At 45.2% G+C, this 229,223-nt stretch overlaps 2 protein-coding genes across 2 annotated transcripts; one reads left to right on the top strand and one right to left on the bottom strand.

Annotated features, from left to right (window-relative positions):
* The first annotated feature begins 551 nt into the window (after positions 1-551).
* Positions 552-77,659, top strand: SYTL3 (synaptotagmin like 3). The gene is made up of 15 exons (XM_060114822.1): positions 552-971; positions 2,935-3,153; positions 14,842-14,906; positions 40,069-40,120; positions 41,152-41,221; positions 42,719-42,797; positions 44,162-44,286; positions 48,247-48,381; positions 61,958-62,136; positions 68,897-68,999; positions 72,064-72,234; positions 74,240-74,345; positions 75,250-75,355; positions 76,309-76,514; positions 77,257-77,659. Exons 1-15 carry the CDS (start codon positions 862-864, stop codon positions 77,364-77,366), a joined length of 1,836 nt encoding a protein of 611 aa, XP_059970805.1. The 5' UTR covers positions 552-861; the 3' UTR covers positions 77,367-77,659.
* Positions 77,660-78,334: 675 nt separating this feature from the next.
* EZR (ezrin) lies at positions 78,335-128,288 on the bottom strand. The gene is given in 17 exon segments (XM_060114419.1): positions 78,335-79,283; positions 79,375-79,626; positions 80,908-81,000; positions 81,288-81,448; positions 82,068-82,198; positions 82,572-82,735; positions 87,954-88,050; positions 94,753-94,899; positions 95,875-95,958; positions 96,914-97,188; positions 98,030-98,125; positions 102,546-102,629; positions 126,580-126,666; positions 127,613-127,677; positions 127,680-127,761; positions 127,763-127,891; positions 127,893-128,288. Coding segments are annotated over 17 exon segments (2,508 nt in total). The 3' UTR covers positions 78,335-79,118.
* Between the last annotated feature and the right edge of the window lie 100,935 nt (positions 128,289-229,223).

Here is a 229,223-nt window from a genome sequence, read left to right as displayed (position 1 = left end):
TTTTTTGAGTTTTGAAGTTAACTGTAAAAATTACAGTTAGCAGTTGAGAACGTGGTTGTTCTAATGTATTTTCAATTAGGATGATGTACGTTAAATATAGACCTATATGCCTCTAATCACTCAAGATACAGAAGTCATATTAGAAAAATTCAAGTGTGTAAGTTTGAGGCTTTTAGAAACATGAGAAGGCCAATTTAATAAAATGTAAAATCTTACGTTATCCTCATGGCAGAAAAGGCAAAGATCTGTCTGTGTAGAGCATTTTGTCTTTTCTGGACTAATGCTGCAGTATAGGTACATCAGCCAGGAAAAATGATGCCATTTTTATTGTCTTTTCTACAGGTATTGAACTGGCTGGGCTTTTAACCATCATTACTGCTACCTGTAAACATATGAAGGGGAAGTTTAACTTCTATAGTCGTTGATACGCTTCTTACTGCTCTTCGTAAATTCCCTCAGATTGGGGATTACTTCTGCTTTGCAGAAATTATCTGCAGGGAGCCCTGCATAATTTATAACAATCTCTGGCAAAACCTCAGAAAAAAGATATGCTTTTGACTTAGCCGGATGTCAGAGGCTGTGGCAGGACCCAGGGAAAAGGCTCCCCAGGTGGCATGAGGCCCTGGGAGCGACCATCCCAACCGAGGGACGGCCTCTTGGAACTTCCTTCTCCTGAGGAGTGTGACACAGTTAAAAAGGAAGGAAAAAGAGGGCCACGAGCAACACAGCTGCCAATGAAATAGGAGAGGGGTAGCTTTCAAAAGCACGCGGGGCTCTCACTGGACGCTCTGAGCTCATCCACGGGACAGGAGCGCAAGGCCATGGAGTAGAACCTCAGCGTGGGCCTAAGAAGAGACAGAAATGGCCCAAGAAGTCAGCCTGAAGTCCCTCCGGGAATCAGAGCGCGAGGCGATCCTCCAGGTCCTGTACCGGGACCGGGAGGTGCAAAACATCGAGGAGGAAAGGAGACGGTATGCTGTCATTTAGTGGGTGGATTCTTTCTTTTTTTTTTTTTTTTGGCTTTTTCTGCTTGGAGGCTGCTTCTACCTGGCGTATTGCTGCTTGCTTCCTGCTCAGCTTCTTGCTGACAAGAGTGGAAATGAAGGGCTATAGGGGGAAGACTGCCTTTTGTTTTTCCTTTAAACTAATGATAAGTTTGCTGTCTGTCAGCTTGTCCATTTGCCTACTTGGCAGGAATAATTCAAGGGAAGCTTTCAGGCTTCTCACACGCCCTTCAAGGGAAAGACCTCCGGCTAAGGGTTTTCCTAAATTATTTTTGGTGGTAACTGAAGGCACAAAGAAAGCAGCTTAGAAATAGCAGATCTACTGGAATCCATTCCTGTACTTTTCTTTGCTCTCTTTTGCTTCCCAGCCGGCTTTGAGGGAAGGGGGAACCTGCCCAGCCCGCTCTCCGACTGAGCTGTCAACAGACAGCCTCTTTCCTCTCTCTGAGCTCCGCGGGCTGTTGGACATTAAGTTTAACACTTAACAAAGCAGGGCCGGGCGGTGTCCGTGGTTAGCTGTCAAGATCCATCTTTAATATGGTGATGTTTTGTTTATCGATCGATGTTTATGGAGAGTGTGAGGTCTAGAGATTAAGTAAATGGAATGGGCTTTTTGGTTTTGCTTTGTTTTTAATGGCAGAACTCCTTCAGAGTCTGCCGAGAAAAATAAACATATAAAATAAAACTTTGGACCACCAAATGTCTGAGGAAGGAGCGAAAATGTCTGGTTAACTAGAAGGTACAATGTTCTTTTTCTACCCTCCCGTTATCCCAAAGCTCTCTAAGTGTACTTATACTTTCTTCCACTAAAAAAATACACTGAACAAAATGGATTTTTCTTTGATGATTCAAGATCTTTCGGTGATTTAGAAGCATCGTTTTGAATATCAACAAAGTAACATGGCTACCGTGGTAAAAGGTTTTGTTACAAAGGGTACTGATTCTAGAGCAAATCCTGAAAGTTGGATATAAGCTTGTTTCTTGGGGTTAGCTTCTCTCTTCTAAAAGTAAGTAACAGTAGGGCTTCCCTGGTGGCGCAGTTAAGAATCCGCCTGCCAACGCAGGGGACACGGGTTCAATCCCTGGTCCGGGAAGATCCCACATGCCGCGGAGCGGCTGGGCCCGTGAGCCATGGCCACTGAGCCTGCGCGTCCGGAGCCTGTGCTTCAAAACGGGAGAGGCCACAACAGTGAGAGGCCCGCGTACCACACACACACACACACACACACACACACACACACACACAAATAATAATAATAATAATAAAAGTAAGTAACAGAGACATTTCATAAAAGAGTATTCTGGCTAATGATACCTTCTGGGGTCCAATGTATAATGTCCCTTTGCACTAGGGCTCACTTCATTGTACAGCAGAAACTAACACAATATTGTAAAGGAATTTTACTCCAATAAAAAAAAATGTTTTTAAAATTTATTCCATTAAAAAAAAAGCATAGCATCAGTTAAATAACTTTATTGGGGGAACTTAAGACAATAGCAGGCATGTACACTGTATATTTATAGATCATTCCCTGCCTTGCATTTTAGAATTGATGCCATTTTCTGCATTTTTCCTCTTCTTTCACTGTTCTTGCTTGCTATTATAATGCCCTTTGGGCACAGAGGGATGAACCTAGAGCAAAATCAGCAGCTAACTCCTCCGTGCCAGCAATAGTGTTTATGCTTTGCCGTTTAATCCTCACAGCAACCCTGGGAGGTAAGGCTTGCACAGCCGAGAAAACCTCTGAGCCTCTGAGACGTCGCAAGAGATCCTGGTTCACACAGCCGTGTTGGAACCCGGGGGTGCTGGATGCCAATGCCCCTTCTTTCTCGCCATGGCTGGTGCTGTTGGGGTCCTTGCCACGTAGGAATTTGGCTGGCATCTGTCCTTCCACTCACTCGCTTCTTATCATTTAACTCTGGGCCACAGGAAACTGAAGACACACCTGCAGCATCTCAGGTGGAAAGGCTCGAAGAGCGGGAGCCAGGAATACCAAGAGAAGTCCTGTGCCCGCTGCCAGCAGGCCCTGGGGCTCCTGCTGAACCGGGGGGCCGTGTGCCAGGGCTGCAGCCACCGCGTGTGTGCCAAGTGCCGCGTGTTCCTGAGGACAACCCGCGCCTGGAAGTGCACCGTGTGCTTTGAGTACAGGTGAGGATGGGGGGTGGGTGAGGATGGGCCAGGGAGCCTCAGAGATGGTCCAGGATAAACTGGTGATAAAGACAGCTGTCACTCCTCAAACTTAATCGGGAAATGTTTGCAGAGTGCTTAATATGGAGCTGCCTTTCTAGAAGTGGAAGTTATTGTAATCCAAAAATGTGTTTTGTTATATGAAAAAAGTGTTTTGTTTTTTTTTTAATTTACAGAAGTTTGTTTGTAATGGCTGAGGGTCAGTTAAGGTAGGAGTTAAGATTCCTGTCAATTTCTTAACTGTTTCATTTTGTTAGTTTTCTTAGAGCTTAATTTATCTCTGAGGAAAAGTGGAGTGAATTGTAACATAGAGAATATTAGAGTGTCCTGTGCAGCTTTATTAAGGCCTTTTTGAAGGAGGCAAGCTGACCTGTATTGGATGCTCTACTAAAGAAATGGGTATGCTTTCTATTAGTGATAGCGTGAATCTACATTTATTCTAATCTTTTGATGTTGTGAGGTTTTAAAATATTTTAAACATGGAATCAGCATTTTTGAATTACCAGTTTTGAAAATGATAAAGAACATCTGTGGCTTGATCTCACACCGTTCGAAGCACGGATGGGCTGGTCGTCAATTCCTTGGAAACACGGGGAGTGTTTCTGCCTCTTGTGGGGTAGTGTGCACAAGGACATCACAGAACTTATGAGAGGTAGATATGTTCGTCTGGTGGGAATCTAGGAGAGGAAGCAGGACTGAGATTTGAAAACAACTTGTCAATGTTGCTGTAGATGCGTGAGTGCCCCGGGGGACTAAGACTGTGAGAGGTGCTTACACAGTGTGGGCACAGCAACTGGGTTTTCTCTCCCGCTAAATCGGAGGATTGTGTCTGTGGGCATCCTGATACTAATCTCCTTAAATTTCCCATCCCTTTGCAAGGCTTAATGTATTTCAGTCAGTCATTCGAAGGCCGGTTGTTCAACCAGATTTCCTTGTTCCTAAGCTCCCCCTCTCTGAAGCAGCACGCCAGGTCACTCCCACGTGGTCAGAGTTATCTCCACACATCTCGCATTTCCTCAGTTTGTGAAGCCAATGCCCTGCAGGCTTTTCTCAGCTTGAGAGGGAAAGACCAAGATTTACTGTGAGCCGCCTGGCCGCCCTTGTGCTCAAGCAGGTCTGGGCTCTTGAGAGAGGAGGAAATGTCCTAAGATCTCCAGTCAACCATATATATTTGGTTGATAAACACTAATGATAAACACTGCGTCGTAAGGTATTAAATTCTTCAGCACTTTTTCTTCATCTAGTGGTTAACTATAAGCCACAGGGTTATAGGAGAGGGGCTGAGGCAACCTCCCAGGAAGCTGGCCCTGCTGAAGTCTCTGCCCTGGAGGGCACCATACCCGGGTCATTGTAACTTCACCGCTCTAAGCTCATGAAGCGTGATTTCTGAAACCCCAGCTTCCTTATGTTGAAATAAGGATGTTTTTCAAAATATCTAAGATGACTGCCTTGCTCTGAGTGAACTGACCTAGGAAATCGTTTGGGGAGAGAGCTAAGTAATTTATAACCCAACTCCCCCCACTCCCCGCCTACTTTCTTCGAAGCTCTCTGTTCTCTCTCTCTAGTTTTGTCCACGCTGGGCTGCCTTCCAATCCTAGGGCCAAACCAAAGAAAAGGCTTGGTAAAACTTGAGGCTAGGCGATAGTCACAACCGAACTGGGACCTGGACAGGTTTTGGACCCTATCACTTTCCTCTCCCTGCTTCTTCCTCAGCCTAAGACTCATTCCTCAAGAAGTGGATTTGCTGTGGGAACAGGAGAGAAAATAGGTTTTAAAATCAAGAAAGAAGAAGCTCTAGGGTAGCAATTTTAAAAAAGCAAAAGCAACATACAGATTGCTGCAGTCAGTGCCAAGGTCCTGTGACCAGCACTGGCCTTGGGCTTGTGTTGAGGGTCCAGGAGACACCTGAGGTTTCTGCCTTCTGGGCAGGTTTTCTCCTGAGGACCGCAGGAGCTCAGAGGACGGAGAGGCGAGGGAGGGCTGAACTGGCTCAAGGTGACTTCCCAGAGCACCCAGGTGGGAGCATTTCTGGAAGCGGGTCGGGATTAGAGAGGGAGACAGACATTGTCAGGGAGAGGGAACATCGTGGGCATGAGTGTGGACCACTCACCACGTGGGAGGCTGTGTTAAGCATTTCTTGACACCAAATGTTTTATTTAAATCTTCAAACAATCTTACGTGACAGCTACCACCATTATCTCAATTTTATAGGGGAAGGAACGGAGGCTTAGAGACACAAGGGAGCCCGAGGCCATGCGGTCAGTAAGCCTAGAACCAGGTCTCCAGAGTCCCGTCTCTTCTTTTTGTTTTAAATTTAAATCACTGTGAGTGATCCAAAATTCTTTTTAATGGTAAAAATGAACACATACAAGTACGTAGAATATTACAGAGCCCGTAACAATGTGATGTGGTGCTCTGTTAACACAGAGATGCATACCAGCTGTTGTGAGTTTCAAGGGCAGCTTATCAAACCTTGTGGTACACTTTTCTTTCATTTTCAAAAAGATACATAAGCAAAATTATCTGGAAGAATATATATCAAAGAAATGATTCTCTTTCTCTCTCTTTTTAAATTTCTAAGGTCCTTGTTGTTTTATCTCTTTTATATTTAGTAGTGTATATCTGTTCATCCCAAACTCCTAATTTATCCCATCCCTTCTTGATCTCCTCCCTCTCCTGCCTTCTGGGAGACTTGCCCGGAGGGACGGGGTCTTAAAAGCCACTCGGAAGACTTTGGATTGGAGGCTGTAGGAAATGGGGTATGAGCATACGCACTTTGCCAGAAGAAAGCCAGGTGAAAGTCTGCCTGCATCCTGCAGGACAGACTCAGGAGGGGAAGATGAAGGTGAATGAAGCAGGTGAAAGTCTTTTCAGTGAACAAGGTGTGAAGGGATGAGGCTGGCGCCAATAGAGAAGGGGAATGTGAGGGACCGTTCAACAAAGGGGTGATGGAACTTGGTCATAGGGGATGAAAGAGGGAAAAGTGAAAAAAGTTCTGAGGACTAGCAAAACTGATAGCTCTTCATGCTTAACTGGAAGAACAAAAGGAAATAGAGAGTAAAAGAGAAGCAACAGAAAGAACTAGGTAAACAAAGGCAAGTGGGAAAGGACTTAGAAGGGAAGGTTGGTTGAAAGTTGCGTCCAGTGATGGGGGCCATGTGTTATCCTTAGCAGGAGCCATCAGAAGAGGGGTGACTTGGGAGAAGGAAAGAAGTCAGATTCCTAGAATTTGGAAAATGTAATCTTTCAAATTTCAGACTGATACGCCCAGTATTTTCATAATCCCATGTTTCAGTAACATACCGAATCACCCCTTTATATCCACAAGGCAAATAACTAATGTATGAGAATGGAATAATTCCAAATCATTATTGTAAATCCTTCTGCTCTTCAAGTGAGTAAAAGGTATAACTCTATAAAAGATTGAAAAGAAATTGAATGCCAGGTATGGTTTAACAGATTTGGCCAAGGAAGGATTTTAGCTTGGTGCCAAGGTTAAAGTGACATTTTTCTACTGCTTCTCTTTGTTTCAGAACTTGATTTCTTCTTTTTTCTAATCTGATTTTTAGCATTGTCGATAGGAACTATGTTAATTCGTTTCACATGAAAAAGTACATAGACAAGTTAAATATACTGAGTAAAATATGTCACATAGCTGTACATTTATAAATTTTCAAGAGGTTAGCCATAAATTTTCAAAAGGTTAGCCACTAAGATTAATTTCACAGAGAAAAAGCCTTTTGTTCTTTGAAATACAGTTTTTTTCTTCTTAGTTCTGACTTGGAGATAGCATCTGTTTTAGTTCTCACAAGAACGCTTGGCTGTTTCACATGGTATAGGTACACTGCTTCTGTGGGAACAGGATAGGTGATAATTACTAAAGGATCATGATATTCTTTTTATCCATTGGCCAAATGAGAGCAAGGATTACTTAACAGCCTTTGAAGCCTTATGTTACCAAACGTATAGTTAAAAAGTGGAAATTTATGGGGTACGTTTTGAAAAAGTTTATTTTTGAAAAGCTTATTTTGTGCTTACTGAAGGGAATGTTTTCACAGTAGTTTGAGTATCATTTTTATTGTTGCTGTTGAAGTTGAACATTCTTCTGTGGTCAGCACTTGATTAGTCATGGCAGGTGTTGCTTTTAAAGCCTTTTTGAGATGAGTAAGCTTTCCATACCCTTGAGTTCATACTCGAAGTTGTCAGCTCACTCAGTTCAGCTGAAACTTTTCGCCCTGCAGGAAGGTCAGTGCCAGGAGGCCATTTTCCCAGTCAGGCACTCAGCGTGGTGGTGAAGTGCTGCCTTGGTTAAAACTCTGGGCTGAAATGTAGGCGAGAGTTAAGGATCCTGGAGACGTCAGGACACCAGACAGGCTGTACGTCCTTTCCAGTCATGTGTTCACAGGAATTTCTACCATAACAGGCCCATGTCCATAGATCAGACCAAGAGTGCACTCTAGTGCCAAATAGGAGTCATGGGTGGATTTACTGATTTTAGATGATTCCACTGCTGCACTGTTTCATGAATGCAGGTATCTTTGAGACCATGATTTCCCAGTTTGCAGGTCCTTTAGTTTGATTCATTTTCAGTGAACTGAAGTGTCTCTTCAACGATTTTTCTTCCTAGAAGAGCATGTGGGTGGCATGTGTCCTAAGCCATTGCCTATCTGAGGATGCCTTCGGTAGCCTTTTCTCATGAGTAAGGACTTCACTGGCTTTTAAATCTCAAGTCCCAACTTTTCATCTCAAAGTTCAGTTAATGTGTTATCGTTGTCTTTTGGAATTTAATGTGGCAGAGACATTGGAGACTAGCTTTATTTTTATTTCTTTACTGATCATCTGGATTTTATGTACTAGAAGCATATTGGTTTTTTGCCGTATCCTTGTAATTAAAAACAGTTTCCAGTACATGCCTGGGTCTGAGTCTCTCCACATTGATTTTTATGGAATAAGGAAAGTTCCTTTGAGCTGCCTGTCTCTTTCATTTGCTTGTTTTGTTTTTTTAAAAATTACCTTTTACTGTGGCAAAATACACATAACCTAAAATTCAGCATCTTAGCCATTGCAAGTGTGCAGTTTAGTAGCATTAAATATATTTGAAACCATGGGTAATCGTTAGTCAAATCCATTTCACCGGCCTTCACTCATCAAGGTCATCTACAAGACTTGCAGACCCTCCGTTATTGTCCTAAACAGTGAGATGTTTGCCAGAGTTGTTTTCCAGGAACTTGGAGTCAGCTGCGTCTAGTTAGAGCCGAACTGGTTAAGACTGGCCCAACCCTCCAACTGGGCATGCGCAAGCGTCCGGGTGGTGACCTTTTGACGTCAGAGGGCAGAAAACTCCATCCTCAGGTGGTGCTGAGCTCCTCCATCTTCCCACGTGCATAGAGCTGTAGCCTAGTTACTACGCAGAAGGGCGATGACCCACCTTTTTCCAATCACCTTTCCCCACGCTCCCCACGCTCCCCACGCTCAGACCGCCCAGCGTCTTTATCCTTCATCCCATAAATGCCTCGAGCCCCTTGCCCTGCAGGAGGTGGATCTGCGGTCTGTTCCCTGTCTCTGCGCTGTTTGCTGCTAACCTCAGCGTCCCAGCGTTTCGGCTTGCTGAGCGACGGGCAAACCAACTCGGCTAGGTAACTCGTTCGCGTTACTATGCGACCATCAGCACCATCCGTTTCCAGGCTTTTTCATCTTGCAAAACTGAAACTGTAACCGTTAAACATTTCTCCCTATTTCCCCCTCCCCGCCAAGCCCCTGCAGCCCCCACCCTACTTTCCGTCTCTGTGAATTTGGCTATTCTAGGTCCCTCACACAGGTGGAATCATACAGTGTTTGTCTTTTTGTGACTGGCTTATTTCACTAAGTATGCTGTTTTCCAGGTTCATTCGTGCTGTAGCATATTGCAGAATTCCTTCCTTTTTAAGGCTGCATCACATTCCTTAGCATGTATGTATCTTTTTTTTTTTTTTTTTTTGGCGGTATACGGGCCTCTCACTGTTGTGGCCTCTCCCGTTGCGGAGCACAGTCTCCGGATGCACAGGCTCAGCGGCCATGGCTCACGGGCCCAGCCGCTCCGCGGCATGTGGGATCCTCCCGGACCGGGGCACGAACCCGTGTTCTCTGCATCGGCAGGCAGACCTCCAAGCACTGCATCACCAGGGAAGCCCTGTTTGTTTGTTTTTTAATGGTAGTCGCTAATGGGTGTGAGGTGGGAGTTTGCTTATTTTTTGACTCTGTAACATTTTCTTCAGTCTGGTCTAATTATTCTGATTATTCTTCTATGCTACTTGCCCTGGCTTCTTCGGGAATAACTTAGGTTGGCCTTGTTCTCTCTCCTGCATTTGTATTATTTTCTACTTCAGTATTGAATGTCTTTTTCTCTCATGTTCTGCGACAGCACAACTGACTCAACTTTCCAGACGCCATTCTGCTCCTTCCTGTTGGTAAAACAGCTGTTCTGCGTTTGCATTGTTCGTTTTGTAAACCTTCCTTTATTCTAGTCTGTTGCCTCTTCACTTCAGCCTGGCTTTTCCTTATGTCTTTGTTTCCTTTTCATGGAGGCGGTTTTTAAATGCTTTTGGAGACAACTGCTTTCTGAAACTTTGCCTGGTTCCCGCAGTGATGCACCTTGAGTAGCTGTTCCTGGTCTGCAGGACTCTGTTTCTCCTGCCCGTGGCCTTTTGTCAAAGGCTCTGCGTTGTCTTCAGACATCCACGTTCAGGGTTTGCCAACAGAGTGCACGCTCCTTGTCTCTGTGGTCTCGTGACCTGTCGGTGGTGGTGGAGTCCCTTCTTAGATCTGTGGGGAAGACAGGGTGATGCACAACGTCTAACTCGATTTCTGTTTGAGGCTTTAACAGGTGCAGCTCTGTCCAGCTGCAGTAAATTGTTATTTCTTTCATTGACTAATTATCTGATGTAACAAACCAGGAATCACAAACTCATGGCCAGCAGGCTGCAGACAGCCCCCAGGCCTTGTTTTGTTGGCCTGCTCCATGTCTAATATTTATCATTGTAATGCCTTAAAACGGGGCATGGGTTCTGCAGCTCATGACAGTGCCCACCCCTCTCGTTTCATCCCTTAGCCACTCTCTTCATTTAGAGTGTTTGCTTGGTGCCTGAGTTTGTGATCCCTGCCCCTACACATTTAGAGGGCGTGATGCACATCATGCCTCGGTACCACCAGGGCTCCACCTATGTCGGTCCCACCTTATCCCTTCAGTTCTTAGGGTGCTCCCTGCAGGGGTGGGGATATTCATTCATCAACCCACATGTAGTCACCAGCCCCACCGTGTCCCTCGGCTGTGCTCGTGGCTGTGGATACAGCACTGAATATGACACGGCGGGGGACCTGCCTTCTCGCTGCAGTTAAGTAGAGTTATTCATGTTTTGCAGGAAGTGATGGTAGCTGCTTGGTTAAAATCGTTTCTTTATCTTCATCTTGATTCTGACTCCTGGTTACCTAGGATTTAATCATAATGATCAGTCTTTTTTCCCATAAGAACATTGAAATCAGATCAACTGAGCTAGTTGATGGAAAAAACCTCATTATTTTGCTTTGTAACTGAAAACCGCCTTAGGTATAAGATTATTTGAAGTAAAAAGAATTTTTTTTTCAATTGTATGGGTGCATAGGACCACTTTAGTTGGGAATTACCAAGTAGTTGGACAAGCCAGTACAAAGAAAGTAGGTTGATCTTAGTTTTACAATATTTGGCTGCTGCTTTTGGTGTTTTTACAGCTTGTTTGTCCGATAAGCCACCAAGGCTTTTATGGAGGCTTCCTTGCCATCAGGGCACTGGTTAGAGCACAAATCTGCCTGGGAGATGTGTGTCTTTAAGGCATTCAAAGAATCCTGGCATGCAGATAAATTTTCTACCTCTTGTTCACTGAATGGTAGAAATACATTAAGCAATTCTAGGGACATGGTGCTGACTCTTCTTGGAGCATAAAGCATGTGCTTTGGATGCGACAGCTTACCCACCTGCAGATGCTAGTAATTTGAATGCAAAGTAAAAGTGCATTCCAGCAGGCCTCTTTGGCTCACTGCTTGCAATAGAAATGAGGTCCGACTATTGAATATCTTTCTATTAGGGTCCTCCATTCATCGTATTATTGAACTTCTGCATGCTAGAATTTGCAAAGTGCCCTTCAACAGTTATTTCTCTTTTGCTAATGAAATGACAGCATTAGCAGAGTTCAAGGCTATGAACTTGGATGCTGGAACCTCCAGCAGTTTATCAAGAGCTGTCGATGTACCGCGTGCTTGGTGTTTCTAGTTACAGCGATCCTCATGCAGAGTTCATGGAAAGCCAGACATGGAACTCTAGATCTCTTGCTCTCTTCACCATCCTGGGATTTTGCTTTCTGAGATGGATTTATCAATTGATTGAAAAAGTTTTAAAGGAACAAGTCATGATTCTGTGGGAGAAATTTTAAAGCCATTAATCTGTTGCTGGGTTCAGAAAATGTTCCAAGAAGCTTTCACAGCCAAATTCTGATTGAGTCCTCGGTGAGGGGGGGGAGAAATAATCAATGTTTCCTTTGGTTACCGTGAGTCATGCTACCCTGTGTTGGCCCTAATGAGGGCAGAGACACTGCAAGATCTGCTCACCTCTGTCTTAGACAGTAACAGCCATAAATGGTCCTTCTTGTAACACTTGGGATTTGTGTGGACTGGGAGCCCTTATGAAGACCATTAGGGAATAAATGCTTATGAAACAGCTGATTCTGCAGAAGTTGTTTGTGGAGATCCAGCTCCAATCTAGTTCTCAAAGGAAATAGCCTCGAATGCAAGAAATACTTGTATGGTTTAGGCCTGTGATATTTTTATCCTTCCATTCTTCAGTCACAGATAAGCCTGAGAGGCCTGTGGGTTTGTGTTCAAATCTGTCCCTGCCAAGGAAGGTCCTGCTTGAATTTCACAAGTAATCCGTTGGGATTCAGTTAGATGATTAGATGGTAACCTTAGATGACTAGCCCTAGGAGATACTAATATTCTACTTTATCTGCTTCTCATATAGGTTCTGAAACCAGGGCTAGAAGAGGACTTTGTAATAAAATGTTGTAAAATGTAATAAAAATAAAAGGTTTATTCGGGCGTTTTCACCTTCCTCTCCTCCGTCCCCTTAGCTGTTCTTCCTTTTTCGTGATTGTGCGTCTACGGGTGTGATTACTCCTCAGTGGTGGCCTGTGTCTGGCTAGCTCAGCTGACTGTAATTTCATGGTTTGATTTGCCGCTGAATTCTTAGTTCTGATCTCTCTCAGGTCCAGGCTGAGGCCATGCCCCGCCCCCAGCACCTGTCTCATATATAAATGCTTTTGGTCCCAGGTAATGGGCTGGGGAGCATGAGAGAGTAGATGCGCTGGAAGGGTCACCACCCCCAGGAAGTGACGTTTGTTTATCAGATGGAGGCCTCCTTGTTTCCACATATGTTTTCCTCTCCTACTCTCCCCTTAGACTTTGTCCCGCTGTATAAGGATGGAGAAAGCGTCCTCAGAAATAGAGCAGTTGGGGGCTTCCCTGGTGGCGCAGTTGGTTGAGTCCGCCTGCCGATGCAGGGGACACGGGTTCGTGCCCCGGTCCGGGAAGGTCCCACATGCCGCAGAGCGGCTGGGCCCGTGAGCCATGGCCGCTGAGCCTGCGCGTCCGGAGCCTGTGCTCCGCAACGGGAGAGGCCACAACAGTGAGAGGCCCGCGCACCGCAAAAAAAAAAAAGAGCAGTTGTGGGTGTGGCACAACTGCTCTATTTCTTTTTTTCCAAAGGAGTGTGAATGCACCCCCCACCCCCCGTGAATCTCTGCGAACTTTCCCTGGGTTTTGAGCCTCTGCTTGTCTTCAAGTACCAGAGGGGAAAACTTCCGTTGAGGTGCTGAGCTCTCCTTCACGTGTTTTGTGTCGATTTAGTAGATTAGATATCTGAGTTTCTGATTTGACGGATGAAAAGTTTCCCCTGTCTTTCTAGTGATACATCACAGTTGCATGTTTTATATACCTTTGACTCTGAATGATTGTAACTGATTATCAAAATTCTGTTGCCAAAATTCATAAATGCTCTGCGTATGTTTTCCTTGTTCTGGTCCCTAAGCATTGGGAATAATCATTTGCTTACTAATCAGAGAATATAATAGCTGTTAACAAGATGAAAGGGAGAGGGAGTTGGCTGATGTCTTCTGACAACTAAAGCTCCAGAGAGAAAGATAGGATACTTAAAAAAAAAAAAAAAAAAAAAAAAGATTGCAATAGATTTGTGAATTTACTGCATTTGTAAGCATTAACTTAAAATCCATTTGAGATCATGTATAGCCTGAAAGAACCTAATGGAGAATGTATTTCAGTAAGTACTTATAGAAGAGAATTTGACTGAAGTTTTCATTTTTCTTAAATTTGCATGACCTTGGAATTGACAAGTTTTATGGCACATTATTTTAATGGTGTGAATAATTTATAGTATCTGTGTGTTTAACTTTTTATGTCCTGAAACGCTATTGGTAATTCTACCTTTCTGAGGCTCTTTGAGGTTGAGGGTGGTTTCTTTAGAAATTTGGAAACTTGGAAACTCTCAAGAGTAAAACAGGCTTTGGGATTTCAGTTTCAACTGGTGACCGTACGAAGTGCTCCCGTGCTGCTGTGTCTGTGAGTAGGATGGGAGGGGATGTAGAGATGCCCAGGGAGCCGCTGTCAGACCGGCTTCCCAACGAGAGGTCATGTCCCCTGTCTCTCAAGTGGTCCCCAAATCTCCAGTGAGGCCCTTTGATCCCATATCCCAGATTGCAGGTGCTCCCAGGAGACTTCTCAGGTGAATCTGCTCTGTTGGTTCTCGGCAAATGTTGTAGTTATAGCTCAGACTCACCTCAGCCTAACCTGACTGCGGATGGTCTCTTTCTTAGCTAAATAGACAGCGCTGAATGTCTTTGTTGATTCGCCTTCATGCCATTTCTCCCCACCATAAACATGATAAATTGATCATTTTGATGGCAACTTTGTTTCTCCTTGTATGTTTATTGTGTTACGTTACATTGACATGCAGGGTAAAACGTACCCCAGTAGAAACTCCAGCTTTGCTGCTTTTAAAAAAATTTTATCTTTCTTTTTATTTTACTTATTTTTATTTTTTATTGAAGTATAGTTGATTTACAATGTTGTATTCATTTCAGGTGTACAGCAAAGTGATTTGGTTTATATATATATGTATATATATGTATAATATATTCTTTTTTTTTTTGCGGTACGCGGGCCTCTCACTGTTGTGGCCTCTCCCATTGCGGAGCACAGGCTCCGGACGCGCAGGCTCAGCGGCCATGGCTCACGGGCCCAGCCGCTCCGCGGCATGTGGGATCTTCCCGGACCAGGGCACGAACCCGCGTCCCCTGCATCGGCAGGCGGACTCTCAACCACTGCGCCACCAGGGAAGCCCTATAATGTATTCTTATATATATTCTTTTTCAGATTTGCAGCTTTGCTGCTTTCTAGTCAGATCACTTAATCTCTATGGGAAATCCGTATAATTAGGGACTTGGGCCAGAAATTTGAACTCTGAGGTCCTTTGCCAGACTGATGTTTTGATGATATCTCCCTGCCTTGTATGAGCCAAATACGGCACCACCCACATCTCCCTCTGAGACTTCCTTTCTGCTTGCTTTTCAGAAACGTGAAAATAAAAACTGGAGAATGGTTCTTTGAGGAACGAGCCAAGAAATTTCCAACAGAAGGTAAATGCTGTCAAAACGTTTACTAAAGTAAAATGACATATTCCCAGTTTAAAAACATTTGGTATTAAGATGTTGGATATGAAGAACTTAACAAGGCGTGGTATATGGGCTCCTGTCTGGTCGGCCCTCCTGTTCCTTCTGTCTGAACTTTCCTGTCTCTGCCCCTCAGCTCATGCGGTTTACTGCCTTCGCTTGTGGGGTTCCCTCTGTCCCGGCACTTACCCCAACCCTAACCCTGCTGAAATCCACCTGGTTTCCATGAAGTTTCCCTGACTTCTGCTTCTGGGGGTAATGTCTCCCTCTTCCGAAACACCGGTTTGTAAATACGTCTCTTCCATCCTTGTTGAAGTGCCTCATATTATATCATGATTTGTGCCCTTCTTTCTCTCCACAAGCAGAAACGGTGCTTTTAAAATCTTATTAGCCCCTTACAGCCCCAAACCTTGATCAAAATGATTGAATGAATAACTGAAGACCACGGTGAGTGAATTGCGTTAGAATTTAGCAGATATTGGTGACTATGGAGTGAGCACATGTGATTCTGTGAGTGGAGGTGTGTATTTGGTTTGTGTACCCCGGATGTCTTATGAAGTACTTGCAAAGTTGACATAATGGTGCAATTAGTAACTGGGACTCAAGGCCATGGAGAAAGCGGGTCGTGCTTTGGTTACAGAAGTGTCACGTCACAGCATGTGAGCTGTGCAGGTAGGAGGATAACTTATCAGGCGAAGGCGCCACATGTCATCAGAATAGAGCAGAGGCAGCATGCTCTGTACACCCCATCTGTCCACAGTGGTAACACGGGTGGCACCCGTCTCTGATGTGTCACTGTGGGGACTGCACACAGGGGAGCCTGGACTGACCTAGCGGGGATGTGGGTGGCTGGAAACACTTTTTTTTTTTCTGGTGGGGGGGGAATAGTAACAGTTTGAGGTGGAGAAATAAGCTATTTAGCCTCAACCAAAGTGTGTGTTGGCACGTAAAGGAAGCCATTCGTCTGAGTGTTGACAATCAGCTTTCATAAAAGCACTGTGCACCGAAATTTAGTCGGCGGTAAATTCTCCCCTGGATTACATTCCCGACTCTTCTTACTCAAGAAAAAGTGATGATTCTGCTGAGTTTATTAGAAATCTGGAGGAATATATAATACTGATGGGAGCGCTCAAGCCAAAAAAAAAATGCAGTGTCTATGATTTTTATCTAGACCTGTGTTTCTCAATCCTTTTTTCTCTAGTGTCCTCTCTCTCATTCCCAAACAGCCATGTTAACACTTTTTTCTCCTAAATATTACCAGTCCATGAAAGTTTCATATCCCAGCTATACTGCATAGCTATAGCTCTATAGTTATGTGTGGAGGCCTTTTGGAGCAGGGCACAAACCATTGAGATATCTAAGATATTTTTCATCTTCTGAACAGTGTTTGCTCCCTTGGGGCCATCAGCCTATATCCATTGCATCATCTAAGCGAGCAACGGCCGTCTGGAGTCTTCCTATACATTTTTTTTTTTTTTTTTTTTTTTTTTTTGCGGTAAGTGGGCCTCTCACTGTTGCGGCCTCTTCCGTTGCAGAGCACAGGCTCCGGATGTGCAGGCTCAGCAGCCATGGCTCACGGCCCCAGCCGCTCCGTGGCATGTGGGATCCTCCTGGACTGGGGCACGAACCCGCGTCCCCTGCATCGGCAGGCGGACTCTCAACCACTGCGCCACCAGGGAAGCCCCCTTCCTATACATTTTATTGTTTTGTTTCTTAAATACTTCTTGGTTGGGAGGCTAGGGTTTTCTTCAGGCGGTAGATAGATTCTCATTTTTTTTTTTCCACATCTAGTCCTAGTTCATAAAAAGTCTGTAGGGAGTGAAGTTCCTGTTATTAAACCAACTCACTGAAGACATCCCAGAATTTTTTTTTAATACATTGTAAGTTTCGGTCTCATTACTTCAGATAGGGAAATTGATTTGCAGGCCAGCATACGTGTGTGCACGTGCATGCACGTGCATGTGTCCAGCACTCTTCCTCTTCTGAGTGAGAGGAAGAAGGAGGTTATCCTGGTGATGATAGGAACGGGAGGAGGAAAGAGATGAGCCTGACTTCCCGGGTGTCTCGTTCTTGTCCACTGACTTTCCACCAGAGTGAAAACATCAGCGAGGAAAATAATTAGAGGAATGGAAGTCAGCCTAAGCATAAGTCATCCTTTTCCATTTTTGTTGTCTGTTCCCAAGGTATAAAACAAACCAAAGGAAAACGAATCCTTCTCTTCAATGCTTCCTCAAATGCTGCGGTGCCTCATTTTCCTATTGTCCGATTTTAGTAGAGTTGGGCTCGGAAGGCGTGGCGAGGTGAAGAAAAGGGCCGTGTTGGGGGTCACAAGGCGGACTGTGCGGCAGACCACAGGTTGGGGGAGGTGGGGAGGAGGTGAGTCAGCAAAGGTGGTCCAGGCTAGGATGCTGCAGCTTTATCTGGACAGGCGGGAGCTCTACCACACTTATCTCTGTCCCCAAAAGAGATTGAACTGAGTTTGGGGTGCTCTATCAGTTGAGGGCCAGGTAGGAAAACAGAAACCACACAGATTTGAAGAAACAGAATTTAGTTTAGGGAATAGGTTCAACAGGTATTGTTGGAGGACTGGAACGACAAGAGGAGCCCAGCGAGGGAGCCCAGCGATAGTGACTGCAGGCAGCACACACCGCCAGGGCCGCTGCTGAGCGGGTGCTGGTGAAGAGGGAGGGTCAGGCCCCTCCCCACCGACTCCCGGCTCCCTTTCCCACTCCCTGCTGGGCCCTGCTAGGCAGCCAGCTGCCACCTCGTGCTCGGATGTGTTTGAGAAAAAGTGTGATTCTGCGTATTACCTAGTGTGTTGGTCGTAATGGTGTGAACACGGCTCTTTCCAGCCTTCTGCATCCTAAGTGGAAGCTAGGAAAATGAGATGGTGGCTTAAACCATGAAAAGGGACGAGACAGCTCAAATTTGTGCCTCTTTCTAGGCATGAGTTACCTATTGCTGCGTTAAAAATTCCTCCCAAACTTCGTGGGTTAAAACAATTAACATCATTTTATATGGTTTCTATCCTCAGCTGAAGGCTTGCCTGGGGTTGGGGGATCTGCCTTCTGGGGGCTCATGCACGTACCTGGCTAGTTAGTGCCGCTGTTAGCAGGGGGCTTCGGTTCCTCCACGCCTAGACCTCTCCACGGGGCAGTTTGAGGGCCCTCACGACATGGCGACTGGCTTCCCCCAGGGCAAGTGACCCAAGACAGACCAAGGCAGAGCTCTGCGATCCATCTTCATATTAAAAAAATTTTTTATTGTGGTGAAATTTATACATGATATGAAATTTACTCTTTTAACCGTTTTTCACTATACAGTTCCATGGCGTTAAGTACATGCACTTGTTCTGCAACCATCACTACTGTCCATCTTCAGAATTTATCATCCCATGGTCTCCGCTTGCAAAGCCCCTTGTAACCACGATCCTACTTTCTATTTTCTGTCTCCATCTATATCTTTATGGCCTAGCGTCAGAAGTCACACCCTGTCACTTCTGCTGTATCCTATAGGTCAGCTCTATTCAGGGCGGTAGGGACTACACAGGGTGTGGATATCAGGAGGGGGGAGGACTCACGGGGGACCTTGAGGAGGCTGGCTACTACATCCTGTATTCCCTGTCCCAAGCCTGGGACCTCAGAATCCTTCTTCACTCCTCTCTTCCTCCCCACCCCATGTCCGGTCAGTCAGCAAATACTGCCATTTCTCCTGCCCCCATCTCTTGAATCTTCCTCTGGCCCTGCATTCCCGCTTCCAGTGTTGCAGCCCCTAGCTCATCTCCGTGGCTCCACTTGCTTCTCCACAGTCCATCCTCTGTGAGGGGGGAGATATCTTTTCTCTTTTAAAATAAGTTATTTTCTGATTATAGAAGTAATGCCTATTCATTGCAGAATATTTGGGAAATGCAGGACAACAGACAGAAGACAATAAAAATCCCACCGCTGGTTAAAACTACTGTTAGTTAGGGACCTCCCTGGAGGTCCGGTAGTTAAGACTCCACGCTTCCACTTCAGGGGACGTGGGTTTGATCCCTGGTGGGGGAGCTAAGATCCCACACGTCATGCGCACAGACAAACCCAAAAAACAAAAAACCCACTGCTAATTGCACACATGTGCACCACACACACACACATGCACACACTCTCCTGGCCTTATTTCTAGGTGATCCTGTGCATGTGGGTGCACATACAGACTTAGCAGTTTTTTTAAAAAAATTAATTTACTTTTGGCTGTGTTGGTTCTTCATTGCTGCACACGGGCTTTCTGTAGTTGTGGTGAGTGGGGGCTACTCTTTGTTGCGGTGTGTGGCTTCTCTTGTTGCAGAGCACGGGCTCTAGGTGCACGGGCTTCAGTAGTTGTCGCACGAGGGCTCAGTAGTTGTGAGTTGTGGGCTCTAGAGTGCAGGCTCAGTAGTTGTGGTGCACGGGCTTAGTTGCTCTGCGGCACGTGGGATCTTCCCAGACCAGGGATCGAACACGTGTTCCCTGCGTTGGCAGGCAGATTCTTAACCACTGTGCCACCAAGGAAGTCCCCAGACTTAGCAATTTTTAAAGTGTGTTTGTGGTCAGAGTATATATAGGTTTTTGTCTTGCTTTTAAAATTCAGCTTAGCATAAACATGTCCTCATGCTATTAAGACCTTCCAACATTCACGACTACATAACATATCAGATGGATGTATTACCATCTATTGTTCCCTCTTGTCTGTGAGTGTATCACTGTATTCAGATTATCATATTATAGATAATTCTGCAATGAACAGCCTGTACAGGTATCTTGGCATCTCTGTTCATTTCCTTTGGACAGATTCTTAGAAGGAGAGTGACTGGTCAGACGTGTGAACACTTGAGAGGCTTGACGTGTTTTGCCAGACTCCCGTCGGGGAAATGTGTGCTCATTCACCCGACTGTGGCAGGTTCGGGTCCGAGAGCGGCCCCCTCACCACACTCTGGCCCCCATTACATCCTGTCTTCTTGAACATGATTTCAAGTTATATTTGTGATTTTGTTCTGAATGTAAACCTAATATACATTCATTTAAAAGAAAAATGAAGAAAAGCATAACCATGTTAAAAATATGGTGACTTCACCCTGAGAACTGTTTATAGTTGATGCATGTCATTTCTGTTATTTGGTGAATATATGTATCCATATATGTATATGGATAACTCTCTACACACACATTTAAAAAAGCATTTAGACTAAGTCATGAGGAATTGATGTTCTTAGGTTTAAAAAAAAATTGAATAGAGGCAATTTCATGAGTTGAGCTAATGTGTTTACAAAATTGGGATCAAATGGTATATAGACTTTTATACTGATATTTCTTCACCTAATAATTTACAAAGAACATTTTTTTCATATCCTTAAATGTCATTTACTATGATTTCTGGTGACTGCATCTCATTCCATCATTGGAATGTGATAGCATTTATTTAACCAAATTGCTATCATTGTAAAGTTAGGGAATTTCAAGTTTTGTTGTTACATTTTGGGGAGCTTATAATATTATTAAAATAATAAACAAAAGTGCAGTGAACACGCTGGTAGATAAATCCTTGTCATGTCTCTGACTATTTCCAGAAGCAGAAGGACAAGATGAAAGATTTGGAGCATTGCCTCCAGGGAGGGTGCACCCTTCTTCTCACCAGTAGAAACTATCCTTAAAAATAAACAGCAGCAACTTTGTCATCTGGTAAAACCACATTTGTCATCCAAAATAGTTGCTTGCTGTTTACTTTAAATTCTTGTAATGACTAATGGGGTTGAATATTTTCCACCTTTTTGACCTTCTGTAGATGTTCTTCATATTAAGGGTGTTTGCCCTCTTTGGTCTTGTAAGTTGAATATGTATCTTTATGTTTTCTGACATAGAGATTTTTTTTTCCTTGTTGATAGTCACATCTACGTTTTCCTGTATAATTTCTTTTTTTATTAATTTATTTTTGCTGTGCTGCGTCTTCATTTCTGTGCGAGAGCTTTCTCTAGTTGTGGCAAGTAGGGGCCACTCTTCATCGTGGTGTGCGGGCCTCTCACTATGGCGGCCTCTCTTGTTGCGGAGCACAGGCTCCAGACACGCAGGCTCAGTAGTTCTGCCTCACAGGCCCAGCTGCTCCGTGCCATGTGGGATCCTCCCAGACCAGGGCTCGAACCCGTGTGCCCTGCCTTAGCAGGCAGATTCTCAACCACTGTGCCACTAGGGAAGCCCTAATTTCTTTCTTTTATGCTTAAAGGCTCCTTCCTTATCCTGCCATTGGTTGGATATCCATATTTACTTCTAATTTCTATGTTTTATTTACGTTCAGCTCTTCACAATGCATCAGGAGGCCGGATCTAATTTTACTTTATTCTCCCAAGCATCAGTTTTCTCAGTACAATTTGTTCCATAATCAGTCCCTTCCCCGTTGGTTTGTAACCCAGGGCCATTGATTTGCACAGCTTCAGGGCACTGCTCATCTTGTACTCCAGCCCTGAGCCCTGGCGCGGTGGCGGGGTTGACCACATGGAAGACACACCCAGATTTTGAATTCTTTGAGGGTATGAGCTGTGAGCAAATGAGTAAGTGAATGAATGAAGCAAGGATAGAGCTGTTTGGAGATAAAAGGTGTTGCTATACATAGTAGTACCCATTGCCAGTGGTGGCACCGACTAGGCACCTAAGAACGAAAACGAGTTCTTTACCTTTTTGGCATCCAGCAACCTGCAGCTAAATTTAATGTCCAGTTGAAGTAATTCCAGGAATCAGTATGCCCTCTGTCACCCAATTTCCTTCTTTTATGCTTCTACTTATTTCTTTTAATGGTCCTATTGGATATGTGCCATTTAAGATAAATGCTCCCCAGATTTCCCTCGAAAATAGATAAGGTGTAAGTAATAATCCAATGAAGAAGAATAGGTATTAATTGTGGTAGTTTGTTTTGCTAATTTTCCAACCATTAAAAAGATTTAAAGGGCTTCCCAGGTGGCGCAGTGGTTGAGAGTCCGCCTGCCGATGCAGGGGACGCGGGTTCGTGCCCTGGTCTGGGAAGATCCCACATGCTGCGGAGTGGCTGGGCCCGTGAACCATGGCCACTGAGCCTGTGCGTCTGGAGCCTGTGCTCCGCAACGGGAGAGGCCACAACAGTGAGAGGCCCGCGTACTGCAAAAAAAAAAAAAAAAAAAAAAGATTCAAAACCAAAAAATTAGCCCAGTTCTCCATTTTTGCAGGGAGATGATATGAAAAGTTTTAAAATATTTTGCTTTCCTTAAAAATTTTTTTTTCTGATTATAGACTGGCTTTTTTTTTCCTCTAAGATCTTGTAATTTAATATTTAGTTCTGTTTTCTTAATTCTTTATATACCATAGTTGCATTTCATCTGTCGTATATCAGAGTGATCAAAATACACAGATTTTCAAGGGCATCCAGGGCGTCTTTAGGCAGCTCCCTGCCCTTCTGGTACTGTTACCTCCCCCTCCACTCTCAGGCATTTGGAATCTCCCTGCAGAGGGTTTTACTGCTGCTTCTGAGGCCCCTGCTCCAGGATCAGCTGAGGGCTCTTTCATATTAAATTCAAAGTTCCTGATTCAGTGGGACCAGGTGAGACCCAAGAGTATATACAGACATTCCCTCATATCCACGTGGTTTGGGTCCAGTACCCCTTGGGTACCAAAATCTGAGGATGCTCAAGTCCCTTATACGCAATGGTGTAGTATTTTTATATAACCTGTCCACATCCTCCCATATACTTTAAATCATCTTTAGATTCCTTATAATACCTAATACAATGTAACTATTATGTAAATAGTTGTAAATACAATATAAATACTATGTAAGTAGTTTCCAGTGTGCCACAAATTCAAGTTTTGCTTTTTGGAACTTCTGGAATTTTTTGAAAGTTTTCCACCGAGGTTGGTTGAATACAGATGTAGACCCCGTGGACACAGGGTCCGACTATATTTAACAAGTCCCCAGGTAATTCTTATGCACTTTAAGTTTGAGAGGCACTGGTAAAGTAGTAAATTTAATGAACAATTGTGATGGAACTTTTCTAGATCACTAATAACTAGAAAACAAACTAAAACCCATCTTTACTTACTCTTTTGGCATCTGCTAAGTATATAAAGATAGTGCCCTCTTCTGGCTCCTTGCTGTACAGGTACATGTTTTTACTTTATTCTTTAAAAAAAATATTTTTACAACCCTGATATTTTATGACTTGATAGTTGAGTTTAAAAGCAGAAAGGTCATGGCACTAATACTTTTAATACTAGTACTTTTCAAGTTTCAAAATGATCAAATGTGATGTATAAACAATATATTGTGGTTTTTGCTCTATTGTCGATAATTGGGGAAATCATGTAGGAAGGCTTCACTTTAGACAGAGCCTCTGTTAATGGTCTTGGGGACCTACTATATAACTAACCAGGATGATACTATGCCTAATAATTATGAAGGGAAATAACTTTTCTCTCCCCTTCTCAGTGGTGAATGTGATTCAGTTCTTGGTGTGACTTTTCAGTTTTATTCTTGGATGTAGTCCATCTGATTGCAGGGCCATCATGACAGCATCTGGCTGGCTGTGTGTGCCTGAAACACTCAGGTTTGTGAATTAAAAGAAGTGGGTACCAGTATGTATGTAGTGACTCTGTCACAAGGCCCTGCCTTTATCGCCTCTCTACATATTGGCTCAGAAAAGCCCCTGCTCCGCAATTTAGAGGAGTCTACAAAAATGATTCAGGCAAGGGCTTTCCTGGTGGTGCAGTGGTTGAGAGTCCGTCTGCCGATGCAGGGGACACGGGTTCGTGCCCCGGTCTGGGAAGATCCCACATGCCGCGGAGCGGCTGGGCCCGCGAGCCATGGCTGCTGAGCCTGTGCGTCCAGAGCCTGTGCTCCACAACGGGAGAGGCCACAGCGGTGAGAGGCCCGCGTACCGCAAAAAAAAAAAAAAAAAAAAAAAGATTCAGGCAAGCTTTCTGTAAGTTACAAATGCAGTGCCTAGTGCTTACTTGCATGAGAGGGTGTCTTTATGAAATCCTGTTTATTTCCAGGTATAAAATTTTGCATATGCTTTTGTCTTATTTTAAAGAAAATGTGGCATCTTACTCGGTTGAATGTTTTCTTCTCACTACTCTCTTTAGGAGGAAAAGACAAAATAGGTACCCAGAAAAGAGTGTGGTGAAATGATTTTCGGAAGAAGTGATTTTCCCAGATGATTGGATTGCTTGTCACATCCCTGACAGATGTTTAGACTGGACCATTTAAACTGGTTAGAACAGAAACTATCAAGTCAGGTTATGGTTAATGCAGTGAAGTAAGACCTTGACCTTCGAACTTTGTTTTCAACCAGTGTTTCTAGGTGATAATCTTCTGGAGGCAGGCTCTTGAGTTTGGTTGTCTTTGGTTGCATGATGCCTTTGAGTTTGTCCATAGCAGCAACTCAAAAATGGAGTTGTTGGGCTTCCCTGGTGGCGCAGTGGTTGAGAGTCCACCTGCCGATGCAGGGGACACGGGTTCGTGCCCCGGTCCGGGAGGATCCCACATGCCGCAGAGAGGCTGGGCCCGTGAGCCATGGCCGCTGAGCCTGCGCGTCCGGAGCCTGTGCTCCACAACGGGAGAGGCCACAGCAGTGAGAGGCCTGCGTACCACCAAAAAAAAAAAAAAAAAATTGATCTGTTTAGACTGTCCAAGTTTCTTTGAAACTATCAGTTCACCCCAGATATATATTTTTTGTATCTCAAATATTCGCCAGGAGACTAGGGCTTCCCTGCTGCCTTCTGAGCCCCAGTGCTCCTACCAGGACCGTTTCTCTGCCTCTCCCGCTATCCTCCATGATCTCTCCACTACCCCTTGATAATGAGACCGTCTAGGCAGCCCACGTCTTTGGTACTGAATTGTCAAGACCAACTTGCTCTCTGTCATCACTTTTCCTATTTAAATGAACAGAATGGGAAACCAAGGTGAAATAGTTGAATACGATTTCTGAATTCAGAATTCATATGTTTACATGTTTAGACTAAAATACTGACTAGGGTAGTTTCCAGGGAGTATCTTGACAATTGGATAGTAAACTATTTATATGAATACATTTTTTAAAAGACGAGACGCACATACACTTAAACAAGAAATCATTTTATTTTATTTAGGTATTTAGTCTTTATTCTGAAGCTGATAGACAACAGTTTTTTTAATTTATTTTTTTATACAGCAGATTCTTAATTAGCCATCAATTTTATACACATCAGTGTATACATGTCAATCCCAATCGCCCAATTCATCACACCACCATCCCCACCCCACCACGGCTTTCCCCCCTTGGTGTTCATATGTTTGTTCTCTACATCTGTGTCTCAACTCCTGCCCTGTAAACCGGTTCATCTGTACCATTTTTCTAGGTTTCACATATATGCGTTAATATACGATATTTGTTTTTCTCTTTCTGACTTACTTCACTCTGTATGACAGTCTCTAGATCCATCCACGTCTCAACAAATGACCCAATTTCATTCCTCTTAATGGCTGAGTAATATTCCATTGTATATATGTACCACATCTTCTTTATCCATTTGTCTGTCGATGGGCATTTAGGTTGCTTCCATGACCTGGCTATTGTAAATAGTGCTGCAATGAACATTGGGGTGTGTGTGTCTTTTTGAATTATGGTTTTCTCTGGGTATATGCCCAGTAGTGGGATTGCTGGGTCATATGGTAATTCTATTTTTAGTTTTTTAAGGAACCTCCATACTGTTCTCCATAGTGGCTGTATCAATTTACATTCCCTCCAACAGTGCAAGGGGTTTCCCTTTTCTCCACACCCTCTCTAGCATTTGTTGTTTGTAGATTTTCTGATGAAGCCCATTCTAACTGGTGTGAGGTGATACCTCATTGTAGTTTTGATTTGCATTTCTGTAATAATTAGTGATGTTGAGCAGCTTATCATGTGCTTTTTGGCCATCTGTATGTCTTCTTTGGAGAAATGTCTGTTTAGATATTCTGCCCAGTTTTGGATTGGGTTATTTGTTTTCATAATATTGAGCTGCGTGAGCTGTTTATATATTTTGGAGATTAATCCTTTGTCCATTGATTCGTTTGCAAATATTGTCTCCCATTCTGAGGGTTGTCTTTTCGTCTTGTTTATGGTTTCCTTTGCTGTGCAAAAGCTTTTAAGTTTCTAGGTCCCATTTGTTTATTTTCGTTTTTATTTCCATTCCTCTAGGAGGTGGATCAAAAAAGATCTTGCTGTGATTTATGTCAAAGAGTGTTCTTGCTATGTTTTCCTCTAAGAGTTTTATAGTGTCCGGTCTTACATTTAGGTCTCTAATCCATTTTGAGTTTATTTTTGTGTATGGTGTTAGGGAGTGTTCTAATTTCATTCCTTTACATGAAGCTGTCCAGTTTTCCCAGCACCACTTATTGAAGAGACTGTCTTTTCTCCATTGTATATCCTTGCCTCCTTTGTCATAGATTAGTTGACCATAGGTGCGTGGGTTTATCTCTGGGCTTTCTATCTTCTTCCATTGATCTACGTTTCTGTTTTTGTGCCAGTACCATATTGTCTTGATTACTGTAGCTTTGTAGTGTAGTGTGAAGTCAAGGAGTCTGATTCCTCCAGCTCCGTTTTTTTCCCTCAAGACTGCTTTGGCTATTCGGGGTCTTTTGTGTCTCCATACAAATTTTAAGATTTTTTGTTCCAGTTCTGTAAAAAAATGCCATTGGTAATTTGATAGAGATTGCATTGAATCTGTAGATTGCTTTGGGTAGTATAGTCATTTTCACAGTATTGATTCTTCGAATCCAAGAACATGGTTTATCTCTCCATCTTTTGGTATCATCTTTAATTTCTTTCATCAGTGTCTTGTAGTTTTCTGCATACAGGTCTTTTGTCTCCCTAGGAAGGTTTATTCCTAGGTATTTTATTCTTTTTGTTGCAATAGTAAATGGGAGTGTTTCCTTGATTTCTCTTTCAGATATTTCATCATTAGTGTATAGGAATGTAAGAGATTTCTGTGCATTAATTTTGTATCCTGCAACTTTACCAAATTCATTGATTAACTCTAGTAGTTTTCTGGTGGCATTTTTAGGATTCTCTATGTATAGTATCATGTTATCTGCAAAGAGTGACAGTTTTACTTCTTCTTTTCCAATTTGTGTTCCTTTTATTTCTTCTCTGATTGCTGTGGCTAGAACTTCCAAAACTATGTTGAATAATAGTGGTGAGAGTGGACATCCTTGTCTTTTTCCTGATCTTAGGGGAAATGCTTTCAGTTTTTCACCATTGAGAATGATGTTTGCTGTGGGTTTGTCATATATGGCCTTTATTATGTTGAGGTAGGTTCCCTCTGTGCCCACTTTCTGGAGAGTTTTTATCATAAATGGGTGTTGAATTTTGTCAAAAGCTTTTTCTGCATCTGTTGAGATGATCATATGGTTTTTATTCAATTTTTTAATATGGTATATCACATTGATTGATTTGTGTATATTGAAGAATCCTTGTATCCCCGGGATAAACCCCACTTGATCATGGTGTGTGATCCTTTTAATGTGTTGTTGGATTCTGTTTGCTAGTATTTTGTTGAAGGGTTTTGCATCTATATTCATCAGTGATATTAATCTGTAATTTTCTTTTTTTGTAGTATCTTTGTCTGGTTTTGGTATCAGGGTGATGGTGGCCTCATAGAATGAGTTTGGGAGTGTTCCTTCCTCTGATATTGTTTGGAAGAGTTTGAGTAGGATGGGTGTTAGCTCTTCTCTAAATGTTTGGTAGAATTGACCTGTGAAACCATCTGGTCCTGGACTTTTGTTTGTTGGAAGATTTTTAATCACAGTTTCAATTTCATTACTTGTGATTGGTCTGTTCATATTTTCTATTTCTTCCTGATTCAGTCTTGGAAGGTTATACCTTTCTAAGAATTTGTCCATTTCTTCCAGGTTGTCCATTTTATTGGCGTAGAGTTGCTTGTAGTAGTGTCTTAGGATGTTTTGTATTTCTGCGGCATCTGTTGTAACTTCTCCTTTTTCGTTTCTAATTTTATTGATTTGAGTCCTCTCCCTCTTTTTCTTGATGATTCTGGCTAATGGTTTTTCAAATTGTTTATCCTCTCAAAGAACCAGCTTTTAGTTTTATTGATCTTTGCTATTGTTTTCTTTGTTTCTATTTCATTTATTTATGCTCTGATCTTTATGATTTCTTTCCTTCTGCTAACTTTGGGTTTTGTTTGTTCTTCTTTCTTTAGTTCCTTTAGGTGTAGTGTTAGATTGTTTATCTGAGATTTTTCTTGTTTCTTGAGGTAGGCTTGTATAGCTATAAACTTCCCTCTTAAAACTGCTTTTGCTGCATCCCATAGGTTTTGGATCATCGTGTTTTCATTTTCATTTGTCTCTAGGTATTTTTTGATTTCTTCTTTGATTTTTTCAGTGATCTCTTGGTTATTTAGTAATGTATTGTTTAGCCTCCATGTGTTTGTGTTTTTTACATTTTTTCCCCTGTAATTCATTTCTAATCTCATAGCGTTGCGGTTAGAAAAGATGCTTGATATGATTTCAATTTTCTTAAATTTACTGAGGCTTGATTTGTGACCCAAGATGTGATCTATCCTGGAGAATGTTCCATGCACACTTGAGAAGAAAGTGTAATCTGCTGTTTTTGGATGGAAGGTCCTATAAATATCAATTAAATCTATCTGGTCTATTGTGTCATTTAAAGCTTCTCTTTCCTTATTTACTTTCATTTTGGATGATCTGTCCATTGGTGTTAGTGAGGTGTTAAAGTCCCCCACTATTATTGTGTTATTGTCGATTTCCTCTTTTATAGCTGTTAGCAGTCACCTTATGTATTGAGGTGCATGCACCTATGTTGGGTGCATATATATTTATAATTGTTACATCTTCTTCTTGGATTGATCCCTTGATCATTATGTAGTGTCCTTCCTTGTCTCTTGTAACATTCTTTGTTTTAAAGTCTATTTTATGTGATATGAGTATTGCTACTCCAGCTTTCTTTTGATTTCCATTTGCATGGAATATCTTTTTCCATCCCCTTACTTTGTCTGTATGTGTCCCTAGGTCTGAGTTGGGTCTCTTGTAGACAGCATATATATGGGTCTTGTTTTTGTATCCATTCAGCAAGCCTGTGTCTTTTGGTTGGAACATTTAATCCATTCATGTTTAAGGTAATTATTGATATGTATGTTCCTGTGACCATTTTCTTAATTGTTTTGGGTTTGTTTTTGTAGGTCCTTTTCTTCTCTTGTGTTTCCCACTTAGAGAAGTTCCTTTAGCATTTGTTGTAGAACTGATTTGGTGGTGCTGACTTCTCTTAGCTTTTGCTTGTCTGTAAAGCTTTTGATTTCTCCATCGAATCTGAATGAGATCCTTGCCAGGTAGGGTAATCTTGCTTGTAGGTTCTTCCCTTTCATCACTTTAAGTATATCATGCCACTCCCTTCTGGATTGTAGAGTTTCTGCTGAGAAATCAGCTGTTAACCTTATGGGAGTTCCCTTGTATGTTATTTGTTGGTTTTCCCTTGCTGCTTTCAAGAATTTTTCTTTGTCTTTAATTTCACCAATTTGATTACTATGTGTCTTGGCATGTTTCTCCTTGGGTTTATCCTGTATGGGACTCTCTGTGCTTCCTGGACTTGAGTGGCTATTTCCTTTCCCATGTTAGGGAAGTTTTCGACTATAATCTCTTCAAATATTTTCTTTGGTCCTTTCTCTGTCTGTTGTCCTTCTGGGTCCCCTATAATGTGAATGTTGTTGCATTTAATGTTGTCCCAGAGGTCTCTTAGGCTGTCTTCATTTCTTTTCATTCTTTTTTCTTTATTCTGTTCTGCAGCAGCGAATTCCACCACTTGGTCTTCCAGGTCATTTATCTGTTCTTCTGCCTCAGTAATTCTGCTATTGATTCCTTCTAGTGTAGTTTTCATTTCAGTTATCATGTTGCTCATTTCTGTTTGTTTGTTCTTTAATTCTTCTAGATCTTTGTTAAACATTTCTTGCATCGTCTCGATCTTTGCCTCCATTCTTTTTCCGAGGTCCTGGATCATCTTCACTATCATTATTCTGAATTCTTTTTCTGGAAGGTTGTCATCTCCACTTCATTTAGTTGTTTTTCTGGGGTTTTATCTTGTTCCTGCCTCTGGTACATAGCCCTCTGCCTTTTCATCTTGTCTATCTTTCTGTGAATGTGGTTTTTGTTCCACAGGCTGCAGGATTGTAGTTCTTCTTGCTTCTGCTGTCTGCCCTCTGGTGGATGAGGCTATTCAAGAAATCATTTTAAATTGAAGAACTCCAGATTCATTTTTTTATTGTTTTTAAATATACATAATATAAAATTTATGATTTTAACTATTTCTAAGTGTACAGTTCAGTAGCATTAGTAACTTTTCATTGTTCTTTAACCACTACCACCATCTATCTCTAGAACGTTTTCCTCTTGCAAAACTGCAGCTCTGTACCCATTAAACGCCTCCATCCCTTCCGCTCCCCTCTTGCAGCCCCTGACAACCACCCTTCTACTTTCTGTCTCTATGATTTTGATTACTCTAAGTAGCTCATAAAAGTGGAATCATAATATATTTGTCCTTATTTCATTTAGCATGTCTTCAAATTTTATCCATGTTGTAGCATAGATCAGCATTTTATTCCTTTGCAAGACTGAATGATATTTCATTGGATGTATATCCCACATTTTGTTTATCCATTCATGTATCAGTGGACACTTGGGTTGCTTCTACCTTTTGGCTATTATGAATAATGCTTCTATGAACATTGAAATATCTGTTCAAGTCCCTGCTTTCACGTCTCTTGTGTTTTTACCCAGAATTGGAATTGCTGGATCAAATGGTAATTCCATGTTTAATTTTTGGAGGAACTGCCATTTTGTTTTTCCCTAGTGGCCGCCCCATTTTATGTTCCTACTAGGAATTCACAAGGGTTCCAATTTCTCCATATCTATGCTAACACTTGTTTTCTCTTTTTTATTGTTGTTGTTGTTGTGTAAGAGCCATTGTAATGGGTATGAGGTGATATCTAATTGTGGTGGTTGTTTTAGTCATTCAGTCTGCCTTTATTGGGTATCTACAAGCCTGACATTTATTCATTTCTGTGTATGGATTCTTTTTTTTTTCTTGACGATTTCACTATATATATATGTGTGTGTGTGTGTGTGTGTGTGTATATCTCAAATGTTTACCACCATAAAGTTTGTTAACACATCCTTCACTTAAGTACCATTTTGTTGTTGTCATGGTGAGAATATTAATGCTCTACTCAAAGCACCTTTCAAGTGTACACGTAGTATTGTTAACTATAGTCACCATGGTCACTATATGTTAGATCCCCAGAACTTACTCATCTTATAAGTGAACGTTGGTAGCCTTTGCCCAACATCTCCCCATTTCCCCCAGCCCTCAGCTCTTGGCAACCACCATTCTCCTCCATTTCTACAAGTTCAGTGGTTTTAGATTCCACATATAATTGACATCATGTGATATTTGTCTGTCTTTGACTTATTTCACTTAGCTTAGTGCTATCAGGGTCTTTCCATGTTGTTGCATATATCAGGATTTCCTCTCATATGGCTGAATAATATTTCATCCTGTGTGTGTGTGTGTGTGTGTATGCCACATTTTCTTTATTCATTTATCTATTGATGTTTACTTAGACTGTTTCCGTGTCTTGGCTATTGTGAATAATGCCGCAATGAACATGGGACTGCAGATGTCTCCTTAAAATAGTAATTTCATCTCCTTTGGATATGTACCCATAAGTGGGATTGCTGGATCATGTAGTAGTTCTATTTTTAAAGAAATAAACTGAGGAAACTCCATACTGTTTTTCCATAGTGGCTATATCATTGTGGTTTTGATTTACATTTCCCTAATGATTAGTGATGTTTAATATCTTTTCATCTGCTCATTGGGCCATTTCTATGTCTTCTTTGGAGAAATGTATATTCAAGTCTTTGCCCATATTTGAATTGGGTTGTTTTGTTTGTTTCTTGAAAAAGAAGAAGAAAGCTGGAAGACTCATACTTCCTGATTTCAGAACTTACTGCAAAGCCACAGTAACCCAAAGAGTGAGGCCCTGGTATAAGGGCCGACATGTAGACCAGTGGAATAGAATAGAGATCCCAGAACAAAACTCTTGTGCATACGATTAAGTGACTTTTTTTAATCGAAGTGTAGTTGATGTACAATATTATATAAGTTACAGGTGTACAGCATAGTGATTCACAATTTTCAAAGGTTATACTCCATTTATAGTTATTATAAAATGTTGGCTATATTCCCTGTGTTGTATAGTCAAGTGATTTTTGACAAGGGTGCCAATATCATTCAATGGGGAAAGGACAGCCTTTTCAGTAAAGGGTGCTGGGAAAACTGGATGTGTATGTGTAAAAGAATGAAGTTAGGGGCCTCCCTGGTGGCGCAGTGGTTAAGAGTCCGCCTGCCGATGCAGGGGATACGGGTTCGTGCCCCGGTCTGGGAGGATCCCATATGCCGCGGAGCGGCTGGGCCCGTGAGCCATGGCCGCTGGGCCTGCGCATCCGGAGCCTGTGCTCCGCAACGGGAGAGGCCACAACAGTGAGAGGCCCGCATACAGCAAAAAGAAAAAAAAAAAAAAAAAAAAAAAAAGAATGAAGTTAGACTCTTACCTAACACCGTAAACAAAAGTTAACTCAAAGGATCAAAGACCTAAAAATAAGACCTAAAACTATAAAACTCTTAAAACAAGGGGAAAGAAGACATTGGCTTTGACAATGATTTTTTTTCTTAATTGAAGTATAGTTGATTTACAATGTTGTGTTAGTTTCAGATGTACAGCACAGTGATTCAATTTCATATATATATTCAGTTTCATATATATTCATATATATAATTCTTTTCAAATTCTTTTCCATTATAGCTTATCATAAGATATTGAGTATACTTCCCTGTGCTATACAGTAGGTCCTTGTTGTTTATCTATTTTATATATAGTACTGTGTATCTGTTAATCCCAAACGTCTAGTTTATCCCTCCCTACCCCCCTTTCCCCTTTGGTAACCATAAGTTTGTTTTCTAGGTCTGTGAATCTGTTTCTGTTTTGAAAATAAGGTCATTTGTAATTGAGAAAAAAGATTCCACGTATAAGTGATACATATTTTATTCATTTTCTCTGTCTGACTTACTTCGCTTAGTATGATCATCTCGAGGTCCATCCACATTGCTGCAACTGGCATTATTTCATTCTTTTTTAATGGCTGAGTAATACTCCACTGTATATATGTACCGCATCTTCTTTATCTGTTCATCTGTCAATGGATACTTAGGTTGTTTCCATGTTTGGCTGTTGTGAATAGTGCTGCTATGAACATTGGGATGCATGTATCTTTTTGAATTAGCATCTTCTCTGGATATATGCCCAGTAGTGGGATTGCTGGGTCATATGGTAATTCTACTTTTAGTTTCTTAAGGAACCTCCATACTGTTCTCCATAGTGGCTGTATCAATTTACATTCCCACCAACAGTGCAAGAGGGCTCCCTTTTCTCCACACCCTCTCCAGCATTTATTATCTGTAGACTTTTTGATGATGGCCATTCTGACCCGTGTGATGTGATACCTCATTGTAGTTTTGATTTATATTTCTCTAATAATTAGTGATGTTGAGCATTTTTTCATGTGCCTATTGGCCATTTGTGTATCTTCTTTGGAAAAACGTCTGTTTAGGTCTTCTGCCCATTTTTTCATTGGATTGTTTTTTTTGATATTGTTGTATGAACTGTTGATATATTTTGGAAACTAAGCCCTTATCAGTCTCATCGTTTGTGAATATTTTCTCCCAGCCTGTAGGTTGTCTTTTGTTTATGGCTTCCCTTGCTTTGCAAAAACCAAGTTTGACAAGGTCCCATTTGCTTATTTTTGCTTTTATTTCTATTGCCTTAGGAGACTGACCTAAGAAAACATGGCTACGACTTATGTCAGAGAATATTTGCCTATGTTCTCTTCTAGGAATTCTGTTGTGTCATGTCTTATATGTAAGTCTTTTTAAGGCATTTTGAGTTTATTTTTGTGTATGGTGTGAGGGAGTGTTCTAACTTAGTTGATTCACATGTGGCTGTCCAACCTTCCCAACACCACTTGCTGAAGAGACTGTCTTTTCTCCATTGTATATTCTTGCCACCTTTTTCAAAGATTAATTGACCATAGTTGTGTGGGTTATTTCCAGGCTCTCTATTCTGTTTCATTGATCCATATGTCTGTTTTTGTGCTAATATCATGCTGTTTTGATTACTGTAGCTTTGTAGTATTGTCTGAAGTCTGAGAGGACAGTGATTTCTCAGATATGATATGAAAGGCACAGGCAACAGAAAAAAGAAATAGATAAACTAGACTTCATCAAAATGAAAAACTTTTGTGCATCAAAGGATATTATCAACAGAGAAAAAGTCAGCCCATGAAATGGGAGAAAATATTTGGAAATCGCATATCTGATAAGGGATTAATATTTAGAATCTTTAGGATAGAGAACTCTTAAAACCCACATTCAATTTTTAGAGAAAATTAAAGGCTGTGGAAAAGCAGTTTATACCCAGTTATCCCCAGGTTCGCACCATGCCTGGCCAGTTACCTTCAACCTTAAGTGTCTCTTTGTGGAAGAGTTACTGCCCAGATCTTGAAGATTATTATTAACACAGAAGCCATCCAGAATTTCTGCTGATAGAATACAGGGAGCTTAACTAAAGGGAAAAATTATTTTTCTTTCTTGCAGCTAGGCAGAAGAGTAATGTCTAGTGGCAGAAGGACACTGGATGAGATACACTTTCTGCCAACAGGATTACAAATCTATTATTAATTTCAGTTCTTGTGGAAGGCATTGGTGGCTGACGCGCAGTTGGGCACTGTATCTCCTTTCATCCTGGAATGATGTCTTGGCTCCAGTGCTATCTAAGCTGAAACTTCTATAAGGGCTAAAATATACCTAAAAGGCTCTGGAATCCTGCTCTGAAACCATTTATGACAGGATATCAAGATTCTTCACATTCTGAGGGATTTTTTACATAAATTTTTTTTAGAAATTTTTCCACCTTGCATAAGTGAGCCAAAGGTTGGTTTAAAACTTTATTGTCCTAGAGACCTTTTCTTTCCTATGAAAGAAAAAAGTCCTGAAACAGATTATAATTGTCCAATACCTCCCCACCCCCTGCCAACACACACACCGAACCTCTGGTTTTAGTCACCTTTTTCTAGCATTTGGAGGGTACTTAAGCTCCAGTGTGGGCCAACCCTCAGGACTGTCACATACAGTTGTACAGGTTGGGCACTGTACAAGAGAGCCACATCTGAGGGGCTACTGTTCACATCATAGACGTCCCAGGTTTGTGTGTTTATTGTGATGATTTTTCTGGAAGATGCAGCAAAATGTGTTGTTCTAACAAAATCCATATATTACAACCAACTCTTAGGGGGTGGACAAAGCATCTTGATGAAGGAGTGTATTTGTATAGTTCCCAGGGAGGCTCTGTGTGGGTAGACCTACCTGCGCTTTGCTTTGGGTCACACCTGGAACTGCACGGTATGGTTTCCTACAAAGGATGCTTCTCTCCCGCTCCATGGGCCCCAGCAGAGAGGCGGCTCTGGGCCCGGCCACCCTTCCGCTTGTTGGCCCCGTCTGTCCGCTCCACAACTGTCCGACATGGCTCTCTGGGTGTCCGTGACTTTCCGTAGTGAAGGGCTTCTGTGGGGCCTTACAGTGTAGGAGGGGAAGGTAACGACCATGTCTTGGAAGAAGACTAAGCTGCACAGATCCCACGCTTCAGGGTGTGAGGCCTCTCAGCCGCCTATGACCACGCGATGTGGCTGGTCGACAGAGTTGCACTGGGGCGTTCCAGGGAGTCTGCCCTGTGCCCTCTTTCCTGGGAACCATGTCACCCCAGGGAGAAGTGTCGGGGTGACAGGGCATGGCATCTGTGGCAGGACCTGAGGCCCAGGGTGCTGGCTGGTAGGCAGCTGGTGTTCTCGGCCGGTGTCACAGTGGAGCCTTGCTCAAGATGGGTATCCATTCTAGAGGACTTTTTATGAGCACCTGAAGTATGTTGCCTTATCCCTATTGTTTTTAGATGGAGAAGTAGATACAGAAGTAGATACAGTATATACAGTAGTACTTAGATGTATAATGATGTGCTTGTGCCATTTGCAGGTTGGTTTTTGCTCTAGAAGCCTCTGCTCTGCCCTGTGGTTCATGGGGATGCTTACAGCATCCTAAGCTCCTGCTTATGAGCAGAGGTTGTGTCCCGTTATCCTTATCTCTGTAAAGAGCCCGTGTGTATTACATGCAATTAATGTGAACAAATGGATGAAATTAGGCCAAGTGGTGAAAAAATGATGACCTTCTTTCATCCATATTTGGTACGGCTTATTAAATGATGTCACGCTTATTGTTAAAATAGTGTTGGTTTCTATTGTTGTCATTTATTGTAACCACCTCTGCATGGCAAGCCCTCTGCTGGGTGCTGGGGACACTGAGATGCATAAGACAAGGCCCGTGTCCTCAAAGTTTTCACCGTCTAGTGGGGGAGACAGACATATATGCCAGTGATTGTGGTGCAGTCAGAGGAATTTCAAAGCCAGTGTGCATGGCACCCACGAGGAGACCAGCCTGGTGAGGACAGGCCTAGAATCTGGAGAATAAACCACTAGAAGGACAGAGCAAGTGGTGTGGAAGAGGTGCAGTCTCGTGGGTGTGGGGCATCAGGGAAGTGCAGCTTCAGCTGGACCTGCAAATGGGACGGGGGTGGCAGCAGGTGGCACTGGACAGGTCAGTAGGGACCGAATCACACGGGACCTCTGTAGTAGTTTTCCCCGGCTGCTGTAACAAAGTGCAGACTGGCTGGCTTTGAACAGCAGAGACGTATTGTCTCACAGTTCTGGAGGCTGGAAGTCCAAAGTCAAGTTGTCAGAGGGACCATGCTTCCTCTGAGGGCTCTCAGGTCGGGGAGAATCTCTCGCTGCCTCTTCCAGCTCCTGTCGGTTCCCCGTGACCCTTGGTGTTCCTTGGCTTGTGGACACACCACTCCAGTCTCTGCCTCTGTTGTGACACCACCGTGGCCTCCTTACCTTTCCTCTGTGCCTGTCAGCCTCTGTGTCCAAATATTCCCTTTTCACAAGGACCCCGGTCCTATTGGCTCAGGACCCGCCCTAATGTCCTCAGCTGAACTTGATCTGCAAAGACTGTCTCCAAATAAGGTCACATTTGCAGTTGCCTGTGGGTAGGGCTTCAACATATCTTTTCACAGGGGACACAGCTCACCCCGAAGCAGCTTTCTTATGCTGGTCGAAGTTTCTTTTGTAGCCACTTGGGCTGTGAGTTGCTAGCAGAGGTCAGGACGTCGTGTGTGCTCCGGAGGGTGGGGGGCAGCAGGGGGAGCTGAGCCCGGGACCCGTCGCACAATACCCGCGAGCCTCGGTGTTCACTTACAGACTTGGGGTGACACCTGCCATGAACCATGGAGCAAATGCACGCAGAGTGCCCCGCACGGCCCCTGGCGGACAGGCAGCTTCTAATAAATGCCACTGCGCCTCCCTGAATGTGCCCCGAAGCCTAGGATCCTGGGGGCCCTGGCCCACAGCTGCTCCCTGTGAAGCCTAACGAGGCGGCCCGAGCAGGGCTCCAGCCTGCCTGTCAGGACACCTTGGGGGAAGGGGGGGCGTCTTTCCACGAGCATTTCCTCGTAGTAGTTACATGCATTTAAAAACACATGTTAACAAGTAAATATTTAGTGCTTTTTAAGGAAGCCTCTGGTAAGAAATGGCTGAGGAACAGAAGGGAAAAAAAAAGCAAAATGGCAATAAACAGGGACAGAGCCCCAGGGTGGCGCTCCTCAACCTTCAGCGAGCAGAGGCCCACCCTGCAGGGCTAGGGTTGGCCTGGGACTCTGCATTGCCCACAGGCTCCCCACCGATGCCCTGCCGAGGGCCACCATCCACACTTGGAGCAGCAAGGATGTGGGGCAAACTAGGTCCCACGGCCCAGACCTATCCTCCTGCCCGTTTTCATACCTCCCATGAGCTAAGAACGGGTTTTACATTTTTTAATGGTCAAAAGAATAATATTTGTGACACACAAAACACAGGAAATTCAAATTTCGATGTCCACTCTCAGAGCACAGACACGCCCCCACTCTTTAACATTGTCTGTGGCTGCTGTCCCAAGTGCAACGTTGAGTGCATGGGCCAGAGAAGGCATGGAGCCTAGAATGTTTGCCATCTGGCGGTGCGGCCCGGTGCAGCCAGCAGGGGGCAGCAGAGACCTGCGCGTGGGCCGGGCCTCCCGGGGCTCAGGAGGGGTATTTAGAAATGCGACAGGGCCTAAGCTGGGGTTTAGGAGGCGGGAGGTAGAAAGGCAATTAGCCAGGGGAGATGGGGCGGGGTAAGTGGAGAACGCCCAGCGTAAGTAGGGCAATAGGAGCTCTTCAAGGGCCCAGGGCTGGAGGCCCAGGGATGCCGGTGGGGCTGGGACCTCAGGCGAAGGTAGTAGGGAGCCACTGGAGGACTGTAAGCGGAGGAGAGAGAGCATCAGCTTGGAGGGAGGGGCTATAGCTGGTGGCTGTGCCTCTGGGAAGCGACCGCAACAGTCCAGGGTCGAGAGGACGAGGGGCTGAGGTGTCAGGGCAGTGGGGAGGGGCCGGCAGCACCTGAGCTGTGACACAGCCCACCGCTCGCCAGCGCCCTGTCCCCTGGATTCTGCATTTTCGCCCAGGGCGGGCTGGACGAACGGCGTCTCTCTCTCTCTCCTTTCTCTCTGCCTTGTTTTTCTCTGCTTTCGCAACTCCAGTGCACTTAGGGTGGCTCTCTTTTTGCTTCTGGCCTGGCTCTCTTCTTTCCTGTGGGTCCCGCAGATATGGGATCTCACCCATTACCAGCTGGTTCTACTAGTTGAGCACTCAGCCTTTGGGTGAGGCCTTTTTTGTTCTTAAAGAATTATTTTGTGGTGGGGCAGGGACATGGCTCAGAGACTCCTGTTAGAATTTGGTGACCACCATTGTGAACCCCAGAAAAATGCACACGGGCAGGTGGACTTAAAATCTGAGATAGGATTTCAGGGCTGATATGCTCCCTGAGCCCCCTAATTTAGGACCCCTGACAGGGTGGCGGTCAGCTCAAGGTCAGCTGAGGGGTTAGCTGTCCCCGGCTTAAAGATTTTGGACTTGATATCAGAGCCATATGCCCTCCTCCCAAAGGCCTCCCTGTAATTCCTGATTGTCTTACTATCCCCGACCTTTCTCACGTCTCCGGAGAAGACGTGAATACCTGTCTTTCTTTGGGATGGATTAAAGCCTTCCGAACACACAAGACCGGAGCTCCACTGACCTCCTAGGATGGCAAGTCTGGCCGTTCTCAGCTGTGCTGGGCGTTGTGGAGCCTCTAGGGAACTTCCCAGAGCAGCAGAATCCACTTCTGGCCTCCAGCTGGGGTCGGAGTGGCAGTGGGCTGACCTCTCCCTTTGCACTGGGCCAGGAAACATTGTGTTCACAGAACTGCGGACTTGGAGAATTCTATTTTGGGGGTCTTAATACATCATAAAATCCCCTTTCCTTGAAACAAAAAGAGTACTATATCAGATGGAGTCTTATTTAGGAACTTATTAGCCTCTATAACTAGAAATAAGTAGATTACATTTTTTAAAAGATTAATTCAATCTCCATAACAATGTTTAAAGGAATGTAGTCATTCCATTATGAAATGTTTCCAAAGGACGAATGGAAGCTTAGAAGCATGAACTGGTTTTCAAATTATCCAGAATTTAAAAATCTAATCCAGCATCAACTTTCAATAAAAACAGTCATTTCCAGCAAGTGTGGTCTCTTACTGTGTGTGTGTGTGTGTGTGTGTGTGTGTGTGTGTGTATAACAGCAGCTTTAGTGGAACATAATTTATATAACACAAAATTCACCTATTTAAATGTACAATTTCATGATTTTTGGTAAATGTATGGAGTTGTGCATCACTACAGTCTGATTTTAGAGCATCTGTCACCCCAAAATGGTGTCTTTCTTTTTAATCACAAGATGTGGTATTAGAAAAATAATTTTAATCTATTACGTCCTGTATCTGCATCATCTAAGTTATGTTCTTAGTAATAAATGACCTTTATTGTTATCTCTTCCAGGCAAGCAGGAGACCGCTGGAGCAAAGCTCTTGCAATCTTATCAGAAGCTGAGGTGAGTGTTGTCAAAGAACGGGCCGTCCTGGGCCCTCAGGGGCTGGAGCACGAAGGACGCGCTGAAAGAACTTACAGATCTCTTGACTTTCAGATGTCACTGCTTTGGAATGTAACTTTTTTAAAAAAGATGATAAAGTGCCTGAGAAAGATTCAGAGATGTTTCCAGATTCTTATGAAAAGCTAGAAGGAGCTAGCGTAGGATTTTCTCACAAAACATTTTGTTTCTTGAATTCTGAAATCTTGTAAGGAAACTAAATATTGTTTTTGATGGCACGTCCAGTGAGATTCTAAACCAAGCATTTGCGTTTATGAATCATTCATGTCGCCCACATCTTGCCCAGTGCTTGATACCTTGGAGACGTTTGTGGAATAAACATTGGTGGATTTGAACATTGGCCTGAGACGTAGTAACTTTACTGAACACCCAGCCGTCCTGAAGCTAGCAGTAATTCACACACCTGACTATGCTGAATTTATTAAAGTATCACTGAAAGCTCTCCACCAGCAGCTTTTTTCTTGCTCATGGTGAGATTTTCCAGTCTCAGGACTTTTTCATTTTTTTACACCATCCCCCCACCCCGCCACTTCTTTTAGCCCAAACTTCTAATTGCTCTTATGGTCAATTTTTACATCCATGACATTTGGGGCATTCTGCTGCATGGTGTCCACTGAGAGGACACTCAAGTGCACACGGCACACACGTGTGGAGCCCGGATGCCAGAGCAGCCGGGCCACAGAGCCGGTCCCGAGCTCCCCAGCTATTTTGCAACACACAGATGGAGTGCAGTGCCCAGACCTTAGACCACATGACGCCCACTTCCCACATCCAGCCCCCAGGGAATCAGGGCCTGTGCAGAGCACATCCAGGCAGGCTGCTGAGCCCTCTTGTGAAAAGTGAGGCAGTGTTTAAAAAAAAAAAAAAAAAAGGCAGAGAACTTGAATTATAGGATAAATACAAATGTCGTGTATTTCTAAGACTAATATTTTAAGACATAACTCTTTTCTTACCCTTGTATTTTTCCTCGGCAGCAAAATTTCCGTGGTTCCTCCTTCTCCACCCACTCTCAGTGAAAGCCAGTGCGGCAGCGGCCCTGGCAGGGTAACGTGCCTGTTCTGTGTGCCTCCGGGGAAGGGGAAATGAGAGGGAAGTAGAGGAAGAGAGGGGACCTGCGAGCTTGAGCCTCACGGCAAAGGGATCCAGCCATGGCTGGAGTGGGTCATAAGGCGAGAGAATGAGGGCCCCGATCGGAGGCTGGGGAGTGCTGGGCCCTGCCTGGTGTCTGCGCTTCCGTCACGCTCTGGGGCCATGGGACCATCCCCCCGTCCCCCGCACTGTCAGTGGACGCATCTTCTGCCTGTACCCCATGTCCTCGCCTGCACCCCGCATCCCCATCTCTTTACTCTTGTCATTTTGTTGGTTCTCTCCCCTAACTGTGCCCTTGAGCGTGGGCTTCTGGATGGGCTGCCATGTGTCAGGGGTCCCTGGGGGTGGAAAGGGAAATACAGGTTGATGCACAGGTGTGTGATTCGCAGGCCTGGGAGTATCTGTGGAAATGTGCGTGTGTGTCTTTGAGGGTTTGTAGCCGCTGACATAAAGAAGACGAGGACTGTTTCCGTGCAAGGAAGTTAGCTGTGTGATCATGGGGGACTTACCTGGGCTTCCACCTGGGAGGTGGAAATAATTCTTCTCGTCTGGTTCACCTCCCATGGCTGGTGTGAGAAATTAACAAAATAACGTCTCTGCTGGTACTTGGAAACTGTAAAGTGCGATGGAAACACATGGTCTTGATTATTTTCATTGTTATTACTCTGTATTAAGGGGAGTGGCTATATCTGTACAAAGGAGGATATACCTGTCTGCTGGTGAGAGAGAGAAAATATGTATTCTTTTTTCAACTTCAAACTGAGACCCCGGAGTGACCTTCAAAATTCTGCTCTACTTTCTCCTAGAGAGAGATTTTAAGGCTCTGAAGTTACTCAAGCACAGATGTACTCAAGACATATTCCTGGGATGGGTGGGTGGGTGGGTGGGTGGATGGATGGATGGATGGGTGGATGAGATTCGCAGAGGGGAGGGATCCCATTTCTGTTGTTTCTCTTCCTTTTGCTTCTCTCTTCTGTTTTGGGAGGTGGAGCTAACCCTTGGCTCCAGTCTGCTTACCTTGTCCCTGGTACCACCTTCAGCCCTTGTGTCACGTGCATTCTGCCTGTATTGGCATCCCTTCTGTGCAGAGCTGGGGTGGGGTCCTAAGAGAAGCAGGCTAGAGAAGCAGGCTAAAGAAGCAGGAATTGGTACAGTCTTTGAGCCCATGAAGTGTCAGCTGTTATTTCTATGAGGTAGTTGCTATCTTGTCAACAACCCCATGGTGATGCCCCTGCCTTTAATGCAGGTGTCAAAACTCAGAGGAGAGAAGCTGAGTAAAGAGAGGACAGTGCCCTCTGCCCCAGACACACACGCACGTCCGCACACAACCCGAGAACACACACCCACCCTTGCCCACGCGTGCCAGGGTTTGGGGGTTGGCGGCCTGGAGGCTGCCAGGGCAAGCACAGGTCATCAGACATAACTCTCATTCTCTCCTTTTGTCTCTTTTAGTTCCAGGAACTTGGTCAGTTTAAAGGATTTAACAAGTCTGTGGAAAATTTGTTTCTGTCTGTTACCACCCACATGAAAAGTAAGTGGATGCTTTTCCAGGGGTTCTTCTACCACCGTCCAGGCCAGCCATTCCCCCTGGCCAAGGCCTGGCCGGTGACCTTGCCTGGGGAAGGGCCACTCTCTGTCTCCTGGGGAAAGCCACAGCCCTGGGCCCTTCACCCCTCCACCTGTATTTGCATCAGCGACAGCTCTGAGGGGCTGGTGTGTGTTGGGACCTTTCTAGCTGCCTGGTGTAGAAGGGTGCCCCAAAGATTCCAGACAGTAGACTTGAGGACGGTGTGGTTGGCACTGCCTTCAGAGAGGAGAGGCTCTGGCACATCTTGGGGGAAAGGATGACTACCCGGGCGCTTTGGCGGGGCATGTGCAGGACCTCCTCTGGAGAAAAGGGATGATCCACAGTCTTACCCCTGCTCAGTGCATGCAGGAGATACCTAAGAAATAGCAAAGCATTGGGGATTCATGGTGGATCAGAAGACAGAGGGGTGCTCTGGAGTTGCGCCGTCCTATATGGTAACCTCTAACCACACGTGGCTCTTGAAATGTGGCCGGAGTGAAATACACATTGAATTACGGAGACTTAGTAGCGAAACGAGTGAAATTTTTCATTAATAATTTTAATATCGATTATATATTTTCACAATATGTTGGATATTTTGCATTAAATGAAATATAGTCTTAAAACTAATTTTACCTGTTTCTTTTTAGTTTTTAAAGTGAGGTTACTAGAATATTCAAAATGACATATGTGAGCTGTATTATCTCCCTGTTGGATGGCGCTACTCTAAAGGTAGTTTCAAGATAGAGACAAGGATCTCATGGGAGAAGGAAGCCCTTTTTAAAGGCCGCACTCACCTTTGAGAGGCTCTCACTGTGTGGGGGTCCTTCCTCTTCCCTTTACTCATCTTTATTCTAGACGATTATACTGCAAAAAAAATTTTTTTAAGTCATCTTTTTAGGGTTTGCTTCCCGAAATGGTTATAAGGATACCCCAAGTCTTGCTTTCACCTCAAGATGTGGTATCTAGTTATACAGTCTTTGTAAGGAACCCCTAAAAAAATCAGCTTGTTTGTTCGGCTGCCTTCTTTGCATTTGGACAACCGGACACTCGGGACGTATGCCCTGAACGCAGAGTAACCTGGGTCGGGAGGTCGCCCGTGAACCCCGCCCTGACGGTGGCTCCGCCTGCAGAGACGTGGGGACACACAGTTACCCACATTCAGGATCCAGCCCCTCGGTCCTGTGCAGGTGCCCCGGGTCCAGCGTGGTGTCGGGGACCCTCCTCCCCACCCCAGAGCTCGGGGTGCAGGAACCCCGGAGGAGGGTTCCCACAGGCCCCGGCAAAGCTGCACGCTCCCACCTGTCACCCTTGTCTTGATTTTCTAGAACTCTCCAAGTCGCAGAATGACATGACCGCTGACAAGCAACGCCCAGCTGTGGGTCCCAGGCAGTGTGAGGGCCGGTCGGAGAGGAGGAGCCAGTCCGACACCGCGGTCAACGTCACCACCAGGGTACCCCAGGCCTCCGGCCGCCCCACGATCACCCTCCTGCCCGTTTTCTCCGTAGATTTCTTCGCCCTTTTACTTCATAGTTAACCATCAGGCAGTCTGAAAAGCGTACTTACAAACCCGTCCATTGGCTGGGGTGTGGGTACAGGCCACATGAGGGTGAACATTCAATTTTACTGAATTTGGAAAGTGGTTCAGAACAAGGAAAGGCTTCCACCTCATTCCAAGCCCCTGGGGCTTCCACGTGACCCCCGAAGCTGCCTGCTGGCTTCAAGGCCACACCAAAGGCAAAGGCAGGCCTGCAATGTGCCCAGTTATTCCTGGTCTGTGGATACACTCGTCCTGTCCTATGTCCTGCTTCCAGTAACCTCTGGTTAAAATCTGTCCCGGCCTCTGATGGAAGCTATTGAAACCATAAACGCTGCATGTTCAGGTGTGATCGTGAGGGGGACTCTCCAGGTACTAACCTGGAAGAGGTCTCACCTAGTAAAGGCCTTTAGGGGAAGGATTACTCTTTACACCAGGATTGACCGAGCCAGAAGCAGGTGCACTGGAGAGTGAGGGGAAGTGGACTTTAGGGTCAGAAAACCTGGGTTCTAGTCCAGCTGAGGTGACCTGGCTGTGGCAGGTGCCACCACCTGGCTGTTTTCAGGGTTGATGTGATAGCTTCGGTTAGCTGGACAGGACACATGCCCTTTTCTGCAGCCGTGGGCTCTATTCAGGATGTTCCCAGACAGACGGTTCTGTAGGCGGTGGGGTGAGCACAGCCTTACTCTCCTGCTGGGACCTCCACGTGCTCTCAAGATGCTAAATCCAGCCTCCATCCACATCACATCACTTGAACTCCCTGAGCCTCCGAGTGCCCCCTGTCCCCCCCACCACCCCGGGGAATGAAGGTGATAATACCTGTTCTGCCCAGAGCAGCACAGTGATCTTGTAAAGATGCCCTGAGGTAACAGTTAAACTGCTACCTAAGTTATCTAAGTATAAACCTGAATTGCCAGCACTTGTTACTATGTGCCAGGCTCTTGCTAAAAGCTTTACCTGGACTCTTTTTACCCTCACACCACCCCTCGAGGTGGGTAGTGCATGTGACCCTTAGTTGACACTTAGGGAAACTGAGGCTTAGGGAGATTGTCACACGGACCTGCTGACATAACCAGAAATGGTGGGTAGTCTTAGTTTGGAGGCCGAACTCTGGAGCAGCGATTCTCCACTTCAGTGCGTGTGTGAGTCACTTGGGGATCTTGTTGAAATACAGATTCCGAGTCGGTAGATCTGCGATGGGCATGAGATGCAGCGTCTCGGGTGTGTTTCTAAGGCATTTGCCGGCGAGCAGGCACTGCTGCCGTGGTCCTCGAACCTCACCGTAAGAGCAGGGCTTGGAGGGTGCATGACGTGTCTACGGAAGGTCTTTGAGACCCTCAAGTGCAAACAAGGGGGAGTTCCTGTCGTCTCCACCACCCTACCTGCTGTCCCTGAATCAATGGATGGAAGAGAGGGTCAGTGTGCGCTTAGGTGGCACTGTGTTCTGGGCATGATGGAGTGATTGTTACCTACTTTATTACATTTCATACTTAACAAAATTCCTGAGAAAGATATTGTTACTCCCATGATAAAGATCTAGAACCTGAGTTTTAGTGAGAGGTTGCCCACCTTGTCTCATAGCAATAGCTTGTAAAAGGTGGAGCTAGGAACAGAACCCAGGTGTGTACGATTCTAAACTCTTAACCTCTTCATTATATGCCCCCCATAGGAGGACAAAGTAACTTTTTTAATCCTTAAAGAACCCTGTGAGGTCTGTGTTGTTACTGTCCCATTAAAGATGAGGATTCTGGGGCTGAGAGATGACTCAGAGGGAACGTGGTCAGTGTGGCAGGGCCAGGTGGAGCCTGCTCCAGGGACCATTCCTGTAATGCCTGCCAGGAGATGCCAGCGACGTTTGCAGACTGGCACGGTTCCCACTTCTGGCGTCATGTGCCACATGCTGGGGCATCCCAAGTATCTGTAGGCATAGCTCCTGCTGTTCTGGAGCTGATGTAACGTGGCACCACCCTCCCGGGCTGCAGTGCAGTGGAATGGGCCTGCCGGGTGAGTGCAGGGTTCTCTGAAGGGCTGGTGGTGCTCAAGGGTAGAGGTGAGGGCGAACTGGGGGGGCCGTGGCTAGAGAGCCTCCATGGTGTAGACCCTCTGTCCAGCGTGCGTCCACTTCACCACCACGCTCTTGGCAGGACGTGCTCATGACTTTGTAGGCGTTCTCTCTCCGCACTTGAGGATATGGCTGTTTTAAAGAGAAATTTAGCCAAATGTTTATACAGTACTCAGTAATCATGGCATGATCTATAAATGCTAAATAATTCTAGGGTTGGAGTATAAAGAGTACATCTTTATTTTTTTTAATACTTTTAAAATTTATTTATCTATGTTTGGCCATGTTGGGTCTTCGTTGCTGCGCACGGGCTTTCTCTAGTTGCGGCGAGTGGGGGCCACTGTTCGTGGCGGAGCGCGGGCTTCTTGTTGCAGTGGCTTCTCTTGTTGCAGAGCACGGGCTCTAGGCGCGCAGACTTCAGTAGGTGTAGCACACGGGCTTTAGAACTATACGGAAAACCGTTTCTAACGCCTTCATTTCTGAAATCCTCCCTTTGGATCTCCGGCTCTTCCAGCCCTATGTCTCCTCCCCTGTGCCCACGCTTTAGTGTCCCCGAGCCACCTGTCCTCTGGACGACATCACGCATCACTGTGTGTGTGGGATCTCGTGTCCAAGTCTCTGCCAAGCCTCTTGCATCTCTGCAGTTGCTTTGGCCTCTAGCAGGTCTAGGAACGTGCTCCATACCTGACCATCACGACAACCCCTCCACTCGGGATGCCTTACCTTCGGGTCGTTCCCCAGCCAGCCCTTGACACACACTCAGGTCACACTCCCACTGAAGACCATCCCAGGTGCCTCTTCTGCATAAGGCCTCCCACGCTTTCCCGTTGACTTTGCTCCTACTTCCATTTTAATGGTGTGTATTTCTGATGAGCTAGTGAGCCTGTGGAGGGCAGACAAGCATCTCCTCCTCCTTCCCCCACCCCCCGCCTCCTTCCCACTCCCAGGACGTAGAGCAGCGGCACATTGAATAGAGTGTTGCCTAACAAATGTCTGATGGAATTGAGTTGAGTTCTGGGAATTGAGAGCGTGAACAATAATCTAGAGGTAATCACGTCTTTCATTTGTTCTGTAATAGTCTTAGCTTTTTATTCCTGAAAATTATGACCATAGTGCAGCTATTTGTATTTCCAAGTTCTACTTCCAACCCAGTGTCAGAACCTAAAGTCTCGATTTGGAGACTTTGTCTTTTCAACCAGGAAGAGGTTTACCTCTCTGCTCTGTACTGGCGCTGTCCGACAGAACTTTCCTGCCACTGCTGCATGTGGTGACTGAGCACTTGAAATATGTCTAGTGTAACCAAGGAGTTGAATTTATTTGATTTGATTTTAACTGATTGGAATTTAAATAGCCCCATGTGGCTAGTGGCTACCATATTAGAAAGCACAAGATGTACATGTGATAGAAGTACCAACTATTAAAAAAATATTTTTATAAAATTTAGAGACATATTTTGATTTTTCTCCTTTTTTATCAGCACATTAGAGGCTGTCAGGCTGAATACTGTATTTCATGTGATTAAATGCCTGCATCATTAATAAGGTCAAATGTGGACATCAGTTTCTTTAAGACCTGTACTAATCCATAAGTAAGCCACCCATCACTGTTCATGAATGTCCCAAAGCTTGGTGATGTCTGCCTTGGGGCCATGTGTGTGTATGCATTTATCCAAACGGAAGTGTGGCCTCTTACTCAGCACCCGGAAGTTTGCATATTGGTGACATGCAGGCTATGCTCACTGAAGTCATCACATTTGAACAAACTCAAACTGGGGTGCAGACTGTACTATACTAATTCTGTGTTTTCTTTTTCAGAAGGTCAGCGCACCAGATATTCTGAAACCTCTTAATCAAGAGAGTCCCAAATGCCCTACTAGCCCTGTTTTGAAGCAAGAGGATATCTCATCCAGTCCAGCACCCAACACTTTATTCTCAGGAGGCTTGAGACACGTGAGTCTTGTCTGATATCCTTGACACGCAACGTGTGGTTGTTGCCATGACGTCAAATTGGATTGTTAGGCAACCCGAGTGCCGTGTTGTCTTGTGGGATAAACTGGAGCATAATATGGAGCGCAGAGGTGATATTTTACTTAGATTGAGAGCTGGGAAAAGCATGGCTGTACTCTGACGGTGGTTTTCTTTTTTACATCTTATTGTGAACATTTTCATTCATACAGAGAGTAATTAATAATAAGCGGTGGTGTCTTTGGATGAGCAGTGTTTAGTTTTGATGAAGTCTGATTCGTCAGATTTTTCTTTCATGGTTACTTCTCTGTCTTAACTACCCATAAGTCATGAAGATATTCTCCAATGTTTTCTTCTAGAAGCTTTATAAAAGTTTAGCTTTTATGTGTGGTCCATGCTCCAGCTCATTCCTTTTTGTGAATGGTGTAAGGTACAGATTGAGGTTCATTTTCCCCCATATGAATACACAGTTATTCCAGCACCATTTATTATTTATTTTATTTATTTTGGCCACGTCTCGGGGCATGTGGGATCTTAGTTCCCCAACCAGGGATCGAACCTGCACCCCCTGCAGTGGAAGTGCAGAGTCTTAACTACTGGACCACTGGGCAAGTCCCTTCCAGCACCATTAAAAAAAAAAAAAAAGGACTCTCATTTTTCCATTGACTTTGGTGTCTTTGTTAAAAGTCAAATGACCATATAAATGTGGATCTTTTGCTAGGTTCTCTATTGTGCTCCAATGATCTCTTTGTCCTTATGCCAAGGCCACACTGACATGATTAGTCCTCCAACTTTGCTCTTCTTTTTTTTGAGATTGCTTTGTGGTGTTTTAAATGTAGTGTGTGTTCATAGGCAGGCCTTTTTATTACTTTATTCATTATTCAAAAACATTGAATGAATGTTTACTCTGTGCCTAAACATGTGATATGTGCTTGATATGTTAGATGGAGCCTTGGGTGAGGGGCCGTGAGGCTTCAATTACAGTCATGGATCTTTAACTTATTCAGTGATCTTAAATAATCATAAAGACTCCCTAAACTTCAGAGTCCTCATCAAGGAGATGGTATCAAAGTTGTTCTTTTTCTTTTGGCAATACTGCACAGCATGGGGGATCTTAGTTCCCCAACCAGGGATCAGACCTGCACCCCCCGCATTAGAAGCATGGAGCCTTAACCACTGGGCCTCCAGGGAAGTCTGAAGAGTTCTTTTTATTTCATTGGATTTGCTTTGGGAACCAAATGAATGCTCATATTCCGTGGAGTAATACAGTGGTTAAGGACTCAGCTTCTAGAAACCAACGTCTTGGTTCACCTTCCAGCTCCTTTAGTGGCAAGGAGTGTGGTCCAGAGCTAGTACTTGAACCTTTCTGTTCCTTGGGGTTGTTGCGTTTTAGTGGAACATGGTGTGCACGTCAGACAGACTTCCCCAATCTCCATGAATGTCCAGGCGAATATTCAGAAGTCACGGCAGAAGCAGGCTAGACCTTGAAGGATGGCTAACACCCTTGATCCAATCCACTAAATGCCAGCAGCTCCAGCCCATCTGTTGGCTCCAACCACTGTCTCCTGGGGGTGGTCCTGCCTCCACGAAGACCCCTGCTCTGCACACTCACGACTCAAAATGTGGGACCCAGCAGAGCCGGCACCACCTGGGCGCTTGTCAGAAACCAGAATCTCCAGCCTTACCCCAGGCCTGCTGGAGTCCGAACCTACAATTTAACAAGAGCCCTAGGAGAGCATATGCACGGTGAGGTTTCAGAAACACACAGGTTGAGCCCTGGCAATTTCAAACCCGAGTAAAGTATGGTGTTTGTTAAGGATTCTTTTCTTTCCTTTTTTTTTTTTTTTTTTTTTTTTTTGCAGTACGCGGGCCTCTCACTGTTGTGGCCTCTCCCGTTGCGGAGCGCAGGCTCAGCAGCCATGGCTCACAGGCCCAGCCGCTCCGTGGCATGTGGGATCCTCCCGGACCGGGGCACGAACCCGTGTCCCCTGCATCAGCAGGCGGACTCTCAACCACTGTGCCACCAGGGAAGCCCTGTTAAGGATTCTTGAACAGTCTGGGGCTGTGCTGTCCAAGGCAGTAGCTGTTCAGTTCACACAGCTCCTCTTGTGGGCCCTTCCCAACTCGTGCTGAGCGCAGCCTCCTGTCCTGGGTCGCACAGCGGTCCTAACAGAGCCAGACAGAGTTACCCTCCGCTTCTTGGATGCCCTGAGGTCATGAGAGTCTGGGGTGGTCCTGCCAGGGTATCTCGGAGCGCTGGTGTTGGAGGATGACTCAGCACCGTCCTTGGTGTTGTTTACAGTGGAGAATAGTTGAGAAAGGTGAAAGCACTGAGGAAATGCTTCCCCGAGGGGGAGGTAAGCAAGGGCGGCTCCAGAACATTCTCTCCTAGGGTTGAACCCCATGGTGGGTACAGACAGGCAAAGCATAGGAGTGGCCTCTGGGAGCTTTTCTGAGATCCATGGGAAGGTTTGCTTCCACCCCAGGTAACATACGGGCTCCAAAGACTCCAGCTAGCTTGAGCCTTTATAAGGCTGATCCGGGAGGATGAGGCTAAACCCTCCTTCCCAGGGAGCCCAGACTGTCCACAGTCCGCTAGACTGGCCTCTAAGCTCCTTCAAGGCCCAGAAACCAACGCAGCGGCAGGGACATGGGCTAGGATCCACCCCACAGTGCTCCATGGGGCCCTGCACGAGCTGTGCACCATCCACACCTGCCCCCTTGCTCATTCTGCTCAGCAGCACTAGTCCTAGAACAACCAGACTCACGCCTGCCCTGGGCATTCCTGGGGCTGTTCCCTCTCCCAGGCACCAAACTCCCTCCCTCCCTCCCTTCAAATCTTTGCTCCAAAGTCACCTTCTCAGGAGGTCTACCCCCTGCCCTGCTTTGCCTTGCCTTCACCTGCTCTCTGTTCACCTGCGTTCTTATCACCTTCTACAGCTATATAATTAGCTTACCTGTGGTTTATCATTTGCTGTAATACCCAGGTGCCCAGAGCGGTGCCCGACCCTTCAATGGCACTCAGTAAATATTTGTGACATGGTTGGATTCATTCCTATCAGAGCTATTATTGAAAGCCTACTGTGTGCTAACTACAGAGCTAGGAGCTTCGCCTCCCGATCATTCTCACAACGATCTTGTCCATGGAAATGGGATAATAATAAATGCTATTGTCCCATTTCACAAATGGGAAAACCGAGGCTCATGGAGGTTACGTGACTTGCTAAGGTCACGCAGTCACTGCAGAACTCTGACTGTGAGTCAAAGCCCAGGTCTTTTGTCTTATCCCAGGGGAGTTGTTGAACTCTTAAACTGCCCCCCACACCCTGGTTCAGCTCTGGTCACTTGGGGCTGATCCACACCTAGATCTTTCAGAGTCGTCAGGACGGATGCTCGGGTAAGAGGATGTGGCGAGTCTATGCATCTTACTCAGACTGTTTCTTAGGGAAGTACCTCCAAACTATAGTGCAAATTCAACCCGGCTCTCTCAACTCCCTTTCTTCTAAACTCTTCTCCGATTTGTGTCCTGAACATTTATCATCATGAGATTGAATTATTACATATTCAATCCAAACCTGTTCCCCATAGTCTGAAGCAGTGTTTGTTTAAGGAAACTAAACACCCACAAAGCAAATACGTTTCGTTTCTTGTCCAAAGATGTTGCCTTCTCTTCTGAGACATTTATATTCTCTGAGAAACAGGAAGTTGAGGCTAGAAAAAGCTTATTAAGTCTCTACTTATTACAAAAGTAGGAGTACAAATGGGCAATAAATAGGGGAAACACTCAACTTCCTGAGTAGTTAAATCAGTATGAAATTAAAGCAAGTGCTATTTGGGGACCATTTTAGCAAATTTAAGAAGTGACACAGGAACTTCCTTGGTGGTCCAGTGGTTAAGACTTCGCCTTCCAATGCAGGGGGTGCGGGTTCGATCCCTGGTCGGGGAGCTAAGATCCCAAATGCCTCATGGCCAAGAAACCAAAACATAAAACAAAAGAAATATTGTAACAAATTCAATAAAGACTTTAAAAAAATGGTCCACATCAAAAAAAAAAATCTTAAGACAAAAAAAGTGGCACAGCTTACTGTTGGCCAGCATGTGGGAGAGGCAGGTGTTCATGTGAACTGCTGGGGTGAACTGGAGGGCAACCAGTGATATACATCAGATGCTTTAAAATGCATGTCCTCTTTAATCCAAATATCTTAGTTACAGGAAATATTCTTTAAGAATCATCATGAATGTTGCCAGAACTGTGTATATGTGGATGTCAAAGACAGCATTGTTTATAATCTTTTTAAATTTTGAAACATTGAAAATAGCCAAAAATGTCTAAAATAGGGCAATGGTTAAATAGATTATGGTACATTTATTCAGAGGAATACCTTGCAACTATTAAAAATAATGTTAAAGAATATTAATGTGGAAAGTAGATATTGATAAAGATATCAAGTTATAAAATAGTATATAGTAGCCCATATTTATAAAAACAAAATGATTATACTGTAGACACTGTAAAACAACTGAAAGGATTATACCAAGAGGTTGAGAATGGTGGGCTTATGCTTTTTTTTTTTTTTTTTTGGCTGCACTGGGTCTTCGCTGCTGCATGCGGACTTTTCTCTAGTTGCGGTGAGTGGGGACCACTCTTCGTTGCGGTGCACGGGCTTCTCATTGAGGTGGCCTCTCTTGTTGTGGAACACAGGCTCTAGGCACACGGGCTTCAATAGTTGTGGCACGCGGGCTCAGTAGTTGTGGCCCACGGGCTCCAGAGCGCAGGCTCAGTAGTTGTGGCGCATGGGCTTAGTTGCTCCACCGCATGTGGGATCTTCCCGGACCAGGGCTCAAAACTGTGTCTCCTGCATTGGCAGGCGGACTCTCAACCACTGCGCCACCAGGGAAGCCCAAGGGCTTATGCTTTTTTATTAAATAGTTTTTGGTCTTATCTGTGTTTTCTGTATCTTCTCCATAAACATGTAAGGTTTGTGAGAAGAAAAACCCCAATTCGTGTTAAAAAAAAAAAAAAAAAAAAAAGACGTACCAAAAGAAACCCCCCAAAAAAACCCCTCCAGTCATTAGGAGCTAGAACTTGGTAGAGTGGTAAATTTTTAGCGATTCCCTGGGGGGAAAAATCATTAGAGTTCCTGTCTGAGTTTCCATTTTGCCTTCACTTCTGGTTTTTAAAAAATCTAAAAAGGAATGCATTTATATCCATGTTTTCATGCAGTTGACATTTTCCCTGGCAGTGAAGACACAGTGACTGGCAAAGTGACCACATGCCGGGCATACACGTCGGAGTTCCTTGCACATGGATGGACAGGAGCTTGGATGATGGAAGGGTTTTTAATCTTTGAAGTAACAATCCAACTCCCTAGTTGTTTCTCTTAAACATCGATTTGAGATGTGGCATTTGGGTCACTACTAAGTGGGGAGTGGCTCAAAGCGTTCACCGCCCCCGCTCACAGCACTCATTGGGGTTTTGGAAGCTTCCACTTTCCTTTAGTATTTCTGAACATCTCTGGTTGCAGTGACTTTTTAAAAAAGAGTATTGTATTTAGCTATATACTCATATTAATCTATTTTTTATTAAGAACAAAAACCAGAGTAAATAATAGACAATTATATTGAAGTGATCTCTTAGAGGTCTGTCTCTCGAAAAAATCATCTGAATGCTGTAATATTTAAGGTTCTACCATGTTTGTTTGAAAACAATATTGCAATTATCAAAGAACTTTGAGGTTTCAAAAACATTTATGTATTGTGCGTAAACGTTGATAAACAGCGGCCATCTGACCTCCCTGCAGTAATGCTCTCCGCGTGCTCTTGTGGATCAAGATTTATTTATCTGTTTTTAGTATAGTTGTGGTTTCAGTTGACTTTCCTTGATTTCTGCTTTTGTAAAATCAAAGGGCATCAGGCGTTGCTTGCGGGTATAATAGATAACTTGTGACCTTCAGAGAAAGTCACTGAATGCTCCCTACCTGACTAAAGTAGTTCTCCTTCGCTTTTGCTCAGATTTACTTTTCTTTCACAACCAGACAGAGCCCATGGCTCTAATAAAAGTCAGGCCGAGTTCTTAGTTGTTCTTCTGGGCTGGGACCTCTTGATTAACCCCGTTTGCTGCTCAAAGGTTCAACTTGCTTGAAGATTCTGCTCTGTCTACAGGGAAAATAGAAGCAGAAAACCCTCCCAGGGCAATGGTGGTGAAGTCATAAGTTATCTCTGAGGGATGCGGTAGACCAAAGGACGTGCTCTGCAGTCCTCTCATTATCTGAGGCTGCAGTTTCCCTGGCCAAGCAGATACGCAGTTGAATTACTCGGAGACACTACCATTAGTCAGTGGCCCAAGGGATTAAAAACAAAGGCCCACTTCCAGCTCCACTTCTGATTTGCCTGTAGTTTTTGGGTGGGTCTCAATCTGTCTTTTTTTTTTAAAAAAAATCTTTATTGGAGTATAATTGCTTTACAGTGGTGCGTTAGTTTCTGCTCTATAACAAAGTGAATCAGCTACATGTATACATATATCCCCATATCTCCTCCCTCTTGCGTCTCCCCCCACCCTCCCTATCCACCCCTCTAGGTGGTCACAAAGCACCGAGCTGATCTCCCTGTGCTATGAGGCTGCTTCCCACGAGCTATCTATTTTACATTTGGTAGTGTATATATGTCCATGCCACTCTCTCACTTCATCCCAGCTTACCCTTCCCCCTCCCCATGTCCTCAAGTCCATTCTCTACATCTGCTTCATTATCCTATCCTGCCCCTAGGTTCTTCATAGCCTCTTTTTTTTTTTTTTTTTTTTAGATTCCATATATATGTGTTAACATACAGTATTTGTTTTTCTCTTTTGGACTTACTTCACTCTGTATGACAGACTCTCGGTCCATCCACCTCACTACAAATAACTCAATTTCATTTCTTTGTATGGCTGAGTAATATTCCATTGTATATATGTTCCACATCTTCTTTATCCATTCATCTGTCGATGGACACTTAGGTTGCTTCCATGTGCTGGCTATTGTAAATAGTGCTGCAATGAACATTGTGGTACATGACTCTTTGAATTATGGTTTTCTCAGGGTATATGCCCAGTAGTGGGATTGCTGGGTCATATGGTAGTTCTATTTTTAGTATTTTTAGGAACCTCCATCCTGTTCTCCATAGTGGTTGTATCAATTATCAATTTACATTCCCACCAACAGTGCAAGAGGGTTCCCTTTTCTCCACACCCTCTCCAGCATTTATTGTTTGTAGATTTTTAAATGATGGCCATTCTGACTGGTGTGAGGTGGTACCTCATTGTAGTGTGTTTTTTTTTTTTTTTTTTTTTTTGGCGGTACGTGGGCCTTTCACCGCTGCGGCCTCTCCTGTTGCGGAGCACAGGCTCTGGACGCACAGGCTCAGCGGCCATGGCTCATGGGCCCAGCTGCTCTGCAGCATGTGGGATCCTCCCAGACCGGGGCACAAACCCGTGTCCCCTGCATCGGCAGGCGGACTCCCAACCACTGTGCCACCAGGGAAGCCCGTCATTGTAGTTTTGATTTGAATTTCTCTAATGATTACTGATGTTGAGCATTCTTTCATGTGTTCGTTGGCAGTCTGTATATCTTCTTTGGAGAAATGTCTATTTAGGTCTTCTGCCTATTTTTGGATTGGGTTGTTTGTTTTTTTGATATTGAGCTGAATGAGCTGCTTGTATATTTTGGAGATTAATCCTTTGTCAGTTGCTTCATTTGCAAATATTTTTTCCCATTCTGAGGGTTGTCTTTTCGTCTTGTTTATGGTTTCCATGCTGTGTTAAAGCTTGTAAGTTTCATTAGGTCCCATTTGTTTATTTTTGTTTTTATTTCCATTTCTCTAGGAGGTGGGTCCAAAAGGATCTTGCTGTGATTTATGTCATAGAGTGTTCTGTCTATGTTTTCCTCTAAGAGTTTTATAGTGTCTGGCCTTACATTTAGCTCTTTAATCTATTTTGAGTTTATTTTTTTGTGTGTGGTGTTGGGGACTGTTCTAATTTCATTCTTTTACATGTAGCTGTCCAGTTTTCCCAGCACCACTTATTGAAGAGGCTGTCTTTTCTCCATTGTATACTCTTGCCTCCTTTATCAAAAATAAGGTGACCATACGTGTGTGGGTTTATCTCTGGGCTTTCTATCCTGTTCCATTCATCTATATTTCTGTTTTTGTGCCAATACCATACTGTCTTGATTACTGTAGCTTTGCAGTATAGTCTGAAGTCTGGGAGCCTGATTCCTCCAACTCCGTTTTTCTTTCTCAAAATTGCTTTGGCTATTCGGGGTCTTTTGTGTTTCCATACAAATTGTGAAATTTTTTGTTTTAGTTCTGTGAAAAATGCCATTGGTAGTTTGATAGGGATTGCATTGAATCTGTAGATTGCTTTGGGTAGTAGAGTCATTTTCACAAAGTTGATTCTTCCAATCCAAGAACATTGTATATCTCTCCATCTGTTTGTATCATCTTTAATTTCTTTCATCAGTGTCTTATAATTTTCTGCATACAGGTCTTTTGTCTCAGGTAGGTTTATTCCTAGATATTTTATTCTTTTTGTTACAGTAGTAAATGGCAGTGTTTCCTTAATTTCTCTTTGAGATTTTTCATCATTAGTGTATAGGAATGCAAGAGATTTCTGTGCACTAATTTTGTATCCTGCTACTTTACCAAATTCATTGATTAGCTCTAGTAGTTTTCTGGTGGCATTTTTAGGGTTCTCTATGTATAGTATCATGTCATCTGCAAACAGTGACAGCTTTACTTCTTCTTTTCCGATTTGGATTCCTTTTATTTCTTTTTTTTTCTCTGATTGCTATGGCTAAAACTTCCAAAACTGTAGTGGTGAGAGTGGACATCCTTGTCTTGTTCCTGATCTTAGTGGAAATGGTTTCAGTTTTTCACCATTGAGGACGATGTTGGCTGTGGGTTTGTCATACATGGCCTTTATTATGTTGAGGTAGGTTCCCTCTACGCCTACTTTCTGGAGGGTTTTTGTCATAAATGGGTGTTGAATTTTGTCGAAAGCCTTTTCTGCATCTATTGAAATGATCATATGGTTTTTCTCCTTCAGTTTGTTAATATGGTGTATCATGTTGATTGATTTGCATATATTGAAGAATCCCTGCGTTCCTGGGGTAAACCCCACTTGATCGTGGTGTATGATCCTTTTAATGTGCTGTTGGATTCTGTTTGCTAGTATTTTGTTGAGGATTTTTGCATCTATGTTCATCAGTGATATTGGCCTGTAGTTTTCTTTCTTTGTGACATCTTTGTGTGGTTTTGGTATCAGGGTGATGGTGGTGTCATAGAATGAGTTTGGGAGTGTTCCTCCCTCTGCTATATTTTGGAAGAGTTTGAGAAGGATAGGTGTTAGGTCTTCTCAAAATGTTGGATAGAATTCGCCTGTGAAGCCGTCTGGTCCTGGGCTTTTATTGGTGGAAGATTTTAAATCACAGTCTCAATTTCAGTGCTTGTGATTGGTCTGTTTATGTTTTCTGTTTCTTCCTGGTTCAGTCTCGGAAGGTTGTACTTTTCAAAGAATGTGTCCATTTTTTCCAGGTTGTCCCATTTTATTGGCATATAGTTGCTTCTAATAATCTCTCATGATCCTTTGTATTTCTGCAGTGTCTGTTGTTACTTCTCCTTTTTCATTTCTAATTCTGTTGATTTGTGTCTTCTCCCTTTTTTTCTTGACGATTCTGGGTATAATAGTTTATCAATTTTGTTTATCTTCTCAAAGAACCACCTTTTAGTTTTACTGATCTTTGCTATTGTTTCCTTCATCTCTTTCTCATTTATTTCTGATCTGATCTTTATGATTTCTTTCCTTCTGCTAACTTTGGGTTTTTTGTTCTTCTTTCTCTAATTGCTTTAGGTGTGTAAGGTTAGGTTGTTTATTTGAGATGTTTCTTGTTTCTTGAGGTAGCATTGTATTGCTATAAACTTCCCTCTTAGAACTGCTTTTGTGCATCCCATAGGTTTTGGGTCGTCGTGTTTTCATTGTCATTTGTTTCTAGGTATTTTTTGATTTCCTCTTTGATTTCTTCAGTGATCTCTTGGTTATTAAGTAGTGTATTGTTTAGCCTCCATGTATTTGTGTTTTTTACAATTTTTTTCCTGTAATTGATATCTAGTCTCATAGCATTGTGGTTGGAAAAGATACTTGATACAATTTCAATTTTCTTAAATTTACCAAGGCTTGATTTGTGACCCAAGATATGCTTTATCCTGGAGAATGTTCCATGAGCACTTGAGAAGAAAGTGTATTCTGTTGTTTTTGGATGGAATGTCCTATAAATATCAGTTAAGTCCATCTTGTTTAATGTGCCATTTAAAGCTTGTGTTTCCTTATTTATTTTCATTTTGGATGATCTGTCCATTGGTGAAAGTGGGGTGTTAATGTCCCCTACTATGATTGTGTTCTCAAGCTGTCTTGACCTCTGCTTATCTTATAAAATGAAGGATGAGTACTTGTAGTGCTTCCTGGTTGCTTTCTAATTCTGGATGCCAAGCTAGATGAGCCAGCTGTGCACCTTCTCTGTACCTGCACCTGAACAGCTGTGCACACAGTAGGGCAGACCTAATGCCCAGTGTGAGTGCATGGGATTGGGTCTGCCCTGTTGCGTCACCAGCTCCAAATGCATGCACAGTGCCAGCCATCCTGATGTGTTTCTCTGGGCGACTCAGGTTCCTGCTCTCACAACAATCATTTCACACCTTCTTCAGTCGTTTTAAACCTCTTTTCAAAACTTCTCCCCACGTTTCTTCCTCATTCTTAACAAATAAACCTCCCTTCCCACTTCTTAAAAAAAAAAAAAAGAGCGAGCCTGGAATTCCCTAATCCTCCTGATACTGAAATTAACCTCCTCAAGTCTGCGCCCACGCGACTCTCCTTCCCACCCAAACAGAAGATGCCGGCCTCCCCAGCAATGCTTGCACCCCACCCTCTCCTGCCCTATTGTTTCTTCCATGGAAGTAATCATAGCTTTTTTGCCTTTGCTTTTAAGCTTTCTCTCTTTGTCCTGGATTCTCAGCAATTTTATTATGATGTGCCTACATATAGGTTTTTTTGCTTTTTTTTGTTTTTGTTTTTTTTAAATCTTTAGGCCTAGCCACATAGCATGTGGGACTTAGTTCCCCAGACTAGGGATCTAACCCGGGCCCCCTGCATTGGCAGTATGGAGTCTTAACCACTGGGCCACCAGGGAAGTCCCCATGTAGTTTTATTTTAAAATATTTTCCCTCTGGAGTCTGCAGTTAAGGGATGTAACTAAAGTCATCCAGGGTCAGGACTATCACCCAAGTCTTCTTACCTCACGTCTACTGCTCCTTCAGGACAAGGGGCACAGCACATCATGCCATAATATTTACAGAGACAACTTTTTAAATGAAAATGCTTCATGCGCTTTCTTTATTCATTTCATAAATGTGTCTTGAGGATTTACCATGAGCCAGGCACTGAGCTGGTGCTGGAGATTTGATAGAGGGCAGAAACGTGCAGGGTCCCTGCTGTCCTCGAGTTCCAGCCGAATGGGAGAGATGGATGTGATCGTCCTTCAGGGAGACTTGCTTTTGCTCCAGCGCACCACCAGGGTGGAGGCCAGGAGTCTTTGCCCATCCGGTACTGAGCTCATTCAGAGCTGGGTTTCAGCCTCTGGGAGGACTGGTCTGCTTCCAGGGCACTCGGACTCCCAGGAGGAAAGCCTTTGAGGGGTCCCAGCTGAGGGTCTGGACGTTTACCAGGCCCCTCCTCTGTGGTGGGCCTGAACACCAGTTTCTTCTCTCTAGTAAGGTGAAACTTCTGAAGGTGTTTCTAAGCCGCTCAGACTCTTAGCATCGGCTTCCAACTCAGCAAAGACCTTGAGGGGAAAAGCAGCCTCGAGCATCACTCTCACCTTAGTGCGTCTCCCTTTTCTCCTCAAGTTCTGTACTGCTTCACAGCCCCCAGCACTTGGGTTGGTCACTGTATCCAGCTCCAGAGCCTCACAGCCTTTCCGCCTTGCTGCTCACCTACTGACAGATGCCTCAAAGGGAAACAGCCAGGACGTCAGGCTCACCTGGCTGCGCTCCTCTTTAGTATCGTGGACCCTGGCAGCCTGGCTGTCCCGGTAGCTCTACAGTGCCTTCAAACTGCTTGTCGTTCAATTCCGTTTTCTACTTGTTCTTGGCAGAAGAGTTGGTGTAGTACAGTTTAGTCTGACGTAGCCCGGGGTGGAGTCCCGTGATGAGCGCAGGTTAATTACCAGAACTTTTAACACCTACCTTCAGCTTTTCTTAAGCTGCTCACACCTCTTGCCAAGCTTCCCTCCCCATCACCTTCTGTCTGCACTCTTTTTGTGCGGTCTCACCACTCCACGCCTTTCCAGGTGTGTGAAATTTAAAAACTGTTTCCCATCCCAACAGTTGCATGGGTGTTGGTGGATAACATTTTTCAGGGCCAGGCACTGGGTGTGGTGAAAGTGGTTGGGTTCTTTTTTTTTATTTGGCGGTACGCGGGCCTCTCACTGTTGTGGCCTCTCCCGTTGCGGAGCACAGGCTCCGGACGCGCAGGCTCAGCGGCCATGGCTCAGGGGTCCAGCCGCTCCATGGCATGTGGGATCTTCCCGGACCGGGGCACGAACCCGTGTCCCCTGCATCGGCAGGCGGACTCTCAACCACTGCGCCACCAGGGAAGCCCATTGTGGTTGGGTTCTTGGCATGAGCTAGTTCAGGTTCGGGGCCCTCTGAGTTGTTGGTTTTGTTTTGATCTCTCTCTAGTGAGAGAGACTCGCACTTTCTTCTTAGCTTGTTTCCAGGATGTTTTGCGGTGTTGAGGAACCAGTTGGGAAAGTGGGAATCACGTGGGGTTCCCGCTGTCTATAGAGTCGTCACTGAGATTGGTTGCATGCACAGGGTGACAAATTCCTAAGCAAATTCAACAGTGATGAGGCGGGTTGTTCTGTCACTTGCGCTACTTCTCCACATCACCTCAGCTTAGGGTGCCCTAACTTACGATGGTGGTTTTGTTGGTCATTCTGGGGACCCATAAAAATTTAAACACAGTTTATTGTCGTCTTTGCATATTGTACGTACTCTCGTCCGTGTGCGCCTCACCATAATCCAGTGAGAACAGGATGGATTTTCCCACTTGAACTCTGAGTCCAGCTCCCTCTGATCCCGGTCACTCGGCCCCCCGCACTGTGCTGCTCTCCCCAGGGCTCTTCCTGCCGTGGGGTTATTATCCGCCCTTGGAGATTTAGCTTTGCAGAACTGCACGGGAGATAGTCTGCTTCTTCCCAAGTGGTTTGTGTTCAAGAATGAGACTGTGCAACCCGTACTGCTAGGCAAACACCGTATCTGGGCAACACAGGCCCTTCTGAGGACGCCTCGTCTCCTTAAGACACAGTATGTGGCAACTTATTTTGCAAAGTACAAGCTGGCTGGTGTGTTATTAACTTACCATGAGTCAGGACGCATGCTCTGTATAAATTTTGATTTATTTGCTATCTTGAAACCAGAACTGCAAAAACATTGATTAACTGTGAAGTAACATATCTGTCATTCTTGATTTCAGGGAAGTTTAATTAGCATTAACAGCACTTGTACAGAGATGGGCAATTTTGACAACGCAAATGTCACTGGAGAGATAGAATTTGCCATTCGCTACTGCTTCAGAACTCATTCTTTAGAAATATGCATCAAGGCCTGTAAGAACCTTGCCTATGGGGAGGAAAAGAAGAAAAAGTGCAATCCGTAAGTTTCTTTGTCTAAGTTTTGGCATATGATAATAGACATGTTGATTCTAAAGTTCATATGGAAAAGTGAAAGTCCAAGAATAACCAAGGTAATTGTAAAAAATATATATAAATAAATAAAAACAAAAAGACATGTTAAGAATTATCATAAAGCTTAGTAATTCAGGGTTTCCCCAGTGGCACAGTGGTTGAGAATCCCCCTGCCAATGCAGGGGACATGGGTTCGATCCCTGGCCCGGGAAGATCCCACATGCCAAGGAGCAACTAAGCTCATGTGCCACAACTACTGAGCCTGTGCTCTAGAGCCCGTGAGGCACAACTACTGAGCCCACGTGCCGCAACTACTGAAGCCTGTGTGCCTAGAGCCTGTGCTCCACAATGAGAGAAGCCTGCGCACCACAACGAAGAGTAGCCCCCGCTTGCCGCAACTAGAGAAAGCCCGCGTGCAGCAGTGAAGACCCAACACAGCCAAAAAAAAAAAAAAAAAAAGCTTAGTAATTCAAACAATGTGTTATGGGTGCAAGGATAGACAAGGAGGTCAATAGAGCAGAATCAAAAGTCCAGATACAGATCTTAGCATACATGGGAACTTAAATGATCAAGAGGCTATTAATAATCAATGCAGAAAAGATGAACTTCAATAAATGGTGCTGGGAAATTTGATTTTCCGTGTAGGAAAAATAAAATTAAAATCCTGTCTCACACAATCCATAAAGAGATTAATTTTTTTCCAGTTGGTAGATATGAAATGATGTCTCATTATTTTAACATGCATCTCACTGATTAATAACAAAGATGAGCAACTTGATATATATGAGTTAATCACTTAAGATACACTCCCCTTCTATGAACTCCCCATTTCATATCTTTTGTCCAGTTTTCTATCGAATTGTTTGTCATTTAAAAAGTTATTTACAGGAGTTTGGCTTTTTAAAAATCCATTTTCAAGACAATTCTCCATTGGTTCTACATATTGCACGTGTCTTCTCTTAGCTTTACTTGTTTTCTGACATTGTTTATGATGACTTTTCTTATAAAGAATTTAATGTCCAATGTATCCTTTTCCTTTAAAATGTCTGCTGTTTGAGTCTGTAGGAGAATGCCACCTGAAGGTTATAAATACATTCTTCTCTGTTTTCTTCTATCAGAGTTTTTTTCCCACTTAGATCCTTTCATATTAGAGCTGGAACTGATTTTCTGTGCACGGCTTAAGGTACGGACCACATTTTGGCCTTTTTTCCCTCCACCATGGAACATTTTTAGCACACTATTTTCAGGACCAGCTAGGCGAAAGGAATGGATTGTTGGTCCAGTCAAACTCTCCTCTGCTCTGAAATCTTCAGTAGCTCCTCAGTGCCAGACAAATTAGGTGCATCGCTATAGCACTTATGGTTCTCCGTAACAGATTCCTCCTATATTTCTAGTCTTCTTTTATTCCCCTATCTGTACCTTCTGCTCTGGAGAAATTGGAATAGTCACTGTTCCAAAACGATCCCCTGACTTGTACCAAATATGAGGCTTTTCTCATGTTTGTTCTGAGACTGTTTCCCCTGTGCTACTCCCATACGTGGAAATCGCAATCCTGTCCATTCTTCAGACTCATTTCCAATCCCGTCAGCTCCATTTATTCAATCCTTGACCTTCCAAGCATGTTGGGTCTCTCCCATAATTCTCTACAGGGTTTGACCTCTGATAAGTTATTCAACCTCTCCATATCTCGGTGTCCTCACTGTAACATGGAGGTTATATTATCACCTACTTCAAAGGATTGTTGTGTTTCCCTGAACTAGCCTGTATTAAGTCTTTAGAAGAGTGTTGAGAACATAATAAACGTTCAATAAATATTATTCTTAAGCAGGTGAGGTGGGAAGTGCATAGAGAAGTAGACCTAAAATCCACATAGGGATCCCTTGAGGCTTTGGCCAAATACTAAGCTGTTCAGATACAGGACAAGATTTCATGAGGTCTGTCAGAGGATAGCTACTGGAGGATGGTAAGTTGAATGAAAAATCCGGGAGTTGCACAGTGCTGGGAAAGATTGGTGTGTTTTTTGGGGGGTTTTTTTTAGTTTTATTTTATTTTTGGCTGTGTTGGGTCTTCGTTGCTGCGCACGGGCTTTCTCTATTTGGGGCGAGCGGGGGCTACTCTTTGTTGTGGTGCACAGGCTTCTCACTGCAGTGGCTTCTCGTTGTGGACTATGGGCTCTAGGCATGCAGGCTTCAGTAGTTGTAGTGTGTGGGCTCAGTAGTTGTGGTGCGTGGGCTCAGCAGTTGTGGCTCGCAGGCTCTAGAGCGCAGGCTCAGTAGTTGTGGCACACGGGCTTAGTTGCTCCGTGGCATGTGGGATCTTCCCAGACCAGAGTTCGAACCCATGTCCCCTGCATCGGCAGGTGGATTCTTAACCACTGTGCCACCAGGGAAGTCCCAAGATTGGTGTTCTGCCCAAAGTGGAGTGGGGCATTGAGTGGACCCCAGAAAAGAAAAGCTTGGTAGTAGGGCTTCTCTAACCCACCCTAACTAACCAAATCAATCCTTGATAGGATCAAACTGAGTTTCCAGTAAGTGAAATGCCTGCTAGAACAAAACTCAATACTTTGTAAAGGAAACACATGGTCAAGAGAGGATTCTGAAAACTGGCAGAGTAGGAGGCCTCAGGAACCCATCTACCCCTGTAGACAGCTGCACCGGCAGAATCTGTCTGATGGAACTGTTTTGGAATTCTGGAGTCTTTTGAAGGCTTTCAACTTCCTAGGGGAAGTCTTGGATGGTAAATTGAGATTAATGTCAGTCAATTCCGGCTCTTAGTGCAGTATTAACTAGCCATCCGCCCTATGCCCAACCCCTTGGCAGGCAGCTGTGCATATGTTCCTAGAGCAGCTTGAACACAGCTTGTAGGAGCCAGATGGGCAAAGGATCCTGTCCTCCAAATATCAGGGACCTGTTCTCTGATTGCTGGGTCTGACTGCAGAGGTACAAAAAAAAAAAAAAAAAAAAAGGCAGGCAGCCATTGTTGTTTCACCTCCCCACATTGTTGCAATCCCCTCCTCCTTGGGCTGAAGTGATTTACCAAGTATTTAAAGGGCCAGTGCCCTTATTTGTCTCCCTTCTTCATTTTTCTCTTTTTTCCCCTTCTTGGGAACTGGATACTAAAGACCAGGACATTCAAGAGTAACTGTATATACAAGGAAAATTAAAAAGTGACCACACGTGCCCAGGGAAAGGTTCAGGTTCAGAAAAGATCTGAGAAGATCTTGATTTTACACTTCAGGCTGCTCCTTGGCACAGAGACAGTCTGCATCAATAAATTTATGAAAAACCCAATTAAAAAACAAATAACAAAAAACAGCAAACCCTGGGGAAGGGGGAGAATCTGATTTCCAGAGTTAACATATTATTAGACATGTCCAGTGTAAAACAAAAAAAAAAATCACAAGGGATATAAAGAAACAGGAAAGTATGGCTCATTCAAAGGGAAAAAATAAATCAACAGAAACTGTGCCTGAAAGAGATCTGATGGTAGGTTTACTAGACAGAGACTTTAAAACAACTGTTTTAAGGATGCTCAAAGAACTAATGAAAGATGTGGAGAAAGTCAAGAAAATGATGTATGAACAAAACAGAAATATCAATAAAGAGATTAAAAACCTTAACAACAAAATATTTACTAGAGGGATTCAAAGGTAGGTATGAGCAGGTAAAAGAAAGAATAGGTGGGCTTCCCTGGTGGCGCAGTGGTTAAGAATCCGCCTGCCAACGCAGGGGACATGGGTTCGAGCGCTGGTCTGGGAAGATCCCACATGCTGCGGAGCAACTAAGCCCATGTGCCACAACTACTGAAACCCGTGCTCCGCAACAAGAGAAGCCACCACGATGAAACCCTCGCACTGCAATGAAGAGTAGCCCCCGCTCACTGCAACCAGAGGAAAGCCCATGCGCAGCAACGGAGACCAACACAGCCAAAAATAAATTTAATTAATTAATTAAAAAAAAAGAGGGCTTCCCTGGTGGCGCAGTGGTTGAGAGTCCGCCTGCCGATGCAGGGGACACGGGTTTGTGCCCCGATCCCGGAAGATCCCACATGCCGCGGAGCGGCTGGGCCCGCGAGCTGTGGCCACGGAGCCTGTGTGTCCGGAGCCTGTGCTCCGCAACGGGAGAGGCCACAGCAGTGAGAGGCCCGTGTACAGCAAAAAAAAAAAAAAAAAGAATAGGTGAACTTGAAGATAGGATGATGGAAATTACTGAGTCTAAAGAACAGAAAGAAAAAAGATTAAAGAAAAGCAAACAGAACCTAAAGGACCTTCTGGACACCATTAAGTGGACCAACATAAGCAACATATGTCCCAGAAGGAGAAGAGAGACAGCAAGGGGCAGAGAGAATACTTGAAGAAATAATGGCTGCAAACTACCCCAATTTGATGAAAGACATGAATATAAACATCAAAGAAGCTCTTTGAACTCCAAGTATGATGAACTCAGGCACCCACACTGAGACACATTATAAACCAACATTTGAAAGACAAAGACAAAGAATCTTGAAAGCAGCAGGAAAGTGAATCATCATGTACTAGGGATCCTCAATAAGATTATCAGCAGATTTCCCATCAGAAAGTTTAGAGGCCAGAAGGCAGTGAGTCAATATATTTAAGGTGCTAAAAGGAAAAACAAACAAACAAAAAAAACACAGCACAACTCTTCTTCAAAAGTGAGGGAGAAATTACAACATCCTCAGCTAAACAAAAGGTGAGAGAGTGTATGAAATGACACTAGACGGTAACTTAAGACATATGAAAAAATAGATCTCAATAAAGGCAAATACAGTGGCAATTATAAAAGCAAGTATTATTGTAACAGTGGTAAGTAATTCCACTTTTTGTTTTTTATATGACTTAGGACATTTTAAAAGATTATTGGTCTCTTATTGTCATTTTGGTTTGTAACTCCACACTTTGTTTTCGAGATAATTTAAGAGACTAATGCATTTAAAAGAATTCTTACTTTGTGTTTTTGGTCACACATATATACAGCTGTATTTTGGTGACATCAGCAGTGGAAAGAGGTGAGGATGGAGCTGAGAAGTAGGGATCTTGTATGTTACTGAGGTTAAGTTAGTATAAATTCAAGTTAGAGTGTTATAGCTTTAGGATATTAAATGTAATCCCCTTGGTAACCACGGAGAAAACAGCTATAGAACAAAAACCAAAACAAATGAGAAAGGAATTTAAACATTTCACCACAGAAAATCAACTAAACACAAAAGAATACAGTAAGGCAGAAAGTGAGGGACAGAAAAGCTATGAGGCAAAAGAAACAGCAAATGACAGAAGTAAGAACTTCTTCTCAGTAGTTAACTTAAATACAAATGAACTTGACTCTCCAGTCAAAAGACAGAAATTGGCAGAACGCATAAAAACATGAGATCCAACTATATGCCATCTATAAGAGACTCACTTGAGATCCAGAGACACAAGTGGAAGATATTCCATGCAGATGGTAACCAAGAGTGAGCAAGGTGGCTGTACCAATATCAGGCAAAATAGGCTTTAAGTCAAAACAGCTTACAAAAGATAAAGGACATTCTGTATTAATAATAGGTTCAATACAGCAAGATGTTATAACAGTTACAAATGTCTGTGTACCTAATGACCATCAAGATACAAGAAGCAAAAACGGACGGAATTGAAGGGAGAAATAGTTCTACAGTAATAGTTGGAAATGTCAATACTCCACTCTCAGTAATGGATAGGACATCCAGACAGAGGATAAGAAAGGAAATAGAGGACTTAACGACTGGATACACGGGCATGTATTTTATTGTAATGCTTTAAGCTATACAGGTCTATTTTATGTCTCCTGTTTTACACGTGTGAGGGGTCTCGTAATGATCAACAATTTAAGAGTCAACGAGCAGTGAGGTATTGGTGACAATGAGCCTTGAGTACTTTGCCAAGAAGTTGGCTGGAAGCGGGGAAGAGGCCTGAGACTGGGCTCCAGGGGGAGCCCAGGTCGAGGGAGGGTCCCTGCTCTTCATTGCTTTGAGAAAGTTGAGCCTGTTTCTAGGCTGCGGGTACAGGGCCTGGGCAAGCGCTGTCACTGCATCAGTAAAGCTGCTGGAAGAGCCAGGAGGGGCAGTCTCGGGACCTGAGTGGAGGGGCCGGCCTGGGACGGAGCTTCGTGGAGTGGGCAGGGGGCAGCGCGGGGCTGGCCTTGGTCAGGCTTCCTCTGCTGGCATGGCCTCCAGACCCAGGGAGAGGGCCCGGGAACACCGGTCCTCAGCAGGCAGGACGCCGTGTCTGAGGCCACACAAGGAAAACCAAAGTGTGAGACATACACTTTCCATTTCAACTTTGTTTTCTTGCGGGTTGGGGAGAAGAGGTACATCGGGGGAGGACAAGCTGGCACACAGCCTTGGTATCCAGGTGGGTTAGAAATCTGCCACCCACAGAGCCCTGGGCGCCTCTGGTTCCCTGGTCGTCACCTAGTGACAGGTGGAGTGTGATGAGTAGATTCCAGGAGTAGGGCATGAGGAAAGCCGGGGAGCTTCACACCCCCAGGAGCATTCCCGAGGATTACAGCCAGAGACTGTGTACCCAGCACTGTCATTGTTCACCGTCAGTGGCGGCCCCTGAGCCCTTTCTGTCAACCCCAAATGCAGCGGGAAGCAGGGTAAAGAAAACGCTGACGTGTGATTCTCCTCCTGAACCCTTTGTCCGCCCCCGACGCTGAGCTTTTCACCCTGTCCTGTCTATGTTTGGCCACTAGGTACGTAAAGACCTATCTGCTGCCTGACAGATCCTCCCAGGGAAAACGCAAGACTGGAGTCCAAAAGAACACGGTGGAGCCGACCTTTCAGGAGACCTTGAAGGTACTTGCTGGACAAATATTCATGTGCTGAGTCTCCCAATCCTGGGATGGGCCCCTGGGGCCAGAGTCCAGCGGGTGGTTCTTCTAAACTCTTGAGTCAGTTAAATGTAAGTGCAGACACTTAAACATTTCTGCAGGGCTCTGTTAGTCAGTGGCAAGTGGTAGAAAATAAATATCAGCCTTTGTACAGAAAAACTGCAGAGTCTGCTGGACTTGAGAATGGCCTTTGATTAATGATTTGCGAGAAAATGGTAAAAACGAAACTGCCTGCCTCTCAATTTCTAAAATTGGTTTGTCCTGTTGAATTTTTATGACTATCAGAGAGGTATCCTCGAGTAAGGGACCCTGTAAATGAAACTGCTGAGTTATTATGATGAAGTACTTTTATGAAGATAATATCTGGTATACCTAGATTTCTTATTTTATGGAAAAAAAAGTCTAGAGGAATTGTTTGGGTTTCATTTTCTTGGTGATAAGAAATGTGACTTGTGGTTTAGGGCAGAGATCAGGGAGGGAGTGTCTCCTGCTGGGATTCAGGATGGAAAATTGGAGGTGATGTCTGGCGAGTGCAGATGGCAGGTAGGTGTGGGAGGTGGAAGAATAGTCCAGATGCACAGAGATGTACCCACTCAAGGCTGGGTAGCCCGGGGATCCCATGTGTCAAGCCTGAGAAAGGAGAGGACTTTTGTTTGCCTTCCTTGGCAAATAGGAGCATTTGTGAACTCCCAACCAGGGGCCATCTGGGTAGCTGGCACAAGAGTCCCGTTCGAGGCATGAAAATAGCCATTGTTTTCTATGCACCTGCTGTGGCCAAGTACTTTACCCTCTGAGCCAGGTGTTAGAATCCTCATTTAGCAACAGGGAAACTGAGGCTTAGAGAGTACTTAAAAGTACAGCTGTGACCCATGATGGGCTAGCAGGCCTTCACGAAATTTATGTTCATAAGGACTCCCCAAGGGTTTTTTTTTTTACTTTTTTTTTTTTTTTTTTTTTTTTTGTGCGGTACGCGGGCCTCTCACTGTTGTGGCCTCTCCCACTGCGGAGCACAGGCTCCGGACGCGCAGGCTCATGGGCCCAGCTGCTCCGCGGCATGTGGGATCCTCCCAGACCGGGGCGCGAACCCGTGTCCCCTGCATCGGCAGGCGGACTCTCAACCACTGCGCCACCAGGGAAGCCCAAGGGTTTTTTTTGTTTGTTTTTTTTTTAAAAAGCAGATTGTGATTCAGCAAGTGTGGGCAGGACCTAAGGTGCTGCCTGTCTGGGACACTCTAGTAGTGAATTACTGCACAGTAGTCTTCACATGGTTTTGCTCATGTACCTGCTAACAGAATTTTGAAAAGCTCTGTACCCCCTCAAAGGTGTAAGCTGATATATAAAATTACTCATCACAGGTTTAAGGTATTTCGTACTAAACAGAGGCAGACAAATATTTCCTATTTTATGAAACTAGACAAAGATGAGGATTGACTATATTTTAAATACTTCATTATATACTTTGATTTTTAAAGTTTTAACTATCTTATTTAAAATGCACCCAGAATCTCAAATCACCTACATTTTTTTATCCATTGGTTTTTATCTAGTATATTGTGAATATTTTGGTTATCCTGAAAAACTTTCCAGATACAGTGAAAAGAATCAGTGTCTTCATTCTAAATGTAGAACATCTCAACACAGACCCAGGCTTAGCCTTCATAGAAATATGTATGAGATGGAAAAGATGGGAAGATGAAGAAGCTGAGCAATCATTAACAGTTTGGCAGAAACCAGTATTTCAAATTCCCCCCCGAGGTTGCACCCCTGGGGCAGGGCACAGGAGTAAGGTACCAGGTGTGAGAACTATCTTCACCAGTTTCGAGAAAAGTGCATGTGAAAGGTGAGGATCTAGAAACTGATCCTCCAAGTTTTCTCAGTAGAACACTCCTGGGGGAGACTTTCTGCACTCCAACGGGTGCTGGCACTCCCCTTGGAGACCACGCAGTGGGGGGCCTGGGAAGGATGAAACAAGACACCAGATCTGGGTGACGTTGGCTGTTGCCTTATCCTTGTTCTCTGGCATCAGTTACACTTGGTACCCCACGGAAGCTAGCAATCCAGGGTCTGCTGGCACGGCCTTGTGGACCTAACAAGCAATCGAAAATAGGTCTTATTTTATGTTATGTTATTTTAACATTTTTAAAAATTAATTTTATTTATTATTTTTGGCTGCATTGGGTCTTTGTTGCTGTGTGTGGGTTTTCTCTAGTTGCAGCGAGCAGGGGCTACTCTTCATTGCAGTGCATGGGCTTCTCATTGCAGTGGCTTCTCTTGCTGCGGAGCACAGGCTCTAGGCGCATGGGCTTCAGTAGTTGTGGCACGTGGGCTCAGTAGTTGCGGCACATGGGCTCAGTAGTTGTGGCTTGTGGGCTCTAGAGCGCAAGTTCAATAGTTGTGGCGCACAGGCTTAGTTGCTCCGTGGCATGTGGGATCTTCCTGGACTAGGGCTCAAACCCATGTCCCCTGCATTGGCAGGAGGGTTCTTAACCACTGTGCCACCAGGGAAGCCTCTAGGTCTAATTTTAAAACGCGTACTCAGTCAACCAAAGGAAGCAGTCAGGACCCAAAGAGAAGCAGGCCTGTGTTTCCAAGGGAGCCAAGGAGGGCTGCCCAGTGTGCAGAGCGGGTGGAGACCATGCAGCTGCCCCAAGGAGGGCAGACTTGCGGGGACGGTCAGCTTCCCTCCGCAAAGTAGCTCGTTCTGAGAGGGAGCAGACACAGCACGGTGCACCGTTGGCCTGGACTTGACTGATGGGGCATGTAGCCATGAAGGAAATAACTAGATTAATTTAGAGTTTAAAGATAGAGTATGGAACAAGGGGCAGAGTTGGGAATGGGCCATGGTATTGAGGAGAACAGACTAAAAATCGTCTGGGAGCTGTGGGCCTGGGAGCTGTGGCCTGGGTGCTGTCAGCCTGGGAGCTGTGGGCCTGGGAGCTGTGGGCCTGGGTGCTGTCAGCCTGGGAGCTGCGGGCCTGGGAGCTGTGGCTCAGGTGCCCAGGTTGACCGTCTCTGTTCCCCCTCCGCAGTACCAGGTGGAGCCTACCCAGCTGGCGACCCGGCAGCTGCGGGTGTCTGTGTGGCACCTGGGCACGTTCGCCCGGAGGGTGTTTCTTGGAGAAGTGATCGTCCCTCTGGCCACGTGGGACTTTGAGGACCGCACGACCCAGTCTGCCCGCTGGTATCCGCTCCAGGCCAAGGTGATGTCTGGGCAGCCCCTACCCCCATCCCGCCACGAGAACCAAACCCACTTTTCAAAGGGGATCCAAGGAGAGAAAACCCACCTAGGGAGCCTGGGACCCAGGACCCAGCGCACACCTGCCAGCCTGTGACTCTGCAGTAGGAGCTTCTGGGGCGCAGAGGCTCACGGCCGGGCCCCGGGGCGGGTGGCGGGGCCGAGGGACTCTTACCTGCTCAGGTTTGTTCAAGGTCCCCAACAGTCCCACCCCCAGTGTGGCCCAAACATCAGCGTGGATCCGGCCTGGTGGGTCCACACGCTTCCCAGAATTCAGGGTCACTTATTGCCAGCGGAGGAGGTCTTGACCTTCTTGGGCCAAAGTCCACACCTGGGGCCAGCAGGCTGCCCCACTGGTGGGACCCGCCTCAGACTGCAGGCTCTTGTGTATTGTATCTTCACGCCCAACCAAGCAGTGTTCCCCAGACAGTAACAGGTGAGAATGACTGGACCCAGTGCCCTCAGGCAGGCAGGGCCAGGGGTTCCATGTCGGATAGGCTCGGAGAGCAGAGTTGGCTGGGGGCCACGCAGGTGAGAGGGAGAGGCAGGGGAGAAAGGGGAGCGTTTCTTGGGGCGGCTGCTTTGTGCATGTCTGTGCCAAGATCCAAGATGTGAGATTGTGAAGGGGGAGAAAAGGTGGGCTCTGCCGCCTAAGAAACGGCAGCAGGATGTGCAGTCCCAAGAAAGCCTGGCAGGGAGGCCGAGTCTTTACGAGGGTCCCCGGTGCCATTTTACCTCTGTTTTCCTCTCCCAAGGCAGGGAGGCTCTGATTCACGATGCCCCTCCTGAGAAGCATCTCTGGTTTCTACAGGGTTAAGCCCGGGGCCTCCTGTCTCTCTTCTCTGTGGGGTCTGGGAGCCGCACACACACCCTCCAGTGCCCTGCGCTTCCTCTTCTCAGAACCTGAATCCGTCTTCAGAACTCCACTTGGGAATATCCGCTTGGATATTCTTTCTGCAGTCTAAGGTCTGCCCAAGACGGTCCTTAAATCCCACCTCCTCCATGAGGGCTTTCCTGATTTTCCCTGCCAGATGGGGTCTCCCGTGCGCTCGAGGGGCCCTTCCCGCCTTCTCCCCCCAGGATCCCTTACTCGGGTCGAGGCAGGCTGCCACCAAGCCTGGTCAACTTTGGATAAGCAGGCGAGGAACAGAAATCACCAGACTGAAAGGTGTCCCTCCTCATCCCAGCTAATAGGTAGTGACAGCCCACGCTGGATCGGGGCAGGGGATCCACTCACGGGCCTGCCCCCTAGGCCCTGACAGGAGGGAACCATGGGGATGCTGAGGGGGCAGCCTGCTCCTCCCTGCCGGTGGGACCGGACGAATCTAGACGCTTCCCTCGCATCCCACCCTCACCCCGCTGGGTGAAATGTTGATGGGGTCACAGTCACCCTCTCCAAGCCCCTCCTTCGCTCACTTTCTGGCAGAAATCACTCGTGACCAGAGAAGCCACCTGGGTCCTCAGTGTGGGTTCTGGGGTGGGCGGGGCTGACTCAGCAGACGGGGGAGCCCCTCGCCGGGGGCACTGAGCCCCGGACCCCGCGGTTTCCCGTGCCTGCCGCAGTCCCTGGCGCGGACGGGTAGCTCGAACCTTTACTAACCTGGGTGGACTCGATGTGGGCTTGTTTTGTTTTACTTTTTCAGCTTCGGGTTGTGTCCAGGCTTTCTTAAGGCCACATCCCATGGGGATGCGCCAGGGCCTTGGAGCCCCTCTGCTTTCTCGGCTCACCTGCCTCTGGTGGGCTGCATCTGCCGGGGTGGCACAGCTGGGGTTGGTGAGGGCAGGAGTGAAACGTCCCCAAACGGAAGGAAGCCCGGCCCTGCCACAGGTGTGCCCACAGCACCTGGGGCTCCCCCAGGCCCGCAGAGGCTTGGCCGGGGGAGGTTGGAAGGGGACGCTCATGGACGGAGCTGAGGCAGTGAGAGAAGCCCAGGAGGTTCTGGGTCTGGGGAATCCTGCTCTTCCCACAGGCAGAGAAAGAGGAAGACAGCGTTTCCACGAATAACGGAGAACTTGTGGTCCGGGTCAAACTGGTCCTCCCCGCAGGGCCCAGAAAGCTCCAGGAGGCTCAGGAAGGTGGGTGGCCTCCAGCCCCACAGGCGTTTGTCTGTCACTGTCCCCAGAGCCGGGGCAGTTTCCCAGCGTTTCCTCCCGCCGCCCCCTGATCCCACGTGCTCCAGTACCTCCTAAACAACCTGTCAAGCCCAGCCTGGGAGGCAGGTTCTCTGGAAGCCTCGGCTCAGAAGGGAAACGAGTGACCAAAGCCAGGCCCGTGGTGCCTGCTTTACGGGCTCCTAAGACACCTGCCTGGAGGCTTTCCTCCCAGGGGGCCGGCTCGCCTGGCCTGCCTGGGCCAACAGTCCCGCTGGGGCCCCCCTTCGCAGACTGACCACCTGCGTGGCGGCCGGGAGTTCGTCCCCAACTCGAGGTTCAGGCGCCTGCGAGGCTCCGAGTGACCGGCCCTGTGAGCAGCGGCTGCATGGCAGGGTCAAGGTCCTCAGGGAGCTTCAGGAGATGTCACCGACTCATAACGTGGGGCACGTGGAAAAGACGAGGGTGGAGAGTGAAGACGGGAGGAGGGGCAGTTCCACGAAGTGACTCGTGACTCCCTGTCTGCCGGAAGAGGGGGCTCTGCTGCCGGGCTCCCAGGGCCCCCGCAGGCCAGCAGCACACCCCGTGGTCCGCGGCAGCCCCCGGCAGCAGAGGTCTCTTCCCCAACCTGCTGGCCACAGCTGGCGCACGCCCCTGCCTCGTCCTCTCCTTGGTCCCTCGTTACTCTCGGCAGCTTCTGGTTCCCTGGGTTGTAAGTCCTTCCCCGCTGCCGCCATGCTGCCCGTGCAGTGGGGCACGTGCTCCTGTGCCCGCGAGCCCTCGGGACCTGAGGGCTGCAACCCACCCTCTGGTTAAGCTGCCGGTCTGGGGTGGCGCCGTCGCGGGCCGCAGAAGTAGCACTGACGGTGAACGCCAGCTTTCCTTCCAGGGACGGGAGATGAGCCGTCACATCACGGCCAGCTCTGCTTGGTAGTGCTGGGAGCCCAGAATTTACCCGTGCGCTCGGACGGCACCTTAAACTCATTTGTTAAGGGGTAAGTATTACATTTAATCAAATATGACTTATTGATCTATTACACATATGGCATAGTCCCTGTAAGGGAACGCCAAAAAGTGTCAGCCATTTTAAACTTATTTTAGCTTTCCTGTGAAAATCTGACATAATGCATGTTAAAGACGAGTTTACAAGAATTCAGGGGACTTGGGAGTGCTGAGGCTGGCTTTGGAATACCACAGTTTAAACTAAACCCAAATCTTATCAGTCCTTGTGACATCAGTAAATCAGCCCTAGGGACTGAGTGGAGAGCAAGGGGGAAGCAGTGTGGTTGGTAAATATTTCTTTAGCTTAACATCTCCTCTTGGATTAACAGTCAGGCAGATGACTGCATGCTTCATTCTTACTCACTTCGGGTGTAATGGTGTCTCCAAAAGTAAAGCAAACACCATTAATAAGTATATAGAATTGCTAAATCCCCAGTCAGTGACATAATGGAAAAATGATGGCTTACCTCATCCAGACAGAACTGAGTTCCTCTCCTAAGCCTTCCTTCCACTTATCTGTACGGCCTTGAGCAAGTGACTTAGCCCTTCTGCATTTATTTTCCTGAGCACAGGGTTAAAGGAGATGACGTGTGTGCAGAGTCCTGATCCCTGGGAAGCAGGTCTGACGAGCCTGCTGTCGCCTGGTGGTCGTCATACCAAGGAGGCGGATTAAGACAAGGGCCACGTGGCCTAGAATCCCAAAGTTCCCTTCATAGAGTACCCGGAGCAGCGTTCAGCTCTAAGAGAAATTTGGAACATCCTAGTGTGCGAGGTCACGTAGCCAAATCTCAAAATGCCCTTTCTTGTTCCTTGCTCACACTTTTTGCTCTGCAGTGGGTTTAGCACTTTTCTGAGCACTCAGGCTCACTGAGGAGCAAGTACCGACAGAGAGAGGGGCCGTGTGGTGGGCGGAGCCTACAGGGTCCGAATCTCTTTCCTTGTACAGGTGTCTCACGCTGCCAGACCAGCAGAGGTTGAGGCTGAAGTCCCCCGTCCTGAAGAAGCAAGCCTGTCCCCAGTGGAAACACTCCTTCGTTTTCAAAGGGGTCACCCCTTCTCAGCTGAGGCAAGCCACCCTAGAGTTAACCGTCTGGGACCAGGCCACCTTCGGGGTGAACGACCGCTTGCTGGGAGGCGCCAGGCTTGGTTCCAGTAAGTCTGAGATATTTGTAAGGCCCAAGCTGCATCGGTGATCCTTAGTGACTGTCCTACCTACATGGATACCATTAAAAGAAAAAGTGTTTCCATGATGGCAGGTGACTTTACTGGCTGTGAAACTGCCTAACCCATCATAAATGGAAATCACTTAGTTCTAGCTTTTACTTTATAACTGAGGCGTAATACAGCAAAGCATTTCAACGATTTAAATGAGATTTAGCTCTGCTAAAGAAACAAAACTTCAAGGTCTCAAAATGGGCTGGGTACAGTATTTGCTTTTGTTTTTGGCAAATCATATCATAAAAGGATTATTTTCTTAAAGGAGAATATCTTCTTAACCCAAACAAATGGCAATTCAGGAAGTATTTCATCAATAGAGGGACTAGAGGGTGATGCTTTTCAGTGTCGCTCAGCAGAAGTGCTGCTGGCTTTTCATGGGGGGGCAGCAGGCGCCCCCCGCAACACTGTCACGGCCAAAACACCCGCACACATTCCCAGGGCCTCCGAGACCACTGAAGAGAAACGAGACCCGCTGTTAAATCACAATTTAAGAAGGAACACCCTTTCCTCCAAGGAACTCCTCTCCTCACTGGCGGGGCACGTTTAATATGGTCTTAAGTTCTGGTGAGAAGTTACTGTATACTTTGCTGCCGGTCCTTTTTAAAAAAGCCGCGAAAGGACGGTGAGTGTCCCCTGGCCACCATCATCCCTAATCTGTCCCTTTGCTCACACGCAGAGGAGGAGCCAGCGGGCGGCGCAGACTCGTGCTCACAGTCCAGGCTCCAGTGGCAGAAAGTGCTCTCCAGCCCCAACCTGTGGACAGACATGACCCTCACCCTGCACTGACCGGAGGCTCCGGGCGCAGCGGGGTTGCAGGTGCCGGGGCCTGATGGTCGGCTGCGGGGCTGGGCGTGCGGGCACAGGGGTGGGGGGCGGCGAAGGGCCCTGGGGAGTGTGAGCTCTCCCCGTCTACAGCCGTCCTGCCGCTGAGACGTTCTTCCACATTCCTCTGTGTGTATTTAGACGGAACCATTATCGATGCTGTTAGTTAGGTCTCAGGTTGGTTATCTGTGCTTTGAGAGATGTGGAAAATTTCAATAAATGTTCAACAGTTACCCGGGTCTCCCTGTACTTATCAAATAGTGAAAATTATGGCCTTGTTATGTGCGTTTCAAAGGGAAAAGAAGAACGTGGTGGGTAGTCAGTTCCTACCATTCTGCCGTGGAAAACCGTTTCTGGAGGAGGTCAGCCGTCCCCACGGGGTGCTGAGGGATGCCCGTTTCTGGTAGGTCAGCCAAGGGCTGCCCAGCCCCGCACAGCGCGGCTGCCAGGCTGCACGGGCGCTGAGTCCGAGAAGGGCTGCTCCCGCAGCACCTGCCCAGAGACACCTGCCGCCGCATCCCGCAGGCCTTTGGGTTCATCCTCACAGGACATCTGAAAGGAAAAGGACCGAGCAGAGCGTGCAGAGGCAGGATGCGAGTGAGCAGAAGTGGCACCGAGTGAGTGCGGACACCTGCCGCCTGTTCAAGGACGTGGTCGGGAGGGGAAGGAGGTCGGAGCAGGTTCTGCTGGTGGAGGGACTGAGATGCTGACCGGGTCAGAAGAGCCTCACGGCTGGAGTCTGAATTATCAGAACAGCCTGTGAGTCCTCTTCCAAACAAGCAGCTCTGATAGAAAATTCAAATTGCGCATAGTCAATTATACACACAAGGAATGCTTAAAAGTAAAAAGCCATTTTCCCAGATGAGATTACAACAGTTAATCAGCTTCATTACTGCCCTCAGGTCACATCAGATTAAGTGCTATGGTTTACATGGTTTTTAATATGTAATTTTTATTATTCTGTAAAAGGTAACAAAATATACAGAATGAAACTTTCCCTTTTTTAGACTAATGTTACAAACCCATCTCATCACTTACATATAAATACTGTACTCTACAGCTGATCATTATTTAGGTGTATAAGTCCAACAACGTAGCCCTCTAACTGTTAAGCAAAAAAAAAAGAAAAATAATTATCCAAGAATAGTCTCCTGCATTGCTTATCCTGAGCGATCGACTGAGCACAGGATTTCAACTGAATGAAGGCCTGGAGGAAGCAAATCGTGTGTGCAAGTGTGTGTGTGAGAGTGCTTCAGACTTTTCAAACATTTCACCCTTCAAAAACCAAGATACAAAGATGCATCCTTCATAGAAATCAAGAAATCAATTTCAGCTAATTTCAAATAGAAAAAAGTATGGCACAGAATATAAGCCACGATGTGGTTTTAATTATATGGAATCTCGTATCACACATGCCAGCACGGAGTTAGTTATTCAGACATTACAGGCATCTTAACTGATTCAGTCCTGCTCCAAGCATAGAACAGGAAGTGATTCAACAATAATAATAAAAATAAAAATCAGGCCTGTTTGGCACTATGATACAGTTGGGAAAAATAAACTCCCAGCCCTAGAACATTCCCACTGAAATAACTACTCTCTTTTTAAGGGCCTGGAGGACCATGAGGGCTGTAGGTTTCGAGAACGATCAATACAAGTTACGCGTTAGAGTCGGCCAGCGGCCCTCGCTCCGCCGAGCCCGGGGGGCGGCGCCCTTCACATGGCCTCGAACTCGTCGATGCGCTGCTTGGTGTTGCCCTGGCGGATCTGACGCAGCGTCTTGTACTTGTCCCGGCCTTGCCTCATGTTCTCGTTGTGGATGATGTCGTTGTGGGTCCGCTTGTTCTCGTCTCTGGCCTGGGACAGCTCGCTGGTCAGGGTCTGCAACGCGAAGCAGCCTCGGTCAGCTGGAAGCCCCACACAGAGCCCGCCCCTCCCGGGGGAAAGGGGGCCCAGCCCGCATCCCGCTCACCCTCAGCTGCCGCTGCACGCGCTCATTCTTCTCGGCCTCGGTGATGCGCTTCTCCTCGTTGCGGTCGTCCAGGATGCCCTCGCTGGACAGCTCGGCGCTGTAGCCCGTGTACTCCGTGCCCTCCTCCTGCGGGTTCTCCTGGACGTGGTAGTTAACGGGCTCGTACACTGGGGGCGGAGGCGGCGGGGGCGTGGTCATCACCAGGTGCAGCTCCTCCTTGGTCTTTACCAGGTCATCCTGGGCTTCTTTGGCCTTTGAAGGCAGATTAATGGACAGCTGAGAACCTTTCACGGGGAACCTCATGTTTGGACCATTTTCTTAAGAGCCGCCTTTGCTCTACAAGAAGGCCCACTGTCCGTGCTAAGAGAAGAAGGATTCCGCTCCCTCCCTGCCCCCACTCCCTACTCCTGGGGGCTGGAGATGCGCGTGGCCTGAAGCAGCACAGAGCTGAGGGGCCAGGAATGTGGCTGACCAGGTGGCCCTGGTCTGTGCAGCCTCTTCCAGGTCTGGGGACCCGGATCCCCTGAGCAGGTATCAACTGTGCCCACGGCACCAAGAGAAACTGTCACGCCAGCTCTTGACAGTTTTCTAAGTACTATAACTTCTTTATGTCTGTAGTCCTTGTATATGTTCACTGCGTATCCTTTTGGAGAAGAACATTGTTAAAGCAGCAACCCCTCCAGCCACTGACGAGCACGGGGCATGCTGGTGTGCCGTTTGCTCTTCCCCTGCGCGGCCGCTGCCATCAAGCCCCTCCCGGCCTGCCAGCCCCCGGCTCGAGCCCTTCCTACCCGCCACCCAGTAGTCCTTCCAGCAACTCCTGGGGGTCCGCACACTCAACCCCGCCCACCTCGTCACCATCCTGACTGAGACGCGCGTAGCTTGCACCCGTTTTGTAACCAGGTCCTCTCATTTAATAGTTGATAAGGAGCCCTTTCTCCGAAAACCTAAGGACTGAAGTGTTCTGCGCACAGCTAGAGTTGGGGGATGGGGCGGGGGTGAAGACCCATGAAGGGGAGGTGCCGGCCGTCCCCAGAAGGGACCACCGTGGAGGGGGAAGCGTTGGAAGGAGCTGGGGAGGGGAGAGGAGCCCCATGGCCTGGCCGAGGTCTACACTCTGAACCCGACCCACAGCTCAGTCCCGGTACACAAGGGGGCTCCCGGATGGAGACGGGCGCCCCGACGCCGGAACCAACGCGCTTCTCACTATGACAGCGAAAACTGACTAAACCCCTGGGGCTCCTTACAAGTCGGGTATTGCTCGTCCCGATGTGCAAGGAAACCGAGCCTCAGAGGCGAGGCCCCCGGCCCGGCAGAGCCTGGAGATCCCCAGGGTCCGGGTCTCCCCACGCGTGCGCCACGCGCGGGGACCGGCGCTGGGAGCGGCAGGAGGGCTCCGCGCAGGGACCGAGGCTGCAGCTGGGGCACCCGCACAATCCCACACAGCGAGCTCCTGACGGGGGCGCCAGAGTGCGGTGAGCGAGCGGCTCTCGGTGCCCCTGCTGACCCACCCGCGTCCTCGCCCGCGCTCACCCGGAGCTGCCACTCCTCCACCTCGTCCTCCTTGCGCCGCCGCGCCTCCTCCAGGAGGGCGATCTTGGCCGTGTACTCAGCGAGCTCCGTGGCCTGTGAAAGGAGCCGGAGCCCAGGTGATTTCTGGGACGCTTTTGGCAGGTGCCACTCGCAAACAGGGGGTCACGTATTTTGGTACACGGCGCCGCGTGCCCGTCCAGCAGTGTCCACCCGCTGCCCGAGGGCCAACCACCGCAGGGCCCCTCCCCACGGGCCACCCTACACCCTCAGACAGGTCACCTTACAGCCCCGATACCAATTATTATAAGGCGGGTGTCAACTTTTTCAGTCCCCAGAGGCAGCCTCTCTGTAACTGAGCACCGCGGGGCCGCGCCCCCTACCAGCTGCTCCTGGCTCTTGATCTGATCCGCCGCCTGCCTCTCCAGCTCGTCCTTGGCGTGCAGCGCAGCCAGGCGTTCGGCCTCCAGGCGCTCGGACTCTTCCCGCGCCCGCTTCCTCTCCTCCTCCAGCTTCAGGGCTCGCTGGATCTGGTCCGAGAGCTCTAGACACAGCACACAACCAGAGCCGCTCAAGGCTCCTGCCGGGGACCCTGCAGTCTTGCCCCGAATTCCCACCCAGAGGGGATCGGATGGGACACGAGTGTGAACACACCAACGCTGCAAAGCGGTGCCGGGCCCTCTTCTCCCCAGGACACTGAAGGGAACGCCCTCCCCCGGCCAGGCCCTGGCCGCACCCTCGTTGCGCTGCTCTCCCAGAAACGCGGCCGCTGCACCGCTCGCCCGGGTTTCAGCTTATAGCGGGGGAGATGCGGCACAGCTCCGGTGACCGCAGGCCGAGCATTCTCTCTCACGGAACCTTAACATCCTCGTCAGGAACGGGGGATAATTCAGCCCTCCCCTCACAGGACTGGGGGCAATTCCAAGGATTATTGTGCATAAAGCATTCAGCACAGAACCCACACAAGTGTTAATACAGAATTATTTTCTAATCCAAACAACCGCTTTATCACGTCTCTTCTGCACGTCTCTACTTTGGGTATGTGCTTAACTGGGGTGTGTATCCTCGGGACAGGGTTCCCTCCCGGCTGGTGTGTGCCGACCGTCGGCCCTGCCGTCCCAGCCCACCAGGCAGAGCGGCGTCTGGCGGGAGGCCCCGCTCACCTTTCTCGGCTTTCTTGGTCTTCTCCGCGTAGTCCTGGAGCCTGAGCATCAGCTCCTCCTTCTCACGCATCATCTGCTCTTTTTCTCTCTCCACGGTTTCTCTCCTTTTCTTCTCGGTCTCCAACTGCTGCCTGTTTCCGGGAGGGGAAACGGCGGCACAGGAGGCTCAGGCTCCGCACAGCAGCCCGGTCAGCCCAGCCCAGGCACGGGACGGGCAGCTGCGTCTGGTTACCGGCCGTCCCCAGCGCCCAGTCCAGGCCCCGGGCCCGTCCGCCCAGCAGAGGACATGGGTGACAGCTCTGACCCCAGGTGCCCCGACTGCTCCACCTCAGGCTCGGGCTCTGCCCTGCCCACAGCGAGGCAGCCCCGAGGGCCGAGCCGCGGCCCTGCAGACCGCGGCCCACCAGCCCCTGTGCGGGGAGCCGCGCAGACACGGCTGCCTGTCCCCGCACCCGGGAAAGCACACCCCTGCCGGCCCTCCTGCCCCCGCCCACCCCTGCTCACCGCTCCAGCTGCTTCTGGTGCTTCTCCTCCCGGGCCTGGGCCTTCATCTGCTGCACCTCGATGGTGTCGGGCTTCCTGCGGCGCATGTACAGCTCGTGGTTCCCCATGCACAGCTGCAGAATCCGCTTGTTAATTCGCAGGCGGGGGGCATAGAACACAAAGTCCTGCAGAAGAGAACAGGGCAGACTGTGACAAGGGGAACGCCTTCCTTTGGCTTTCTTCTTCCAAACCCGACTTCACCCACTTCTGGATACCTCTTCGAAAAGGACAAACGTCAGCAGAGAGTAGGGGCCAGAAAGGGGGTTCAAGGTAAAGCCACTGACCCCGAATGACAGAGAGATGTTCCTGGTGCTGCGGGGCGCACGTTCTGCAGGACAAGCAGAGGGGGTGTGCGTGCTGAACCCCAAGGCTGGACCACAAAGCTGCTCCGGGCCCAGCTCCCCCTGGCCTTCGGGCTAACATCCTCGCCTGGCCTCTCCAGCCCCACAGCCCTGTCCGTCCCCGATTCCTGCCCGCACAGCACAGCTCCTCTTACTTCACTGAGCTTCCGTCTCCTCCGCCTCAACCTTTCGCCTCCCACGTTGTTACCAGTGCACCACTAGGGTCACCGGCGGAACTTCGATGCCAGCCCGTCAGCTCCAGGACCAGGTGCAAACGCCCCGGGCTGGCGCAAGTGAAGGCCTTCCGGCCCCGACCCACCCCTCGTTCACCTAAACTGCACTCTTTCACGCCGTGAGCACGTCTGCACTCCTACTTGGCATGTCGTGTCCAATCCCACACACCCGAGGCCACAGCACTTCCACGAGATCTCTCCTCCTCCGTGGCTGTCACTTCTGTGCCCCCTGCACCTGATGGAGAGGTCAGCCACGGCGTTGCTGGTGCCTTACACCCCACTGGCTTGTTCCGCTGTCTCCCCCACTAGACGGTCAGCTCCCTGGAGAGCTGGGCCACATTCATTCATCTCTGCGTTCCCAGGACCAGACCAATGTGCCCAGGGAACAACTATCTGCTGGTGCCTGACAGTTCACGCAGCACCGTCGGATCTGACCCCATGATACTGGGCAAGTCGCTCCATCACTCTGAGCCTCAGCATCTTCAGCTACACAATTAACGGTCTTGTTGTGAGGATTAAATCAGAAAACGTTCACAAGGACTTAGAAAGGCGTCTGGCACAATGAAAGCTGGTACACAATACGCTCACTCAGACTTTGGGCTGCCTTACAAAACCGCTACTGGAAAGCCTTCTTTTTTTTTTTTTTTTTTTTGCGGTACGTGGGCCTCACTGTTGTGGCCTCTCCCGTTGCGGAGCACAGGCTCCGGACGTGCAGGCTCAGCGGCCATGGCTCACGGGCCCAGCCACTCCGCGGCATGTGGGATCTTCCCGGACCGGGGCACGAACCCGTGTCCCCTGCATCGTCAGGCGGACTCTCAACCACTGCGCCACCAGGGAAGCCCTGGAAAGGCTTCTTAAAAACAAGAACAAAATCACAGCATCCAAGAGCTTCATGACTTGTGACTGCACGAGTCCGGGACACGGATGACACAGGGTCTTGTTTCCTAGCTCCTGATCACCCGTGTAATTAACAGAGGCCACAGAGGGGCAGTATAGTTTAGAAACCCTCGCTAAAAGCTATTGGAAAAGGCGCGTCTGCTTCCTCTTCCTGCTTTCCCTTCTCTTCTGAGGCACAGGGCCCTCAGCATCCAGATGCCGACCACTGCAACAGGGAGAGGGTGGCTGAGACCAAGAAGCAGTGCTGCACGTCCCAGAGCGACTTCCGAAACCTACAGGAACACGCCGGGCGAGCTGAGCAACAGGCCCAGGAAGGGCCCGCTTAGTGCCTCGGTCTGTACACCTGTCCAAAAATGCTAGGGAGAGAGTAATGTCAAGCCTGAGAGCCCACGGACCTCCTGGGGGTGGGGGTGGGGCTCTCCTTGGGGTTTCACACACTTGTTATGAAGTCATCGGGTTTCCCAGGGAGGTGTCTGCGGAGCTGGGAGAAACGGGTATTTTTATTACCCACCTGTCTCTTATTACACAAAGAGAAAATAATCTCTTGTTACGGCTGCACAGCCATGCTACCCAAATGGGTCTTGACTGTGGTTCCTAAGTATTTGTAAAGAAACTCTAATTAGCACGAACTCCTCTTCAGAAAAATGTCACTTAAAAAATATCAAGGGTCAGAACTGCAGGTGACACTCCCCATAGCATCCGGTTGCCCGAAGACAGGGCCTGTGAACACCAGAGACAGTGAGAGCATCCATGGCGCCGCGGGAGGTGGAGGAATCCCTCGTGCCGCCTTTGAAGGAGGCCAGTTCCTGACTTCAAGTTAAAAACAAAAACTAGAAGCTTTTATTTAGAGATTTCTAAAGCCACGTCTCCAGCCCAGGCCTCCTGATGAGACCTGGGGCAGGCCGTCTTAACTGGCAGAGAACAATGTCCTAAAAACTGAAACCAGGCGTGAGGAAAGCGAACCCAAGTCCCCAAGGACACGGAGGAGGAAGGAGGGAAGCCCTGGCGAGCTGTCGGGTGAACACGGGAGCCTCGGGGCTGCCCTCTGCGCAGGCTGGGCAGGGCAGGGCCCGCTGCTCTCATGTGCAGGTCTCCATCCTTCCGCCTCTCCCGTGGGCGGGAACAAAAGGCCCATTCTAAAGGGGAGCCAGCTGTCTCGGCCCCTTGAGCCACCCAGGCAGGCACGGAACAGCACAAGAGTCAAAATCACGGCCCCGAACCGCGGCACCCGAGTGGCCGGGGGCGGAAGCTGCCTGGCTGACTGAGGAGCAGGGCCTGCGCTCAGCCGGGGGCTTGCCCGGGGGACCGCCCTCCACTCAAGCTCAGGAATCCCTCCCCCGGTTTTGGTGACGCGACCTTTCGGGTCTCCTTTTCTGTCTTCTACGTAAAGGCGTGAACTTGGATATATGGTGTTCTACCGCCCCAGGCACTAAGCCTGCCTGCGGCTGCGCACAGCAGTCCTGGGAGGTGTGCGGGCCCCAAGGGACCCGTCCCCCCAGCCAGCCCCCCATCATAAGGCACCCAAGCAGAGGACGCCTCCTCCGTGAGGCCCCCCGACCCACCCACCTGAAGCCATCGCCCACCCCACCTCTCACCTGCGTCCCCTGACCTGTCACTCAGTACAGCTGCACTGTTAAATTCCCTGCCAGAAAGCAGGTTACTTGTTTCGTCTGTCTTCACCCATCTCTTCACAGGCGTGTATACCTCATGGGGCGGGACCTGCCCTGTTCCGCCGTGCACACCATCCTAGTATCGCGCCTGACACGCGGCATGTGACCAGCAAATGTTTCTCTCTCCCTTTTTCCCCTTTCAAGTGATGGCTTCAAATAAAACCAGATTATAGCAAAAGTACACTCGGCTAATTCAACCAGATGTATCACAACTGCCTTTGCTTGGGAGCTTGTGATTATACAATATTCTTCAGCTTTTCGGAAGCTAAACTTAAACCAAATTTGAAAAAAACATACAACTTAATTCTTAAACAGTCTACCCAGAATTCCTGCTTGTCACTTCTTAAAAAATGTTCTGAACAATCAGTAACATCTCATGAACAGACAGCAGCCTACACAGGATCGCAGGATCTTCTCGCTCTAACTGCCCCATCTCACTGCCCACGGGACACGGGTAACACTGTGACCCTCGGTTCACGGTGCTGCATATTAATGTGACCTGTTACCGTGGAGCTTGAAAGTCTGTATTAAACACTTGTTTAATTTAAAATAGCTGTGCAACTACCCATGGAGCAGGAGTCAAGAGTCTGCGAACAGCAGGAACACGGAAAGTGTCTTTCAGTGAAGACAATACTTCTACACACAGCCTCCAGACCTCTGGTTTTCCCTTACTCGGGACTAACCCCTCATGGGAGGAGCAGCTGGACAGCAATGCCACACGCTGTCCCCTGAGCGTTAACCGTCACCACGCGGTGCGCCCAAGCCCTGGAGGGCTCCCAGACGTGCCTCTCTGAGCCGAACGCTGTAACTAAGGAACCAAATTACATGAGACACCAAGTTCTTTCCGAACTATAATTCTGGTAAAATTCACAACAGGCTCCAAGAAGGATAAGAGAATTTCTTCAAGTGGCAGTTTTTTAAAGAACAGATTTCCAATTAGAAAACAAATTCCTGGGCTTCCCTGGTGGCACAGTGGTTAAGAGTTCGCCTGCCAATGCAGGGGACACGGGTTCAATCCCTGGTCCGGGAAGATCCCACATGCTGCGGAGCAACTAAGCCCGTGCGCCACAACTACTGAGCCTGCGCTCTAGAGCCCGCGAGCCATAACTACTGAGCCCACGTGCCACAACTACTGAAGCCCGCGTGCCTAGAGCCCGTGGTCCACAAGAGAAGCCACCGCAATGAGAAGCCCGCTCACCGCAACAAAGAGCAGCCCCCACTCGCCGCAACTAGAGGAAGCCTGTGTGCAGCAACGAAGACCCAACGCAGCCAAATTAAAAAAAAAAAAAAATTCCTCCATGTCTTTTCAAAAACAAAAAACAAAAAAACCCCAAACTCCTCACCCATTCCACCACTCTACAGTATGTATGTATTGTCTTAATCTTTTGAGCAAACTCAGCTGAAAGTTTACATAATTTTCACAATGTACCGGTCTTTACAGCTATTAGCTAACAATCGTATTCTTCCAATTCTAGGATGTGACGGTCCTTTTCCAGCTAAGTCCTCCCAGGATGACTGCCCAACAGGCTCTTCTTTGTGAGGGGCCATTTCCCACATCAGCACCGATGTGAGGGTGCCAGCGTGAAGCCCACCTGCAGGGCACAGGGCAGTTAGAGAAAAACAAGGCGCAGTCTGTACCAGGAGGAGGGGGGTACGTGGGGGCCAGCAAGTCTGACGTATCCTAACGTGGGTAAGTTGCAAGGACAGCTCACCAGGTCAAAGCCCGGCCCTGAGGCTTAACCATCACAGTGCGTGCTCCAGGGGGTACCAGGGCAATGCTGCCGTGAGCACCCCACCCCAGGCCCACTGCCTGGAGGCAGGCTGGTTTTCCACACGAACATGAACATTTCACAAGCCCAGAAATGCAACATTTTGCAAAATGCCTATTATGTAGCAAAGGTCGATGACTCAGAACTGCCCTTTTCTTCGTAAGGAATGAAGACCATCTGGAAACTTGGATGACAAGTCAGCTGGCTTCTGACGCACCGCCGGGTTCCACCATAGCTCCTACTGCAGTGCCCAGCGGCAGGGCCCAAGGGGCCCTTAACCCTCCATGTAACCTACTGGGACTTCTTCCCTCCCACACACAGGTAATTCTGAGTATCACCAGCTCCTTGTCACACAGAGAAATCTGACCTTTATCTTGGAAACGTATTTGGCCGCAGAATGAAAAACAGTAACCTGTAACTGTTATGAACTTACAGGAGCCTTCTTGTCGATGGGCTTAATGACAAACTTTTTGTCATTGAAAGAGATGTTCCTGATTTCACTCCACGGGAAGCCAATCTTTGGGGTCAACCTAAGGTTAAAAGGAAAAGGTGGGATAGTTAGATGTGTACTTGGATTGGCTAAGAAAGGTTTGTAAATCTATTCTTAATTTTAGTTTAATTTTAAAAAGTACAAAGCTAGCCCAAGGATCATATTATGTAGTGTACATCATAACTGAATCGTTGCGACCTGTGCTAGCTTAGCTGACAGGTGGGTGTCAGTGAGGGTCAAGCTCTAGGAAGCCTGGATATGCTCCCACTGACATTCGTCTTTCTCAGTTACTACGTCCAGTCACCCCGGCTTGTAATCCTGAGGTCAACTTTGATTCCTAACCAGGCACATCCTTTCATCCTTTGTCTGAAGTATCTCTCATGACCATCTTCTGCAATTCATTCCCACATCACCACCCTAATCCCACCTCTCACATGCCAGCAGCCTAACCAACCAAGCTCCTTGTTGCCAGAACCCTACTTCCAGTCTGCTTGTCTGATTAATGTCCCTTTTGGTCCATCCATTTCCCTCCTGAAAAATGTCAACACTGCTGCCCCAATACCCCGCCCCCAGTTTCTACAGGATGAAATCCACAGTCCTTAACTTCGCATCCAAGAGCCTTCTAACCGAGACCCAGCTGCCTGGTTCAGCCCACCCTTCAACACCGGGGTCACTGCCGCCCCTCACATGGAAGGGGCTCCCTCCTCCCTCCCCCACCACTCCCAGACCTGCACCATCAGGCCAGCTCGCTCGCCCTTTCAGCAGCCTTTCCCCTCTCAATGTGCAGTCCCTTATGCCACACAAACTATTCGTGTGTTATTAAATTACTGCACTGTTATTTAGCTCTTTGAAAACCAGGCAGGTAAGCAGGCTGATGGCAAAGATCACACCTTATGTTTCCTATACATGAGCAGCTATTCACTAGTGGCAAAGGAAAGGGCTGGGTATGGTTCAAGTCCAAGGTTTCCCTACTGTATTGTTGTCTGTCTCTCCCTTCAGAAAACTGTTAGCATTTGCTTAATATATTAGGTGCTCTAATGTTGGGTGCATGATATTCACAACTGTTGTATCTTCTTGATGAGCTGAGGGCTTGGTGTATGGATTCTGCCCCTCTAGTTCTCACCTGAGTGATGCATGTTCTCCTGGCTGGTCAGACACCTTCCCGTGTCATCCTCCAAGAGAGCACTCACGTCACACACCCTAACAAATCCTACTTAATCCCCACTAGTCCACTACTGGCTGAAACTCCAGATTTTTAATTAGCATTTCTGGGAAAGCTTATGGTATGACTTCAAGACCACATTGCTCTACCTACCTCATAATTTCCACCCTATTCTTCATCTCCTCCACCCTATTCTTTCAACACATTTACCACGGATACCATTCCAGAAGTAATGACAGATCCTCAAGCAACCTTTCAAAGATGCTGCCATGAAAAACGGTCCTTGCCCATGAGCCATGAAAACTTCCAATTTAGAAAAGAGCAGGAGTGGGGAGGACTCTACTGCCTACCAACATGTTTAAATAAAAACTGATGGGCAATGTAGGTCCTGTTATGACAACACAAGCCAGGTCAAGGCAGTGGGCGTGGCCTCTGAAGGCCGGGAGTGGGCACCTAAGCCCGACAGACTTCTGGGACCCAATAGTCAGGGCACTGGCCAGGCTGTGGTTTTAAGTGTCAAACCTTTTTGATGTACATCCTTTTTTGTTTTCTCCTATAGGATCACCAATGCCCGTTGAAATACATCTGGTTAACATGCTTCACAGCACTCAAAAAAGCATGCAGGGAGTTTGTTATTTTATCTCCCACTGTATATGGGACACACACACACACACACACGCACACGCGCACACACACACACACACACAGTCTAAAGAAGTAATTTTGTATATAGGTCTCTGAGCACTGGAAAGGAACTCAGGATGCCACCTGGTCCTGCCATGGACGTACCCTCTATCCTTACACGGAAAGGCCATAAAAGAGAGACATCGGGTAGGCACTTGTTGCTTCTGAACACTTTCCTCCAAAACACAAGGCCCACGTGCTGGGAAGAGCAGAAGGGCCAGGAACCAGCAGTGCTGCCCAGGTCTCAGCCATGCAGTCGGCACTGCGGGCCAGACTTCCAACGCAAGGATCTGTTCTCTGTCTCCTAGTTTTATACGAGTCTCTCAAAATAGTTTCTAACCCAGAAAACTTGGACCTTCAGGCTAGACAGACATCTTTCTCTCAAGGGTTGGGCATCCTGTCACCACGGCTTCCATCTTCTTCTTTCTGCTGTACCTGCAAAGTGTGTCTTTTTAAGACTCTGAAACGTCGTATAACAATTTAGAGCCTCCATAAGCATGACTGCAGTATCAAAAGATGACGACTAAACATGAAAATTATGACTCACCCCTAAGTTAAAGAACCTCCTTTTATTCTTGACCACAATTGGAAAATTAAAGTCTACAAGGATTTCTTTCTTTTTTTTTTTTTTGAGTTCACTTAGAGGACACAAACAGAGAAGGACCCACAGAGAAGATCTCTAAAGGATTTATAAGTCACAATTTTTTTTTAAAGTGTAATTCTCGAAAGATAGGGGACCAGAGCTCTTTGGAGAAACAGCTGATTCCAGGGCTGGAGCAGGGTCTGGAGCATCTGGAGGTACCAGTATGTAAGAAGTGCCTTGAAAATAATGGGGTCACGAGGGCCCAGGAGCCGACTCAAAGGGGCTCCGAAAAGCAAATCTCCAACGATTTTAGCTACAAAATAACAGTATAGATGATGGCCCATAGAAGAAAACACATATTAACATAAGTAACCAAACAATAAATGGAGAAGGGAAATTGGTTCCTTACAGAATTCCATTAATATGTGTAAATGGAATGATTTTTTTTAAAAAAAATCACCATTTCTCAAATACTACAATAACTGTTTCACGCAAATCTCATCAATGGATGTAGAACTAATAGATGAAAATTTAAGAAACAGGATATTCACAGAGTTTCAAAGACTCTCTTTGTCGTCATTGACAAAGACTTGTCAATTACGAAGGGGAGGTGAGTAACTTTGCAGAGAAGCCTGGCCAACGCCACCTTGACCCGAGATCAAAGTCAACACCAGAAGCAGGATATGCCGGCGCCACACGCTGCCTGCAAGGCTGAAACAGCACTCCTGTCGGATTCGCGCCCAAAGCGCAAACCTCAAATCTTACCGTGGGAAAAGGTATGCGACGGATCCAGGGTGAGGGGCTTTCTAAAGAGTCCATGGTCAGTGCTCTGCACAAGTGTCAAGGCTGTGCTAGACAGACAGACAGACTTTGGGACTGTCCCAGATGGAAGGAGACTGGGGAGTGTGACAACTAAATGTAGGTGGGATTCCAGGCAGATCCTGGGGCAGGAAAGGGACATTGGTGGACAACCGATAAGACGGGAACACAGACTGTTAAGGGCATCATGTATCAAGGTGACCGTCCTGACTCTGCTACCTGGACTGTGTTTATGTTACGGTGTTGACATCTGGGGAAGCTGCTGAAGGGCACGTGGGAATTCTTTGTACCTACTATTTTTGGAACCTTTTTAAAGTCTGAAATGATTTCAAAACGAAAAAACAAAATGGTTAAAACATTTACATTCAAAACGTGCGGCAGAGAGCGAGGACGATGCTCCACCTCTCGATAGGAGTCAGGATTTCACAGGCGTGTGTCTGTCTAACATCAGCAAAGGAACATTCAGAATTGTGCACTTCGTTGTAATTAAATTTTACATCAAAAGAAAATCAAAACATACTGACCTCTAACGAACAGTATGCATTTTGGGGCAAGTATACCGATGCCTGCAATTTACTCTGCAACATGGTGGTGGGGCCAGCGGGGCGGAGGGCCATGAAATGAGGACAGGGAGGGGTGTGACAAGGCCCGCGGCGACATGCTAACGGGAGGCTCGTGGCTGCGGGCACATGGGCTTCACCGTGAAATGCTTTTCATTTTGCAGTGTTTTGAAAGTTTTCACTGGAAGAGTTTAGAAAGGTCTGGGGTGGGAGGATGGGCTGCAGATCACGGCGCGCCTCACGGAGGGGGAGAACAGAGAAGACCTGCCAGGCGCCCCTCCCACCCGGAGGCAGATAACGGAGATAACCGACAGTGGCTGAAGCTCTTCCCACACTTCCACATGGAAGGAAAGGCGCTTAGGCGGGGGCCTGGGCCTCCGCTCCCACTCTCGGACCCTCCGCAGGGCAGGCCCGGGTCCGTCAGAAAACTGTCCCCACGGCCGCCCTCCCTGCCCCCCCCCCCCCCAGCCACACTGAGAAGCCACCATGGCTTCTCCTCAGGCCCTCCCCACACGTCTCCAGCCTCTCTTCTCGGCCAGTCTGAGCTGGGCTTCTAAACGTCCCCCTAGAGGTGGTCTAGCCGGAGTCCTCGCAGCGGCAAACTTCTGTAAGAAACTAAGTGATTCAAAAATTCTGTCTGTTCCGTGTTCAAGTTAGGGTACCAAAGACAGAAAGGAGAGGAAGGTCTGACAGCTGCGATTGGACGTGTTTGTTAAAACAAAGCACACACAGACCCAGAGAATCGCTTTTTGCTCTCCTTTGTGATACAGGTAAGCCACTGACGGTAAGGCATGAAGATGTAACCTCCCCCCACCCCCGCCAAAGAAATCTGCCTGTGAGCATGATTTTAGAAACTGGAAAAAAATAATGTACTTAAATGGCTGAAACATCATTTCTAGTGCCAATAAAATAGAAATGTAAATCAGAATACATGATTTACAACCCTGGGTAAGGAATGTAAGGGAAAAGACACTTGGCCTTCATTTCGTCCCCTCGTGGTCTCCAGCCCCTTCCCAGCATCCTCCCTGCTGGAGCCCTGGGCCCAAGGCAAGTTCAGAAACTCCTGCGGACAGGAGGACTATGGGAGCGAGCCCTGGGAGGGACAAAGCCGGGGGAGAAGGGTGCTTTCAAAGCACTGAAGAATCTGGGGCAGGACCAGGCTCCTCTAGCTTTTGCTCTGGCCTGAGGATGCCGGGCAGGGTTATAACACAGCCAATCTCAACTTCTCTGTCCCACGCTGACACCAGCGTGCAGGGAAGCCGCCTGATCCCTCCCTCTCGATGTTCTCTCCTCTTCGGATCTAAGGGTTTACAGAAAGGAAGACCAATGCTTCCCGTCCTACATGCTCCCACTTGACTGTTACACATACAATGAAAAAGGGACCCCAAGAGGCTTTTTTCTTTGGGGAGAAGACCCTTTGAGAGAGGTTGCCCGTTTCGCAGCTAAGCTGGGGGATGGGAGGAGAGCGGAGGCAGGACTGAAAGAGCCAAGCTGCTCAGATTTCCACTCGGAGGAAACGGGCATCTGCGTGGGCGAGGGTAGTCACAAGCTGACAGCAACAAGTCCCTGACTCTGGCTCTATCTGGCAGCTTGAAAAACCTGTTCGGACAGCCCTGGCCTTGGCTATGTTACAAGATCTGCTCATTCAGGAAGGCGGTTTCCCATGTATATTCCCACGAGGCCGCGGTGCTCCCTGCTGACCGGCTACCGCCCTCCAGCTCAGGGGCCTCCACAAGGACGAGGGCTGGTTTCCCGAGTCCCTGACTTATGCAGACTGTTTCTGCCTGTCCCCAGCACTGGATCTAGCACACCGGGGAAGGAGCAAACCAAGAGCCCCCAGTAACTCACTTCGGGGTCCTCAGGTGAGTCCCTGCGATCCTCTGCTAAGCACGCCATGTCCTAAGTGTAACTGGATTCGTCCGACTGGCACCGCGTCTCCCAGCGGAGACGCGCTCCTCCACCCACCCTGGGCGCGCGGTGGAGGGGCTGCAACGCCAGGCACCGGTCCCCACCCCAGGGGAAATGGGTCTGGACTGTGGGTCCTGGCCAGAGCGCCTGTGGCCGGGATTATGGTGGACTCTGTATAGGTTATCGTGTGTCAGAAGCGGTGCTGCTCCCCTCATGAATGTCAGGGTAGGGGTGGGAACCTGGGGCCTGGGGGAGCCGAGAGCAGGTGAGACAGGTGAGTGGCCACTCCAAGCCCAAGGAACAGGGAACCGCCGCGGAGAACGTGTCCTCACCGAAACAGAATGAGTTGTGTGTGTGTGTGTCTAGCCCCTTGGCAGGAAAAAGGCATCTGCGCAGAACTGGTAACCACAGGAATGGGCAAAGGGAGTCGGGGGAGGCCAGCCTGCCTGCACTGAACTGCAGCAGGGCCCACTCCACAAACTAACACACTGAGGCAATCGGGTACCTCCTGCAGGTTCAGAGCATTTAGCTAGACTGTCCGTACAGAAAGGCTACTGTGCGCAGAATCTCAAGGTCTCTGATAGCACCATAAGTATTCTGGGTCGGATCAGCACAAACAAGCCGCCCAGCACTGCCTGGCTGGTGGCTGTAGGCGTGCTGGTACCTACAGGCAGCGGGGGCGGCCTCAGAGGAAGGAGCGGGAGATGGCTTCCTGCAGCTCTTGTTCGGCCTTCTTTCACAAGCTCCAAAATCCGTGAGGTCACGGACCACTGTGGTCCCCCTGCCGGGCCCCACGGCACGTGCTACACATGCTAATGAACAGGCTAAGAGAGACATAACGCACACCTCTGAACCAACCTCCGCCATGGCTACTTCACAGTCACAAAGCTCTTAAGCGTCAGACGCTGGGCCAGTAAGTTGCTAGATAAATACTCTGAAGGGAACCCATATGCACATTTGCCATTTTCTCCATGGCTTCCAGGCCTGATACCCCACCAACTAAAGAAAATATAAAGTTCAACTCACTTATCATCTTTCTCATAAATATTTAGTCCAAGGGCATCAACTCCAAGCCAAAGGTCTGTTCCTTTCTTATTTTTTATCTCAAAATAGTTGATCCCATACATTTCCAGGTCCTGGGCAATCTTCAGATACTCCAACATAGCACTGTCTCTAGGTGGGGAGAACAAACATCGGCATCGTCGTTAGCGTGCACCCCGCGCTCGACAGTTACACCGCCACCAGGATCTGAAACGTAGTGCGATCACGGAGGACGGGCTGACAGCCAGGGGTCTCCGTCGCTGTCCCTCTGCTGGCCTGTGCCCCAAGTGGGCGCCCAGCCATCCCGGACACTGACCACGGGCGTACGTCACGCGTCAGGAAAGAACCGAACTGGCTCGGGCTGCCCACTCTGGACACAGAGGGCTTCCCTTGGAAATTCTCTCTCTCTCTCTCTGGCCCACACGGTGCTTCAGGGAGCCCACCGTCTGCCTCACTTGGGGCCACTGCTTGGGCTTTGAGTTATTTCCCTCCACAGAAGATGCTCGGGTCAGGCAGGAAATTCTAAGGACACAAAGTCTCTGAGGCCCAAACTGCAAACGAACTTCTGAGGATGGGACATCATGCTGAGAGCTGCTGCCAGTGCCCGAGAGGAGGATTCCAGGACAGAGCATCTGGTCGCTTCGTTCTCACCAGCCACGTGTCCCACTCAGACCCTCTCCACGCCTCGCTGGTGTTTCTTTATTAGCAAGTGTTTCTCACCTGGGAACTTTTTTTTTTGACATTTACAACCTTTTGAAGGCAACCACCTTATGGACGATGAACGAACCAGCACCTCTGTGACAGGGAAAAGAAAATGCCTGGTGGGCTGCGAGCAATGCTCCGGCCCCCTTGACTAAAATGAAGAGTTTCAGACACAAGCTTTTCTTTCCTCTGAAACAAGCGGGGGAGAAGGCTTGAGGGACTGAAGGTGTCAACTAAACCGCTCCTGGCCCTGGTGGCGGTGGGGAGGAACACCTGGCTTCGTTTAGGAAGAAACCTCACCGGCAGCTCCTTACCTTCCCTACCCTTCTAGGCACGGCTCCGAGCGAGTCACCCGAAGGACCCGAGTCCCCTGCAAAGAAGACCGGCTCCCAGCCCAGCACTCACTTGAGCATCCCGCGGTGCTCGGCGTGCCACACCTGGATCCGGTCCTCCCACTGGTCCCTGGTGAGCTTGTGCTGGTCCATGACTCTGGATTGCAAAGGAAGAGGGCACAGAGCCGTCAGCCCAAAGGGCTGGGAGAGGCGAGCGACCGGCCACTGAGCACCCTCACACAAACCTTGACTTTTCTCTCAAATAAAACCATCTACTTCCTAAGATGCGGCATTTCTATTTATGACAATTAACAGCCTGGACGATTTAGAACCTGGAATGAGACAAACCCAGTCTTGCTAGAAGCACAGGGAGATCAGCTCGGTGCTTTGTGACCGCCTGGAGGGGTGGGATAGGGAGGGTGGGAGGGAGACGCAAAAGGGAGGGGATATGGAAACATATGTATATGTATAACTGATTAAATTTGTTATAAAGCAAAAAAAAAAAAAAAAAAAATAGAAACACTTTTTTTTTTTTTTTTTTTGCGGTATGCGGGCCTCTCACTGTTGTGGCCTCCCCCGTTGCGGAGCACAGGCTCCGGACGCGCAGGCTCCGGACGCGCAGGCTCAGCGGCCATGGCTCACGGGCCCAGCCGCTCCGCGGCATATGGGATCCTCCCAGACCGGGGCACGAACCCGTATCCCCTGCATCGGCAGGCGGACTCTCAACCACTTGCGCCACCAGGGAGGCCCAGAAACACTTTTAAAAGGTGTTTTATTTTAAGTGGCCTCTCCTTCCAAAACAGGTAATTTATGTGACCGCCAGTCAATAAAAAGATTGAACAGGGGCCGGTTTACCAGACACCAGGGAGAGCGAAGAAGGTTCCGCTCTGGCCCCTGCGGCCCCTGTGAGGAGGGCCCCCTCCCCCGCTGAGCCCCTCCGTCGCAGACGCCACTCCAGGGTCCACCGAGGGGTGGCAGGGCCTGCGGAAGGCCGGCCCGTGACTGCAGACAGAGCCCCCGCCTGCAGGAACACTCGCCCTCCACAAAGCCCTTCGGCCTCCCGACCCTCCTGGCACGACGCTCGCACGCGGGCCCGGCCCTCGCCGGCTCACCTTTGGGGGATCAGCCGCTCGGAGCTGAGGTACCCGGACTTGTGCAGCTCCTTGCTGTAGTCCCCGAACTTGGCCTGCACAGCGTAGGAGCCCAGGAGCACCGCCGTCTCGGGCGGGCAGTAAATCTCATCGCTGAGAATCCCCTCCTTCACTTGCAGGAAGAAAAGCTTCTGGGTGATGTCCTGGATGAGCTCCTCGGACACGTCTTCGGGGTAGAACTTGGCCCGGAACTTGAACTGCAGAGGGTTCTCCTTTCTGACCTCCTGGGCAGACACCTGGGCGGCAGAGGCCAAACCCTCACTGCAAGTTCGAAAGACAAAGACCTGCCTTCCCAACACAGGTTTTAACCACTGACTCAAAAGCGTCCTTCAGGACAGTTTTCAGAAGATAATGTTTATTCTGAAAGTCACCTTTTTAGCATGGAAGACATAAGGCCAGTGAGAGTCCTGTTACACCTTCACACTAGCCCCAGCCCCAGCCTTGGTTTTCTGGGGGCGATGCTAACAACGCCGGGGGACTGCCTGAGTGACCCGCGAATCTGGCCTCTGTCCACATGGCCAGGCCAGCCCTGGACCATGAACTCACTCTCAGTAATTCCTCACGCTCCCCCCACCCCCTTCCATGCCTCCAATCACCCTCCTGACGGACGGGTCCAGTAATATGGGAGGAAAGCAGGAGTTGGAGAAAAGAGAGAAACTGTCTGGAGAAAACACATTTAGCTTACTGCTTTTCTTTGTAATTGTTAATAGAATTATCCAGTCTTTGGAGTTGAAACTCTTATCACAGGTTCAAACAGAGCAATAACAGATTCTTACAAAACAGTGGATGATTCATGGTTTATAAGATTAACAATCTCATTGGAAAAAAAAAAAAAAAAGCTAAGGTCAACTAAAAGCTGAGCAATTAAGCATCATACACTCCAATAAGGGAGCAGTAAGGAGAAATACCGGGATCTAATTTCCAGCAACTATCCCCATTTACTGGAAACCTGCAAGCTCTCTGTCTTTAAAAACTTTGACACAAATAGAAAGGAACACAAAACAAAAGACAGAGTTTCAATGTCAACAAAGTAGACCAAACCCAATTAATAGCCTGTAAATAGTTAACATGACTTACCTTTTTATCAAGTTTCAACCAGGTAGGAAATCCTTTGTTATCCACATACTGGAGGCCAAAGTACCACACTTCCCGAAGGCCGATGGTCTTAACCACCTGTGTGAAAGAGACGGGGCGGGGCCGAAACAGTCAGGAGGAACTCTCTGGATGGCAGTGGCCCTGGGCCGCCACCATCACATGGTGCAGCAGAGCTGCCGGGAGAGCCAGGTGCCAGCCAGCTTAGACACTGTGGGTAGGCCTCCGCTACACTGTCTGTTACTAACAGACATGAACCATTTACTTCCTTTTTTTTGGGGCCGCACTGTGCAGCTTGTGGGATCTTAGTTCCCTGACCAGGGATCGAACCCAGGCCCCTGCAGTGAGAGCACCAAGTCCTAACCACTGGACCGCCAGGGAAGTCCCTGAACCATTTACTTTTCATATAAATTTGAGCAGATTTCGGGTTAACTTTAAATCTTATAAAATGTCACCCCTACTCCTCTGTCTTCCATTATGTCATTCTGAGTAAAGACAGCTGGGCGGGCCACAGGGAATGGGCCGTAACCCAGGTACACCCACCGGTGAAAGTGTGTGTGTGTCACAGGTGTGACTGCACCTGTCGGGGGGCCCACATGACAAAGGGGCTGAACGACACCAACACGCGGCAGAACCTCCCCTGGCCGCCCGCCTCTGCTCCTCAGCAGCCGGCCAGGCCCCTGCTCAGCGGGATCCGGGAAACAGCGGCCCCGGAACGGTATAGAAGGCAGCGGGCAACAAGCTTCCAGGGAAGAGGGGGCGTGCGCAGCTTCGCACACGCCATGGGGCGACGAGCGCTCTTTGAACCTCCAGAAACGTGAAATTCTGATACAGGAAGGCAGAATTCAGCCCTAGGCCACAGTGAGTTTCACAGTTTTAAAATCGTCTCCAGTACTAGGACAAAAGTCTCCTGTGGTCCATTACACGGACAGCCCCACGATGGTTACTCTTGTGTCTTGAAGTCAAAAAGCAACTTGCCGTGGACACTTGTTGAATACTGTCAGAACTGTGCCGCACAGTTTTAAATTCCATGACATATAATGTTAAGCCTTTAAAAAAGAGGTTACTATTCTTCAAATATACGGCTTCTATCATATTTAAAGGGAAAGAGGGCTGTACACACTAGAAATGAAAATCAGGTATCTGGAGCACTTATTGACAATAAAATCTGAAACACCAAACAAAGTCTGCCTTGAACCTGTTTCTGCATCGGCCTCGGCTGCGGGGCCAGATGCCTGCGGGAGCTCCCGAGTCTCCGAGTCTCCGTTTGCTACACGCCAGGGAACGACCTGCTCATCCACTCGCTTCACTCACCCAAAAAAAGAGGCGGCGGCACTAGACCCGAGACTCCTCGTCACGAAGCGACAGGAGAGCGGTTTTGACTCTTACCAGCGCTCCCCCCGCAAGTCTGGTGAAGCCCCAGGTCTGCTTTTTGTGGTAGCCAAGTATAGAGGAAGCTGACTGAAAGCCCAGGTTTTCTAGACCCAATCCTGCTAGTTTCCTAAACCTCCATCTCAACATTTGGATACGAAACCTGCCTCGCCCTCCTCTGCGGGCTGTCCAAAGCCGCGCGAGAAAGCCCCGCGTACAGAAGCCATTCTATACCTCTCCTTCCACTCCATCCACCCAACTGCAGCCTTAGCCTGGGTCTGACCAGCGTGAAACCATTTCCTGTCCACTTGACGTCCCTGCCCCGTGCCTGTCAGACCCTCGCTGATCTTCAGACTCCTCTTCTGCATCTGCTCCGATGTGGCCACTCCCCCTTCACGGAGCCGACCAGACTCTGGAGCCATGGTCCTGACCCGGGTCCCTCACTCTCTCTGTGGAAGCCCGTCCCTGGGTTCCCTGATCTGCCACCCACCTTTACGTATGACTCTTCCGTCTACTTCCAGGACAACTGTCCTCAGCGTGTTTCAAAGCCCTACTTCTCTCCCTACGGCTCCCCCAAAACAACACAACAGAAGTAAACAACCTTCCTTTCTGCAGTCCATTCTAAAAACTGACCTGTCAGTCCTCTCTGCGAGGGAAACCCAGCATTCCTAGAAAAACACAATCACTGCTCTCTCCAATGTCCCTACCTTAGCCTAAAGCTGATACACAGCACGCAAGCCAAATCTGAACGGGTGTGGGGTCCATTCCTTTACCTATGCCTCTGTAGTGTTTGTTTGTTTGTTTGTTTGTTTCTTTATTATTTAAATTTTTGGCTGCGTTGGGTCTTCGTTGCTGCACGCGGGCTTACTGTAGGTGCGGCGAGCGGGGGCTACTCTTCGTGGTGGTGCGCGGGCTTCTCACTGTGGTGGCTTCTCTTGCTGTGGAGCACGGGCTCTAGGCGCACGGACTTCAGTACTTGTGGCACTCGGGCGCCGTAGTTGTGGCTCGCGGGCTCTAGAGCACAGGCTCAGTAGTTGTGGCACGTGGGCTCAGTAGTTGCGGCTCGCGGGCTCTAGAGCACAGGCTCAGTAGTTGTGGCACAAGGGCTTAGCTGCTCTGTGGCATGTGGGATCTTCCCTGACCAGGGCTTGAACTTGTGTCCCCTGCATTGGCAGGTGGATTCTTAACCACTGTGCCACCAGGTTCAAGCAACAGCTGGAAAATACTACTGATACTTTCTGGTGATGAAAACAGTGAGCAGAGAGTCACGTGGCAGGAACTCCTTTCTCAGCACGTCGGCAGCTGCAGTAGTGGGAAAGCACCATGGCCCCGCCAGGAACCTGCCCGGCCTCCGCGGCCACCACTGTCTCTGTGAGGGCCTCCGTCACCTCGGAGCCCTGGACTAGAATCTAGTCACAGACGAAGCAACAGCACTGGGGCAGGGGCTGGGGGACAGTTACTGCTGAGGAGACTCAAGTGACAGAGTGGGTGGGAGGGAAACAGACAGACTAACTACCTTCCAAGTCTCCTCCAACCGATGCCAGTGAAGGACCACATTTTAGTGACGGGCAGCTGGGCTCATGAATGAGCTTCCGAGACCTAGAAGCGCATCAGATGGAGCAGCAGAGAAAGGACGCAGAGCCCCGTGCAGCCCGCAGCCCTTCCTGGATGTTCGTTCAGGAGGAAACAGGCCCGGCGTGGCGGAGGGGAAGAGAGGCGCCCAGCCTGCCTGTGCCGACGAGGCCTGAGCATCCCCGCCTCACGGACCACGTCGGAGGGATAAACGAGTGGGTCTTCAAAGAGCGAGGTGCAACTGGGATCAAGGCTGTGGAGACGGCCTTTCCTGCCAGGGCTCTGTGTCCACAGTTCTAACACAGACCGGGTCATGTCCCGCTGACCCCACGAGCGGCTCCACGGGTCCGCTCCAGCCTCAAGTCCCCAGATTACACAGTATTTCACAATAGGAATACACAATACTGAAAAAAGTTCCAACACTAACTCTGGTGACTGAGGGACGCGCTAGCTGCAGGCAGAGCTGACCCGAACCCCCGGCTTCCTCCCCATCCCTGCTCTCACCACTGCCCCATATGGTGCCCAGGATTTCCTTTCATAAGAAAACCCTTAGGTTTCCACCCCAAGTCCAGCCCCACCCCAGGCAGTAAATGTCTTTATCGTTATCGGGTGAGGCACGGCCAGGGAATGGCCTCAAAATAACAACACAGGGAGAGCGGAGGCTGCATTCGAACCCTGCCCTGGAGGTGTGAGCACCCAGGCCCTGCTCACTGGCTTGGGGAAATTCACCTGCTGGGTGCTGACTTTGGGGATGAAAGGGAGATCCCATCAGGCCCAGGGTGAGTCACCTATAGTTTCTACATTTGCCAGGACTCCGCTCCACTTTCCAGTTTGGTGCTGGGATGCAGAGCACGGCTTGGCCCACCGGCGGGGCCTCTCAGGAAGGCCGCTAACGGTGCAGGGGGCTGTGAACGCACACCCTGCCCCGGAGCCCTACTGGGTCCTCAGTCCCAGAGCAGAATTCACAAAGCCCAGCAAGGTAGCTCTCGCTCTGTCTAAAGCTTGGAACCGTTTCGTGGAAGAGTTATCACGGCCCTCATGGTGGTGCACCGCGCTTATTAAAACTCTGCGTCACCTTCAGCTTTCACGAAGAGAGGGGCAGGAGCGCGGCTGGGCTGTTACCTGGCTGGAGGGAAGGTGTGTGCTGAGCTCCGAGGGGCTCAGGACGCTGCGGCTGCAGGGAGGGCTGGGGAGAGGCCGCCTGGCCCCACACTGTCCTCCACTGCACCCCGGCCGCGAACCAGATAGCAGGAAACGGCCAGGGGGACCGTGGAGACCCCAGCGGGAGGGGTGGCAGCCAGAGCTCTCGGGTGAGGCTCTGGCTCGTGAAGACTGCACGGCACCCCTTCTCCTCGGGACTGCGAACAGGGGCCACCCCAGGGAGAGTGTTTACGACAGCTGAATCCCGCTGGCAGGAGGGGAAAAAAGGGTCTACTCCACAGCGAGAAGCTAACAGCCAACCAAGGTAATAAATGTGCTCGGCAAACAAAGTGATTCCGATGCTGCCAACACTTTTGTCTACCTGGGAACCCTCTCTCTTAAGTTCACAGAAACCAACCTGATCGAAAAGCTGTTTTCCTGTTGTATTTGGCTGGATGGCAAACTCCAGCTCCGCATCCATGGTGGTAACTCGGACATTGATCTAGAAAACAGAATGGAACACATTACACTTACCCGGGTGTTTTTAATAATCTCCGAGTGTCCCACCTGAACTCAACGGTCCTGAGCAACGTGGTGAGAGTATGTCCCTCCTCCGCACCCATTCTCATACCTGTCACCACACATAGACACACACACACCAAGCCACACACCTCCAACCCCAAAACACACACCACACCCCCACCCAGCTCTGTGCCTATGCATGCAGTTTGGATTCAAATGTGTGCCCTTGTGGCTTTAATAAAGCACAATTCACGCTTAGGTCTAAGCTGTTTTTCTACAAAATACTTTGATAACTGTCAACATATTTTCCATACACCATCTCACATTGTGACCCTACGACAGCTAAGTGAAGCCGCCTCTGGGCGTCCACACCAAGTCGGTAAGTGAAACGAGAGGACAGAGGAGGGTCTGTGCACAAGAACGCCGCCAGCAGCTTTAGAAACCACCTCGACAGTGGAGAGAGAAATGGCTAAACGATCACAGACACATCGGAGAGGATAGGATACTCTGTAGTAATTAGAAAAGGTAAGTGTGAAGACAGTGGAAACATGGAAGCATTACTAGGATGGTAAGGTCACAAGGCGGTAGTGACGGGAAGGCCTAAAAAAACGTCTCTAATGGTGCCATATTGGTGGTTTAAAGAAATTTATTTCAAGGTCATTTTCCAATTTATCACCTGAAAAAAACCAGAATTGGCTAGCATATGAAAAACATGCAAATCTAGCTACTTTATATCACGGTCCCAAAGGAAAACAACACAGCAACTATAATGCTTAACATTAAGAAATGCTTGCTTCTCACCATTTTTCATGTGAAATATATAAATAGCTAGAGAGACATATATTCCAAATTCTTCCTAACACAGACAGAAATGTAATGAGGACAGTGACTGACTGTATTTATTATTTTTTAAAATATTTATTTATTTATTTAATTTTTGGCTGCGTCGGGTCTTAGCTGCGGCACACAGGATCTTCCTTGCAGCATGCAGGATCTTTTCTTGCAGTGTGCAGGCTTCTCTCTCTAGTTGCGGCTCGTGTGCTCAGTAGTTGCGGTGCATGGGCTTAGTTGCCCTGCAGCATGTGGGATCTTAGTTCCCCAACCAGGGACTGAACCCATGTCCCCTACATTGGAAGGCAGATTCTTAACCACTGGACCACCAGGGAAGTCCCCTAAATGTATTATTTAGCTTCCTGATATAAGAACTAAAAAGTGGTGAGTTCCAAATGTGTGTCATGCCTTGGCTGGATACTTAGACTCTAAGTTGAACAAAAATTAGTCTTTACAAATCATTTTTCCCCTAACACTCAAAACTGTGATGATTGAGAGATACTTTTACATACATACAGCCTGTCTTAAAGGTTCTCTGACTGATATAACATATAGAGAAGTCAGGCATAATTTTCCAGATTTTAATACACATTTCCTCTCCAATCACAAGTCTACAAATTAAAGAACTGAAGTTTACTGAGAAGACTAGGCACATTCTAGATTCTTCAAGTTTATTTAAATATAAAAACCTAAGTTTCTTCCTTTTCCTGCCAGCAATAATTTAAAGAAATCACAAAATGGCTGTTACAAAGCAAGTCTCTCTCTCTCAATTATGGTTCCAAGGGCACATAAGAGAGAAGTGAAAAGCAGCCCCAAAGTCAAATATTCTGTAACAAACGCAGCTCCAAATTAAATTACACTCATAAGCCCACAATGAATGTCACACTTGAAACTGACGTGGAGGGATGCGGGGCTGACGAATGCCGGGCCTCAGATACGCTTTTCTTTCTCTGTTACCTACTGATTCAGAAACTGAACCACCAAACAATGTGTACTGAATGCCACTACCCTGGTTAAGATGCATATAAGAGACCAGAGGTTCATGCGTAGGAGATTTCAGACTCTAACTCCTACATCTCGATCACCTCTAAATTTGAGGACCAAGAAAAAAAGGTCACCTCCGGAAACCAATGCTAATAATTAACATAAAAAAGTGATCATCACACTATTTTTAACCATTTTGCAAACTTTAACAGGAATTTAGAAAAAAACTATTTTAAGGTTCTGAGCTGGTTCATATTTGACTCAAAGTTCACACAACTCTGAAAAAGCAAAGAACCTGCAAAATGAATATTTTTACTGAGATTAGATGTAACAAGCCAGTAGTATGTAGAAAGTGAACTTTCTTAAAAATTAAGTGTATTGGAAAGGTCTGCGCAACCCGCAAAAACTGCACCTCCCAACACAGGCACTTAAAATGACCATCAGGGCTTCCCTGGTGGCGCAGTGGTTAAGAATCCGCCTGCCAACTCAGGGGACACGGGTTCGAGCCCTGGTCCGGGAAGATCCCACATGCCGCGGAGCAACTAAGCCCGTGCGCCACAACTACTGAGCCTGAGCTCTAGAGTATGAGAGCCACAACTACTGAGCCCACGTGCCGCAACTACTGAAGCCCGTGTTCCACAATAAGAGAAGCCACCACAATGAAAAAAGGCCATGCACCGCAACGAAGAGTAGCTCTCGCTCGCGGCAACTAGAGAAAAGCCCGTGTGCAACAACAAAGACCGAATGCAGCCAAAAATAAGCCAAAAAAAAAAAAAAAAGACCATCAGCAGCTCCAGTGAGACGTTCCACCAAGCTTCACTTGTTCTGGTCTTTCCAGGGACTTCCTTCCCTGAGCTGCAACACCCAGGCAATCCTGCAGTCTGGTGTATGGCCACAAACAAAGCTGTCAAGCCAGCGACCAGGCTAAGCTCTTTGGGCTGCAGTCAGAGGCACGGCTGGGACCAGTGTCGGGAGGCAGACAACCTTTCCCTCCGCTGTGCCTACCAGCCCCGTTGGAAAGAGCAACGCCCAGTTCTGATCTGGGGAGGCACCAAAATTTTCATTTTCAGACACCCCCTAAAATTACAAAATCAAGGTTAATTTTAATCAATATATGTGTATTTCATTTACAGTGCATGGTCTACAATCTTGAGACCAAGGTTGAGATGGGAGAACTCATGAAAGCTAAACACTCGAATGAACAGCATGTTAATGATCTCCAGCCAAGCTGCCCTGCAGGATTGGGCGCGTGTCCCTTGACTAGTCGTTACCCTACTCGTGTCTCTCATGGGGTCGGGGGTAAAATGCTATTCTGGGCCAGCACGAGTGTTCCTTCTGCAAGACTACCTCAAGGACTGCAGGATGTTTACCATCCCTGAGCCCACCCACTAAACACCAGGTATCCCCAGTCCTCTAAAAGTACCCAACACACCTGCACCCCAAAATACCCTCTGGAGAAAGGGGGTGCTCCTGCCCTGACTGAGGACCACAGCACGGCACCGCCTTAATCAGTAGCAGGTTAAGCAGGTCCATGTTTAGAAAGACTATTAAGATGCTTTTAAACTTTATAGATCTGTAATAACGTACTGAAATACAGCATAAACTTTCATCAAAGTTTAAGATGGAACATTTACTCAGACGACAGGACCATTTATATTCATGTTTTGGTCCACTTATCCAGGGGCTTTCAAAGAAATCAGGCTTTGGCATATTACGGAAACATACCTAAATCCCAACTCTCCTTTTTATTATCCTGTTAGGTTTCCTTGGTAATCAATTGGTTGTTTTGTTTTTTGTTTTACAATATGTGGTCTTAATTAATTAATTAATTATGGCTGTGCTGGGTCTTCATTTCTGTGCGAGGGCTTTCTCTAGTTGCGGCGAGCGGGGGCCACTCTTCATCGCGGTGCGCGGGCCTCTCACTATCGCGGCCTCTCCCGTTGCGGAGCACAGACTCAGCAGTTGTGGCTCACGGGCCTAGTGGCTCCGCGGCATGTGGGATCTTCCCAGACCAGGGCTCGAACCCGTGTCCCCTGCACTGGCAGGCAGATTCTCAACCACTGCGCCACCAGGGAAGCCCCTCAATTGTTTTCAGTGAACTCAATGTGTACTTGGGAAAAGCTAGCACTCGTGTTTGCAGTGGTGCCACAGAAAAAAAGTGGGACGATATGGTTATGCATGATAAATGTGAGAATGGTCCCACAAAAAGCTGGAGGTCCAGGGTAAAACGTATCACCACACAAACCCAAACCACATGCAAAGGCTGGAGTAAAGCACATGGTTTGCAATTTTTATTGTCTTTGTATTTCCCCCTAGATCACACACTTTTCTCAAAGGCAATATTCTCTGAAGGCAGCAAAATCACATAGTAAAGTGCGGTACAGGTGTGTACAGTATGCAGTTAGTCATTTAAAATCTACCCACCAAAAGGGCAATGCTTATGCCAGGCTGGTCAAAATACTGAAACCCTTTCTAACATTCTGCTCTGTTTGGTGGGGGCAGCGGTGATAAAAGTTTAATTCTGCCCATGTACCCCAACCCCCTACATACACACAGAGGACCATGTGGTTGGTGTAGATGATAATTTAGTCATTCATGTCTCTCCTCCAAATGCTACTCCTTTTGAAGCTATGGCACAAAGCTGTAGTTAGAGTTCCAAAATGTTAGAACCTAAAAGGAACCAGACATACTCATACTCCACTATGTATAATGGAAATTCATAAGTTTCAGTATGAGAGTTACATTAGCACTGTACGGATTTAAAATAACAAGGTTTTTTTTAAAAACAGCTATATACTAGGTCAGAATTTTAGAGTAAGATAATGTATCCTAGACACAAAACTTGGTATTGAAGGTGTCTGAACCCCTTGAGGAAAATGAAGTTTTTAATGAGTATTTGTGTGTTTTTCACACTGACCATATTTAGCAGAAAAATCTTTCTTCTTTTTTGCCTCTGATAGTAGCCTAGCTTAGTAGGAGTTTTCATTTCAATAAGAGAGGTAAGTTTCTGATCTATTACTAAAATATCAGTATATGCAAGACACAAATGCCTAAAAACAAAAATAGCAATGAATTTCATTTTATTTCTAAAACAAGAACTAATGAAACTAGCCAGTAAAACTTCTTAAATTTAAGCAGAACACCAGGCACTTTTTTCTTCATGAATATAATGACTGGTGTTTCACAGGTATTTGCACCAGACCACTTAACCATATAATGCGTATCTTGTTTAGTATCAGGATTCAACACGTATACCTACCTACCTCTGCCTTAATGAAGACGATGACCTCCTAACTGTAACACTCCCTCATCTCCTCTTTCAAAACTTCTATCTGCTCTTCTCATTATGGGTTAGCTCAGCTCAAAACTACCATCAACAAGCTGATGAACCATAATAGCTTTCACCTTCTGTTCCCAGCCCACTCCAGCTGGTGGGCACCGTGCATGCCTTCAGGGCTCACGCCCTCCACAAACACCAGTCAGTGCCTCCTGGGGCGGGGGGCGGCCCGCCGCTTACGACTTAAATAGGTGGCCCTCAAATAGATGCCACACACCCCAGTCCTTCAGGACCAACCATTAGAATCCCCAGAGCAGCTTCTGAAACACCTGAGTTTCTGGGCCTCAAACCAAGAACCTGTATTTTTTAAAAGCCACTCAAATGATTTTGAGGACCAACCAGATTCACTGATCCCTGGAACAGTGGGCGAGGGCCTGGGAGCCCTGAGGCCCCATGGCACGGTGACCTGCGGAGGCCTTCCTCCCTGGGGCCTCAGCCCCCTGATCTGCAAAGAGAGGGTCTGGGTTAGAGGACCTGAGTCCTTTCCAGCTCTGAAATGCTCGGTCTAAAGTCCAAAGGCCCAAGGTGAGATGCAATCCGAGCTAGAGCTGTGCACGTGCAGAGGGAATGGGAAGATTCATGAGAAAATAAGTAACTACGTGACACTACTACGAGCTGGCTGGGAGGCTGTTTTCATGGACAAAGGAAAAGCTCAAACCTGTTTTCACACTTCCAAGGATGGGGATGTAAGTCTCTAACCAGACACACGATAGTACAAGTTTTATTGCTCCAATGCAACTGACAGCTCTTTTTCCAATAAAAAAGGGAATTAAAGGTGTTAAACCCCAATCTGTTTTTTAAAAATATAAATTCAATAACAATTCACCCTATTAAAATCAAATAAATCCACCATCCCCGCTTTGCGGGGCAATCACAAACACAGGCCTGACGGCAGGCGGTGGGCAGGATCGCCTCCGGGCCTAGCCCCAGCCTGCCGGAGGCACTCCCTGCTCCTTTATAAGATGGAAATGACTCTATCCGTAAGGGACCTTCTAACATTCTGTAGCTTAATTATAGGAGTGACTTCTGACATCATCCCAATCAGTGGCTGTGTAGGTTCTACAAAATTATCTGAATTTAAAGAGAGAGGGACAAAGCATGGGGGGTGGGAAGGCAGTATTTTCAGGTCACACAGGTTAAGGTTCTCTATTTTTTTTCCCCTTTCTTTCTTTAACTGAAAGGCTTTGAGAGTCTTTGCTGTATTAATGCAAATTGTGAAATTCCAAGACGGTGCCTTAGTCTAGGTCTCCCAGATTCTTCTGCCTACAGGTTTTTTTCCATGGAATATCCCAAAGGACCAGTATTTTTCACAATACACTTTGGAAGAACATGATTTTTGAGTCTTCTTGGTTTAATTTTATCAAAATGGTATCTAAAATGCCTTCTAAGTGTCTGAGAGATGCAGAAAAGATACTGCGTTGACAGTAAAATACTGTATTTCACTTCTAACCCATGTACGATTGCTGAACTTTTGGCTGTCAAATTATCTCACTCATTATTTTCCTCATTTTGGTAAATAAATCTAGTTCTGCAATCTTTCCTTTGAGAAATGTCTACTTCCTCCTGAACTACTTTAAACTTTGTGTAAGAAAACCTCCCGCCACCATCACACTTTTTACAGAATAAATTCACACCATATTAAAGACCAAGACAGGAGGGAAAAGTTCAAAACCAGTTCTTCCACAAACTTTACAGACAAGTAGCCATTTTACATCTTCTTAGACTAACCAGGTTTAGGTAATTTTAGTAGCCAGAACACTGCAGGGGAAATAAAAGTTTGCAATGATTTTCCTATGTATGCAGAATCAGGAAAACCATGAAAGGGAAATTCAAATAGTAACATTTGAATGTTTGAATTGCAGGCAGTGGATTCAGTGATAACAGATTAATCCCTATATTATCACACCTGCATTTACTCAAAAATTAGTCTAAGTAGAACTATCTAAGCACCACCAAGATTACATTGAGAGCTTGACCTTTCATAATCATTTAAAATGGCAATGCTGTTTTCCAACATTCCAGCCCTCTTCTGAAGGTGCCACTTCAGCAGCTTTCAAATATTTGGGTAAGACCTTTCAAATACTTCGAAAGGCTCTGACAGGAAGTAGTGTGGTAAACTTTCTCCCACAAATGGGGGAAGAAACGCAGGGGAGTATGATGAGGAAAAATTCTCACAACTGAAATGAATTATAAAACCTTCTTCAGATGCTATTTTGGTTCACTTAACTGAATAATTATTGAGACGACATTGTATTTTTATTTTCATCATTGAGTCATTACTCTTTACAACAGCTTTGTTGAAATATAACTTACATCCCATAAAATTCACCCATTTAAAATGTGCAACTGAGTGGTCTTTAGCAACTCCACAGAGTTATGCAACCAACCCCACTATCTAATTTTAGAACATTTCATCACCCCAAAAAGAAACCCCATGCCCGCTGGCAGTCACTCCCATAACTCCTTCCCCCCAACCCTGGCAACCAAGCATCTACTTTGTGTCTCCACAGATTTCCCTATTTTGGACATTTCATATAAACAGAATCATACACTATGTGGTCTTTGGTGACTTGCTTCTGTCACTTAACATGTTTTCAAGATTTGTCCAGGTTGTAGCATGTATCAGCACTTCATTCCTTTTTTTTTAACTGCCAAGTAATATTCCACTATCCAGATATCTCACTTTTGTCTATATATACATTCATTGCTGATGGACATTTGGGTTGAGGATCTTACTGTTTTCTGTGTTGCTTTAGTGATTATAAATATGAAACAGCTAGAAAACAAGTCATTTGAACTAGACTATGGTCAATTTGGTATTCAAATTGATAAGAAAAAATTTTAAGGGCAAACGAAGATGAAAGAAAATGAATTTTTTAAAACTAAAATTCAACTTAAGTTCACTGTTTCATTTAAGTTGTGAGTAAAAATACGCTACGTTCTCAGGAAGAAGGTGCCAGCTGCCAAACAAACTGCTGTGAGCACAGCAGGAAACACGTCTCCTCCACGGGCACACTCGCTCTCCCCTGAGGCCAGCAGTCATTCCAGCCGCAGGAACTGTAGTCAGCCCCTTCCCTTAACAAACCAGGAGCCAGCTCGGGGGAGCAGCCCTCCCCCGGGGCAGAGGGGAGAGCCCAGGCTCTTGTAAATTTTGAGCAGCAAACTGAGTCTTGTTTCACATTTAACTCCAATTGGTGCCGAGCTCGTCATTGCCCAGCACCCAATTAAAGTACCAAAAAAAATTTTTTTAACGGAACACTATCTTTGTATTTTGCTTTCTTGGATGAACATTAACCAACCCCTCCAGAGCCCTGCTCACTGCAGCAATACCAGACATGCTTCGTGAAGGCTGGTGTCTGTTAGCAAGTGCACAGGAAGCATGGCCAGCCACATCTCACATGCTACTCTCCCCAGGCCCTCAGTGCGCCTCAAACTTGAACACACAAAAGAATTACCTGGGAGCTCGTTCAAACAGTTTCCTGGGCCCCAGGCCCAGAGATTCTGACTCCGGAGGTTGGGATGGGCCCATCCATCTTCAGCTCCTCCCATCTCATAAGCAAGGCCACACCCACACAGACCCTGCCCTCAGGGAAAGAGGCTAGGCTAGGATCCTGAACGAGCAAACAGCCACAACTCCTTCTGGCAAGATTAATGTATGTACTGCTACTATTTATACTCCATTATGTGAAAACACCTTTACTAGACTTCCGTTCAGTACTAGACCTAAACTCGCAGAGACAGGTTTTTCTTAATGAAACTGTATCTCTACAGAGGGATGCCAATTTTTGTACTCTCTTTGGATCCTGATCCCCTTATCTTTAAGATAAAAAATCAGTCTCATGAACATACTCCAACTCAATAAATCACAGCATTAGCTATGACACACAGTGGTCATTTACAAATAATAACTACCCTCTGTAAAACATTACCATTAACTCAGCAAACATTAATCAGCTTAGTGTAGAAATGCAGACCTGTGAATTTCGCCAATTTAGAAGGCAAAGTTGGAAAGCCCCAAAGGCAATGGATTTTTTGTTTTTTAGCTCTTCTCTGTCCATATCACTAACCCTTTACAGGCTGTCCCGGCAATGGCTAATAGAGATGTTTGTTTCTATCTATTAAATAAAATGAATGTTTGTCTTCGTTAAATGTGCAACACTGCTCCCAGTAGCACTGTTTATATAAACAACAAAATTCTATAAAAGCAGTTGCCATTAAAAATCCAATGACCATAGTTTACATCGTTATAGTTTCTAATAAGCACACAGTTCTTTAGAAGTGTCCAACTTCTAAAGTGGACACTTTAGTGTGTCCACTTTAAAGTGTCCTTTCTATTCAAGAAAGGCAGCTGAGAAAACACCCTGTTGTACACCATTCTTTTAAGCATGGAGAGGTCAAAATAAAAACCAATATGCCAAAATATTAAAACACTATACAGAGAGAAGACAAGTAAAATAGAAATGTGGTTCTTAAAACACAATCTTTCATTAAATGGAGTCAAGTCCATAGTAACCTGATACTGACTGTACTGGCAAAGACATCAACTCTGCTGTCAGTCAAGAGGGAGGCATCGGTCACTCTCTAAAATGCTGCCAACAACAGCAGTAGCCACATGTCACCATGTGCCTGGAGGCAAGCTGGACTCAAAGTTAGAAACTTCAGGGGTACATGTGTAAGCTCGAGCTCTTAACACCAGACTTCTTGAGGTTTACTGACCTTTAGAGAAGGTGTGAATAACAGTATATCTTACTAATAACGCTATGGCAAACCTGACCACCAATGGATAATAACTTTTTAAAATCAGTCCTTTCTTTCAAGCTCTTCTGTATCTTAAGTTTAAATTAAACACAAACACATCATTATCTAGTCTTCTTTTTTGAGGTTAAAGAAGAAACTGAGTGAAGGTGAAGAAACTGGCTTGTTAGGCTTAGGAAAAATTTTCAAATGCCAAAGAAAACCGGCTATCTAGCTCCACAAAATCTTGGAAAAAGTCTACGGAATTAATCAGAACACAAACTGCCAGGCGATGCAGTAAGAATTCCGTGCACCATCATTTTGTCTGTAGCACAGCCAACCAAGACAGATGGGCAGGACAGACACAAACTCATATTCTAATCACGTATTCATATAATTGTACGATACCAGGATAATAAATATACCAGCCTTTTATTGCCTAGTAATAGGAACAATAAAACCATTGAATGTTAGGGCTGACAAGAGTCCACTCGAGACAACGCCTAAGGAGCTCAAAGTGCTGGCCCGGGGCTTCCCTGGTGGCGCAGTGATTGAGAGTCTGCCTGCCAATGCAGGGGACGCGGGTTCGTGCCCCGGTCCGGGAGGATCCCACATGCCGCGGAGCGGCTGGGCCCGTGAGCCATGGCCGCTGAGCCTGCGCATCCGGAGCCTGTGCTCCGCAAGGGGAGAGGCCACAGCGGTGAGAGGCCCGCGTACCACAAAAAAAAAAAAATTAAAAAAGTGCTGGCCCGCCGTTCCTTGTTATCCGCACTTCCCAGGAGTCACGGCCCGGTGCTATTCCCGGGGCTACGGAGTCCGGAAAGTCGCCGAGAAGGAGCGGGGGTGCCCGCGTCGGCCGCTCCCAGCCTCCCTCCCGCTGTCCATCCCAGAGCTCCAGGTACTCCAGCCCCTGTGGCAGTGGTCGCTCCCCCAGCAGGAAAATTCAAGCTCTGCAACGTGTGGACTGACGCTCACAGTTGATGAAAATAACTCCAAATTCCCTGTAGGTGAGACCTATCGAGAAACCGAATTAACCTACCACAATCGAGGGCCTCAGGCGAGGTCGTGGACCTTTGGGATTCCAACAGTCCTGCCCGCCCCTCCCACGCCTTCTCCAAGCACGTGTAAAAAGGCAGCCGGGGATTAGTGTCCGCCCAGCTGCTAATCACTAATGAAAAGTAAAGTCACAACTACAGAGTTCAGTGTCAAACGAGCCAACCTGACTCCATCATAAACCACAGAGCTGTGAGCAGTTTCTGAGCTCACGTCTTCGGAGAATCACGACGCCCTAGGGTAGGCACTTAGCTCATTTTCCAGAGAATTCAATATCACTTTAAGGAGTACTGAGGATAACTTAAAGGTAACCATGAAAACCAACCCTACATCCCCCTCAGCTCCTCTTCCAAACTGCTCTCCTCCGCCACCGTTAGGCTAAGCTTACAGGGTAAAAGCTAAGTCCTTAACACGCTGTGGACGATAACAGGGCAGAGAGAAACATGAAGGCTGGGCCTTGGAATTTCCCAACAACTTTTGTTTCAGGTATCTACATTATGTTATACTTTATATCCTGTTTTTATGTTATATACATGTATATGTTCTAGGTACAATAATTAGAAAAGGGAGGAGGGGTAACTATTTCGTAGGGTGACTCTAAATGGGTATTGCTTGGTGAAGTAAAAAGTTATCCTAGTCTGACCACCTTCTTTTAAAGGCTGAGAAACTGTGGCCTAGAAAGGCTTATGCGATTTCCTTACCTACTAAAACCATTTATATTTGTATAGCTCTTAAATGTTAGTCCTAAAGTTGTATCTTTCAATGTAAGTCAGTGACTTTAAACTTTTGAATTGAAAAGTTTGTATTTCCAAATTCCAGGGTGAAAATTATGTGAAGTATATATACAGATAGATATAGATAGGAAGGAAGAGCTCAGATCCACTAATATCCATCGCACAATTTCGAGAACATGAACTCCCAAGTCTTTCTAAACAGCTCCTTTTGCCTCTGAAAGTAAGCCACTTCCTGCCCCCAGACCCACTTCCTGTCAGCCAAGCCTGCTTAACAATACAAAAAGTGAACAAACCAGTCCTGTCCCTGCTCAATATAACTAGAGAAAAATTATGACCTTAGAGCTGGAAGGGAACTTTGTGAACAGTCCCACTAAAAAGAGGGTCACAGTTCCCTCCTCTACTGTAAAACCGGGGTTTTGGAAAGAGCTTGTGCTAAGCCCTTCCCACTGTTCACCAGGCTAAGGCACTAATTTTGGAAGAAGGAAACTGAAGGCAGTAAGAAACTGCTTTCCAAGCATCTGACAAACGAAAGGACTGTCATTCTCACCCAAGTTCCAAATCCGTGCTGCAGGGTAACCCTGGTGGGGATTTCCTTACCTGCTAATGGCATGTAAAAATAATATTCCTAATACCTACTGGCTGTCGATTTTTAAGATCTTTTTTGGGGAGTGTCCGTAAGTAGGAACTGATTTCTTCTACACTGGGAATGACACACACCCTGTGTGTAAATTTAAACTAGGACACTTGGACACCACTTTCCACAGGAAGGGGTAAATACATAACCAGAGAATGTTACATTCTTCAAAAGAAACTGTTCCTTTCCAGAAACACAAATAATCATTATCCCTCTCACCTCTCCCCGCCCCAAGGGAGGCAAAATAAATTACCGTTCAAGGTCACTTTATCTAATAAGCTTGTGAGGTCTTGACTCTGTAGTATGTCATTTCAGTTTTACTAGGTGTGTCATACATATTTCAGCACCTATTTAGTTCACTGAAAAGTGAGGTTAATTATATCCACAAACTTAGGATCCCATAAAAGACACAAAGTAAGGGACGGGGCCAGGAGGGCTATCACATGCTACAATGGATTCCAGGCTCGTAAACCCTAGGAAATTAAAGGCCTAAAGACTAAACCTCATTCCACCTGGAGTGGACTGTTTTCTTTGTAAATTTAGAAGTCTGTAAAGAGTTTTCTAATCTGGTGGGAGGAAAGCCTATGAAAGAATGAAAGTGTCAAAACAACATAATTGCTTTGCTAACCTGCTGTTTTAGGGAAGGGCATATAAAATAAGCCACACTTAAACCTGCGCCATTTCTGAAATCAATCTTTGCCCCTAGTTAAGATCACATGTGCTGTAACAGTTTGCAGTATTAAAGAACATTTCTCCTATAAGGAGCTTAGATAAGATATATTTGAACTTGACCAAGAAGTCTGTACTTTTGCTATCTATCAAAAATAGAGAGTAAGACCCCAATAGTTTTCTTTTTTAAAAGTCCAAGCTAAATCAGCCAGCTAACAAAATCTGCTCGAATAAGCCCACTTCCACTGAATTTATGCTTTTAAACCACTCTCTGAAATTATATGAAGTTTAAAAAAAAAAAAAACCTCTTCAATTTGTACTCTCACAATCAAGTACGCTACATCCCGAGTGCGATTAGAATTATGCACCTGATTCCTTGATTGGGAGTAATCCTCTCGCCCACCTCGCCCCTGCAGCTCGTGGGCTGCTGCATTTACTGAGGGTCTCAGCCCCTCACACCCTGCCCCCATCCCCAGTCCCAGCACAGGCTGCATACTCATCTCTTAAAACGGCTGCATACAATTCCACTAAGTAATGCCCCACACTTGAGTGTGCTCACTTCCAATTTTCAGCTTTGAGAATGCTGCTATTGAGACAATGACCTATTTCTAGTTGGGTCACCGCCTCCCCCATCAAAAAAAAAAAAAAATCGTGGGAATACAGAGCCGTAGCGGAACTAGCCGCGAACAAACAGTTCTGTGTGTTTCCAAGTCGACTGCAATTCTGACTAGAGCTCTCCTTTAATAAAAGGTGTGTGGAGGGCGAGAGGGCCCAGGTGGGATTAAATCAGTCCCTCATCTGAACAGAACACCAAAGGTCTAAGAACTGCGGTTCTGCTCCGGGGATCCATGGAGAACTGCTCCCTGGGACCCAGCAGCAGGCAGGGCGGGCTCAGACCCCAGGGGAAGGAGCATCCCTTCCCGCTCTCTCTCTAGTGACTCAGGGATTTGTTGATTTGAAAAGTGACAGCCATCTTTCCCTTCCACCCCTGTAATGTGCTTTTAAAAAACCACCTTTTTATTTTGAAGAATTCGAAACATTCACAAAAGCAGAGAGAACAGTGCGATGAGCTGCCGTGTGCCCTGCATCCACCTACGACACGGCGACTTCCCTTCTAGCATTCTTGACTCATGTACTCTTTCTACCACTAAAACACATTTTTTCTTTTTTTGCTGGCACATTTTAAGACCACTGTGTATCATTTCACTTGTAAACACTTTGGTATGTAGCCCTAATGGACTTTAAATATGAATATATTTTAAGCTTACACACACATATATATAAGCATACACATATATAAAACCACCACGCCACTATCATAGCCAACATAATTAAAAACTATTCCTTAATATTTAAAGTTTAGTCGATATTCAGCTGTTCCCCATTGCCTCAAAACTCTCTTTTTACAGTTGATTTGTTCAAATCATATAATGCCCTTTGGAGTTTTGTCATCCCATTATATTTCCAAACTGCCCTGTTTGGCCAGTTTCTTAATAAACATCAAGTTTTCCCCACCTTATCTCCCCATCTAAGTCCCACTTAAGTGTCTCACCCAAATAGCAATGTATTATGTAAGCAGACACTTGAACGCCCAAGAAACAACATCCATAATTACGTAACCAAGGCAATGAAACATCTCAACAAGGATACTAGGCTAACATATTACATTTTCATAAATAAAGAGGTGGTTCCAATTTAAAATTTGTCCTAAGCTTTTACCAACTGATCTGTGATTCAATTTTCTCTTTAAAAATGTAAGGAATAGGACTTCCCTGGTGGCGCAGTGGTTGAGAGTCCGCCTGCCAATGCAGGGGACACGGGTTCGTGCCCCGGTCCGGGAAGATCCCACATGCCGCGGAGCGGCTGGGCCCGTGAGCCGTGGCCTCTGAGCCTGCGCGTCCGGAGTCTGTGCTCCGCAACGGGAGAGGCCACAACAGTGAGAGGCCCGCGTACCGCCAAAAAAAAAAAAAGTAAGGAATAAGACTGGATATCCTTCTAAGACATATTTTATTTTAAAAAAACCTATAGATGCAATAATGGTACAATAGGCAAAATATTATTCAAAAAGTATAAATTTCACCAAACCACATGCTTGAGAAATGATGGAAGAATCCAAGCAGGTATGGCAAACGACGACGTACTTATCACCAAACCCAGGTGAAAACAGGTCCTTGGAGAAATATCACCTTGGCGCGTGGTGCCATGTCGAGTGATTCACCAAAAAACAAGCAAAAATACGTCACCCTCGGCCCATTCCTAAGTCACTCTGCCCCATGGTTTTAACTCTTCACGCAACAAGAGTCAGTGAAAAGAACAAAACTACCTGTACCTCTTGGCAAAGCCGGGATGAGGACTGACCTCAGCGCCCACCACTCCCTGACAGCAGGTATTTGTCTTCTCCACTGCAGTGTGGGCGTCTTGAAAGCAGGTATTGCTCCCCTTTCGTGCACCAATGTATCCCCAGGACCTAAAAAACCTGGCACACAGTAGGTACTCTACTTGTTGAGTGAACAAATGAATTTTATGGAGGGATGTGGTGGTCTTCACTGTGGGAGCAGGAGAAAGGGGAGGCCCATCTATTGCATTATTCGTCTAAGTCAGGAAAAAAAAAATGCCCATCATGAGGTATGAGAGCTTTTAATCGGATGAGAATTCAGTAGTTACGAGTGGAGTGGCCACCTCTACTCTGTCCTCTGGGCCAGGCAGGCCCTCGGATCCTGCTTCCCAGATGAGGAAGCAGGGTTCAGGGAGGCTGGGATGCCCGCCTGCGGCCACCCACTCAGAGGCAGGCCTGTTCACCTGCTCGCTCATCCTCCTTCCCTCTGTTTATCTGCCAATACAGCAAGCATTTAAAGTTTGTTCTAGAAGCAGATAATGATGCTTCTTCTTCCCCCAAACCACTTGGCGTCTCACTTTGTAGCCAGGAAAGATAGGAAGCAAAGAAACAAATATCTATCACCGTTATGGGTAGAGATAAGTTGAAGTAAATAAAGCAGCAAGGGGTGCACAGTGAGGGGCTCTATTTTAGATAAAATGGTCTCAATCGTGGATCAAATTATAAAACTATCTACACTCAAACATTCAGACACAGACAATACTTAATTTTAAACGATCAGTGATAAAAACGCAACTCATTCATCTAACATTCTCTTTCCAACTCAAATATCAGGTACAAATTGCTTTCTTTTAGCATACGCCAGAAATCTGTCATTCTACAATGGCTTAGCAAATGTGACACAAGACACTACCGCCTTCTCTACAGAAACAAGACCCGCGGAACAGCAGCCTCGTTTAAAACATGACCTCAGCCCCAGCCATGCCTACTCCTTGGTGACAGAACTCACAGCACAAGTCCAGGCTCAGGCCTGTGACGCACTGCACACTGACTAACAAAACACGTTCTTTGTACTTTGGCAAACAATTTTTTTAAATTGGAACCAATGGGGTGGATCCGCTTCCAAATATTATTAGCTTAGTCATTAAATATATACAAGGTTGTAACAAAGGCTTAACAACAATTATTTTTATCCTAAAGCAGGGGTTGGCAAATCTTTCCGGTAATGACCCAGACAGTAAGTATTTTAGGCTCTGGGGACCGTATCTGGCACCTGCTGCATGTTCTTGTTCGTGTTCTTGTTGCTTTGAAAAATCCCTTTAAATTGTAAAAAACCAACCCTAGCTAGGCAGCCCACGCAGAAACAGTCCACAGCCAGATGTGGCCTTTACCTACCCCATCCTGAAGTAAAAACAATTATTTACAATATCTGATATGACAATTTTTTTGGTATTGACAGTTTCAAACTGATCATCTCTCAGGCAAAAACAGAAAAGAAAATTAGGTTGTGGAAAGTGACTTCAAATTTAACAGAATGGAAAGCAAAGTCTCACACTGTTTATTACAGTTTCATCCTTTCTTTTATCAATAAAAGTCGGATCAAGGTCAGAAAATTTTCATTTTGCTTTTAAGGTTTGTTTTCTCAGGTATATTAGGTTAAAAAGATAATTATTATGTTAATGCACTTTTCCATTTCCTTTGAAACAGCATTACTGTTTATCTATAGGTGTTTAAAAGGGCTTGGAGAATGCAATGTGAATCATAATCCAAGGAAAACAGAACTGACCACTGCTGCTGCCTGAATTCACCAGTGCCCAAAGGCAGAAGGGTAACTCCTATGCACTCCTCAACACCCACCTGAAGAATCTCACCCAGCTGGGAGGCATTCCCTGGCTCTCTAGGGTACACAATATTCTGTATCTCTATTACCACACTTACTATACTGCACTGCAATTCTTTGTTTACATATCTGACTCCCCTATTAGACTGAGAATCCCTTCAAGGCAAAAACCTATTTATTTTTATAGACCTGGCACCTAGCACATATAATAGGGCTTCAATAAATGAGGAAGGAACCCATGTGACCTACAAGGGAATACTGACAGCTAGAAGACACAGAAGACATAGAGGATGAGAAGGAGATAAAGTGTTCCTTTTTACTAAATAACTCAAATGTTTCACGTTGCTGTTTCCCTTGGAAGATCTACTGACAAACTTTACCTGGTTTATAGCAACTCGGGAACTAAAGCCCTTAGCTTTAGCTACAGGTTGCACTGAAACGTTTGTAAATGTTTCGGGGGAAAAGAGCACACAGGAAGTAAAGCTTACAGCATCTGAAGATAAATTGTTTGGATTTCATAGGTATGAGCTCCGTCTCAGTTTATCTCACATTCTTTTCACCTAAAAACTTTTGTTTTTACTTCCATTTTACAAATGACGAAATTGAGGTTCACAGAAACTAAATGGCTTGCCGAAGTACAGGTAAATAATAAATTAATTATGAAACTCTTCTTTTTACAGCTCTTTACATTTTTACCTGGAAAAATTATGTATATTAATTATATATTAAGTATTTCACTTTATAGTCAGAAGTCTCTAACTCACATCACAGCACAATGTTTATTTTTCTTTCTTTCTTAAAAAACACTATTTACAGAAGTCTGGAATAAGATCTTTATTCTTTACATCAAAAGCCACAGATACTAAGCATGTTAGAAGGAAAATAATGCAACCTTCTGGTCTCTTCAGTAAGTATTCCATATTTAATTAATAGTGGCAGACACACAGTTAGTGTTTAAATTATATAAATATATATATTTTAACATATTTATTGGAGTATAATTGCTTTACAGTGTTGTGTAGTGTTTAAATTAAAAACTGATTGGAGTAGTTGAAGAATCCCAAGTGTAGTTACTACTGAAATTAAATAAATTAGAGGATAATTCAAAATGCATTCACTGATTTTGAAAAAAGACTGAATTCTACTACTTCAGATTAGAGTTGAAATGTCTAAATACTGTAAGAAGGAGGCATACTGAATCATCCAAAGAATCTCCAAATTGTCAGATTCACAAAAGTTTAAGTTAAAAAAAAATTAAAGAATTACGATAATTCACTAAGAATAGTGATGTTGCTTTCCTTTCCCAAACTGCAAGTACGAATAAAATTACTCAAAATGTCGTTAGAAATCACAGTATTATTTAGGATGGTAACTAAAAGGAGAGGCCGGCGTGGAAGGATAAGAGAAGAAAGAAAAGACAACAAAGGAATGGGGTCTCTTTGTTCCCTGCCATTTAATAGGAAATGTTGGCCTCTTTTTCCCCTTTAAAAACAAAGAGAGCCAAAAATTGAAAGCTCGCTGGTCACTGCCAAATTAAGCTCTGCAACTGGACACCCTGCAGACAGAAGTTCAAATCAGAGAGATCCTCTCGTGCATCGTAACTGGTCCTGTCTTTCTGGAGCCTGAGCCCCATCTCCTTTTTCCCACCTCGGCCGCGTTCCAAATACCAATGAGGGCACCCGTGGCGCTAGGAGCTGGGACCGCGCACCCGCCTTCTGGAGAGCGGGAGATCGTGAGTGCCTTTGCCTGAAAGGAGGCTCCGGAACTGGGCTGGGCTTCGCTGCCCATGCACGACCACCAGCATCAACCCCACCGAGAGAGAGGAATATATAAAAACTGTCCTTTTCCTATGAAATCATCAGTGCCCGAACTCTGGGGTGCATCAGAACCGTCTGGGGACCTAAAGCAGAGACATCCAGTCCTCCCAGCCCTAGAGATGGGGATTCAGCGGTCCTGTGAGGGACCAGGAAGCTTCACGTCTCCAGATAATCGCGTAACCCGCATGTGGGAACCCTGTACTAAATTAATGCTAACTTTGAACTACGTGTGTCTATAGTGTGTACATACACCCAGGAGGAACATAAGAAAGCTGCTGGATCACTTTTAGCCTATGTGGATTTAAAAATACTATCGTTTAATAAGTCTGGTATTTGTATATATTCTGGCAGGGGGCAGCGGTTACAATGAAAGCAGGTGAGGACTTCTTTCATCAATCACAGTCACAAATTGATTAACAGCATGTACAAACCAAACCCTCAACCTCCCCTCCCACACCCGCTCCTTTTCCAGGTTCCTTATCTCAGTGAATGGCACCACCATCCAAACACTTATGCAAGCCAGACACCAGAAGGCAGCCTCCACACCGAGCTCTGCCCTGCACGTCCGATCTATCACCGAGTCCTACCAAGTTCACCTCCCAGACACATGTGCTTCTCTCCACCCGCAGCCCCGCCCTGGTCCAGGCTGCCACCACCTCCCACAGCCCAGCACCTCCTGCTGATTCGGGATTCCGGTACGGCAGCTGCAGTGACCTTCCAAAAGGCTGATCTGATCAGGTCACCTCCTTCCAGTCAAAACCCTTCAGCGCTTCCCCGAGTTAAGCCCCCATGTAGCCGTTTCCCGTCTCGCCGCAGGTGTGTCCCCTGTCTCCCTCCTTCACCTGGAGGACGCCCGACCCTTCACTCTTCACGTAGCTCAGCACAGTCAGGACGTGCGTCCGGGTGCGTCCCTGACCCCCGACGAGCACCCCCCCTACGCACACGCCATCGCACGCATTCAAGTTATTCTACGACTACAGTCTGTTCCTCTCACCAGACTGTAACTCCATGACAACAGGGACTGTTTCTGTGTCTGCTCACCTCGGCAGCCTCAACATCCAGCACAGTAATGCGTGAACGTACAGACACACTCGCTGTGCCTTCCAGTGTGACGACAAATGACTAAGCCCAGCCAGCGCTCCTTACCGCCACATGGGAAAACCTTAGCTGCCTAACTCACCATCTGCGTGCGGTGAAGGAGGGGCACGGGGAAAACGGATCCCGTGTGTGCTCCTCAATGGGGCGGGGGGATGTATTAGGATATTCAGTGAATTCTGACCGTGTTAAAATATTTAGTGGAAGAGGCTACGTATTCTCCAGAGACAAGGTCATCTCAGAAATTATCTTAAGATTTTGGCATAGGGCAGAATTTTGAACACACTTTCAGAGTTTTCCTACTTGAAGGGAGAAAACTTAACTTTTACATTAGAAATTTCCATATCGACACTTTAGGAATGAATAGCTAAGGCATCCACGGGTGCCACTTAAAGGCAGTTCAGGCTAAACTTCTCAGAAAACAGCTTTAAGAGAGCGTGGCCTTGAGCACAACACCCTTTTCATCCCCAAGCTTGACTGCAGTGGTTTTCCTTCCTGACGCCCCACGTCTCCTCTCTGTCACAATGAAGAAAGCGAGTATGGGGGAAAGGAAGAAGGAAGGGGAAAGGAGCCCGCTGGTCACCCTCAGCCGAACCGTGGGCAGGAGGGCCGCTTCCTGAGCCAGAGCCCTGGGCACAAAGCCCGTGCCCCTCCCCAGATGACAGGGACACACCAGGCCAAACCGGCCAGCTGGGCAGAGGGTGTGGTGCCTTCTGGACCTCAAACCATCCTCCTTGAAAGTCTACCCATCACACAAGAGTAGAGCCCAGAGCAGCTGGGAAAAGCAATGGATCACAGCCCTGGAGTGCCGGGAGGGGGGGGGGGGGGCGCCCGCCCCGGGGGATCGAGCAAGACTTCCCAGTCTGCCTGCCCATCTCTGCAGCAGTGGCTTTCCTCTCAGCTGTGTCACACTTTACCTAAGCCTCTTTCCTTCCTGGATGGCTCCCAGCGGGTTTTCCAGCTCCCATTCCAGTGTTTGCCTGTGTCTGGGCTTGGGTCCCAGACTGCAAGCTCCCCAAAGACAAGATCTGTTGCAACCGTCTGTGCGATACCCTGTGCCTGGCGCCGGGGCGACAGATGCTCACTGAACGTGTGGACGTGCAATGTCTTTAACAAGTGGTGATCGCAGAAGCAGTATTAAGAGAAAACGCAGCAAGTAAATATTATTTCATTTATATAAATTGTTTTACAAATAGAGTCATCCACTGACTCTGTTCAGACATACCAATCAACAATACTTTGCCTGACGAATTCAAGAGGTCTGGAGGAGACTCAAACCGTGACTATGCAGACGTAGCCATCTTTATGGTTTGCCTTCGATCCTGTTGTTAAAAATCATCATGGGAAGCCACCTAACAAAATTCTTAATCTGGGCTTGAATAATAGGAATCAATAACCATTTGTTCAAAGGACACATCTGTAGAGCTTGTTATTGGATGCTTCAGCTTTAACATCTATGAGGGAGCAAAAAACAACAGTAACAAAAACTAGATACTCTATAACAGCCTTAGGAGTGCCTATCAGCCAGTAAGCTCGCTCTTAGTTATCTCTGGAGTGGTCCTCATAGGATTCACATGGAGTGGCCCTCATAGGATTCACATGGAGAAAGACTTAAGTGTAATCATTTTACGAGGCAAAATCTCCAAGACCCTCCCCCACCAAAAAGGAGGCAGGTAGAAATTTCCTATGAAAAACAGCTGTGGCTCACATAAAAGGGGACCTCACAATACCACCTGGAAATAACTGAAAATATTATACAAAATATAGTCTTTCAAAATCTGACTCCGGTTATTGGGACCCTAACATACAAAGATGTTACAAGTTAAGGATGGCTACCATCCCTCCTTAACAGGTCAACAACTATCTGCACTTTGTCGGAAGAACATTTTCCAAGTTTCTGATCCATCATAAAGGAACTTCAAAGCCAAATGAAATGAAAACACACCTGCCCTAAGAAAGAAAAAGAGAGCCTTAAAAAGGAAGAGCATTCTGACACACAGCACAACATGGATGAATCTGGAGGACGTCACGCTAAGTGAAATGAGCCGGCCACAGGAGGACAAACACTGTGCAGTCTCACTTATATGAGGCACCTAGAGGAGTCAAACTCACAGAGACAGAAAGTAGAGGGGCGGCTGCCAGGGGCTGGAGGGAGGGGGAAATGGGAAGTTAGTGTTTAATGTGTACAGAGTTTCCGTTTGGAAAGATGAAAAGGTTCTGGAGATGGATGGTGGTGATGGGTGCACAAAATGTGAATGTACTTAATGCCACTGAACCGTAACTTAAAAGTAATTAAGATGGTAAACTGTATGTTAATGTAAATTTTACTACCAAAAAAAAAAAAAAAGACAGAAAGAGAATAAAAGAAATTACAGATCCTTATGAGAAAGTAAAATAGTGACAGGAAACAGGTTTACTGACTTTTTTTCTGAGTGATATTTTAAAAGCTGAACTCTGAATCTTTTCTTTTAATGAAGTAAAGAAAACTACACCAGGAAGGGTAATCTCCTGATCACTGCTCTGTGTAACACAGCACAGGACTGTCCCTGAGTAAGATGTTGTGCTTGGGTCTGTTTTATATCACAGGAGTTGTAAACCCTGAACGTCACATGCCAATTGCAAATTGTAAATGAAAAGAAGAATTCTGTGTAGGAAAAAAATTTTCTGCATCACAAATGAATCATCTTGATGATGTAACCTAGGCAAAAGCTCTATTGGCCTCTGAATCTTTTAGCATATTAACATAGTAATTTATTTAACCTAACAGTAAAGTAAAACTTTATTAATAAAGAACTCCTTTTAGAGAATCTAAAATTTAACAGTAGAAAAAACACATAACTGTTTTTTTTGACTGACTACAGAACCAACTCGTTTGAAAAACAAGAAATAAATCCCACATGTATCTTTTATTGCAATTTTTCATGAATCCAGATATTCTCTCCACCGTGATTCAAAACTCCAAAATCTTCTCCCCAATATCTAGCCACCAGTTCACCTGTGTTAAAGCTGGTAGAACAGGTACAACTTTCTAAGAAACGCTGGTCACAAAGAACCTGCCTCATTCCCACAGCTTAAATGAAAGCCTTATATAAAAGCCCAGCCTGGCCACAGTCTACCCGAGATGGCAACATAATCAGATGCAGGGGACAGAGATGAGGGCACAGCAGCGCTCCAGTCAGCTGACGTTTACGATGTGCACCGGCAGTGCAGGACTAGAGGGCCCAGGAGCCTCCTAATCAAACTCCAGGGCTACCTTCCTTCATCTGCAACTCAAATTCGTTACTAAACCTCTTTCAGATAGGAATCCTGCTGCCACCAGCACATTCCCGGGTTAACAGAGCACAGCTTCACGGGCCTGTCGTAAAATGGACTGGAACGAAGCTGCCCCCAGAAGGACAGCCGGATGCCCTTTAAAGCGCCAAAGGAAGAGCTGGGGTGCAGCTGGCTCCAGACCCTCGAAGGGAGTCGGCGTGCTCCGTCGGAAGCCACCTCACTCTCCCTGCGATTTAGACGACTTTTCTTTTTAAGAAACTTCCAAGTTGCATTAGAATACAGGTTTTAAACAGACCGAAAACGCGTAAAAGGGAATTCTAATTTTTATAAAAGACCCAAACCACTGGGGGCGGGGCGGGGGGCTCGCAAACAAGACGGTAGAGAGAAAAGCATCATAATCTTGTTTTCTCCAGGAGTTCCACAAAGGACCAACTAACAACAAAGAGGAGACAATTCCCTGCTCCTGTCCTCTCGTCCGTTTAGAAAAGAGCTCTATTCTACAAAAAAAAAACTGCCCCAACACCTCGCCCAGGTAACTCCACTTGAAAATAATGCCCGAAGCATCCGACCCCGCCCAGAAACTGAGTTACTTACTGGTTTCGGCATTTTCGGTTCCTGATGGGTCTTTCTCAGTCTCCTGGAAACACACCCTCCAGCAGCAGCTGAAATGGTTTTTCCGACCTAGAGGCAGAGGAAACCCCTTTAGAGCGCCTAGCAGCCCTCCTCCGACTCCCGCCGCCGCCGCCGCCGCCCCGAGACTCGGCGCTCACCCCGCGCTGCTGCTTAAGAACTGACCGGGCGGGCGCCGGGATGAGTCACCGCCCAACCTGCAATTACGGCGGGCCGGGCGGGCGGGACCTGCGCGGAGGGGCTGCGGGAGACCACGGGGCGAGGGGCGGGCAGCCGGCGGGGAGGGGGCCGGGTGGGCGGGGCGGGGAGCGCGGAGCCTGGGCGGCGGGGGAGGGGACCTCGGCGCAGGGCGGGCGGCAGGCGGGGACTGGCGGGGAAGCCGGCGGCAAAGGGGCACGGGGCCGCTGGGCCTGGGCTGCCGGGAGGAGACCGGGGCGGGGGGCGCCGGGGCGGGGGGTATCCCTCGGGGCTTTCGGGAAACCAGCCTGGAGCCCATAAGGCTGCAAGTTTCACTTTGTGAAGCAACCGTTTGCCCCAGCGCTGAAACCGCAACCGTCAAACCTTTGAGAAACACTTTTTTAAAACTGTCCCCGCCCGGGAGCGGCGAGGGCCGCCCGGCTGGGCGAGGAGGGAGGGGGCGCACCCACGCAGCCCGGGCTTCGCTGGCATTTGGGAGAGGGACCCGAGGGGACAGAGCAGAAAGAGGAAGGTGGCGGGGCAACCGGGGCGGCCACGCGGGCAGGTTCAGCTTCACCTGCCGTGTGTTTGGGCCGCAGGGAGAACCGCGTGGTCGGGACCCCACCGGCCCGAGACCCCGGGAGCCGGCGGCGGAGCGAGCCCGGCTCCCGTCGGGACCACCAGTCCCGGGCTCGCGCGCCGGCCGCCCAGCCGCACCTGTCGTCGAGTTCCGGCCACTGTCCCCTCCGCGGAGCGCGCGGCGCGAACCCCCCGGCCCGGCCCCTCAGCCCGTCGACCCCGGACCGCGCGGCTAGCTCACCCGCAGCTCCCGCACAGGACGGCTGCGCTCCCCGCTGTCTGTGCGTCGGTGGAGTGCGCCCGCGGCCCGCGCTCCCGAGAGTCGCCGGCGGGGCGGGGCCCCGGGGCGGCGCCCCTAACCGCCCCGCCCGCTCGCTCGCTCGCTTGCCAGCCCGCCTGACCTGCGAGGTGCGGCTCGCGGGCAAGATGGCTGCGGCCGGCCCCCGCGCATGGGGGCGCTCCCTTCCTCCCACGGCCCCGCCCGCCCGGCGCCCCCGAGGGCCGCGGAGACCCGGGGAGGGGGCGCCCTCCGCCTCCCCCCCGCTCCTTACCCCCTCACCCCACGCTCGTAGAGACCTCTCCCGCTTCGCTGCTCTTCCCCTTGCCCTTGGAGAAGAACTTCGCCGAGTTCGACTCAGCTCCCGAGGGTAGATGGAAAGTGTGAGATTGTTCCGTAGTGGACAGAGGAAGAGCAAGAAAATGTAAATAAGCCTAGAGGAGCCGGCCGGCGGCCACCGAGGAGGTGCTGGGCCGTTTGGGGTCGGCCTGTCCCGTGGTCGGGACATTTTGTTGTCCTTGCCCCGGGACCGAGACGGGCTTCTGAGAACCTGGGACCTGGCCGCTGTGTCTCCGCGCACGTGGCCGCCTCCGGGCTCGGATTCGGCGGAGAAGGACACAAGCATTAGAAGGCGCTCCATCGCCGAACGCTCTTGGTTAAAGCTCTTTAGATTTTACTAGCACAAAGCTTATTGGAAAAGAAATCTCCATAGGGAGAAATACTAGGAATTATTTTAAATATATATATATATATATATATTTTTGCAAATGCTTCTCAAGAGGAATTACACACACACACACACACACACACACACACACACACGGACGTCGGTGCCCAGTGGGATTTGTTGCGCAGTGATTAAGAGAGCTAGCTCAAGAGCAGTGGTTCTCAAAGCATGCTTCCCAGACTAGCAGTAACAACATCACCTGGTAACTTGCAGAAATGGAAACTCACAGGTACTGCCCCGAAACCTACGGAATCAGAAACTCTAGGGCTGGGGCCCAGCAGTCGGAAAGGTGAAAGGCTAAGGGTTGAGACCAGAGATTTTCCTGAATTCCTTTCCTGGACTCACCACTAACTCCCTGTCTGAGTTGAGTGAGTTATTTAACTCCTTGGTGAGTTAAGAGCTATTTAACACTTTCACATCTGTAAAGTGGCATAATTATGGCACCTGTTTCATAGGGTTGTTATGAGGATTTAAGGAGTCGCTACATTTAAGATGCCTAGAACAGCGCCTGGCACATAGTAAGCACTCAACTCTATGCTGGTACTGAGAGCAACTAGTGACTTTGGGCAAAGCACCAAACTCTAAGACTCAGTTTCCCTCTTTGTAGAATACAGATACTAGTAGCACCCACTACATGGGCTTGAAGGGATTAAATAAGACCATGTATGCAACGTGTTTCGCACCATTCTGGCCTCCCAGTAATGCCCAAACCGTCATTGGGACGGACTGCTTCCGGGGTACTCCTTGTCTCCTGTGACCCCCTCCTAGCTGCAGGTGAGTAGGGAGGGCTTTTTTGAGATTTGGTTCTCTATTTGGGCAAGTCTGTTCCCTCTGGAAAACTGACTTTCTATTGTAAAGTGAAAATGTAAAGGGGACTTCATGAGGAAGGAAACTATGAAAGATATTTAAACTACAGTGATAAAGGTTCAGGTTGGATATGTCATTCCTAGCACACTCTATCTCCACCTCTTATCATTGCCTGGAGCCTTGTTAGCTAATTTTGGTCCCCAACTCTACTGATAGGATATGACTGTAATCTAATTTTTTATCTCACCCAGTTTATAGTATATTGTTTTAACTGGATGTTTGAAATAACAGTAGCCCAAGACCTTCTGGAGCATTTCTGCACTTTACCCTTCAGGGGAATGCTAAAAGATGAACTGGCCTGTGGCGGTGTCATAAAAATGAAAAGATCACAGGTTTCAGAAGCACACAGACCTAAGTCTTCATCCTGGTTCCAGCACTTACAGCTGGTCACTTTGGGCAAGTCTCTTAACCTGACTGAACTCCCACCTCTCCATCTATAGACTGGAGATAATAATGTATATTTCATGGTGTTCTTCTGTCACTGAATCGTATAATGTGAGCATTCAACTAACTCAAATGCAACTTCTAGGTATAACTTTCTTGCATAAGTTAAAATAGTACATTGTAAATCAACTATATTTCAATTTTTTAAAAGTCTACAAATAATAAATGCTGGAGAGGGTGTGGAGAAAAAGGAACCCTCCTACACTGTTGGTGGGAATGTAAATTGGTACAGCCACTATGGAGAACAGTATGGAGGTTCCTTAAAAAACTAAAAATAGAACTACCCTATGACCCAGCAATCCCACTCCTGGGCATATATCCAGAGAAAACTGTAATTCTTTTTTTTGTTTGTTTGTTTTTGTTTTTGTTTTTTTTGCGGTATGCGGGCCTCTCACTGCTGTGGCCTCTCCCGTTGCGGAGCACAGGCTCCGGACGCGCAGGCTCAACAGCCATGGCTCACGGGCCCAGCTGCTCCGCGGCATGTGGGATCCTCCCAGACCGGGGCACGAACCCGTGTTCCCTGCATCGGCAGGCGGACTCTCAACCACTGCGCCACCAGGGAAGCCCGAAAACTGTAATTCTAAAAGATACATGCACCCCCCGTGTTCATTGTAGCACTATTTACAATAGCCAAGACATGGAAGCAGACTAAATGTCCATCGACAGATGAATGGATAAAGAAAATGTGACACACATATATATATAATATTACTACATATTACTATATATTCCATATATATATATAATGGCATATTACTAAGCCATAAAGAAAAGAATGAAATAATGCCATTTGCAGCAACATGGATGGACCTAGAGATGATCATACTAAGTGAAGTAAGCTAGACAAATATCATATGATATCGCTTATATGTGGAATCTTAAAAAAAAAAAAGATTCAAATGAACTTATGTCTAAAACAGAAAGAGACTCACAGACATAGAAAACAAACTTACGGTTACCAAAGGGGAAAGGGAGGTGGGGGGAGGGATAAATGAGGAGGTATATATATGTATATAATGTATATATGTAACTGAATCACTGTGCTGTCCACCTGAAACTAACACGATACTGTAAATCAACTATACTTCAATTTAAAAAAAGAATACACAGAGAGGTAAGGAATGATTACAAAAGAGAATGGTCACTACAGAAATCGGAAAATTATATTAATAAACTTAATTAACTAATAAAAATAAAATAGTACAGCCATATTTTGCATATGCATTCCTCATGTCTTACATTACTGAAAGCTTAAATCTTATGCTACATGCTACTGTACAGGTTTTTATCTCCCCAAAAAACCAAAAAATTTATACTGTCAAACTTATGACTGTTTTAGAAGGATTTTTCAGGGGTAATTTATTTTCACCTGATGGTAGAACGTAAGCCCCTTCCCAACCGCTGCCCCCCACCCCGTTCCGCTCACCACACACACAAGACTGAACTCCAAGGAATCTATGCAAGTTGCTTAGGGCGGTGATACCGAATCAGGTGTGCATTAGAATCACTCATGGATTCCCCCTCTAGGAAACCCTGGGATCTTGTTTTTAACAAGTCTCCAGGTGAGCGTGATGTACCCAAAGATTGGAGAACCACTGACGTAGGTGTGGCAGGATGTTGACAAATGTTACTTACCTTGCCTCACCCTTCACCCTTCTTTGGTGAAGTTATTCTCCCATTTTGTAAGTCATGGTTTTGTTCACGTATGATCATCAGCGCCCTGGCAGAAAGTGAAGAAACCTGGAGCCGGGAGTCTTAGATACCATTCCCTGCTCTGGCTTCCACTAGCTGTTGACCTTGATCCACTTGTGCCTCATTTCAGGGTTTTGGTTTTTCAGCCAGAGGAGGGAAATCAAACGTCTACCCACGAGCCCAGGTGAAAGGCTGTTTGTTGGTATACTGCTTGGAGTTCTTCAGGCAAGGTTACACGAAATTGAGTTCAGGCAGCCCTCTCAGAAGCTTTAGACGCAGACAAGGACGAGAACCGTCTGCACAGAGCATCCACGCCCCCTGATTGCAGGTTGCCGGTCAGGTCACTTCGGAACCTACCTCCATGCTGGTGCCAGCCTAATCTCAAGAAAAAGCTCACAAATAGCACGACAGTCTCTAGCCTCCATCACTTGTAAAGAACAGTCAATAGGCAACAGGGAAATAGAGTACCCTTGGCAAAACAATGATTTGTGTTATCTTGCAGGACTCAGTAACCTTGGGTGAAAATTCAGGACAGTGGGTGCAAGAGCACGAGAATGAACAAGGACTCAGACAGCCTGAGAGGGGGCCACTCTGCATCGTGCCTAGAGATCTTTTTTTTTTTTTTTTTGCGGTACGCGGGCCTCTCACTGCTGTGGCCTCTCCCGTTGCGGAGCACAGGCTCCGGACGCGCAGGCTCAGCGGCCATGGCTCACGGGCCCAGCCGCTCCACGGCACGTGGGATCTTCCCGGACCGGGGCACGAACCCGCATCCCCTGCATCGGCAGGTGGACTCCCAACCACTGCGCCACCAGGGAAGCCCTGGAGATCATTTTTAAGGGCTTTACAGGACAGTAATCTGGGAGGCTCTTGGCACTATATTGATGGTATGGCTTATATAGTTTGAGTCCACTAAGAATAATTCTGGCCACTAGGTGTTCTATTTTAATTGTTTCTTTGGCTTTTTTAAAATTTGGCGTAAATAACCTTAATAGTTTTTATGTAAAAGAGTACTAATGACAACACTTGTTTGACTAATAAACTCCCAACTACTGTAGCATCTATTATTATTTTCCTTATCTCCGATCAGCTTATGAGATTAAAAAAAAAAGTTTCCAGTTTACAGCCATGTTGTATGATGACATAGTGGACAGGACCTTGAACATCCTCTATTCAGATACCCACATTTAACAGAGCAAAGAGCCCCACAGAGATGATTAAATTGTCTGTAGTCCTGCACCCAAACTTCTCTTGTCAAGATAGCCAGTGACCTACATCTTGCTAAATCAAGGGGCCGGACTTCTCCGCCTCACCTTACCCTTCTCCTAAGCAGTCTTGGACACATGTAGGACTCCCTGGGAACATTCTGTTCTTAGCGTTTCTGTTCTCTCCTCCCCCGCTTCTCCTGGTTCCCCCTCTGAAGCGGCTCTCCTCTCCAGTTCCTCCTCCGTGCGCCTCCCTGTGGACTTGGCTCCCGGCTCATTCCTGGGCCCTCATCTATGCACACTCCCTTCCTAGGTCATCTCATCCGCTCCAAGGCTTAGATAACATCTCCAGCCCCGACCTTTCCCTAGAGCAACAACTGTGTACTTGGTATCTCCAGTACTCTGGATTTTCTGAAACCTGCCCCCCTTCCAACCTTCCCCTTGGCCCTAACCCTAGAGGTCAACCTGAATTCCTCTCTTTGCCTTGACTGCACTCCAACCTCCCCCCGTTGTGCATCCAATCCAGCAGACCTAACAGCCCTGTTTAAGGGTACATCAGATGGAGTCTCTCCCCTGCCGGGGGGTTTTGGAATAAAACGCAAACCCCTTCCTTGTTCCACACCCACCACCCCGTGTGGCCTGGCCCCCTCCTGCTTCCCCAGTTCTGTGTCCCATCCTCCCCGTGTTCCAGATGCTCTAGGTGCCCGCCTCAGGGGTCTCATACTTGAGGTTCCCTCTGCCTGGAATGCTCTTCCCCCATCTCTGTCAGCCTGGCCTTTTCCAGTGTTCCAGTTTTTTGCCCAAATACCACTTCCTCTGAGAGTACTTCCAGCTCCGTACATGAAGTGCTACCTTCGGGATCATTCCCTGCCACTTCACCTGACCTACTGTGTTGAGAGCACTTAGCACTCTCTGCTATAGACTGGCTCGTTTGTGTCTTTTTTCCTGTCTCTGGCACAAGAATGGAAGCTCCTGGCTCTCCTGTTTGCTGCTATGCCCTCAGCAGCTAAAACAAGCACCTAATAATTGTTCCGTAAGTCTTTGCTGAATAAATAAGTGAAGGAATGAACACTGCTGGTTGGTACCAAAGCCAGGTCACTCATTAGTTTTCTTTCCAACATACCACACCGCTGTCTCCAGGATTGCTAACCACGGAAACGGTTTATGTACCTAGATTCCAACTGTCCAAAACACCACTGAAAGCCAGATGAAGGTGTGGGGGGGAAATATTAGAAAAAAGAGTCCATCTATTTAGAAACTTTCTAGGTTTCTCTTAAAGTTTATGCATTCCAATTTTAGTTGGGATTCTAACAGGTTTGATTAGCTCTTTTCTGGGCACGGCAGATTAGAAGGGAGGGTGCAAGGCACAAGCAGACACCCTGTCAGCAAAGAGGCAGAAAAACTACACAAAACAGACAGTAACTCCGAATACAGTCAGCTGGGGTCATGTAGCCCAGAGACAGCCTTACATTCCTCAGGAGTCCCGAGGGCACAAAGTAGAGCCCAGGCCACTGACTGATATTCATATGGGTAGTTTTCTCAGGAAAGGGGTCTCTTTATGTCTGGTCTATGCTATCGGGAAGCATATTATTTTGTAATTTTTAAAATCAGTATAAATTCATCATAAAATAATTCAAGAGACAACTATGTACCAACTATCCAGATTTAACAATTGGTAATATTTTATCACATTATTTTCAGATTATTTTAAAAAGAAAAAAAGAAAAGCACTAAAACCCACTAAGCCCTCCTGAGGAGGAGGCCTCCTTCTGAAGTTGCTGTATCTCCTTTGTGCATGGTTCAATGTTTTATACGAAAAAAATCCACTTATGTGAAACAAATTAGCTCCCAAGTAAATTAGATTTTTTAATTTTGGTGTTTGGTTGCAGAATATAAACAATAAACATTTAAAAATCACCATGAGTTTTCCTTCCTTCGTCCTTCCCTCTTTCCTTCCTCCCTTCTCTCCTTCCTTCTTCTTCTTTTTGATTGTCAAAAGCTAACTTAAGGGGCTTCCCTGGTGGCACAGTGGTTGAGAGTCCGCCTGCCGATTCAGGGGACACGGGTTCGTGCCCCGGTCCAGGAAGATCCCACATGCCGCGGAGCGGCTGGGCCCGTGAGCCATGGCCGCTGGGCCTGCGCGTCCGGAGCCTGTGCTCCGCAACAGGAGAGGCCACAACAGTGAGAGGCCCATGTAACACACGCAAAAAAAGCTAACTTAATAAAGCAGTTAATGTGCTGGGAATGCCCGGCGCGATACAGACTTTTCCACGGGCGTCTGCACCGACGCCCACTCACACCAGGAGCTCCTCGGAGGCTGGGCCATTCTCTGCTTTCTCGGTATCTCGAGCACCTAGAAGAGAACCTTGCACATAGCAGGAGCTCAGTAAATATTTATTGCACTGACTCGAACACAGAGGCGCCCTGGGTGTTCTCTGTAGTGATTAAAATATCTCACTGAGTATTAGAGATCTGAATCCTAGAGATTTGACATGTAACCTGGAAAACTGGCACTTAAAAAAAATAAAGCTGTTTGCTAACAGGGCAAATTTCTGTAGCAGATGATAGATGTTACCTGACCCGGCTGGATCCTACTGAATAGCAAAAGACTCCCTCCGGAATGAACTCATCTTTATAACATCTTGAGGAATGCTTTAGGCTGAAACATGGACCACATGCTTCATTGGACAAATATTTATTGAGCTCCTACCCCTTGTCAGGCAGTTAGCTATAGGGGGAGCAAAACAGATGAAACAAACCCCTGAAGTTTACACTTAATTAAACTTGGCCTTTGGCTGTTTGGAATTTACCAGATTCTCCATGAACTTCTATGACCTTGGCAGTGCCACTTGGCCAATCTGCAGTTCCAAGCTACTTCTTCAGACTGGGTCCTCAAGTGACCCCCGACAATTTGATTCAGGAGTGCATGGACGGCAGGGCGGTGGAGTCCAAAGACAACTGTACAGTCTGGAGCTGGAGCCAGCTCTGCCATCAACCGTGACGGTGGCACATGGCTTCGGACCACGCTGCAGACACAAGGCCAGCAGAGCAGGCAGCTCAGCTGCAGGAGGGAAGCCGCTGGACTGGAGGAAGGTGGTCGCTGCAGGCGGGGTGCGCCGGCTGCCCCTCAGCTTTTGCTCCCGGCTGTGGCCACTCTGGAGTGTGGGCCCTGCCCTGTCACACGTCTAGCTTTCAAGAAAATCTTGAAATCCTGATTTTCACATGAAATTTTCCAACTTTTAAATGTTGGCAATGAGTTAAATTTTTTTTTCAAAACACTATGCAAGCCAGACAAAACACATCTGCAGGCTGGGTGTGTGCATCCCCTGTGCTCTCTAGGCCGGCTTTGCTGTCTGTGTTCACAGGGGTTCGACGCGGGGCCGTAATACCCCGCTCAGCTCCAAAGCGCTGGCGCTGCAGGCACGATGCTCCTGCACGGCGGCGACGCTGCTTGTGGGGCTGTTCTGTGTGTGTCTGGGTGTGCTAGAAAACGCACCGGCCGGCCCCAGGCCTTGGTGCACAACCTTTCCATCCCGCACACACACAGAGTCAGTTCTTGGGGTCACGCTTTCCATGCTGAGAATTGTTACAGCTGGCAGCTCAAGGCTGTACACTTAAGGGATGTTGGAGAAAAAGTTCCCCTTGTTTGTGGTGGACACAACCCCCTGAATGACTGGCCGAGGCTCATCCTCCCTTCTGCCTCCCGGTGCGGTCCTGAGCAGCACGCCCAGCCCTGCCCTCCTATTCTCCCTCCCACACACTCGCTGGGCAAGAGAGAGGGGCTTCCAGTTTCTGCACATTTCCTTGTCAGACGGCTGTGTTTTGCATCTAGACTAGCAATGCCCCACACCCTCAGGACTGGCCTACTCCTCTGGCCTCTCATCGCTGTCGCTGCGAAACCTGTTCTGAAAGACGACCTAGAACAACACCTAGTGGGTGCTGAGTGCAGAGTCACCACCATCGCATGCCCCTTTCTTCTTCTAAAGACACCTGACCATCTTAGAACACATTTTTCTCCCCGGGCCCGCCAACAGCAAGCCTGGGACATTAGGCACGTGTTTCCTAAGACTTGCTTTCATTTTGAAACGATTTTTAAGAAAGAAAAAGCAAGGCAGTCCACCCACAATCAGAAAGCTACTTTAGGTCTCAGGGCAGAATTTGCCAGGGTTGACATCCTGGATTTCCTAGGCATCGGGGCACATGCTAACTGGTGGGTAGGGGTGAAGCTGATAGGACTGCTAAGCTCCTGAAGCTCAGAACTCTGGTGTCTTCTGTTCTCTTCCTCTTGTCCCAATGCCTGGCCCATAGTCTTCTAGAACTTGCAACCGAGAAGACCCCTTAACTAAGGAACCCCTTCCTGCTTTCACATGGAAGACAGACTATTTCCTTGCCTCTGAGGGACGAGGGGAACATGCAGGGCTCCCCTGTAACTCTGATGGAGAAGGCCTCACGTGATCTGACTGGTATGTTTGGAGGGAAGAACCTGGTCACGTGCAGCCTGGCTCTGTGTGTGCGTGTGTGCATGTGGGTGTGTGTGTGTGTCCAGTCTGCCTGCCTGCAAAGAGGACGGCTCTGCCCCTTTAAGCCATGCATGTGCCAGGGCCCGGCCTGTCTGGGAGGGCTGTGAGGTTCAGGGCTCCCTGTGAGGGGGCACATTTGTTTAATCCTGTGGTTCGGTTTTAGAATGGCCGCTCGCTCACAGATCTGGGCCACATTCCCTGGTAGCGGCTTTATCAGCAATAAAGCTCTCGGGTTTTCAGAACTGGGATGGGGAGAGGAGCCAGTTTACTGGGCGCCTTCAGGCTGCAACACAGGCCTCTAATCTCTCTCCCCGGGTCTATTCCATGCAAGTTGAAAAGAACGATCATCCCTCAAGTGTCATTTCAGTGCCATAAATTTCCTGCTCCTGTTCTCTTTATGCCTCCTGAAACAAATGAAAATGTCCTCTTATTAAAGACTTCAAGGTGCTCTCAGACAGCAAGGCTTTTTCTCTGAATGCTTTTCATCCTCGCAATATCTGAGTGAGAGCCTGGGCTCTGTTCTATCCACGCACGCCTCGCACCCTTCCCTGCCATTTCCCCACTGCCCCTGAAAACACCTCCATTCTCTTTGCTTCTGTCACTTTCTCCGTCAGGGACAACCCATCTTCAGCAACTGTATCTCTCCCTTCTTTTAAAACACTACTCAGGACTCAAGCTGCCCCTGAATAACGAATTGGACTCCGTTCTCTCTAAATACTGTACCAACTCTCAAAATATTTGAGCTGAGGCTTACTTGGTCCAAATATTTATGTTGTGGCTAGTTACATCAAAGAGAGCTTTTCATTGGTGAAAGTGTTTTAATCTGAGGCAGGAACTTGGTTATGGCAACTTGAAGACATTTGTCCTCATTCCCTGGTACGTACATTTTTCTCCCATCAGTGTTATTGAAGGGACCAGGATGTTTTCTTTTGCGACTTCCCATATAGCACTAAGAGTTCTTAGCAAATAGCAGCAACCAAGATGTTGCAATGGGTGACTTACTGAACATTTCTCCCAGAGACCTTTCACAGAACATTCTGCGTATTAAAATGGAATCCAGGTCTTTAGGTTGTAATTACTCTTTTGTATTCCCATTTCCCATTTCCTCACCATCCTAATGTGTTTAATGTATATCTCTTTGTTTATATGTGTTTTCTGCACAATGTATATTGTTCTGTGTACACATACTTTTAATCTATATAAATGATATAAAGTTGTGTATCTCCTTCTGCTTCACTTTTCCCCACTCGGCACTGTTTTTATTACCCACCCAGCTTGCTGCGGGTTCATCTAAACCTTTGCTCCTTGCACCTGCATAATCCTTTGTGTGTGTATCCACCACGTGTCACCTGTCCCCCCTCCCAGGTTGGACATTCAAGTTACCTCCACAGATGCCAAAAATATTGCACACAGATCCCTATGGACCTGAGAATTTCACTGGCACATATGCCTCAGAGGACTTGTTGGATCCCAGGAAGATGGTCTTATAACTTATCATCCAGACAAGGACAGTCTAGAAGAATGAAAGGGAGCACTATTAATAATCACATGGGGACAAGAAGCATAAACCGTGACTATCTCAGGCGAACCGAGATGCGTGCTCACTCTAGTCAAAAGGTCTGAGTACGTGTAAATGGAACAAGGACCTCCCAGAATGATTCCCACATCTGCACTCCCCCAGCAGGGCAGGGGGGTTCACATCTCCACATCCTACTACACTTATTTGGTGCCATGACGATAACTATAAAATGCCTCAGTACTGTTGAAATCTGCATTCCTCTGATCACCAACATGTCTGACGTCTCTATGTGTCTGCTGGCCTTTTGGATTTCCTTATTTGGAAACTGTTCCTTTCCTTTGCCTATTTTTGTTGGGGTTTTCTTGTTGTTTGCGAGAGTTTCCTATGTTTTCTGGTTATTAATCCCCTATCAGTTTTAGACATTGCGAATATGCTCTCCATCCGCTGAATTAATTTTGTCCATGGTGTTCTTTCTAACCAAACTCATCAGTTTTCTTGCCTTTATAGTTTTGTGTTCTTAACATTCAGTTTTAGAAGCACTTTCTTTCCCCAGTTCCAGAAAAACATTCTTCTTCATTTTCTTCCATTAGCTTTTTAGTTTTACCTTCCATATGTAGGTGTTTAATGTCCCTGGAAGTGTAGTCCACCCTTTCGTGGAATTAATAGGGATGCAGTTTTATTTTTCTCCATACAGAGAAGCAGTTTTCTCAGCTCATTCAGTTCACCATCCCTCCTTTTCCCTTGATTTGTGGTGTCAGCTTTATCACGTGTGAAGTTCCCCTGTGTTCCTGGGTCTACAGGTTCTCTGTTCTGCTCCATCAGTCTGTGAGTGCTTGCATCCTACTGCAGGATGGCTTTGTAGTAAGTGTATCTTAATAGCCGATAGGGCAAATTTCCCCTCATTATCAACAAAGATCTTCATGAGATCCCATTATAAACAAATGAATCTCATAAAGATCTCTGCTGGAATACGTCCAGAATAGGTGGAGCTGCTCCATTTAGATATTTTATCTTAACCTTGTTCTCTTACTATCATGGTCTTCGTTTGATCATTAAATGTGAAGGATTCTTTACAAATTTTAAGTTTTTGTTATAGAATTCAGAGTGGTATTTCATTTCTACTCAGTTCCAACTGTTGTGAACGTTTTTAGCACAAACCTCTAAAAAGGTGAATGTAGCTGTGTCACCTGAGAAGGGCACCTTTGCTGCTAAGGGACCAGGACTGTGCCTGGCTTGCCCATCGTGTGGATAAATGGGAGAGCAGCCTAGCCTTCTGCGTCCCCAGTCACTCTGGGAATGGTACGAGAATCCTTGCTCCCCCTCCAAGACCTCTGCCTGGCAGGCCACAAGTCAGGTTACCCCTGAGGGCACTCAGTGCCTGCTTGGCACTCATACTGGTTATAAATGTCTGAATCATTCTTTCCTCCTTCCCACCCACATCCTCTGGTCTAATCCCTGACAATTCCACCCTTAACCATCTCTTCTGTTCCAGCCTGACACCCACTGCTATTTTCCCAACCCAGTTTCCAGCCTTTACAGCCCTTTGCTCCCCCAGCTAGAGCCACTTGGTCCACACTAGCCCTGTGACCCCAAGGGTCAGTGTGGACCCAACACCTTGGGACTGGGCACCACGACACATGTCCAAGTAGTCCAGCTGGCCTTGGGCTTCTACATCTTGTTCTCATGTTGCACCCCAGATCTGGTCACTCATGTAACTGATCTTATTTTCTCAAGCATCTTTTTAAAAATTCCTTGATAATAATCCATTTTATTAATATGCAAGGGAATGATAGAATTACCAAAAAAATTCTTTTTTTTTTTTCAACTTTCTTTAATGGCTAGCTGGGCAGAGGACAGCTGGGTTCTCATCTCTGCCTTTGCATTCAGTTGAATAGATTCAATAGAATAAAGTTTGCACGTGCTTTTTCATCATTTGACAATCATTTCAGGAGCCCCATCCAATCTGTTTCAACATCATATATCAGGTTGCCTTTGGAAAAGTCCTCTGTATGCTCATGCAAGAATGAGAGTGTAGAAGCCAAATTGGACCTTACTGTTACTATGAAAATAGTTTTGACTTCACAGACCCACTGAAAGGGTCATGGAGACCGCTATGGGTCCCGGCACCCCACTTTGAGAACTGTTGGATGCAATCATATGAAAGTCCTGATATTCTATTGTTTCCATCTTTACTTAGTAAGTGCCAGTCCTATGCAAGGCACTAGACCGGTCCTGATTATTGGAGCCTTGTTTTATTTCCTGAGCCTGCGTGCCTGCCAGGTAACCCCCTTCTCCAGGTGTTCCAGACCCTTTGAGAATCTGGATGATGCCTTATTCGTTTGATTCCACTTCCAAGGAATTAGAATTTGGGGTGAGGGTCCTACCACCTGTCGACCCATTTCCTGGATGCAGATCACCACAAACGTTACAAATCACCTGTTCCTGTTACTCTGAGAGGTGGATGCCCTGGGGAAGAATTTGAGGCTCAGAGGCCAGAGGGCAGCAGAGCCAGGACTGAAGCCAGACTGTTGGACAGCGAAGCCCTCGCTCTCCCCTCTACATCACAGACCCCTGGTCCCCAGTCCCCACCTCAACCCCCTGTCCTGCTGCCATCTGTATCCGCAGCGGGACAAGGCCACACAGAGGTGCCCCGTGCCTCTCTCCCGGACAATCACTATAATCCTCACATTGTTTCCCCTTTATCTGTCCATTTACAAAACAAATATTCATCAAGCAGCCCGTTCCTGTCAGACAGCTTCCACATGATCGATTTTTCAGCTCAGCATCGACAGAGCAGCCAGAGCTCCAGCTTGGACCATGTCATGCTCACAGACCTTTGGGGCTCACTCAGGGCAGAGCCTGCTGGAGCGGCCAGGAAGCGCTGGCACCTGGGACCAGGCCATCCATGGGGCCAGAGGGGCAGGGCCCGGCAGGGCAGAGGGCACAGCCAGGCGGGCTGGCATCCCGGAGGCTCAGAGAGGGGTGATTGCGAGTGGGAGGATGCAGGTCCAGGCTGGAGCCAACCAGATCGAGGGAAGGTCCAGGGCCCGTTCGCCAGGGCAGAGGAAGGACTTGCGTCCCTGCGAGGGGACCAGCAAGTGAAAGGAGGGCCCTGCCCCAGAGCACCCAGCTGCCAGACAGTGCGACGAGATGGAGACTGGGGACCAGGGCGGTGCTGTTATAAAAACAGGCAGAAAGGGGCGGGGACCAAGGCTAGCTTGGTGTCATGTCCAGCAGAGGAACGCGTGCTTCACGGAAAGATGGGTCCTGGGTCCAGAGGGGACAACCTGGGCCCCTCATTGAGGAGGGCTGCTGGGCAGATGCTGGGGGACAGACACAGCCTGACCATCACTCCCCGCCCTGGCTGCAAACCCTTTGCATCACGCCACTCGTCCCTCCCCACTCCCCCACTTCACTCCCTCTCACAGGCCCATCCCAGACGTGCCTTCCTCCGGGTCTGAGTTTGTACCTTTCCATTGGCCAGGTGTGCTCTTCAGCCCCTCCAACCTCCACTTTCTCTTCCTGAAGACTACTTCTCCTTTAAGAGCAGGTGCAAAGACAGCAAGCTTTTCTTTTTCCTTTCCCAGGCCTTCCCAGTCAGTTTTCCTATAGAACAGAGAAATATATTGGTTTCCTGGGGCTGCCGTAACAAAGTGTCACAAACTTGGTGGCTTAAAACAACAGAAATTTATTGTCTCACTGTTCTGGAGGCCGGAAGGCTGAAATCAAGGTATCAGCAGGGCCGTGGTCCCTCAGAAACCTGTAGGATGGCATCCTACCTTGTTTCTTTCAGCTTCCGGTGGCCCCGAGCATTCTTTGGATTGTGACTGCCTCGTCAACACGTGGCTGCCTTCTTTCTCTGTCTCTTTTCTTCTTGTAAGAACATCAGTCATTGCTCTGTGGGACCCAAGTGAACCTGTAGGTTTGACTCCAGAGGGGGGTTGAGCATCAATGTCCCCAGTACTTCATGGGTGCTCTTTTTTTTTTTTTTTTTTGCGGTACGCAGGCCTCTCACTGTTGTGGCCTCTCCCGTTGCAGGGCACAGGCTCCGGATGCGCAGGCCCAGCGGCCATGGCTCATGGGCCCAGCCGCTCCGTGGCATGTGGGATCTTCCCAGACCGGGGCATGAACCCTTGTCCCCTGAATCAGCAGGCGGACTCTCAACCACTGCGCCACCAGGGAAGCCCCATGGCTGCTCTTTACTGGCCACTTGCCAGATTCTGCCCCCTCAGAGCACTGTCTCCCAAAAACGAGAGTCATCTGGGACCCACCAGCCTGCACTGAATTGATCTGGTTGTGCCTTACACACACACACACACACACACACACACACACACACGCGCCTAATGATTGATCGATTGCTTAGAATGAGTTCCTCTAGGACTGCCTTTTTTTCCCCTCTAAATTAGTTTTTTCTTTAAATTTAACCTTCAGTTTTGAGTCACTTAGTTGGCTCTTGCATCAGATGATTCTTTGGTTTTACAGGTGGTCTCCCAGTGATGCCAGATGGGAGCAGCACAGCCCCAGGTGCTACTTGTTAACGCCTATAAAGTAACCAAAGGAGAATCATTTAAGAGTTACTTGGACTTCATCGTCAAAAGTAGCCAAAGAATTCAAGTGACAGTTTATCCCAGAAAATCTTTTGCAGTTAGTGAAATTAGGGTATAACTAAGAACATTCAGAATACGACACACACAGTTTAGGTGATCTTGGTATAGTGGTAGGACTGCAGCAATTATAAAATGAAAGTAATTAACAGTACATGCTCTGTTGGGGGAGACGGAGGGGGAACAGACATTCAGCCTAGAAAAACATTTCTCAGTGGATTTCCTATGAAGTCAGTGTGCCTTGGGTTTAACTTTGAAACAAATTAAAAAATTGAAAAAAAAAGAACATCAGTCATATTGGATTAAGGGTTCACTCTACTTCAACCTGACCTTGTCTTACCTTGATTATATCTATAATGACCTCATTTCCAAATAAGGTTGTAACCTGAGGTACTGGGGATGAGGACTTCAACATATCTTTTGGGGGAAAACAATTCAACCCATCACACCTGGTACGGTAGTTAAATGTACACAGGCCAGCATTCTTTACAATATCCCAAGCGCCTTGCCTACAGCTGGTGGTTTTGGAGTGAAACAGACCTGGGTTTGTCACTCACCCTCTGGTATAAGCTGAGCAACATACTTAAGCTATCTGTGTTCTCTCATCTGTAAAATAACCATAATACCTAGAGTTATCGTGATATTTATTAGAGTCAGTTCACATATATACTGAGTACCCAGGAAATTGTAATTACTATTACTAATATTGTGTGTTGAACAGAGCAGATGATCAATTAATAAATGTTAGTCACCACTTCCTCTAATAAATATTTACTAAAGTGGCAGGACTGCAGACCTGATGATTTTTTCCAGAGGGCAGGAGAAGCAGTGGCCAAAAAGCCCTGGAGACTATTCCGTCTCCTGGCATCATGGGAACTGATGAGGTGATGATGTGGCAGCTGCCCATGCCTGCTTGGAGGGCAGGGAGATTCTGGCCCCAAGCCCCATGGCACGGAATCCTGGCTGGCTCTGTGGGAATGTGAACGCGGGACGGGCAGGGACTGCACACCCTGCTCTTCGTCCTCTAGGCCGTGTGTGTGTGTGTGTGTGTGTGTGTGTGTGTGTGTACTCACACTGGGGGAGGGCCTGGGAGACAGGGGACCGGGGAGCCAAGCATCTTTCTGAAAGCATATATTCAGGCTGGAATAAAAAGATGGCAGCCAGAGCAGAACCTCCAGCTCTGGGGACCTTCCTGATTTCTGTGAAAACGAGATTCTCCTCCAGAAAGAGGGTGGGTAGTGGGCACAGCCAAGGAGAAGGGAATCAGAGACCTGCGTCGGAAACAGAAATAGACCTCGGAGTGGCTGGGGTGACCTCAGTGAACGCAGTTTTCTCTTCTATCAAGTGGGGCTGATAAAATCTGCCCTATCAAATAGGAACAGGATTCAAAGGCCAGCCACGCGTATTTATGTCCTGCTGTTGCCAGCCCTTGAAGATACATTTCCAGGGTACATCAGCATTTACAAAGCACTGTCACAGCTTTGTTTTGTTTTGATTTTCATTTTTACAACAAAAAGTGAAAAATTTATTAATTACTGTAAGAAAAAAAGAGAATATGTCTAAGGCTCGGACACATTCCTCTGCCACAGGATCAAACTTAGCATCCCTTCTCCTCTCTGTATTTCATTAACACCTGAGGTTGTATGTTTCTGTTTCAAGGGGTTTCCTTTTCTTAAGAACAAACCCTGACCTGGCATATGGCTTCCTTAGACTTTAAACAAGACAAATGCTTCCACCATAAAAACTAATCACCAACTCCTTGAAGTTTATGAGGAAATTGTTTCAAGGAGATATACCAAAGTGAGTTGTAGATTTTTAGGAAAGAAGAAAATGATGGAATTTCAGCCAGGCACCACACGTCTAAGAGTCAGACATCATTGCACCAGGTGACCTGTGTGGTGATAAACACTGAGAGACACTGCAAAACATGGGTAGTTTTATTTTTAAATTTACATCTTCCAGCATAGCTGGTGAGGGCAAGAATAAGAAACGCACAGATAACCGAGGCACAGCACAGATCCAGGGGACCTCTGTGAGAGGTACAGAACGTGCTGAGGTTGAAGAATAAAGAGCTCACACCCTCTGAGGGCAATAAGAAAAGTACCTGATGTCCTTTTTCCAATGTGGGAGAGATCACGGCCGGATAAAGAGAAGGGAGAAAACTTCAGTAAGCAGGTGATCCGAGGTAGAAAATCAAGCACTAACTAGCATGGCTTGGATCCTAATTTGTATGTTGATTGCCACATTCAGTTTCCACTCTGATTCTCTATTTATTTATTGTATTTACATTTACCCAGGTAAGGCAGTCTGCAGTACAGGGCATGCAATTATCTTGTCTAGTGAGCTATGCAACCATAACAGAATGTTGTAAAAGTGCTGAATTCTAAGTTCAGAAGCCTAGATAATTATTAGCAAAAGCTGCCCAATAATTTCACCACTAAACCACATGACTAATCAGAAACTACTGGAGAGCATTTAACTTGCAGTAAGAAGTACCTAAAACTTCATGTGTAGTTTGGATGGTAGCCAGAAAATGGACACTACTGTTGGCAGGTCCTCAAACCTAAAAAATGATAATACTACAGTGATATTTTAGGTAAGCATGACAACACCTTTTAGAAACTTATTTCAATATATTTTCAGCATTGAACCTTTATGTTTGTTATTTATAAGTCTGTGATCTGAAGTAGACTAAAAGTAACTCAAACTGTGTAAATCTTTCACTATCTGCATAATGTAATTGCTTTGAAGCTTTGAGAAAGTTGGGTTTCCCATTTGAGTTCCACAAGGTGCATTAAATGAGGGACTGTCCAGTCTGGGATCACTCTAGGAAGTGAGGTCATAAAGCTCCCCTGCAGAAAATCTCCAGGGTTCCAGGACCTCTACTTTTAGAGACAGGACATACCACTGCAGAGAACCATGCCAGGCATGATCCAGCCAATTGCTCACTATAAATGGATTTTGGAAGATGTTACATTTTGATGGGATTCTAGGTTGAACAATCAAAGAGAGAAATAGGCTGGAGAGAGAACAACTTCTTTGAGACCCTTAATTGTTAGGTCTTTTTAAGACACGAGGATGGGGATTTAGCTCTGCTAAGTTCAGAGACTAGGTTTGAGTTACTTGAAGTGCTGGAAAAAATCCAGCAAGAGACTGAAAGCACCTTGAAAGTGATTCAGGCTTAAAGGAAAAGATCATAATACTTTTTTTAAAAAGACAATAGCAATAAGAAAGAACAAAAACAAACCTTGAGGTTACTAAAGTACCAGGACTTTGAGTACTGCCAATTAAAAACACATACACACACACACACACAACTTTCCTCTTAAAGTGAATGACTTGTACAGCACATGAAAACATATGAAAATATAAAAATATAAAGCTCTCTGGTAAAGGTAAATACATAGACAAATACAAAATCATATAATACTGTAATGGTGATACATAAATCAATTTAATTCTACTGTAGAATTTAAAAATAAAAGCATGAAAACTCTAACTATAAAACTATGTTATGGATACAAAATATAAAAAGATATAATTTGTGACATCAATAAATTGGGGGAGAGACATAAAAGAGTAGAATTATTGTATGTGAGTCAGATTAAGTTTTATCAGTTTAACATAGATTGTTATAACAATAAGGTGTTTTATGTAATCTCCATTAATCACAAAGAAAATATCTAGAGGAGATACACAAAAGAAAATGAGAAAGGAATCAAAGCATGTCACTTGAAAAAATCAGCAAAACACAAAATAAGGCATCAATAAAGAAAAGAGGGACAAAATAACTTAAAAAACACACAGAAAACAATGAATAAAATGTCAATAGTAAGTTCATTCCTTTCAGTAATTACTTTAAATGTAAATGGATTAAACTTCCCAATCAAAGGACACAGAGTGGCTGAATAAATTAAAACAAAATAAAACAAAACAGAAGATCCAAGTTTATGCTGTCTATAAGAAACTCACTGAAGCTTTTTAGGATATACATAGGCTGAAAATGAAAGGATGGAAAAAGTATGCCAGATAAATGGTAACCAAGAGGGCAGAGGTAGAATTTAAGATAAAAATTGTCACAAGATACATAGGACATTATAGAAGGATAAAAGGATCAATTCACTAGGAAGATATAAAAATTATAAACATATAAGGATCTAATATCAGAGCACCCAAATATATGAAGCAAACAGAATTTTTGACAGAATTGAAGGGAGAAATAAACAGTAACACAATAATAGTAGGAGATTTCAATATCCCACTTTCAATAAAGGGTAGAACATCCAGACAGAAGATCAATAAGGAAACAGAGGACTTGAACAACATTATAGACCAACTGGACCTAACAGACAGACACAGAATACTCCATCTAACAGAAGCAGAATACACATTCTTCTCAAGTGCACAAGTAACATCCTCCACTATAGATCACATGCTAGGCCACAAAAGAAGTCTTAACAAATTTAAGAAGATTCAAATCACACCAAGTATCTCCTCTGACATGAAACAAAACTAGATATCAATAGCAAAAGGAAAACTGGAAAATTCAAAAATATGTGGAAATTAAATAACACACTTTTGAACATCCATGGGTCAATGAAGAAATCACAAGGGAAGTTAGAAAGTATCTTGAGAGAACTGAAAATGAAAATACAACATACTAAAACTTATGGGATGCAGCAAAAGCAATACTAGAGGGAAGTTTATAGTGGTAAATACCTATATTAGAAAAACAAGAAAGATCTCAAATCAACAACCTAACTTTACACCTTAAGGAACTACAGAAAGAACAAACCAAACCCAAATTTAGCAAAAGGAAGGAAATAACAAAGATTAGCAGAAATAAGCAAAACAGAGAATGGAAAAACAATAGAAAAAATTAAAACTAAGAATTGGTTTTTGAAAAGACAAAATTGAAAAAAGTTTAGCTAGACTAATTAAGAAAATAAAGGTAAGATTCAAATAACAAAAATCATAAATGAAAGAGGAGACATTATAACTGAAGCCACAAAAAGAAAAAGGATCATAACAGACTATTATGAACAATTATATGCCAACAAATTAGATAAGCTAGAATAAGTAAATACATTCCTAGAAACAAACAATAAGACTGAATCATGAAGAAATTAAAAATATGAACAGATCTGTGACTAATAAGGAGGTGAATCAGTAATCAAAACACTTCCAACAAAGAAAAGTCCAGGGGACTTCCCTGCTGGTGCAGTGGTTAAGAATCCACCTGCCAATGCAGGGGACACAGGTTTGATCCCTGGTCCAGAAAAAATGAGATCCCACATGCCGCAGAGCAACTAAGCCCATGCGCCACAACTACTGAGCCTGCACTCTAGAGCCCGCGAGCCAGAACTACTGAGCCCACACGCCACAACTATTGAAGCCCATGCACCTAGAGCCCATGCCCTGCAACAAAGAGAAGCCACCACAATGAGAAGCCCACACACCACAACGAAGAGTAGCCCCTCCTCACTGCAACTAGAGAAAGCCCACATGCAGCAGTGAAGACCCAACACAGTCAAAAATAAATAAAATAAAATAAATTTATTTTTAAAAAAAGGAAAGTCCAGGAGCAGATGGCTTCACTGAAGAATCCTACTAAACATTTAAAGAGAATTAACAATAATCTTTTTCAAATGCTTCCAAAAAATTAAAGAGGAGGGAACACTTTCAACCTGACTTTATGAGGGCAGCATTACCCTGAAATCCAAAACCCAACAAAGATACTTCAAGTAAAGAAAACTGCAGACCCATATCCCTGATGAATATTGATGCATAAATACTCAACAAAATACTATCAACCAAATTCAACAGCACATTAAAAGAATTGTACATCATGACCAAGTGAGATTCATTCCTAGAATGCAAGAATGGTTCAACATAACAAAATCAATTAATGTAATACATTACATTAATAGAATGAAGAAAAAAACCTACATGATAATCTCAATTGATGCAGAAAAAGCATTTGACAAAATTCAACATCCTTTCATGATAAAAATACTCAACAAACTACAAATAGAAGGAAATCACCGTACCGTAATAAAGGCCATATATGAAAAGTTCACAACTAACAGCATATACAACAGTGAAAAACTGAAAGCTTTCCACTAAGATCAGGAACAAGGCAAGGATGACCACTCTTGCCACTTGTATTGAACACAGTACTGGAAGTTCTAATCAGAGCAGTTTGGCAAGAAAAAGAAATAAAAGTCATGCAAATCAAAAATGAAGAAGTAAAATTATATCTGTTTTCAGATGACATTATCTTATATGTAGAAAACCCTAAAGATTCCCTTCCCCAAGACTGTTAGAACTAATTTAAAAATTCAACAAAGTTGCAAGATATAAGATCAACACACAAAAATCAGTTTCATTCCTATACCAACTATGAACAACCTGAAAAAGGAAGTTAAGAAAACAATTCCATTTACAATAATATCAAAAAGAATAAAATACTTAGGAATAAACTTAACCAAGGAAGTGAAAGACTTGTACACTTAACACTACAAAAGATTGTTAAAAAAAAATTTAAAGAAGACACAAATAAATGAAAAGGCATTCTGTGTTAATGGATTGGAAGAATTAATGTTGTGAAAATGTCCATTCTACCCAAAGTGATCTACAGATTCAATGCAATCCCTATCAAAATACCAATGGCATTTTTTGCAGAAATAGAAAACAATCCTAAAATTCATATGGAATCTCAAAGGACCCTGAATAATGAAAACAACCTTGAGAAAGAAAAACAAAGCTGGAGGCCTCACACTTCCTGATTTCAAAGTATATTACAAAGCTACAGTAATCAAAACAGTGAGGCACGGGCATAAAGACAGACACATAGACCAACGGTACGTAATACAGAGCCTAGGAATAAACCCTTGTGTAGATGGTCAAATGATCTTTTACAAGGTGCCAAAGCTACACAGTGGGAAAAGCATAGTCTCTTCAACAAATGGTGTTGGGAAAACTGGATAACCACATGCAAAAGAATGAAGTTACACACTACCTTACACCATATACAAAAAATAACCTATTAAAGACCTAAATGTAAGACCTAAAACTATAAATCTCTTCAGAAGAAAACATAAGGGGAATGCCTCATGACATTGGATTTGGCAATGATTTCTCAAATATGATATCAAAAGCACAAGCAACAAAAGCAAAAATAGACAAATAAGACTACATCAAACTTAAAAACTTCTTCACAGCAAACAACAATGAACAGAGTGAAAAGGCAACCTATGGAATAGAAGAAAACATTTGCAAACCACACATCTGATAGGGGATTAATATCCAGAATCTGTAAGGAACCCCTATAACTCATCAACAGACAAACAACCTGATTTTAAAAATGGGCAAAGAACTTGAATAGACATTTCTCCAAAGAAGACATACAAGTGGCCAACAAGCATATGAAAAGATGCTCAACATCACTAATGATCAGGGAAATGCAAATCAAAGACAAAATGAGATATCTCACACCCGTTAGAATGGCCTCTATCAAAAAACAAAACAAAACAAAAAAAACAGAAAAAGAAAACAATAGGTGTTGGTGAAGATGTGGAGAAATTGGAAAGCTTGTGCACTGTTGGTGGGAATATAAAATAATGCAGCTGCTATGGACAACAGTATAGTGGTTCCTCAAAAAATCAAAAACATAATTTACTGTATGATCTAGCAATACCACTTCAGTGTATATATCTAAAAAAATTGAAAACAGGAGCTTGATGAGACATTTGCACACTGATGTTCATTGCAGCATTATTCACAATAGCCAAGAGGTGGAAGCAAGCTAAATGTCCATCAGCAGATCTGTGGATAAAGAAAATGTGGTATATCCATACAATGAAATATCAAATATCATTCAACCTTTAAAGAAAAAGGGAAATCCTGTCATATGCTACAACATGGAAGAATCTTGAAGACTTTATATGCTGAGTGAAATAAGCCAGTCACAAAAAGACAAATACACATAAGTGATTCCACTTATCTAAGGTATCTATAGTGGTCAAATTCAGAAACAGAAAGTAGAATGGTGGCTGCCAGGGGCTGTGGGGGAGAGGGAAAAGGGTAGTTGTTCTTCAAGGCACAGAGTTTCAGTTTTGCAAGATGAAAAGTTGTAAAGATCTGTTGCATAATAATGTACATACAGTTAACAATACTGCATTATATTCTTAAAAATGAGATGGTAAATTTTACGTAATGTGCTTTTTACCACAATTTTTAAAACCTCAAAAAATAAAATAAATACTTTGTAAAGTTATTCCCTAATATATTTCTTGTCCTTGTCTATTTTTGTTCTGTCATTAAGTGCAAATACGAGTATTTAATTCTGTCCTATGTTTGGGGAATATTAAGTGTACACAACCTATAAAGGAATCATATAACTTATAAATGTTAGATAATTTCAGACTACACTTAAGATGCTCAGACTTGCCTTAAAGAAAACCAGTAAGTGGTATGAATTGAAAATAAGTAAACCTTTTAATAGCACTCATCTCACTGCTACTTGCCATAATAATTTAAAAACTTCTTGCTGGTGTCAATTGCTATTCATTCATTCACTCAAAAATCATTTGATGAGTACCAGCTAAATGTTAGGCATTGTCCAAAGTAGAGAGTAAAGGGGAAAAGGTGGGCATAATCAAATAATCATGTCCCCTTCTTTTAAGGAGTTTACAATCTAATAGGGAATAGAGAAAAAAATGATAAAATAGTACAATTAGAGGTCTTGGATACACAAAGTGCTATTTGAGCCAATCACAGACATTTCTTGATTTTAGCTACCCAACATTCTTTCCCCCTTCTTCCAGTAACAGAATCAATACTTGCCTTGGACATCTGTTCACTCCCCATTCTTGGTCCATGTGGTTTGGTGAGCTGACTCAAACCTTAGCTCCAAGTTTGGGCATGTGACACAAACATGGCCAATAAGAAGGTGAGAGCCCCCTGTCCACAGTGATTAGCTTCATGTGATCCTTAATTCCTCCAATGGGACTCAATTCTGGGTTATGTTATTTTATTTTATATTTTTAACTGTTGGGAGACTTAGAAATGGACTTCCTACTATTAGGATGTGACATTGGCACAGCCGAATATTAAGTAAAATCGGAAGAAACCACAACCAAGAGAAGAAAGAAAGATTGGGTCTGGATGACATTGTTTGAGCTCCTGGGACCAACTCTGCCAATCCCCCTGAATCTTTCAGTTAAGTGAACTAAGAAATTCCCTTCTCTTTCTTATGCCTTTTTGAGTTGGGTTTTCTGTCAATCACCACCAAAAATCCGGAGCAGTACAATGTCTTTAAAATTCAACTAATTATAGATCACTGTGACTGATATTAACCTGAATGTAAATTTGGATTATCATGCAACCATTGAAACATCATCAGGACATACAGAGCATTTTGTAGCCCTCTTTTAAAAATTCTAAACTGTGATATGTAAGTAATACATCTGATAGGTTCTATGAAAGAACATTTAGAATGCATATCAGTGCTTTTATTGAAAGAAAAGCACTTAAAAAATAAATTACTAATTTTAAAAGAATCCTATTTTGCCAATATTCCTTCCATTGCTAAGGTATTTGAAGGATAAAATCCAGCCCATCCTTTAAAAAATATTCTAGACCTTGAATTTACTAAGCAACAATAAAAATAAACCTACATTTGCGTGGTACTTTGAACTAACTTCTTTACATACTTCACACATATTATTTAAATGTATGTATAGTCCAAAGCCTAAGATCATCTGTGATGTCCTTTGGTTTTCATCATGATTATTTTTTTTTCTCTTAGCAAATAAGCTTCCTAATTTATAACTGGGCTCAGATTTCAATTAGTTTGAATTCTCTGAGCAATGACTGAGCAGTAGGAGAAACTTTTAAAAAAGGGTACAAGTCATTGAGTGTTGATTATATATTATCTAGAATTTTCAGGAATTTTCTGGAATATTATGCAGAATAATCTCAAAGTGATTTGCTGACATTTACAGCAAGATTCTCATCTCACACATTTGTGAGAACAGACCTTAATTCCTAACCTCTTCATATGTGGAAAGTTGTGCAAAGACAGCTTTAAGAATTAAACATGACAAAAGTGCTATAAGTATCTACAAGTATACATTCAGGTTTATAACACATGAATCATATTAAACCTTGAGCTACAGTTAGATATCTGAAAAATAACGGGAGAGTTGGGCCTGAGTCATTTTCATTTGCAGATGGTAAATCTGAACTCTAGGGTCCAGGTCAAGGTTGTCAGGCCCCAGGACCTTCTTCTCACAACACAAATGACTATTCCCTGGACCTTGTGGAAATGGAAGAGCAAGAACTAGATTCCCTTTAAGAACTTTTTCCTTCCTGGTGAAGTGCAGCCAGTGAATTTTGATTCAGGGGCTAAATTTTCTTCAATAACCCTCCCACACATTCTATTAATAATCAAGTCCATCTTCAAATCTGGAGGAATACTTTGCTGTGTAATATAAATGAGCATCTCACTTGGCTGGGAGTAACAGAACGCTGCACAAGACCGGCTTAGCACATCAGGTTTCTTTTGGTTTCTTTTTTTTTTTTTTTTTGCTGTACGCGGGCCTCTCACTGCTGTGGCCTCTCCCGTTGTGGAGCACAGGCTCCGGACACACAGGCTCCGCGGCCATGGCTCGCGGGCCCAGCCGCTCCGCGGCATGTGGGATCTTCCGGGATCGGGGCACGAACCCGTGTCCCCTGCATCGGCAGGCGGACTCTCAACCACTGCGCCACCAGGGAAGCCCCTCTTTTGGTTTCTTTTCCCACACACAAGGAGCCTGTGGATTGGTGGTTCTGGTGGGTCAGGGCGGCCATCAGGATCCTGGGCTGCTTCTAGCCTTTGGTTTAGCAGTCCTTTGCATGTGATGTTTGTCCCTCATGCTCCTTGCCAGGTGGTTGCAAGATAAATGCTCCACCTCTAGCAACCTATTTGTGTTCAGGACAGAAAGTGAGGAAGGGCAAAGGACAAGAGGCACAGGCCAGCTGAGTGTGTCGCTTTTAAAAGGGTCCACCCAGAAGATCCACCTAGAAAATTCTGTTCCCTCCCTTTGTCCTGAGTATCTTCTAATTTCCTACCCTTCTCTGCACATACATACCAGCTGTTGGAAGGTATAAATTAGTAGAAAATAAATATTTTAGGTCTCTCCAGGTTGACAAATCCCTATTGAACTCGTCTCATAACTAATGAATCACTGAGTAACTCACAAGATAAGACATGTTTTCTGTCGTTTGAAATGAACTTAGAATGTGTTGCTCTTGGACTGATTACAAAAGAAAAGTTGGGCTTCCCTGGTGGCGCAGTGGTTGAGAGTCCGCCTGCCAATGCAGGCGACACGGGTTCGTGCCCTGATCCGGGAAGATCCCACATGCCTCGGAGCAGCTGGGCCCGTGAGCCATGGCCGCTGAGCCTGCGCGTCCGGAGCCTGTGCTCCGCAACGGGAGAGGCCACAACAGTGAGAGGCCCGCGTACCGAAAAAAGTTTTCTGCACTTGGATCTTGAGCATATTCCTGTCTCATTGCCTTTGTGTCTGCTCTATCCCCTGCATGGGACGCTCTTCCCCTGATATTTAATGGCTTGTCCTTCCTTCAGGTCTCCAATTAAATGTCAAATCCTCAGAGAGCCCACCTTGTTCACCCTATTTATTTATTTATTTATTTTTGGGATAGATACTATGTTATCCTCTTTATTTTTTAATCTTTTCATTTTTTATATTAATTAATTAATTAATTAATTAATTTTACAGTAGCTCCTTATTGGTTATCTATTTTAAATATAGCAGTGGGTACATGTCAATCCCAAACTCCCAATCTACCCCACCTCCCACACTTTCCCCCAGGTAACCATAAATTCATTCTTTAAATCTGTGAGTGTGTTTCTGTTTTGTAAATAGGCTCATTTGTATCACTTTTTTTTTTTAGATTTCACATATAAGCAATATCATATGTTATTTGTCTTTCTCTTGTTCACCCTCTTTAAAACATCACCTCTCATCAGCTCTGACCCCTTCCTCTGCTTTAATTTCTTTATAACACTTAATGTTACTGGACCTTAGAGTATATGGTTATTTATGTGTTTATGGTCTGTTTTGCTTACTTGAATGTAAGCTCCATGAAGGCAGGCACTTTGCGAGCTGTGTTCTCTGCTGTTTCCCCAGGGCCTGGAACAGTGGCTGGCACTGTTATTATTGAGGGAACTCAATAAAAGTTAGTTGAATGAGTGAATGAATGACCATTTGGCTTATCACATGACTCTCTATATATGATTAGCTAAAGAGTCATTGCTGGGGCCTAAGGAAACAGCCACCTAGTGAGCAAAAGAGGCTGTAACCCACCAGCAGGTCACCTATATAGCTGCTTCTACTATCAGGAAGGGGTGTTTTTTGTTAAATAAGAGATTCTGCTTTCTATAAATTATGAAAGCAGATACTTTACAATAGCTTTACTTGCTAATATTTTCAGAACTTAATTGGACCTGATAGATTAAAAAATATATCAGATTTATAAAGATATCAAAAATGTTTCTGAGAAAATGTTTTGACTCATCTGAACAATTTTACCCAGTGGGGTCAGAACGGAAGCAGTTAGTAATAAATTATGCTTGTAGCTAAAAGAAAATTTATGTTGAATGGGTTAAATTTTAATTTACTACACCAATTTCCATGTTGTTTAGATAGCTGCATTATATATACTCCAAACCTAATTGAAAAATTGAACTTGTATCTTAAGATTCTAGCTTCTTCATTCACTCCAAATTCTTAAATATCTAGATAAGAAATTAGTTATTTTATATTTTTAAGAAAGCTAGAAATCGAGGAGGATACATTGAAAAGTCAGGTGATTTAGGGAATACTAATTTGTCTCCCTTAAGGAACCCAGTGCCAAAAGACCAACTACAAAGTGAAAAAATAATTATATATGGGGGAAGGCACTGGCGGACAGAGGAAGGGGGAGAAATGACATGCAGAAAGGAAGCGATTTTCTCACGAAAGCTGACAAAATAAGGAAACATGTAAGCTTACTCTTGTTAAAAGGTAAGGAAGGGGCCTCCCTGGTGGCGCAGTGGTTGAGAGTACGCCTGCCGATGCAGGGGACACGGGTTCGTGCCCCGATCCCGGAGGATCCCACATGCCGCGGAGCGGCTGGGCCCGCGAGCCATGGCCGCGGAGCCTGTGTGTCCGGAGCCTGTGCTCCGCAACGGGAGAGGCCACAGCAGTGAGAGGCCCGCGTACAGCAAAAAAAAAAAAAAAAAGGTAAGGAAGGATGAATATAAACTTATTTGTTCTAACAAACAAACAGTGTAATTAAGTCTTGTCCTATTCATCATATTTCCTTCTCCAATTGTGATACTTATTAAAATGTGGAAAGTTGGGGTGATTGTGTAAATCTGTATTTTGCATTTGCTGTGTGAAGTTAACAGCATTTTGTACATTCCACTGGGAGCATTTATCTTGCTGCACTGTAATATCTGTTTACATTTTTGTGTCCTGGGGTAGATCAACAACTCCTCCAGGGCTGGGCCTCTAGACTCATAATCTTTATGAGCAAAAGCCAATAAACTTTGGTAGATCAATTATGGAGCAGAAATACCTTTGCTCTATAGTCCTTCAGAATCATTCAATATTCAATTAAATTAAACTCAGAGGACCTCGAAAATCCTTAGTCTAGTAATGAAATCTAGTAATCTGTCACCAGTCAACCGGTGTCCAACTGTTTTAAAAAGAGAGGATTAGAATTACTTAAAAATTCTCTAAACGTGTATGAGAGATTTTTTAGTAAATAGAATATTTAGTAAATATACAGGAAATCTATTCCAAGTGTAATTAATTTTCAGAGATAAGAAGAGCTTCTTAACATTAAACAACTTTGCAAAAAGTTTATTTCCACAATAATACTCAAATTTGTACTGACTTTGCCCATATTCACTGATACTTTACTATTTTTCAAATACTATAGCTTGCTTTATTATTTATTTATTTTTATTTTTGGCTGTGTTGGGTCTTTGTTGCTGCGCGTGGGCTTTCTCTAGTTGTGGCGAATGGGGGCTACACTTCGTTGAGGTGTGCAGACTTCTCATTGTAGTGGCTTCTCTCATTGCGGAGCATGGGCTCTAGAGCACGTGGGCTTCAGTAGATGCAGCATGTGGGCTCAGCAGTTGTGGCTCGTGGGCTTAGTTGCTCCATGGCATGTGGGATCTTCCCGGACCAGGGCTCGAACCCGTGTCCCCTGCATTAGCAGGTGGATTCTTAACCACTGTGCCACCAGGGAAGCCCAATACTCCTATTCTTAAAGCCCAGTTTCACTTAATAATTCCATACCATGGTTCACTTCTTATTAATAACAAGTAATATTTCCTGAGCCCTTACCTTATGTGTCAGGCACTGTGCTAGACCATTGTCAATATTATTTAGTCTGTACAAACTGCTGGACATAAGGACTGTTATGATCTTAATTTTTATGGAAAAGAAACCTAAGTGTAAGAGATGTGAATTAACTTGCCTAAGGTCATCTAGTAGGAAGGGTACAGAGTCGGGGTCTCCAAGGCTGTCCCCTTAGCCTCTGAGTCACCTTTGTGGCAGCATGAGGGCTGTTCTGGAAGGTAGAATGTTACTGCACCATGGGGTCCAGAGGCACAGCGACATATCTGGGTTTAGGTGATGAAGAGACTAACTTACTCCTTACAACTACTTTCTTTCAAGAATAAGAAAACAAAGAACCTGACTAAAAATTCAGCCCAAACCTGCTGTGACAAAGTGAGAGAGAGGCATGGACATATATACACCACCAAATGTAAAATAGATAGCTAGTGGGAAGCAGCTGCATAGCACAGGGAGATCAGCTCAGTGCTTTGTGACCACCTAGAGGGGTGGGATAGGGAGGGTGGGAGGGAGGGAGACGCAAGAGGGAGGAGATATGGGGATATATGTATATGTATAGCTGATTCACTTTGTTATAAAGCAGAAACTAACACACCATTGTAAAGCAACTATACTCCAATAAAGATGTTTAAAAAAAAAGCTCAATAAGCTCCAAAAAGTAAAAAAAAAAAAAAAAGAGAGGATATACGGATGGCCAATAAGCATATGAAAAGATGTTCCACATCATTTTTCATCAGGAAAATGCAAATTAGAACAACAAGAAGATACCACTGCACGCCTATTAGAATAGCCAAAATCTAAAACATTGACAACACCAAATACTGGTAAGGGTGTGGAGCAACAGGAACGCTCATTCCTCACTTTGATACAACCACTTTGGAAGACAGTTTGGTGGTTTCTTACAAAACTAAATATATTCTTACCATACAATCCAGCAATCACACTCCTTGGTATTTACCCAAATGAGTTGAAAATTTATGTCACGCAAAGCCCTGTACATGAGCGTTTATAGCAGCTTTATTCATAATTGCCAAAACTTGGAAGCAAACAAGATGTTCTTTACTAGGTGGTGGATAAAGTGTGGTACATTCAGACAGTGGAATATTATTCAGCACTAAAAAGCAATGAGCCATCAAACCATGAAAAGATGTGGAAGAAGCTTAAATGCATATTACTAAGTGAAAGAAGCCAACCTGAAAAGGCTGTATGATTTCAACTATACGGCACTGTGGAAAAAGCAAAACCATGGAGACAGTAAAAAGATCAGTGGTTGCCAGGGACTGGGGTGAGGGAGGGACGAATAAGTGGAGCACAGAGGACTTTTAGGGCAGTGAAACTACTTTGTATGATACTATAAGAGTAGATGCATGCTATTATATATTTGTCCAAACCCATAAAATGTACAACAGCAAGAATGAATCCCAATGCAAACTATGGACTTTAGGTAACGATGATGTGTTCATGCAGGTCCATCAGTTGTAACAAATGTACCCCTGTGGTGAGGGATGTTGACAATGGGGGAGTCTGTGGGGGGGGGAGGGGGCATATGGGAAATCTTTGTATCCTCCCCTCAATTTTGCTGTGAATCTAAAACTGCTCTAAAAAATGAATGTCTTGGGCCTCCTTGGTGGCGCAGTGGTTGAGAGTCCGCCTGCCGATGCAGGGGACACGGGTTCGTGCCCCGGTCCGGGAGGATCCCACATGACGCGGAGCGGCTGGGCCCGTGAGCCATGGCCGCTGAGCCTGCGCGTCCGGAGCCTGTGCTCTGCAACGGGAGAGGCCACAGCGGTGAGAGGCCCGCGTATCGAAAAAAAAAAAAAAAAATGAATGTCTTTAAAAAGAAAACCAACTAATTTCTCAGTCTCCTGTTTCAGCTTGTCACTCTAGATTCTTCTAAACTCTTGCAGAAATCATCAGCCCTCTATTAGCAGTAATAAGACTATCGCAACATTGCAGAGCTCAGATTAAATATTTTGCCTTTGCTGTTATCACAAGTCATTGGACTCCTACTGTAACTGACCTTAAGCGGAAAAAAGATTGGAAGAAAATGACAGATCATCAAATCACAAAGTCCCTGATGACTGAAGCTGAATGTATGCCTATTGGTGTCACAGCAAGTCCCCGTTTATTTGCACAAGAAAACATCTATAAACATTTAGATAGGGCACACACAGAGCAGGTATCCAGACTGCCCCTTCCTACTCACGCCTTCAGCTAGCATTAGAGGTTTAAGACCTTGGAATGCTGACAAGAAAAAACACACTTTAAATGTCTATTTCAAAAAGGCAATAAATGGGATGGGAGGGCTTCCCTGGTGGCGCAGTGGTTGAGAGTCCGCCTGCCGATGCAGGGGACACGGGTTTGTGCCCCGGTCCGGGAGGATCCCACATGCCGCGGAGCGGCTGGGCCCCGTGAGCCATGGCCACTGAGCCTGTGCGTCCGGAGCCTGTGCTCCGCAACGGGAGAGGCCACAACAGTGAGAGGCCCGCGTACAGCAAAAAAAAAAAAAAAAAAAAAAAAAAAAGGGATGGGATAACATGCTTCATCTCATGGAACATTGAACTTTTCCTGAATGTAAAACTGCCTACACAGCTAGAGATGAAAGGTATTCCAGTGTTTACCCCTACTTGCCAAACTGCTGAGATTTGCATTTTCCCGTAATTAATGCCCCTGTTGATAGCTGGAACATAGTGAGAAACAATGAATCCAGCTCTCAGGTGAGGTGGCCCCCGAGTGCCACCATCTTCCCAAGCCAGCAGTTTGTACCTCCCACGGACGCCCTTGCCACCACTCAGAAAAATTTGAGACTTTGGGAGAAAGAAGGTGAGTGGAATTTCCCTATACTTGGAAGGGTTAAGCACTGAGTCAATCTAGAGCAAACGGCACACCCAGTTTGAGGTCCATGAGGGTGAAGTAATTTATCTGTGAGTCATATCACTGAATACACTCCATTCTACAGAACGTTGGTAAGCAACTCACTTCCAAACATCGAGTCCACTGGTTCTGTTATACACACATTTGAAAGTGAGATGAGCTGCTCATTTTGACTTAGCATCAAGTAATGAAACAAATCTGACATTAAAATGGGCTTGGGTTTTCAGCAATAGATTTAGACTCTGAAGAGAGGTGCTGTGTTGCACGATTCCATTTTCACACTGAGCATGAGAGCCAGAGACGAAGGACCATCCCAGTGCCCCTGGCTGAGGGGCAAGAGAGAGAGAGAGAGAGAGAGAGAGAGAGAGAGAGAGAGAGAGAGACACTTCTGAGAAACTTTCAGTATAGGTAAAGAAAAAGAGAACCCAGCCCAAAGGAACCCAGTTTTATTATATCATGGCTTTTTCAGAGGTTCTGACTATATAACTAACTTCTTAGCAATTGGCCGGACTTCATACTGATTTGAGTTTTAAACTAGAACCTTAAAACCCATTTACCGTAACCACAGATCCTATTAAAAGAATCCTGTATTTCTAAGTCAGGGGGCATGACTTACAAATGTGTGTGTCTATGGCTGGGGGAAAGGTGTGATGAGTTGCTGTTTTGTTGCTAGGCAATAGGTTTTATGTGACAACAATTCCCTTTCTCTAAAGAACCCAGAGTGCTCTTTTTGTTTCATGAAAGCAGGGCGTTTTCTTAGTACAAGAAGTACACATGGAGTTTATATTAATTCGTAAGATTATAGTAAACAGTGTTTATGAAAGGGAATGCTATTCTATATCTTTGTTCTTTTGTTTGCTTTTCATTGCCACCTGCGAAATCTTTTGCTTAAAGAGGCATGTTGTTTCCTTTTCTCATCTGATGACCATTGTTTGGCTTGTCTGGCTGTGGTTTGTGTGACTGTGATTCTCTCCAAGCCTCTAAACTCCTCGGGTTGAGTAGTCAATATGCCTCTGAGCTACTCAACAGAGAACATGTCTACATTTGGAAATGTTACTGGATTTGATTTTATAATTTTAAACTAGTTATAGCTAATCCTGGTGTGAACAGGTTGTGGTGCGTCTATATTTCTTCTTCTTTTACTGATTCCATCCTCATTTAGTGTATGTGTGTTGTGTGCTGTTGTATTATAGTCTCCCCAAGATAGGGCCCTGGACCTCTTGCATCCTTACAGTCTTAACAACATCTAACTTGGGATGTAGTAGATGCTTAATAAAAGCTTGTTGAATATCAGATGAATGAATGGATGCACAAAGATTAATATAGTGCTGCCTTTTCCAGTTACATGGATTTTCAATAGATTCAGGGCAGACCCTGAAAAAAGTGAAGTGGTGATTGGTATTACAGGTACTGTAAAAAGAGGCAGAAATCTAAATACACTTAAGTTAAAGACCTGTCTTTCCTCCATAAAACCATATGTTTTACATATAAATATCAATCAAAACCTCTCAGCTATAGATTCAGAACACTGATATTCTTTTAATTTTAGGAGACCATAGAATTAATTCTAAAAATGGAAATGGCTTGAGAGCCAGCCCCACATTCAATGTTCAATTTTTTTTCTTAAGGTATGAATTTCTCCTAAAGCAGAGTCAGAGCTTTGCTACCATGTTACAACATAATCTGAAAAGGTATCCCTGACAATAGGAAGTGACATATGTGCTGGCCTTTCTTTTTGACAGTATAGAAAAATCTATGGGTGAAGTTTGTCTCTTGGGTTTCAGAAGATTAAAATGCTTCCCCTACCCCATCCCTGCCACCCTCTGGGACGTTGAGTTTTGTTCCCAAAGAAGAATGGTATACTCATTAAGCCACTGTTCTAAACTCTTTACATGAATTAACCCCTTCAATCCTCACAACAATCTTATGAGGTGGATGCTATTATGGTCCATTTTATAGAGGAAGAAACTGAGGCACAGAGAGGTTTAGTAAGTTGCCTGAGGGCTCTACGTCTAGTATGCAGCAGGACTGAGTTTGGAACCCTGACAGGCTTGCCCGACTCCACTGTCCTAACCCTTCTATGACACACCTCTGAAACAGAGGAGGGGAAAGGATGGCCCAGCACACAAATCGTCACCACACCAGGCCTCTGCACCCAACTGCTGCCTTCTGCAACTGCACTCTCCTTGGCCTTGTTCTGGGCTGTTCTAAGGCCACTGGCTCACCTGCACCAAGGCTCAAGGGTCTTGCAAACCTCGTGAATGAAAGAGCCAGCCCAGAGCTCCCTTGTCCGTGAGCTGAGCCTATGCTGTGGGTGAGCGGGCCTCTCCCTGGCCTTGACTTGAGACTCAGCGCTCCAGACCTGAGCCCTGAGAGCCTGGGACTGGTCTTCGTGGAGAGCCAGGCAAGGCGCTCTGACACCACCTGCCTCAGTTGCATCCTTACAGCCCCAAGAGCATCTAACTTGGCATCTGCCAAGAGGAGGTACATTCCCTGCAAGGGCAGGCCTGGGGCTACGCCCAAGGAGATGTACTGACTCTCATTACAGAGAGAACCTTCTGGCACTCCAGCCCTGCCAAAGGCTGCCCTAACATAAACTGCCCTCTCCTCCAAGGGATGGGGGCTGGGGGCAGGCACACACCACACACACACACACACACACACACACACACACACACACAACGTGCTTTTAGGTAACAGGTTTGCCTCTCACAACTATCCTTTATCAGCAAACACGCCTGAAAGTACAGCCCATACCTGCATTCCAAAGACCACACAAATCACTCTCCTCCCTGCTAACAGGCCCTCACTCCCAGAGTGAGTCATAGCAACTGCTGAAGAGTAGTCAGCGGTGGGTCCCACCCTTCCCCCAGGAAGTGAGAAAGAGTAAATATATATATAGTTTTTCTCTCAGCACGGTGCACATATTAAATAGGTGATTTTTAAAAGTGAGAGCTGTTTAAGAGGTAGTCACAGCTCTGGAGAAGTACAGTGAGTCAGGGGACCTGGCGGTAGCCTGGTAGAAACCGCAGGATTCCTATGAACTCTTTTATGAGCAGGGCTTTGAAATTCCAGAGCCCCCAGGAGGTGGCTTCCTCTTTGATTCAGCGTAGCTGGGCTGCCAAGAATGTGGTAAGGATTGGGGCACTTGGGACACCTGAGACGTGGGGTCAGAGAGACGGCCCTGGGGGAGAATTCCAGAGGTTGGGCTGGGTTCTTTCAGCATTAAAAATAACAAAGTGTCACTTCTTCCGCAAACCTCAGCGCCCTAAAACCCCTACATAAATCAATGAATGTTCATGCACCTCCAGGACCCAAACAAAAGTCAAGGGGAGGTGGGGTCCAAAAGGCCACTGGGATCCTTGGGATAATGCTGATGTACAAGACGCCGTTCAACAGGGCTTACGATATGATCACTCTGGGGGCAAGGACCCCAACTTACCTGTTCTGTTCCAACTATCCAATTCAGACCGTCTCCGGTGATTGCAGCAAACCAACATTCCACTTAGAATCTCTCCAGAAAGACACAGGGGCCACCTAAGAAACAGCTCTACAACCATACAAGGCCATTGAGAAGTGAGGAAGACATAGATCACAGAGGGCCTAAATGCGGTGGAGTCACCTGGAGTCTTGTTGAAACATGGACTGGGATAGGGTCTCAGGTTCCACATATCGCCCTGTCGGTGCCCAGGCTGCTGGTCTGTGGATCACACTTTGAGTATTTGGGGTACTAGAGAGCTCTTGAGGGGGGTTGGTCAGTGGACCCTGGTAGAGTCAGGGAGGTTTCCTGGAGCATGAGGGATTGAGATGGGTCCCCCGTGGTGAGGTTGGATGGGAAGGAGAGTAAAAACACCCCAGATCGTCCATAAGGCAGTGGGTGACCTGGGGAGTCCTCATGGTGTATGGCAACTGCTCCCGGTTCAAGGATAGGAACAGCCTGCCAGATAGATGTCCCTGGGGGTGTGGAAGGGGTGGAGAGGCTAGGAGCTTGGAAACTGGACTCTGCCATTCAGTAGCTGGGAGACTAGGTAGGTTTGAGAAATGAGGATGGTAACACCAATCCCCGAGGACTGGAGTGAGGATGGAATGAGACGATATATAAAGTGCTCAGTGTAAAGCCTGGCACAGCACAAGCAATCTGTAGCTAGAATACTTGTTGATATTGTTGTTGCTGTTGTTTTATTATTATTAGCTGAAGCAGAAGAGTGTTAGGCCTCCTATTTATTTCTGAGCCTCGGGCCAACATATCCCAAAACAGAGGGCTCCCAATTAAAGCAGGAGCCCCCTTCTTTTCATGTGTGGCACTCGGGGTGCTGGGTAGCCCATGATGCTGGGATGGATGGGAGAATTGCATGGTCTTGACAAGAGGGTAGAAGGGCCTTGATCCCAGGGCCTAGGAAGGACTGAGACTGTCCCTGCTCCTGCACATAAACAGGGGAAAGGACTCAGGGTGCTCAGGACTAATTTATTGGTGGAAAAAGTGACTTTAAAATATTCTAAACAAGCCTGTCCTTACCTTGAAATGTCACCATACAGCAGACTCTATTTCAGCCACAGTGGACCTGGGCATGTTCGAACCCAAGGTGCAACCAGATCCAGGATCGGAATGTCCTAGTGGCAGGTTTTCTAATGCTGGTTATCTCCAGGCCCTGCTAAGCCACATACTCGAGCCCTCCAGGACAGCAAGAGCCGTGCTGAATGCAGTCACTAAGGCACTTTCAGCAGAGAGTGGGGAGTTCACTTCTCCCAAATATTTCCCTCTGAGAGATAAACCAAGAGATAAATGGAAGGTATCAGGCAATGTCAAGCTCCAGCTAGGCCAGACCTCTCTGGAAGAGCTACAGGGAATGTTGATGAAATGGGCAGAATCTAAACAGCAATGATTTATTTTCCACAGTCTCTGGCACTTTTCAATCCTTTTTTTTCTCCTCCCTTTCTCTTTAACAGGGCACAACGAACAGTTTTAAGGCCAGTTGGCTGAGCTTTGCGTTTTCCTCAGATGGGTTTGTATGTGAAACGATGAAGTTTTTACCCGGTCGTTATTAGTGCATCAGCACTACTCCAGTCCTTCATCTGTTCTTTCAAGGATTTAGCCAACATGCGAAGATGTTTCCCAGCTGTAGAGGTAAAGAGACCCAAGGCCACTTCTTGCGTCTCCTCTTTTCCCTGGCACTGGCTGGAGAGCCCTATCACCTATGGCCTGTTCTCCTTGACCCGCCCTCCTGAGGAGCCCCACCTCAGAGAGCGCCCCCTAACCTGGGAGGCTCCCACAGTGGCCTCTGGCTGACCAAAGTTGGCCAGCTGGGAGACCCTCCCACCCGTGGACCTCTGGATCCCAGGTCTCAGTCCAAGCTGACAATTCAGTCATCTCACCCTCAAATACTGGAGGGAGGAGGCCTTCCAGAGGCCCCACCCGCTCCTCGGGTCACATATGCATTTTAGCAGCTGCATGTATTGGTCCAACCTGGCAGAGAAGAAGCAGTCAGTGAATAGAATACTTGCTGATATTATGAATGGCTGAAGCTTCCGGAAACAACCGAGTAGCAAGCATACACCCGGCGCGGTGTGAGGGTGTCGGGTCCACAGAGATGGGCAAGGTGTGGCCCCTGCTGCCTCTGGCTGTTTCCGGGCCGCTGTGGACAACTGACAAAAAATGTATTATTACACTGAAGGTGACGAAGGTAGAAGTAAGACTAGCACACTCTGTGCCCAATCTATCTCTGAGAGGGGAGGTGACATTCGGGCTGTGCCACGGTCTGAATGTGTCCCCCCAAAACTCATATGTTGAAGCCCTAACCCCCAAAGATGATGGTATCAGGAGGTTGGGTCTTTGGGAGGTGCTCAGGTTGGGAGGCAAGAGCTCTCATGAATGGGACCAGTGCCCTCATAAAAGAGGCCATCCCTCACCCCGCCCACCACATAAGGACACAGCAAGAAAGCCTCAGCTTGGAACCAGGAAGAGGGCTCCCACCAGAACCTGACCATGCTGGCACTTGACCTTGGGCTTCCAGCCCTTAGAGCTGTGAGAAATAAATTTCCATCATTTATAAGCCACACAGTCTGTGGTATTTTGTTATAGCAGCCTGAGCCAACTAAGGCAGGCTGTTTCCTCGGGGCTCCAGAGGGAGAAAAGGTGAAAGGATGCGTTGGGCACTGCGAGAAGGATGTGAAGGCAAAGAGGTGGGTGTGAAAGGGTGTGGCCTCTTTTGGGAGAGCCTCCGGGTTGGCTGGAGTGGAGGAGGGAATGGGACCAAGGGGAGGGGAGGCTGGAGAGGCACAGTGGAGGTTGACGTGAAGGCCTGTGTGCATCCAAGCAGTCAAAACCTTGACCTGTGGGCAGTAAGGAGCTAAATGAGGACCACGGTGGCTCTAATGATGGGACCATGAGAATCAAAAGGAGGTGGGGACATGTCATGGAGGATCACATAAAGCCGAGGCTTAGGGGTTCCCTGCTGAGAAGGGTCTGGAGTATCTTATGCAGTACCACACATGCCCAGGTACTTGGCAGGTTTCATTATGTAGGTGACACTCCCTACGTGGTAAAGGTGAGAAAAATACTGCAGTAAATGGTTACTCTACTTAACAGCCTTGTGACATTCTCCAGAATGACTATACAAATTACACTGTAAAGTCCACAGTCGTTCTCTGTGGCCTTATTATATGACCGCTGTGCACGAAGCATGACCCCCCTGGTGAACAAACCCATGAGAACTCTGGCATTCCACTGAACAAGTCTCCTTCACATGTGGGTATGGTCATTCTGTTGATACCAAGAAGGTGTCTAAGGCGACAGCCCAATTCAAAGCTTAGGTTTATCTAGAGACAAAAGTCTTAGACATTCAGTCAGGTGACCTCTTGACTCTCATGAGTAGGGTGGTCTGTCTGATTTGTGTGGATTGATGGAGAAAGTAGAGCTTGAGTTTCAGGCACCTCACTTGCCTGGCCCCCTGCAAAGGTCCTGTGCCAATTTTTTAATTCATAATTTTGTATTATTTATCTGGGGATGGGGCATAAATAAAACTTGGACCTGCCCCTGGGTGTATTTCCAATCTGAAGACAACATTAATCTTGAGCAGTAGGCAATTAGAGCCTTGGCAAGATTTAAGTAAGCATTTTATGATTCAAGATGGCTCCTAACTGTAAGCACGTTTCAATGGAAAGAATGAGGGGTTGTGTTCACTGTGCTGCAGATTCTGACTCAATAGACACCTGATCTCAATAAGTAAATTTGGGGGCTTCCCTGGTGGTGCAGTGGTTGGGAGTCCGCCTGCTAATGCAGGGGGACAGGGGTTCGAGCCCTGGTCCAGGAAGATCCCACACGCTGCGGAGCAACTAAGCCCGTGCGCCACAACTACTGAAGCCTGCGCTCCACAGCAAGAGAAGCCACCGCAATGAGAAGCCTGCGCACCGCGACGAAGAGTAGCCCCCGCTCACCTCAACTAGAGGAAGCCTGCGCGCAGCAACAAAGACCCAACGCAGCCAAAAATAAATAAATAAATAAATAAATAAATAAATAGTAAATTTGTGCTGCCAGGCCCAACTTTTCAGAATCCTTTTTTTTTAAAGTGGGGCACAATTGGCTCAGCAAGGGCGACTAGACAGACTGCTTCACACTTAGAGGGTGCCTACTAAATGTTTAATGAACGAATGGTAGTAATTGAATGAGTAGTAGTGAGAGTAGCCCCTGCTCACCACAACTAGAGAAAGCCTGCGTGCAGCCACAAAGACCCAACACAGCCAAAAATAAATAAATAAGGTAAATAAATTTTTTTTTTAATTTCAAAAATACAAAAATGTTGCAAGAATAATTCAAAGATCTTGTTAGTTCTTGAACAATTTGAGAGTAAGTTGCAGGCATGATTTCCTCTTACCCCTAACTTTACTGCAGATGGCCTACAAATAAGGACAGTCTTCTACATAACCACAACGTCGCCATCAAGACCAGGAAATCAATGCTGGAACATTAGAACTACTACCAACTCCATTCAAGCTTCACCATTTGTCCAAATGGCATCCCTTAGAGACAAATGATACAATCCAGGATTAGGCACTTCATTTAGATGTCAAATTTCTTTAATCTCCTTCAGTCTGGAATGGTTGATATGTCTTTCCTTGTCTCTCAAAACACGGACATTGTGAAGGTTATAGGTCAGTTAATTTGTAGTTAATTTGTAGAATGTTCCTCGATTTGTGTGTGTCTGATATGTCCTCATAATTAGATTCAGATTAGGCATTTTTGGTAGGCATTTCACAGAAGTGCTTTATGTTCTTACTGCATCTTATCAGGTGACACATAATTTTCTTTGTCCCGTTATCAACGACATTAATTTTTTTTGACAGCTCCTGCCTCAGGTTTATTTGTACAAGTAGCACAGGAGGACGCCAGCCTCATGCAGGCAGCAGCCCAGGAAGACACCAGTCCTTCTTTCCTCACATGGCACATGGAGACCTTTATGGTGCACACACCTTTAGGAGGCCTGAGCTAGAGCCAGAACTGGAGCTGGAGTCTATCTTGAGTCTTGTCCTTGGTCTTTGGCCAGCAGACCTTGAGACCCTTGGGGCTGCAGGCACCAGCATGCTTCTGAAAGTTACACTTCTACTGGCAAGTGAGTTGTTATGTAGCCAGTTCTAGAATGTATGCCACTGGCTCTTCCTTGGAAACTTCCAGTTTTTGGAGAATGCCTAGGAAATGGCTAGACATCAGGCTTTTTCAAAGTCTGCCCATCTTGACAGCCTATCCCTAGTGGTGTGAAACAGCTCCTTCCTAAAAGGCTTTTCATGCACCTGGTGAAGCTGCCCTAGCTAGCTATCTAGCTAGCTAGCTAGCTATCTAGCTAGCTATCTCCCTTTAGTCAAGACTCCCATAGCAATCACCACAGTGTTTCAGCCAGTGATCTCTGTCATCTGAAGTGAGCTTTGAAGAAGAGCTTGTGACCAAGGACCATGTGAAGGTATCTGATGATTGCTGATATTAGCCAGAGAACGGTTTATCTTGCATTCCAGGCAAGTTTAGGATTCCTGCTGTAAAATGCTACCATCATGAACCATCCTGCCCAGATCCACCTGGTATAATTCCCTAGTTTTACTGTCAAGGGAATAATCAAGATTCCCCAGTGCAAGACACAGTGAATGGTGAGGAACATTTCTGTATTTCATCCTGACGAAATGTGAGTTACACAATCCTTGAATACAGCCATTACAGAGTCAGTATCCAGCACCTTTCCTAGCTCCGATGTACCTCTGAACGGATCCTCAGGTGTTCATTCCACCGTGTGCATTTCTTGTGCTCCACTGATTCTTTTGGCAGGAACACTCAGCCTCCATCTGATCGATTGTGCTTGTGTTAAAATGTGTCCCTTTAGTGACTGTGGCATTCTGTAATGCAAAATGGCTAAGACCTTGAACGAGCCATTACTATAAACTCCCAAGTAAAGCAAAGAGGCTTATCATGTGTTTCACAGTAAAGTGAGCAATGTCAGTAAAAATCCTTAAACTTGCAGTTTTTAGACAAAAGTCCAAGTCTAAGCATCTTATAATACTGTGTGTATTAAATGTGACAATTATCCCCCAGGCTGCTGGAACCATTTGTTTACTATGAGAGAACAAGGACTGATGTCTGGCAAAATAATTTCCCTAAAAACCCACAAGTTCAGCTGAAGTTCTAATCCTGGGTAAAGCAGAGATAGTAAAATACCTTACCATGGAATGTATTAGCGGCAATACCACCACCCAGGAGAACCGTAAACCAGATCCAAATCTTCCATTTTTCTTCCTTTGGTAGAGCACGGAAAGTCAGTCTGCAGACTTCAGGAAGCAGCTTTTCTGACATCCTCTTAATTCCTTTGGACTCCGCACAACCTGCAGTTTGGTGATCAAATGCTTTAGTGTGGATCTCAGGCTGTCGTGTTCTGACTGTCTTCATATCCCAATACTCCCACAGCCTGAGCCCTTGAGCTTGGTGTTGCCTACAGTCCCTGTAGCTTTCTCCAATTCTATGCCCTTGCACACGTATTTAAATTCTTCTATGGTAGAAATTAGTTCTCAGCTGCGTTATTTGCTTGTTCATCTCTCACCTCCTCTAGACTGCAAGCCAGTTATAGCAGTTACCACGACTCCATATTTATTTGTATGCTTGGGACATAAGAAGAGACCCAGAATTATTTGTTGAATGAATGAATGAATGCATGCATGCATGCTTCAGAAGGGCCATTTAAAATGTAGATTCTCGTTGGGTGAGATTCCAGGGTGGAGGCTATGTTCACTTGCTTTGCAATAGTAGAGGGCACTTCCATTACCTGCTACTGTTTGGTTTCTCAGTTTTGTCAACAGAAGATGTTTTATTGGGGCAACAGTAAAGAGTTAGGGGACAGGCAGGTTTACAAAAGGAGCCCTTTATTGGAGCAAAAAAGTAATCTGAGCCAATCACACCCTAAATTACTCTTGCTAGCAATGAAAGGAGTTAAAAGGATGAATCAAAACCATTATACTAAGCAACACTGGCATTCGGCATCTATTACACTACATGCTACATACTACAATTCATATTATTACATTTTGTAGTTAATAACTTACTTTCAATAGCTGATCTTGTATATTATGGTATATATTAATTTCTCATATCCTATATAATTGTAAGTTAATTTCTCACCCCTAAGACACAAATTCTATTAAAGACTTCTAAGTCTCAAAGTATAGGTTAAAGTGGCCGAAAAAAGTGGATTTGGCTCATTTCTGTTCAGCTGAATTGGCTGCTCATTTGACTGAATCAAATAATCCAAACAGGTATTTGTGTATCAAGTATGTGTTGCCTAATACACACACTTTTGAATTAGGAAAAAGTAGCTCCACTTAAATTCAAACCATTTAGTTAAACGTAATGCTTTGCAAGTTTCTGGAGGCTCAGTTTACTTAAAACATATTTGGATGTGTAATGGTTCGTGAAGTTTGCATTTCTGTAGTAATAGCCACTGCCATCTCACTGTGCAACACGCACGAACGCAGCATATTTTACAATTTTATATTTGAAAAGAAGACCTAAAAGCGTCTCTTTGCCTGATTAGCAGTGATGAAAACGATCTGTTAATTGATTATGCCAGATCAATCAACAAAAATGAATTGGCTTTTAAGGGGAAACATCCTCTGCATTACATATTTTTTAAACATGCCTTTAATTTTTGTTAATGCCTAGTTGTTCCTGTTTTTAATTTTTTTGTTTGTTTTTCTTTTTTGTCTTGTCAGACCAAATAATTTTCAATAAGAGTTAAGTTCAGAGTTGAAGCTTAGGACCAGTAAGAAAGAACAAGCTATCATTACCATAAAATACAGTCTATTTCCCTAATGCCTACTTGTGAACAGGCTATTTTGTTGAAATGTTTTCAGAAAGCTCTATTAAAGAATAACCATGTCTTATACCTAATAGATTTTTAGTAACTATCTGTTAAATGAATGACAGACACAAAGAAAGCTGAAGCTGCTATTTGGAAATGATGTTGCTGAAATTTCAATAAGGATTTTTAAAGTTATAGATGATAATAAATGGTCTTAATGTAAATTATTACTTCACTGAAATTTAGTAGTCAATGTAGCTCTGTAAGAAATAAAGGGCTAATCGTCACACTAGGTGCTTTCCTTCTTAAACAGTCAAGGAAAAGGGCAAGAAAGAGAACGAACATCTAGTACCTATAGACACCACACACTAATCCAGGAACTTCACAGATCTCAATCCTTGCAGCAGATAAGAAAAATGCGTTTCAGAGAAGTTTGGAAACGCACACAACATCAGACAGAGAAGGAGGGTGGTGGGCTGGGAATTTGGAGCCTTGGAGCCACTGCATGTCTTGCATTTTTAACTTCCATCAGGTGGTTTTGGTAGCTCTGTGGGGGAATGTGTAGAAAAATGTTTGCAAGTCACTGTTAAGACCAGTTTGCTTCTTGGCTCCTAACCAACCAAGTGGATCTAAGTGAGGCCACTTTGTAAACAGTCCAGTCTGCATATCAAGGGGCACAATAGAATTCAAAATCTTTTCCAAAACTTTGTACTCCAGGTTGAATATGGTCGGTTGTTCAGGGGAAGCAGAGAATGTTAAGACCCCTGGCACCATTATTTTCCCTTCCTAGCAATCCTTTTCTTAAGCCAGCAGCAGGACAAACATCTTCCTGAGAAGTTACAGCACTTACTGACTGACCTCAAATCCTTTTGTGCCAGACAAGACTGAATTCCTAATCAGGTAAGACAAGGAAAAAAGAAACTACAGAGCTTAGTACTTAAGGGCACAAACATTGGAATCAGACCACCGTGGGTATAAATCCCAGCACTGACATCAGATTAACATGTGACTTCAAATTATTCAATCCCTCTGGCCTTACTTTCCCTTTCCGTAAAATGGGAGTAATAATGGTATCTAAGTCATGGGGATTTTGTAAGCATTACGAGAAATGCCTGTTAGGCATTTACAATGCCTGGCTTATTGAAAATGCTTAATGAGGGACTTCCCTGGTGGTGCAGTGGTTAAGAATCTGCCTGTCAATGCAGGGGACATGGGTTTGAGCCCTGGTCCGGGAAGATCCCACATGCCGTGGAGCAACTAAGCCCGTGCGCCACAACTACTGAGCCTGTGCTCTAGAGTCCGCGAGCCACAACTACTGAGTCTGTGTGCCACAACTATTGAGCCTGAGCTCTAGAGCCCGTGAGCCACAACTACTGAGCTTGCGTGCCACAACTATTGAGCCTGAGCTCTAGAGCCCGCGAGCCACAACTACTGAGCTTGCGTTCCTAGAGCCTGTGCTTGGCAACAAGTGAAGCCACCGCCATGAGAAGCCCGCGCACCGCAACGATGAGTAGCCCCCGCTCGCCCACCACAACTAGAGAAAGCCCAATTTAAAAAAGATAATGAATGATAATTTTTATTGATGTGTTCAACAGTTACTAAGCTATATTCTTTCTACATATCTAAATGCAAATGATTTTCAAGGCTATGAGCTCAGGAAATCTCAAAGGCCTTTAAGGGTTTTGCAACCAGAGGTAATATTTGTGATTCTAATGAGGTAACAGAACTCCTCAACAGAATCCCTTTCAAGCTAAGTTCCCATCCGATAGGTAGTGGTGCCTTCAGATGGTCCTTTTTGCTTATCTTTTTAAGTACGATAGGATTTTCCGTGAATCACACTCTGTAGTTATTTAGTAACTTTCACCAAAGCAGCTCAAACCAGCCTGTCACCAAAAGAAAAAACCTTGAAACTCAGAGAAGTAATACCACCTGATTGATGGACAGCCAGAAAGCAGGGAAGGCCAGACGTGGCTCTGACCACGATAGGGGAATGTGGTGGAAATGAGATCCTCCTGAGACGTCCAGGGAGTGTTTTGCTCCTCTTGCTTCAGAAACGGTAAATGACAGCACCGAGGTAAGAGAGGAATGGAGGCCCGGCCGCAGTCGGACGACGGCCTCAGAGGGCTGGCGGCCGCAGAGGGCTGGTTTAGCAAAGGGCGAGGTAAGAAGGACAGAAAGCCAGGTCTGCAGAGGGAGCTGGCAAGCGCTTGTACACACAGGAACTGACACTCGAGCGGCTGCGGGCTCGCGTCTGCCAAGATTCTCGCAGTTCCCGCCATGTGGCTTGTGAGTGTCAGGGCTTCCGGCAACTCCCTCCAAAAGCGTGAATCAGTTGATTCTTGGCAGCCCCTTTTCGGTGACACAGGCTCTTTCGTTAAAATGTCACCCAACCGACAGACTGCTAAGTGGCCACGGCGGCCCCAGAACACCCTCAGGGAAGGTCGGGAAGGCCGCACGCCGCAGCCCCCGGCCTCCTCAGACCTCTAGGCCGCCGGAAGCGCCCCTCCCCCGGGTTTCGGCCCCGCCCCGCCCCGCGGCGCGCGCGGGCGTGTCCTCAGCCGCGGCCGGCCAATCAGGACGCGCGACCAAAATAGCGCCTTATAAATGCGTGCGGGCCTGAGCGGCTAACTCACAGCCGCGCGCTGGCAGGTGAGCTGCCGGGCCCGACCACCTGCGGGGAGGGGCGGCGAGAGCCGCGCCCTCGCGCGTCTGCTTCCAACTGTCGTAGGTGGGGAGGGTGGTCCCCTGCGGCTCGTCAGCAGCCGCGGAATCTGCGTTTCTTTGTGAGTGACGCGGCGCTGACGGGCTCCACTTCAACAGAACTCAGCGCTACACTCCTCTAACTGCTTTCCTATTCGAAATGGATGTAAGATAGACATCCTTCCCACCAAGAAATGATCAATTCAGGGAGGCATTTCTTGGGGTCACCTTTCTAGGAGGAGGTGACTTGAGAGAGTAGGTGGAAAAACAAAGGCTTTGGCGTCGTGCACACTGGGTTCCAGCCTCTGTTCGCGTCACACACCCGCTCTGTGGCACTGAACATTGAACACATCAGCAAACCTCGGCGTGGTCGCGTCTTTAAGATGCAGACAACAGTACCTACCCAACAACGTATTTTTGAGGAGCTCCCCTGGAGATCATGTTCATTTCCGTCTCGTTTTCTTCCCTCCCTCTCTCCCTTCCTTCCTTTCATTCTCTCCTTCATTTTCTTTCTTTTCTCCTTCATTCCTCATTTTTCTTCCCTTTTTTAAAATTGAGGTACAACTTTCACATAATACACTGCACAGATCTTAAGAGAACAGCTGGGTGAACTTTTACACATGTAATCAGCTCCCAGATCAAGATATAGGATATTTTCATCACCCTAGGTGTCCACCTGCTCCTTCCCAGTTAATACTTATCACCCCAGAGGTAACCAGTATTCTGGCTTCTATTACTGTGTATTAATTTTGCCTGTTCTTAAACTTCATGTTTGCAGTCAAACAGTGTGCCTTCTTCCATCTGCTTTCTTTCACCCAATATAATATCTGTAAGATTCATCCATGGTATTGCATATATCAGTAGTTTGTTTACTACTGGGTAGTATCCTACTGTATGAAATATACAACAATTAATTTATCCGTTCCACCATTGATAGGCATTTTGGTTTTCAGTTTTCAGTTATTAAGAATGAAGCTGCTGTGAACATTCATATGGTCTTTTGGTGAGTAAATGCACACAATCTTGGGTTTATACAGATGAGTGGACATTTTACGTCGTAGGATAGTATATGTTTAGTTTTAATAGACACTGCTTAGCAGTCTCCCCCGCCAAAGTTGAATTGATATATGAAAGTTAGTTACTTCACATCATTGCTAACAGTTGGCATTAACAGTTTTTAAAACAATTTCTTGGTATGTAGCAAGATCTCCTTGTGGCTTTCATTTGTTTTTCTCTAATGAATAATGATGTTGAGCCCCTTTACTAACTTATTGGCCTTTTAGGTTACTTATTTTTGTGAAATGATTATTCAGATCTTCTATTTTTTTTTTTCAGATCTTCTATTTTTAAATGGGTTTGTCTGTCTTTTCCCTACAATTTCTGGGAATGTCTTTTATATTTTCTGGATATGAGTCTTTTATTAGGCACATGTATCATGAATATAGTCTACCAGTCTGTCTTGCCTGTTAAGTTTCTTATGATGTCTTTATTTTGTTTTTAAAGTGAACAGACAATAACACTGAGTTTTTTAACTTAAAAAAAAAAATTACAGTGCTACGGGACTTGACACATGTAGGGTGTAACCAGCATAATCTGGATTGGGAACAGTTCCATCAGACCAGAACTCCCTGTGCTGCCCTTTTGTAGTCATATCCTTGCCCCGCTTCTAACCTCTGGAAACCACTAATCTATTCTTTGTGGCTATAGTTTTTCCTTTTCCAGAATGTTATATAAATAGAATCATATAATGGGTAGCCTTTTGGGTCTGGCTTCTTTCACTCAGTGTCATGCCTGGGAGATTCATCTGTGTGGTTGCATGTACCACTGTTTTTTCACTGGTTGAAGAAAATTTGGGTTGTTTCCACTTTTTAACAATTATAATTAGTGCTGCTGTAAACATTTGTGTACAGGTTCTTATGTAAAGATACATTTTCATTTTTCTGGATGAAATACATGCGAGAGGGTTGTTGGGTTATTTATTTATTTATTTATTTATTTATGGCTGCATTGGGTCTTCGTCTCTGTTGCATTGGGCTTTCTCTAGTTGCAATGAGCGGGGGCTACTCTTCGTTGTGGTGCGCAGGCTTCTCATTGTGGTGGCTTCTCTTGTTGCGGAGCATGGGCTCTAGGCTTGTGGGCTTCAGTAGTTGTGGCATGTGGGCTTAGTTGCTCCACGTCATGTGGGATCTTCCCGGACCAGGGCTTGAACCCGTGTCACCTGCATTGGTAGGCGGATTCTCAACCACTGCGCCACCAGGGAAGCCCTAAGTTTATTTTTAATTCTAATAATTTGTTCATTTTCTTCTATATAATCCTGTCATCTACAAATAAATATAGTTTTACTTGTTGCTGTCCAGTTTTTAAACATTTTATTTCTTTTTCTTGCCTTATTGCACTGTTTAGGACCTCCAGTACAATGTTGAATAGATGGGGTAATAGTGGACACTTATTCAAGGGACTTGGAAAGACAAGGGAGATTCCTCTTCACAGTATTCTTTTAAATTCAGCACTGTTTTGTTTGGCATGGTCTGACATGGACCCTTGGAGAGATCGAGAGTACCTTATTTATTTCCAGAGACATCAATTTAGTCTTTTGTAGGTTCCAGGGAGACAAGAAGTAGATAGATGTCCCTAACCTACATATTCCTGTGTTCAAATTAGGAACAGACACTTCTTTGGTCAGACCACTAAAAAAGAAAAAAAAAAAAAGTGTTGCAGTGCAGACCTGCCCATGATTCAAGGCTTAGTGAGCAGAGCATGAGCTGGATTTCAGCTTCTCTGTCCCCTTGGCTGGGCCTCTGTACAGTGCACACATTTCTACATTGTTTGGAGAGGAAGTCAGGCCAGAAGACTGGAGAACACAGTCAACCTCCTGTGGGAAGGTGGGTCCCAGCTCCTCAGCGTCAGCACTGTAAATAGATGGCCTGTCTTTTGATGATTCCCAGGGATTCTGACCCCAAATCACTGATCTATATCTCTGATATGCAAGTGACATTACATACCTTACATTGCTTGTGAAATAATTTCAAATCCCAATATTAGGAAAGAGGAGTGAGGGATTATCATCACTCATGTCTTGTGTTTCTTTGGTGTCCTCTTGCCTTCATACTGTTATCTCCCACCTGCCCCTTTCTCCCAGTTAGGTCATACATCCATCATCTTGGTCCGTGTGAGAAGAATTTGTACGTACAGGGTCAGCTGCATTCATAGAAGGCCAAAGGGGCAGCAACCTGGGTTTGAAGGGTGAAATTTGAGAAGCTCTTACTCCCCTCTGCAGAAAGCCTGTCTACCCTCTTCTCTAATCTGATACAATCCACCTGGGGGCATGCATACCTTCATCTGTTTTCATTTTGTTTTGTTGGCTTTTATTAGTATTTGTTTGGGGTTTGTTGTTGTTGTTAAGGGTGTTTAAGAACTTTCTATTATAAAATGTAAATGACCCTAGAAGGAAAAACACATTAAGTCATTACCAGCTCTTAACACCATTCTGTGACTTCATTAAAACATTATTATGGGGATTTCCCTGGTGGTCCAGTGGTTAACAATCTGCCTTCCAATTCAGGGCGTGTGGGTTTGGTCCCTGGTCGGGGAACTAAGATCCTACATGCCACAGGGCAACTAAGCCTGCGCACCACAATTACTGAGGCCGAGCACCACAACTAGAGAGAAGCCCGAGTGCCACAACGAAAGGTCCCGCATGCCATGACTAAGACCCGATGCAGCCATAAATTAAAAAAAAAAATTATTGTGTACTTATCACTTAGCTTTTTTTTTTTTAATATTTAATTTTATTTTTGGCTGCACTGGGTCTTTGTTGCTGCACACGGGCTTTCTCTAGTTGTGGCGAGCTGGGGCTACTCTTTGTTTTGTTGCAGTGCACGGGCTTCTCCTTGTGGTGGCTTCTCTTGTTGTAGAGCATGAGCTCTAGGCACGCGGGCTTCAGTAGTTGTGGCGTGTGGGCTCAGAAGTTGTGGCTCGCATGCTCAGTAGTTGTGGCTCGCGGGCTTAGTTGCTCTGCGGCATGTGGGATCTTCCCGGACCAGGGATCAAACCCGTGTCCCCTGCATTGGCAGGCGGATTCCTATCCACTGCGCCACCAGGGAAGTCCCCACTTAGCTTTCTAATGACCCAGCAGAGTTAAGTCTTTTTAGTGCGAGCAAATGGAGAGGAATGAAGAACAAGGAACACTGAAAGGGAAGTTTTCTTCATCTACAGATGAGGTTGTATATACTAAACTACCTTTTCCAGCTCCAGCATCAAGGACTCTCAGCGTTATCTGCAGAAGAGTGAGAGGAAAAATACGTGAGAATCTAAGCAGGAATGTAACCAAATGTGAGGTGACCTGGTACTGTTGGGGTCCACCCACCACACCTTGTGCTCAGGAAAGGGAGACATGCTTCTTGGGGCTCCTTCCCATCTGCAATGCTCTCCTCCTCACTGGCCCCAGAGATCCACCCCCCACCCAGCCCCTTAGGAATTTTCCAGCCTTTGCCTCTCTTTAAAGCCATGACAGAATGAGCCAGCATGGGGGAGCAGGGTTCATATCGATGACAGTACCTGTCCTGAGAATTAAAGACCCTTCTCCATGCTTTGCAGGACCCCAAGCCAAGTGCCAGTCCTGCGTCTTCACATCATTTTGTTGGTTCTAGCTTCTCTCGCACTAGGCTCTGAGCTTCTCAAGAGTACCTGCTGTCTCTCTTACCCATCTTTTAAAAATCTCTAGCTCTCTGTACATGCTAAGTGCTCAGTTGGTGCTCAGTGAATGAACGAATGGGAAGAGCTAGGGGATGTATCAAATTTCTCCAGGTTTATATGTCAGCACTGTCTTCGATTCTTTCCTCATCTGAACCCTTCACACCCAATGAGACACTAAAGTCCAATGCTTCTTAATTCACAATGTCTGTTTGTGTGGCTGGCTCCCTAAGTGCTTTCTCTCCTGAGGAGTAGGCTACAGCCTAGCTTCCTCATCACCAGTTCTCCCTTCCTTATCCATCCTGCAGGTACATCTTTCTAAAGTACAATTTCAGCGTATCACTGGGCTGCTCAGAATCATTTGTTTGACTCACTATCACTTTTAAGATAAAATACAAATTAATCAGCTCACTCTTTGATATCCTACCATCCCATCTGTCCATCAATAAGTGTGTTTCAGTTTCTACTCCAGCCTTTGGGGAGAAGGAGCTCCATCTAGAAGTTTCTGCTCCAGCCACATGAGTTGCATCATTGTCCTGCCTTCAATAACTTACGCAAACTATCCCTACCGGTCCCAACTATAGATCTTCCTTGACTTACAATGGGGTTACACTCTGAGAAACACATTGTAAATGGAAAATATTGTTAAGTCAAAAATGCATTTAATATAGCCGACCTAGTAAACACCATAGCTTAGCCTCACCCACCTTAAACATGCTCTGAACACTTACATTAGCCCACAGTTGGGCAAAATCAGCTAATACGAAGCTTATCTTATATGAAGTGTTGCAATATCTCATGTGATTTATTGAAAACTGTCCTGAAAGTGAAAAACAATGTTTGTCTGGGTACAGAGTGGTTATAGGTATTGGTTTGTTGACTGTCATCACACAGTCAGTAGAAATCGTACTTCAGATTTGGAATTTGGATCTTTTCCTGGGCCAGGGAAATGCGGGACCATCATCTCTCGTGCTGCCGGGCAGTGACAGTGAGTGCTGAATGTGTTTCACTTTTGCAACATCATAAAGTGGAAAAATTGTAAGTCAAACCACTGTAAGTTGGGGACCGTCTGTACTTGCATCTTTCTGGTACTTGATGAGCCCACCTCCCCCAGAGAAGCCTCCTGGGGCAATACAGCCTGCCTCAAACTTTCTATTCAGTGGCATCTGGTCACCAAACTGAGTGTAGAATGGGGTCCAGTCAATGTTGACATGGCTTTACAATGTGCCAACAACCATGGACCATCCCAGGCAGGAACAGGGAACTTGGAGCAGTGACTGGGGTGGGAGATGGGGTGGGATCAGGGCCTTAGAGTGGCAGACTTGGTGGCAGCTTTTATTAAAGGGCTGACGCAGGCTTCCTATTCTATCATTAAAACACCTGTGCAGCGGTTGATTGTTTTTGCAGAAATCTGCAACTAGAGCATCTCTGCTTAGATTCTGATCTTAGATTCTGAGCCCCTTGAGAGCTCTGATCTCTCTCTAAGTGCTTTTAAATTCAGTATGAAAGAGACTACAGAACCTTTCCTGGGAACAAGTGTTGAAAGCAGGGAGGAGCATGGAAAGCCGAGGCCCTGGTGGCCTGAGGTAACCCACCCCCTCCTTTGCGGCTCTGTGCCCAGGGCCCACCTGTGTGTAGCACTGGAGAGAGACCAGCCTGCTCTGTGCATACGTGCTCCTGGGCACACTTTCTTTCTGGGTTATGTCTTTAGTAATTTGTCATCAAGAAAAAAGACTCCCAACAAAGTCGTGTTTCTTGCACAATCCTAAAGGTGATATATTACCCAAGATGCTCATTAGACAAGGGTGGGTCCACCTGAGGTCACGTAAAACCAGGGTGGATTGACCTAAGGTCAAAATTGAACAGGACCTGTTGGGAACTGTTGACTTCCCACCATGGCATGCAGTGTAAGTATCATGAAGCACGAACAAACAGCTTCCTTTTCTTATTGCAAAAATAATACACAATTGTAAAAAAAAAATTTAGAAAATACAGACAAGCGAAAAATTTAAAAATCATCCATAATTCTATTATAGTTTAGCTACATCTTTTAAGTCTTTTTTGCTCCTTCCTTCCCTCCCCACTCCTCCCTCCCTCCCTTCCTTCCTTCCTTCCTTCCTTCCTTCCTTCCTTCCTCTCTCTTTCCCTCCTTCCTTTATACCTTTGCAATGGGAGGCATTTAACCACTTTTTCTGCTTAGGAATTTCATGAACTAGATACTTTCAGTGTCTGTGCTCCCCAACTCTCACCTTCATACCCCTCCCCTCCTGGGGCATATTCTCCTCTCATCTTTTCATACCCTAGGACAATTTAAGATGGGGTTACCCTCATGGATAGGAGCAGAGACTAAGCCGAGCCTCGGTGTGAAGCTGCACCTTGCTGATGGCCTAACGCCCCTGGGTGTTAACTCTGCCGCTGCTCGGACTACCGCTCCCTCACACCTCCCTCCAGACGACGAACAGGTGACCGACCATACTGGATGCTCCAATATGATGGTAGCAGTGTTTAGGGGCAGGGCATGGGACACATCAGCAGAAAGATTTTTACTTTTTTAAAATTAAGGTTTATCATACAGACAATAAAGTGCATGAAGAACACTCATCTTAAGTGCACAACTCAAAAAAGTTTTACTTTTGTGGACACCTATATGCTGACATCCCAGCTCAAGATAGAAAGTATTTCCAGCACGCTGGAAGTTTCCCTTATGTTCCTTCCAGTCAATATCCATTCTCCCTGCACCCCTGCCTCCCACACATGAAGGTAAACACCATTTTGATTTCTTTTAATGTGCACTTTTTATATCTGGCTCCTTTTGTTCAAAATGATGTCTGGGAGGGACTTCCCTGGTGGCGCAGGGGTTAAGAATCCGCCTGTCAATGCAGGGGACACGGGTTCGAGCCCTGGTCCAGGAAGATCCCACATGCCACGGAGCAACTAAGCCGGTGTATCACAACTACTGAGCCTGCGCTCTGGAGCCCGTGAGCCACAACTACTGAGCCCGTGAGCCACAACTACTGAGCCCGTGTGCCACAACTACTGAAGCCCATGTGCCTAGAGCCCGTGCTCCGCAACAAGAGAAGCCACCGCAATGAGAAGCCCGAGCACCGGCACGAAGAACAGCCCCCACTCGCTGCAACTAGAGAAAGACCGCGCGCAGCAACGAAGACCCAACGCAGCCAAAAATAAATAAATATTTAAAATGTGTTAAAAAAAATGATGTCTGTGAGATTCATCCATATTATTGGTTAATATTTTGAAAACATTATTTTATCAACTTCTTATTTTACCAAAAATGGAATCCTCTTGTGCCCATTGTTTACAACTGATATTTTCATTTAATATATTGGCAAGAGTTTCCCGTTATTAGCATTCTTCTACTATCGATTTTTAAAAGTCTGGATAGTGTTCTATATTATGTACGTGCCATAATTTATTTGACCAGACCTCAATTGTTCAACATGACATAACTTCCTTTTAAAAAAGTTAGACTACAATTCATTGAACATTCTTGCAATTAAATCTTTGTTCACATCCTAATTATTCCTTTAGGATAAACTCTCAGAAGTAGAATCACTAGGTCCAAGGTCATACACATTTTTAAAGCTTTTTTGTCCAGAAAGATTGTCCTAATTCTATATTAGCAGCAGCAGTGAACGCCGGTATGATATCTCTGCTTCCTCAAGTCTCTACCATTACTGGGCATTATATTTTGAATATTTGCCAATGTGCTAGGTGAAATGTATCTTTAGAAAATATTAGGAAAAATTTTAAAAAATGTATCTTGTTTTAATTTGCATTTCTTCAATTACAGATATGGCTGGTTCCTTTTTAATATATTTAATCACTTCTATCTTTAGGCTCCTGATGTTTGTGTCAGGCCAGGTTCAGCTGGAGAGAACGAATAGCACTCTTCCTGTTTTAAGGAGGAAGAGCTTTGACAAAGGGAATCAGCTTCTGCCAGGGTCGCTGGAAGAGCTGAAGGGGCAGGACCCTCGTGGGGCTTCCAAGCATGGCTCTGAGAACAGCGCCCCGGAAGCGGCGCCTCTGGTGAGCTGCTACTTTTGCCCCAGTCAGCTTCACTCTAGATGTGGAGTAGCTGCTGCCACAGTGGTTGAACCGGAGCCCTGCTTGGTCTGCTAGAACTCTACCAGCAAAAACTAATGCCCTGTGCCCTGCTCCCGAGACACACAACGCTATGAACTAAACTGGAACCTCTGCTAATTCTACCACCAGAACAAACAGACAAACCACAACCAAGTGAAAACCACCCAAATACAAAATACCTAGAAATGCTAGGTTAAATGTAACAAATATCCTTTTCAATACCTATTTGAGGTCAGAAAAAGATCAAGGAAATTTCCAGGGGTCACAAATGGAAAGGGAGCTGTAAGCAAATACTGAAGCTACTGCCATGGGGGGAGTATTTGCCAATCTGGTAACCTAGATGCTTGGATTGGCCCCGTGAGCTTGGTAAACAATGTCTTGGGGGCCCATGCAAGTAGGGAGACAAAAAAGAGAACTCCACATAGTTCCAAGACCCTCAGAGGGCTACGTCCTCTGGGAAAGGGCTGAATAGAAGAAAAAAAAAAAATCTGACTTTTAGCAAAGAGAAATAATACGGAAATTTGTCTTTGCCGTTGCTCTGAGCGGGGGGAAAAAAATAGCTTCCAAGATCTTGTAACCACACATCTCCACTTGTATGGGTTTGGAGTTTGAGGTTTGAATCAACACTGAGTTTTTCATAGTGGAAAACTGGAAACAAAGGAAATGTCATCATCAGGAGAATGGATAAAGAAATTGTTATCTATTCATTAAATAGCAATGAGAATGAATGAGCTGGTGCTACGGTGGTCGACGTGGAGAGATCTCACAGTGTTGAGTGGCAAACGTGGGTTGCGGAAGTGGACATACAGTAAACCAGTGCCAGTCTTAGACTGGGGCAACTTGGGCCCCTGTCCTGGGTCCTCCTGTCTAGGTGTCCCTGCACTTTGGAGGGACTCCTCCACCCCGCCTCTCCAGTGCCTGGGCCCAGATCTCTGGGCAGGGCGTTCTGAGCTTAGGCAGAGACCATGGACTTGCCCTCTCCCACAACCTGCTGCACAGCATGTAAGGTTGACCAGAAGCCCGGAGGCGCTCTGGAGTGTGCCTCCTTGGGACTGCAGACAGATGGCTCCTGCTGGCTGAGCTTCATAGAGCAAGACTGGGCTGCCAGCAGGGTGCTGACACACAATTTGGGGCAACTCAAGGACCCCGCAAAAAATATTTGCCCAGGACCCTGCACATCTTGGGGCAGCCCTGCAGTAACGTATTCAGACGGGGCTTTAAAATGTACAAAATAATACCTAACTAGTGTTTAGTAGTATATACACGCTTAGTAAAAGAAGAACATGGAAATGAGGACACTCAATTCAAGACAGGAGTTGCTTCTTGAAGGGAGAGAGGAGAATTAGGGTTACACTGGGAACCATTTGAAATGTTTTATTTCTTAAAAGTTGGTGGTGGGGAGTAAAAGCTATTGATTGTATGCCTTTTTACGTCTTTCCATTTGTTTGAAATATTTCATTTAAAAAAAAAAGGAAGAAAGAAAAAAAAGAAAAGAAGCCACTTGAGCCCCTCCCTGCTTTGGTAGGGGCTGGCAGGTGTGTGGGTGGGCTTCAGTGACAGCAGCCACACTCTTGGAGGGGTCGTGCATCCTGGTCTCTACCTTTTCTCCTGAGAAGACCCCCCTCCTCTGCACTTTCTCTCCGTCTTAGCGGTTTAGTGTGTAAACAGATTCTTGTGTGACTCACCAGTGCTTTTGCTAATCCCTTCACCAGCAAATACTTGTTAAACACTTATATCTTGCAAATGGAAAGGAAATTCCACAGTAAAGTTAAGTGTAAAAGTCATCCAGAATCCTGCATCTTGGACAAGACTGGTGAACAAATAGTTCTATATTGAAACTTAATATATTAAATTTAATCATAGGAAACTTGTATTGCTTGGATATGAATCTTAAATATTTAAATGTAGGAGTTTTCACTTGGTGATTGCTTCCAGTCTCCTGTGATACTGATACGTGGACAGGGAAGAAACCTCTTAAGATAAATAAACCACACTGGGAAATGGGCCCCTTGCTAAGTTCCCTTCTGGAAGTGACGCCTCCCTATACTGCAAACATTTTCTCCTCTGTGTGGTTTCAGTTCCAAGCCAAACCAGTTCTGCAGCATGCTTTTGTACCTTTCCAGAGACTAATCTGAATCGCTTGCCAGGGCTTTAAAACCCCTTTGCGTCTTTCATTACTTAAAAGCCTCTTTTGAAAGCCTTTGAGTGAATCATCAAATTAACATCTAAAAAGACTTAGCAGCAATTGAGCCCAGGAAGGCTGGGGGCTTCTAACCAAACACACCATAACAGACCTTCGTAAGAGCAGTTGGACTTGGGAAAGGGCTTTGCAGGTGGGAAAAGGGCAGCTGCTGGCAGGTGGAAGTACCCAGGCAGGGGGCAGCAGGACCCCTGGCCTGAGCCCCTAACTCCCGACTCCCTCCCCCTGCCAGTCCCCTGCTTTCCCCCATGTTCTCACGACTGCTGATCAGAGGGCAACCCTCCCTCTCCTTTGTAGTTAAGCCTTTCTCTGGCTCTGCTCTAAGCAGGCATCAGCAAAGGTTTAACAAAAGAATGAGGGCTTATTTTAGCTACTTTCACTTCTCTAAATTTCTCATGGTTTCAGTTAGGTGTAAAATATTCTTGAATTTATATTTTCGATTCTGTTTCTTACTTGTTCTATACAATGTTAGTAGGTAGATATTTTCTTTTTAATGAAAAAGAAGAGATTGATCTTAGGATTCAAACTCAAAATATTTGATTAATTAGGATTTAGTTGAGATTTCAAGAACACTGCTGTGAGGTTTTCTACTTTTTTGGTTTTGCCCTAGATTTTTCTTTATCTCTTTTGTCTCCTATATCTTTCCCGCTCTGTGGACCTCTTTGAGAAGATGGCTATGAGGACTGAAGAAAGGCATTTATCATTAGCCTGATTTCTGATTATTGAGTTTCTTGAATACTTAACTCTCAAGAAAAATCTGAGCATACCGCTGCCTTTAGAAATTCAGGTAACCCGGTGGGCGGGAGAAGAGTAAATCATGTTTCTCCTTTCCCTAACCTTCTTATGTTTCATGGTTTCTAATGCTCATGCCAAAAATTGTAGCTTGCAATTTAGAAGTGGAGGCGTTGGAGAGGGAGGGGCCAGTCTCTCGTGGAGGCTCTAGCAGGTAGATAGCTGTCTCTCTGTGTGTGCATTTTTTTTTTTTTTTTAAATTTTTGGCTGTGTTGGGTCTTTGTTGCTGCGCCTGGGCTTTCTCTAGTTGCGGCGAGCGGGGGCTACTCTTCGTTGTGGTGCATGAGCTTCTCATTGCGGTGGCTTCTCTTGTTGCGGAGCCTGGGCTCTAGGCGTGCAGGCTTCAGTAGTTGTGGCACGTGGACTCAGTAGTTGTGGCTCGCGGGCTCTAGAGCTCAGGCTCAGTAGTTGTGGCGCACGGGCTTAGTTGCTCCAGGGCATGTGGGATCCTCCCGGACCAGGGCTCGAACCCGTGTCCCCTGCATTGGCAGGCAGATTCTTAACCACTGAGCCACCAGGGAAGTCCTCTGTGCGTGCATTTTGTCAAGAATGGCTGCTTTCTAAAGACAAACACACTTCAGGTGAAGCGGCTTGGAGACTGGACTTGGAAATATGAAAGACGTTTCAAAGGCAACAATGCACTGCTTACATGGTGTGCTGAGTGTCTTCAGTGGACAGACGGGAGTCTTAGAAGCAATGTGGAGCGCTGGTTCCTGCGGTTCAATGTGCAAAGGCAATGGGATGAGCTCCTTTGCTGGGTGTACATCTGGTGGCCTGGGGCCCAGGAAAGAGGGTCTGCTCCTATCTTAAGTCATCCTTGAGACTCAGATACATTAGAAAACTCACTCTAGAACTGTGTCCTTCTGATTAAGGGAGTGAGACGGATGTTGGGAGGTTGCCCAACAAGTCTACTTGTATGCATTCTAGTATTTTTCTGTGATGTGTGATACAGCCTCCTACCTTCCATTGTTGTGTTGTGACACAGCGCCTGGGAGGGGTGTGTGCCCTCAGCGGACAGTGGTGGGGCTGAGCTCCTGGCTGCTATCACTTCCAGGTTAGCTCTCTCGTTTCCGCTGTTGGGATACACGGTTAACGCCACCGGTCACTTAGTGCTGCTTTTCACCAGCTGCAATCCCTGCTGTTTGGGGGATTTGCCCCAAGGAAATTTTAGTCACAGCTCCTTGAACTGCGGGAGGAAAGGCTGGCATTTTATAGACACTGCCAGCCGGTGACAGGCCTTCTGGGCTTTGGGAGGGCGGGGGCTGTCTCCGAGGAGAGGAGGCAGGACCAGGGCTCTCCCGGGCCGCACTCTAGTCAGGCTCCTCTGAGCGCCTTTGCAAGGAGGCCCGGTCTCTGGGGAGCCTTACATCAGCCTCACCAGAACCCCACCCTCAATATCTGACCACCCCTGAAATCTGGCCAAATTCCTCATACCTCAACCCCCAGGTGATGGATATCTGGTCATCCTGGCCTGCCTTCAGCAGGAGTCCTGGTAGGTTGTTTTAGCCAGAAATCCCCTCTCACCCTTGATGATTCCTCTTAGTAATTTTCCATCTATTTGCCCTCATCCTGCTCTTTGACTCTAAATGACCACTTTTCTTTGTATCCGGAGTTGAGCACAGTCTCTCCCCTGCTACAAAACCCCTTTGCAGTGGGCCCTGTACAGATCACAACAGTCCTGAATAAGTCTGCCTCACCATTTTAACAAGTATCAGAAGGATTTTTTTCTTTAACACGTGGATGAATTAGTGGCTGCGTGCCAAGTGCGACTGGTAAGTTGCTGGTGTTTAGCTTCTCCTGTGCTTTGCCATCAAAGGAATTATATTTGTAGGTATATAACAGGATAAGCTATTGAAACATTATGTTTTGTCTTGTTCTTTGGGAAATCTGAAAGAATTCCTTTTCCTGTCCCTAGAAATGCAGCCACATATTTGGGTCCTAAGGCCTAGATCAAGGATTGCCAAATCTGATTCTCACAAGTAGGTAATGTAAGTTTGTGAAGTGACCTTATGGCAGCAATAGGGCACAGTGGAGACTGTGGCAAAGCAGAGCACACAGTCCCACGAAAAGCCATTAGCTCCAATCAGTTAACGGCATGTGGGCACGTGGGCCTGATATTTCCAGAGCACTTGAGTTTTCAATAAACAATAGGAAGCTGGGTTTTTATGTGCAAATTCTAGATTTGTGTGGGTGTCTGTTGGCAAGTAACAAAAGCAAACAGAGTGTGGCGCAAAACAACTCAGAATTTTGCCTTCAGGCGTCTGGTTTGTAATATCTGGGCTAGAGTCCCATTACCCCTCTGGTTGGGGGAAGGCAGTTATGAGGCTGAAATCGTCCTGCACCTTCTCTACCACCAGTGAAGGGGAAGGAGGCTGCTGCGTGGACAGGAAGAGAGTGTGACACCCTGGAGAGAGGGTGGATGGCTTGAGTTTAGGCCTGTGGGGTTCCCCCCTGGGGGCAGAACTGTGCCTTGTGTACCCACAATGTCTTGGATGGGACACTTGAGTTGTGTGCCCTCCAAGAGTAGCCAGCCCGACCTGGAAGCCTTGGCTTGGATCTTCACGCTGACGCTCAGCCAGGAAGAAGTGGACAACCTACCTACATGAGGACCACGTGGATCATGGGCAGGAGCCCATGATCAGTCCTCTCTTCCTGCTTGAGCCCAGTCCTCTCTTCCTGCTTGAGCCCAGGGCCACGTAGAACGGGGAATTCGCAAAGCACCATCAGGCTGGATTTTCTGCCAGGTTGGTGCCTCAGGGCCAAGATATATTTAATTGATTTAGAAAATAGAGATACAAATACCTGCTGGGTATCTTTTTGTTTGTTTTATGGATTTTTTTGGGGGGGCCTTCCTTTTTTAAAAATTGAAGTGTGGTTGATTTACGATGTTTCAGGTGTATAGCAAAGTGATTCAGATCTATATCTAGATGTATATATACATATGCATATACATGTTCTTTTTCAGATGCTTTTCCATTATATGTTATTACAAGATATTGAATGTAGTTTCCTGGGTTCTACAGTAAGTCCTGTTGCTTATCTATTTTATATATAGTGGTGTGTATCTGTTAACCCCAAATTCCCAATTTATCCGTCCACCCCTTTCTCCTTTGGTAACCATAGGTTTGTTTTCTATGTCTCTATTTCTGTTTTGTAAATAAATTCAATTGTATCACTTGTCTAGACTCCACGTATAAGGGATGTCATATGGTATTTGTCCTTCTCTGTCTGGCTTACTTCACTTAGTATGATCATCTCTTGGTCCATCCAGGTTGCTGCATGCTGGGTAGTTTTACACGCCAGTATGAGTGCGTTGATATCTCGTTTGGGACCCAGTTTGGAAGCCCAAGAGTCTGGGCTTTACTATGCAGAGATTTCCTCCTCCTCTTAAAGTACCTGTAGTTATAAGTTCTAGGGATTTGAGCCGCATCACTTTCCCCACTTGAGGCAGGATTAAGGACGCAGGGCGGGTGCTTGGCTTCCCTGTCCGGACACAAGGCTGATTTACTCGTCCTCCACCATCTGGGCCACCAAGTTTTCATTGCTCGGTTATTTATTTTATTACTTCCTCTTCCCATGACTGGGTCTCTCCTTATGAGCTGCGGATGTTTAAAACGGAATTTAGTGATGTTTTCAAGCCACCTTTTTTGTTATTTGCAATTGAAAACTTGGGAAGCAGAGGTTGTTTTGTTATAAGGTTTTTATTCTTCTTAACTTCCTCTGTACACTTGGAACTTTTCATGACAGAAATGAATTTGCTGTAACTCGTGTTAAGTAGTAAATGCCAAACACACGATTCTCCAAAAAGGCTGTTTATGTGGAGAATAAACGAGGCCCAGAACACTGTGTCCCGTTGGTGAAACGAATTGCACATTTCCCATCAGGAGACAGATCCCTCATTTTCAAAGGCTAAGTGGATGGTGCTTGAATGATAATTCCAGCTGTTTGAATTTAGGGCCCTGGAAAGATTCACTGGAAGGGAATTTGCAGGCGTTGCCTCTTAGCGGTTGGGTTTGCCCTCCTCAGAGGTAGCAATTAAACGAGGGCCAAGAATGCCCTACTTTTCTTGAATTCTGTTTCAGAGGTTACCTTCAAGTCCTTATGTTTGCTAACACATTTGAGTAATTGACTGCGCCAGGGATGTAACAGTACATTAAACTGTGCCCTCGGCACTTCTGTTCGGCCTTCCTTTCTTGATTGGCCCATTCCAGCCTGGACCTTTCAGCTCGATTTCTAATTTATTTGACATAAAATATTGTCAGTAAGTCTCATGGAAAATCCCACTACAGCAGGAAAAACCATCTCCAATATGGGATGGTTAGCTATTAATTAAAGCTGGCACGTGCCCTCAGAGCGCTTTCTTCAATAATGCTTGTGACAGATCAAGGTTGGCATCGCATACCTACCCAGCAGAGGCCGCTTTTCCAGGCATTCTCACTTACCTTTGGGAAGAAACTGGCCTCTTTCTCAAGGTCGGTATTGGGTGTCGTCCCAGTGAATCGCTTCTTTCTCTTTCATGTTTATTTTTTATAGGGTGTTACCTCTTAGCAGTCCAAGCATGGGGCTGGCTGCTGAATACAGAGGTGATGGACTAATGTACCAAGTCCCTTGTACGCACCACAGGGGTGATCCTAGGACTCTAGGCAGGGACGTGGCAGCCACATGCCTCAACAAGATGCCACCTGGGGCTCTGACCGTGTGAGTGGGGAACAGGACGGAGGTGTGACATGACATAGGGAGTTAGGGCAGACAGCCCCTCCCCAAAGAAAGGGCTTCGGTTTTGAAATCCCTCTATCAGAAACTGATTCCTAGGGCTTCCCTGGTAGTGCAGTGGTTGAGAGTCCACCTGCCGATGCAGGGGACGCGGGTTCGTGCCCAGGTCCGGGAAGATCCTACATGCCGCGGAGCGGCTGGGCCCGTGAGCCATGGCTGCTGAGCCTGCGCGTCCGGAGCCTGTGCTCCGCAATGGGAAAGGCCACAGCAGTGAGAGGCCCGCGTACCGCAAAAAAAAAAAAAAAGAGAGAAAGGAAAAAAAAAAGAGACTGATTCCTTTGGCCTGGCTTCCTCTCTTTGGCAGTTTTGTGAGTTTAAAAAGTTTGTTTCTTTCTTCAAAAGTGATACATATTCATTAACAATTCATTAAGTGCTACGTATTCTATTAATTTTTAAAATTTAAACCACTAAAATAATGAATAAAGTACTACATACATATATGGTTACTATTTATACTTGAGGTAAAAAAGCTATATAGGGAGAGTTTTATTTCACTTTTTAAGAAGTGATATTGCACAATACACGTTTTCATCACTTTAAAAAAACTGATCATGCAGTGAACACTTCTCCTTTTCAGTAAGTGTCATCTATATCATCACTATATATGCCCGTCAAAATGCATGTAAATGAAGACGTTGTCTAGATGGTGCGCAGCTTTCTGCCTCAGTGAGCATCTTTTTATAGAGCCTTATATAAGCTATACAGAGTTTAGGTCTACGAATCTCTTTTCTGTCGCCTTACTTCTTTCTTTCAGAACGCGCCGAGGATTCTTGGCAAGGCAGAACACCACACCCTGTACTCCAAGGTCTGGTGACGGCCACTGGGGCTGAAACCAGAGCAAGCCGCCCCTTCCCCTTGTGGGACTAGTGCCTGCCTGCCCTCCCAGTGCTCGCTGGCTGGGAGGCCTCTCGTGCTTCCGTGCTCTGCCCCTGTTTCCTTTTAAGGCAGCCCGGAGTTTAAGCAGTTTCCTGTGTGAGAATGTCGGGTGCGGCGTGGGGCCCCCGTGTAGTGATCGTGCAGGGCCAAGCGGAGGACAGATGGGTTTGGAGGACACAGTCCCTGCCTCCATGGCGTCATAATCTGAGAAGTGGCTATAGAACAAAAATGGAATTTAGCAAAGCGCCCAGAACTTTGGTTCCTGCAACAGGGACTGAATCCCTGAACCTATAGGAGCTGCAGCCTAGTGCAGTGACGGTTGGGAAACCTTTCCTTGTGGAGACTAAGCAGTTGGTTCAGTGGGGACTTTTTTTCCGGTGGGGGTAGGGTGACGGGCTGGGATTCTTGGCTATATTTTAGCTTTAATAAAGACCGTTCCTGGATTATAACTTGATGTATACATTCGATTCATCTCCACAGCGCTGGGCTTCTGCAGAAAGGGTAGTAACTGCAAACATTGTTTTCAAGTTATTAGAGCTGCTATCCTGCTGACCCTTTGGGACTGTGGAGGAGTAAAGCCATTTGGATGATCACTTAGGACTGCCTGGTCCACGCTGCTAAAAGAATTCAACACCCTTCTCTCAGCTAATAATTGCATACAATTTCAGCAAATTCAAGGGATCCAGAAAAACCCTAATAAACGCGGCATATATAGTACTTAGCAGGAGGTATCAGGCTCTTTTATGCATGGGTTTTGCCTACTGATTTACTTAATCCTCATAAAAACCCTGAGAGGAAGGTGCTGTCCTTAAGCCCACACGGCTGAGGGGGTCAGAGGCACCTGGAGGCTCTGAGCGCGCGGCTCCTAAGGGGCAAAGCTGGGCCTGGCAGCCAGGCAGCTGGTCCATCCGCCCCACTGCTTTGCTCTGTAGAGCCTGTTCGCAGTCACTCATTCACCTAAGCCTTGTGTTTTCAAAATTTGCAACCACTCTGCACCACAAAAAATATTGGCTTGGTCAGAAAATAATGGTTCTCACTTCAGACTCAGAGAGTGAGCTTTCTCATCGTGAATGTATCCACTCGTTCAATAAATATACACTGGGTATCTATTAGGTGCCAGGCACTGTTCTAGACACTTGAAATACACTGTGTTCATAATAAATATATGGACAATACCTAGAAGCTACTCAAAACGACAAAGACTCCTGCTCAGGGAGCTTAAGTCCTGGAGGGTAATTTATCTGAAAGGTGGAAGCACAGAGGAAATCCCTCAGACTAGCAGATACTAGGCCATCGGATAAGAAACCTAGAGCTATAGAGAGGCTCAAGCCCGGGCGGTCCACGAGTAATTGCGATGGAGAAGTTGCAGTTCCGTCTCTGCCAAACTCTCTCTAATTTTTCACTGGATTCGAGCCGTCCTCTTTTCCTGCCTCCCAAAGGGCCACAGCTGTCTTCCTGAGTTATTCCACCCCCTGATCCTAGCACTACACACTGTGCATCCATCCAGCCAGTGAATTTCTTCAGTCGCTCCCCAGTAACTTTTACTGAGTCCCTACTTGGTGCCAGGTGCTGCACTGGAGTCTAGAGACACACAGGTGAACAAGACAGCCTGTGGCCCTCAGTGAGTGGGCGGCAGGACCTTCAGATGGTGACACGGTACGTTATTGGAGCAGCGAAGAAAGAGCGATGACATATTCTGCATGTGGATTTAAAGACAGAAATGGAACAAATGTTGAGAAACACCTTTAACAAGAATGTCCTTGCAGAATTACTTCTGGTTTTCCAAGTCTCTTCCCATCAGATTGCAGAATGTCAGACTGGGAAGGGAATTTGCAAAGTCATCAAGCTCATCCCTGGTTGGTATTTTTTTTTTTTGGTTTGCGGGCCTCTCACTGTTGTGGCCTCTCCCGTTGCGGAGCACAGGCTCCGGACGCGCAGGCTCAGAGGCCATGGCTCACGGGCCCAGCCGCTCCGCGGTATGTGGGATCTTCCCGGACTGGGGCACGAACCCGTGTCCCCTGCATCGGCAGGCAGACTCTCAACCACTGCGCCACCAGGGAAGCCCATCCCTGGTTGTTTTACAGAAACTTGAAGATGGTCTCAGATTGACAACCTTTCCTTAGATGTTTCAGAGACACAACCTACATACCCAGGCAGAGGGCCTGTTGTTGTTGTTGCCCAAATCGACCTTTAGAATGGGTGGGCTGTACCGTTATCTCTAACCGGCTCTTCTCCATCCCCAATCACTTTAATGTAGGTAATTCTGAAATATATACTCAGTTAGACTTAAAGTTCTTTTTCAATTAAATTCTTGGTCCAAAGAAAGAAACGGGCAGAAGATGATTTGGTGTGCCTTGAAGGTCATTTGAAGCCCGTCCTCCTCTCTCTCCCCCTCCCCCTGGGCGGAGCATGGCCAGGAGGTCTGGGTTGTGAGAGGGCACGTTACTTAGAAGCTGTATTATTGCCCAGGGAAAGAAGACCTTCTGTGGCTTTCCCACAAGACTTCTGATGAGTAGATTCATCTTAGATCAGAGAGGTTAAAACAAATGGAGAGACTGCCCTTTTCTAATTTTGCTTTTCCCTTAGGAAACATGTGGGCATGGTTGGCTGTGACTTGACTGCTGGGGTAAGGATCTGTGCTAGAAATAGCTTTAGAGCTGTGAGGATTACCCTTTTATTGTGGTAGACCATTAAACAGCTGGGTCAAATTACACATTTGAGTTCTGAACTGACCCTGGGTTCATTATGTAGGGCCCAGTGGTTACTGCATGATAGGTCATGCAAAGTCAAGCAAGGGCATTTTCATGGGAACTTTGCCAGCCATTTCTTTTTTTTTTTTTTGCGGTATGCGGGCCTCTCACTGTTGTGGCCTCTCCCGTTGCGAAGCACAGGCTCTGGACGCGCAGACTCAGCGGCCATAGCTCACGGGCCCAGCCGCTCCGCGGCATGTGGGATTTTCCCGGACCGGGGCACGAACCCGTGTCCCCTGCATCGGCAAGCGGACTCGCAACCACTGCGCCACCAGGGAAGCCCGCCAGCCATTTCTTGATATGAATCTCATTAAGCAAGTCTCACATTTTTGTGACACACACCACACACGCACACACACACACATTCTTTTCCCTTCAGGATATAAAGATGTTTTAGAAGAAATAATAGCTCGGCTTCACAGAGGACCAGAGAATTTCACAGCTGAGCTTGGGGATCAGTGACAAACACAAAGATGGCTCATCTCTTCCCAGAGAACGTTCTTCACACAGGAACCTCCAGGCTGCTTGGTCCCGTCCTTGTTGAAGTGGAGAGTCTGTAGGATTATGCCACACTTGACATCAGCCCTAAGTATTGGCTTGTCTCTCATCCCACATCCTAGATCTTGACTGACTGATTTAACAGGAATAAGAAGCTCACATCTCAAGTAAGGACTGGAAAATGAGGCCACGGTCCATCAGCTGATGAACAGATAAATGAATTAGGTGTGGCCATAATAATGGAACAGTGCTCACTACTAAAAGAATGAGCTATTGTACATGCAATAACATGGTGAACCCCCAAATAATCATGCTGTGTAAAAGAAAGCCAGACCAAAAAAAGTATATACTGTATTTCTATAAAATTTTAGACAATGCAAACACATCTACAGTGACAGAAAGCAGATTAGTGGTTGCCTGAGGATGGGGGTATGTGTGGATTCCCAAGGGTGTGAGAAAACTTTTCAGAATGATGGATGTGTTCATTATCTTGATTGTGCTGGTGGGAATGTACATCGGTCCAAACTCAAATTGTACACCTTAAATATGTGCTGTTTATTACATGTCAATATACCTCAATAAAGATGTATTAGCAAAAAAATCTGAACTAGAGTTATTTATAGTGATTTTTTTTGTCTTTTGGGCCATGACACGGCTTGCGGGATCTTAGTTCCCTGACCAGGGACTGAACCCGGGCCATGGCAGTGAAAGTGCCGAGTCCTAACCACTGGACGGCCAGGGAATTCCCGATAGTGACTTTTTTTTTTTTTTTTTTTTTGCGGTACGCGGGCCTCTCACTGTTGTGGCCTCTCCCGTTGCGAAGCACAGGCTCCGGACGCGCAGGCTCAGCGGCCCTGGCTCACGGGCCCAGCCGCTCCACGGCATGTGGGATCTTCCCGGACTGGGGCACGAACCTGTGTCCCCTGCATCGGCAGGCGGACTCTCAACCACTGCGCCACCAGGGAAGCCCGGATAGTGATTTTTTTTTTTTTTTTTTTTTTTTTTTTTTTGCGGTACGCGGGCCTCTCACTGTTGTGGCCTCTCCCGTTGCAGAGCACAGGCTCCGGACCTGCAGGCTCAGCGGCCATGGCCCACAGGCCCAGCCGCTCCACGGCACGTGGGATCCTCCAGGACCAGGGCACGAACCCGCGTCCCCTGCATCAGCAGGCGGACTCCCAATCACTGCGCCACCAGGGAAGCCCCACCAATAGTGATTTTTAATGATAGGAAATGACTATGAAAATCTTCTGTACCACGCAGATGCTCACTAGTTCTCATAGAAAAGTTTTTAAAAAGAGTTATGAAAATTAAAGATGATATACACAGTTTTCTTATGTAAAAAGACTGTTCCAAATTTACAAATGCTTTCTGAAATGGCAAGTTCCTGGTGGCTACTTTTGGAAACCAAAATAAAACATACTCAAGGTTAAACTATTTCCTTTGTCCATGGAGGATCATTTTTTTTTTTTTTTTTTTTTTTTTGCATTACGTGGGCTTCTCACTGCTGTGGCCTCTCCCGTTGCGGAGCACAGGCTCTGGACGCGCAGGCCCAGCAGCCATGGCTCATGGGCCTAGCCGCTCCACGGCACGTGGGATCTTCCTGGACCGGGGCACAAACCCGTATCCCCTGCATCGGCAGGCGGACTCTCAACCACTGCGCCACCAGGGAAGCCCCATGGAGGATCATTTTTATGCACTGTTTTGTTTTGGAACTATTTCTATTATTATGTGATTTTGTTACTGAAAATGATGTGTCACTTGTTAAATTTTTCATATTTCCCCACTTCAAAAGTTGGAAACAGAATTTCCTAACCTGCTTAAAATGTTCCAAGTTAAAATTTTCAGTCTTTCAAACCATTTATTAAAATTATAAAAATGGAGCACTCTCTGATTAGTTTGCAAGAACAAGTGATGGGTATCAGAGAGGATTTAAATTTGCTAGCTGAATTTCAATCCAAAACTTTTTTTTTTTTTTTTTTTTTGTGGTACGCGGGCCTCTCACTGTTGTGGCCTCTCCCGTTGCGGAGCACAGGCTCCGGACACACAGGCTCAACGGCCATGGCTCACGGGCCTAGCCACTCCGCGGCATGTGGGATCTTCCCGGACCAGGGCACGAACCCGTGTCCCCCGCATCGGCAGGCGGACTCTCAACCACTGTGCCACCAGGGAAGCCCCCAAAACTTTTGTGTGTTGGTGAATGTGATGAATAAATGAGTATTGTAATTTAACAAACACAGCTAATGATATATATCTTTCTTCCATTTGACTCTACTCATCTTCAAGAGATACTTTTTTCAGTTAACCAAGTAATGAAATAAAATGAGCTTAAAACCAGACCTTCAAATTGCTGTACCATAAAGTATTAAACCAATAATTTTTAAAGTTATGCAACATTTTATGCAAATCAAAACTACAATGAGTTATCACCTCACACTGGTCAGAATGGCCATCACCAAAAAATCTACAAACAGTAAATGCTGGAGAGGGTGTGGAGAAAAGGGAACCCTCTTGCACTGTTGGTGGGAATGTAAATTGATACAGCCAGTATGGAGAAGAGTATGGAGATTCCTTAAAAAACTAAAAATAGAAATACCATGTGACCCAGCAGTCCCACTACTGGGCATATACCCTGAGAAAATCATAATTCAAAAAGGGTCATGTAGGGGCTTCCCTGGTGGCGCAGTGGTTGAGAATCCACCTGCCAATGCAGGGGGCACAGGTTCGAGCCCTGGTCCGGGAAGATCCCACATGCTGCAGAGCAACTAAGCCCGTGCGCCACAACTACTGAGCCTGCACTCTAGAGCCCACAAGCCACAACTGCTGAGCCCACGTGCCACAACTACTGAAGCCTCTGTGCCTAGAACCCATGCTCTGCAACAAGAGGAGCCATCACAATGAGAAGCCCACACACTGCAACGAAGAGTAGCCCCCCTCGCCACAACTAGAGAAAGACTGTGTGCAGCAAAGAAGGCCCAATGCAGCCAAAAATAAAATAAATAAAATAAAAAATAAAGAATAAAGAGTCATGTATCACAATGTTCATTGCAGCTCTATTTACAGTAGCCAGGACACGGAAGCAACCTAAGTGTCCATGGACAGATGAATGGATAAAGAAGATGTGGCACATATATACAATGGAATATTACTCAGCCATAAAAAGGAATGAAGTTGAGTTATTTGTAGTGAGGTGGATGGACCTAGAGTCTGTCATACAGAGTGAAGTAAGTCAGAAAGAGAAAAACAAATACCATATGCTGACACATATATATGGAATAAAAAAATGGTTCTGAAGAACTGGACAGGAATAAAGATGCAGATGTAGAGAATAGATATGAGGACACGGGGAGGGGGAAGGGTAAGCTGGGACGAAGTGAGAGAGTGGCATGGACATATATACACTACCAAATGTGAAATAGCTAATGGGAAGCAGCCACATAGCACAGGGAGATCAGCTCAGTGCTTTGTGACCACCTAGAGGGGTGGGAGAGGGAGGGTGGGAGGGAGAGGCAAGAGGGAGAAGATATAGGGATATATGTACACAGCTGATTCACTTTGTATACAGCAGAGACTAACACACCACTGTAAAGCAATTATACTCCAAAAAGATGTTAAAAAAGTTAGGCAACATTTTAAATTACATTTTCTCTCTAAATATATATATATATATATATATATATATATATATATATATATATAATGAGATAAGACATTTGGTAATATTAACGAATATAATAAAATAAAACATTATTTTGGAAACCCCATTAATAGGAATACAAGCTACCTTCTGTTAACCTTAAAAATGCATTCCAGTATACATTAGGTGCAGACAAACACTGATTCCACTTATACGAGGTACTTAGAATAGTCAAATTCACAGAGTTAGAAAGCACGCTGGTAGATGCCAGGGGCTGGAGGGTAGGGGGGCGGCAGGGAGGGGGAATGGGGAGTTAGTGTTTAATGGGGACAGTTTTGGTTTAGGAAGGTGAAAAATTCGAGAGATGGATGATGGTGAGAGTTGACAACAATGTGAATGTACTTAGTGCCACTGAACTGCACAGTTAAATATGGTTAAAATAGTGTGTTTTATGTTATATGACTTTTTTTTTTTTTTTTTTTGCTGTACGCGGGCCTCTCACTGCTGTGGCCTCTCCCATTGCGGAGCACAGGCTCCGGACACACAGGCTCCGCGGCCATGGCTCGCGGGCCCAGCCGCTCCGTGGCATGTGGGACCTTCCGGGATCGGGGCACGAACCCGTGTCCCCTGCATCGGCAGGCGGACTCTCAACCACTGCGCCACCAGGGAAGCCCTGTTATATGACTTTTACCACAATAAAAAAACATAAAAAAATAGGGATAGAAGATAAAAAATGTGGTGGTCTCTACTCTCGGGATGTTTCTGAAGATGCTTTCATTCTCCTGACACTTTCATCCACTCCCTGGGTGCTACCCGCCTCCTACCACTAGTGACTAGGATTCATGGGAATTGGCCTGGCTAACTTCTTATTTATTTATTTATTTTTGGCTGCATTGGGTCTTCATTGCTGCCTGCAGGTCTTCTCTAGTTGTGGTAAGCAGGGGCTACTCTTTGTTGCGGTGCATGGGCTTCTCATTGTGGTGGCTTCTCTTGTTGCAGAGCACAGGCTCTAGGTGCACAGGCTTCAGTAGTTGTGGCATGTGGGCTCAGTAGTTGTGGCTCGCAGGCTCTAGAGCACAGACTCAGTAGTTGTGGTGCATGGGCTTAGTTGCTCTGCGTCATGTGGCATCTTCCCAGACCAGGGCTTGAACCTGTGTCCCCTGCATTGGCAGGCAGATTCTTAGCCACTGCACCACCAGGGAAGGCCCTGGCTAACTTCTTGAACCCAATTTTGTTCTAAAGTTAGCTATGGGCTTTCTAATATACAAATTCAATGTTCTGTCTTGGTTCTACTGGAGCAGTCTCAGGTCTAAAGAATCTTCAAAGCAGTCAGTAAACACATGCTGGTGTTGTGTTAGAACATGTTGTTATGGTATAGTTTAATAAAAATGACCTTCAAAAACAGAGTAACACTGGGACTTCCCTGGTGGTCCAGTGGTAAAGAATCCACCTTCCAATGCAGGGGACGCGGGTTTGATTCCTGATCAGGGAACTAAGGTCCCACATGCCGCGGGGCAACTAAGCCCATGTGCCACAACTACTGAGCTTGTGTACCTCGAGAGAGCCCACATGCCGCAAACTACAGAGCCCACGCGCCACAACTAGAGAGAGAAAACCCACATGCCACGACTAGAGAGAAGCCCATGAGCCGCAATGAAGAGCCCACGCGTGGCAACAAAATATCCCGCATGCAGCAACTAAGACCTGACGCTACCAAAAAAAATAATAATAAAGAAAATAAATAAATATTAAAAAAAACAACAGAGTAACACTAAACAACCAATGGATCACCAAAGAAGCCAAAGAGGAAATTTAAAAAATACCTAGAGACAAATGAAAATGAAAATGGGACGATACAAAACCTATGGGACACAGCAAAAGCAGTTCTAAGAGGGAAGTTTATATGATACAAGCTTACCTCAGGAACAACAAAAATCTAAAATAAAAATCCTAGCCTTACAGCCAAAGCAACTAGAGAAAAAAGAAAAAACAAAACCCAAAGTTAGTAGAAAGAAAGAAATCATAAAGATCAGAGCAGAAATAAATGAAATAGAGACTAAGAGAATAGAAAAGATCAAAGAAACTAAAAGCTAGTTCTTTGAAAAGATAAACAAAATTGACAAACTTTTAGCCAGACTCATCAAGAAAAAAAGGGAGACGGCCCAAATCAATAAAATTAGAAATAAAAAAGGAGAAGTTACAACTGACACCACAGAAATACAAAGGACCATAAGAGACAACTACAAGCAACTATATGCCAATAAAATGGACAACCTAGAAGAAGTGGACAAATTCTTAGAAAGGTACAATCTCCCAAGACTAAACCAGGAAGAAATAGAAAACATAAACAGACCAATTACAAGCCTGAAATTGAATCTGTGATTAAAAAACTCCCAACAGGGGCCTCCCTGGTGGCGCAGTGGTTGAGAGTCCGCCTGCCGATGCAGGGGATACGGGTTCGTGCCCCGGTCTGGGAGGATCCCATATGCCGCGGAGCGGCTGGGCCCGTGAGCCATGGCCGCTGGGCCTGCGCATTCGGAGCCTGTGCTCCGCAACGGGAGAGGCCACAACAGTGAGAGGCCCACATACCGCAAAAAGAAAAAAAAAAAAAAAAAAAAGGGCAGAAGACTTAAACAGACATTCTACTCTTATAAGGGTCTTAGATTTTATGTGAAATGACAATATTAACTCTAAGTGGACTGTGAGATAAGCATAAATATTGTAATCTCAGAATAACCACTAAATAAATAAAGAGGTACAGCTAAAAAGACAAGAAAGGAATTAAAATGGAATACTAAAAAATATTTGATTAACTGAGAAGAAGGCCGGAAAGGAGGAATGGAGGAACAAAAAACCAAACCAAAACAAAACACAGGTGGCACAACTAGAATACAAATAGGAAGATGGTAGACTTAAATCTGATCATATCAATAGATGTGTAGACTTACTTACACTGAACTATACAATAATTACACTAAATATAAATGGATTAAAAACTTCAATTAAAATCTACAGGTTTTCAGATTGGAAAAAAGGAAGACAACTATATGCTGTATAGAAGAGACATACTTCAAATACATAGAGACAAGTTGAAAGCAAAAGGATGGAAAAGTTACACTATGCAATCAGTAAGTATAAAAAAGCTGGTGTGATTATATTAATATAACACAAAGAAGACTTCAAGACAAGGAGTATTACTGAAGAAAAATATGGAAGCTTTATAATGATAAAGGATCAATTAATCAAAGCAATCGGTTGCACCTAAGAATCCTAAATGTGTATATGCCTAATGAAAATGTTTCAAAATGCATGAAGCAGAAATGTATAAAACTAAAGAGAGAAATAAAAGATTCAGTTATAATGAGATTTCTAACACCCCTCTCTCAGTAATTGATAGAACAAGTAGGCAATCAGTATGTTATAGAAGATTTGACCAACACTATCAACCAGCTTGACCTAACTGATACCTATGGAAACAATATCCAACTGCTGCAGAACCACAACTGTCAACATCAGCAACTTCAAAAGCAACAGAGAAGGAACACAACTATCATCAAATCCAGCTTTTCTGATGATAACAACTACCCAAGGTGAAGTTTGGGCTCCACCCTAGACCCACTAAATTAGGACCACCTTGGGAGCTGTGTGATTAACAAGCAAACAGATAATTCTCACTACGGGGAAGTTTGGAGAGTGCTGGAATTCCCTTTATTGAGGAGTGGCCCACCTGTGGTTGCCTTGGAAAATAAGAGAGAGAGTGTTTTCTCAATGAGACAAATTTTAAAATATTCTCTTAAAACAAATGGTATATGCTTTATTTTTTAATGTTTCAGAACTTGATGTGGCTGAATTATGCAGAATACTTGATCTGGCACAAATATTATTTAGTAGGTGGTGATACTGTAAGTGATCATCATTTAGCCATAATTTATGAAAATCCAATATACAAAAATTAATACACTTTTGACAGAATGTTCTAATTCATGCTTCTTATCCAGTAAATGTAGCCAGGTATTTTAATAGTGTGTAAACTCTTCCTTTTGTCAGAAGTGGAAAGAGGCACATCACATTATGATTTTATGACCAGCTGAACAATGTATCAAGGGCTATACTTCTTGTTGTTACTTATGTGAACCACAGAAGCCAGATTATTATTACTAAGAAACAATTCCTTTAAAATCAGATTGTGTTGGGGCCTCCCTGGTGGCGCAAGTGGTTGAGAGTCCGCCTGCCGATGCAGGGGATACGGGTTCGTGCCCCGGTCTGGGAGGATCCCATATGCCGCGGAGCGGCTGGGCCCGTGAGCCATGGCCGCTGAGCCTGCGCGTCCGGAGCCTGTGCTCCGCAACGGGGGAGGCCACAACAGTGAGAGGCCCGCATACCGCAAAAAAAAAAAAAAAAAAAAAAAAAAAAAAATCAGATTGTGTTAACACACAAACAACAGAAGTATGATCAAAAAAACCCAAATCAAAACAAAAAACCCACGGACTTCCCTTGTGGCGCAGTTGTTAAGAATCTACCTGCCAGTGCAGGAGACACAGGTTCAAGCCCTGGTCCAGGAAGATCCCACATGCCGTGGAGTAGCTAAGCCCATGCACCACAACTACTGAGTCTATGCTCTAGAGCCCATGAACCACAACTACTGAGCCCACGTGCCACAACTACTGAAGCCCGTGTGCCTAGAGCCTGTGCTCCACAACAAGAGAAGCCACCACAATGAGAAGCCCATGCACCACAATGAAGAGGAGCCCCTGCTCGCTGCAACTAGAGAAAGCCCATGTGCAGCAACAAAGACCCAATGCAGCCCCCACACCCCACCCCCAAAAAAAGTATGATCAGTACAGGAGAATACATTTAAGCTAGGTCTGGAGTACTCTTTCAACTCTCCAAAGGGAATTAGCAGAGCATTTCTGTTTGAGAAGATAATGGCAGAAAGTAGAGAGCTAATCGTTAAATGACAATAAACTATTATTACAACTGACCATGACATAACTCACCCCCAGTAATTTCTGCATTCACTGCATTTCATGTTTTATAGCTCCTCTGGAGTAATCTGCTTGTAATTGCTAAGGTTGTTTGGGTTTCAAGTATCAGAAACCAACTTTGTAATTATTTTCAATAAAAAGGGAATTTATTGGGAGGAGGCCAGGGGATTTCAAGGGGATTTAAACAACTGAACTTTGAAAAGGGCACTGTCTTTAATGTGACTTATACTAGCAATTACCACTCTCTGTTTCCTTCTGTCTCTTCGAAGTTCCAGCTTTCAGTGTGAAAGAACGTGGCATGTCTCCCTTGGGTTACTTGTCTTTTCATGGACCAATCGGCAAGGGGGGTGGGGGGCAGAGCACAGGATCATGCAGCTACAACATGGTTGTCGAGGCTGCCCCGTCTCTGCTTCCTGCTCAAGCCCCCAGATAGGCTCATATGCCAGGAAGAGGGGCATGTGGACAGAAATACTCAACTTTGACCAACTGTTCTTATTCTTTTTTTTTTTTTTTTTTTTGCGGTACGTGGACCTCTCACTGCTGTGGCCTCTCCCATTGCGGAGCACAGGCTCCGGACGCGCAGGCTCAGCGGCCATGGCTCACGGGCCCAGCCGCTCCGCGGCATGTGGGATCCTCCCGGACCGGGGCACGAACAACTGTTCTTATTCTTTTCTGCCTTGACACCTTATAGGAATTGTCTCCCTAAATACTTCAGCATATGTCTTAAAAACAAAGACATTCTCCTATATAACTACAATGCAGTTATTGAATTCAGTAAATTTAATTCAATTCAACATCCATTTTGATAAAAACTCTCAACAAAGTGGGTATAGAGGGAACGTACCTCAACATAATAAAGTCCATATATGTCTAGCCTATGGCTAACATACTCAATGGTGAAAAACTGAAATCTTTTCCACTAAGATCAGGAACAAGACAAGGATGTCCACTCCTGCCACTTTTACTCAACATGGTAGTGGACGTCCTAGCCACAGCAATCACGCAAGAAAAAGAAATAAAAGGCATCCGAATTGGAAATGAAGAAGTAAAACTGTCACTATTTGCAGATGACATGATATTAAATATTAAAACCCCTAAAGACTCTAACAAAAACTGTTAGAATTAATAAATGAATTCAGTAAAGTTGCAGGATACAAAATCAGGATATAGAAATCTGTTGCATTTCTATATGCTAATAACAAACTATCAGAAAGGGAAATTAAGAAAACAATCCCGTTTACAATTGTATCAAAAAGAATAAAATACTGAGGAGTAAATTCAACCAAGAAGGTGAAAGACCTGTAAATGAAAATTATAAGAGGTTGATGAAGAAAAACTGAAGACACAAATAAATGGAAAGGTATACCATGTTCACGAATTGGAAGAATTAACATTGTTAAAATGTCCATACTACCTACCCAAAGCAATCTACAGTTTCAGTGTAATCGCTATAAAAATTCCAATGGCATTTTTCACATAAATAGAACAAACTATCCTAAAATTTGTATGGAACCACAAAAGACACTGAATAGCCAAAGCAATCTTGAGAAAGAAGAATAAAGCTGGAGGCATCATGCTCCTGATTTCAAACTATATTAGAAAAATATAGTAATCACAACAGTATGGTATTGGCATAAAATCAGACACAGAGATCAATGAAACAGAGAGCCCAGAAATAAACTCATGAATATATGGTCAAATAATTTATGACAAATGAGCCAAGAATATACAGTGGGGAAAGGACAGTCTCTTCAATTAATGGTGTAGGGAAAACTGGACAGTCACATTCAAAAGAATGAAATGGGACCACTATCTTACACCATACACAAAAATTAACTCAACATGGATTAAAGACTTGAATATAGGACCTAAAACTGTAAAACTCTAGAAGAAACATAGGCAGTAACCCCCTTGACATCAGTCTTGGTGATGATTTTTTGGATTTAACACCAAAGTACAGGCAACAAAAGCAAAAATCAACAAGTGGGATTACATGAAACTAAAAAACATCTGCACAACAAAGAAAACCATCAACAAAATGAAAAGGCAACTTACTGAATGGGAGACAATATTTGCAAATCACATTATCTGATAGGTGGTTTATATCCAAAATATAGAAAGAACTCATACAACTCAATAGCAAAACAACAAGCAGTCTGATTAAAAGATGGGCAGAGGATCTGAATAGACTTTTTTTTGGCCATGCTGCGCAGCTTGTGGGATCTTAGTTCCCCAACCAGGCACTGAACCCAGGCCACAGCAGTGAAAGCACCGAGTCCTAACCAGGGGACTGCCACAGAATTCCCTGAATAGACATATTTTTGAAAGAAGACATACATTTGGCCAACAGGTACATAAAAAGTTACTCAACATCATTAATCATCAGGGAAATGCAAATCAAAATCACAATGAGATATCACCTCACACCTCTTAGGTTGACTATTATTTTTAAAAGGACAAGAAATAACAAGTGTTGGGGAGGATGTGGAGAAAAGGGAACACTTGTGCACTGTTGGTGAGAATATAAATTGGTGCAGTCACTGTGGAAAACAGTATGGATGTTCCTCAAAAAATTTAGAAAAGAACTACTGTATGATCCAACAATTCCTCTTTTGGTTATTTATCTGAAGAAAACAAAAACAGTAACTTGAAAAGATACATGTTTATTGCAGTGTTATTTACAATAGCCAAGGTATGGGACAATCTAAGTGTCCATCAATGGATGAACAGATAAAGAAAATGTGATACACACATATACACATACACACAATGGAATATTATTTAGTCATCAAAAGAATAAAATCTTGCCATTTGCAACAACATGGATGGACCGTGAGGGCATTATGTTAAGTGAAATAAGTCAGACAAAGACAAATACTGTATGATCTCTCTTATATGTGGATTCTAAAAACAGAACCAAAACAAAAACCAAGCTCATAGATACAGAGAACAGGTGAGTGGTTGCCAGGTGCAGGTGGGAGGGGGTGTTGTACAAAATGGATGAAGGGCATCAAAAGTTACAGACTTCCAGGGCTTCCCTGGTGGAGCAGTGGTTGAGAGTCCGCCTGCCGATGCAGGGGACATGGGTTCGTGCCCCAGTCCGGGAAGATCCCACATGTCGCGGAGCGGCTGGGCCCGTGAGCCATGGCCGCTGAGCCTGCACGTCGGAGCCTGTGCTCCGCAACGGGAGAGGCCACAACAGTGAGAGGCCCGCATACCGCAAAAAAAAAAAAAAAAAAAACAACAACAAAAGTTACAGACTTCCAGTTATGAGGTAAGTAATGCATAGGGATGTAATGAACAACATGACAACTATAGTTAATAATACTGTGTTGCATATTTGAAAGTTTCAAAGAGAGTAGATCGTAAAAGTTGTCATCACACACACAGACAAAAATTCTGGGGACTTCTGGTGGTCCAGCGGTTAAGACTCCACACTTCCAATGCAGGAGGTACGGGTTCAGTCCCTGGTCGGGGAACTAAGATCTGATATGCTGCATGGCACGGCCAAATAAATAAATAAATAAAAATTTAAAAAATTCTGTAAGTATGTATGGTTGGACGTTAACTAGACTTATTGTGGTGATCATTTCTCAATATATACAAATATTGAATCATTATGTTGTGCACCTGAAACTAATATAATGTTGTGTGTCGATTATACCTCAATAAAAAAAGAAATTTAATACTGGTATGATACTTTTGTCTAAAATACAATCTATAAGGTGGGCCAAAAAGTGCCTTCGGTTTTTTAAGTAAAAATAAAAGACACATTTTTCACTTTCACCAAGAACTTTATTGAACACGTATTCACCCTTTTGTTTCATTACCTTGTGCCATTTTTCAGGCAACTTCATAATTCCATCTCCCCAAAACTTATCTTTTTGAACAAAGAACTGTTCCATGTGCCTTTACAGTCTTCCAGGGAATTGAAATTTTTTCTTTTAAAAGAATTTTGTAAAGACCAAAATAAATGGAAATCTGAAGGTGCAGTGTTTGGTGAATACGGTGGAGGAATCAGAACTTCCCAGCCAAGCTGTAACAGTTTTTGCCTGGTCATCAAAGAAACATGCGGTCTTGCATTGTCCTGATGGAAGATTATGCGTTTTCTGTTGACTAATTCTGGATGCTTTTCCTCAAATGCTGCTTTCAGTTGGTGTAATTGGGAGCAGTACTTGTTGGAATTAATCGTTTGGTTTTCCGGAAGGGGCTCATCATAGAGGACTCCCTTCCAATCCCAACATATACACAACATCAACTTCTTTGGATGAAGATCGGCCTTTGGTGTCATTGGTGGTGGTTCACTTCACCTGCCCCACCATCTCTTCTGTTCTACATTGTTGTACAGTATCCACTTTTCATTGCCTGTCACAATTGGTTTTAAAAATGGAATGTTTTCATTACATTTCACTAGAGAATCACATGCAGAAATATGGTCAAGAAGGTTTCTTTCTCTTAATTTATGTGGAACCCAAACATCAAAGCAATTAACATAATCAATTTGGTGCAAATGACTTTCAATGCTCAATTTGGATATTTTGAGTATGTCGGCTATCTCGCGCGTGGTATAACATTGATTGTTCTCAGTTAATGTCTCGATTTGATTGCTATCAACCTCAACTGGTCTACCTGACTGTGGAGCATCGTCCTGCGAGAAATCTCCAGCACAAAACTTCGCAAACCACTTTTGACACTTCAGTCAGTCACAGCACCTTCTCCATACACTGCATTTGAGTTGCATTTTTACCTTTCTTGAAATAATAAAGCATAATATGCTGAATATGTTGCTTTCTTCTTCTGCCTTCAATATTAACATGGCTACACAAAAATCCACCAATTTTGATGTCTTTCTTTAAATGCACGCTGATATGACAGCTGTCACATACAATCTAACAAAATTGTTTCGAATGAAGTTAAAGACAACTAAGTGCTACTAGAGCCATCTTACAGAAAAAACCAAATGAACATTTTGGCCCACCCAATATATTCAAATTTTCCTATTGATGCCCTTTGTTTCAATCTTTTATATTTTTTCCTTATCTCAGATCCATGCAGGGTCACATCTTGCATTTAGTTGTCACATCTCTTTTAGTTTTCTTGTAATTTGAAACATTGCCTCCGCCTTTGTTTTCATAACATTGACAAATTTTGATGAGTATGAATCAGTTGTGTTACAGCTTTCTCAACTTGCGTTTGATTGATTAGAATAAAGTTACGGTTATTTGGCAGAAATACTGGATAATAACTGATGTTGTGTCCTTCTTAGTGCATCACTAAGGAGGCACAAAATTTTAGATAGTCCCACTTTTAGTGACGTTTATTTTGATCACGTGGTTAAAGCAGAATTTGCCAGATTTCTCCTATGCTCTGGTTATTTTTGAATGAGTGCCAGATGTTATGCATAAAATTTTTAGTGATAAATTGAGGTGGTGCATGATGGCATTTTCCTCCAGAGAAGATCTACTTTTGCTTTTGGCAGACAGCTGGGCTGGAGATAGATCACCTGATTTTTGTCAGAGATTGAGATGTTTCATAGCTGGGCTCCAGTCTTTTTAGAGCTGGTCTATTTTTGGTTTACCTTTCTTAGGGGTCCCAACTAAAACCCTAGAGTGTTTACAGGGGCCCTTCATCCTGGGTAGACTCAGAAGTCCAAGTTTTATTCCCCCAGCCCTTGAAGCAATCAAAAGCTCTGTTCAGCTTTTTAACCTGTCAGCTATTGCTTTTGCTTTCTGAATTGACAATTGCCTCAAGGAGAAAAGTGGTCCCAGATGTCGGGCTTACTTCTCTTGGCTTTCCACCTCTTTCATATCTTAGATCTGAAGGTACTCACTGCCTTGGGAGATCTCTGAAATCTTCAAACCTGTTTTTGTTATATTCTGTCCAGGTTTTCTAAATTGTTCTTGGTATGAGTGCTGGCCCAGAAACAACTCAGTTTTGCCAGAAGTGGAACTTCTATTACCATCATTTAAAAATGATTATTGAGCTCATTTAAATTACACAGGCTGCCTGGGAAATCCAAGGTAAGTTCACCTTATGTAACAAATGCACTTAGAAAAGTAATAGTGCATAAAAAAACAATGAAAAACTAGTATACATAAGAAGACTGAGCTTCTGAAACTGAAAATTTAAGTGAAATCTTTTTCAGGGGTAGCAAGCCCATTTTATTTGACTGCTACTACCTAATTAATAAATGCATATAAATAATGATTTTGTCTGCATACTGGAATTGCATTTTACAAGTGTGGACTGTTCTTGTACTTTTCTCATAAAGCAGAGAACCCACAATTACTTTATTATCAGATAAGAATATTTTCTTCTTCTCAACTTTAGCAGCATTAAGTTAATTGTGAGTCAGGAGAGAAAAAAAATAACCCTACTTTTTTGTGTTCTCTTAGGAGTACAGTGCCTCTACAGTATAAGATTCATAAAAGTTTAATTTGTATGTATAGTAAAACTGTTGGGTTTTCCAGAAAAATCCCCTTTTAAAGTACTTTTCATTGTCTGATCACCCAATGGAGAGTGTGGTCATGGAATGAACATAATTTTTTTTTAGTTTTCCTTCATCTCTTGTAGCTGATTATAGTCAATAACATTTTGCATTAACAATTCAGAAGGACAAAATGTGATTTTCCATTAGCATTCAGAGCCCTCCGCTGACATCATTCCCCAAGAATGTACCCTGCCACTAATGACAGGAGAAGGACAGGCAGTTGGCAGTGTTCAAACCTCAAGTCTAAAGAATGGACTGAAAACCTCATTTATATTTTTGCAATTTACTTTTGATTTCAGTTAAGAATACTAGACCCGCAACCTTCCTTACCAAAAATTTACTGACCAATTTTATTCCGTACCAGAAAAAGCAAGAACTCAAACTTCTTTTTTTAATGATACATTTATAAAATTGCTATAAAACAAAGTTATGGATTAGACTGTCTTGTTGGTAGATGAGTAACATAGATTCTATTATTTTTAACTCTGTTGAGGCTCAGAGCTTTATTACATAATTTCAGAATCTTTGGTTCCAAAGATTTAATGGTGGATGCAGTAAGCTCAGTTACCTGTGTTCCCTATACTTTAGTGCCCTGGACCCTTTAGCTAACATCACAGGTCCTCTGTCTATGTTCTCTGTGATGAAGCAGGTAACTTATACTGGTTCTTTTGTTAACCTTGCTCTGTAGATGGAACTGAATTCAATTGAATAAGCCATCTGAGGCCTCTTTCCCAGAATCTCAGAGGCTCTGCAAAGGGCTTCAGGGTTGAGCAGCATCAACCTAACTGCTCTTCTCCCAGGCTCTGCTGCATCTGCCTGATGCAGCGTCTTCGGTCTGAAAGAGTTAATGTGCTGAATTTAGCACCCCGTTCCCAGGGAGTGTTTGGTGCAGTCTTAAGTAAGTATCAGAATATTTTAGCAGGTGGTTTACAGTGTCTCTCAACACTGGTTCTTCAGTCAGTAAACTCAATGAAGCTGATGAAAGGACACTGGTGAAATACGATGCCTCCTTGCACCAGGCTCCAGGGAGGATCGGGTTGTGGGTAATGCAGTCAACATCCACAATATTTCTAAATGTCATAAAGAATGTGTGCTCCTACACCTGCTTATCTCCTAAACAGCACAGTGCTTCAAAGAACTAACCTCCTCCCCGCTTTCTAAGTGCAGTTATTTGTAAATGCTAGTTTTAGCTATTTAAACAGTATAATTTGAATTTTACAAAATATCTTTCCATTTGTTTGCCTCCAGATGGACATACTTTAAGATTACTACCAAATTAAAGCTCTCTCCGTTGTTACTTCAGTTCTTAATGCTGGACATTGGCTAAATCCCTATCTGGGCTTCTGCCTCTGGTATTGCTGTGCACCTTGGCACACTGTTCTGCAGTAAAACAAACTGAAGTAGTCTAAGCTCTGGAAAGGCAAGGACCCTGTCTGTCTTGTTCATCCTTGTATCTCGCAAACCCAGGAGCCCGATAAATGTTTGCTGAAGGAATGAATGAGTGAGGAAAAGGTATTTATTAGTGGTCTCTGACAAATTCCAAACATATTATAGAGGTACAAATGTTTTTTTTTTTTAGGATTTATATTCTCCTCTTTGCTCACCCAGGCAGCAGTTTAAAATATAAAATCAGTTTTGCTTAATTTGGAAGCTGTTGAAGCATAGTGATTCTGTTTTTTAAAAGTACTGTATTATATGTGGAACCTAAAAAAATGGTACAGATGAACCGGCTTGCAGGGCAGAAATTGAGACACAGATGTAGAGAGCAAACGTATGGACACCAAGGGGGGAAAGTGGTTGGGGGGGATGGTGCTGTGATGAATTGGGAGATTGGGATTGACATGTATACACTGATGTGTATAAAATGGATAACTAATATGAACTTGCTGTATAAAAAATAAATAAAATAAAATTCAACCCCCCCCCCAAACAAAACAAAACAAAAAAAAGTACTATATGCTGGGGACTTCCCCGGTGGTCCACTGGGTAAGACTCCACACTCCCAATGCAGGGGGCCTGGGTTCGATCCCTGGTAGAGGAACTAGATCCCGCATGCATGCCGCAACTAAGAAGTCCACATGCCGCAACTAAAAGATCCCGCATGCCACAACTAAAAGATCCCGCATGCTGCAACTAAAAGATCCCGCATGCCGCAACGAAGACCCGACTCAGCCAAAATAAATAAATAAATATTCTTTAAAAAGTACTATATGCTGCACTGAGTATGTCTTGGAACTTATGGAATAGTTTTAAGAGAACATGATATGAGGTTTACAGTCAATAAGCCATATGTCAGGATTGTCAGACCACACTGTACACGCTGTGAGGCTTTCCCACCCGGTGAGATTCATTACAGTTTATGGTAAATTATCAACTTAGAAACTCATAAACCACCTTTAATTAAATTACATTTTCAACCAAAGCAAGTTACAGGACATGAAAGCATTGTAGGAATTATATATATATTATAATAATCACACTAAATAACTGATCAATTAAAATAGATAACTTATTTAAACTTGAAGCGTTCATACTTCATTGATTTTTATTATGTGATGCTATTTTAATATTGTAATATTTGCTTTGGCCAATAGTACCTGAAAATAAATCCATGACTATGTTCTTAAAATCTATCGATAGATATCTCCTAAATTTCTGAATAAAAAGGAATAGATTTTTTTTATATAACTTTATAATATTGTTTTTACCATTCACCAAAGTAAATAAGACACAATTTGGTTATAGTCATTTTAATTATAAATAAGACAGATTTGGGGCATTTTTTTCTCCAGGGGGCTTGAACTCTTATTCACACTTCTACCTGAACACTTTACGTAGCAGGTGGCTAAGGAGTGCAGATGGGGTCAGTGATGACTATATTCCCCTCAGCACCATGTTTATGGCCTACACTCCCTCCAGCCGCTGTTCTTTGGGGGTTGGGAGGCTGGCAGGCATGGCTAGGGTCTGGCAGCAGTCCCTAATTCAGTGGCTCCAATTCTATTTTTTCTGTTAACATTGGGAAGTATATTCTGGGTCAAATGAGAATAAAGAAACCATCATTTAGGAAAGAACCCAGAGAAAAAACAATGCTTAGAGGTTTTCAACTTTTCACCCGTGAGTGTGGCTGCACATTCCACTAACTTTGGGGAGCTTTAAAAGAAATGATAGCCAGGCCCTGCACAGACCAGCTGAATCACAATTTATACTCACTGAAAAAAGTGTTGTTTGGGGTGGGGGAGGGAGTGGGATAAATTGGGAGATTGGGATTGACATATATATACACTAATATGTATAAAATAACTAATGAGAACCTGCTGTATGGCACAGGGAACTCCACTTCGCTGTACAGTAGAAACTAACGCAACACTGTTAAAACAACTATACCCCAAGTAAAAAAAAAAAAAGTTAAAAAAAGTGTTGTTTGAAAAGTACGTTTAGGTGTATCTCATAATGATCATAATGGGGCTGATGGGGTTTGCTAAATGAGGGGGGCAGAATTTTATTTATTTGTTTTCAGGAGATGTGAAAGTCAGGGTAGCAACTTTTTTTTTTTTCGTTGCAGAGCACAGGCTCCGGACGCGCAGGCTCAGCGGCCATGGCTCACGGGCCCAGCCGCTCCGCGGCATGTGGGATCTTCCCAGACCGGGGCACGAACCTGTGTCCCCTGCATCGGCAGGTGGACTCTCAACCACTGCGCCACCAGGGAAGGGAAGCCCTCAGGGTAGCAACTTTATCTGATTGTTCATCATCGTGTTCCTAGTCACAAAAAAGAGCCTGACACACAGTAGGCACTGAATAAATATTTGTTGAATAAATAAATGACACACTATGGAGACTAGCTCTGTTTTCTCCCCGTGGTTCAGCCGTGCACTCTAGACTCTTCCTTCAAACGTGCAGCTGGCTCCTCCCTGATCATCCCACTAACAAAACTGTCATCTGCTTGACAGGCGATATTTATGCCTCTTCTTATTGAATACTATCTTTTTATGTTGAGTTTTTTTTTTTGGCTGGAGGAAGGAGTAGATAGTGGTTTATATTTTTTCTGACTCACGAGTGAAAACAATAGTGTCAAAAAAAAGGGTTTCATGAAGAATCTTATTGACTAGATAAACCAACCACAAAATAGAAATGTTCACATTTTCGTTTATCCCTTCTTCCTCCATCCAAAAAATGAAAACAGATGATTCAAAATGTTGTGGTCAAAATCTTCTTGATGCAAAGGATGAAGAGTGATCTTGGATAAAGATCTGTGAAATTACATATACACAATATATAAAAATATATAAAAGTACATTGAATATAAGACAGTTCTCTCATTGAAAAAATCCAGAACCCTGACCAAACAACATGATTTTCCACGGGACCCATTTTTTTAGGACAGGAAACATGACCCTGCTGAGGGAGTCCAGTGGAAATTGTTAGCTGATATGCCCCCAATAGAAAGCAATGCATGATGATTTCTTTAAGAACTTACATGAACATTATTAAAGGAATGACTAATACTTTATACATGAATAATACTGAAGCAAATAGAACACTGTCATCTCTAGATCTACTAAAATGATTTTATAATGTATATAGGTATGCCATCTAAACATATTTCACTTATCGTGACTTTGTTAGGAATAATTTTAGCATGTACTACACGAGACATAAAAAGTATTAGAAATAACAAATTTGTGTATTGTGTATTTATGAGTCCTTTGTATAGTCTGTTCTTTTTTTGGCCACACTGCGTGGCATGTGGGATCTTAGTTCCCCAACCAGGGAAGGAACCTGTGACCCCTGCAGTGGAAGTGTGGAGTATTAACCACAGGACTGCCAGGGAAGTCCCTGTATAGTCTGTTCTTAAGGTGCTATAGACAGATTTTATTTGCCATTACATTTTAAAAATTCTCCTAAGTAGAAGAAATAAGATTTTTTTTAAATGATCAGAAGTGGATGAGTCATTTCAGGGATATTTGTTGCCGTATTAACTGAAGAATGGGGACCTGAACCTTAAACAAGTTTTAAATGGTAACTTTTCATTAAAATTGGGGGCATATTCATTTATTTACAAATACCTTTTTTTCCTAAAAAACTCACTCATAGCAACTTATTGGATACTACTAAAAAAAAAAAAAAAGAAAAAAAGAAGCACATGTTACACACATGTAAACCAAACTGTTCTCTGGTGACTTCTGGGAAGACTACACTATTTCAGTGTCATGTAAACTGTTATACCATTGTCTTCATTTATGTGGAACTAGCTCTATAACTAATTAAATCCTGTGTGCAGTATGTGAATGCAGTCACTTTTTATTTTAAAGTGATACAAACTTTCTGAGGTTCTATATGGTCTAAATATGACGAGAAAAGTAGCATCAGGGTTAATCTGAAAACCCAGATGCTGATATATCTTTTTTTAAGCAATGTCAGTTCTCTCTTCAAAGTCAGCATATAAACAGAATTGCTAGAGGCAAGCTTCCTATTTGCTAATTCACTTAGATGGTAATTGTGGAGCTAATTGTCCTTTCCCAGCTTAGTAGGAGGGGCCTCTGGAGCCAGCCTGCTGGGTGTGAACCCTGGCCCTGCCTCTGAGTAGTTATGTGACCTGGGGACAAATTACTCAGCTTCAGTAGTCTTAGCTCCCCCTGTATCAGGGGGGATAATGACAGTGCTCACTGTATCTGGGGCAGCTGGGGGGCTGCAGTGCCACGCTGAGTGCAGGGAGCTTAGCATGGCTCTACGTCTTAGCCACTTAGCTATTACTCTCCACACTGACAAAGCCTCACATGCTTTTGGCTTTTTTTTTTTTTTTTTCCTGGGCACTTGGCACCCTTAAATGTCTGTTACAAATGTCTGTGACTGCAGCGGCCAGGGGTCTTATCACATTTGATGCTGTGGCTGGAGTCCCATTGCACTGCTCGTCCAAGCCCTGCAAAAAAGGTTCCTTGGAGGATGTGCAGGAGGCTTGAGGGAGATGACATTGGTATTGACTTTAAAAGTGGGCATTTGAGGGAGGGCCACAAATGAAAATGGTGGAGGATTTTTGACACAATCTTTTACATCCATCACTGCCTGTGAGAAGTAAACAGGAGTGAGCATGATGCCGTCATGAGACTTTACATAGATCTAGTCGAGGCCCTCACTGGACAAGTGAAGAAAGTGAAATGAGAGAGCTGAAGGGCTTTCCCCCTTCCATAGCCACCAAGCAGGGGCCAGGACAAGAGTCCAGTGCTCCTGACGGGGCCTCACACTGCTCATTTATTCAACAGACACCCACCGAGCACCCCCTTGCTGTGTGCAAGGCTGTGTGGGATAGCAACTGGGGATAGCACAGGGAGCAACCACTGCCCTGGTGCTTACATCCAGTATTTTCTACATTATAAAGGGTCAAGTTCTTGCATAGTAATTGAACTTGGAAAAAGAAAAGCCAACATATGAATCTGAAAAAATATGAAAAGTAAAACAACAAGGGTTTCTAATATTGTACATGCACAAAATTCTCCTGGAGTGGACTTGCTGGTGGCAATCACTATGCCATCAATAACAACACGACAGTAGGCGTGTCAATTATTAGTGCAGTCCAGAGCATAGGTCTGTTTTCTATTATTTTTGTTTTTAGACAGTTTATGAAAGTAATCCCTGAAGTTTTAGGAATTTTGACAATTCACTCATCTGACTTTAAAGTCCTCTCTTCCACTAAGAATGTTTATTGAGCATATTAGTTTCCTATTGCTGCTATAACAAATGACCACTTCGTGACTTTGGAACAGCACATGTTTACTGTCTTACAGTTCTGGAGGTCAGAAGCCCGAAATTAGTTTCAGTTGGCTAAAACTGAGGTGTCAGCAGGGCTCTTTCCTTCTGGAGGCTCCAGAGGAGAATATATTTCTCTGCTTTTTCCAGCTTTTAGAGGCTGCCCACAACCCCTGGCTTGTGGCTGCACATCACTACAACCTCTGCTGCCACTGCCACATCACCTTCTCTGACTCTGACCCTCCTGCTTTCCTCTTATAAGGACCCTTGTGATTACATTGGGCCCAGCTAGATAATCCAGGATAATCTCCCCATCTCAAGATCCTTAACTTAGTCACATCTACAAAGTCCTTTTTGCCATGAAAGGTAACATATTTACAGTGTCTGGGGATTAGGATGTGGACATCTTCGGGGAACCATTATTCAGCTTATCACTTCCAGCATTTCTTTTTTGCGGGGAGGTGTGGTAGCAAATTCTAATGCACAACTATGCCACGAATGATGAAATGTGGTACTGTGTTAAATAAATCATAAAAAGAACTGCTGACAACTTATATCAGAAACTAATTAGTCACGTTTTGATACTCATTTTAGAGAATGAAGTATTTTTAAAGTATCCTATTATGACTGAATATTAACTTTTGGTCTAGAAATGTGAAAAATTCAGGTATGGTTTTCTTAGATGAAGTTGAGGAATATCTAGAGTCTGTATAAAGTGTGATTTTTACAAGTTTATTTAAATTTTTTTTTTTTTTTTTTTTTTTTTTTTTTTTGCGGTACGTGGGCCTCTCACTGTTGTGGCCTGTCCCGTTGCGGAGCACAGGCTCTGAACGCGCAGGCTCAGCGGCCATGGCTCACGGGCCCAGCCTCTCCGCGGCATGTGGGATCTTCCCGGACCGGGGCACAAACCCACGCCCCCTGCATCGGCAGGCGGACCCTCAACCACTGCGCCACCAGGGAAGCCCAAGTTTAATTAATTTTAAATTAAGATGAAAGGCTGCCTAAAGGAATCCTACAATGATTTTTTTAGAAGCTAAATCCAACTTTCTATTCCACTGTCCCATTTCTTCAGGTTTCCTCCAGGTTTTCTGTCGTATCGTCTGTTCCTCTCGCTGCCTCCTCTTCCTTCCTCCTGTCCATCGACTGCATTCTACAACTATCACCCTGTGAATTTCTCTCCTCTTTCACTCTCCAAGATCTCATTCACTCTTCCACTTTCAGTCACCACCTTTATGAGATGGTGCCCCCAAACCAACCCAGTTTCCCCGGCCCAGACTCTTCTTTGTCACCCCAACAGCTTATTTGCATATACCTCCACGAGGGTGTTTCCCCACAACCTGAACAGGTTCCGAATCACAGCCACCCTGCTCCTTCCCTGCAAACCAGCAGTTCCTTTCAGTCCTGTTTCTGTCACAGGCACTTCCACTATCTTCTCGTCTTTCACCGTCTCTACTCAGAAGCCAGGTAGGTTCCTAAAGGCTGTTCCCATGTCTCTTGATACTAGAGTGGGAGCTTCATGAGGCTTCTGGTCTGTTTTGATCACTGCTGGAACCTCAGTGTCTAGAATAGTAGTTCCTAGCACATAGCAAGCATGCAGTGTGTATTTATTGCACAAGTGGCTGCCGGCTCAATCTGTTGGTGACATATTTTTGCTTCGGCACACAAATTTAAAAAATCTATTGCAAGAGATAATAAGAACAAACACCTGTGGATCATTTTTGAAACTACAAAGCCATTTGACATTTACCTATTTTATTTTTTACAGAAGTCTTGTGATGAGGCTGAGGGAATATATTGTTAAATCTCCATTTTAGAAATGTGAAAACTGAGACTCAGTGAGCAATTAATTAGTCCAATTTCTTCACCTGAATTTGACTTCACCTTCTCTTAAATTCTTAACTTACAGACTTTGCTTCATCTATAATTTCTCATCTTTGGCTCTCATAACTGTCCCTTGCTTTCATTTTCCACCCTCTCAATACCTTACTGTCTCTTGTCTGGACAACTGGGATTGTACCTTCCTGTTTCCAATCATACCAAAAATCTATTTTAAAGTTCTGCTAGAGTTATCTTCAAAATACAAATCTGAGGTCATTCCTTTCTTAAAAACTACTATTGCCCTCTCCTGCCCTCCCAGAAGATTTTATCCTTGACCAGACATCATAATACAGAAGCCAGAATGAAACAGTTTTCACAATCCAGACTGAAGAGCAGAGAAAAATTAATTTGGTCTACACAATTTTCAATTGGCCTTCAGGAAGTAGGTAGTATGATTTCAATCTTTTGAAAGTACTATGTAATTTCTCAGCATAATTCTTTAAAAGAGGCACACTTCAAATACCATTCCCTTAGTAGTTTATAGTTTACAAGCTTACTTCAGGAAACAAGAAAAATCTCAGATAAACAACTTAACCTTATACCTAAAGCAACTAGAGAAAGGAGAACAAACAAAACCCAAGGTTAGTAGTAGGAAAGAAATCATATAGATCAGAGCAGAAATAATTGAAATAGAGACAGGAAAAACAATAGAAAAGGTCAGTGAAACTAAAAGCTGGTGCTTTGAAAAAAATGAACAAAATTGATAAACCTTTAGTCAGACTCATCAAGAAGAAAAGGGAGAGGAGCCAGATCAATAAAATTAGAAATGAAAAAGGAGACGTTACGACTGACATGACAGAAATACAAAGGATCATAGGAGACTATTATGAACAACTCTATGCCTATAAAATGGACAGCTTAGAAGAAACGGACAAATTCTTAGGAAGGTACAATCTCCCAAGACTGAACCAGGAAGAAACAGAAAATATGAACAGACCAGTTACCAGTAATGAAATTTAATCAGTAATTTAAAAACTCCCAACAAACAAAAGTCCAGGACCAAATGGCTTCGTGGGTGAATTCTACAAAACTAAACTCTTCTCTAAATGAGAAGAGTTAACACCTATCCTGAAACTATTTCAAAAATTTGCAGAGGAAGGAGTACTTCTGAACTTTTTCTATGAGGCCAGCACCCCTTTAATACCAAATCCAGACAGAGATATCACACGTAGCATTCCCTTATATGTGTATAGAGGTATTAATGTAACAACAGCAAATATATCTATCTATAAGATGTAGTCCATTTAGTTCTGGTGTGTCAGGCTAAAGGCAATAGTTCTTATTCAGTAGTGTTCTTATATTAAAAATTAACATTCATCACACACACATTATGTGCTAGAATGGTCTTGGATGACTCATCAGGCTGAGCCACCTACTAAATAATAACTCCTAGGCCTCGTGGAAATAAGACTCAAATGTTTTATTACTTCAGAGTCTGAAGTGAAGCTCTAGAGCAGCAGACTAACAGTAGCGGGGTCACAGCATTCCTTGATGCAACATGAGCACACCGACGCCGAGTTCTCCCGACGTTACTGCCTGCCAAGGCCAGCGTGGCCTGTCCTGTCTCCTCTGAACTCACTGGGTTCAGCTGTCAAGGAATTTAAGCTTTATAGGAGAGCCGTTTATTTAGTTCTACTAGTTTATATTTAAAAACTCCATTCTCATTTTCTGATAGATTTTTTAAAAACAGATAACTGGATATAGTAGTTTGAAGGTAAATATTGAGAACCCTCTTAACTAAATTGATTCAGTTCAGCATTGTGCAAAATGCTATGTATTCCTGTTACTTTGGTAAACTTTTAAACTTCTAAGGACTCTTCCTAAAAGGAATGAGAATAAAAGATGTGAAGTCATTACCCGATATGTTCTATGGATGACAGTGGCTTCGCTTACAATTCAGGGACCTGCTGAAACCCTGCGGGCTGCCAAAGTATTCAGCTTTACCAGGGCAAGATCACAACCTGGCTGTATGTCTGCTTAGAAACTCAATGCTCTGTAAACATGTGTGTTTGCATTCCCTTTGTGTTATGCTTAGAGAAAGATAAATGATTGTGGAATAGAACAAAAGAATCTGTACAGGGTGGCAATGTCGAGAAGTTGACCTTCATGGCATTTAATGAATACACTGTACTCCTACACAACATGGCGGCACAGGCCTGAGCAAGCTGTACTTGAGGCAGGGCAGGCAGAACACGACTGCATTCTTCCCCCACTGGCTCGTTAAGCCCACTCTGTGGACTTGTTTCTCCTTGCTTCTTGGATGAAATCTTGGGCAGATTCTAGAGCTTTTCTGGTCACTCTTAAGGTACTTAAACCTCCAGTTTAATAATTGAGTCTAACGCAGTGCAAGAGTCAAAATCCGGACTCTCATCCAACCGGAAGCGCCTCCCCTTCCGGGACTCAGCCAGCTTCAGGTTTGCTGGTCTGCGGTGGGGTGGCAGAGGCCTGGGGGTGGTGTGTCGGGCCCTTCCTCCTTTTCTCCCCCAGTCTTCCCAACTTGCTGTGAACGCCTGTTTCTGACCCCTCCGAGCCCGGGCCAGGGAGCGGGAGACCCCACCAAGGTGGGCAGCTGTGCTCCGCCATCAGGGCCCTCTGGACGGTGGATGTGAGGGCTTGCCTCTTGCTCTCACACTGCCTGAAGAAGTGGGCTCTGCCATCAGCCGCTGGGGTGGCTCTGAGGCCCACCCGGGGCTCCGGCCAGCACTTTCGCCTGCCAGATGCTCAAGTCACCGAGCTGTTGGTCAGTGGGTCGGGCAGGAACAAGGGGCATGGTAGGTCCTGCCCTAAAATGTCCTGAGGGGAGTCTGAATGCTCCTGTCCAGCAGCTTGTCACTTATGACATGCTGTGTAAATCCATTCTTTATTATTTGGTGATACTTCTTAAAAGTTTGCTATAAACCCTTCAACGGCAATTAACTCCAACTCCAGGGACTGTAGGTCGAACTCCTGAGTGGTCCCCGGGAAGCCTCTTTCCCACCTAGAAACTGCACAGCACCCCAGTCACCCCCAAAGGACCCCCACTCTGGGGTACTTGGCTCCCTGCAGCTCCTCGGGGCCCTGCTCCAAGCGCCCCTGCCCCCCAGGCAGTAGTCCCTGCACCTCCTGCCTCTTTCTCAGCGGCCTCGGCGCAACCCCTGAGAACGGAGTCCAGTTTACCACCCTGTGGCATGACTGCATTACAGAGAACACAGAAACTCAACCAAGAGGCAGTTAATAAGTTTACCTTTAAAGCACTGAGTAACTTAGTTTTATCCAACAAGGTAACTAACAAAAATGAGTCACTGATTAACTTAATTGTCAAAATTACTTTTGAAACGAGTTTTTTTTTAGGTGATGTTAGTAACAGCATCCGAAATAGTGTATCTTATTGATTCATCTTATTAAAAAAGTGATCAGATACTAGAAATTTAGGAAAAACCAAAGTCATAAGAAAGCATGAAAATTGGTTGACACAAAAATATTACTAGGTATATGAAAAAGTAAACAAGGCGTTGGTCATTTGGGCAAGCACTGTTCATACACTACAAGTGTGAATGTATGAGTTGAGGTGAATTATAAGAATGGGTACTGGCAAACCAAGGGGTCAGAAAAATACAGAAAACAATTAAATGAAGTGAGCTTGATGTAACAGCTTTGTTGAAGTTTAAGCCAGACGAATGTTGGCTAATCCTTCCTTGGTTTTGTTCACGTGGTGGACATTTGTTGATGCCCACGATGTGGATCCGAAAATTCAAATGTAAAGCATATCTTTGTCCTCAGGGAGCTCACAGTCTAGTGGTAGAAACTGGCTGATGAACAGTGATAACACCACGTGATGGGGGCTGAATCTCAGGTAACATAGTGCCAGCAATGGACCTTTGGCCCTGGGGCTGAGCAGGCCATGCTCAGTCTGCCAGGATGACAGGGATGCCACTGGAGAATGCTTGAGAGCAACACTGCTGACCTCAGAGAGCCCATCCTCATGGCATCGCTGTGCCCACTGCTGGGGAGAATGGCCACTGACCAACTGATCCCTGTGACTACGCGTGACACTTATCCAGAGCAGCCGTCCCCCGGCCCCAGTGTGAGTGAGCAACCTTCCTGGGATGGTGGAATATTCCGGTGGAATATAGGAGACACCACAATTGCTCAAGTGGCTTCATTCTTGGCTGGGGGTAACAGCTGACAACAGTGATACCGATCTGTTAGCTGTGCTTAGACAAAGATCCAGTGAGGTTTTCCAAGGCATAAAGACCCAGCAGGTTGGCCTGCTTCCTTGGCCAGGGTGATTCTAGATAAGAGGCTCACTCCTGACATTCTGCTGGCTGCCTAAGGGTGTGCCTGTCTGCCCACTGGCCAAGCGTCGTGTTGAATATGGATCAACACCAGCAGTGAGTTAGAACAGTCATTCTCCCACATGTAAGAATGAGAAGGATGCTTGTTTACGATGCTCCAGGGAACATCCTGGACAGGACTGGCTACATTAGTTTGTGGGTGCAGTGCAAAATAAAAACGTGGCACCTCTGTGCAAAAACTATTAAACATTTCAAGATGGTGACAACAGGGCATTAAATCAAGCTCGAGCCCCTATAAAAGCCCCTATAAAAAGGTGCCACACCCATGATGCTGGTTCTGATCTTGTGACCTCTTTTCTTGCCTGGATCTGGATCTTAGGGCCTCTAGTCTGTTCTGCAATGCCTCTTTAGAGTATGTCAAGGACTGGTCTCTCAGTCCTCATGAGTGAAATGGTATGAGATGCTGATGGAACAAGGAATGAGGCAGCTTTTGGATTCAGGAAGGTGAACCGAGGTAGGGGTCAACCTATCCAGGACTCCACCTCTGCAGAATTGGCTTTTCAGAGACGGAGTTGGCTTTCCATGGAACAGGACCACTGGGATCTTCGATCTGCGCTAAGGAAACTGGCCATAGCTGAGTGCTTAGGGCAGTACAGTCAGTCCTGATGGAATGCTGAGTGGCAGATCAGAGCTGGAAATCACGGATATACCACGTTATACAGCTGCAACTCTAAGGCCTGGATCCCAGACCCTGATCATGCTAGGGGAGGGCCTAATACTTACCCTATTATGCAACTGATCAGATGCATGTCGTAACACAGGGCTGAGGTTTCTCTCCTGGAGTCTAATTCCAGCTCTGCTCAATCCCTGTCAGCTACCCCAGATTGTGATGGAGAATGGGGAAACTCTGCACTTCACTACTCCTGTTTCTAAGTTTTCCTCCCATAAGTACTATTCAGGCTGCTATGTGTGCTGCCAGAACGCTACAGTCCTAAGGCAGGCTTCATGAAGTGGGGACACTTTAGCTGAGTATTTAAGGATGAGAAGTTTGCTAAACAGGCAAATGGTGTGTGTGTATGTGTGTGCATATGTGTGTATGTGTGTGTGTGTGGCAGTGGTTGGGGGAGGTTTATAGGCAAGAGGAACAACACGTGCAAAAGCAGAGAAGCAAGCCAGAGGAAATAAAAATCAGGAAATCATTAGTAATTTGATTTGGTGAGAACAAAGGGTTATGTGTGTGAGAGTCATGGGAAATGTGCCTGGAAAGATAGGAAGAGGCCAGATCACAGAGGGCCTGCATGTCCTATTAAGGAGTTTGGACTTTATACTTTGTACACGATGGTTAAGACAATGAAGGATTTTCAGGAGGAGAGTGACACAATCAGATCTAAAGTTCTGATGGATTGCCAGAGTAGAAGTGAGAGGATGGTAAGACTGGAGGCAGGTGGTTGCAATGGTCTAGAAGAAAATGACGGGAGAGGAAACACTGTCGAGTTGAATGACTGCACATGTGATTAAGCCAAAGAGACCCTGAAGCCACAGGATTGTGGAGCCACAAGACAGGAACAGCCTGGATATTTGATTTATTTTTTTGTAAGGGAGGTCCTCGGGAGAGTCACCATCTCAGGAACATCTGAACTGGGTTTTACATAAGAATAATATAAAGTTTTATTGTGTTTTAGCCATTGAGATTTTTGGATTTCTTTTTAAGTATTTCAGCTTTTAGCCTATGTTGATGTATAGAAGTAAGGAAATCAATGGTGGGTAGTACCATTAATTCAATATAGTGAAGACAGAAAGGAACCAATTCAGAAGATGATGATGAATTTGTTTAACTATGTCTTGAATTTGAGAGGCCAGTGTGAGAGCAAAATGGAACTTGTAAAGAAACAATTCTCTATGAGTTTCTGTGCATCTTGATAGCAAGTCATGGACTGCCCTTTGTTTCAGGTTATCTTTTCAGGGATGTTTAGATAGCAAATAACCTTTGAAGAAAACCTGAGCAACAGTTTTTTTTTTTTTTTTTTAATGTGGACTGTTCTTAAAGTCTTTATTGATTTTGTTACAATATTGCTTCTCTTTTATGGTTTGGGGTTTTGGCCACAGGGCATGTGGGATCTTAGCTCCCCAACCAGGGATCAAACCCGCACCCCCTGCATTGGAAGGTGAAGTCCTAACCACTGAACTACCAGGGAAGTCCCAAAACACTTGAACAACTTTTGAAGAAAAGAATAGTGTCTCCCTCTGGAGCAAAAAGCAGGCATGCTTGCTGCTCACTATAAATGACTGGAGTTCTCTAAGCTCGCACTCCTCTCCCATAAGGCCACTCACTGCATGTGCAAGTTCCATCTGGCCTTCATTTTGCCTTGTGGGAACTAGGGCTCCATAGTTATGGACAGAGATGGTTAGAGATGTGGATTTGGAGCTTAGGCCCGAGGTCTCATCAGAGTGTAGGTGGGTTGAGGTCGTGGGTGCTGATGAGATTACCTGGGATTGGGCGAGTAGAAGCACTAAGTGAGAGATGAGAGGGAAGAGAACCTTGAAGAACACCGACTGCTAGCAGAGGAAGGAAGGGAGAAGACCACATGGGACAGACCAAGACAGGGACACATGAGAATTAGCTTCAGCTTCACACAGGAGGGCTTAGGAATGTTAATTACTGTGAAAGTCAGCGAGATAAGCAAGTCTGTATCTGAAACTTGAGAAATCACTGGAGACTTTAGGATGCCCAGTTTCAGGGGAGTGATGAAGACAAAATCCAGGTTACCGTGGGTTTGAAAACAGTAGGAGGTAAGAATGGGAGGACAAGTGCAGTCCCTGTTTCAAGAAGTGGGTGTGAAGGAAAGGAGAGAGAGGATTGATTATACTAGTGAGGTGTCTAAGGTTTGGAAAAGTGCCTCTGATTTGATTTTTATATACATATATATATAAAATACACACACACACACACACACACACACAGACCCATGGCTATACCTTATCCTTATATCCAAGCTTTTCCAGCCTGGCTCTAATTTACTTTCCTTTTTTCTTTTTTTTTGGTGTGGCTTGGAGGATCTTAGTTCCCTGACCAGGGATTTGAACCTGCGTTCTCGGCAGTGAAAGCACGGAGTCCTAACCACTGGACAGCCAGGGAATTCCCTCCAATTTACTTTTCTAAGCCAATTTCATACTGGTTCCCACCATGAAATGTTAGTGTAAGTCTAATAGGTTTACTAACCCCATACTTCCTTCCCAAGTATTTTGCTTATTCCTACCTTAATGCCCATACACACCCTAACCATTGTTCAAGGCCCTGTTAAAATCTCCCCCTCTTCATGAAAGGTTTCCCTGTTTCTCAGCAGTCCACATTGATCTCTCCTCCCACTAGCACTGCAGGCTCTGGTCTCTATCTCTCTTCTGGCATTTCGTATTTCCAGATGTGTCTCAGACCTTACAGCCCAAATAGATGGGAGGCACCACAGTATAGGGAGTGGAGAGCCTGGGCTTGAGGATCAGGCAGAACTGGAATCAGGTACTGGCTCTGCTGTGAACGAGCAGGCCAGCCATAGGCAAGTCCCCTAAGTTCTCACAGTCTCAGTTTCCTCTGATGTAAAATGGGAATTCTTATCTTACAGGACTGTTGTGATAATTAAATGGATGCATGCAAAAAGGCTTGATATGGTGCCTGGCATATATTAAATATGCAATTTTGTTCTCATAGGTACTCATAAACCTTTGCTGAGTAAACATTTAATTATTTATTATCAAGGACAATTTTTATAATTTTTGCTTTAAACAGCTATAAGACTTATACTGTATAAAGAATTTAAAAGTGGAAAAAGCAAAAAGAAGAAAATCATCTTTTGCATGTCTCGATATTTATCCTTTCTCATCCTCTTTATTATTTTTTGAGGACCCAACTTTCTATCTGGTACCATTTCCCTTCAGCCTGAAGAACTTCTGTTAGCATTTCTTGAAATGTAGGTTTCTTGGTGATAAATTCTGTTTTCTTTGGTCTGAAAATGTCTTTATTTCACCTTTATTCTTGAAGGGTATATATTTCCAGGTCAATTGTTTCTTTCACACTTTAAAGATGTTGGTCCATTCTCTTCTGGCCTGAATAGTTTCTGATTTAAACTCACTTGTAAATCAAATCATTTTTCCCCAGTATGTAATGTGTCATTTTCCTCTTATGACTTTCAACATTTGCTATTTATTTTTGGCTTTCAACAGTCTGACTATGATGTACCCTGGTGTGAAATTTTTCCTGTTTATTCTGCTTGGTGTTCACTGACCATCTGATATCTTTCACTTTTTTCTCTGTTCTTCACACTGAATAATTTCTATTGATTTCTCTTCAAGTATACTATTTATTCTGTCATCTCCACTTGTCTGATAAGTCCATCCAATAATTTAAAAACTTCAGAAATTGTATTTTTCAGTTCTAGAATGTCATTTTGTTCTTTCTTTAATCATTTCTACTTTTCTCCTGGTATTTCTTAGTATTTACTTATTGAAAGCATATTTTATTTTACTTCATTGAAGAAGATAGCTGTTTAAAATCACTGTCTTCTAGTCCTAGTATCTGGAATATCCTGGTGTTGGACTCAGCTGATTTTCTTTTACCTTGAGAATGTGTTCCATTCTCTTGGTTCTTTATATGACAAGTAGATATTGACTGTATCCCAGTAATGATAAATATTAAATTGGGGAAATTCTGGATTCTGTTATTTTTCTCACATGATTGTTTCTTTTGTTTAAGCAGGCAACTATCTTGTCTGTGCTTGAATTGTAAAATCTATTTTTTGGGTGACGGTTCCAGTCTCAGTTCAGATATTTTGTCCTTGGATGAGCTGCTCAGTTTGGTTTATATATACATGGTCCTGGGGTCACTCAGATGTGAGTAGACACATTTGGTGGAACCCTTTCTTGTTCTTTCCCTTCCAACATTCCTCTACTCTCTTCAGTGGCCATGATTCTCTGGCCAAAGAGATTGTTGTTTTCAATTAGCACCTCCTCCAAGACCATGTATTACTCATGGACCACATTTAACCCCAGAATAGAAGCCATAAAACAGGGAACTTACTTTGTGCAGCTCCCTCCTCTCCTACTCTGAGCTTGTCCTTTCCACCAAATTCTTTCTGCTCTGTTCACTCTCCAATTCATTGAGATAGTTGCTTTTTGTATTATGTCTAGGGCTTACAGTTGCTTTCTGTGGGGAGTTCTCCAGTCAGGTCTTATTCTGTCATTACTGGAGGTTGAGATTCCTCTTTGCCTTTTAGCTTAAAGGTGATTTATTTCAAGAAGGTAAACATACAACATCCAAATTACACTGACCTTGAAGGGAGGGTAAAAAGCTGGGGCAATCTTTCTGGAAAGCAGTTAACATCAATATGTATTGAACCTAAAGTTCTTCAAGGACCAACAGTAGGACATCATTAAACCAACAGTAGGATATCATTAAACCAGTAATTGCACTTTAGGTACTGTTTGTAAAGAATACTGAATAAAGTGTGAAATGCAAAAGAGATTAAATGATAACAGCAGAAAATGAAACTATATTCAACATGATCCCAATTTGGTGGAATTATAAACATACACATTCATGTTAAAAAAAAAAAAGACTGGAAGAAAATATTATAGGTGATAACTCCTGTTAGCTTTTGGTGGTGAGATTATAGGTGATCTTTTTCCTTTTTAATAATATTTAATAACTTCCAAATAGTCTCAATGAAATAAAATAATGGAATAAACAACAATAAAATTACTTTTTAAAAGTTTATAGACGCTTGGACAACCTAGAAGAAATGGATAAGTTTCTAGAAACACACTATCTCTTAGACTGAATCAGGAGGAAACAGACAATCTGAACAGACTGATCACTAGTAGTGAAATTGAATTAGTAATTTAGAAACTCCCAGCAAACAAAAGTCCAGAACTGGATGGCTTCACAGAGGAATTCTACCAAACATATAAAGAAGAGCTAATATCTATCCTTCTCAAACTATTCAAA

Source organism: Mesoplodon densirostris, chromosome 12, assembly GCF_025265405.1.
Source record: "Mesoplodon densirostris isolate mMesDen1 chromosome 12, mMesDen1 primary haplotype, whole genome shotgun sequence".
NCBI classification, from domain to species: domain Eukaryota; kingdom Metazoa; phylum Chordata; class Mammalia; order Artiodactyla; family Ziphiidae; genus Mesoplodon; species Mesoplodon densirostris.
The sequence above is the reverse complement of the archived record's forward strand: the minus strand, read 5'-3'. Positions and strand labels throughout refer to the sequence as shown.

Excerpts from the sequence above, each read along its gene's own strand:
- SYTL3 (XM_060114822.1), top strand. The coding sequence starts at position 862 with ATGGCCCAAGAAGTCAGCCTGAAGTCCCTCCGGGAATCAGAGCGCGAG. Across the intron at positions 42,798-44,161 it reads TGTTACCACCCACATGAAAA|AACTCTCCAAGTCGCAGAAT; the intron begins GTAAGTGGATGC and ends TTGATTTTCTAG. Across the intron at positions 76,515-77,256 it reads AGGCGCCAGGCTTGGTTCCA|AGGAGGAGCCAGCGGGCGGC; the intron begins GTAAGTCTGAGA and ends GCTCACACGCAG.